Source organism: Solanum lycopersicum, chromosome 5 (genome assembly GCF_036512215.1).
Source record: "Solanum lycopersicum chromosome 5, SLM_r2.1".
NCBI classification, from domain to species: domain Eukaryota; kingdom Viridiplantae; phylum Streptophyta; class Magnoliopsida; order Solanales; family Solanaceae; genus Solanum; species Solanum lycopersicum.
In genome coordinates this window covers 68,120,798-68,375,795 of record NC_090804.1, presented here as the reverse complement: position 1 = coordinate 68,375,795, position 254,998 = coordinate 68,120,798, and the positions used below count along the sequence as shown (strand labels likewise).

The 254,998-nt window shown below is 32.9% G+C and overlaps 38 protein-coding genes and 3 non-coding genes across 58 annotated transcripts; 26 read left to right on the top strand and 15 right to left on the bottom strand.

Annotated features, from left to right (window-relative positions):
* Window positions 1-4,266: 4,266 nt before the first annotated feature.
* Window positions 4,267-5,753, top strand: LOC101265240 (zinc finger protein ZAT5-like). The gene has a single exon (XM_010323034.4). It carries the CDS (start codon window positions 4,491-4,493, stop codon window positions 5,577-5,579), a length of 1,089 nt encoding a protein of 362 aa, XP_010321336.1. The 5' UTR covers window positions 4,267-4,490; the 3' UTR covers window positions 5,580-5,753.
* A 512-nt stretch (window positions 5,754-6,265) lies between these two features.
* On the bottom strand, window positions 6,266-9,539 carry LOC101262620 (monocopper oxidase-like protein SKU5). Its single transcript, XM_026030965.1, has 9 exons — window positions 9,399-9,539; window positions 9,043-9,152; window positions 8,533-8,789; window positions 8,263-8,357; window positions 7,939-8,074; window positions 7,496-7,850; window positions 7,044-7,412; window positions 6,501-6,757; window positions 6,266-6,330 (listed from the first exon to the last, which is right to left on the bottom strand). Exons 1-9 carry the CDS (start codon window positions 9,537-9,539, stop codon window positions 6,266-6,268), a joined length of 1,785 nt encoding a protein of 594 aa, XP_025886750.1.
* Window positions 9,540-14,673: 5,134 nt separating this feature from the next.
* On the top strand, window positions 14,674-18,630 carry LOC101265545 (NAC domain containing protein 50). Its single transcript, XM_004239661.3, has 4 exons — window positions 14,674-15,179; window positions 16,052-16,329; window positions 16,423-16,605; window positions 17,909-18,630. The coding sequence occupies exons 1-4, from the start codon at window positions 14,990-14,992 to the stop codon at window positions 18,416-18,418; spliced, it is 1,161 nt and encodes a 386-aa protein (XP_004239709.1). The 5' UTR covers window positions 14,674-14,989; the 3' UTR covers window positions 18,419-18,630.
* A 673-nt stretch (window positions 18,631-19,303) lies between these two features.
* Window positions 19,304-24,350, top strand: LOC101265827 (NAC domain-containing protein 78). Its single transcript, XM_004239662.5, has 6 exons — window positions 19,304-19,738; window positions 21,604-21,881; window positions 22,030-22,218; window positions 22,862-23,344; window positions 23,426-23,534; window positions 23,665-24,350. The coding sequence occupies exons 1-6, from the start codon at window positions 19,570-19,572 to the stop codon at window positions 24,069-24,071; spliced, it is 1,635 nt and encodes a 544-aa protein (XP_004239710.1). The 5' UTR covers window positions 19,304-19,569; the 3' UTR covers window positions 24,072-24,350.
* Window positions 24,351-26,381: 2,031 nt separating this feature from the next.
* On the top strand, window positions 26,382-26,969 carry LOC104647663 (putative glycine-rich cell wall structural protein 1). Its single transcript, XM_010323288.1, has one exon. The coding sequence runs from the start codon at window positions 26,382-26,384 to the stop codon at window positions 26,967-26,969; it is 588 nt and encodes a 195-aa protein (XP_010321590.1).
* A 213-nt stretch (window positions 26,970-27,182) lies between these two features.
* LOC101266125 (protein BTR1) lies at window positions 27,183-33,608 on the bottom strand. Of its 2 annotated transcripts, none has more exons than XM_004239663.5 (9): window positions 33,300-33,608; window positions 30,461-30,699; window positions 30,277-30,383; window positions 28,904-29,097; window positions 28,463-28,557; window positions 28,161-28,256; window positions 27,794-27,855; window positions 27,540-27,623; window positions 27,183-27,418 (listed from the first exon to the last, which is right to left on the bottom strand). In XM_004239663.5, the coding sequence occupies exons 1-9, from the start codon at window positions 33,403-33,405 to the stop codon at window positions 27,415-27,417; spliced, it is 987 nt and encodes a 328-aa protein (XP_004239711.1). In that variant the 5' UTR covers window positions 33,406-33,608; the 3' UTR covers window positions 27,183-27,414. The 2 variants fall into 2 exon arrangements, with proteins under 2 accessions (XP_004239711.1, XP_010321337.1); XM_010323035.4 differs by having other exon boundaries at window positions 28,463-28,554.
* Window positions 33,609-36,172: 2,564 nt separating this feature from the next.
* On the top strand, window positions 36,173-37,209 carry LOC101267024 (histone H2B.3-like). The gene has a single exon (XM_004239666.5). The coding sequence runs from the start codon at window positions 36,622-36,624 to the stop codon at window positions 37,063-37,065; it is 444 nt and encodes a 147-aa protein (XP_004239714.1). The 5' UTR covers window positions 36,173-36,621; the 3' UTR covers window positions 37,066-37,209.
* A 908-nt stretch (window positions 37,210-38,117) lies between these two features.
* LOC101266725 (uncharacterized) lies at window positions 38,118-43,304 on the top strand. 5 transcript variants are annotated; one of them, XR_002027761.3, is made up of 8 exons: window positions 38,119-38,418; window positions 39,499-39,689; window positions 39,806-39,851; window positions 41,002-41,084; window positions 41,175-41,291; window positions 42,814-42,931; window positions 43,050-43,106; window positions 43,215-43,304. XR_002027761.3 is itself a non-coding variant. In XM_010323037.4 (7 exons), the coding sequence occupies exons 1-6, from the start codon at window positions 38,211-38,213 to the stop codon at window positions 42,883-42,885; spliced, it is 717 nt and encodes a 238-aa protein (XP_010321339.1). In that variant the 5' UTR covers window positions 38,119-38,210; the 3' UTR covers window positions 42,886-42,931; window positions 43,050-43,304. The 5 variants fall into 5 exon arrangements, 3 of the variants coding, with proteins under 3 accessions (XP_025887057.1, XP_010321339.1, XP_010321338.1); XR_002027760.3 differs by having other exon boundaries at window positions 43,036-43,106; XM_010323037.4 differs by having other exon boundaries at window positions 43,050-43,304.
* Window positions 43,305-51,695: 8,391 nt separating this feature from the next.
* On the top strand, window positions 51,696-57,508 carry LOC101266420 (glucosamine inositolphosphorylceramide transferase 1-like). The gene is made up of 4 exons (XM_004239664.5): window positions 51,696-52,292; window positions 53,208-53,330; window positions 54,600-54,767; window positions 55,577-57,508. The coding sequence occupies exons 1-4, from the start codon at window positions 52,008-52,010 to the stop codon at window positions 57,257-57,259; spliced, it is 2,259 nt and encodes a 752-aa protein (XP_004239712.1). The 5' UTR covers window positions 51,696-52,007; the 3' UTR covers window positions 57,260-57,508.
* Window positions 57,509-59,984: 2,476 nt separating this feature from the next.
* On the top strand, window positions 59,985-64,701 carry LOC101267312 (glucomannan 4-beta-mannosyltransferase 9-like). The gene is made up of 8 exons (XM_004239667.5): window positions 59,985-60,375; window positions 60,858-60,956; window positions 61,396-61,648; window positions 62,054-62,164; window positions 62,294-62,430; window positions 63,005-63,118; window positions 63,722-63,921; window positions 64,085-64,701. The coding sequence occupies exons 1-8, from the start codon at window positions 60,076-60,078 to the stop codon at window positions 64,449-64,451; spliced, it is 1,581 nt and encodes a 526-aa protein (XP_004239715.2). The 5' UTR covers window positions 59,985-60,075; the 3' UTR covers window positions 64,452-64,701.
* Window positions 64,702-65,129: 428 nt separating this feature from the next.
* Window positions 65,130-65,203, bottom strand: TRNAR-UCG (transfer RNA arginine (anticodon UCG)). Its single transcript has one exon. It is a non-coding gene; the product is annotated as a tRNA-Arg (tRNA).
* A 3,941-nt stretch (window positions 65,204-69,144) lies between these two features.
* CYP77A19 (cytochrome P450 7719) lies at window positions 69,145-71,652 on the top strand. Its single transcript, NM_001323299.1, has 2 exons — window positions 69,145-70,082; window positions 70,772-71,652. Exons 1-2 carry the CDS (start codon window positions 69,200-69,202, stop codon window positions 71,422-71,424), a joined length of 1,536 nt encoding a protein of 511 aa, NP_001310228.1. The 5' UTR covers window positions 69,145-69,199; the 3' UTR covers window positions 71,425-71,652.
* A 501-nt stretch (window positions 71,653-72,153) lies between these two features.
* On the bottom strand, window positions 72,154-77,392 carry LOC101268474 (RING-H2 finger protein ATL39-like). The gene is made up of 3 exons (XM_004239671.5): window positions 76,360-77,392; window positions 75,274-75,371; window positions 72,154-72,919 (listed from the first exon to the last, which is right to left on the bottom strand). Exons 1-3 carry the CDS (start codon window positions 76,516-76,518, stop codon window positions 72,595-72,597), a joined length of 582 nt encoding a protein of 193 aa, XP_004239719.1. The 5' UTR covers window positions 76,519-77,392; the 3' UTR covers window positions 72,154-72,594.
* A 1,322-nt stretch (window positions 77,393-78,714) lies between these two features.
* Window positions 78,715-81,929, top strand: LOC101268185 (uncharacterized). The gene is made up of 2 exons (XM_004239670.5): window positions 78,715-78,835; window positions 80,921-81,929. The coding sequence occupies exon 2, from the start codon at window positions 81,006-81,008 to the stop codon at window positions 81,810-81,812; it is 807 nt and encodes a 268-aa protein (XP_004239718.1). The 5' UTR covers window positions 78,715-78,835; window positions 80,921-81,005; the 3' UTR covers window positions 81,813-81,929.
* Window positions 81,930-83,605: 1,676 nt separating this feature from the next.
* Window positions 83,606-88,436, bottom strand: LOC101267607 (uncharacterized). 2 transcript variants are annotated; one of them, XM_010323039.4, is made up of 7 exons: window positions 88,298-88,436; window positions 88,133-88,186; window positions 87,792-87,855; window positions 86,865-86,982; window positions 86,251-86,696; window positions 85,521-85,794; window positions 83,606-84,869 (listed from the first exon to the last, which is right to left on the bottom strand). In XM_010323039.4, exons 3-7 carry the CDS (start codon window positions 87,824-87,826, stop codon window positions 83,814-83,816), a joined length of 1,929 nt encoding a protein of 642 aa, XP_010321341.1. In that variant the 5' UTR covers window positions 87,827-87,855; window positions 88,133-88,186; window positions 88,298-88,436; the 3' UTR covers window positions 83,606-83,813. The 2 variants fall into 2 exon arrangements, with proteins under 2 accessions (XP_010321341.1, XP_004239716.1); XM_004239668.5 differs by having other exon boundaries at window positions 85,521-85,719.
* A 409-nt stretch (window positions 88,437-88,845) lies between these two features.
* Window positions 88,846-93,516, top strand: LOC101268762 (tRNase Z TRZ2, chloroplastic). The gene is made up of 9 exons (XM_004239672.5): window positions 88,846-89,053; window positions 89,818-90,319; window positions 90,503-90,665; window positions 90,754-90,824; window positions 90,909-91,004; window positions 91,086-91,199; window positions 92,748-92,816; window positions 92,896-92,970; window positions 93,287-93,516. Exons 2-9 carry the CDS (start codon window positions 89,912-89,914, stop codon window positions 93,374-93,376), a joined length of 1,086 nt encoding a protein of 361 aa, XP_004239720.1. The 5' UTR covers window positions 88,846-89,053; window positions 89,818-89,911; the 3' UTR covers window positions 93,377-93,516.
* A 9,104-nt stretch (window positions 93,517-102,620) lies between these two features.
* On the bottom strand, window positions 102,621-109,901 carry LOC101262920 (uncharacterized). 9 transcript variants are annotated; one of them, XM_069297603.1, is made up of 7 exons: window positions 109,741-109,901; window positions 108,615-109,042; window positions 107,464-108,252; window positions 105,475-106,714; window positions 105,241-105,372; window positions 104,641-105,125; window positions 102,621-103,025 (listed from the first exon to the last, which is right to left on the bottom strand). In XM_069297603.1, exons 2-4 carry the CDS (start codon window positions 109,011-109,013, stop codon window positions 106,598-106,600), a joined length of 1,305 nt encoding a protein of 434 aa, XP_069153704.1. In that variant the 5' UTR covers window positions 109,014-109,042; window positions 109,741-109,901; the 3' UTR covers window positions 102,621-103,025; window positions 104,641-105,125; window positions 105,241-105,372; window positions 105,475-106,597. The 9 variants fall into 9 exon arrangements, with proteins under 9 accessions (XP_069153704.1, XP_069153703.1, XP_069153705.1 ...); XM_069297602.1 differs by having other exon boundaries at window positions 105,241-105,375; window positions 109,741-109,886; XM_069297604.1 differs by having other exon boundaries at window positions 104,641-104,808; window positions 105,328-105,372; window positions 109,741-109,886.
* On the top strand, window positions 102,657-104,240 carry LOC104647664 (beta-D-glucosyl crocetin beta-1,6-glucosyltransferase-like). The gene has a single exon (XM_010323289.2). The coding sequence runs from the start codon at window positions 102,657-102,659 to the stop codon at window positions 104,040-104,042; it is 1,386 nt and encodes a 461-aa protein (XP_010321591.2). The 3' UTR covers window positions 104,043-104,240.
* Window positions 109,902-110,953: 1,052 nt separating the features above from the next.
* Window positions 110,954-119,194, bottom strand: ABCG41 (ABC transporter G family member 41). Its single transcript, XM_004239673.5, has 21 exons — window positions 118,936-119,194; window positions 118,029-118,483; window positions 117,701-117,821; window positions 117,490-117,578; window positions 117,212-117,296; window positions 116,837-117,127; window positions 116,664-116,754; window positions 115,648-116,548; window positions 115,377-115,537; window positions 115,153-115,256; window positions 114,906-115,071; window positions 114,700-114,822; window positions 114,411-114,541; window positions 113,997-114,329; window positions 113,491-113,781; window positions 113,086-113,169; window positions 112,867-113,000; window positions 112,549-112,776; window positions 112,272-112,443; window positions 111,781-112,035; window positions 110,954-111,540 (listed from the first exon to the last, which is right to left on the bottom strand). Exons 2-21 carry the CDS (start codon window positions 118,433-118,435, stop codon window positions 111,271-111,273), a joined length of 4,437 nt encoding a protein of 1,478 aa, XP_004239721.1. The 5' UTR covers window positions 118,436-118,483; window positions 118,936-119,194; the 3' UTR covers window positions 110,954-111,270.
* A 4,965-nt stretch (window positions 119,195-124,159) lies between these two features.
* LOC101244289 (peroxidase 5-like) lies at window positions 124,160-125,762 on the bottom strand. Its single transcript, XM_004239674.5, has 2 exons — window positions 125,413-125,762; window positions 124,160-125,107 (listed from the first exon to the last, which is right to left on the bottom strand). The coding sequence occupies exons 1-2, from the start codon at window positions 125,650-125,652 to the stop codon at window positions 124,343-124,345; spliced, it is 1,005 nt and encodes a 334-aa protein (XP_004239722.1). The 5' UTR covers window positions 125,653-125,762; the 3' UTR covers window positions 124,160-124,342.
* Window positions 125,763-126,989: 1,227 nt separating this feature from the next.
* CCH (copper chaperone) lies at window positions 126,990-129,830 on the bottom strand. Its single transcript, NM_001247418.2, has 3 exons — window positions 129,722-129,830; window positions 127,993-128,068; window positions 126,990-127,279 (listed from the first exon to the last, which is right to left on the bottom strand). Exons 1-3 carry the CDS (start codon window positions 129,728-129,730, stop codon window positions 127,119-127,121), a joined length of 246 nt encoding a protein of 81 aa, NP_001234347.1. The 5' UTR covers window positions 129,731-129,830; the 3' UTR covers window positions 126,990-127,118.
* Window positions 129,831-132,537: 2,707 nt separating this feature from the next.
* LOC101244586 (uncharacterized) lies at window positions 132,538-133,641 on the top strand. The gene has a single exon (XM_004239675.5). It carries the CDS (start codon window positions 132,690-132,692, stop codon window positions 133,443-133,445), a length of 756 nt encoding a protein of 251 aa, XP_004239723.1. The 5' UTR covers window positions 132,538-132,689; the 3' UTR covers window positions 133,446-133,641.
* A 2,622-nt stretch (window positions 133,642-136,263) lies between these two features.
* Window positions 136,264-139,413, top strand: LOC101244873 (probable lysophospholipase BODYGUARD 2). The gene is made up of 4 exons (XM_004239676.5): window positions 136,264-136,650; window positions 137,091-137,302; window positions 138,130-138,391; window positions 139,025-139,413. Exons 1-4 carry the CDS (start codon window positions 136,393-136,395, stop codon window positions 139,334-139,336), a joined length of 1,044 nt encoding a protein of 347 aa, XP_004239724.1. The 5' UTR covers window positions 136,264-136,392; the 3' UTR covers window positions 139,337-139,413.
* Window positions 139,414-141,208: 1,795 nt separating this feature from the next.
* Window positions 141,209-144,161, top strand: LOC101245166 (uncharacterized). Its single transcript, XR_011220971.1, has 2 exons — window positions 141,209-141,541; window positions 143,474-144,161. It is a non-coding gene; the product is annotated as an uncharacterized protein (transcript).
* A 1,008-nt stretch (window positions 144,162-145,169) lies between these two features.
* LOC104647665 (uncharacterized) lies at window positions 145,170-145,775 on the bottom strand. The gene has a single exon (XM_010323290.1). The coding sequence runs from the start codon at window positions 145,773-145,775 to the stop codon at window positions 145,170-145,172; it is 606 nt and encodes a 201-aa protein (XP_010321592.1).
* A 2,309-nt stretch (window positions 145,776-148,084) lies between these two features.
* On the top strand, window positions 148,085-150,766 carry LOC101245652 (probable small nuclear ribonucleoprotein G). The gene is made up of 4 exons (XM_004239679.5): window positions 148,085-148,299; window positions 148,407-148,429; window positions 150,196-150,317; window positions 150,534-150,766. The coding sequence occupies exons 1-4, from the start codon at window positions 148,265-148,267 to the stop codon at window positions 150,594-150,596; spliced, it is 243 nt and encodes an 80-aa protein (XP_004239727.1). The 5' UTR covers window positions 148,085-148,264; the 3' UTR covers window positions 150,597-150,766.
* A 224-nt stretch (window positions 150,767-150,990) lies between these two features.
* Window positions 150,991-154,413, top strand: LOC101246140 (uncharacterized protein At2g27730, mitochondrial). Of its 2 annotated transcripts, none has more exons than XM_010323047.3 (3): window positions 150,991-151,626; window positions 152,967-153,044; window positions 154,124-154,413. In XM_010323047.3, exons 1-3 carry the CDS (start codon window positions 151,471-151,473, stop codon window positions 154,151-154,153), a joined length of 264 nt encoding a protein of 87 aa, XP_010321349.1. In that variant the 5' UTR covers window positions 150,991-151,470; the 3' UTR covers window positions 154,154-154,413. The 2 variants fall into 2 exon arrangements, with proteins under 2 accessions (XP_010321349.1, XP_010321348.1); XM_010323046.3 differs by having other exon boundaries at window positions 151,419-151,626; window positions 154,121-154,413.
* A 122-nt stretch (window positions 154,414-154,535) lies between these two features.
* Window positions 154,536-157,941, bottom strand: LeMYBI (transcription factor DIVARICATA). Its single transcript, NM_001309875.1, has 2 exons — window positions 157,593-157,941; window positions 154,536-155,021 (listed from the first exon to the last, which is right to left on the bottom strand). The coding sequence occupies exons 1-2, from the start codon at window positions 157,901-157,903 to the stop codon at window positions 154,766-154,768; spliced, it is 567 nt and encodes a 188-aa protein (NP_001296804.1). The 5' UTR covers window positions 157,904-157,941; the 3' UTR covers window positions 154,536-154,765.
* Window positions 157,942-158,910: 969 nt separating this feature from the next.
* RPS17 (40S ribosomal protein S17) lies at window positions 158,911-161,468 on the top strand. Its single transcript, NM_001247749.2, has 2 exons — window positions 158,911-158,960; window positions 160,829-161,468. Exon 2 carries the CDS (start codon window positions 160,855-160,857, stop codon window positions 161,287-161,289), a length of 435 nt encoding a protein of 144 aa, NP_001234678.1. The 5' UTR covers window positions 158,911-158,960; window positions 160,829-160,854; the 3' UTR covers window positions 161,290-161,468.
* Window positions 161,469-166,055: 4,587 nt separating this feature from the next.
* OFP10 (OVATE family protein OFP10) lies at window positions 166,056-167,014 on the top strand. Its single transcript, NM_001366818.1, has one exon. The coding sequence runs from the start codon at window positions 166,087-166,089 to the stop codon at window positions 166,774-166,776; it is 690 nt and encodes a 229-aa protein (NP_001353747.1). The 5' UTR covers window positions 166,056-166,086; the 3' UTR covers window positions 166,777-167,014.
* A 4,027-nt stretch (window positions 167,015-171,041) lies between these two features.
* On the bottom strand, window positions 171,042-175,020 carry LOC101246720 (eukaryotic peptide chain release factor subunit 1-3). Of its 2 annotated transcripts, XM_069297601.1 has the most exons (3): window positions 174,801-175,020; window positions 174,591-174,669; window positions 171,042-172,616 (listed from the first exon to the last, which is right to left on the bottom strand). In XM_069297601.1, the coding sequence occupies exon 3, from the start codon at window positions 172,570-172,572 to the stop codon at window positions 171,259-171,261; it is 1,314 nt and encodes a 437-aa protein (XP_069153702.1). In that variant the 5' UTR covers window positions 172,573-172,616; window positions 174,591-174,669; window positions 174,801-175,020; the 3' UTR covers window positions 171,042-171,258. The 2 variants fall into 2 exon arrangements, with proteins under 2 accessions (XP_069153702.1, XP_004239730.1); XM_004239682.5 differs by lacking the exon at window positions 174,801-175,020 and having other exon boundaries at window positions 174,591-174,687.
* Window positions 175,021-178,837: 3,817 nt separating this feature from the next.
* On the bottom strand, window positions 178,838-182,627 carry LOC101263518 (protein SMAX1-LIKE 3-like). Of its 2 annotated transcripts, none has more exons than XM_010323050.4 (3): window positions 180,555-182,627; window positions 179,663-180,234; window positions 178,838-179,201 (listed from the first exon to the last, which is right to left on the bottom strand). In XM_010323050.4, exons 1-3 carry the CDS (start codon window positions 182,006-182,008, stop codon window positions 178,882-178,884), a joined length of 2,346 nt encoding a protein of 781 aa, XP_010321352.1. In that variant the 5' UTR covers window positions 182,009-182,627; the 3' UTR covers window positions 178,838-178,881. The 2 variants fall into 2 exon arrangements, with proteins under 2 accessions (XP_010321352.1, XP_025887056.1); XM_026031271.2 differs by having other exon boundaries at window positions 179,781-180,234.
* A 1,378-nt stretch (window positions 182,628-184,005) lies between these two features.
* On the bottom strand, window positions 184,006-186,999 carry LOC101263816 (receptor-like protein EIX1). The gene has a single exon (XM_004240142.3). The coding sequence runs from the start codon at window positions 186,997-186,999 to the stop codon at window positions 184,006-184,008; it is 2,994 nt and encodes a 997-aa protein (XP_004240190.3).
* Window positions 187,000-188,133: 1,134 nt separating this feature from the next.
* LOC101247619 (uncharacterized) lies at window positions 188,134-189,775 on the top strand. The gene is made up of 3 exons (XR_011220970.1): window positions 188,134-188,432; window positions 188,981-189,027; window positions 189,474-189,775. It is a non-coding gene; the product is annotated as an uncharacterized protein (transcript).
* A 1,577-nt stretch (window positions 189,776-191,352) lies between these two features.
* On the top strand, window positions 191,353-194,396 carry LOC101247919 (uncharacterized). Its single transcript, XM_004239687.5, has 4 exons — window positions 191,353-191,629; window positions 192,172-192,428; window positions 192,744-193,189; window positions 193,940-194,396. The coding sequence occupies exons 1-4, from the start codon at window positions 191,517-191,519 to the stop codon at window positions 194,204-194,206; spliced, it is 1,083 nt and encodes a 360-aa protein (XP_004239735.1). The 5' UTR covers window positions 191,353-191,516; the 3' UTR covers window positions 194,207-194,396.
* A 677-nt stretch (window positions 194,397-195,073) lies between these two features.
* Window positions 195,074-199,347, top strand: LOC101248200 (vacuolar protein sorting-associated protein 60.2). The gene is made up of 7 exons (XM_004239688.5): window positions 195,074-195,401; window positions 196,421-196,572; window positions 197,290-197,383; window positions 198,092-198,163; window positions 198,291-198,402; window positions 198,480-198,631; window positions 199,106-199,347. Exons 1-7 carry the CDS (start codon window positions 195,333-195,335, stop codon window positions 199,157-199,159), a joined length of 705 nt encoding a protein of 234 aa, XP_004239736.1. The 5' UTR covers window positions 195,074-195,332; the 3' UTR covers window positions 199,160-199,347.
* A 300-nt stretch (window positions 199,348-199,647) lies between these two features.
* On the top strand, window positions 199,648-203,861 carry LOC101248484 (dnaJ protein homolog). The gene is made up of 7 exons (XM_004239689.4): window positions 199,648-199,858; window positions 200,717-200,896; window positions 202,161-202,326; window positions 202,419-202,563; window positions 202,674-202,950; window positions 203,075-203,273; window positions 203,442-203,861. Exons 2-7 carry the CDS (start codon window positions 200,747-200,749, stop codon window positions 203,762-203,764), a joined length of 1,260 nt encoding a protein of 419 aa, XP_004239737.1. The 5' UTR covers window positions 199,648-199,858; window positions 200,717-200,746; the 3' UTR covers window positions 203,765-203,861.
* A 1,139-nt stretch (window positions 203,862-205,000) lies between these two features.
* Window positions 205,001-206,435, top strand: LOC101264124 (CASP-like protein PIMP1). Its single transcript, XM_004240143.1, has 3 exons — window positions 205,001-205,080; window positions 205,453-205,582; window positions 206,220-206,435. The coding sequence occupies exons 1-3, from the start codon at window positions 205,001-205,003 to the stop codon at window positions 206,433-206,435; spliced, it is 426 nt and encodes a 141-aa protein (XP_004240191.1).
* Window positions 206,436-209,238: 2,803 nt separating this feature from the next.
* LOC101264427 (nuclear pore complex protein NUP1-like) lies at window positions 209,239-217,688 on the bottom strand. The gene is made up of 9 exons (XM_004240144.5): window positions 217,279-217,688; window positions 216,377-216,423; window positions 215,974-216,089; window positions 214,924-215,026; window positions 214,522-214,824; window positions 214,351-214,437; window positions 213,643-214,257; window positions 212,757-213,142; window positions 209,239-212,040 (listed from the first exon to the last, which is right to left on the bottom strand). The coding sequence occupies exons 1-9, from the start codon at window positions 217,565-217,567 to the stop codon at window positions 209,625-209,627; spliced, it is 4,362 nt and encodes a 1,453-aa protein (XP_004240192.1). The 5' UTR covers window positions 217,568-217,688; the 3' UTR covers window positions 209,239-209,624.
* A 7,926-nt stretch (window positions 217,689-225,614) lies between these two features.
* Window positions 225,615-232,261, top strand: LOC104647557 (ubiquitin C-terminal hydrolase 13-like). The gene is made up of 17 exons (XM_026031270.2): window positions 225,615-226,629; window positions 226,862-226,970; window positions 227,059-227,127; window positions 227,361-227,471; window positions 227,629-227,697; window positions 227,791-227,910; window positions 228,596-228,721; window positions 229,103-229,180; window positions 229,419-229,507; window positions 229,664-229,772; window positions 229,857-229,925; window positions 230,020-230,130; window positions 230,448-230,517; window positions 230,668-230,806; window positions 230,911-231,068; window positions 231,276-231,416; window positions 232,020-232,261. The coding sequence occupies exons 3-16, from the start codon at window positions 227,104-227,106 to the stop codon at window positions 231,413-231,415; spliced, it is 1,413 nt and encodes a 470-aa protein (XP_025887055.2). The 5' UTR covers window positions 225,615-226,629; window positions 226,862-226,970; window positions 227,059-227,103; the 3' UTR covers window position 231,416; window positions 232,020-232,261.
* Window positions 232,262-235,690: 3,429 nt separating this feature from the next.
* LOC101248777 (ubiquitin C-terminal hydrolase 12-like) lies at window positions 235,691-254,425 on the top strand. Its single transcript, XM_004239690.5, has 32 exons — window positions 235,691-235,872; window positions 236,983-237,049; window positions 237,367-237,523; window positions 237,616-237,773; window positions 241,650-241,915; window positions 241,988-242,206; window positions 242,330-242,438; window positions 242,545-242,660; window positions 243,136-243,234; window positions 243,700-243,809; window positions 246,102-246,176; window positions 246,546-246,624; window positions 246,751-246,897; window positions 246,974-247,054; window positions 247,145-247,264; window positions 247,686-247,808; window positions 248,537-248,614; window positions 248,737-248,825; window positions 249,221-249,329; window positions 249,412-249,480; window positions 249,620-249,730; window positions 249,983-250,038; window positions 250,126-250,303; window positions 250,413-250,514; window positions 250,601-250,672; window positions 250,844-250,909; window positions 251,295-251,360; window positions 252,578-252,664; window positions 252,798-252,914; window positions 253,054-253,128; window positions 253,213-253,299; window positions 253,873-254,425. The coding sequence occupies exons 1-32, from the start codon at window positions 235,843-235,845 to the stop codon at window positions 253,912-253,914; spliced, it is 3,360 nt and encodes a 1,119-aa protein (XP_004239738.1). The 5' UTR covers window positions 235,691-235,842; the 3' UTR covers window positions 253,915-254,425.
* Window positions 254,426-254,998: the final 573 nt, after the last annotated feature.

Below are 254,998 nucleotides of genomic sequence, written 5' to 3'. Positions count from 1 at the left end.
CCATATATATTCAAATGTAATAATAAATTTCATTTTGTATAACAATAAAAGGTGATAGGTTGTCCACAAAATCAAAAGGGGAAAATACATAAGTATCATCAATCTATGTCCGAAATCACAACGATACACTTATACTATACAAATTAAAGGTTCTATTATCCTTCTAAACTAATTTTATTAATAATTTTCTATCATTTTTGGCCTACGCGGCACTAACTTGAAAAAAATGTCAACACGTGTTGGGCCCAGAAGATAGTAACTTATGTATTTTCTCTTTTAGAATGCACTGCAAAGGAAACAACATTAAAAGTTCGGCCCAATGCATAAACAGACATTCAAATTTGATCAAATAAGTATTTCAACTTTGAGCGTTCGTATTTTAGATATATGATCTCAGTTGACAATTTAAATACTTTAATATGTCTTCACTATATCTCATGAATTCATAATGCTGACATGAAATATAAAATTAAAAAATGTCTAGATGATCATTTTTATAAATAGGAGTGAGCATCACATTAAAAACGAGTTGAGGTATACAGATATACATACTCAAAGTTGAGATCAGATTTGATTATTTGTTTTTATTGTTGAAATATCCTCAATAAACTTAATTTATTATAAAGTTATATATATTCTATCTCATCATGTTACTTGTGCTTTTTTGGAAGCCCCATGATCACTTTCAATATATACCACTTTTTAGTAGTTTCTCAAGTCAAAATAATGCAACAAAGATAAGTAGGATAATATGGATCCTTGTCATCAAATATAGATTACAAAACAAACACACATGTAGCCTTGTTACTACATACCTAAATTGTAAAAAAACTAACTTTTCATATATATATATATATATATATAATAAAAATCTTAGCAATAAAATTAATTTGTTAATTTATCGCTAAATAGTTAGTAATTGTTATATTTACACGTGTTACAATACTTGTGGTTTGATTGATTTTGAAGAATCATATTTCTTTCGTAATTAAAGGATATTTCAAGTAGAGACACATGCATTATTTCATATTTAAATTTCTCTTACATACATTCTATGATCCTGAATCGAACCTGTCAAATATTTCACATTTTCTTTGCTTTTCTTGTAAGAAAATTTATATTTTTCTTTCATATTTTATTTCTTTTTGAAGAAGATACATAGCATGTTAAAGTTTTTGCCATATGCATATGACTAGGAATATGTTTTATTTATGATAAGATATGAGTGGAAAACCTACGTGTATTTTTGTCCAATTAAACAAGTTATGCTTTAATTTTATCATGCATTTACCTTGAGACACAAAAATATCAAAACATATATTAAAAAGAAAACACCTAAAATTGTCTTTTAAAAAAGTGTGCAACTTGGACTTTGCTTTAATTTCTCTTTGAATCAAAGTATCAATTTTTATTCTCTAACAATACATATCTATCGTGGAATTAACAAAAAGAAAAAAAAAGAAGTAAACTTTCGATGATATGTTCTTTGAATTACGTCAATACAAAGATTCTCATCCTTCAAACGATAGAAATAAAATAGCGTATTTATCATCAGATAAATCCACTTTTTATATATACCATTTTTTTTTATTAAAAAAATGATACTATTAATTAATTCCATATGTATGATTTTCTCAAAAAATGACCAACAAACTTAGAGTATATCTATTGTGTATTATATGTATAACACTTCTTTTCTTTATCTATTATCAATATGAAATTTTGTTTGTACGTTTTATATATTTTTCCCCGCTAACCTTATTTTTTAGCTTTGGTTGCAACGTCGAATTATTACACTCCTTGTTATCTTCATACTCGTCCTTAAGAATCATCAACTCTCGTATGCTAGTTTGTTGAGTTTATATACTCAAAACGCTTTTTAATACGATATGATATTATTGTTCATGTTTTTTTATAAGAAACAACATAGAAAAATAAAATACTTACCCTATGCTACATTCGATATTTTTAAAATATAAATTCGAAATATAAAAATGGATAAAAGGAAAAAGAAAAAAGAAAATTTGATAGCTGACAAAGCCCAAAACTATCATGCATGGAAGGCCTTGATTTGGGCCAAACCATGCTTAAAGAGCCCAATATAATTTTGTTGTTTTTGTTGTAAAAGTATGGGCTTTTACTGGCAATTTGACTTGTCATTCTCTTCATTTGCTTGTAAGTTTTATCATGTTATATCATTAGTGAACACATAAAAAATAAAGGACCAACGACCGGTCGAAACTTACCTGCATTTGGTGTTTACATCATCAATCGATAGATGCACAAGTCATAATGTGTTTGTACAAGACTTTCTTTCACTATACTACTTTTTTTTTTCATTTAACGAGCCTAGGAATGAAGTTGTCTTTGACAGGGAGTATTAATTTAACGTATAGAGTAAAATTTTTCGGCGCGAATTTAAATTTATATTAGGTCGCAAAGCAAGTACTGAATACTGAGTGAGAAACAAAAATAAAATGCTCTATTTCAAGCTATTATTATCAAGGGTTGTGATCGAGTGATAAGTATTCATTCATCTTTAAACGGGGGCCGCGAGAATTCATCACCTTCGGTAGTATTTTTCTTTGCGAATCTCAACTAATCGGACCCTGAAACGGATATCGAACACTAAATTATAAATGAAAAATGATTATTTCAATCTATCACCCTCGATTGCGGTAAAAACGACAAGTCTTTCTCCATCTTTAATCATAGATCTTAGGTTCAAAAGTCCTGGAAATGAAGCAAATTTTTCGTAAGGAGCGATTTAACCCCTATAGTGGGATTTCTCGATACAAATCTAGACTAATCGAATCTCAAAACAAATACTGAACAACGAGTGAAAAATCAAATCAAAAACAAAACAAGAAAAGGAAAACAAAGATGTTTCAATGTATTGATATGATTCCAAAACAATGAATAATATAAAAAAAGATTATGTTTTGTATTAAATCTTTAGTGTTGAAGAAGTGGCTTATAACATCAACTTAAATCCTTTTGCTTGTCATAAAGCACTTCCTTACGTGCAATACACAAACTTCCCTTTGACTTATATTTCTTTATATATTCTTCTTATACAAATAATAATAATAATAATAATATTTGATCCACAAACAAATTATGCCACTTGGAAAATGCATGAACTATCATACACTTTATATTATCTATTTTTTTAAAATATTGTTTATCTTCGGAAAAATACTCATTAATTATTTATCTGTCTTTTAAGATTTTCGATCATCATCCAGCTTTGTTCGGAATTGTTTGTCATGTTACGCTTATCGAAAGTCAATTCGACTAATTTTCAAAGATAAATTAGATCACATTAATTTGATATTTTAAACAAAAAAGTTACTATTAATATATTCTAAAACTATATGAAAAGTACTATAAATATGATGAAAAAATTCATCTCAAAATGTTAGTCAAATTTTTTTTATAGTTTAACTCTAAAAATAAAAACGATAACAAACAATATTGAATGGAAGAAGTACATACTAGTCATAATTTATGATTGATTGTACAAAATATCATTTCTCTCTTTTAAACGACTCATTTAATAGAATGAATATTAATTTTGAAAAGAAAAGGCTATATATAAATTCTTCTTCTTTTTTTTTTCAAAAATGTTAAATATTACTAAAATGCTTCTTAAAAAAAATCATATTGATTCAACTTACTAGCTAGACTAGTTAAGAGTCATTAGTGGAATTATAATACTATTTAGAAACTACTAGCATAGTAATACATGTAGCCTAATATATTTAAAAAAATAATTAAATTTCTCCTATATATTTAAACTCAATATAATCTATACAAGTGTCCTCAACTCCTCCATCAAAATAAAGTATTATGGAAACAAAATAATTACTTCATGATTACCATTTTAATTAATCACATTACTAGGTGATAACATGCTTCTTAAGAGATTCATTTAGATCTTTTATCTTGTAATATAATGTTAATATGTCAAATATTATAATACTCATAATTTAACTTTTTAAAGTTTGTGTTCAGCCAAATACGATCAAATTATCTGATCGATGTGTATTGCATTACAACGCGTTTTCTCCACTTTTCTCTCATTATCTACCACTCATTTTTAATTTCTTTCTCCAAAAGTATTGGTTATACTTTCAGTTAGTATCATTCTAATTCAGTAATTATATTAATGGTGTTTAATTTTCTCTTTTTTTTCTTTTTTTTTTACTTCTAAAAACCTACATTTCACTATTTTTGGTGTATATTATAAAGTGTTTGTGTATTATATATACACACACAAATTCATAACCCTCTACTCTCCGTCCTCATCGCTTTCTCTATTTTCTTTCGTTTTCTCTTTTGTTTTTACATGCATTCGATCCCCCCGCCTTTTTAATCTTTTAATTTTTTAGGGGGGAGGAGTCATTGTTACGTTGTTATTGTTATTATTGTTGTTGTTTTTTTATCAATTTCATGTTTTTAATACGTTCGCATTGAATAAAATAGAGATGGAGGCTCCTCAAGAGGAAGTGATGGGTGGAGTCTCTAAGGGCAAACGCACTAAACGTGTTAGGCCACAATCTCTAATCACTTTCATGACCATTAATAATGCACATTCATCGTTAACCGGCGACACGAACGTCGATGGCACGGTTAACGGAGAAGAAGTCAACGACGACGACAACAACAATAATAATGATTCTAGTCCACCCTGTACCACTTCGGGCAAAAACTTCCTTGATGATGATGATGTCCCCACGGAGGAAGAAGAAGAAACCGCCAAGTGTCTCATACTCTTGTCCCAAGGTGGTCATCATCATCATCACCGTCGTCAGACCCCACCTAAAAAGTTCTTTGATCTTTTCAATGATGACATGGGGTTGTACCAAACAAAATTCAATAGCAAGAGGTATGTGGAAACAACCGACCTCGGGAATGGTGCCAAGGTCGGTACGTACGTGTACGAATGCAAGACATGTAACAGGACATTCTCATCGTTTCAAGCACTAGGTGGACACAGAGCAAGTCATAAAAAACCTAAGCCATTGACAATCGAACCGAAAAAACATCCATTCTTCTATTTTTCAGACCAAGACGAACTTTCACCACCACCAGCAACAACAACACCGACAAATTACAAATACAACAACAAATTGTCACCAACATTATCTCCTCTTTCATCCCAATTCAACAATATAAATATGGAAAGTAGTCCAAATTACAACAAATCACAATCCCCTAGAATCCACAAATGTTCATATTGTGGTGCTGAATTTACCTCAGGACAAGCATTAGGTGGTCACATGAGAAGACATAGAGGGGGTGCTAATATTAACAATACAATTTTGTGTTTAAGCCCTTTAAGTATTGATCAAGAATATGCTAATTATAATTTGAAGAAACCAAGAAATGGATTATCATTAGATCTTAATCTTCCAGCACCACAAGATTATCAAAATCAATCAAGAAATCTTCAACATCCACCAAAATATCCTCAAGAACAAGCACAAAAGCAACAACAAGAACAACAACAAGAACAACAACAAACAACACTTGTTTTATCCACCACCCCACAACTTATTGATTGTCATTATTGACACACATTCAGAGACGGATTCAGAGTTTTGAGTTTACAGGTTGCGTATACAATGATTCATTTATTTTTTTTTCCTTAACGCAAACAATCGCGATTTTACATGGATATTGTCAAAAAGTAAATGGGAGTCACCATCACTCTTTCATCTCTTATTGTTAAAAATTCTTTAACTTTATTCCTCATGAATTTCATACATTGCTAATTAAAGTTGTAAGTACTAAAGTTTAATGTAGTTATAGTTTATGATATTAGTGATACCTAGCTAGCTTTATTGATGTTCCATATTAAAGTACAAAAAGATTGGAAAAAAAGTATTAAGAATTTTAAGTTATATATACTGAGAATGTAAAGATTGTGTACTATTATCATAGTAGTTTGACTAGTGCCATTTACCCGGTGTTTCACATCCTAACTTGTGGTGCAATCATGACATAGTCACGACTCATGCAGTCGACCCTAACTTATTTAGGATCGAGACATAGTTGTAATGGTGGTTGTAACTCTTCTAACCCTATTTTGTTATCTTTATTTGTCACTCTTTTATATTAACAATAAGCAAAAGAATAAAGGCAACCAAATTCAATAATGTTTAAGCCTCAAGACCTTAATTTTAAATGTAAATGTTACTTAAGATACCATAATAGAAATTAAAATCAAGAAACTTCATGTAATCAATAGTAACTCATTTCACCATCCTTCTTGTGGAGCTGGAGCTGGACTTGGAACAGGTGAAATAGAACTCTCAAACATCCCTATAAGAACAAGAAGAAGAAATTAACTTAAATAGTCGTTCATCGAGACAAAAACATACCCAACAGATGTATAATATATGTATAATTAGCGTATAATTTATGTATATTAGCTAACGAATGTAAATATTTTTGGCTGAGGAACCTTAGTATAAGGATTTGATTTCACTAACCACATAAAAGAAGATTTTGAGGTGGTTTTCTCTCCTTAGCAGGGTTAGGGTTATCATCGAAAACTCGAATGAATAGTTGTTGTCCTAAGTACCAATTCTTCAAGTGTTGTGATCTCAAGTTCCACATTCCAGGATTGTCAAGAAAAACATAAACTGCTGTCCATCTTCCAGGGTAAATTTGAACAGTTGAACGAACAACAGGATCGAAGATGTTGTATGTTTCACGTGCTGCTGGTGTCCAATCTCCATTCCCGAATCTGAAAAAAAAAACACGTTAAAAGCTATATTAATCGTCACTCATATGTCCATTTCGTTCTGTCTAGCAAAGACGGGGTATTGTATGTAGCTTATGTGCAAACATGCCTTAGTTTTGATATAATGTATGTGAAGAATGTATAAGAAAGTGTTGTAGAAACATAGGGTGAAGCGTAGTCAGTTGAATATCCTTTATTTGAAACTTAAACGTGTATAACTCAAAATAGTACTAAACGATGAACACCCTTAGTGAAATTCCTGGTTTCGTTGCTGGAGGATAAGGCTTACCCCACAACATAGAACCCGAAACCATCCAAATGCCAAGAATCCATAACATCGAGGTCGTTTATGAAGACGATTTCTAGCCACCCTTTATGGATTCCAGAGACAACAGAGACTCCATAAGAAGCAGAATCATGTACAGAGTGAGTAGGAAATTGATCTAGTTGGTATACACCAGATCCATTCACGAACATGTCCGCGAGTTTCAATGGTGTATCGGGTGTGAAATAGGACACGTTATTGACTACATATCGCGTCCAACCATTAATTTCACTCTTCGATCCATGAAGAATAAAGGTTTGAGCCAACGTCACGTTTGACACATTAAACGTTCCTTGTGGATTAGGCCTTGCAGCTCCTGTTGTCAAGTTCCACCTAATAAAACATGTCAACAACAATAACTACGTCTCAGTTTCATACTACTTAGGGTCGACTATAACGTTACAAGTAATGCTTACGTGATAGACTTGGCTTGATTGACTGAAAACGCGATATCAAATGGCTCGGGACCATCAGGAACAGAACCACTAACTGTTGTTAAAGAATTGGCATAGTGCAGTATCCCTATTCCTTCAAGAGTTTCATTACTTCTGAACATTTTCGGAGTTGCTACAATGTAATAATCAGCTTCATTTTGATCAGCAGTAACAAGAACAGAATACGATTGGCCAACGTGCACGTCTAGAGAGTCGAGTGTTATCTGATTTGTATAAGAACCTTCTGTCTCAACCAAAACCATTTTGTGGTTTTGGATTCTGAAGTTAAAACTCATGACAGTTCCAACGTTCGATATCCTGAATCTGTAAGTCATTCCTATATATGCAAAATACGATAGAAATGATCGTATCAGGTGAAGAAGAATCAAATTCAATAAGAAAAAAAAGAACTCTTCTGTTTTCACCTTTTGTTACAGTAAAAGACTTGTGATTATTCGAACTTGAGAGTTCATCGTAAGGTCTTTTACCATTCATCAAGATTGCATCGGGGATATCAAAGAACTGATTCGATTGCTTGTCTTGTATAGAGGATCTAAGAGACTGCTTTTAGCAAGGTGCACGAGCCAAAAAAAAAAAAGGTCAAAGATATAACTAAGTAAATGTTCATATAATTCAACATGGTATCAGAGCATATAGTCACATGAGCGGTCATGTTGCTTTATCTAACAACTTTACCGTTTAGATGAGATAGTCGTATGATTCAACATACGAGCTATAGTGTTCATCACCTTGTAATCAGTACGAAACCAGTCACCAATCAGAAGATCAAACTCAGGTTCTGGTTTAGGAAATGAAACAGCTAGGACGTAAACATATGTTATTTCTAACAATTTTTAAGCGTTTAGATGAGATAGTCACACGAGGGGAAGGGAGGCGGGTGTCTATGATGTAATATAAGTAAATAACATGGACTATCTGTAACAGCTTAAGCTTTTTGATGAGATGGTCACGCAATTCAGTATAGAGATTTTAAGTGTTGATCACCTTGTAATCAGTACGGAACCAGTCGCCTATCAGGAGATCAAACTCGTCTTCTGGTTTAGGAAACGGGACAGCTATAACGTTGCGATTATTGACACGTATAGGTCCATATCCTCCAGCAACCTTGTGAAAGTTTATTGAAGGAAAGTAAGTGAATGTGCCTATTTGATCTTTAACTTGAAACACATATGTCCAATTTTTTCCAGGTTCAATTGCACAATTTGTACCAGAAACTCCATCTTGCCATGAATTTAACCTCTGTTGAATTCCATTCCTATAGAAAAAGTATCACAATATATGATCAGACCTCTCTGTAACAGTCATCATGTATAACAACGTTCCCCGAGAAAAGGCCATGTTTTCATGTTACGTTATATTAAACAACATTTCGTTATAGTAGCCAATCCAAACATATTACGTTATATTATATGTTCTCTGTAACAACATCTGGCTATATATATATATATATAGTAGTCAAAAGTTATTCAAACAAATAACGTCGTTATCGAGAAGATTATTCTACCTACCATGTTATGAGCAAGGGTTCATCTATGTTGTTGAAGACATTTACAATTACAACATCATTAGTTGTGGCATTGATCAATGGTCCAGGGAACATCCCATTGATAGTGATAACCTGTTCACATATAACATAAGTTTGTCACTCAATTTTTGTTAAATCAATCGACTAAAAAAGGAACGATAAATAAACACACGATCACTACACTCTCTGTCTCAATTTATACGACAGTGTTTGACTAATCCAGGAGAAATAAGACTTTTGAAAATTTTCATCTAAATTAAACGAGCTCTTTAGGCCGACAGACAAAAAATGAAAGTATCACACGAAAATCGAGAAAATGGAATTAAGAAAAACACTTACAGACTGATGAGATGTAAGAGGATTAATAGTTGTGTCAATGGAAACAATCCATTCATGATAAATGTCTATGCAATTTATTCCATTAAGAAGAACAAAAATAAATGATATAGAAAAAACAAAAAAACCCTTAAGAAATGCCATTATATTATAGAAAAAAATTAGTTTTTTTTCTTTTTTATGAAGATGATTTAAAAAAAAAAAGAGCCAATATTACAATGTGTTTTATAACAAATGAGAATGAAAATGATGGAGTTTACTAAGAAACTTGAGATGAAAATTATGCTAATTAGACAAAAGAATTAAGACAAATAAATTGATTATGGAATAATGGAATGCCGGCAAAAAAATAAATAAATAAATTGCGCATTTGACATATTGCAAAAAATATGAAGCAAGAAAAAGCAGATTAAGTAATTTCTCGAACGATCAATCAACTAACAGTTTTTATCTGAAAAAATTTGAATAATTTCGTGTCGTAACAAAAGAGTTACTTAAATAGTGATATTTTTATCATAAGATTCATTTAAATTTATTTTTGTAACAAAAAAGTCCTTTAATGTAATTATATCAAAAAATTATTCATTGTTATGTAATAGAAAACTCACTTAACTAAGGTAATTATATAACAAAGTGACCCAATTTTTATTTGTAAAAAGAAAATCAATCAACCATTTGAAAAAAAAATAAATATAACATGAAAAAATCTCGTTATAATGAATAATTGTTATAATAAGATTTTATTATATTAATAAACTAGTGAACTTATACGCGCTTCGCGCGATTATTAAAAATGATAAGTTATGAGTAATTTTATTAAGTATCATATAAATAAAGATGTGTTTGTAATATAATCGTTAAACCTTGATTTTTTATATCAAAAAATAATATATAAATTTAATGCATAATTAATCTTTCTAGTTTTTGCTAACATCCATTCCATAGGTTAATCATAATTTAATAATTTGCATCTTATTTTTTTGAGTCAAACTAAAATATGCAAATAATAAACATAAAGAATATAAAAAACAACAAAAAAATAAATAAATCAATGTGATGATTTCTACATAATCTAACAATATCTCTCAAAAACATAACAACAAAAAAATTAAAGTGATGATTTCTATAAAATTTTAACTATCTTTATTTATACGACTATAATATCTAATATCAATATGATTATTAATTACTTTAGAAATTAGAAAAATAAAAAGTTGTTAATGTAATGAAAATAAATATCATTAAAACTTATATCAAAGAAATAACTTTTTAGTTTCTTAACATTTTATTTAATACTCCCTTACAAAGGTAAATTAGATCACATCAAATTCGATATTTTAAACAGAAAAATTAGATATTCTAAAACTACATGAAAAGTACTATAAATTACATTTTTTTTTGCATATTAATATGATGAAAAAATACATCTTAAAATGTTAGTCAAAGTTTTTTATAGTTTGACTCTTAAAATAAAAATCATGACAAACAATCCAGACGGAGGGAGTATAATAATTAAAGAATTGAGTTGTAAATGAAGGGAAAAAAAGAAAATCAAAAAAACAAAAAATCAATTATTAATTAATAATCAGTTATACTTTTCCAAAAATAAGAAATTCAAATGCTACCGTTTTGCTTACATATAAAAGTATATTTCTTAAATATTTCTCTTCTTTATATTTCACTTATTACCTTTTATTTTTGTAGTTTATATATATATATATATATACACACACAAAAAAAAAAACTAAACTCCTGCTACTCAAAAAAAAAGATGAAGTTTAAAAATTAAAAAGAATAAGTTATAAATAAATTACAAAAAAAATAAAAATCTCTAAAAATGAGCGTGATAGAAATTTATCAGAATTTAAGAAGTGTTTTATTTTTAATAAATGAAAGAAATTTAGGAGAATGAAAGAAAAATTTTAAAAAAATTAACTAATAGTATTTTATTAATGATAAAAAATAAAATATTTTAATTTTTTTCAACATTTAACAACAAATTAAATGAAATTAATTGAGAAAAAATGGGAAGAACATATTCATGGTAATAAAAGGAGACATAAATAAAACATACATATTTATAAAAGATAATAGAAATAGAAGGTACAATGTAAAAATTATGGAAATAAGGATCAGAGTTAAATACATTTCTTTTTAGAAAATTATAAAAATAGAAGGTAGAAAAAAGAATTTCAATAAAAATAACAAATTGTAGTAATGATAAAGAAAAATGAAAATTAATAAATTGTAATAATGATGAGAAATTTGATTTTTTTTTTTCCAGATTTCATAGATTAGAGAAAATAAAAAATTAAAATATGTAACAAAATAAATGACTGCAAATTAAACTTAAATTTTAATTATATTACATGAAATATTTTCTTTTTAAAGAAAAAACACAAATGTTCTATCAAGGTTTATTAATCAATAAAAATTTAAAAATAGTACAACTATCAATTCCAAAAGTGGATCGATTCTCAATAATCAAAAAGGAAAATAAATTATAGCACTAACTAAATTTAAAAAAAGAAAAGTAAATAAACAAATGCAAAAGAATGACAAAAGCTTCAGAGATTTTCAAACTCCATATTTAGTCGTCTTCTTCGATCAGGAGCGCAGAAATCCATGGCTATCTCGACACCATCTATTCATCCGACTTTCATCTTTTACAAACAATCTCATATCCAACATGTAGCAATCTAATGGTATGGTTTATATAGTATTCAAAAAGTTAATGTTAAAAAACTTTTCAAATTCTCTAATTAAGTGTAAAGAATAAATTTTCTAAAAAAAATTTTAAGGTAAGAATTTGATAACTGAAGCTTTTATGTATGATTTAATGAGGGAGTGATTAAATACTATGCTTTAATATTTTATGAAAATATTTAATAATATTTTATATTTTAAAATGAAAAAAGAAACTTTACACAAAAAATCTGCAATAAATAAATAAAAAATCCAGCCCTTAGAGGCATGTCACATCAGCAATTCTTGATTCAGATTTATATATATATATATATATATAGATTTAATAAGGGTAAATTACTTAGGTATGCTATATTGAAAAAATATTTACTATTTATGACAATAATTTCTTTTTAATGATCTATAAATATACTTTTTTCTAAAAAGGAAAAAAGATAACAATTTTTTATCTTTAAATATTCATATCTTCAAATCGATTTCTACCCATGTTTCACGATATACTCTCAAAATATCACGAGGAAAAAGAATACAAAGATTTAAAAAATTGTACAAAATCGTGTGCGCAAATTTGTACTAGCATGTTATATGAAGAAGAGAGGCGAGAGAGACTGGGAGAGAGGCGAGAGAGACTGGGAGAGAGAAGAGAGAGGCGAGAACGAGGGGGAAATGGAAGAAAGGTGAATTGTATATGTATATTGGTTAGATAATTGTATATTATACATATGTATTTGTATATATGGCTAGAGAGATTAAGAGAAGGAGGAGAGAGGCCAACGAAACTGGAAAAGAGGCGAGCGATATATATATATATATATAAAGATACTTAAATACAAAAATAAGCTCTCTCTAGCCTGCATTGTAGTGCACCAATATCATACGCTACGTAAAATATTATATATTGAATATAAAAAATAAACAAAAAAAAAAAGTCCAAAATGGTTTAACAATTATTATTATTATTATTATTATATTATCTTACTTGACAGGCAGGGCAAACAAATTTGGACCAGTCAAATATGGTAGTGTGATTATGATTTTGTCAATTTGGACACACAAAATAAATAAATAAATTATATTTGTGGGCTTGCAAAATTTCAAAAACATGTCTGCTTGAGCAAGAAGAAAATACTTTTTTTTTTAAAAAAAAAAACTTATTACAAAAAAAATAATTAAGAAGTTATTTCAAGATTTTTGGTTTTGTGGAAAGTTGTGTTTTCTTGTAAATTTATATTGATGTGCATTTTTAGTGTAATTTAATATGTCGTATTATTTTTATCAAGATACTTCCATTGTTAATCAATTAAATTTTATTTTGATTTATCTTAAAAATAAAAAACCTTAAATAATAAGTATCTTATTCTAAAATTAAAAAAAAAATTATCAACATAAATTTAAATTAATCGAATAGATAACAAAAAGACTATTGAGGTGGGGGAGACTTAATGGAGGGGCAATAAGAGGTTGCTTTACTTGTACTTCATTACTTTGCACCTCTATTGACTCCCTTTATTTCATTTTTCGATTCATATTCACACCTCTTTAATTATATATAACGTTAAATTAAATTTGTTATATAAAATAAAATAATAAGTAATTTTTAATCGTTAATCAGATGTTATATTATGTTTGGACATGTCTTTTATTTGAAAAAATTAAAATTTTATAAATGGAAGTGAACCTAAAAAAAATTGAAGACAAAATTTTAACTTCCAAATAATTAAACTATGTATTTTGACATTTTATGTATAAAATATTTTACATTTAGACTATATTTGGATTTCAAATATGGAGTAGTACAAACTCAATAACACACATTGAGTAACTACATTGTTTATGATTCATTAAATTTATGAATATTTAGAAGCAAAGAGATCAAACTAAATTTTTTAAAACTAGTTTTAAAGATTAAATGTTCTTAGTTTAACATTACAAGCATGAAAATTAAATTTTGTTGATGTTCAAAGGATTAAAAGCTCAAAATTCCTATATATATATATATATATAGGAATTTTCAGTTTTAAAAATAATCGAACTTTTAAGAAGAAAAAAATTCCAAAGTAATGTAGGTTTGGTTTATTTGCCAAAATAAATTTTCTTATGAGTATGATTGTGATATAATGAAGTGAATTAGTTTCAATTATAGCCTATATCTATTTTTAATTTTGTCTTATATTATATACAGTAACAATAATATACGCAAAATAAGATAGAAAAAGAATAATTTCACCTTGTTAAACTTATATGAGATTATAAAAACATAATAGGTAATATATTGTTCAATTTTTTATGTTTACTTTTTATTAAAGTAAAAGAAAATACTTAACTATCTTAATAGACTTGAGATTTTCTTTAAAACAGAAAAAATATTACCCAATTTATATGACTAAGCAAAAGCTAAATTTTCTTCCATCCTATAAAAATTTAAATTAATTCAATCAATAATAAATTATCGAATAACTAAAATTAAAAGGTGAACTCTTTTTCTTCCGCATCATTCGATAAAAAAATTTGATTAGTTCGAATATTCAATCAATAAACTTCAAATATCGAGCGATTAAACAGAAGTTAAACCCTTCCCACTCTACTCACATTTCACCGTCATACTCGTGAATCTAAATTAATCGGATCAATAAAAAAACAAAATAAAAAAATAAGGCATGTTATTATAATCCACAAAATCACTTTGTCCCTCTATAAATGGCTAATCTTTCTTGGATTTTCGATTTCCGTGTCAAGCAAGCCTTCGCCATTTTCACTTTACTTCACTTGTAATCTTCACAATTCTCATATCTATGATACCCTTTATCTTTATGTTCCATGTATTTTTCTTAATTGGGTATTCTCAAAAAAGTTAAATTTACATTCTTGGCTTTTTGGGTGGTTGAGAAATGGAACAAGAAGGATCGAAAGGGGCTGTAACGGTGGCACCAACGTCTTTAGCACCGGGATTCAGGTTTCATCCTACCGATGAGGAATTAGTTAGGTACTATCTACGCCGAAAGGTCTGTGGAAAGCCATTCAGATTTCAAGCTGTTACTGAAATTGATGTGTACAAATCTGAACCTTGTGACCTTGCAGGTTCAATTCAATCTTCTATTTTGTTTGTTGATTTTCTCAATTTTTGGTTGGTTTTGATTTGGGGTGGGGTGGGGGATTGGATTTAGGAGGTTTTAGATGCTAGAAATGATTTGTTTTGGTTGTGTAAGGTTGATTTATCATAAAGATTGAATTTTTGGTGTTTACATGTCCAAAAACGCAGGAAAGATTGAATTTTTAGTATTTACTTGTAAAAAAAACAGAAAAGATTGAATTTTTGGTATTTACATGTCCAAAAACACAAGAAAGATTGAATTTTTAGTATTTACTTGTAAAAAAAAGGAAAGATTGAATTTTTGGTATTTACATGTCCAAAAACACAAGAAAGATTGAATTTTTAGTATTTACTTGTAAGAAAAAAAACAAGAGGGTTGTTTGAGTGTTCTTAAAGAGAATAGTGTAGACATATACGGAAGTGCCTCTTTCTTTAGCTCAAGTTTTTGTATGGACAAGAACAATTTACGGTTAAATTATTGGTCTTAGTATAGATATGAACAATTTAGTTGAATTGGAATGCGATGTGAAAATGGTCTTAGATGAAGAAGTGAGGATTCATATAGCCGAAAACAAAACTTGTTTGGGACTGAGGGGTGTAATTGGTGTTGTTGTTGGAATGCACACAACAAAATGTACTAGGAAGTTGTTAGTGTCTTTTTGACATTTTATTAGGTTTATTGAAATTGCAAAGCTGCTTCTCTATAAGAATAACATCTCTTGTTGTTGGGTTGTTATACTAGTCATTCCTTTGTTAGTATTTTTTTTGAGCTTATGATTAATTTTTTGTGTTATGAACCGGTGAAATTTTTAGCCTTTTTGGTTTTTTCATGAATGGCATTTTGATTGATGTGGTGCAGGATATTCATCGGTGAAGAGCAGAGATATGGAGTGGTACTTCTTCAGCCCTGTGGATAAGAAGTATTGTAATGGATCTCGGCTTAACCGAGCTACTGGTCAAGGATATTGGAAAGCTACTGGGAAAGATCGTCATATCAGCCATAAGTCTCAGGCCATTGGGATGAAGAAGACTCTCGTTTTCCATAGTGGTCGAGCTCCCGATGGCAAGAGAACTAATTGGGTAATGCATGAGTACAGGCTTGCGGACAAAGAGTTGGAGAAGGCTGGAATCGTGCAGGTGCGAACTAGCGGTTTTGTTAAGTTTGCTACTTTTTATGTTGAGTATCAAATTATAAAAGATTCCCTTTTTGTTTGTTTTGCGAGGATGTAGGATTCCTTTGTTCTATGTAGAATCTTCCAAAAAAGCGGTTTGGGACCACCAACTGGTGACAGATATGCACCATTTATCGAGGAGGAATGGGATGACGATTCAGCCGTGCTTCCTGGAGGAGAGACAGAGGATGACGCAGTGAATGGTGTTGATGCACGAGTTGAGAGCAACGATCTTGACCAGGTATCTGTTTTGTTGTAGTGATGGAGTGATGGACAAACCAGAATAGGGATGTATGAATATCAATATTGTCGGTGTAGATATCATGCTCTTAAACACAAACTTTTTGCTATTTTGTTGTTGCTCTTCTTTTCTTAATTGCGATTCTTTTGTTATTTTTCCGCTCCTCTTCTTTTCTTAATTGCAAACATTTTGCTATTTTGTCGTTCTTCTTCTTTTCTTAATTGTTAACTTTTTGCTATTTTATGACAGTCTTTTGTCTCCTTGACTTTCAACCTTCTTGTTGTTCTGTTAGTTGTAGATAAATGGTTTAGCATCTTGTTTTACCGTTGATATTAAAGTAATGAAGGAATCAAACTATCAAACCAGAATAAGGGAAGTATGACTGTCAATGTCGTTAGTTGTTAGATGTAATGCTCGAAGTTGCAAAATTTTGCTACTTCTCCATTTCTCTTCTTTGCACTTGTATTTCTCTACTTCAGTAAGTATTTATTATTGGAATACTTCGGTTAGCTAGTGTACTTAATGGTTTAGCATCTTGTTCCACCTATGTCCCTCTCGATGCCCATGTTCACTTTGAGATATCACTAGATTCCTGTTGAGAAACTGCATCATGTCATGTATGTCTTCGTCCATAACTACTTCATCGTGATAACCATCACCTACTCCAAGATACGAAGTTCAAATCTCATAACTATAGTGTGTTTCCGTGTTTTATAAAGGTGGATCTCCGGATGTCCTAGACATCAGTTTGTTGGGTGAGATTCTAGGATTTGTAGGCGGGATGATCTGAGAAAAATATTTTTCCTTGGTGATAGTGTTGTTCATGATGCAAGAAATAAATGCTAATCTAACATGAACTAGTATATGATGAACGAGAACTACTCAAGGCTTACTGATTATTATATTCTGAATTTCAATCTTGTCGGGTTCTCACCTGGAATATGGGACGTATCTATGCTTGAGCAATGTATCTGATCATTCTTTTGTGCTCGCACAATATTTTACTTTGTTTTTTGGGGGGACTTCGTGTTCCCTTGAGAGTATTTTGCTAGTTAAAAGAAATTTATGCATTTAGATACATATCTTCATCATGCCATTTTCTTTCGTTTAGTTTTGGGGGATTCTTCGTGATTCTTTATGAAGTATAACTCACATCCATTAGCATCTGACATCGCATAAACTTGAGGTTTATCTACCCCGTATGATTCTGTGCATTCCTTCTTTGATAAACCTCGGTGTGTGCTCAACTTTTCCAGTATGATATTTATTTTGCTCGCCGCTGACTGTGAACTTTTGCTAACAGGATGCTCCGCCCAAGATTGCTTGCGATAATGAGAACGTGATTGAACTTCGAAGTCTTCCATTTGCTTGCAAGAGGGAGAGATCAGAAGAACCTGAACTTCTCTCTTTAAGCCAAAACAAGAAACCGAAGCATGATGTTCCAAGCTCTAGCCGTGCAAATGGTTCTGAAGACTCAACTATTACTAGTAAAGATCCGGAGAATATGATGACGACAAAAGATTACCCTCTAGCTCTCTTAGGATTCCCGTTGTTAGAGTCCTTCGAGCCCAAGGATCCCCAACCTTCTAATCCCCTCACATTTGATTCCTCCAATCTTGAAAAATCCGTCCCTCCAGGCTACCTGAAGTTCATCAGCAATCTAGAGACGGAGATCCTAAATGTCTCCATGGAGAGGGAGACGCTAAAGATTGAAGTAATGAGAGCTCAAGCCATGATCAACGTTCTTCAATCGCGGATTGATCTCTTGACCAAAGAGAACGAAGACATGAGAAAACTTGTCCGAGGTGGTTAGACAATAACAGCATTTCGATTCGGTTTAGGTTTGTACTACCTTCAGGAAGAGCAAGATATAGTAAAAAGATGTTTGAAGACATTTCTGTAGTTCTTGTTGTAACCTGGATCATATGTACCTTTTTAGGTATCTGCAGAATTTTTTTCTATTGCATTAGTTTAAACTTTGAAGTCTTAGACTGTTATCTTAATGATATTGTTGTTTAATAACAATAGTCGGGTCATGTTGTTCGAATTTTTCGAAAATATAAAATAGCGCAAGTGCATTATCTGAAGTTGCAACGTCAGTGTTGCATTACTTTTGAAAAGTTCAAGCAACGTACTTGTCATGATTAGATCATCGTGCTCCTTGACTACTTGCTATTTGCATTAATATATGGTAATTCTGTCAATCGAAACTTCGATATATACTCTCTCCATCCCATAGTAGGGGCAAAATAGTAAAGTTAATTAATCTATTAATGACTTCTGAATCACTCTATAAAATAGAGGGACTATTAGGTAATAGTTCGATAAAAACATGAAAGAAGATTAATATATGTAATCATCACATCATACAAGGATCAAGCGTTTTCTATTATAAGTAACTGATAATGAACTCGAGACCTTTTTGATAGTTGATACGAAAAAATAGCTATCATTTTATAATGACTTCTAGTAATTTCTACCTTACTCGAAACTTCTTCAAAGATACTGATTCAATAAAAATAAAAAAAACGATTAAACTAAAGACATAATAAAATACTTTATCATTTTATCACGATCTTTCGTATGGATCCAATTTGAATAGGAGACAAACTCTACATTCTAGAAAGTTCTTTTCTTTTTCTTTTTCTTTTTTTTCGATATCGTATAGTATATGTTTGCTTAGTTACGCAGTATATTTAATATATGATATTTTAAAAGGTGAAATTTACTATAACGTGTCACAATAATATTATATATATAAAGTCCTATAAATTCATCTTTACCAACTTTTTCCAATTACAACACCTCTTCATCTTCTCTCTCTAACTCCTAAATCTTACCAAAATTCTGAATTTTTCGTTGCTGTATCAACTTTAGGCGGTTATACTGAAGAATTTCTTGTTAAATTGTTAGTTTTTTCACAAAATTTGGTTCAAAATTGTCCATTTTTGTTAACTTTGACTGATGGAATCAAAAGGGTCGGCGAAATGGATGGCGCCGGGGTTCAGATTTCATCCGACGGATGAGGAGTTGGTCAGGTACTATCTCCGGCGGAAGGTTATTGGTAAACCTTTGAGATTTGATGCTATTTCTGAGATCGATATTTATAAAGTTGAACCATGGGATCTTCCGGGTAAGACCTTTTTTTAATTCTTTCTAGAACCTTTGTTTTAACTTCTGAGTTAGACCCTTTTTGATTTTCTGTAGAATCTTTGGGTAATCGATGCAAAGTTAAGGTCTTTATGTGTTTTTTGGGGTGAATTAGGCTTTAGTTTGTTAGATCTGTGGAACTTAATGTAGTGAATTCGTTTGGTGTGTATGTTTGACTATTATGTGAGGGTTGGTTGAGTTTTGTATAGCTGGTTTTAAGTCTGAGAAGGGTTGTGGTAGGTTGACGTTTTAGTAAAAATACAGTAGTAAATTTAAGAGACTCTGAATAGGGAAAGGATGCAGCGATAACCACACTCAACATGCTTGTGTAACCCCAATTACACAAGTGAGGTCAGGGCAGAACTTACAAGGTAGAGCGGCTGTTTTTGGTAGACCCTCAGCTCAAAGGAAGTAGGGAGAAAATGAATAGGGAGCACTGGAGTGGATATGGAGGATTTATATAGGCAAACGCGACCAAGTTGGGATTGAGATATTGTTATTGATTGATAAATTTCCAGCTAATTGAACAAGATACCTATCGGAGTTTTTTGGTAGTTTTTTCTCTCTTGCTCTTAAAGTTAATAGCTTGAAGGTATATAGTTCTTCACTCAGCTTCACGTGTCAACTAATACAGAACTGCCAGTTAATACTATCAGTTCACAAATATGATAGGCATTTTTGAACGGGGTATTGCCAATTTGTTCTGGCCTGGAGTTTTTTGGTAGTTTTGCTCTCTTGCTCTTAAAGTTAATAGCTTGAAGGTATATAGTTCTTCAGTCAGCTTCACGTGTCAACTAATAAAGAACTTCCAGATAATACTATCAGTTCGCAAATATGATAGGCATTTTTGAACGGGTATTGCCAATTTGTTCTGGCCTGGAGTTTTTTGGTAGTTTTGCTCTCTTTCTCTTAAAGTTAATAGCTTGAAGGTATATAGTTCTTCACTCAGTTTCACGTGTCGACTAATACAGAACTGCCAGTTAGTTCTGCCTGTTAATACAATCAATTCATAAATATGATAGGCATTTTTGAACTGGGTATTGCCAATTTCTTCTGGCTCGTCTTATTTGCTTCTGCCGACAAAGTAGGTCTTCATTTCATTTGGTTTTCCAGATTTGACGACTTAGTCTGCTTCTTACTCCAATTTTCTTATGTTCAATTGTAAGTAGGATATTTGGCTTGTGGTTCAATTTTTTGTTCAGAGTGTTTGAGTCATGTTTATGCATATATGTTGTCAGCAGTACTTACATTTATGCATAACGTGTACAATGGGAACAACATACAAGGTGTTGCCTTGTGGTCAATGAAGTGTCTTGAGAACCAGTGGGTGGTTTCTTCCCATCTATTCAAGTCTCGGTGGACAGAGTTACCCTCTACTAGGTAGCATGAACCCCGTGGAAGCAGTCTAGGTGTGTGCAAGCTAGTTCGAACTCCGTGGTTATAAAAAATAATGTGCACAGTGTGAACAGAGATATGACCTAAGGACTAAAATTGAGCATAGGTATTTAGGTCTGTCTGTTAGAATTTATCAATCGTCTTAGTTGAGCATCTACAGTACATTCTCATCTTTTACTATCAAATTTCTGTTTATGGCATGTTATCCTTCAAGAATTTGTCCACATCCTTCTTTTGTGATTTGGCATGTTAGAGAATAGCTTTCCTATCTTTGTTTCCGCTGTCGGAGTTATAAATCACAACCTGGCAGCCCATTTGGTTTTGTTTATTAAAGCATCTGATTAAGCTTTTACTGAATTTGGTGTTTACATAGTCACGAGTCCTGTAGAGTAAGCTTGGTATAAAAGCTTTTTCTTATTGGTGAAGCTTAGCATAATTTTATCCGTGTCTTAGGTATGTCGAGGTTGAAAACAAGAGATTTGGAATGGTACTTCTTCAGTGTGCTTGATAGGAAGCATGGTAATGGAGCAAAAACCAATCGGGCGACAGAACGAGGCTACTGGAAGACAACTGGAAAGGACAGAGCTGTCCATCATAAGTCTAAGGTTGTCGGTATGAAGAAGACTCTAGTTTTTCATAGTGGTCGGGCCCCAAAAGGTGAGAGGACTAATTGGGTCATGCATGAGTACAAACTAATTGATGAGGAGTTGCAAAAAGCTGGAATTGTTCAGGTGAGCTGACTGTCCCCCCCCCCCCTCCCTCTCTCCTTTGTATTTCTTCTCTTAAGCCGGCTGATGCTGAATGTTTTTGCTATTTTATATGTTGAGATGTATTTCTTCCCGTTAACTTATTTTCTTCTCCTCTCCTTTTGGTGGAAAGGATGCACTTGTGTTATGTAGAGTCTTCCAGAAGAGTGGCGCAGGGCCAAAGAATGGTGAAAAGTATGGGGCTCCTTTTGTTGAGGAGGAATGGGAGGATGATGAGTTAGAAATTGTTCCCAAGGAGGAGGCTGCTGAAGAAGTTGAATTTGGAGATGATATCTATCTAGATGGACATGACCTTGAGGAGGTATATCCATTGATGATTTACATTTTACTTTTCTCTATTTGTGTTATGCCTTGGTCATCTAAAATCTGGTTCTTCTTGCTTGCCCCAATACACCCTCCTCTCTGTGTCCCCCCAAAACTACATATATACACACAAAGCCTAACAAAACATGTAGCATTCAAATGTAATAAAATGCAAGAAGTGTTAACGTTCCTATGTTTCTGTGTCTTGACAGCATCGTGATGCCTGGTTTTTCTTTTTTTAACCGAGAAATTCCCAAGAGACAGTGACACAAGATCCGAAATTCAGTGGATAAAGGTTTTGAAGGGACAGCTGTTAGTAGTATCCAATCTGATTTTAATAGAGTGCTAGTCATTAGTCACTTAGTGGAATCAACTTATACATTTGCTTAGGGATTTGGTTTATGGTGTCTTTGACACCAGCCTGAGTAAAAAAGGATATTTCTCATTATCTTTATCTCTGCATAGTCTGAGTTGATGAAGCTTTTGGATTCTATATCTTGAGTCATCCTGTCTCTACCTCAAAATAAACGAAAACAACACTAGCAGCCCGTTCCCTGTTTATATTTAGATAAATTTGTTGTCTATTTTGGATAATGGTGAAATGTATCTTCTCATTTTGGTGCATTTATCTTCTGCACCAGATTCTTGGGGCTGACTCACCTGTGGATGGTGCTCCACATCCGTTGAACTGCTATAGTGAGGGAAATGCTAGCAACAGTGGGGAAACAAGTAACTCCTTTGAAGAAGCACAAAACTGGCTTCAGCAACCGGATGAGCAGGAATCATTTGATCCTGCAATTCAACAGATCAATGCAGATACAAATCCTGTCAAGCATGAATTCATGAGTGAACCAAGCAATAGTATGAGCACTGAAGATGTGGATTACTTGCTTGATGAACCAGTTATAACTGCAACTGATAACCTTCAATTCAGTGATGGAGCATTCCTTGAAGCTAGTGATCTTTCAAGACCCATTGAGGTTGATACGTCAGGTTTTGACATGCTTGAGGATTACCTTGCATTCTTTGATGCAGACGATAACTTCCAAAGTATGGGTTTCAATCCACCAATGATGACCGGAGATGATGATCATGTGTCTGACTTAGCATCTGTGGAGGAGAAGGTAACATTACTTACCGACTCCACTTCTTGTATTTGTTATTTTCTGGTCTTCTTGAATCTTAGCTAATTACTTTCATGACAGAATATTGCCGAGGTAAATGACCAACCTATTGCACCAAGTGAAGAGCCTGATGATCAAAAGAAGAATGTTGCATCATCCTCGAAACTGGAACCATCTAAATTTGGATCAGGTAATGATAAGGGTTCTTTTTGGACTCTCTGCTAAAGATTTGCTCAACACCAATTTCAGTTAAACCAACAATCGTGTTTCTTAAGATAAACATCTTTTAACTTATTTAACGTATTTTTCAATGGGTGCAGATTACAAGTATCCATTTATGAAGCAGACAAGCTGTATGTTGGGCGGTATTCCTGCTCCTCCTGCATTTGCTTCGGAGTTCCCTTCAAAAAATGCAGCTCTCCGTATGAATTCTTCCTCAGAAGCATCCAGTTCAATCCACGTCACTGGATTTATTCGAATAACAAACATGACTGTGAGCAGCAATGGGATGGACGGGTTGGTGGGCAAGCATGGGAATTACAACGTTATCCTATCTTTAGGCTTATCACAGCATGGTGATAGCTCCGCTCACTTGGAATCAGAAGCTAGTTTTCTCCCTGGGAAGACAATTTCGACAGTGTCCTGGTGCTGGTTCTATTATCTGTTCCTTTGGGTCCTCCTTCTTTCCACAACCTTCAAAATCGGGACCTTCATTCGTGCTGCGTAAGGCCTCAAGAATCTAGAGAGCTCAATTTTTACTTTTGAAAGTCATGGCAGGATATCTTGATCTCTGACTGAAGTGAACATTATTATATATGATACACAACCTATACCAGGAATATTTAGTGTCTTAGACATTCAAGTGAGTTGATGCAGTTTCTGACTCCTGAACAAATTTTAAAATTCAATGATGTATCACAGTGCAGCTTGGATGCTGCAAAACTCATTTTACACAACAATTAATTACTGTGATGATTTTATGTAATGCCATTCTCTTTTTGGCTGATCTGTCTCATGTTGTTTACTTGTTATTATGTTTTATCGAAACAACCTCTCTACATTTTACGAGGTAGGGGCAAGGATGCATAACACGTTTAAATTCTGATTAAATTTTCGTATCTAAAGTTCTATTTTTATTTTACTCCGCGTAAGATGATTCGAATAGCATGGTATTTTAAAGTGAATAAAAAAAGGGAAGAGCACTCACTACAAAGACTATGGATAGTTGAATTTTATGTCAAATGTGTTATGATTAAGTTTTTCAAAGAGAAAGCAAAGTTTGAGTTTTCAAAGTGAAAGTAAAGTGTGGTTTCTATGCATATATGGCCACCAAAGCAAAGCAAAGAAAAACATGACATTTGTCATTCAAAGATAAAGAGAAGAAACTTACATTTTTTTCCCCACTATGTGCACATTTTGTTGTAAAGTGCCTATTTTAATTTGTGGTTTTCATTGGTTCTTTGGAATTGCAAAAAAAAAAAAAATTGCATGTCTATGTCCATAACCAACCAAATGGCTCAATTGGTAGATTAATAACACTCCTTTTATCGAAAAATTATACTGTAAATAATTTTGAAAAAAATATATATGTATATTAATTTATTCGTCTGTTTACTTATTTATTTTACCTTTTAAATTTTCTTATTAAAAATTCTTACTTTATTAATTTCTTTGAATGACACTTTCTTGGTATACAAACAAATTTATTTATATATATATTCCTTTCCTTTTCATATTGCACTTTGAAGCACTATTTATCATCAAAAGGGCTAATACTCTACCACATATTAAGTAAAACAACTTACTGATCTTGATAGGTTCTATAAATTAAGGGTCATGGTAATGGTAAAATGAATAGGATTTTCTTTAATTTTTATAAAAGATTTCGAATTCGAATTTCATGTATCAAAAGTATCTCGATAGAGGACATTTTGCCTTTTGCCTTTTGATGAATTATGTGATATGCATCTAAATTAATTAATTAAAGATTTAATATAAATATCAAATACCGAATAAGAAATAAAGAATTAGGTTAGTTAGTGCATTATTTTAATGGATGGTATTCATTGGTGCCTTATAAAGAGTCCCCATAAATTGCATGGGTCTATTATGCCAATATCCAATCAAAAGTTGATATATGTCGAAAACCTTTTGATTCCTCTCTTAATCAGAGATTTATATTATTACTATATACAAAACTCAAAAAATTATTAATTAATTAATTAAATTATACTATGTGATGGAATATGTACACCTAACACATATGTTAGTCACTCTAATTTGTAGTAAGTGAGAACATAAAATGACAGTGGAAATTCATCTAGTTTTAGTATTATGTATTAACTGTGTAAAAGATATTTACATAAATTAGGTCTTTGCTTATTTAGTACATATCTTGATAAGCATTAATTAGTTGATAAAAATGCTAATTAACTTACCATGATGCACATGTTAAATTTATCGATTTTGTATGAAGAAAATCGAATTTAGAAACATATTTTCATCACAAGTTATAGATTTGACAGAATCACTAGCTTTATATGTATAAACAATTTATCTCGAATTTATTTATTATTTTATCATAAAATTCAAAATATGTAAAACTTAAAATCTCAAATTTGTCTTGGATATGTGTAAGTTAAATTCTTAATATAATTTTGCATGAAGCTAGATGAAGGGCCACCACTTACAACCTCATCATGATAAGTTTTTATATACTTTATTATAAAATATTTCCACATACACTACCAACACCACTAACTCCAATCAACATGTTCATATTTAATTTCCTCTTCCATTAAAATATTACTCTTTTAAGAGGCTACTAGAAACCATGCAACTTATAAAAGTTGGATTTTGAGGGCCTATAAATAGCAACACTAACCTTGATCTATGTCATTCACACCAATAATATTAATTTTCTTGGCAAGTGACACATCCTTACAAATATTTTCATAAACACAAGTACTTGTTTAGTACTATTGTAGTTGATGTATAATATTCAAATCTTGCATTTTGGAAGTTTAGAGTTAATATAATGGTGCATTCCAAACTTATTGGAGTTGCAATATTATTGGTATTGCTCTTTGTGGATCTTGCTTTTGGTGCAAGATTTTATGGTAGAGGAGGAGGCGGCGGAGGTGGTGGTGGTGGTGGTGGAGGCTCAGCATTGGGGGTGGGGTCAGGGTATGGCTCAGGGGAAGGCTATGGGTATGGTGAAGGTAATGATGTGTTCGGGAGTAGTGGAGGCGGTGGTGGTGGAGGTGGTGGAGGTGGCGGTAACTCAGGAAGAGGTAGTGACTCTGGATATGGCTCAGGATCAGGATCAGGGTCAGGATATGGATCAGGTAGAGGAATAGGTAGGGGTGGTGGTGGAGGTGGCGGTGGTGGCGGAGGTGGTGGTGGTGGTGGAGGTGGCGGTGGTGGCGGAGGTGGTGGTGGTTCAGGAAATGGTTCGGGTTATGGAAGTGGAAGTGGTTCTGGTTATGGAAGTGGTGGTGGTGGTGGCGGCGGTGGAGGAGGAGGTGGTGGAGGTGGCGGAGGTGGTTCGGGATATGGTAGCGGCTCCGGCTATGGATCAGGATATGGAGGAGGAAATGGAGGCTATAGAGGGGATGAACCTTGAAGTATATGAGATGATTTGCTTGAGCAAATTAGGAAGTTTATGAAATAAATAACTTATTATGTGGTTTTGTGAAACTTTGCATGGAAGAATGTATGAATTTTTCATGTCTTATCTTTATATCTACATGTAAATATATTATTTTTGCATGTTTTTATACCATATTTTTTGCTCATACTGATGAAAATGACCATTTATATTCTACAAGACATGATAAAGGAACAAAAATAATGTCAATATCCAATAAAAATCACAATTCTAAGTTTAATATTTTAACTACTTAAAAATTACAACTGTATAAAATGACCATATATTAAGTCAACTGAATCAATTGCAATAGTTCTATTGCCTCAAATTTCTGCTTCAAATGATCAAAGACTCAACAAAATTCATCCACTGTTTCTCTTTTACTTTAAACTTCTCTTCTGGCCAGCATTTCACAAACTTATCAACTACAGAAGTATCGAAATAGTTCCAAAATCAATCAACATATGAATATGAAATTTCAGATGATACGTTACGAAGACTATAAATGAAAAATTAAGAAATCAAAATCCATCAGATATCACTCACCTCTCAGTAACTGTTGCTACTTTCTTAGATATCATGGACTCGGCTATGCTGATAGCTCTTTGAGATCCGGTAATGGTAACCTTCCTGTAAAAGTCCAGAAATTATTTATCTTTATAGTCCTATGTTGCTCGGACTTTTCCAAAAATGACTACTTTTGAAGGATTAAACACACATCCAGCAATATTACTGAAGAGTCTGAGCAACGTAATGATATCCTCAAGACAAATGGAACAAAGAAATCCAGGAAATCTTACCTGTCAGAAGTGCCGGACATGAAATCACCCCTATCCGATATCTTTATTCTAGCTCCACTTACCTGGAAAGACAGAAGATACTTAATTGGACTCATTTGGTTTGAGTTATATGATGAAATAATCGTGGTATAAAGTTTTGTATTCTGTATTGCGAGTTTGGTTTGTATTTTGAATCTTGAATAGCTAATCCTGTATATCGTTTTATCCTATATATCCTCTTTTCAGTATAAAGAACAAAATGTCCGATGAAAAATGATCTCTGCACTACTAATCCATGTATTGCAATCCTTGCATAACTTGTTTTTAAACCAAATGACACCTTAGAACATATACAAAGCAGGGAAAAGAATGCAACTTCTTTACTAACCTGACTTATCTCCATTACACTCCTTCCATTCCGGCCAAGCACCAAACCGATATGCTCATCAGCAACACCTATAGTGACAGAATTGTTCCTATCTTCCTGCAAAACCACCAAAGTAGGCGCAGGTCAAAAAACTGATAACAAAATCCGTCAGTTCTAAAGAAAAAGGCATTATCTTATTTAGGAACATGATAAAAGCACGCCGTTATCAGCTTCAAAGACGATACAAAGAATAAGTTGAACTCAAACAAAACGGGGTTGAAAGCCAGTCAAAAGCATAATGGGCATAAAGATGACATCCTCACAGAATTAGGCTCCATCTTGTTCTGATATCTGTTATTTGGATATCTCCCTCCAATTACTCCATTGGGTGGTCCATAGTTCATTCCAAGATATGCTGCTAAGAAATAGAAAGCAGTAGAAGTAGAACTAGGAATCAGAATATGACGTTAAAAAACAACTTTAAGATGGCAGAATCAACTTCTACGGTGATCTCCTAAATATAACACCTAATAGCTTGGAAAACATTACTAAAGATATGGTCATAAATGTTGCAGAAAGTATGAAAGACAAGAAACAAGTAATGTATCCCCTCCACTCATCCATTCAGTTACCTCAGGTCCTGTATGAATCAATACCAAAAGAATTTCACAAGCACAGTGATTAAGACAGAGAGCAGATCATATTCCCCCTGATCTATTACTTGAATGGAAGTATTACAAATTAATTAAATTTAAAAATAATACCTGCATAAGGAAATGGAGCATTCATGTTCTGTACATAATGAGCATCTTCAGCCAACTTATATAGAATCAATTCAATAGCCCGCATCTGCTCCCCTAGAGTTCCAATCACTATTACTATCCTATCATGCAGTCCTGGAAAATTCTCATCCTGAGGTAATATTTTTATGCCAGCCCGAGAGTCTTCAATAAATGACCTGTAAAAGAAAACCATCTATGTTAATCTGATGATTTTGTCAACCACTTTTGTTCTGCATTTAAAATTGTATTTGATAATTTAGTAATATGTGTTTCCTTCATATAATTTTGATTGCAGATGAAGTTCAAAATGAACTTTCACACAATAGTTGCAACTTACAACTCCATTATACGATAGTCAGTGTTGTCAAAGAGGTATTTGAGATGCACTTAAGCCCTAAAGCTAGAGCAAAATATGATGTGCATTTTGCGTCGCTAAAGTATTGCTTCCTTGCAGGACAAAAGCGCCAAGGCACGAACCTTATTACTATGTTTTTTCCTTGAATAGAGGTACACTAAACAATATATATTTCACCTTTTATACCATACTCTAATTTTTTCAATTTTTCTGTCTATATTATGGTTTATAGCTATCATTCTTGAACTACAAATAGCTTTTTATCTTTCCCTTTCCTGTCCATAAAACTCATGCTTTATTTGTATTTGCTCTTGACACTCCAATAATTTCAGCACTTCTTGTTGCTCGTCACCTTTGATATCACTGTATTCCCTCAATTTGCAGATGAACTGTATGGTTATTATCCCAACTGTTCTTGTGGACCCTTGAAGACCTAGGTTTTGAATATCTGTGGTAAATAGGAACCTCCCCGAACAATAAAACCATAAGCACAATAAAATAACAAACAACTCTAAGCATTTATTTCCACCAGCTCACATGTTACACATTGACGACATCCTGGTGTGGGATTGTGTACCAATGCATTAACCCAGAGATTTCAACCATGAAGACTTAAGTTTAAAAGTGAATTGAGTTCAAATATTCAAATGGGACAAGGAACCCAGCCTAATGGCATATACAATTTGATTTGAAGTGGTAATAAACTAGGATGCAAAAGCTCATGCAGTTGATCAAACCTCCAGTCAGAAACTTAAAAATGAAAATGGAAAAGGCAAAGTCAGCTAACTCATTCCAGCACAAGACTGTGCCATTCCATATCTGTAGAACAGCAAATTCAGATTGATCACATCACAGAAACTAGTTAACATTATCAGTACAAAACCAGGCATCTTAGAATCAGTAATACTTTGCTTGGAAGAAGAGCTAGTTATCTTAAATGAGTATTTGGTGGGTGGGGGAGCTTTTAGGACATAAAATGAGGAAAGGGAAAGATTCATACTTTATCACAGATCCTCCCTTCCCGATAATTCCACCACAAGAGCTGTTGGGCACAACTAGTCTAACTTTTGATCGCGGGCCAACATCACCACCATCTTCAACATAACTCTGAGTTGGAAAAGACAGTTTTTTCAAGGTATCTGTCAATAACAGTACACAGAATGGGATTCAAAGCGTGATATTACCTCATCCAGTAGCTTATTAAGAACAAGATCAACTGCCTTGAGTACATCATCAATCGGCCCAGATACCATTACAATCCTATCCATGGTACCAGGGAAAAATTCGTTGTTGCGTGACAACTGAATTCTTGCCCCAGAACGAGCCTGAAAGTCACTGATTGTCGAGCCACCCTTTCCAATAATTGAACCAGCCTCAGCATTCGATAAAAGGAACTTGATAGATATTTTGTTTTCATCGTGATCTGGAGATATAAAAACACAAAGGATAAACATAAGCACTGTGAAGAAGTAAGAAGGGAATGAGATAGTGTGGCGCAATCAATTAAATATTTTGGACAAATTACTGAAAACAAGATGAAAAAATTTGATCCCGGAATCATATAAGTAAATTGAAACCGTATACACAGTGCCAGAATAATGATAACAAACACCTTCATAGGCATAATCCCTAGTAAGGGAAAGAAAAGTTGAAACATATTCTCCACTTCCGTAAAGCAGCAATACAGATATATTCCCATGTCATGTACAAAACGTATAAGATAGGTGAGCGCTCATTACAGCCCATTAAACAATACTATCATCACAATGCAGGGAATGAACACTGCCAGAAAAGGATTACACAACATTTAATGGATCGGGTAAAAGTATATGCAAGAACTAATTTTGTAATAAGTAAGTCTCTGACTACGAGGAAAAGCAATGTAGCAGATAGATAATTCTTTTAATGGGTAAAGTCTCCGTCTATTAAAGACATTTCTTCTGGCTATGAATGGATGTAAGGTTGGAATGCCCATAAGGAATGACGGCAACTCACTGTTTGACATGGTTCCTGCAAACTTATGAAAGAGAGTGAATGATATTATCGAAGCTACAAGGTTGATCCACTTGTAGCTTTCATACATACTGCATCCTTTTGCAAAACAACACTATGTCCGACTTACAAAAAGAGGGGGAAGAGTAGCAAGAAATGTATCACAAAGGAGCATTGTCATATCAGAACATAGTTGTTTTTTCACATGTAGGTAGTTGATAATGGTTGAAAGATGCAGCTCTGCTACACAATTAGGTTCAACACAGGGTTTAGAGATTAAGAGCCTTTTTTATTCAGTACTTCCAAAAGCAAAAATTTCCCATCCAATCCATAAGAATAACCACATTAACAGTGGCACATTGTGAGAATGCAAAGGTGTCATATAAGAATCAAAATCCAATGACGCTTAGTGAGATGCAGTATATGACAAAGATTGCAGTTTTTTTGGCGGTTAAATGTGACAATGAAATAAAAAGAAAAATAATCCTTTTTTTTATTACAAGGGAAATCCGCAACCGCTACCCTTTGGGTGCGGCGCACAAGGTAAAAGCCATGCTCCTATGCAATAGCTCGCAAACCACACCGGAGAGGTAACCTGCACTAGGCAAGCTCGGAGCGACAAGCTCGATCCAAAAAAATGATCCTTTATCTCAAGACATGGGAGAGGTTATGCCCTTCCAAAAACTTATCATGATTAGTTTATAGAAGTTAAGTCTTCCTTCCAATAGAAACTAAAATAGTCAATTATACCAAGAAATGCTTGTCAAGTTAAATACCATAACTAGGCTAACCAAAATTGTTTTTGACTCCAGACAGCAAACAAGCATACAGCAGAAGTCAAAGAACCACCACGGCATCTGGTTGCAAGCGCAGATTTCAGACCACAAATAGCAAACATACAAGCTCGTTCAGAAGGGTCTCCCTCACAAACAGGAACTCGAGAATACAAGTCTTAGTTCCCTTTTCTAATTTAACTCCCTAAAATTCTAAATGATCTTTCTCCTCTTTTTTTTTTGCGCACCAGGGGGGTGGAGAGCTTGTTCAAATGGTCGGAAGTCCACCCTTTAAATGATATTATTCAGCGTACTTTCATTGGAAACATGGTGAAGCTGATTATCTCAAAATAAAAGAAACAAGAGGTTGAGAAATCTGATCCTCGTTGCTTCTAATTTCTTTCTCAATCAACACAAACCATCATCTTTCAAGTTCAAGTTCGTTTCTTTTTCCAAAATCGCCAAATAAACTTGCTCATTTTGTAAGTTCAGATAGTTGCAACCAAAACATAGGTGTTTACTCTATCTTAACTTACAGGTTAGATTGAATCTGCTGCCTCGCACATTTTGCTTCTAATTTCTTTCTCAATCAACATAAAAAGTCATCTTTCAAGTTCGTTTCTTTTTCCAAAATAACTAAATAAACTTGTTCATATTGTAAGTTCAGACAATCACAACCACAAATAGGTGTTTCCTCTATCTTAACTTCAACTGAATATGACATCTACCCATTTCTTCTAATTTCTTTCTCATTTAACATAATCCGTCACCTTTCAAGTTTGTTCCTTTTTGGGGAAAAAGCTATAGTATCTTGCTCACATTGTAAGCTCACACAGTTGCAACCCAAAAATAAAATTGTTTTTATTTATAGTAAAGTGACATTCTTTACGAGACGAACTAAAAGGCAAAGGTTGTCTCATTTAGAGAGTACTACTTCTGCACTCAAACCTAAAACATCATTATTCTCAACCCACTCACATTGACTTCATCGACGATTAGGCCACACCTTTTCTCTTTAAACTAAAGGGATTCATCTAGCCTACCTAGTTGTTGTTATTGTTTCTGATTCAGTTTTCGTGCATCTCAACTAATTTTCAACAAATGTCAATAAATCACTAATACTTTTGCATTCAAACCTATCCACCCAATTACATCAACTAGGTCACACATTTTAGGTCCTATCATAATACAAAATTTATCACCAAACAAACAACAAATAGTAGATCCAAAGCTAATAGAGTGTAAAAAACAGATATACCTGTGGAAGGAGGAGGAGATTGAGATTTGCGAGGCGAAGAAGAGTGTTCCTGTACACCTTCAGTCGATGAATTGTACTCAGATTGAGCTGCTCCTTCCATAGCCATAAATTAGAGAGAATTAATAGACGAGAAATGGAGTCAAAACATTAGCAAATTTGTGAAGAAGAAGAAGAAGAAGACTGTGATTTATGTAGAGAAAATATCTACTGTGTGAAACAAAAAGAGGAGATTTAAGAGAAAATGGAGAGAGAGTGGAAGAAGCATATGCTAAGGAAGTGGTAATATAAAAAAAAAAATAACAAAAATTTAATTTTTTAACTTTTTCAATCTTTTAATTTAAAATCAAACCGTAACCGATAAGTTAATTAATTACATAATTGACTAATTAGCTTGTTGATGTTGATTTATTGGTATGGACGCGGATTACTTGATTTTCTTATTATATAAAATGTGAACTCGTTAAGAATTATTACGATTGTTCTTTAACATATTTGTTATGAATGATTATGTCCATACAATTTTAATATTTAACTTTTGTATATTTGTGATTTACGATTATAGAATTACCAAATTAAGTAGAGCTAAAGAAAAAAGTTATATTGTTTGATTGAAGACTAATGTTATTCGTGAGTGAGAAATGAAAAAAGGAAACATGAAATGATTTAGTCAATACACTGTTCGATAATTACTTGTTAATTACTAATTTGATATCGAATCAACTCTTAGATTATTGATTAACTAGCGGATTGATATATTTAAACATCGATATCCAGTAAAACAAACGGATGAGTATAAATATCCCCCCAATCCATTCAATAATCAGCCCTTTGAAACTTATTTGTTTTTCTTTTTGTTGGTTTTTTTTCGTAAACATCTTTTTTTTTAAAAAAAAATATAGTATTCTTTGTTGAATATTGGGATAATGCACAAGTACCCCTCAACCTATGCCCGAAATATCAGAGACACACTTATCCTATACTAAGGTCCTATTACCGCCCTGAACTTATTTTATAAGTAATTTTCTACCCCTTTTTAGCCTACGTGACACTAATTTGAAAAAAAAAATCAACCATCGTTGGGCCCACAAAATAGTGCCACGTAGGTCGAAAAGGGGTAAAAAATTATTAATAAAATAAGTTCAGGGGGTAATAGGACCTTAGTATAGTATAAGTGTGTCTCTGAGATTTCGGAAGGTTAAGGGGTACTTGGGCATTATCCCTTAAATATTTAACAACTTATGTTTGTTAAATTTGATGGAAAAGATACTTCTAATTGTGAGTTCTCACTAAAAAAAAATAATGTTACGATTACTTTTAAATAAAATTGATGAAATTTGATAATATTTGATAAAAATCCGAATATTTTTTCTTTTGCTATAAATCTAAAAGATCACAATTTTTTATGTATATTTTAAACGAAAGGAACCATTTTTGTCATGATTTCTCATTTACTTTAAGATCCTTTTTAACTTTTTTCCTTTCATAATTCGATAATATTTTCATTCTTCAATTTTATTAAATTATGTTTGCAAGTGTTTGTTGTATTGACAATTTATTTGTGTTTAATTATTCACAAACTCACGTTGATATGTGGTGATATATAATCAAACATGTTTATACATGATTAGCATTTAACTTAACTATTATTATTAACCACACCAACACATGGTGAATAATATAAACTTTGTCTTGGCACATGGTGAACACTAGACTACACTTCAATGATTATGCCAAGTTGAAATAAGTCAATTGAAAAAAAAAAAAGTTAAATATGTTTTTAAACTATGTGAAAATGTCTAGATATATTTTGTTTGAAGTTTTGCTTATTTCTGTTTTTGTCGATCAACTTTTTATATATATATATCCTTGTAAACGTTAGTTGCTTTGCTGGAAATAACCGATTCATTTTAATTTTCTTTAAATAAAAATAGAACAATTGGCAAGTCCCCTTTTTATTACTACATGTCATTTATTTATATTTAAAAAAAATTGTATTTTTCTCATTTTAAATAATTTCATAACAAATTTTAAGTCAGATACAGATGAACCACATTAGGTACATACTTCGTACATATATCATGTACGATTCACATGTATCTTGAACATTAGATACATGATTGAGATATGAGAGTGACAAGGGAGGTGGTGGGGAGGCGACATACGCGGGCAAAATTTGTCTTATGCATCTCAGATACATGTGATTCATACTAGATACCCAATATATGTACATGTATTTAGTGTAATTTGTATGTATATAAGATACCAGATACACAAATGAGATATACGAGTGACATGCGAGATGGAAGGAAGGTCACAGAGACAATATAGATTTGTCCACGTATCGGAGATACATGTTAATCAAGCTAGATACACACTATATACGTATATGTAGTGTGATTTATATGTATTTGACATACCAAATACACTGGCGAGATGGGGTGGAGGCGAGGGACAAGTGCAAGATTTATCTATATTATTGATAAATGCAAATTCACTTGATTATAATGTATTTAAAACAAATGATATATAATTTCGATCACATATATATCAAAATATTATATCAGAACGTACTAAAATCTAGTAAGTTTTTGATAATTTATCCTAAAAACTTATCAGCATAAGACCTATCATATCATAAGCAATGAACCAAGCACATAATAAGCTCCATTACTCCCTATACTCTTTTTTTTTATTACTTATGAATATGAATAAAAATTCTTTAGTAAGTTTACAAATCAATAATATATAGATTTAGCTCGAATTAATCATGATTAGTTTAGTTAGTATTTTCTTTTTGAGAACCTTATGATAATTTACAATCATTCTAACTTCTGTTTTTGAGGTGAGCACTTTATGCGCATTGAATAAACTTTTATTAATTGGCTACAAATTACATAAAAAATGTAAATCGTAATAAAACATACCTTATACGACAGACTTAACTCAAAAAATATTTAAAAAAATTAATCCTAAACTATTTATGTGACTAATCACCCTCCAAACCGACTGATACTATCTTTTTAATGACTAATTAGTGTTGTTTCATAAGATTAATCTTTTGGATAATAGTATAAAAGGAAACAGAGGGCATATTAGGTAGAGTACAAGAAAAATGACCCGGATCACAAAACTATTACTCACCACCGTTGATTTAACCGTAGGATCAACGGCTCTCCTTCACGATCCGCGTCACTCCGTATCAACCAATCATAACTCCCGCCTAAACCACTATATAAACCAAACTCCCCGTCATATTCTCTCCACACATCATCCCAAATTCCATTCAAAGCATCTGTAAAGTTCCCCTTTCTTCTTCCTTACAATGGCACCAAAAGCTGAGAAAAAGCCCGCCGAGAAGAAGCCAGCAGCTGAAAAAACTCCCTTAGCGGAGAAATCTCCGGCAGAGAAGAAGCCAAAGGCCGGTAAGAAGCTACCAAAGGATAGCAGTGCAGCTGCCGGAGACAAAAAGAAGAAGAGATCTAAGAAGGCGGTTGAAACCTACAAGATCTACATCTTCAAGGTGCTGAAGCAGGTACATCCAGATATCGGTATTTCTAGCAAAGCTATGGGTATAATGAACAGTTTCATCAACGATATCTTCGAGAAACTTGCACAGGAATCCTCTCGTCTTGCTCGTTACAACAAAAAGCCTACCATCACTTCTCGTGAAATTCAAACTGCCGTTCGTCTTGTTCTTCCTGGTGAATTAGCTAAACATGCTGTTTCTGAAGGAACTAAGGCTGTTACCAAATTCACTAGCTCTTAAAATTTTTTAGGTTCTGTGTACTACTGTTAAAGTTTGAAATTAGTATTTTGTGGATGTAAAATTAGTTCAATTAGCTTGCTCTTAGCTTATCCTTTTGTAATGAACTGCTAATCATGAATGAAAATTTCCAGTTTTCAACATCAATTTTGCCTGATTTTCCGGTTTTCTACATCGACCTTGCGTGATTTTCCAGATTTCTACATCAATTTTGCCTGCAAATTTCCAGTTCTCTTCATTGATTTTGAGTTGTTGTTGTTGATAAAGTTGAAATTGACGGTGTAATTTAGCGTGTTTGAAAGATATTCAGCGTCGGGTTAGGTAGTGGGTGAAGTTTAAGTGCGTCACGTGGTGCTAAAAGTCCAAAATCAGCACACATTTTTTGGTACCTAAAGTTGCGTAGATATTTCCTGTTGGCGGGGTGCTTACGATTACGATGCTAAAATGCGCCGTCGATATTTCCAATGATATTACTATTTTAATAATACCCCTACTAATTTTTTCATTCAATTAATATGTTATTATTTGGAACAATATTTTTTGTACAAAGACCTAATTTAACATTATTTTCGGCATAAGTCGTAGCGATCCACTATTTACATTTTTATTCGTATTTATATCCGTAACAGAAGTAATGAAATTATATGTTTTATTAAAATACCTAACGAAATGATATGTAACCTTGTTATAACAAGATGAGAATTACTCTTTAGTATGTCCAACAATTACTCTTTGTATGTGCGTTGGACGAAATGATATGTAAACTTGAACAAGATGAGAATTATTGTTACTATGTCCAACAATTACTCTTATTATGTGCGTTGGACGAAATGATATGTAACCTTGTTGTAACAAGATGAGAATTACTTTTAGTATGTGCGTTGGAATTATTCTCATATTGATATGATGAAAATTTTATATGATTTGATTGTTTAGTTATTTTTCAAAAAAGGGAACGGAGGGTGAATTAGTAGGCTAAAGTGCGCTTTTGTATCTTTAGCTAAAATACGCTTTTTTAAATTTTATTTTGGGTGACATATTGTAATCCTCACCACACTCGTGAACTTTATCCTCAACCTCACACATTTCAACAACCATTTAAACAAAGAAAAAAAAATCGAAACCAAACCAAATCTAAAATATTTTCCATGGCGTTGAGCTCAGCTTCTTCTTCGCTAACGAATCTAAGCTACATTTCTTTCCAATACAAAAACCCTAGGTTTTCTACTACGTTATCCTCTGTTGATTCTTCCAAATGTACTACTCTCCGTATTACAGCTGATTCTGCTCCAAAAGCTCGATTTATTGGCCGCCGGAAAGAGTCATTATCCGTTAAGCAGCTTCAACGTCCGCTAAGTAAGCACTTCAACTCTAATTTCATTTAGTATAAGCCTTGTTGATTGATTATTTGAAGCAGCTACTGTTGATATTGTTTTTATTTCGCTATTTTTGTTGATTTAGCTAAGTATTTGAGCTTGCTGGCGGGGTATTATCCAAGTTGATTGATTGTTTGAAGCAGTGTTTTGGTTGATTTAGTTGAGTATTTGAGTTTGCGGACGAGATATAATCTAAGTTGCTTGATTGTTTGAAGCAGCTACTGTTGATATTGTTTTGATTTCGCTATGTTTGTTGATTTAGTTAGGTATTTGAGCTTGTTGGCGAGGTATAATCCAAGTTGATTGATTGTTTGAAGCAGTGTTTCGGTTAATTTAGTTAAGTATTTGAGTTTGCGGACGAGATGTAATCTAAGTTGATTGATTATTTGAAGCAGCTACTGTTGATATTGTTTTCATTTCGCTATTTTGTTGATTTTGTTAAGTATTTGAGCTTGTTGGCGAGGTACAATCCTAGTTGATTGATTGATTGGAGTAGTGACTGTTGATTTTGTTATTATTTGTTGAGTTTTACTATTTTTTTAAAACTATTTTTGATTGATTTAGTTGAATATTTGAGCTTGATTGCTAGTGCATAATACGAATCGATTGATTATTTGAATTTTGAAGCAGTGACAGTTGATATTGTTTTTATATCTGGGAGTTTTTTCGATTTTTGATTACTTTTTGTTGATTTAGTTGAGTGTTTAAGCTTCCTGGTGAGATATAATCCAAGTTGTTCGATTTTTGAAGCACCGACTGGTGATAGTGTGTCTATTTGTTGAGTTTTACTAGTTTTAATTATTTTTTAGGTTGACTTAGTTGAGTATTTGAGCTTGACGGAGAGGTATAAGCTAGGTTGGTTGACTGTTTGATGCAGTGACTGTAATAGTGGTTTTATTTGTTGAGTAAGCTAGTAACTGGTTTTGGAGATAAGGGGGAAAAACAAGTGTACTTAACTAACTTCACAAAGTGTTATCCATGTTGATTGATTACTTGAAGCAGTGAATGGTGGTAGTGTTATTATTTATGGAGAATTTCATTTTTTTTTTGGTTAATTTAGTGGAGTATATGAGCTTGCCGGCGAGCCAGTACTCAGTGTTGGATGCAGAGAGGATTGAACGAGTGGACGATAGTACGTTCAGGTGTTACGTGTATAGGTTCAAGTTCTTTGCATTTGAAGTATGTCCTGTTTTGTTAGTTAGAGTTGAGGAGCAGCCTGATGGATGTTGTATCAAGTTGTTGTCTTGCAAGGTAGTATATTGCTTTTTCTTATTACTTATTACTGCTGATTTTCCAGCTGTTTAATATTTCTAGTAATTTATAGTTGTATCTAATCATGTTGTTGTTTCTATTTATTTGATTCTCAGCTTGAGGGATCTCCTATTGTGGTCGCTCAAAATGATAAATTTGATGGTATGTAGTCTTTTTAAGTGCCGTTTCTATCATTTTGAATGTTTGTGCACAATTCTCTTTAAAAATGGTACGTTGAATTCAAAACTTTTATTTTTATGCACTGGTTCAGTCATGCTGCAATTGGATCTATTTGTGTAGTATTGGCCCCTAAAGGTGAAAAAATGTGTTTAAAACCAGATTACCTTTTTTGGATGCAACTTGATGCTGGACTCACTTTGATTTGGATATTTCTGTATTTCTTTCTGCGAACAAATTCTTCTTAGTGTCTGTTGTATTTTCGCATTTGGTTGTAAATTGTTTGGGAGTCAAAAGTGGGATCACATTTTGCAAAGACATAAAATGTTGGTGAAGAGATGCCCATAGCAAGATTTTCGTAGTCCTATTAACTATTCATCAATGTCTACTTAAATCCAATCAATCTCTTTTTTTTTTCCTGACATAGCATTTGTAAAACAGTAGAGATAAAATTAGAGTATGTGTTTTCTCTTTTAATATAATAATATATCCATGAAAAAGGCACTAGAGGTTCATGATCTCTTGAGAACTGCTATGTATCCTACTCTTGCTCTGCTTGTGAAAAGAGAAAAAAGTCCTATTGAGAGGATGAATGCTTCAGTGCTGTCTGTCAGTTTGATGCACCATTAACTACCTTTCTTCCTGTAATACTTAAAAAAAAAAGAGTTACATTTGTCATCTCCTCAAAAGTTGGTACTTTACAGCATATGGTGGATTACCGAATAATTGCTTCTGCATTGACTTGGGGAGTAAAACTTGATGTCCCTATTAGTTCAAGTCATGTTCGGTGAAAACACGGCTCTAGCATGTTGCATATACTTCCACTAGTTGTATTATAATCTGTGTTGATAAGCTGTTAGTAAGAGGTTTCTGTTGTGAACATTGTAAAGATAATAGATAATTGGCGTAATCATGCAACATAATTGAAGTCAGCATGTGATTGTTTTTAGTTTAATGGTTTTTGATGGTGTACCTTGAGGTAAACTGGTCTCTTCTTTGTTTGGTAAAGAACTTGGTGTGACAGACAAGCTGTCATCTGCAATAAAAATTGCTCAGTTAGTGTGTGTCAATTCTGAATTTTATTACATAATTCTTTTCAGGAGTACTTTGACACTGATTTAGTATGGGCATGCAGCTTCTATGGTGAACAAAATATCTTATGATAGCAAGCTAAGAGACTCACCTTTGCAGCAGCTCACTTCAGATGCTATTATTGAGGTACTATCTGAGTTTGTCCGTATTGCAATAAAAGTGAAAACATTACAATTTTAGTTAGTTTGCATCAGTTTTGATTGATTATTTATGCAGGTTAACATTGAGATTCCCGTTGCATTTCGAGCAATTCCAGTGCAGGCAATTGAGTCAACTGGTTCTCAGGTCCTAGATCAGATACTGAGGATCATGCTCCCTCGGTTTATGGCACAGGTTTGTTCATTTTCCGCTTAACTTGTTCTTGACAGTTTGCTTTCTGTTGAAAGATTCTTGTACTGTAATCCTTTAAACTATTGTTTCTTGTCATTTCCCTGCTCCATCTCTCTATATACTAGAGTCCCTTTCATCTCCAATAAAAGCTAACAGCTGGTTTAATCTTCTTGTTGTCCTTGTCACTTTTATAGTTGACACTAGTATCTCTTCATTTTTCACTATGTTTTATTGTTTTTTTATTTTCTTTTTCACCATCTCCCTCACATTTTCATCTTTTCTCGCCCAAAGAAAATTGTATAACTTCTACTATTATCACAAATCATTATCAAAACATTACAAAAAGTAACAGACACAAACAAAATTGATTATCTGGTTGTGCCAACTCTATATGAGGCTGTATTAGGAGGCATGTAGCTGCTACTCCCTCAAAGTACTTAGGTGAAGTATTGAATCAATATGTCTTTCTAGTTGATGGACAACAACCCTCTGATTGGACTCACCAAAAGTTGATTTTTTTAATGTGGATACTCTTCATCCTTTGTTGAACTGAGGAGTTGTTGATTTGTTTAATATATTTTCCTCCATTATTATTTTAAAGCACCTATTCAACTTATACATGTCTTCTTTCTATCTTGGTAGCAGATACACTTCTGTGTCTTTCCTAATGCAGTATATGTGAGATCGTTTTCTTTAGTCTCTTAGTTGGTCGTTGAAAAATTCCTTTTCCATCAAGAAAGTTTTGCCTAATATGAAAATTAGGAAAATAGAGAGATGAGTGTTGAAGACAAAGGAAAGAGAAAAGCAAAGGGGACTGGAAATAGTGCCAAGATTGATAAGGGATGGATAGCATAGTGGAAAGGGGCGTCTTGCTCCACCTGCAACTATGAAGATGAGGATTTGATTCACAAAGAGGATATTGTGGGAGACGCGACTGTGTGACTTCTAGGTAAAGGGGTTTGGTTGTGAGATTTACCATATGAATGACATCCTTGGTTTCTGTTTGTCTAGTGTTTAACCCAATGGATATAGTTCTAGCATAACTTTTATGGCGTTGGAGGGGGAAATGCCAATAATTAGGACCATACAGAATATTGTTCTCTATGATGAACCAAACAATATGTTGTGAGTGCACAAATTTTAACCAAAAACCGAAGATAAGCTTGTTCAACGTCTGATTTTGAAGTTAAATGTCAACCAGAAGGTAACCCTGATCAATCAAAACTGAGTGGACAAGTAATTACTAGAAAATCTTACCCAGTTTAAGCCTTCACTATGATGGAGTTCTGAGTTTCTGTGTATTGCCTCTCTTTTACATAAATTACCATGCTGTTTTGTATTTGTGAATATTGTGGGTGTGATTATACATTACATCAGCTGAACTCTACAATTACTTCCAATTTTGAGTTTTAAGCTGTAAAGTTAGACCTTTCCTGTTTTTAGAAATCGTGATTCTTAGCTTGCATACTCTTTAAGATGGTTCCCATTCTTTCGTATTGAAAATCTCGCCTTTTAATGCATCCAGCTAGTGAAGGACTATCAAGCTTGGGCTTCAGGTGATACTTCGAGGCAGCCTCTAGGAACTGGTCAGATTTGAGACAGCAAGAGTCACCATCCTATGCAAGTCTAAATTAGTTGTTTCTGTAAGTTATAATTGTAAGAGAGCAGGAAGTTCTTTAGTGGGAACAAATATTCTCCGCCAGTTTCTAGCAGAGAATTTGCTTTTCTCAACTTAATGCTCGGTTAGTGGATAAATTGCAGCTCACTCCAGGCAAGTGTTCCGGCCAAGCGCCAACGACCAATCTCGATGGATAATTTGTATGTATTGACTTTCGTTGCCAAATGACATCTTTAAGCCCTGCGGCCTGGACAAATTATTTTCTTGTTATATTTGGTGTAAAGACAGTTCGACTGCTGTTTATGTAGGAGTTGTTACAGTCAAATTATCTGGACATGTCTTCTCCTCTTTTGGTGGCGATGACATTTTCTCTATTTATAATAGTGGAGTTCAGACTAGATTACACGCACTTCGACTATTTCATCGGGTATGTTCTATCTTTGTCTGACAATCATTCCGCGTTTCTACACTGATCCTTTCTCAGATTGTGTTATGAGCATGTTTTTGTTTTATAGATAGTTTGGATTGATTATAACATGAGTTAAAAGAGAGTTAGAAGTAGGTCGAAGAAGAACTAAAGGAAACTGATTAAACATAACATGATACCAACTAAGAGCATGACCCGAGAATAAAAGGTGAAGGATGACGATTAAATTAGAAGGTTGGTAGATAGTCGAGTGTTCTCGCAGCTTAGCAACTATAGTATTTAAATAATCACGTTTTACTTTTTGTTATTTCATTTGCATTGTACCTTTATTCACTAAACACACTCTTTCTAGTATTTTCCTCTTTATACTTGGAGTAGCATATGGTGTAAGCTCATCTTTAGAGGCTACTTTATGAGATGTGACGTTTGATTAGGTAATGTTAATATTAATCTTGTACAACTAATAGTAGGTAATCCATTTTTTGTTTCTTTTTGAAATATTCAACACGTAATGGTGAAGTCATTTTACTCCTACAAATGACAATTTTATGAATTAAGGAATTAATCATGATTTCATTTATATGTTCCTAGTCAAGTCGATTTACACAAATCAAATCGATAATGTATTGAACCAGACTAATAAGCTTCCCTAATTGAAAGTTAAATTTAAATTTGATTATCATTAAACTTGAACATATATATAATATAATAAACTCTTAACTTAATAAATAAAAACTTACGGAAGTAGTATTAATATTGTCAAAACTTTTGAACAATAACTAGTCAATTCAAAAGAAAGAAAAACTAGTTAAGTAGTTATTGACCACGTTGAGTTAGACCATTATTTAAATTAATCACAAGAAAATAGGTATGATCTTCACCTATTTAAGTAATACGTGTACATGTAGACTAGTCCACTTATTGGGATTGGAAATTTTGAAATTGTTTTAATTTGATTTTTTTTCATATTTGCTTTGACTTGATGAAGATATGAATTTTACTAATTTACATCTTAATCTTTAGAATTATTCATTTTTAGGTTTAAATTTTTATCATTAATTATATTATGTTAAATTTTTTAAAACAAGTATGTGATGAATATGAATGATTTATAATCATATCAAAGGTCTTAATATCATTAAGGTGCTATACATTCAAGAGGGTTATATTTAACCACTATTTAATTATTTGCAATTACTATTACTTACAACCATCATGATCTTCGACTACAATCACCTCCGTTTTTTATTTATAAAGAATTGCCATCTTCACTATTAGTCACCATTTACAATTATCATATCATCAATCATTGATACCACAATAATCATCAATTACTATCATATATCGTTCATCATTATTCAATCATTATCACGTAATGTTACATATTACTGTCATTCACACCAATTATTAACCACAATCATTATCAATTACCATCTTTAATTCTACTACACACAACCATCACTCCTCCAATCGACATTTAAGATTACAAATTTCACTTTTTACTAATTTTATAAATATTGTTGGGTGACATATTTTTTTTCCAATTCTAACAAGCTAATAATAGATAAAAGAGAAAATGCCAAGTTTAAAATTTGTCAATTCTCATAAATTCTTCAAAAGATCAATCGCAACAAAATAATTCTCTTAAGACTGAAATATAAAACAATTAGATTGGATAAACATTTCATTGACATCTACCATATAAACTATAGTATATGATTCAGATCAAGTTTGTCTGAATTTTTGAAAACATTACAAACTTCTCCATATCTAAAATTTAAAAGTATGATAAATACATACAACAAGTTGTTGAATTATATAGCAGCTTATAACCACCAAGAATCGTAGATTTCATATTAACTCTTGAAAATGAAAACAAATCCTAGCAAAAAGCATTTCTTCCCCCCCTTGTGATGTGAGGACGCGATTCTGAACTAATTAAGATCCCAAAACAGATATCGAACTTAAAGTAAAAAATCAATGAATTCTTCCATCAAGTCCAATGAATTTTTTGTATAAAAGTTAGTAGTATATATCTTTTACCATTTACACTAGACATCTTCTTCTTTTCTTGGTAGAATTGACATCAACAAACCTGAAAAATGACTCAATTTCCTCTTGCTCATCAAAAATGTTGAATTCATCAATTAATCTCCTCTTGCATGAAGAACAAGAAAACACCATTTTTGGCTTCTTAGGTGCTGGTGGACAACTAAGAATTTTTGGGATCAAATATTGAGAAGATTTTGGAGTTTGACAATTAATATATTTATCATCTTCATCATCATTAGAAGAAGTAATTACTTTGATATTTGGTAATTTCATCTCTAATAATTCTTGATCTATAGACATCTTTTTTGTTGTGTGTGAATAATGTTTCTATATGGAAGGGATGTTTATGAAGTTACATGTGAATATGCAATATACTTATTATATATATATATATATAAGTGGAAAAAGAGAGAGGAGTGCAATGGAAGGTAATTGAGTGAGAATAAAGAAAGAAACAAAAGAGGCTTTTGATATTTCTTCATTCTTACACAAACATATATATGAAAGCATGAGTTCTACCTACCTTTTCTTGTATGTGTCTCTCAGTGGCGGCGGAGTCAAAATTTTAACTTTAGGAATTCTGAATTTTAGAATGACATGACTTCAAATAGTAATAACTAAAATCAAAATATTCACGTTTCTCGTCATGTTTGTATTAAAATAGATTATCCAAATTATATACGATGATTTTTTTAAAAAAAATTTACGTGAACGCGTGATACTTTGTATGACTAGTTGCCCCTTATTCACGTTTTAAGGCAAAAAAAGTGGTATAACTATATACCGACTTTGTGTACCTTTAAAACCGTCACATTACTCTTTTTTCACTTTTTCAGCTCACAATATTCTCTTTGCCATGTTTACTGAATTTTAGGTAATTTTTATATATTTTTTATATTGCCAAAAAAATATAAGTGAATTAAACTATTACTACTCTTTTATATTAAAAATATATTTTGGAAATTTATATGGTATACATTTTTTTTAGTACATTAAATAATGTAAAATAATATTCATGCTATATTAGTTTCCTGAGCGATTGAAAAAAAAAGAAATTTCACCTGTTTTGGATTATATCAATGAATTGAATTTTGGGTTCTTTTCATACTAGTAAAGATTAATTTGTTCATTTATTCAATTTATCTAGGGCAACTTTCGCATATAGCAAACAAAAAATTCATATTTGTATGCTATAACAAACTTTGCATAATTACGCTCCATGATAAACATAAAACTGTATAATTTGCTATACATATACAATTGTATAATTCGCTGGCCTATTTCGCTGCAATTGTATAATTTGTTTTGCATACAGTTGAATCGAATTAAAATGTATGTACATTGCATAATTATAAGTGTATAGCAAGAAGATATATGTTTTTCTCGCTTTATACAAAAACAGAAACACAATATATACACTTCTGTTGTATAAAGCTAGAGAAAATTGTATTTCACTGCAATTGTATAATTCACAATTGTATAATTCGTTGGCCTTTTTCTCTGCAATATTTGAAGTAAAATGTTTGTAAATTGTAAAATTAAGTGTATAACACGAAGATATACATTTTTGCATGTGTATATACAATTTTCTCTCGCTTTATACAAAACAGAAACAGAATTATACACTTCTGTGTATGAAGCGAGAGAGGCGAGCGAGAATGGAGAGTGGCGAGCGAGATTTTTGGGAGAGAGACGCTGGCAAATTTTAGCTAATGTTTGCTATGGAGCACAATTAAATCAAATCCTAACTATTCTATTTAATTTAGGTTATTAGTTTGCTATTATATACAATTTTCCCATTTATATATTGTTAAATCTTTATGTATTAGTCCAATTCTCCCTTATTTGATTTATCAATTTCCAAAAGGAATAAAAAAAGTTTTATTAATTATTTCCAATGAAGTGTGTCTTGCCTCTGTATCTTATGTATCATGGTTTGAATTTTTAGATTTAGTATTTTTTTTATCGTAATTTTTTATATATCTTATAAGCATTTTGAATTGTTAATTAGCCTGACTTATAACATTATTTTCAAGAGTCCGGAGCCTAAAGGGTGAAAAATGTTGACAGAAATTTTAAAACGGTATATGAATTTTTTTTAAAACTAAAACAGCTAAATCGCTGACAAAGTAACGATTTTGTCAACGGGAAAAAGCAAAATTTGATTTTTCTTTTAAATGGCAGCGACTCTCAAAAACAATTTTTTAAAATTATTTTTTAATAAATCGCTGCGCTGGCAGCAATTTAACGTGATTTTTTAAAAATTATTTATTTGCTATTTTTTTAAAAAAAATAAATGTCAAAAAAAAAATTCAATCAAAACGAGCTTTGGTCACTTTGTTGGTCTCAAAGTGTTTGAAGGAGGGATGCAATAGGTTGATGATCAATATAAATTAGTTAAATTGGAATCTTTACAATATAAAATATGTTGGATTCTGTTATCTAAATACACTTTACACTTGAAACGAATTAATATGAACAACAAAAACTCGTATAATTGACTCTAGCTTACTTTGAATTGAAACGTAATTATTGTATAGTTTACGAGGAATTTTCAATTTTATGACCTAAAACAATTTTTAGACTGTCTTTGCCCACTATGAGGGAGTTCAAAATCCACCAATTCAGAGAGTTAGAGCTGTCGAATATGAATGAAATATAGTGAAATCGAGCCACTTATAGGTTTCCTCTGAAATGAAGCATGTGAGAGAGCTAGAACGAAAAAGTTCCAAAGAGTTATAAAGGAAGCTTCGGACTCATAAGGAAATCTTATTAACTCAATTAGTTGGCTATCGAAATTTTTATTTTATTGGTGTGAATTTAATTCCATCATTTATGAACAAATAATAAGTTACATTTATTAAATATTATATATAACAAAAAAGTTTATTTTAAGTTAATGAGAAAGTGTATCTGATTGAATACTTTATATCAAATCAATTTTAAAAATATTTTAAAATTTCAAATTAAGTTATTTAAATCTTCATAATAGAAAATAGGATTTTGATAACAACATCCAAGATAATATGTTGCAAATATATGGTTAACATTTTATTAATTTTTATTACAAGTTATTTTGGTGATTAATGTCCCATGCCAAACAATCTCTTAGGATTATCAACTATTGTTATAAAGAAAATTGGACACCAAACAATACCTTAGTATTAGTACAAATATATTTGTTCTATAACATGTCATATTATGTATACATATACAAATAGCAATAAATATTTCAAACATGGAAGCAATCATATTGTAATGATTTGATTCAACGGACTATTTTTTAAATTTTGTATTTATTAACAACAAATTTCAAAGTAATGAAAAATAAATTTCAATTACAAATAAATTATGAAGAAACATATATAATTTCATAAATAGACATTGTGGGTACAAATTTATTTATGATTGATTCTATTCTCTTAAGATTTTCCGATGATTCGAGTGTCTTTAGTGACATATTTGTCCAACTAAGATGATTTGAGTTTGATTGGTAAGTAACATATTTCTCAAGCTAAAATGATTTGGATCTGTGTGTTAGTGAAAATAGTGTTTAACATGTTTATTTTATCACACAATCTATATTAAGTGATGTTTAATAATATTAAACTTTGAAAAATAATTTAAAGAATAAGTAATCACTATTATGGATGAAACATGACTTTTTAATTTTTTTTTTAATATGTTAAAAGTGATAAGCAAAAATATTTTTTTTAAACAGAAAGAAAAAAAAAGTAAAGTGGGATTAATAAGAATGCTTATAGAATGTAAAGATATATTGTCTTAATTAATAGCTTTATGGTGGTGTTGATTGGTGTAGGTGAACTTCCTATTAAATCGATACTAATTATTTTTTCTGTCTGAATTTATCTATTGTATTTTTCTTACGCACGCTTCTTATGAAAATATTAATTAACAGAGTTTTTAACTACTTTATTCTCATTAATTTTTAACTACTTTATCCTTATTAAATATTTACTCTATTAAGATATTCATTGTCTTCATGAACTATTAATGATGATAAGTGAGCAAAAAAAAAATAAAAATAAGTACTTCTTAATTTCTAAAAAAATAATAATTTGAGATAACTATTTTTAGAATAACATAATACGTAAACACCTATTTAAAAAGTAAGCACAACACTCAAACATTTTGAGAGAATACATTTAGACACTTCAAACGACAACTAAACACTCCAACTCATACTTATCATTCATGGACATTCGATACTAACCAATGGCGGAGCCACATGTAGTGAAGGGGTATCGACCGACACTCCTTCTTCGGAAAATTACATTATGTAGCTAGAATAAAAATATTTTTGACATATATATATATATATATATATATATTACATATTGACACTCCTTAACTTTTACAGAATTTTATTTCTTTAGATTTTAACACCCCTTAAATAAAATTCTAGCTCCGCCACTAATACTAACATAACCTATAGTTTTTTAAAATATCTAAATATATTATTTCTTTTAAAAATTACGACATAGCCATGTTGCTGAACAACTCATTTGATGCCTTTTGAAAGTTGTATAAATTTTATTTAAAATGGTAAAATGGTATATTGAAGTCAATATAAAAAAATCTTAGTTCTTTTTTTTTTAAAGAAAAAAACATTCCAGTTTGTCTCCAGCCATAGCTTGATACCTTTTTTTTTTGTTGGTTCCCACATCTTGGGCACCATCACTCATATTTTAAAATTTTCGTAATCATTAATTAAAAATTTTGAGTTTAAATTTAAAAATAAATAAAGTTTTAATAGAAGAAAAGGAAGGGAAAAGAAGGGGTTATTGTTGTTGACGATAATAATGTTTAGAGCTCGAACTGTATAAATGAATTTTTTTTTAACAAGAAACAATTCTTCTATAATAAATTTTAACCGTAAATTTAAACTAATCATATTAACAAGCTTTACTGTTCAAATTTTATACGATTAAATTCAAAAAAGGTGTTTGTGATTTATTTTTATTTTCTTAATTAATTTCTTACAAAGAATTATATATCTATATATGAAGTCCGATTACTCATAATTCTTTTAATGAAGATAGTGCAAATATCACTTTCATAGTATGAATCCTAATTTTTCTGCAGAGTTGGATTGGAATTATGTGGTCCAACAACTATTTTTTCACTTTAAAAGATATTTTTAAAATAAGTTTTGAATAATAAATTACGAGTTCGACAGAATAATATAATTTTGATTCAAATCTTATATTTATATTACAAAAACTCTCTCTATATAGAAACTATTTATTCCTGTACTAATTGCTATTCAAATTTAAAAATTTAAAATTTTGAATCTGTCTCTCGTATTCTATACGTGTCAACAAATTAAATTAAATAAAAATTTATTTTAAGAAAAGAATAAGAATAAAATAGTGGAAAACTTTGCAATGGTCAATTTTGAAATTAGAAGGGCCCACACCTCATTTTGAACATTACATTTGATATCATCAAATATCAATCATGGGCTTCGAATGTAATGTCTAATAATAAGGTATGGCAAATTAACTTGGAGAAAAAATGACCATAATTTGATAATATAAAATAAGATAATACTTTTGTAAACAAATAATTGTACTTTAGAAAAAAATATCTCGATTTTAACTTTTATTAGGTACAAAATTCTCTGTGTTAAGAGCACTTTACCCTCTCTTTAATGTGAAATTTTCTGACGTAAGTTTAAATTTAATCGAGCTTCAATGTACATATCAACCACCCATATAATAAGAACTTTAAAAAAAATGACGTTTAATAAAATTTATTTGAGAAATTATATAGTTGATCTTATAATTAATTTGATTTGTGATTGAAGTGCACTTAATTAAAACGTATTTAGTTTTGTGCAGGGGGTTAATGCAAGTGTCAATTAATTGTGTTCAATGATTAATTGTTTTATGTCAATAAATGCCTAAATGTTATATTGTACAACAACAATAATAATAATATACAATTTAAAATTTCACATAATATATACACAATTGTATTTCAATCTTAAAACATAAAAAAACAAAAACTATTTTTGATAATTTTGCAATTCAAAAACTTTAAATGTTATATAGTGTTTAGTAATATTTCCAAACATGAGATCAACGAAATTATAATCAAACAAAGATCCAAGTTATTAAATCTCTAACAACGTACAAAATGCTTCAAACGAATCTTTATCGTTTCATCTTTAATCACAAGTATTAAATTTGAAACTTGTATGTGAAATAAATTTTATTAAATTTAAAATAAATTATATTATACGTAATTTAAATTTAATCAAAATTCTAATATAACGAGGAATAAAGACAACTCATCATTCAAAAAAAACTACTCCCTTTCAAAAATAGAGAGAAAGAACTGTGTGAGAGAGAAACGAAATCACAACGAAAAGAGCAAATTATATCGAAAATCTTCACAAAGTCTCCATTTTTCTCTCAATTTTCTTCAAATACGGAGCAATTCAGCAAGACCCACGAAGAAAAAGGGGAAAAAATCTTGGATGTTGGTTAATTTTTTTTGTAATTCCTCTATATCACGTGCATAGCACGTGCCTAACGAGATCTCGCTGGCGGCGACCGGAGATACTTTCCGGCGACATCTTTCACCTTCTTTGTTAATGGGTTCTAGCCCAATTGTGGTTTCGGGGTCTTCAGGTACGAGGAACCGACCCAATAATAATAAGAGCAAGAATGATCCGTGTGTTAGCTCGTCTGGGTTTGTGTATTTACTTGTGGCGTTTGTAGTTTTGGGTTCAATTGCTGGGATTTATGTTCGGTTTATGATGACCCCAAATGTCCATGCGAGTATTTCTTCAATAGGATGTAAAGAGGATGATGAGGGTTCCTGGTCAATTGGTGTTTTCTATGGTGATTCTCCTTTTTCCCTCAAACCCATTGAAGATGTAAGCTTTTTTGTTTTTGTTTTCATTTTGTATGATTTGTTCTTCTGTTTGTTATTTTGCTGAATTTTGGGTAAATGGGGTTCTTTTTTTGCTTATGGTGATGTTAACTGCTTGTTCTTGTTGGGTTTCATTTTGGCTCAGATTTAGTTTTGTGTTTGAAATTTGAATGTTTTGAGGTTTTGGGTTAGATGGGTGTTTGTTAAATGGGCAATTCCTTGTGATTAGTTTGAATGTGTTGGATTTTCTGGATGGTTGCATGTAGAGATGAGTGTACTCTATAACTTTATGCTCAATGTTTTAAGCCTTCCATTTTGGCTCAAAGTTTCAGTTTTGTACTGTTTTGGTTTGAATTTTGAATCTTTTGAGGTTACGGGACTATTGGTTACTTGTTAAATGGGAAATTCCTTGTGTTTAGTTTGAATAGTGTTGGAAAATTTTCTGGATGGTTGCACTTAGAGTTTAGTTTACTTACTTTTTGCTCAAAGTCTTATGCCTTTCATTTTGGCTCAAAGTTTCAGTTTTCTACTGTTTTGGTTTGAATTGTGTATCTTTTGAGGTGATGAGATTTTCGGCTACTTGTTAAATGGGCAGTGATTGATTTGAATGTTGTTGGAAGTTTCTGGATGGTTGCATATTGAGTTGAGGGTACTAACTTTTTGCTCAAACTTTTAAGCCTCAAAGTTCAGTTTGTTACTATTTTGGTTTGAATTGCATCTTTTAAGCTTCTGGGGTTTGGGGTGTTTGTGAAATGTGCAAATAATGGTAATTATTTTTGGAAAGTTTCTTGACGTGCCCATAGAGATGAAAGTTCACTCTAACTTTTTGCTCAAAGTTTTGATCTTCTTTAAAGCTCAAGGTTCTAGACTTATTGGAATTTACTGTTATGTGACTTTTGCGTCTGGAAATGTTTGGCAGATGAATATATCAAGGGATAAGAAAGCGGCATGGCCAGTAGCCAATCCTGTAATCACCTGTGCTTCAGCCTCTGTGGCTGGGCTTTCCAGTAATTTTGTTGCTGACCCCTTTCTTTATGTTAAGGTAATCTTTAATTCATTGATATTTGACTGGTTGTAGTAAGTAATCACTAGTAAATGTTATCCCGGAGAAAATTGCTTTTGTAGATTTTATGATATGTTATTAAAATGAAGCATCTTTTAGCTTTATTTATCATGTAATCAATTTGGTGAAATGATGAATAAGTATCATTGATGAGACCTGTCTGGATGAGGATTTAACATTAATCCTCTATAATTATTAGCATCTTATAGTTAGTTGATGTGACATTATGGAAGGGATGGGTAGAATTTCTAATTACTGTAAGTGCGTTGAGGGGGAATATGTTAGTTAGGATGGGAAATGTTGATAGTTGTTTCTTACCAATATTCTGTTGGCTCTTTCTTGTTTTTCTTTCCTTGGCTATATTTTTTATTTGTCCTGCTGTGAGTATACCTAGAAGGAGAAGTATCCAAATTTTAAATTATAGCCGCATATATCCAACTCTTTCTTGTACCACTTAAAGGCAAGGTTTCCGTCTCATTAAGTCCTCATCCTTCCTGTACATTGTAATGCTCCATTGTTGACCAGTCTATAGCAGCAAGTCATGAGAATCCATATTGTGGGATGCTATTGTTTTTCTTCATTTCTTTTTTATGTAACTGTTTGGTGTTTTGAACTCGCTAACCTGACTAGTCGAGATTTGCAATGCGTAGTGTCCTTAGTACATATAAATATCAGCAAAATAGTACTTTTATTAGTAGTTATATACCCTATCCTACTCCTTGTATACAGTTATTACTATATTTTACCTACTTTTATACCTCAACCAAACACTGAAAGATGATCCAGAAATGATTCTCTTTAACTCCATACCATTGGCACCCTTCTGTTCCACTCATTTCATTCAAGCAACATAGGTAGTTCTTGTCGAGGGTTTCTCTTTTAGTCCACCAAATCCCTTGCATGTCTTGCTGATTCTTATCAAAAAACAAAAAACAAACAAACAATTTTTTAAAATAAAATTACAGGCTTGATTAGAATATTAACTGTTCGAAGCAGGATTGTTGAGTTTCAGTAATGTAATTGGGTGTCGGGCCCATAATAGTTTGCATCTGAAAGTAACATCACATATATGACATGTGTGTTTGGTATTGTTTGATATTTTATGACGTTGCGTAGAATATTCAGATTTCTCTACTTCTCTGCCTACAGGATCTTGATTTTTTTTTGTAAAACCTAAATTTTGAACTTCTTTTGCATTCCAATCTGGTGTGGGACATCCTTAATCTGAGGTTTGATGACATAATTCAGGGAGATGTCCTTTACCTGTTCTTTGAAACAAAGAATTCAATCACAATGCAAGGGGATATTGGAGTTGCGAGAAGTACTGACAAGGGAGCATCATGGGAGCAGTTAGGTATTGCTTTGGATGAAGACTGGCATCTGTCCTATCCATATGTCTTTGAATATAATGACAATGTAAGTTCATGGTTTCGTGAACATTTTGCATTCATATAACTAATTCCATCTGTAACCATGTTAGACTTTATGTGAAAAAATCATGATAACGAGGTAATAGAGGGGCCAGAGGGAAGGGAAGGATATTCAAACACGGGATATGTGAGTTACGTGTGCAGGGCTCGTGATAGTTTGTATGAATGTTTATGTTATTTGTATAGTAGGCACTTATTAATTGATTAAATCCTCTATCAGTAGAACAAAGCTCATAAATTTACTATGTGTCATCTTACTAGAATTTCGTACTTACTGATACCATGTAATGCTATAGATGATTATGCTCTTATATGACTCGATTATGTAAATATTGGAGATACTTTTGGACAGTGCCAAATACAAGAGATACACAATTTTCTACTCTCTTTGTTTCGATTTGTTTGTCTAGTTATGCTTTGGCATAGTGTTTAAGAAAGTAAAGAGGACTTTTGAATCTTGTGGTCTTTAAACAAAAGACATGTAAAATGTACCAAAATACCCTTTAATCGTAGAGTTCTAAACTAGAATTAAGGAGTTGCCAGAAAAGGAATGTGACGTTCTTTTTGAAACGGACTAAAAAAAAGAAAGTAAGACAAAGAAATTGAAACAAAGGGAGTTTTACTTAATTTTCGTTCTTCTTAAATACTTAGGTCGTTAAACATTTTAATGGCAAGAGTTTTTGCTGCTTACCAGCAAATATGAATCATTATTTTTGGTTGCTTACAGCTAACATTTAGGTCTACTTTGGTTTGACTAGTGATTAATATTTTCATCAATTGTATTATTGTCTACAGATATATATGCTGCCCGAGGGCAGAGCGAAAGGACAACTTCGTCTTTATCGAGCTGTAAATTTTCCCATGAAATGGACACTGGAAAAGATTATAATGAAAAAGCCTCTTGTTGATTCATTTATCATTCCACATGATGGAAAATACTGGCTATTTGGTTCAGATCACAGCGGTATTGGTGCACTGTATAATGCTCAGTTGGAAATATGGTACAGTAGGTCACCGCTTGGTCCTTGGAGACCACATAAGAAAAATCCGATCTATAACACAGATAAGAGCATGGGAGCCCGAAATGGAGGCAGACCATTTTCATTTGATGGTCATCTTTATCGTGTTGGCCAAGACGATGGTGAAACATACGGGCGGAGGGTGCGTCTCTTCAAAATAGAAGTTTTGACTACTGATAAGTTCGAAGAAGTTGAAGTCCCAACGAGCCTTAAAGAGTCAATTAAGGGAAGAAATGCCTGGAACGGTGCCCGCAGCCATCATCTTGATGTGCAACAATTAAGTTCCGGAGAGTGGGTTGGAGTTATGGATGGTGATCGAGTGCCTTCAGGTGATGCAAGTAGACGGTTTCATTTAGGTTGTGCGTCAGTCTTAGGTGTTGCAGCCCTGGTTATACTGTTCGGTGTGTCCCTTGGAGCTGTTAAAGGTTTATTTCCCCTTAGTTGGTGCCCGCATAATGTTGGCAAGAGGAGTGATGCTTCATTGGATTGGGAAAGGTCGAGCTTGTTCTACTCTAGAATGAGACTATTCTGCAGCCACTTGAATAGAGCAAGCTCATCACTCCGTGCCAGAATAAAACCAAACTCATGTAGTGGAAGCTTGGTTCTTACTTCAATATTTTTGGCAGCGGTGGTCTTAATGTGTACTGGAGTTAAATACCTATATGGAGGTAGTGGTGCGCATGAAGCTTACCCATTGCATGATCAGTACTCTCAGTTCACTTTATTAACAATGACCTACGATGCTCGGATCTGGAATCTGAAAATGTATGTCAATCATTACTCGAGATGTTCTTCAGTGCGTGAAATTGTTGTAGTGTGGAATAAAGGACAACCTCCAGAATTGAGTGAATTTGATTCTGCAGTGCCAGTAAGGATTAGAATCGAGGAAAGAAACTCACTAAACAATCGCTTCAAGGTAGATCCTTCCATAAAGACAAGAGCTGTTCTTGAGCTTGATGATGACATTATGATGCCTTGTGATGATGTTGAACGAGGATTCAAGGTATGGCGTGAGCATCCTGAGCGAATTGTAGGGTTTTACCCCCGCCTAGCAAATGGTAGCCCGTTGAAGTACAGGGCTGAGAAACACGCTCGTAAGCACAATGGATATAACATGATTCTGACTGGAGCAGCCTTCATGGACACTACAATGGCTTTTGAAATGTACTGGAGCAAAGAGGCAGCACCAGGTAGAGAAGTAGTAAACAATCTTTTCAACTGTGAAGATGTGTTGTTGAACTTCTTGTACGCAAACGCAAGCTCTTCAAATACAGTCGAATACGTGAAACCTGCATGGGCAATCGATACTTCAAAGTTCACTGGCGTCGCGATTAGCAAGAATACACAGATTCACTATGGCCTTCGGAGCAGTTGCCTTCAAAAATTCTCTGAAATGTATGGAAGCATAACGAATCGTAAGTCGGAATTTAACCGTCGGATGGATGGTTGGGATGTATAGAGGTAGAAGAAAATTCTAACACCAGATTTGAAGTTAGCAGTTTTCTTATTTTTTTCAATCCTTCTTGTTGGTATAACTTTTGTTTTTTGATGATTTGTAAGCTTTTCTTTACCCCACCCCTCCTGTTGTGAATTTTTGTATGGGGAGGGACTCATGTTGTAAGCTAGTTTTGTCAGTCTTAGATGCACTTTTCACTCAAAATTTCTTGTTTAAATGCACATATTTTGATAGAAGATAATCTTTTGTTGACATTTTTTTCTTTCAACTTGTTTCTTTTGAAAAAAGAAGAAGCTATCATTCGTAGAACAAGACGCTAAAGATGAATTTTCGGTTAGTTGATTGTTCGAGTAGAAGTGTAAGCAGCTCGCATAGAGGGAGTTCCCTAACTTAGTAAAACAGATGCTAAAAAAAATCTCGTAGCTTTAAAAGAAAAACTATTAAGCTAATTTTTAATCATATATTTAAAGTAATTAGTCAAGATACATGCAAATAAATTAACTCGACAGCTGATAGATTTTAATTCAAGTTCTTGATGATTCAACTAATCCTGTCATTAAAGTACAATTAATACATTAATGTTCCATAGGACAAAAAAAAATTTCTTTTTCTAATAAAGTTTAAAAAATATTATCGTACTCGTTTCTAATCCTCCAACAATGTAGATCCAACACCTCATCAACGATATATTTTAAGAGTTTGAGCAATATATCTCGTAAGTGACTTTGTATTATATTTTAAGCTACTTAACGATTAACTTATATACACAGGTTATATAAAAACATTTATTTCTTATTATCTACCTCATTCTCAAATCCTATAAATATTTTTTAAATGACGTGATAGAATATAACTGGTTCAAATCCACATCTAACTAATTGAAAAAATATACAAAAATAACTTAAATTCAAGTCATATATGCATAAGCCATAGAAAAACAATTAAATATCGTAAATATAAGATTATTATATATCATTTTTTTCACTTAAAGATTGAAACTTTTTCAGTACGCATGGAGGTACACGCACACGGAGCAGTCAAAATGGGCTTGACTAGCGAGGCCGATCCAACCCAAACTCTTGAATTAAGTGGGATTGGGCTTAATTTTTTGGCCTATTTAGAAACGAGGTTTTTTAGCGCATCCTCACTTGGCCCGCTAGCCTCGTACGCCCAATCCGCAAGCCTCCGAGGCCAGCCTGTGGGCTATGAATATTTTGAACCTTGGTCTCAAGGATGATATCACCAGTTTGTATCAATAACACAAGGGCATTTCTTTATTTGTTATGTGTGCAATGTTTACTATACTCTAATTTCTATTAGTTTTTCAAAATAGATATATATATATATATATATATATTTTTTTTTTTATTTTTTTTTGAAATTACTGGATGCACATGCAACCCCTCTTCATAATGTGGGTTTACCTCAGTATTTGTAGCCTTCATCCTCACCACCCTGCATCGTCCACACCTCCTATAATATTTATCTAAATTATGTACAAATATTTTTACAATAACATATTTTAATTTGCTTACGTATCAATACAAAAAATAATACAAACCACTTATTTTCCTTAAAAAAAACATTTCTCATAATAAAACACACCCTATAATACTTGCAATATCAAGATTTTTACACTACATTAAATTATTATACTAAATTAATTAAGCCATGTGTATATATTTTTTTTTCTTCAAATAGTTAGTTTTTGTTTGGTGGATGATATTATAATTTTGCATGTGGCTCTGTTATACCCCCATTGTCCCATTTAGTTTCAAAGAGACTGACAAAGATATATAGTCTTTGGAGTAGCACAAAAGCAAAAATCAAAGGCCTATATAGTCCCCACACAAACCTAATCAAAGCTAACATTAGTTTACGTGGTATTGTTCGAATTTCAAGAATTAAATAATTGAGTTCTCTTGTTACTGTAATTTTTTCATATGCTTTTTAGATATACTATTTCGAGACATCCAAATAATACTTGCTCGATTTATAAAATAATAAATAATTTATTGTTTTGTGTCTATTTTAACTTTGCTATTAAATATAATTCATTTATCAATGTTTATATGACTTATACTTAATAACGATAATTTGGTAATATTGCTCTTACTATTTATTGTTTCCTGATCTGTATGTCCAATAAATAGAGTAATGAAAATAATAATCTAATGAAGCAATTATCATTTAGAAAGAACTTCAATTATAAAATTGATTTATTATAAATAATAAAAGAAAACGGAAATTTTTGAAGAAAATGATTCAAATTTAGCTTGTTTCTATTTATAAAGTTGGATGAAATGGAAGTTTTGAGTGACATTATTTGACCTTTATGTTTTTTTTCTAACATAAAATAAAATTACCAACCAAAAAAAAAATGAAATTACAATAAATAACAAAATTAAATGTTCTAACCAGCCATAATATAATATTAATTAAATTAAGAACTAAGAAAAAAAAACATATCTAAAGTATTTTTATTTTTTCAAGTTTCATATTTAAACTATCAGGTGTGCTAATTTCTTATATGGACTATCACAAAATCTATATCGAAACACGTTATTTTTTCCCTTTTCTTTTTTGAACGATAGGATATTTCGGATTAACATAACCAAAAAAGAAAAAGTGGATAGTTGAGGTATATTTCGATAAAATATTTAGTGATAATAATTCAGTCTATATATAGCACCTTCTCCTAGTTCTCTCTATCTACTCCCACCTCAAATTTTCTTTTTTTTTTCACATTATATACCATTTTCTTGGCTATCTTAAATTATATATTTAAAGAAAAATATATTTAAGATATAACCAAGAAAATGGACTTGAATATTTATTTTGATCATGGAATTACTAGCCAAATTGGATTGTTTTGGCAACAAGTTAGAGCACCATTACTTGTGCCATTTCTTAAAATTATGGTTATTTTATGTTTGGCAATGTCTTTGATGCTATTTGTTGACAAAGTTTATATGGGAATTGTCATAATATTTATCAAAATTTTAAGGAAAAAACCAGAAAAGAAGTACAAATGGGAGCCAATAAAAGATGATTTGGAGCTAGCAAATTCTTCTTATCCTATGGTATTAATTCAAATACCAATGTATAATGAAAGAGAGGTAATACACATTCTCAATTTGCTAGTCGAGATTTAAATTATATGAACTTCTTCGATCAACATTTTAAAATTTTTGTATTATGAAAATTCATGACAAGTTTTACGTTGATTGTCAGCCTATCATAATCTATTTGAGACTGAGACGTAATATAGTTTTGGTTATTGTTGACCAGTATTTTAATATTTTTTTATTATCTTGACCTAAGAAGATTGTCAGCCTATCATAACCTATTTGAGACTGAAGCGTAATATAGTTGTGGTTATTATAGATCAATATTTTAATATATTTTTCATTATGTTGACCTAAGAAGATCTTGGAACTTATAGAACTTTTCGTATGATTTGTCTTACTTATCGACTCACTAATCTCAATTATCATGAACGTGTTACATATAGACGATATCATATTTTAGGTGATCTGATATTGTAAAAATTCATTTATCTATCGAAGTTAAAATCTTCTTGTAAATTGTTCATTTGTAGGTATATCAATTGTCTATTGGAGCTGCTTGTAACCTTTCATGGCCAGCTAATAGAATATTAATTCAAGTTCTTGATGATTCAACTGATCCTATTATTAAGGTCCAATTTAATACCTTAATTTTCCTTTTGTATGAAGAAAAAATAATATAAAATGTTTTATTTACTAAAGAGAAAATATCCTAAAAATATCAAATTACTTAAATTGGTAAATTTTGTAGCAACCTCATAAACTAGGTAAATGTTATGTTACTCGGACTTTCTATAAATATTATCGTGTCGTACTTGTTTCTATCCTCCAACAATGCTGGAAGATCCAACGCTCGGTAAACAGTATTTTCAAAGAGTTCGAGCTATATATATATACCTTTTAAATGACCTACTTTTACATTTCAATCTACATTAATTGTATCGATATATATATAACGTAACGATTAACTTATATTATACATTGATAGTATAAAAAATACTTATAATTTTTACCCGTTATAGCATGTTATTATTATTATCTTTTCGATGACGTGATAGAGTGTTTTTATAGGTAATGGTGGAACAAGAATGCAAGAGATGGGCAAGTAAAGGTGTGAATATCAAATATGAAATAAGAGACAATAGAAAAGGGTACAAAGCAGGGGCATTGAAGGAAGGAATGAAGCATAATTATGTCAAAATGTGTGATTTTGTAGCTATATTTGATGCTGATTTTCAACCTGAATTTGATTTCTTGTTGAGAACTGTCCCTTTTCTTGTACACAACCCCGAAATCGGACTCGTTCAAGCTCGATGGAAATTCGGTAAATGCCTTTTTCTCTGTAACACGTATTAGGGGTAGCAGGTCAGCAGGTAGTAGCGCGTTGAATGTCTAGCTACTCCTTCTATACCAGTAATCGTATTAGTGTTACTCTTATAGTTTCTTGGTTATTATCGATCTGTTGTTTCTTGTACTTTGATTATCGCAGTATTTTGTTTTGTAGTTATTGTTCTAACTTGCTTTGTTGTGATTGATTTGATTTGTTTTTCCTTGAGCCCGAGTGGCAACCTCTTTATCTCTGAGGTAAAGGTAAGGTCTGCATACACATTGTTTCTTAACGTGCTTTTTGTGCGTGACATTGAATTTCTGTTGAATTGTGTGACCGTCTTTGTAATTATGGTAGATTCTTGACCAAAAAAAAATAAATAATGGTTGTAATTAATTGCAGTAAATTCTGATGAGTGTTTGTTAACAAGAATGCAAGAAATGTCACTTGATTACCATTTCAAAGTGGAACAAGAAGTTGGATCATCAAATCATGCATTTTTTGGCTTCAATGGTAAGGCTATATGTGACAACAAAGAAAGTTCAATTACTTTAACGTGACAGTCAAAATATTTGACTTTACTGTTATAGTGGACGATATTCGGTATGTTATAAATCATCACGAATTCGTTTAATTCGAAAGGAACTGCTGGAGTGTGGAGAATTTCAGCTCTTAATGAAGCTGGAGGATGGAAAGATAGAACAACAGTGGAAGACATGGATCTCGCCGTTCGAGCCGGTCTCAAAGGCTGGAAATTCGTCTACATTGGTGACCTAAAGGTACGTTCAGAACGAGTTCTGTAAGTTCAACTAAACATATTGCTTTCTGTTCGAATAATATGTATATATATGCAAAAATAGGGGAATATAGGACCCCTAGTCCCATTTTATGACATGAACGTCTTTAATTGAATAGAAATATGTATAGTGTAAAAGTCATAAATTAATAAAATCACATTCGTTTCTAAATATACTGACTTTAGATTTTAAATTGGCGTATAAAGTAAATCACGTATAAAAAAATTAAAAATTTGCATAAATAAGTGGAACTATGTCAGAAATCATTTTCTTTAGAAGTAACTTCAACAAACACTTTGTAAAAAAAAATAAAAATGATTGAAAGTTAAATTTAAGTTAAAGAATAGGATGAAAAGGGTCCCATAATCTTACATTATGTAAGTAAAATAAAATATACGTATATTAAATTCGTTATAGATTATTACACATATTATATGAAATAATAACTATCTTTGAATCTCAAATACGTTAAGGGTCGATTATATGAATATCTACTATTTATATCGCTCGATTTAAGCGTTTTTAATTTTTGATTTTTGATTTTTTTTTTAATTAGGTGAAAAATGAATTGCCAAGTACTTTTAAGGCATATCGTTATCAACAACATAGATGGTCTTGTGGACCTGCTAATCTTTTCAAGAAAATGGTTGGGGAAATTGCTTCAAATAAGGTGAGTTATAAGCCACATACCCCTTTTTGTTTAGTAATTTAACATGAAAAAAATGAAAATATCGATGGATTTAACTTGTATACACTAGCGGTATAATAATTTTTCACTTAAATACTATACTATATTGTTAGTGAAATGAAACCTTGAAGCAACGATAGAGTTAAGTTGTTTGGGCGCACGATCATTTGCGATATTTGTGTCAGGGTCGACTGCCTACATTACACTCTTTCAGGGTGCGATTTTCTTCAAACCCTGCGTAAATATGAAATGCGTTAGTATATTTTTACCTATTGTAGCATGTAATTGACTTGCTATATTTTTCGCGCTATCACTATGCCAAAAATTATTCAATAGTTTAATTGTTACTAAATACATATTTTTAGCGGCGATTAACATAGCGACATTGAGTTCAATAGCAATATTAACTAATACCGGTAAAGATTTTAACTCTCTTTATGAATATGTATATATCAATTGGCGCTAAACACTGTGTTTGTTATAGTATACACTATTTTTTCATGTAGTGTTATATATCTTTTACGTGACGTGATAATATGATAATTGATAATATATTATTTTTTTTTTCAACTTTGATATTTGCAGAAAGTCTCAATATGGAAGAGGTTTTATTTGATCTACAGCTTCTTTTTTGTGAGAAAAATCATTGCACATATGGTTACATTTATATTTTATTGTGTTATTATCCCTACCACTGTTTTGATCCCTGAAGTTCAAGTTCCTATATGGGGTGCTGTGTATATTCCTTCAACAATTACCCTACTCAATGCTGTAGGGACTCCAAGGTAAATAAAATAAACAATTCGAGTCCATGACACGTATTGTTATTGTCTGTTGTATGGTCCAATAGACCTCACAGATTTAATTTGCCACTTGGGCTTGATGTCTTATTTATTTCCAATTTCGATTATTTTTCTTGATTCTTGTTTTGTTCGTTTTCATGTGTAGATCATTCTATTTATTGATTTTCTGGATCTTGTTTGAGAATGTAATGTCCCTTCATCGAACGAGGGCAACGTTCATCGGACTATTTGAGGTAGGGAGGGTTAATGAATGGGTCGTGACGGAGAAATTAGGAGATGGAATCAAGGCAAAAACGAGCACGAAAGGATCAAGGAGGTCTCGTTTTCGGATTGGAGAGTGGTACAACAAGGTACATTTCGTGGAGGTTTTCGTAGGGTTGTACCTTATGCTTTGTGGATGGTACGACTACTCGTTCGGAAAGAATAGATTCTACATATACTTATTCTTGCAAGGCGTAGCCTTTCTTGTAGCTGGATTCGGCTACATTGGAGTGTTTGTTCCAAATTCTTGAAAGTGTACTACAACAGTTACGACTCAGTTCCAAACAAGTCAGACGTTCAAGTAATCATTATTTTGAAATTTATGAATAGTAGCTTTAAAAATTCATTTATAATGTGAATAAGCACCTAAAATATGTATGTTGCCTATCACTATTATAATTATTTATTTAGTGTAATGGTTAAAATATTTGTATTTTTATAGTACACTAGAAAAATTGTTTGTTTTTTCTTATATGAAATGTTTACTTGCTTTCCTTTGAATGTTACAAGCAATAAGCATTATTGTAGCATAATTTAGAGGGCTCTTAGAAGACATTGTGAACATAAGAGTTTATATTCTATGCACCGATTGTATAAATCAATGGCATGTGAGGAAATTTCCTTTACGTAAATAGTGAATGTTACACCACATGAAGATAGGAGCCGAGGCGAATTCGATGAGGGATATATGTGTGTATATACCTAATTGATGCTTCGAGTTATTACTGGTGATCAATTTCAATTGAATTCACAGAACAGTTAAAGTTTGCAGATTCAGAACGAGCGTGATTATGATGTGTGTTTATATACACATAGCTCGAATTGACTCGAGTATTGAGTTTGATTGAATCCGCAAAAGCTAAAAAAGGGCTTCGAGTTGACCCCAGCACTGAGTTCAGTTAAATCCGTAAAATTAAAAATAAAATAAGCAACCACAGTGGGAGTCGAACCCACGACCTTTTGATCCGAAGTCAAACGCGCTAATCCACTGCGCTATGCGGTCATGTTGTTACAAATGTTGCAAATAAGAATAAAATAATATCTATCACCTCAAAGTTCAACAAAAATTAAAATAATATTATGTGTGTATTATATATATATATATATGTTAAAAATTGACAAAAGTCACGTCGGTGGTTAATGAGATGGGTGAATTTAAGGCTTGAGCAATTCTGCTCGTCTCACCCGATGTTGAGGTCCTCAAAATCAAAATTGTCCACGCACCAGATGTTGAGCACTGGGCGTGAGGTGGAGTGTTAAAGAATGACAAAGTCCCACATCGGTGGTAAATGAGATTGGGTGAACTCCTTACAAGGTTTGAACAATCCTCCTCTCTATGAGCTAGTTTTTGAGGTGAGAGTTAGACCTGAATCCTAATTTTACAATGCACATGTAACAGTCGAAAATCATTATTTGACCATATAAAAGCTTTTGACTACCATCACAAGAACATCCAAAGCATATTCTAAACAATTAAGTTAGTTTTTTGTTAACATATTGTCCCAACCATCCATATATATAATTTAAAAAATAAATAAATAGACATATTCCAAGATTGGAGAAAAAAAAGATTTAAATAAAGGTAGGGACAAAATAGATAGGGTTGAATTTTTTTTTGATTTTTGGTGTGTGAGTCATATTAAATCCACCACTTTGCCTTCTTATGTTCATTGAACTTGAAAGATGCTGACACAAAATTATGACACATTTTATCCTTCTTTTTGTTATATATATACGTACATATGTTATTTAAGAAAGATTTGATATTATCGATCTCAAATCTAGTAAAGAAAAAAAAAATGTTAGAGGGTATTGAAAGCAATTTTTTTGTCTTATGAAAATAGGAATAAAATTGTGAATATTTTACTAATCTCTATATTTATAGAATCACATTATATTTATTGTTATTATTGGATTAATATATTATTCAACTATATTAGTGAAAGTTTGTTCATAATATCGATTCTAAACTTAGGTAAACGAAGAATATTGTCAAGAATTCATCAGAAATAATCTTTCTATCTGATAAAGATAGAAATTAAATGGTGAACATTTTACTGATCTCTGTATTTTAGAATTTCTTTTATGATTTTTTTTTATTTTTTTTGTCGTGATTTCGAGTATCGCTTTGCTTACCTGACTAGCTGTACTCATTGGATCCCGTTGTTTCAAGAAGAGTGTACCATGGTTAGTTTTACGGAGCTCCAAAAACACGACCGATTTATAATACCTCAAGTAATCCTGCTGTGACTCGAACTGGCGACCTGAAAGACTTTATCCTCGTGCCTTTACGGTCGAGCTACCCCTCAGGGTTATCCTTAGAAGTTGACTTTTTCAATAGTTTCAAACTTTTGAGGTTTCAACAATATCAAGAAGGGAATGAGTTGTTTTTTCTCAATTATGTAACATAGTACTAGTTGAAATTCCCTCAAAAAGAATTTGAAAATATGTACTCTCCGTCTATTTTTATTTGGCATATTACGTTTTTTTAAAATTTAATTTAATTTATTTTTAAAATTAAATTAGTTACATTAATTTGATATTCTAATAAAAAATTAGATATTTAAAAACTATATGAAAAATACTATACGTTGCAATATTTTACATATTGATATGATAAAAAGATAATCCTAAAATATTAGTCAAAATTTTTATAATTTAACTATAAAAATAGAAAAATAACATAATTAATAATGGACGAAGGGAGTATAAAAGTTTAATTGATTGTATAAAAGGATTTACAAAATGGAAATTTTAGTTCCTTATAATCATTTTAGAATAATTTGTGCCTATCTTGTGTATCTCTATTTCCATATCTTTGAATAAAAAATCTCTAAAAAAATGTAATCATCTCTAGTCTATATCGTAATATGCATTTGATAAAACTATCTTCACAAATTACATAAAATAAAAATATTTATACAATTATATCTAAAACACTCGATACAGATAAATCTTACAATTATATCTAAACACTCGATACAGATAAATCCATCGATTTTCGACAGTCCACCACATGTGATGTGAGTAGAGATGTGCCTTTCTGGAATTTGAAATGCAACTAACTTCACATGCTTCATTAATTTTTCCCCACCCCACCTTTTATATTTTTTTTTTGCTTAACAGTCAACAATTGTAACCTTATATTTATTGCTCTAATAAATAATTATATATCTCCTCATCAAAATACTTTAAACTAACTAAATCAATCGTATATAGATTAAATTTTACTCTAAATAAACACTTTACATAACTTTCGAAGTTTTAGGTTTGAGAGGTTAAAGTCTCTAAGAAGATTATTTACGATTATCTTGTTCATGTATCGTAAGACTAGTAGCTCGATAGTAAGGATAAAGTTAGAGGCACAAATTAATTATGAAGGAATTATTCAAATTCTTTTAATCGAAAATTACATTATATGTAAGATTAAGTAATTTTTACCTATACATATAGTAGATATCAGATCTCGTTTTTTTAAATCGACTTAAAATTTTAACTAGAAATAAAATCTCTTTCTGTTGAATATATTCGAAACAGATGAAATTTTTTATTTTATCATTATTATAATCCTACCTACTTATTAACTATTTTGAAGAAGTACAACAAATAATTATATTATTACTTTATGTGTTCAATTATAAAAATAATAGAGTGAACACCAATTAATAGTTTACTAAAAGTTAATTTTATTTTTAATAAGAGTTTCCCAAATAAAATAGCAACATATAGGCTGAGTTGCAATTTACAAGTTACAACAATAAAATTGGTTATTATTAAATGCAAAAAATCATGATTTGGACTTTTGTTAGGCAAAGGACAGACAAATATAACAGCAACAAAATGAATTACTCATGTAAAAACATATCATTTTTAATTTGATTTTGTAATTAAAAAAAGTTAAAAATACTTTTAACTTGTGAAAATCAATTTCAAATATTCACTTTTTAACTAAAGATATGAAAGTCAATTTTAAATATTCACTTTTTAATTAAAAATCTAGAAAATTATATTCATTTCGCGACAATTTTAATGCGATTAATGATTTTTACCTTCCTATTTATGATAAAAAATTATTCCTCCGTATTATTTTACTTGATACTCTTTTAATCTTAATATATTAATCAAAGCTTCATATCGTTTAACTGTCAAAAAAAAGTTATGACATATAAAATAAAATGAAATCAATATATTAGATATGTTAATAAGTCATATATGAACCGATAAAAATAACGAAAAAAATTAAAAATTTTGTGCACAAAAAGCCAAGCATGTAACATAAATGTTTGTTAAAGTCAACAGTGTATACTTTTTACATTGTTTTGTCATGTTTTAATTAATATTTTCTGTCCAAATTTAGTGAGTATTAGGAGGTAGTTGTAAAGATATAACTTAACTCCCTAACTCCACCGTTTTTTCCATCCTATCTTTTTCATCCATTTGTAACATTTAAATAAGTCGAATAAATAATTAATTTTGTAATAGTTTTTTTATGTATATTATCATTAAAATATCAATTATTTTTAAAAATAATCTAATGGATTATGTAAATAGTTTTACATTATGAATACATCTAAAATGAACTTGCCTAGTAATATATATCCTTTTCTATTTTCGATTTCTCGTTCGGTTCAGTTCACTATCGCTCTACTTTAAGTGATGATATATTAAATATGAACGATATTCATGTCGCGTACTAACTATTTTAAAAGAATCACACGCTTCTTATTATATACAAATTTATGATTTTTCTTTATAATTCAAACTCTATACTTCTAAATAAAAATAACAAAATTTAATTATCTTATACGACCGTGCATTAATTAACACCCACAGTTTTTCTCTTCTTTTGAAAAAGTTCCTTATTAATTATTTCCCCATTTCCCCACCTATAATTTCAAGCTATCTACCTCTTTTTATACTCAAAATTTTCTCATTTTTATGTCAAAACACACACTAAAGAATATTGAGAAAAAAAATTGTACTAATTTTTTTTTTTCAAATGGATTCTTTCTCTACTTCTTCACTTTCCCCTTATTATCATCTCATTTTCACTATTTTAGCATTTGTTATTTCTACCTTAATTTACTCGTTAACCAAAAAAAACAAATCAAAAAAATTAAGGTTACCACCCGGTCCACCGGGATGGCCGGTAGTCGGTAACCTTTTACAAGTGGCACGATCTGGAAAACCGTTTTTCCAGATCATGCGAGAACTTCGTCAGAAGTACGGTCCTATTTTTACCCTAAGAATGGGTACTAGGACCATGATTATTATAAGCAACGCAGACTTAGTCCACGAAGCATTGGTCCAGAAAGGTCAGATTTTCGCGAGTAGACCTCGCGAAAACCCGACCCGGACTGTGTTTAGTTGTGACAAGTTTACGGTCAATGCGGCCGTATACGGGCCGGTTTGGAGGTCATTAAGGAAAAACATGGTACAAAACGGGCTTAGCTCAATAAAGCTAAAAGAGTTCCGGGCCGTACGAAAAAGTGCTATGGATAAAATGATAGATAAAATTCGGGCCGAGGCGGATGCAAATGAGGGCTTGGTTTGGGTGTTGAAAAACTCTCGATTTGCCGTCTTCTGCATCCTACTTGCGATGTGTTTTGGGGTTGAGATGGATGAAAAAACGATTGAAACGATCGATCAGATGATGAAAAGTGTTTTGATTGCTCTTGATCCAAGATTAGATGATTATTTACCAATTTTAAGCCCGTTTTTCTCTAAACAAAGAAAACGGGCCATGGATGTTAGAAAACAACAAATTGAAACAATTGTGCCATTTATTGAAAAACGTAAGAAGATTCTAGAAAGTCCAGAAATTGATGAAACTGCAGCTTCATTTTCATACCTTGACACACTTTTTGATCTCAAAATTGAAGGTACGTTATCGTTTCAGTTATCGTATTATTTGTTAATGCTACTTATCACATTCTTTTTATATATTTGATCTTTATTACGCTCTATTTGAGTCGACCGGCTCTTGAAAACAACTAATTTCACTATCTTCACAAGACAGAAGTAAAACTGTCTTACACATTATTTTCCTTAAATTTCACTTATTGATTAAATTGAATATGTTATTGTTATTATAATTTTTTCTTTTAATTACTCTTTTAATGATATATTCCTTTTTAATTTAATAGTTATAAAGATGTGATAGGATAATAAGTACTATATATATATATATATATATATATATATATATATATATATATATATATATATATATATATATATATATGCGGAAAAAAATATTTTCTTAAATTTCGTGGAATGAGTTGAGATATTAAAAGTTCTGTTTATTTAGAATAACTTTCTATCCACTATAAGAAGTGATAATGTGACTCGTATGTATGTGTTCGATAAAATTTAGTAGCTTTGATTTGAATTAATTTATATTTAATTTTATAATATAATTTTGATCTATATAAAAATTATAAATTTAAAATTCAGTAATTCATAATGGTTAGAATTCAAAACTTATATTATTAAGAAAAGTCATTTTTTTCAAATATCAAAATTTTGTGTTCTAATTTATATTTTTTGTTTATATTTAAAAAAAAAACAGGTAGAAATTCAGTACCGACAAATACAGAACTAGTCACATTATGTTCAGAATTTCTTAACGGAGGGACAGACACAACAGCAACAGCAATAGAATGGGCCATAGGGAGAATGATTGAAAATCCAAGTATACAATCGCGATTATACGAAGAAATAAAAAATACCGTTGGAGAAAATAAAATCGATGAAAAAGACATAGAGAAAATGCCATATTTAAACGCGGTAATAAAAGAATTATTACGTAAACATCCACCTACGTACATGTCATTGACCCATGCAGTAACGGAGCCCGCTAAATTGGGCGGGTATGATATACCCACGGATGTTAATGTTGAGATTTTCTTACCCGGGATTTCGGATGACCCGAATTTATGGTCCGAACCCGAGAAGTTTGACCCGGATAGGTTTTTTACGGGTAAAGAGGAAGCGGATATGACGGGTGTATCGGGTGTGAAAATGATACCATTTGGTATGGGTCGGAGGATTTGCCCCGGTTTGAATATGGCAACGGTTCATGTGAGTTTAATGTTGGCCCGATTAATTCAAGAATTCGAATGGTCCGACCCGGAAAATACCCGAGTGGATTTTACTGAAAAATTGGAATTTACTGTGGTGATGAAAAATACTCTAAGAGCTAAAATTAAACCAAGAATGTAATAATTAATTTAATTATTTATTTTTGTTGATTTTTTTTTTGTTTGGGGAGAAGGGGGGTGGGGGTGAATTTTGCATTTTATTTATGACCTTTTTAGATCTTATTATTGTCTAATTTTATGAATATTATTATTATTATTATTATTATTATTATTATTATTATTATATTGTTGATGTTGTTGTTATTATAGTACTAATAATAAATTGAGAGGCATTAAATTAAGCCAAAAAGTCTTTTTTTTTCTATAAATATTCCTTTTTTCCTTTTATTTGGTTTCTTGTTGTTAGTATTAATTAAGACAACAATAAAGTTTCATAATGTCATGCCCAAAGAGTTAAATGCAAGAGGGGGCCATCTATAACAAAAGAGGAAAAAAAAATACTATTAATTACGCGGTTTATCCTTTAAATAATTTTAATTAAATTCAATTTTTATCGTTAACCATTGAATTTTTACTTAGTAGGATACAATTTTTTCAAAGGATCGTGACATAACTGATGAAATATTATGATATGAAAATATAAATTAATAAAAAAGATTATCATATTAAAAGGACAAATTTAAAAACTAACCGAAAAGAAGTGTTTTCACTTTCGTCTAGCAAGCGATAATCGGTTATAAATGGGAATAATCATATGCTATTATTGTTGCCATAAATTAAATAGTCAATTTTTGTGGCTATTTACTGCAATAATGTCTATAGTCTTCATCTACGCAAATATGTATCAATATGAATAAAAGGCAAGGCATATACATATCTATATCAAGTGAAATAATGATTGTTATACAGTACAGTATTTTCGCTAAAAAAGTTTATCATCTATCTAATATATAAACGCAAACGAAGATTTTGACCTTATATATACAGTGTGAATATCCAACGAGGGGGGTTCAGGACTTTCGTCCCTCTAGCTCCGCCCCTATATACAAGAGTGCTACCACCAAAACTGAACTTATATATTTACCAAATGAGAAAAAGAAATGTTTGTGTATTGGATGGGAAAAAGTCCGTCCAAGGTTGTCTAGCGCACTAAGCTCCCGCTATTTGCAGTGTTCGGAGAAGGAGACATAGATGAGCAAAATCTGGATTACTAAGATGAGAGTATCACAACATTGTAAATACCTTTCATCTGTCAATTTCGCCATTTATACTCTTGTGGCGGCCTAAAGGCTTATGCGTTTGATGCACTTGCTGTACTGGGGTTCGTGGTCTGGTTGTCGTGTGATCTGGAAGAAAGCCTCAGCCCAGATGATGAGCATTGGTTCGAATTAACATTCAGGGTGTCCATCGTGTATTGAGATCGGACAGCTGAACTAAACAAGGGCTGCAAGAAGCACTTTTTCTCAGCAGTCTCGCGTAAGGAAATCCGACAAACAGGACATGTAGAGTGCTGCTGAAACCATATGTCGATGCATGTGGCGTGGAAGTAGTGTCCACATAATGGCAAAATACGTAATGTATCTTCCTCCCGATACTCAGCAAGGCAAATCATGCATCTACATCAATGAAGTACACAAGGAAATCAGAAGGTGATCGATTGAAAAATTCCAAAAGTACACTAGAGGAGACACTTAAAACACGACGAACAAAACAATAAAAGCAACATATGTTCATTTCAAAACAAACTCATTAACGGTATCCCTTTGAATCCTATCATACAGTTGAATCAAGAAAATACATGTTACTTCCATGATTTACACCTCAAGGAACAACATGTTTCAGTACCTGATCTCCATGAAACTACTGATCTCCTCGTCTGGCTCACTATATATTCTAAATTGACCTATACAACACCAAATCTTTGAGTGACCACAAAAAGTTTCAGCATCCTCTAACGATATGGATGATGGCCAAAGTCCACCGAAACATACTTGCATAACCTCAATTAGAGAATTCTATGGCTAAAATAAACTAGAAAGTAACACATACTGCCTCTAGTAATCTCCAGTCCCTTTCTGTTGACATATTGTTGAAAACACAAGAACATGCTTAGTGCATACTAGTCGGAAAGTCACAATTTGATGTTTTCCTATCGTTATGAGTTTTACAGTATAAAGAGCAGTATGCAACCAATAGTAGTTTTCATAGATAGGACATTGGAGGATCGATGCTATATAATAGCCTCAATCTCAGACTTACTATCTAATACACGATTTTTTAGTCCAACATTATTTTCTAACAAAATTGATTCTTCTTTGACTTATCTGAAAAAACTCCAATTACACATATGACCTGCAAAAGTCAGCTCATTCCCACGTCTTCCCCAATTTGTAAATAGTAGATTATTTCATCCTTTTCAAGTTTCTTTGAATAATTGAAACTTGTTACTGTGATTCTCATTGATCTAGAAGCAGGAGAGGTGGATGCATCAAAGAAGAAGATAAATGAAATGAAAGAAATTCAGATGGCTCAAGAAAAGGTAAATGAATGGACAGCTTCCTTCGATGAAAATGTAGGTCTTAGCGAGCTAAAATGGCACCATCCAAAGCCAAAAGGTCTATGATAAATGATCAGAGAATATCTCAATCCTTTAATTCAAAAAGTGGGAGATGCATATGCATGGCGTATCTAATAAGAGAAAAGCAAGTGAAAGCTGGCTTAAACATTTCATAAGCTGAGCGGCTTCCCACCGGTTCTTTCTGAATAAAAATATCGGTATCACCTTCAAACATGTCCATCCAAAGAGTATAACATTCTTTTTGGATTCCACAAACTTATCCGCTACATTGTCAATATTTACTTTTCAAGTTAGCAGGTAGTGTCTAATTTATCCTAATTTTCTCCTGATTCGGCTCATCCACTTGTAGGTTTGCTGCTGTTTCTAATATAAATGGAGTAACACGGCACAGGCTAAAGCAAAAGGAAGAGACTTAAGTAACTATAACCAAAAGAGTTTCTTTTCTCTTGATCTTCCCTTCACCTGGTTTTCCCTTGGCGTCATCCCAAATAGTTGACATAATCCAGTTAGATTCAGAAATCAGAATTGAATCTTGACAAGATTTCACCAAAAGAAATTCACTCGAAAACTTAAGAGCCAGAGTAAGTACCACAATTCTCCACGACCACTATTCCAGGTGGTTCAACAAAGTAAGAACTTACAAGAACAATAGATGAAAAGTTAAAATTAGGGGCAAAACTATAGCTATCACCAATTTTCATATTAGAGAATATGTTTGACATCGAAGTTGTAAAAAAATGTCGGATTTCATCTCCAAATGATCAATCCATATGTCCCCTCCAATATCAGCTATAATTAACAAGTAATATCTTATATGACTTTCATCTTCCTGAAAATGAAAAAACCAACAACACTGTAATAAACATTCGGCGTAGTTGGTGGCCTCTCCGACAAAACATATTGTGCTTGTCTGTAACTATCTGTTCAAACCATACACCAAACCAGGACAATCTACCACATGGATGTCAACAGTCTCGTCTAAACACACAAAACTATGCTGCACTGAGCAGCCAGTTCTTTCTTTATTTCTAATCTTTGTTCAATTTATACAATGATTTAGATGAAAAACACACACAAGAATTTTCAAGATCTTAAACGAAGACGATTATCTCGTAATAAAGTCAGGTAGCAGATGTTTACTATGTTCCCATATTAAGATTTAACTCATGTGGACTTAACAAATTATCAATGTTAACATAATCCAAAAACATATCCATAATCCCACTATAAGGATCAATATTTTCGATCCTTTTTCATCATAAATAAATTTTCTTTCCGAATCTACAATTCAAATAGTCTATTTCATAAAGAAGTCAAAAACAACCAATAGGAACAAGTGCCGCTTATGTAAGCTAGTTCAACATATGAGTTGAGAGAAAAGGTTCAACTCACTGAGTATTTTCTGCAAATGAAAAAAATGCATCACTGTACTTCTTCGTGGGGAACTTCGACACAGCAAGAGGCTCCAGCCCATGTAAACCACGTTCCAACTATACGAGGTAAACAGGAACTACTGTTTAAGTAAGCAGGACAAATGATTCACAAAAAAATTCATTCTGCTTCAGAGTAGAAAGACAATATTCTTGAGTTATTTCCTAAACAGACCGACCACCAATATAGAAACAGAGATCAACTACTAAAGCAGAACACAAACAGATAGGGAACTCAATATATATAGTAAGCAATTTTATTTTTGTTGATAACCATGGTTTTCGGGTCCATTTTCGCACACCTCGACTAACTCCATGGGATACCTAACAGGTCAGGTAACTCGGTCCACGAAGGCAAGAATAGATGGAAAGTAATAACCTAGTGTTTCTTGTCTCTGCTAGAATTTGAACCTGGGACTTTATGGTTCTCAACCCACTTCGTCGACCACTATGCCACAACCTTGGGTGCATGTATTACATGGTAAGCAACTAAACTAGTACAAGGCTGATATAGCTACATATGTGGTAAAGGATATGAAGTGAGGAGAATAGAACCTACAAGCACAACTTGAAGTTTGAAAGGTTTCAAATCAAAGAATATGACAAGCCATAAAAAGCATCCTAAAAGTCCACATACCTAACAAACTAAGCATCACTGACCTACAAGATTATGTACCAGCTAGACTACTAAACCAATCAAAAACTATAGTCATGATAAGATACTTGCTACCCCAACTAAAATTTTAGTTTCTCCCAACATAAAAGTAGTAAACATAGAGCAACATGGAGAACTTAAGCAAAGAACATCTCCTAGCTACAACACTCAGTGTGAGCCTAGGGGCGGAGCTAGGGGACGTAAGGGGTTTATCCTAACTCTCTTAACTGGAAAATTGTCTTACATATACAAGGTCAATTTTTTTTCCTTTCTAAGCCTTACTGCTCCAACTCTATCCAATATAGGCTCAACCTAACCAGTATGTTCGACACGAAACATATACATATGTCACAAATCACTAAAATTTGAAGAATATTGAATTCAAGAACTTACAATGCTAAGATCAGATCTAGAAGTATATGCAGAAGACCTCCTCCTTGTCAAATACTGAATTCTTGCACAAATTAACCTTGTACACACAAATACTATGAATATAATGCTCACTGTAAACCCAATCACTGTCATCACCAAATTTACAGCTGAAGATGTCATCTTTTTTTCCCAATTTTTTTCCAAGATTGCAACTTTACCTTCCAATCGACAACCCAATAATCAAATTTCCAAGAAAATTCCAAATCTTGTTCTGTTACTACCATTCAAACAGATTTTACAATACCCAACTTGCAAAATCACAAGAAAAATCAAAATCCCCACACCCCCTTTTGTCACTAGGAAGAAAAAAAAAATACCCCTTTGTAATATTTTTTTCAATTTTCCAAAAAATTGACCTTCACCACACTAAATAACTTACTTTAAAAGGCACCCAAATTGTTTATTCTACAGAATATGCAAATATTTTTGTCAAAGGTACCATCTTTACCAGATATTGACTCTGTCTCCATGTCTCTCTCCTTATGTGCCTGCATGAATATGTCTAATATGAAGAAGTTGATTACTTCAACAATTTGGAGAAGTGAAAAAAATGTATCATTTTGCCATTTTATCTTTGAGATTAGTAAAACAATCTGAGCTACGAAGAGAATACAGTGTAAGCAGTCTATGGATAAATATTGTGACTATTAGCATAGAATGATAAACGAGATAATATTTAATTATTTACTAATCTTGTTTCTTAATGTGTTATTTATATTCTTTCTATCTAAGATCATGCTCTCGAAAAGGTAGAATTATGTTATCCTTCGTCTAATCACATCTTCACGATACTTCTAACTCTTCTAAAATCATCTGTAGTCAATCTCACACACTTTTATATTAGTAGAACATTTATGCATTTCCTCTTCACATGCTCTTTTATCCACGAACCAAACAAAATTAACTAAAAATTTAATTTACATACATTAATCATACAATAAAAAATTTCACATTCTATGTTTTTCATGTTATATGCTAATCAAATAATTGCTATAAAAGTTACTTGCAATATATCACATATATTATAGAATGTATCTTCATTGATTGAAAGTGTTCCACTATGATATGTTTGGTTGAAATAGTGCCAATTGTAACTTTCATTGAGCCCCTAAATCCACAATTTTAGCAACTTATTGTTGTTTTATTTTAATTATATTAGAGGCATGCCTTCTCCATCAATTATTAGATAATTATTTATTCACATTCAATATTTATATGAAATAATTAAATTAATTATTTTTATTGCCTAACCATCAACCTAGCTTTATTTTAAAGATTCTATTTCATGACCAAGCCTGTCTTCTTCATAAATTATTCATTAATAAAGTTTTTGTTCAAGACATTTTAGTCACAATCTCACTGAGTTTCTTAATATATTAAATTAAATTTAGTGTATAAAATTAGAGAATCTATAAAAGATTTGAACTCCCTACTATCAAAATGTCAACATGATTAGGTGAACGACCATTATTATCCCATATATATATATATATATATATATATAGATATAGATATATGTAAGATTTTCCTTTATTAATAAAAAATATATTATGAAATCATCTGTTCTCGAATTTGATGGCCCAAAATTGGCTTGACTTTGCCCCAAAAAATTTTATTTTAAAAAAGATTTAAGACCTATATTAATAAGAAAATATATTATGAAATCATCTGTTCTCGAATTTGATGATTCAAAATTGACTTGACTTCGCCCCGAAAAATTTATATTTTAAAAAAGATTTAAGAAAGTGAACAAATTTTCTTACTTCACTATTCATCATCACACACCTCACCATCATAAAATATTTGATAAGGAAAAAAAAGAAACAAATCTAATTAGAGAGGAAATGATCAAAGTTGCTCACATAATCACCCTACCTATATTTAAAAAATAAATATAATGGGCAAAGTAGAAAAAATATCTAAGTATCTTTGGTAAACATTTATATACACTCAATAAATATTTATTTCAAATTATAAATAAATGACATGTGTTTTTGAATATCTTTTTTTACTTAATCATAATAGATCGATATAATTTATTATAAATACTCGATATAGATAGTACTATAAAAATTTGATATATTCAAAAAGAATAAAATTAATTGATTAATTATTAAATTATTATATCATAAGGACATGTAAAAGGCATTTGATTATGGTGTAATACGATTGATTACTTATATTTATGCAATAAAAAAAGATTAAATATAGAATTTAAAACGTATTAAAAAATTTAAATTTTATTAACTCGTCGTATATCTAAAGTTGATTCTGAAACGATTAAACTTAATAAAATTTTATATAATATGGTTATAAGTTAAATGATGGTCCTAAAATAGGCTATTTTGTGCACTTTAGCCCCTTCTAAAACCCTTGTTGGATCGATGAAGAACCAAACAAGAAAATTTGTTCTTCATCAGCTGTGCTTTTCGTCCTTGTAAGTTTTTCTTAGATTTTTCAGTTTTTTTTTTTTAAAATTATTGCTGTTATGTTCTTGATTTGATTCATGTATGTAGTTATGAGTTTGTGTTTTTTTTAAAAAAACTAATTTTTGCTTCGTTTTTTGGATTGATTGTGTTCTTATTGTATGTTCAAATCGAATTTTGAGGTAATCTTTTTGTTAGTTGAGTCGAGGATTATATTTTATCGATTTTTAGGTAGTGATAAGGTATGCGTATACTTTATCCTCCTCAGACCCCGTTGCTAGTGGCGTCCGTGGGAGGGGCAGGTGTTAGGTATCGTGTGAAATTGGTCTAGGTGTACAAGCACCAAAGTAATTAAAAAATTAAAATTATGGGTTCAAATTTGTTCTTTTTTTCAAATTTCAATGATATGTTTGTGATTGGCTAAGTTTCTCGGACTCTCCAAAAATGTTACGGCATCTGTGTCGAATCGTTGCAACATGCACTACTTTTGAATGGTTGACACACATTTGATGACATTTTTGAAGAGTCTGAGCTCTCTGTCGACCCGTTATTCATACTCTCCATCTGCTCCTGTCGTAGTTAGGATTTCTAAACACACGAAGAATACAAGGGGATACATTCTCTATACATAAAAAGAAAGTCTTTTTAAACTTATATATGCAATGTAAGTCGAACTTTAGTTTGGCTCAATTTTGCTCCAAGTTCTAGTTTTGCAATAGTTTAGAGTAAGGAACAGTCAAAGAGAAGTCAGGAAACTCTTTAGATCAACCTGATAATGTTTCTTATGTAAAATTTCGAACAATCTAATTTATGATCTGTATAGTTCCTGGCTCCTTTTAATGCGTATTACTATCTCAAACAAGCTAATGTGTCTGACCATCTCCTCTTGCCATGCCTGAACCATCTCAGCCTAGTTTTCCACCACGGAGGCCACTTCCACCTTGGCCCTGAATCTTGGATAACAATGATAGTTTTTGAAAATGTATTACAAGTTCAAAAACCAGATTTTGACATGTTCAGAAGATGTCGTTTGTAGTATTACTACTAACTGTAAAGAGGTGTGAAATTAACTTTATGATCGAATAATCCCAGAACCCAAACATGTTTTACTAATTGAACTACAGGAATACTAGATTACAGATCATTACTTGTGGTTTATGTGAGCTTCATCTTATACTAGCTAAATATATCTATTCCTGGTCATGGGCCATGGATTAGTGATTCATTTGTTTGAGTTTATTAAAGTCAATTATCTAGGAGTTATACCTAAAGTAGAGTTATGTTCCAATTGGTTTTCGATGCTAAATTTCCATTTTGAGTGTTTTCCCAACCTATTGGTTGGGTAGTTATGTCATAACACCCTAAAAAATGATAACATCATGTAGTGTGGTAACGAACTTTTAGCAGTGTCTTAACTACCCTTTCAAGATCTTGTGGAACTAAAGCAAGTTTGTTCGACTCAATGGTGGTCTCTATGTTCATAACGGCTAACGTCAGGTTCAAATCAGTTGCTCTATGGATAGACAGTATTCTCAAGTTAGATAATATCATTTTTGAAGTTAGCAGCTATGAAATTTTGTTCTACCTGTCCAACACTTGATCGGATGATATCTTTTTCCATTTTTCGTTGTATATTGTGAAAATGAACAGGGAGAGCATAAGTGTTGACTGGGACTTAGAACTGTTATTGAAGTACTACCTTTTGAGTATTTCGAAGTGTAAAGAAAATAAATACTTGTCCTTCCCCTCTTTCTTATAGATTTTTTTGAATGTTATCTACTGTAACTTATCAGTTAGTATGCTGCTCTCAACATGTAAATGCAAATTGATAGGTTGTTATACCTGTACTTTTGTTTGTGTTACATTTTTCTATCAATCACCAATCTTGTTCCATCTTCTTTCTTTGTCACTTGGTGATTGGGATTCTTAAAATTTATTTTTTTTCTCAAAGAAAACCTCTCTTCGTTGGCTGATATGTGAAACTAAGGCGTATAGACTTGTTGATTGAAGTTGCAATAGTAATGATTGCCCGGGTGATAGCTTGTAGCTCTTTTCTCTAGCATTATTTTGATAGAGGATCCATTTACAATATGCAGATGATCAGTTTTGAAGTTTAAGTGGCCAACACCATCTTAGTAGTAGTTCAGTAAGTACGATCAAATCGTTAGCCAGTTCTTATAAATGGGTGGTAACAAGCAAAGGCGATCTAAAAGCCATCACCACTCTCATCGAGGACAATCCAGTCGCACCCGTCAACCTGATGACTCTTTCAAGGTTGAAGAGTCTTTACCCGGAGAATTTTTGGAAGAAGAGGAACCAGCCGGTCCAAAAATTCAGCTGGCTATGTGGGATTTTGGTCAGTGCGACGCTAAAAGGTGCACTGGACGGAAGCTTGCAAGATTCGGTTTGTTGAGAGAGCTGCGTGTTGGTAGTGGATTTGGTGGCATTTGCTTAAGTCCTACTGGAACACAGTGTATTTCAAGAGAAGATAGTAGTTTAATTGATCGAAAGGGAATGTCTGTAGTCGATTGTTCATGGGCACGTTTAGATGATGTACCTTTCACCAAACTACGCTGTCCTGCACCTCGTCTTTTACCATGGTTAGTAGCAGCAAATCCAGTAAACTATGGTCGTCCGTGTCAGCTATCTTGTGTTGAGGCTTTAGCAGCAGGTTTAATTATATGTGGTGAGGAGGAGACTGGAAATCTGTTGCTCAGCAAGTTCAAATGGGGTCATGCGTTCTTGTCCCTCAATAAGGAACTTCTGAAGGCATACTCACTTTGTCAAACGAGTGCTGAAATAGTTTCAACACAGAATGAGTGGCTCTCTGCACAAACCTCACCTATTCCGCAAACTCTAAAAGTAGAAGACTCTGGATCTCATAGTGAAGGTGAAAATTCTTCTAATGATTCCGACGATGGACTTCCTCCTCTAGAAAAGAATATGAATCATGTTTCCTTGGCGGATAGCGATGAAGAGAGTGAATAGCATACTTGTAGTTGCAGTAAGAAAAAAATGTTTGCTGAATATAGCATAGCAGAATCCTATGTTAACTGTATTCTTCTTCTTCTTTTCCATCTAATTATAGTTGATTTTGGCAACTAATGCATAATGTTAGAATGTGGAGAGTGTTCTCCCAATATCATCCATACAGTGGTAGTGTTTTGATGTTGAGCTATACATGTGTGTTACACATAATCGTCTAAACGATGGAACAGATGAAAAGAAATCACCTACTGTTTTTGTCTCTGTTGAGATTTGAACCGGAGACTTTATAATTCTCAACTCACTTCCTTGACTACTTGGCCGCACCCTCGGGTGCAATAACTCACTAGACATTTATGCATCAAATGTTTTGAAAGCTGGATTTTGTAATCAGATACATGTAAATACTACTCTCTCTTTTTATTTGCTTGTTTGATTTTGATTTGATACGGAGTTTAGGAAAGTAAAAAGGAGTTTTGAATCTTGTGGTCTTGATACGTAAAACGTATCAAAATGTCTTTTAATCTTGTGGTCTTAAGCATATTAAGTGGCAAATTAGAATTAAGAAGCAGTCAAAAATTGCATTTTTTTTAACAGTAGAAGCATATATTTATCTAAATAACATGGTACATGCACCAAAAAAAGAACAAATAAATAAGTTTTTGAACTTCTTCTTCTACATAAAGTCCAAAGCAAAAAAATATTAATGACATGATCCTTCTTGTTCAATGATTTATTTGGAACTGGAAGTTTTTGCACCAACTTCTGTTGGTTGAACCTGTGGAGTTTTCACCTTAAATCTCTCAAGCTTTAATTGAGATTCATCAACTCCTCTATTCTTGTATTTCAATGATTCATCACTAGAACTCTTTTCAAAACCAATAATTTGACGAGTTTCATCTTCTTGATCTTTGTTATGATAAAAAATCTTCTTGAATAAGTCTCCAATTCTCAAGTGAAGATCTTTGAAGAACTCTAGGACCATATTCAATCTACGACTTGGCCCTACGCGCAGGCAACAACACTGGTTCTATGAAGTCAGAATCAAATCTTTATGTTGGATTTCCCAATTCAAGGGCGTGGAGTGAGTACTTTTAGCTACTTCTCTTGCTTCTTATAATGACGGCTATGTTTTCGTGACGAAAATGAAGGAAAGAGAGGATTTTGGATTAAAGACTAGTAAAAGTTTTGAGAAGTTGGGGATCTTTAGGAATTCAATTGGATGTTTCATATCACAATTGTTTTATATAGTGGTGTAGTTTTCTTGGTAAAGAGTAAACAGGGTTGTAGGGATATTATATACTATATATAAGCAGATCTTATCAAAGACACTTACTTTGACATTTTGACTTGGTCATTTCATGAAGCAACTCATGATGGCTGGGTATATATGAGGTGATGTATTTAGTTAGGTAACATAATGGAAATATATCTGACTGTAAATTCTAAAATGACGATTCAACCCCGTCCTTGACCTCGAGTAGTAGTAACCAACATGGAAAGTCCATGCTAAGGGGTAAGGGAGAATTTACAAATTAAACAAGCAATGATGTGGCAATAAACCTCTCATTCTTGAAAGGTGTTTTAGTTTTTATCTTTTTAGAGAAAACAAAACATTTATTCTATATATGGTGTTTTAGAATGTAGCATTCTTTCTATTACATCTCCTTGAAGGGGATTGTTCAGCATATACACCAATTTAGTGAAACCCTCTTGGTTTCAAGTTCATCTGAACTCAATACTTTTGACGCTAAAGGTATTTATGTGTAAAAAATCACTAAAATTGCAACAACAAGTAGCTTGAAATCCAATGAGTTCAATTTAAAGGTAATTTGCTGACAGTTTATTGATTCCAGAAGACTTTACAAAATACACATCTAATACAATAAGACTCAAATATCTAGATACATAGCTACACCACTCATACTGGTCTCAAGAAACCATATTGGATGAAGAAAGTAGAGTCTATCTCTTAATGAAATGTAGTGCTGTGAGCAATGCCAGCTATCTATACATGTTTGGTCTCATATGAGCATCATAATGTGAGACAGGAAATGATGGAGGTTTACCTGTCTCATTCCTTGGAAGGGATCTTAAGAATACGTCTTCGCCTGAGGACAAGTTTGGCACTACAACAGGGCTTGATTTGGTTAGTGAGGATTCATATAGCGGACTCCAACTTGCTTGGGATTGAGACACAGTAGTTGTTGTATTGGGACGGAAAGGATATGTGGGGTAGGTTGATTTACTAGAAAATGGATGACCAAAGCTCGAGGGAGGATTAAGGTAGTCGAATCCAGTGGTATATGGTAGACCTGTAATAGCATTTGATGGAGACTCCATGTAAGGGGTAGCTGAGAATTGATTATAGCCAGGTTCATGAAAATGATTCGCTGAACTGAACCTTGACGGAAAACCTTGGTAGCTGGCTGTTGTAGTTGCTTCAAGTTGAAAATCTGTTGGTAGTCTAAAAAGGCCAGGGAATCCAGGAGGAATGTCTAATCTGTCCTCAATTTTAGCAGTAGGAATAGAATGTTCTATGGACGATCGGCCTTCTACTGGCGAGACGTTGATCTGTTGGCTAATAGAAAATTTAGCTTGTTCAAGTGCTCCCAGGATAGAACCTATGTTATCTGAAGCATCCCCAGAAACCAAGGCTTGTCCTGCTTGCAAACTGCTACCTCCAGAAGACGAGATACTATTCTCCAAGGGTTGTATAGGGGAACCATTAGAAGACGGTAACTGATGGTGACAATAAGCAGGTGTTGGGCCATCATTTTCTGGACAACTCCCATTAGATTTTGGAAGTGCAAATTCTGAAGCTGGGGACTCGGAATTAATAATTCTGCTGCAGTTCTGATCCTTCCTGCAGCTTGTACTGATATGGGGATTGGATGGAACATTGTCTGTAACTCCATTCGTGGAGGGAATATCAACTTCCTGGAATTTGTTTGCATGATTTTGCAAATTAATCATTTCAGCAGAATATGGTTGCTCAAATGCCTTCATGTCATCTCTTTCTTCAGTCACGTCCGAGTAATTCCCGGGGTCACATGAATCCTGAGTAGTTTATTAAAGTCAACTAAATGAATAGTGAAGGTGCGTACTGGACTAAAGCAAAAGCAGCAAAATGCATCAAGACCACAAATAGAAGCAAAACTAACAGTACAAGTTAAGGAATATGTGATCAACCGACCAACTACACATCAATCTCAGACTATTTGAGATGAGCTATATGGATTTTTGTTTTCCATATAAAGGTTCATCACGGTTTGACCATTTTCATGCTGACCAACCAACCGCAATCCGAATCCTTCATCCAAGCTTCAGAAGGTCACATGAATAAACAAGTAAACGACGTATCTTCATCCATGACTAGACCATACATGGACACATGACCGGAACATATCAGTAGCATTCCCGTTATTACTTTAGAATAACACCACCGAAGCCGGTACTAAAAATCTTGACAAACTTAACTCTACAAACCAGAATATAGCACTAGATTATAGTTCAATTATGGAGAAAATAAGATAGTATTAAAAAATAACTATGACATGAGTAGATTAATCAGGAATTCCCTCATTATTTGCCGGTTATGTTCTTGAGTATATTAGTCTAATGACGATCTTCAACATCAGTGTCTTTGCACAGATCAAGTAGCCAACAGATGAATAATATGCACGTGCTTGATCAAAAATTCATATATACCTGTGCATAGTTATTCTCTCTATACTTTTCTTCCCATTCTCTTTGGGCTTTTTCCTCAGCTTCATATTTCCCTATAAGCAGCGCCTTATGCTGCAAAGCTCTTTCCATGCCTTCATCACTCTCATCGGCTTTCCTTTGATTTTCCGATGTCTCTGAAGTAGGTAAGTGAAGTTGATCGTTCACATCATTATTTCCAGCACTGTCCATTAAGGATTGATGCCCATTATTAGCAAAAGAAGGAAGATGCTCGGGGGGGCATTCATCAGTGACCGTTCTGGTCCACAAAAGAAATGAGGATAAAAAATGAAGGATGATAACGAGAAAGATGCTTAAAGTGACTTTACTGATCTAAATGCACAAGGAGATATGCATGTAGCTAGTGAAAATATGTATCAGGAATTGACCAAACATTATCTTAACTGAAACTTCCCCTCTCCCCCCACCTCCAAGGCAATATCCCAAAAAGAATATATTCTTCCCTCGGGAAGCAGATAGTACAATGCAATGAAGTAGGCATGAGCAGAAATAATAATAATAATAGGCCAAGATATCAAGGATTAGGGCCTAGGGGATTCAGATATTGACATTTCTGAATAAAGCCTTCCTGAAGTTCCTGCGAGATAAAGTCGAGCTAAATGTGACCCTGTCACTCAATCAAGACTTCCAAATTAAAAGATATAAGCATCATGATATGTTATACTCCAATCAGTGAGCTTATCGAAGAACTTACTTGGTGTTACTGCGCCTTATCCGTCGGCATGATTTTCCAGCCCGTTTTGGCGAAGAAGTTCCAGTTGACGCGAAACTACCAGACCTCCTCCAGGCAGAATCAGTATATCTGTTCCTCTCAAAAGATGGCAAAGAATGTTTACCACTTTTCCATGACAAACTTCTGCCAGTTGATGGAGAAGATATAATCTCGGAGCTTGAGATGTCTGCATCATTTTCTCTTTCTTTCACATTTGATGGATCTGGCTTATACTCATTTCTGTTGTCAGTGGAGTCAGCACCTTTAGAATTAGAGAAAATTGCTTCCTGATCAGAGCCTGAATCAAATTCCTCCGAAGCATCAGTTATTCCTTCATTCTCTAAGATGGATAAAACAGCTGCTGTGGCCTTCTCAGCCTTCTTTCTTTGTAGTGACACAATCTTTAGCTGATCTTCCAATTCCAAGACCTATAATATATTAATTACAAAACATTCATATTTCCCACTGCAATGACGGAAACTCTTGGAACGGGGAATGATCAATTAGATGTTGGTAAAATAAACTACGCTCTTGATGTGAAGAGGAAGGAAGAAAGATTCAACATTTTGGTGCTTATGCACTGTTAAACTACTAACCCTCTCAGCTAGTTCATCAGCTCTCTGCCTTGCTGTTTGTGAGACAGACCTTTCAGCCAATAATCGTGCTCGGAGAAATTCAATTGTCATACTCGAATTTTCCATGCCAACAGTTTTCCTGATCATGGAAAAATATAACATATTAGGATCCATTATTAAATAACAATTAACTCAATAGACAGAGAGAACAAAATATTCGACAGCATATGAAAACACCACTAAAGTTCGGATCTTTTCAAGAACTCAACGAGATTGTATACCTAGAGACATTGATACCCCCCTTCTCACCACTCCCTCTCCCTCCCAAATGGGGATTCCCTCTCTAATCTTTCTTCTTCATCAATGGAGAGTAAGCATTTCAGTACTTCATCTCATAGAGAACCTTATACTTCCTGCAAGTGATATTCTCTGTAGAACAACAGATAATGAATTCCATTTATTACTTCATACAACAACAACAACTACACTTCAGTCCCAAACACGTTGGAGTCAGCTATATGATTCCCCACTTATTCATTTAAGCTCATTACTTTGTAGGCAAACAAAAAAGATTTAGCTCTTGAATGAATCATTATACTGAGTCTATCACTACTATCCAAGATATTGTTGGAAAAATAATATTTCCAGAAGCTTTTCCGCTTTCTTTGCACTGAACCAGAAAGAAACAAGAAATATACCAACCACATCTCATATCCCAATCCCCATCTCCATCTAAATAAAAGAAAACATTTTTACTTCTTCCGCTTACTTGTGCTGCACTAGCAGGGCTAAAAACACAATCTTTACTGGGGTTTTGCTGTAAAGAGCTGTGGTAAAGCAATCAAAACTAACCCCCAAATAGAAATTATGCCAAAATCTAACACTTCATAAGTACACAGATGTATATACTCATATAGAAATGTCTACAAAGCACATATGACTCAGTACCTCTGATCTTGATCTTTTTTCCCGTTACTTGACATCTTACAAAATTCAGCTCAAAATCCAGCTCCTGAATAAAACAGCACCCAAAAAAATCATTTGAATGCCCCAAATAGTAAGAACCAAAGAACCCATCAAGATTTTTTCAGAAAAATAAATAAAAACAAGAATACTAGTAAACATAATAAGACAAGTAATTGAATAAAAATTTGAACTTTCTTCATCTTCAACAAAGAAACAATTTTTACTGGATATTTGCTCTAAAAAGATGTTATAAAGCAAACAAAACTAAACCCCAGATAGGAAATATGCCTAAATCTAACAGTCCATACATAAAGATTCAGTACCTCAAATCTTGATCTTTTTTCCCATCTTGTAAAATATAGCTCAAAGTTCAGCTCCTGCAAATAAATGAAGTGAATAAAACAGCACCCAAACACACAAATTCAAAGATTTTTTCAGAAAAAAAGTTGAATCAAGAATGCTTAGTTAAAGATTTGAACTTTATCCACCTTGAAATTGAACCTGATTTCAGTTTTTTTTTTTTGAGACCCTAAAATGGAGTAGTTGAATTCTTGCTTTACTTTAGTGTGTTGGCATGAGTTTCTGAAAAGGGTAGCTTTGGAAATGAAAAAAGCAACTTGTTTATTTCACCACAATGCAAATTTTAATAGCTCAGTTAATTAACGAATATTCGATTTGAAAAACGAATATTGGTTTCTTACCTTATTTTTTTCTTTTCTCTAAATATAAGGAAGTCCGAGTTCAATATTTTTAACTAAATTTAAATACCATTAAGACAAATATTTTTTAGATCAACATGTCTTATGATGCATTACTGAGAATGTTTCACTCTTAACAAAATATCTAGAGTTCGAGCTTGAATATGAAATTTTTTTTATTGAAATCGAAGAAAATTTTATTTGAATCATCAAATATCTTGAATATGAAGAAAATTTTATTAAAATCGAAGAAAATTTTATTGAAATCGTCATCGTCCGAGTAAAAACAAAAAAAAAACTACTCTTTATATTATATATATATATGTATATGTATATATATAAAAAAGCTCCTATTTTGAAAACCTTATCCCTCTCTCTATTTCTCTCTACCATTTTTACAAAATATCACTGGAAAAGTACATGCTCTTTCCGGCGCCGATAGTAAATTAAACCGGAAAATTTTGACGGCGGCCGGTGCTCTGGTTGTAACTGAGTTTCTCTTCATACAAAGTTAGCTTCTTTGGTTCTTTTCATTCTTCATTTCAGGTATAAGCCCTAAAATTGTTATTTCATTTGCATTTGCTTTAATGGTTAGTAATTTCTGTGTGAAATTTTCCTACTAATATTTTTGAAATAGGTTTATGTGTAAAACAGGTAATAAAAATCACAACTTTTTTACAATTTAAAGAATATTAGTATAGTATTGCAACTTAGAGTACTTTTTGTATGTTATTGGAATTAAATGTTGAGTTAATCTTATCAAATTTAGATCCTTAGATTAGTCAAATTGACACTCGAGATACGAATAGTGATGATTAGTTTGGGAAAGAAGGAGTTATATTTGTTATAAGAAGAAACGATTGAAGGTATAATGTAAATTGGATTGAAGTGATGTAGGAAAAGTGATAGTTTCTTGTAGAAGTAATTGCCACATATAAAATTGAAGGGGTCGAGTTAAGTGCATGTTAGCAAATTTCTGTGTGTATAAATTGAAATATGTGCTAACATAAGTTGCTTTGCAAATTCTTTGTATTTTCGATCATTTAATATGATTCAGAATCATAGTATTAATTTGCATAAATGGACAAAGTATCTTGTTTTGTAATGAACATGAATAGAGAAGAATTGACACAAAGGATTCATATAGCATGCCCCTACTAGTATGGGATTTGGTCATAGTTGAACTTGAATATGTATATCTTAATATCATGTGTCGTAGACTTGTTCTCATGTTTTGTGTCTTTTTTTGTTAGATTTATGTGTTTTTGGATTTAGAAACTGTAAGTTAACTGAATGAAGTTTCAATTTAGGGGTTGTAATCCAAATATTGAAGCACAAAAACCATTTCGACCCCTTCTCTCCTGCTCAGAGTACATCTATCTGTATGTGTTCTTCAATTCAAAAATGCAAATCTCACTAGCCACTACAATACCAAAAGTACCTTCATTCTCCACATTTTACCCTTCCACCTTAAACCAAACTCAATATAATGTTCAAAAACCAAGCCATGGTATCTCAAAGCAAACACACATCAGTCTTCCAGCTCCATGTGCTTTCAAAAGCTCCTCTACCGGCTTCTTGTCTGCCATTGAGAGAGCTATAGAGGAAGAAGAGTATAGAAAAGCCAGGGCTGAGGTAATCCGCAAAGGGTTAAATGTTGAAGGCTATTCAATTGAAGGACACTCGATTGGTGGGCATGAGACCTGTGTTATTGTGCCACAACTAAAGGCTGCTTTTGATATTGGGAGATGTCCTTCAAGGGCCGTTCATCAAAACTTCTTGTTTATCACTCACGCGCATCTTGACCACATTGTAAGTTTTTCTTCTGTTAATTCTATGCTTTGAGTAATCAATGTTCTCAGAAAGAAGAAATTTGTTTTAGTTACGTAATAATCCATGGGCCTATGCACAATTCTTGGTGCTAACAACACACTTCTTATGGCTTGATTTGAACTTTGTAGCCAGTGTTGACTTTTGCCTTATCTTCTGATTCAGGGTGGACTTCCTATGTATATTGCTACTCGCGGTTTGTACGGCTTGAAGCCCCCGACTGTCTTTGTGCCTCCTTCCATAAAAGAGGATGTAGAAAAGTTGCTAGATGTTCATAGATCTATGAGTCAGGTGGAACTGAATTTGGATCTGATTGCTTTAGATGTAGGTAAATATTCTTTTTTTTTACATGCTTTACTTCTCCATTAAGTTTTCTTATCTCCACATTTTAAATGTATTTGCAACTTTGAACTCAGGGGAAACATATGAGATGCGGAATGACCTGGTAGTAAGGCCAGTTAGAACTCACCATGTTATTCCTAGCCAGGTTTGTTTGCATCAATTCTACAGGGTACTTTGAAACCTTTCATTTCAAGTTATAGACTTATTATTTCATTCTTGGGTTTTCCAGGGCTATGTGATATACTCAGTTAGAAAGAAGCTGAAGAAGCAATACATTCATCTAGAGGGGAAAAAAATTGAGAAACTGAAGAAATCGGGTGTTCAGGTTCATAAGTTGTTACATAACTTGTGTGATAGAGTGGTGACTGAAATTATTTCTTGTCTAATGAAAATTATCATTTGTTAGATTACAGATAGTGTGTTGTGTCCAGAAGTAGCCTTCACGGGAGATACAGCATCGGATTTTTATCTTGATCCTCGCAGTGCTGATGCCTTGCGGGCAAAAGTTCTTATAACTGAGGTATAGCTGAATGGATAAGCATTTAAGTTAATTGGTATAACCATGTTCAAGCAGTGTCCTCTGTGGGTTTCGGCATTTTGTTAATTGACATATTCTACTCTCAAACTAATGCTTAATTGGTACTGATTGTTTTAGTTCAGATGAGTTATCTTGTAATTACTCTCCTTCTAACTCCTTGAGTGACTAAAAGTATAGGTATAGGGTTAAATATTATTTTATTTAGGCCGATCTATATTGTGTTCATCAAGGATAGGCCCAAACTGTATGTGCTGCAGTTTGCTGCTTATCTTGCTAACTTTCTTAGTTTGTATGTTGATTCCTTCTAGACTTTATTGGCTGAGTTTTAATCGTTATAGGCCTAAAAGGTAACAAGAAATAGGGAAGGACACCAAAGTGGCTTCTTATGTGTATGGTCTGAACAACAGTTGTGCGGTTTACCTTGATGTTTTTATTAGTTTTCCATGGATATAGAAAATCAAGTAGCTTCTGTTACAGTATTTCATTTTAGTTTCCTCTTGTTTCTGTGCTTTGAGGTTCAATTTGCTACTTTTGTCCTTAAACGACATAAAGAGTGGAAAAACATGATTAATTAGCGCGAATCATGCTGTGACATCTGTGTGGTTTTCCACTCTGATTGATTGCATGGCTATGATGTACAACTCTAGCATCTTACTTGGTTAACTGACAGACTGAATATGTTCATCTCTCTCGAGAATGCTGTTAGATTTCAAGTACATAAACCTTGAGGCTGCAGGCCTGCAGCAGCAGCAAAAATGAAAAATAATATCAAAAAGATAAAAGTCCATACTGTATTACGAACTTGAGTTCCTTTAGCAACATACTTAAAAGGATGAATTGTTGTGTGTTTAGCAACATACTTAAAGCAAACTTACCTGATTATTGTGTCCATGGATTAGCTTAATTGGCAAAGGTTGAGGGACTTGTGTCTTTAGGTCACAAGTTTGAGCCTTGCGTCAAGTGAACTAACTCAGGCATTTAACTGGAAAGGGGTGGGCATTCTCCGTATTTTGAAGGGTAAGTTGGCCAAAGAATTAGCTTCAGACGGATTTCTCGGTCATAAAAGGAGAGAGAGAGAGAGTCAATTACATGAAAGGTAGATATGTACTTTTTGGCATAAATACATAATCAACTTTTGGAGTCCTTTGTTTCTAATGCCATAGCTGTTTAGTTGTATAAGTCCATTAAAGGCAAACTGGTTTATCCTTGTAATGTTTATTATTGACTTAGTGAAAAATCGAATGGTCAGTAGATGAAACAATTAGAACAATTTCTTAACTCACTTCATGGAAGCATTTGCCATGACTTCTTCACTCCTGTTAATTCTTTTTTTCCTTGAGCCGAGAGTCTTATCAGAAACAGCCCCTCTACCTCCCAAGGTAGGAATAAGGTCCGCGTACACTTTACCCTCCCCAGACCCCACATATGGGATTACACTGGGTATGTTGTTGTACCTTATGGAAGCATTTTGATGCTGCAGTTAGGATCGAGCTTTAATCTCATCCCGAGGACGTATTTCTTCTTTGACAGGCAACTTTCTTGGATGACAACTGCAGTGTTGAGCATGCACGAGAGCACGGTCATACCCATCTATACGAGGTATACCTGAATCATTGAAACACTTACATAATATTTATCATGATGTTGGATACAACTCTTCCAACTTTTGGTGTTGCAGATAATGGAGCAAGCAAAATGGATACGGAACAAAACACTCGTTTTAACCCATTTTTCACCACGCTACAGTGTTGAGGTAGTCTACTCGGTCTCAACCTTAGTGTTTTCAGTTTTATTCAACTTCTTCCTTGTTTTCTCACCCACACCTATGCTTATATGCTTTCAAATTCGATTTATTTTGATAGGAAGAACCCCATCCCACACCAAACCACACTTATTCTATGGTTAGATATATTTCGAGGTGAAAACACACACGTTAATTAACCATTGTTAAGTGATGAAAGTGCATGCACATATCTTGTTATTATTGATTTGGTGTAAACATCGAACGTGTGCGAATTCCCTCCTCCTCTCGGAATTCTCCTAATAACATTTTCCCTCGTCGATTACAGGAAATCCGACAAGGTATATCAAAGTTGCAACCCCAGATATCAGCCAAAGTGGTTGCCTTAACTGAGGGCTTCAAATCAATGCATTTGTAGCTATTTTTTCTAGTTAGAGCCTCTTGGTCTGTCATTATACCTCGAGATGATTAGAATAGATTCGTAGATCAAATCGACTATTTTGTTTTAAATTCAAAATATTTTCATAGAGTTTATTCATATCAACGTTTTGTATAGAAGTTATGATCTCAGCAATAATGTCTTATGAAGAAATGTTATCGTACCCGTGTCGGATCCTTCAAAAATGTACTAGTTTTGAATGATCCAACACGAACCTGATGACATTTTTGATGAGTCCGAACAACATAGCTATAAAGAGCTTCATTACATAAATCACTTTCACACTCACAATAATTCTATTAATAGCTTCATTACAATCACTTTCACACACAATAGTACTATAAAGAGCTTCATTACACAATCACTTTTACACACAATAGTACTATAGTACAATCACTTTCACACACAACATAGTACTATAAAGTTAAAGTTGCTCGGACTCTCTAAAAATGTTGTCGTACTCTTGTCGGGTCCTTCGAAAAATGCACTAGTTTTAAAGGATTCGATACGCACCTAAGGACATTTTGAAGAGTTCGAATAACATAGCTATAAAGAGGTTCATTACACAATCACTTTCACACTCACTCATTTTACTAATAGCTTCACTACACAATCACTTCCACACAAACACATTCACATAGAGAGAGTGAGAGAGAGAGAACACAAGAGAAGTCATGGCTATATAACATGAAACAACAAATTTGAGAGTTCTAAAGTTTCCATACTTAGCTTATGGACATATCACACCTTTCTTTGAGGCTTCACCATTGATTTGTGTTCAACTCCCATTAATCTTAGTTACATCAAGAAGAAAATCCCACACAAGTACTCTTGTTCAATTCAGCTAGTGGAATTCCATTTACCATACATGTCTGAACCTCCTCCTCATTACCACACAACAAATGGTCTCCCACTCCATCTTCAATCCACCCTCTACAAAGCCTTCATGATATCAGAACCACAACTTTACCAAATCCTGAAAGATACAAAACTAGATGTGTTAATAGTTGATGCCATGGGCAGCAAGGGTTGCATTAAGTCTCAACATCCCAATAATAAGACTTTGCCTTTCAAGTTTAGCAATGTGTTGTTACTTTGGCCATTTCTATCTCAAGGACTATGAGAAACTGATAAGAGTATCCCTATGATGTTGATGTGAATGAAGAAGGTGATAGAGTCATTCTTGTGAGTAGCTGTAGAGCAATACAAGGAAAGTACATAGATTATATGTCTGAGTAGTAATTCAAGATGTTGAAGATATGGAGGAAACAGAACTCATTGAATGGCTTGGGAAGCAAAAAGAACATTCAACTCTGTATGTCTCATTTGGGAGTGAGAACAAACTTGCTTTGTTTCTCTTTTCCACAATTTTCAGAAGCAAGTTATTTTTGCTTCACATGTTAAAGCATTTGAAGGTGCTATATTTCCCACTTCACAAAAGCTTGTCACAGTTTGTTTCTCGAGAACTTTAACTAACATTTCACCGATATGAGAAAACATGCAACTGGTAGGAAGTGTTATATAAGTTGCCATTTTTTAAGTTCAAACGAGCCCAAAAGCAGAAAATATCAAATTTTATCGATTTTCATGTGTTATAGTCCATAAATTTTTGGTGGTTCGGGATTCTGAATTTTTTTTGCCAAAATTTTTCATGGACGTCCATTACAACCTTATTAATGGCGTCAGTTGGTCCTGAGGGAAAAACACGCGCATTTTTAAGTTCAAAAGAGCCCCAAGGCAGAAAATATCAGATTTTATCGATTTTCGTGTGCAATAGTTATAGATTTTTGGCAATTCGGGAAAAACACGCGCATTTTTCGCGGGATGAACTACTTCCATTTCTAAGGTCTTAAGAGACGTACATAAAAAAAAATTCCATTTTGTTTCTTGATTTCCAATTGTAAAAAAAAATCATGGGTTATAACATATGAAAATCGTAAATTCTGTCTTTCTCTGCTTTGGGACTCGTTTGAACTTGAAAATGTAAAATTATCCCCGCGGAACTAACTAATTTCGTTTCTAACGTCTTAATGGACGTTAATGAAAATTTTCTGTCATTTTATTTAGAAAAATCTGGATTAAAAAAAATCTATGGGCTATAGCACATGAAAATGGATAAAATCTGTCTTTTCCTGCTTTGGGATTCATTTGAACTGGAAAATACTTTATATTTCCTCGCGAGACGAATTGGTTTCATTTCTATGGTCCTAACGGACGTCCACGAAAAATTTCGTCCATTTTGTTTCAGAATTTCCAAATTAAAAAAAATTCATGGGCTATAGCACATGAAAATCAATAAAATCTGTCTTTGTCTATTTAAGGGCTTGTCTGAAATTTAAAATGCACAATTCTTCCCCGCGAGACGAATTGGTTCCATTTCTACCGTCTATTCAGACTTTCATGAAAATTTTGGGCATTTAGTTTCGAGATTTTCAAATTAAAAATATGAATGAGCTATAACATAGAAAATCGATAAATCTATCTTTGCTTGCTTTGTGGCTCGTTTAAACTTTAAAATGCACCATTTTTCCTCGCGGGATGAACTATTTCCATTTCTAAGGTCTTAATAGACGTCCATGAAAAATTTCGCCCATTTTGTTTCTTGATTTCCAAATAAAATAAAATCATGAGCTATAGTACATGAAAATCGTAAGATCTACCTTTCTCTACTTTGGGACTCGTTTGAACTTGAATATGCATAAATTTCCCGCGAAATGAACTAATTTCATTTCTAAGGTCTTAACAGATGTTCTTGAAAAAATTTTGTCATTTTATTTAGAAATTTCTTGATCAAAAAAAATACATTGGTTATAGCACATAAAAATCGATAAAATCTGTCTTTTCCTATTTTGGGATTCGTTTGAACTGGAAAATACTCTATATTTATTCGCGAGACGAACTGGTTTCATTTTTATTTTCTTAACGGGCGTCCATGAAAAATTTCGTCTGTTTGGTTTTCGGACTTCCGAATTTAAAAAAGTACATGGATAGGACATGAAAGTTAGTAAAATCTGTCTTTGCCTGATTTGGGCTCGTTTCAACTTTTAAATCCACCATTTTTTCGTGCGAGATGAACTAGTTCCATTTCTTAGGTCTTAACGGACGTTCATGAAAACTTTTAGCTATTTTCTTTTGGAATTTCTAGATTAAAAAATTCATGGGCTATAAGCATATAAAAATTGAAAAAAACATGTCTTTGCCTTATTTGGTACTCGTTGAACTTGAAAAAGCACTATTTTTCTTGTGGGACGAACTGATCCATTTCTAAAGTCTTAATGGACATCCATGAAAAATTTCTACCATATTGTTTTGGGATTTCCAGATCAAAAAAAAATATCCATGAGCTATAGCACACAAAATTCGGTCAAATTTGTCTTTGCCTTCTTAAGGGCTTGTTTGAACTTTAAAATGCACCATTTTCCTCCGTGCCACGAACTGGTTCCATTTCTAAGGTCTTAAGGATGGGCATGAAAAATTTCGGTCATTTTATTTTGATATTTTCGAATAAAAAATCCATGGGATATATTACACGAAAATTAGTAAATCTATCTTTGCCTGCTTCTGGAATCGTTTGAACTTTAATATGCATAATTTTTCCCCGCGGAACGAACTGGTTTCATTTCTAAGGTCTTAATAGACATTCATGAAAAATTACGGTCATTTTGTTTCGGGATTTCTGAATAAAAAAATTCATGGATTATATAGCACATGAATATTGATAAAATCTGTCTTTACCAGTTTTGTGACGTCAAAATTCCAGATCACCAAAATTTCATAGACTATTACACAAAAATTGGCAAAATGGGAAATTTACATGCTTAGGGGTTTGTTTGATCTTCAAAATAGGTTGTTTTAGTTGTCCGCTATCTGGCTCCATATCTAACGTCTTAATGGACGTTCACAAAAAATCTGGGCAAAAAGACATCAAAATTTCAAATCACCAAATAAACATGGACTATAGCACACGAAAATTGACAAAATGAGTGATTTACTTGCTTTGGGGATCGTTTGACTTTCAAAATGGTGTGTATAGGTTGTTAGGGCACCCTGGATCCATAGATAATGTCTTAACGGACGTCTACAAAAAATTTGTGGAAAAAGTGTTGGAATGACGGATCACCAAAAATTCATGAATTATAGACATGAAAATTAACAAAATATGTATACCTTCTTCAGGGCTTGTTTGACCTTGAAAATGATTGTTTTGGCCATTAGGGCCAACAAGTTTCATAGCTAATGATTTAACCGACATCAACGAATATTTAGGCAAAAAAGATTTTGAAATTCTGAATCACAACAATCCATGGACTACAACACACGAAAATCAGCAAAATGGGGGACTCACCTGCTTCAGGATTTGTTTGACCCTCAAAATGGGTCGTTCTAACCGTCAAGGATTAGTGGCTCTATAACTAAAATCCTAACTGAAGTCCACAAAAAAATTCTCGGCAAAAAAGACGTCAGAATTCGAGATCACCAAAAAAGATCTTGGACTATAGCACACAAAATCAACAAAATGAGGGGTTTACTTGCTCCGGGCTCGTTTGACCTTCAAAATAGTCTGTTTTGACCATCAGGGCCAACTAGCTCCATAGATAACTTTTTAATGGACGTCGAAAAAAAAATTAGGCAAAAAAGACATCAGAACTCTGGATCACCAAATATTCATGGACTATAGTACGAAAATCAGTAAATAGAGTATACCTGCTTCGAGGATCGTTTGACCTTGAAATAGGTCGTTGTGACCGTCAAAGCCAACTGTATCCATAGTTAAGGTATTAACGGACGTCAATGAAAATCTTAGGCAAAATAAATGTTAGACTTCCAAACCAACAAAAATTCATGGACTATAGCACACAAAAATCAGCAAAATAGGGGGTTTACCTGTTTCGGAGCTCGTTTGACCTTCAAAATGGGATGTTTTACCCATCAGTGTCAACTACCTCAATAACTAACGTCTTAACGGACGTCCAAAAAAAATTTGAGCAAAAAATAGGTCGGAATTCTAGATGACCGAAAATCTATGGACTATAGTACACGAAAATTGACAAAATGCGGTATACCAGCTTCGGAACGTGTTTGGCCTTCAAAATGCACTGTTTTGGCCATCAAGGCCAACTAGCTTGATTGCTAACTTCTTAATAGACGTCCACGAAAAATTTGGGCAAAAGCGACATCAGAAGTTTGGATCACCGAAAATCCATAGACTATATAGCACACGAAAATCGATAAAATGAGGGGTTTACCTGTTTTGGAGCTCGTTTCTCCTTCAAAATGGGTCATTTTGGCCGTCAAGTCCAACTGAATCCATAGATAACGTCTTAATGGACGTTCACAAAAAATTTAGGCTAAATAGACATAGGAATTCTCGATAACCAAAAAAAGATCTTAGACTATAACACATGAATATCAGCAAAATGAGGGATTTACCTACTCCGGGACTCATTTGACCTTCAAAATGGTCTATTTTGGCCGTTAGGGCCAATTTACTCCTTTGTTAACATCTTAACAAACGTCCAAAAAAATAAGGCAAAAAGGACATCGGAGTTTCGAATCATCAAAAATTCATGAACTATAGCACGCAACAATCGGCAAAATAGGGGGCTTACCTGCTTCCGGACTCATTTGACCTTCAAATGGGTTGTTTTGACCGTCAAGGCCAACATGATCCATAACTAATGTCTTAAGATACATCCACAAAAAATTTTGGGCAAAATAGACGTCGGAATTCTGGATCACCAAAAAAGATCTTGGACTATAGTACACGAAAATCAGCAAAATGATGGATTTACCTACTTCGAGGCTTGTTTGACCTTCGAAATGATCTATTTTGGATGTCAGAGCTAAATAGATCCATAGATAACGTCTTAACGGATGTCCTAATTTTTTTTAGGCAAAACAGACGTCAGAATTTCAAATCGACAAAAATACATGGTCTGTAGTACATGAAACTTGACAAAATGGGGTATACTTGCTTCTTGACTCGTTTGACTTTGAAAATGGACCATTTTGGCCGTCAAAAAAAACATGCTACATAGATAACCTCTTAAAGGACATCCATGAAAATTTTGGAGAAAAAAGACGCCGAAATTCCATATTACTAAAAACTCATGGATTATAGTACACGAAAATTACCAAAATGGATATACCTTCTTCAGGGCTCGTTTGACCTTCAAAATGGATTGTTTTGGATATCAAGGCCAAGTGGCTCCATAAGTAAGGTCTTAACGGACATCCACAAAAAATATGGCAAAAAAGACGTCGGAATTTTGGATCACCAAAAAAGATCATCGACTATAGCATACGAAAATAGGCAAAATGAGGGGCTTCTCTACTCCATGACTCGTTAAACCTAGAAAATAGTTCGCTTTGGCTCTCAGGTCCAACTGATCCATTGATAACGACTTAATGGATGTCTAAAAAAAAATTGGGCAAAAAAGACATTGAGATTCTGGATCACCGAAAATCCATAAACTAAAGTATACGAAAATTAGTAAAATGTGGTATACCTACTTCGGAACTCATTTGACCTTAAAGATTGGTCATTTTGGACGTCATGTTCCATTGGCACATTATTTAACGTCTTAACGGACGTCCATGAAAAATTTGGGCAGTAAGACGCAGAAATTTTGTATAAAAAAAAACATGGACTATAGCACACGAAAATTGACAAAATAGGAGGTTTACATGTTTTAGGGCTCCTTTGACCTTCAAAATCAATCTTTTGGCCGTCAGGGACAACTAGATCCATAGTTAACATCTTAACGGACGTCCACAAAATATTTAGGCAAAAAAAGACGTCGAATTTTAGAACCACTGAAAAAAAGATTGTGAACTAAAGCACAGCAAAATCAATAAAATGAGGGGTTTATCAGCTCTATGACTCGTTTGACCTTTAAAATGGTCCGTTTTGACCGTCATGGCCAAATGACTCCAAAGTTAACGTCTTAACAGACGTCCAAAAAAAATTGAGCAAAAAAGACATCGAAATTCTGGATCACCGAAAATCCATGGATTATAGTATAAGAAAAGTGGCAAAATGGGGTATACCTACTTCGGGGTTTATTTGACCTTGAAAATGAGTCGTTTTGACGTCAAAGCCAACTGGATCCATAGCTAAGGTCTTAAGGACATTCACGAAAAAATTGAGAAAAAAGACGTCGGAATTTTGGATCACCAAAAATCCATTGACTATAGTACACGAAAATTGATAAAATTTCGGATTTACCTGCTTAGAGCCTCATTTGACCTTCAAAATGAGACGTTTTGGCCGTCAGGGCCTACTGAATCCATAGCTAAAGTCTTAACGGACATCCACAAAAAATTTGGACATAAAAAGACATCAAAATTCCTAATGACCAAAAATGATCATGGACTATAGCACACGATAATTAACAAAATGAGGGGTTTACCTTCTTGGGGCTCGTTTGACCTTGAAATTGTTCACTTTGGCCGTCAGGGCCAACTGACTTCATAGCTAACGTCTTAACAGACGTCCACAAAGAATTTAGGCAAAAAAGACGTCGGAATTGTGAATCACCAAAAGTCCATGGACTATGGCACACAAAAATTGGCAAAATGGGAGGGGGGTTATACTTGCTTCGGGGCTCGTTTGACCTTCAAAATGGATCGTTTTGGCTGTCGAGGCCAACTAGTTCCATAGATAACTTCGTAGCGGACGTCCATAAAAAATTTGGGCAACAAAAATGTCGGGATTTTGGATCACCAAAAATCCATGGATTGTAGTACACAAAATCGATAAAATGGGATACACCTGCTTCGAGGCTCGTTTGACCTAGAAAATGAGACGTTTTGGCCGTTGTGTCTCGAGGGGTAAACGGGTCAATTTTTAAGTTCAAATGATCCCCAAAGCAGGAAATATCAAATTTTGCCTATTTTCATGTGCTATAGTCCATGAATTTTTGGTAATTCGGGATTGCAAAGTTTTTTGCTAAAAATTTTCATGTATGTCCGTTACAACCTTATTAATGGCATTAGCTAGTCTTGAAGGGTAAAAAGACGCATTTTCAAGTTTAATCGAGTCCCAATGCAGGAAAAACCAGATATTTTTCCAAATTTTTTGTATGCTATAATCCATGGATATTTTTCATGAACGTTCATTACAACCTTATTCATTGCGTCAGGAAAAACATTGTACATGGTATTCCCATTGAATCTTTCTCAGATATTTATCCATGACTAGACCAACATGGACAAATAACCGTAACATATAGGTAGCTCTGTCTATTAAGAGTACCCATTTATTAGCAAAAGATGGAAGTTGAATTCTTGATTTGAACTTCTTTTGCAATTCGAAGATATGAGCTCGATCGAATAGTAAAATTAACTACTATGTGCATGAATCGAGAAGCTTCTTTTAGATATAACGTAAAAAAATTTAACATATTTTTTTAGTTGAGCCTCTCGATTTGTCATTATACCTCAAGAAGTAGAAACAATTATAATTCTTACTCCACCTAAAGTTTGCGATATTCGTTGATGATTAGAATAAATTCGTAGATCAGATATTCGTTCTAAATTTAAAATACTTTTACAGGATCTATTCATATGAGCATTTTATATGAAAGTTATAGTAATGTCTCTCCCTATGACAAAACTAAAACTATTAGAATCTCCAAATTTATGTAATCAACGTATTTTTGCTTATTTATTTTTTAATAGTATATAAATTATTATAGATATATATATATGTTATCAATTTCTTTTACGTTCATTATTAAGACTAGATATATGAATGACCAAATAAACATGTAGGACGAATATTTTGAAAAAAGGGAGGAGAAATTAATTATTTAGCTGGGGGGCTACATTTTGTCTTCATCCTAACAATTAAAACGTTGCATTTAAAGTTTCATTAAATTTTCTCTTTAATTTTAAGTTAAAATTAATTTTTGAGGTGGCTATTAATGATAAAAATGAATAGTTTAAAATTATATTACTCCTTCCAAATTCAATTGGTATAACTTATATATGGGGTTTAAAAAATTAAAGAGAACTTTTAATCTTAAACATGCCACTTCTAAAAAAGAAATGACTCATTATTCTTCAAACGGATTAACAAAAATTTTGAACAAATTGAGATATTACACTAGTAAATATAGAAATAAGTCATTTATTGGAATCAATAAAAAGGGATGAAGACTCTAAACTTTAACAAGTATTAAGAACATATATTGAACTCGTGCTAGCACATGCTTCGGTATCTTATAATTCTTCTATAAAGAGCTTTGATTACGTAATGACTTTCACACACGCACCAAAAAGAGAAAAAACAATACAGAGAGAAGTCATGGCTGAAACAACAAATTTGAGTGTTCTAATGTTTCCATACTTAGCTTATGGACACTTCACACCTTTCCTTGAGCTAGCCAAGAAGCTCTCAGATAGAGGCTTTTTGATTGATTTTTGTTCAACTCCCATTAATCTTAGTTACATCAAGAAGAAAATCCCACACAAGTACTCTTGTTCAATTCAGCTAGTGGAACTCCATTTACAAGATTTGCCTGAACTTCCTCCTCATTACCACACAACAAAAGACCTCCCATTTCATCTTCAAACCACCCTCTACAAAGCCCTCATGATGGAAGAAGCACAGTTTCACCAAATCCTGAAAGATCAAAAACCTGATGTGTTAGTATTTGATATAATGCAACCATGGTCAGTAAGGGCTGCGTCTAGTCTCAACATCCCAGCAATAAAATATTGTATTGCAAGTGCAGCTACGTGTTGTTATTTTGGCAATTTAAAGCTCAAACCAGGGGTGGAATTCCCTTTCACAGCACTCTATCTAAAGGATTATGAGCAAGAGATAAAGCGTCATATTGAGCTTCAAGTGGAGGAAGGAGGTGAGAATATCATGCTGCTGAATACCTCCAGAGCAATAGATGCAAAGTATCTAGATTATCTTTCTGAAATAGGACAAGGAAACATTCTGCCTACTGGAGTAGTAATTCAAGATCTTGAAGATGAAGGGGATATCGAGGAAACACAACTCATTAAATGGATAGGGAAGAATAAGGAGCATTCAACTGTGTATGTCTCATTTGGGAGTGAGTGTGTCATGACAAAGGAAGAAATGGAAGAGGTAGCTTATGGGTTAGAGGTTAGCAATGTTCATTTCATATGGGTTGTAAGGATTCCAAGAGGAGAACAAGTTGTCAGACTTGAAGAGGTACTTCCTCAAGGATTTCTTGAAAGAATTGGAGAAAGGGGGAGGATAGTTGAAGGATGGGTTCCACAGGCAAAAATATTGAAGCATGCAAGTATTGGAGCATTTGTAACACACTGTGGGTGGAATTCCACACTTGAAAGCATAGAGTTTGGTGTTCCAATCATAGCTCTGCCGATAAACTTTTGCTCGGATCAGCCTATAAATGCTAGATTGGTTGTGGAGATTGGAATAGCCACGGAAATCGCGAGAGATGGAGATGGGAAGCTTCATAGAGGTTATATAGCTGAGACTATCAAAGAAGTGATATTTGGCAAAGAAATTGGGGAGAATTTGAGGAAGAAGGTAAATAGTCTTCGTGAGAATGTAACATTGCTAAGAGAGGAACATATGGATGGAGTTGCTAAGGTGATAAAACAGCTTCGTGAGAAGAAGAATCAGTCCAGAAGTGCCTAACATGATGCATTTAAGAGATACCAAGTGTATCAGCAGTAACAAAGGCGGATCAAAAACAAGTTCCACTAGTGCAAAAAATAAAAAATAAAATTGTGTATGAATGACCTCCCCTGTACCTCTATCTGGAAGTATTGTTTTTAGCAGTACTTCATATGTCATTTGATGGTGATATGAATAAACTCATTATGTTTCTGTTTTCCTCCATTTTCAGAAGCAACATGTTTTTGCTTCACTGATTCAGATATTAAGCCGTTAATGTCCACTTTCTCTTACAACAAACAAAAATAAAGCAGAAACTAGAGAAGATAAGGTCACTGCTCTTGGTTTCATCAGAAATGCTTGTCACGTTTTGTTTCTCTAAAGTTGAATTACATGAACTTTAACTAACACTTCACCATATTGATATGAGAAATATTGCAATTTGTAGTTTATATAATTTGTGAATATCTAAATTTTAATGACTAACCTACAAGTAATAAATTTCACGTGGGGTCTCAGTCTTGAAACTTTAAAGAGTTTTACCTTAACAAACAATCTCACACACACACACACCTGTATGAATGCACTGATCAAAAGGCCAATAAATAAACTGACATACCTGTGTGAATACACAGATCTCCATACATGCATTATCTTTCTTTTCCAATGTTTTTTTTCCTCCACTGCTGAGTCTTGGAGTGACAGTAAAGTTGTCTCCGTGGGGTAGATTGCCTACTCCATTGAGGTGCGTTCCTTCTCTAGATTTTGCGTCTATCAAAAGGACTGCCTATTTGAAGAACAAGATATCTAAATAATTAAGTACTACATTTGTGTCTAATTACTTGTCCAATTTTCCTTTTTTACTTGTCCCTTTTGACAAACAAAGAAAGGACAACATTTTTTTACCTATTATACCCTCAATTAATTAATTTTGAAAAAAGTAGAACTTCTTGAAAATCTTAAATTTTTAATTCATCCACTTCATAATGAATAGGGGCAAAATAATAAATTCACTATGTCAACAATTGTTTTCTTAATTGGTGTGTCAATTCAAAAGTGGACAAGTAATTAGGGACAGAGGGAGTACTAGCATGATATCCCTTTCTTCCAAAAAAAAAACAGATCAATTTAGTAACTATTAGATGTGTCACTCATTTTAGGAAGAGCATCTCCTTGAATCCTTCCACCAAAAAAAAAAGAAGAGAGATCATGTTAGTACTTAATCATTAGATGTTTTGCTCTTCAAAAACAGTGGTCTTTTTGTTGCATCTATTTTACTGATGTACATACATATCCTCTCTTTTACCTCCAAGCTTGAGTTCTGAAATGAAAGTAATTTGGAACTCTACACCTGCTACAGAAAGAGCTTGATGGTAATTACAAAAAGCACATATGAACTAAAAACATAAAGTGATCAAACAAATTCTTGGAGAGGATTACAAAAGCAGCAAACCTGCAACAGCATCTTCAAGAACTGATGAACCATGTGTTCTTTAGTCCTTCTGAAGACCACAAGCATGACTTTCAACCTCCCAGTGATACACATGTTATTCTCACTAAGAGTAATAAGCTCCAACAAAGGATTAGTAATAGAGCGCAAAGATCACATTAGTTTTTGTTAAAGTCCAAACCTCTTGCATGGAAGCACCCTCCCAGACCAAAAAAAAAGATCAAACAACAAACACACTTATTTTGATAATTTGAAATCTCGGGTTGTAGTTAATCAAAAAGATAGCACTCAAGACAGCGGAAATCAAGGAAACAATATCTTCATTGGGGGAAATACAAGATTTGGAAGGAATCAAGGTTAATGTTGATATATCTCAGAATGACAAAGTGCCAATTAACTTTGCAGCTGCTATATTACATTTGTCAATGTTTAGTTACAAAGATGTTGATTAAAAGCACAATGAATCACTAAGAAATGATACTGGAGACAAGAATAACAGTTTAGGGCTGTCACAAGAGGCATACACTTTCATACATTAATCTTTACCATAGAATTAGCAACCAAAAACACTGGTACAATTATTAGGAGGCAGAACCCAATAATTTGATTACACATTTTCATTTTAGTGTGCCTTTGACTTACATTCATCTGATGATCTGCAATACCTTGAGATTTTGTAAACTATATTGTTTCCACTTTCCAGCTCTCCAATTAAATGCAAATGTCTTTTCCATACTCAGTTGATAAAAAGACGACAGCATACCCAGTGTAATCCCACAAAGTGGAGTCTTGGGAGGGTAGAGCGTACACTGAACACAAACCTTACCCCTACCTCAGAGGTAGAGAGGTTGTTCCTGATAGACCCTCAGCTCAAGAAAAAACTCCTTTGATAAAAAAGGGAACAATTCTTTCTGCACGTATTCTTACACCATATTCTGGTGCAAAGTAGTACAATATGCAATTGGAGGATCTACAAACATAGATACAGAATATTATAAGACCTTATACACAAATAGTCGCATTTAATTGCTTTACTTTTCAGGAAACAACATGCCAATGTCGAAGTTATCCAGACAAAACAAATCATGAAGCTTTATAGTAATAACAACAAAAGCCATGAATTGTCTTATCTGTGGGACAGTTGTTGTAGGAGTCCTCCATATAATGCCAGGAGAGGTGCTGCAAATGCAAGCATCATCTTTTGACTTTTGGAGGCAAAGGATGTATACATCCAACTGTTGCCCTGGAAAATTCACAAGCTTATGAATATTAAGCTTTGGAAAATGAATATGCTCCCAACAAGACCACCAAATAAATTGATAATTAAAATCCACAATATGACGACATTATGAAAAATTAAGCACCATGATATATTTGAGATAACATCTGCCGAAGTAGGAAACTTAGTTTACATCATACTGATGATTATCACATCATCACCATGATATACTCACCATCTAAAATTCAATCGTCCTCACTGCATGCTTCATTTATTACACAGTAAAAAACAAACGGAATCTACTTAAGTAAGATATCTGAGACTAGATAAATACTAAGCTTAGATACTTTAAGTCTGCCTTCAGCACCTTGAAAAGCGGGGTTTTTTTTTGTCTAATCACCTACAGTTGACATCTTCATACAAGGACTAGTGTTGACAGTAACATAGTGAAAAATGTTCCTAGCAGCATTAATGATTATCATCATAAAATATCAGAGGTTCTTCATGAACAATACAACATGATTAACCACTCTATTAACTAGGTTCACAAAGAAATGCATTCGAAAAAGATAGAAATTTATTTCTTTCCAAGAATATAAGGCATGATAACATAGTTACAATTGTTCAACCGTCTACAGAAATGGAGGTAAACAACAAAGTCAAAAATATCAACAAAACACCTATTCTCATGCTTGTTACAATGTCATCCAAGGCAAAACGTGGATGAGATCCAATCAATGAAAAGAAAGGTGCAGAAATAAAAATCAACTGACATGAGTACCAGTTCCAGCAGAAATTAAAGTCTTCAGCTCTGCTAAATGTTCATCATTTGAAATATGGAGCGAGATGCGAAGATTAGTTAACAATGATTCTTGGTCCCAACTTAAGGGACCGGACGCATACAATGCCTCTAAAGTGCAGCGATAAGCATGTAACTCCAAACTATGAATACTTGCTGCTATTTTCACTGGTGAAGAAAGAGAGTGTCTTTCCTCCTTATCTGCAGAATCATGAAAAGACTCTGCATCACTGCAAAGCACAGTTCCTTGACAATAGACTTCTTCCGGAGATAAGTTAGAAAATTTCTCATTGATACTACAACTACCAACGGAACAGGCATCACTAGATTCTGTACTTCTGGTAAGGAAATAGCCAATGGAACCACTTCTTTTGGTTTTCTCCAGTGCACAATATCCATCATCTTTCAATTGATCATGCACATTTTTCTCAGCCATTATATTCTCTTTGCACTTGGCATCAACATTGACCTGTCCCTTTAAGGAAGCTGGTACCACCCTCCGTCTCTTAAAAACTCTCTCAGTAGCCTCTAAATCCTGAATGTTTCTAAATGTTTCATTTTTAGAGAAGGCAACTTGGGATACCCTATTCAGCAATAACGAAGAGCTAATATGAGACTTCCACAACTCAGTACACTCCTGAGAAGCTAAATGATCATCCCCAGCATGAAATCTATTCCTTGCGCTAAAAGACAGGACCTTGCTCACCTTTTCAGAAGGTTTCAAAGCTGATAGTTGGTCAGATCTTCTACACAGTTCAGATCCCTATAAGAAGAAACAAGCATATAGTCAACAAACACAAACTAAACACCTCAGACTAATAACGATAGACGATAATGAAGAACCAAACAACAAAGCGAATCAAGAAAAAATGAAAAGAGGATAAGTAGAACACAAAATAAAAAAATAAAAAAGGAAAAATCTTCAAAATAAATAGAGAAAAGGACAAATATGAATGAGAAATTCTATTAGACACGACACAACCAAGAAGATTGGAAAAAAAGTGGAATGCTAAACTTCTTCTATCATTCTACATCTGCAAACAAAAATCTCAGATTGCAAATGAAAAGTAAGAGAGAATAACATAAGGTTTTGGGAAATGAAGAGGGATTAGATGACAAACTGACCTTCCTTATCAAGTGCCGTTCCTCATCTTGCCAACATTGCACCACTCTCGTATTTGATCTGTGCACACAAAGCTCCTTCAGACATCCAGTCTGGTGTACCAGATAATAGTCGTTATCCAGAACCTTCACAATTGTAGCCATCTTCCAAGATGATTCGTCAAATACCTCCACAACCTCACCAATTTCCTGATTTTCCAAACTCTCCACACATGGTGTACAAGATCTGATATTCTTTCTTGACACCCTCTCAGTCCTCCCCATACTTTCAATTCCAGGATAGTAATCATACCTTACAGTGTACATATACCCATTATCAGAGAGATTCTCTGCACGACGCCGTGATGCAGATGACTGCTTCATGTTCATTACCTCAACTTTGCTTCCCCGTTTAAACCTCATGATTTGTAACTCAGCTCAAACCCGATAACCTGATAATATCAAAAGCACATTATAACACAACACAAGACTTTGTACTACAAAACCATAACAACATCAAAACTTCCCAAAACTCGGCAAAGATACATTTTCTATCAACAATGAAAAACAATTATCATCAGTAATCTCAAGATATACATGAAAAGACAAATCTTTACATCGAGACCCAAAGAATTAAGCGAATTAAAACTTAATTGATTCAATAGAGAAAAAAAAAACCATAAAATGATATATACACAAAAGTATGATTATCTATAAAGTACTCGATCGTCGTCGATACTGATTGCTAGCACAAAATTAATAAGGTCTGAGTATATGATCTCACACATACATACACACACCAAAAAAAAAAGGAATCTTTAAAAAAATATTGCAACCTTAACAAAAACCACCAATAACATAAATGCTGAAGTACCTAAACAAAATTCATAAAATCATAACAAAATGATTCTTTTGATCAGAAAAAGAAAATTAGAAAACTTGTTTAGGCACTGAGCAAAATACATAAACCAAACTTGTGAGAAAAGCAAAAAAAAAAAAAACTGAAAAAAATAAATAAAACTCAATAAATTGATTTCAACAAATGATCGAAACATCCACATAAATCTCAATAATCAAAACAAAAATTAAAACGAAATAATCAACTAATTCTGTTTACAAGAAAATCGTAAATATGGATCAAATTACATACCTTTTTCTCAAAATTGAAGCAATGCTTCAACTTAGGAAGTCGCCGATCGCAAATTGGATTGTTCCCTTGAAGGAATCGAAAGAATTTTTCGGATTTGAGTTAAATTGTATTTGTGTTCTAGGGTTTGGTTTTGGGGAAAAAGAAATATTTAAGAAAAAATTAATCAAAATATATATTACATAGAGAGGGGTATTATTGGAAAAAATATGATGATTTGGTTCATAAAAACGATCCACCAAGAAAAAAAAATGGTCCCTTTATGCCCTATTATTAACCATAAAATTTATAAAAAAATTAATTTCGAATATTCAAAAACCTTTAAACTTATGTTTAATAAGAAAACTCGAATTTGCAAATTTTAAATAGATGAAGAATGTGTATAAAAAATAATTATCTGAAATATACTGGGTAAAAATTAAATATAACTTCGTTTGAGGAGAATAACTTGAGATTTAAAGAGCTAATAAGAAATTGTAGTACTAATTGTCTCATATTGTTACGATCCAAAAGTCGAGACATGATGACACGAACTCCAAAATGGTATGTAAGCCGAAAGAACTAACACATACGAGACATCCGAAGGAAAGTTAAGCCACAAATGATAGAAAACAATGAAGAATTTCCCAAAACCTGGTAGTACAAGTGTAAAGAGCATGCATCTAATACAATTCCGGAATTTCAAAACCATCTCAAGTCTTCGAAAAAAAAGTTAATAGACTTCCAATGATAGATGGAGACAGTGGCGATTCGGAGAACACAGTCTCACCACAACTCCAGAAAAGATAAACATGTTGGATCCAATCAACTGCTACGAGGATCACCCTGACTAGGGACTACATTAAAGGGCTAATAAAAGTAGGGGGTGAGTACAATCCGTATGTACTCATTAGGTTAGACCGATTAAGCATAAACAACTAATCAGACTAGGAAATAAACTATGAAACACCTCTACCTACACAATGATATGTTGAATGAGGACGAATGCATCACAACACAAATATAACGATATGTCACATAGCCCCAGTCCTCGCTTGGGCAATAACTCACATATCAATAAGAAAAGTTGCTTTTTACATAGATATTGTTCTCGAAAAAAATAAGAAAACACAAATTAATTTTTAATTTCATGCTGTACATGTATAATGATATATTTTCTATAGACATGTATAATAATATACACAAAAAATAAGGAAGAAAAGAAGAAAGAACAATATTGTATGACAGTGTTAATTAACACACCATGTATACAACATTATGAGTTTGATTATATTTTTGTATAATGATGTATAATATTGTATACCAAAATATGAATTCTTGTAAGCAAAATGCAGCATCTGCTGATTCCAAAATCTGTTACTATGTGTCTGTTCTGCTTAATTAACATCACAAGAGTTGTTTATACATCAAAACTAAATAAATCATATAATGATCTTTGTTTGCTCGAACTATTCAAAATTGTTGTCAGGTACGTGTTACGAGTTCGATAACACTTATGTGTTACACAAAACTATATATTATCTTCAAGTAAACTTATCTCCTTTGGAAATTCAAGAACTTGATGCCATAGGCAAAAACACAGGAGAACAGAACAGCCCAAGCAACATGAGCAACAGCAACAACTCCTAAGAAGTCAAACTCGAATCCCAAATTATCTTTCAAAAATAGCTTTAATGGTATTTCGCCAATGCCTGGTACCTCAACGTTATCGTTCTTGTCACCTACAATAGATGTTACAAGACCGTATATCGTCCATGCTACTGGAGAACCCCAGTAATACCATCTCCACCATATCGGAATTTGCTGCAAAAGCAAACATTTTGATGTTATCAGATGCAAAGATGTTTTTCCATGTTATAGATTTAAGTCTCAAGTTTCTGGTAATGTTTTATGTGCCAATGACATGATTTAAGCTCAGATGGAACAACAAGGTTTCCTATAGCGGACCTTAACTTGAAACGGAGAGAGTAGGATTTAACTTACAAACACCGACAGTGTAAGAAATGAAACTTATTTTGATATTGTAGGGGTTATTGTACTTACTGGTCTAGGGATAAGGAAACCAGAGAACAAGTTCCACAAAGTGAGGAAGAATGTCATGACGATGGCAGCAATTGGGTAGCTTGGAGTGAGTGCTACAAGCATCATTCCGTACATTGTGAAGTAGACGAAGCTCATGAAAACAAAGAAATAGAACCAAAAGAATTTAGCAGCTGTCCAGTGAAAACCGATCATTGAGTACAGAATGAGGCTGTAAATAACAGTCTGGATCGCGATGTAGATAGTCTCTATGGCCACCTGCAGAGAGCAAATGAAAAGATTTAGTTCTTCGATGATGACTTGATTTTATATTTATAGACGTAAACATAATGCATAAACAAACACTCAAACTTGGCTTCAACTGGAAAGTAAGCACCCTAACTTTGAGAGTGCATACCTAGACTCGTAATGTTATGTATTGTGCCTATAGACAATATTTGTTCCAAGAGCAAGCTTATACTATATAAGTAATTTTCTGTTGGTCCTTCTCATACCTGAGCGAATGCATAAGGCAGCGCAGAATACATCCCTGCACCTCTTTCTCGATAAAAGACTGTTCTTTCTACCGCCACAACTGACTGCACAGTTGAAGTGTTTGTTCCGCCAAGGAACATAACAGCAGAATACATAGCTCCCAGTAGATTCAATAGGTCTTGCAGTTTGTACCTGTTTACATTATACCGTCAAGTTAAGCGAGCAAGGGATTCCATGAAATGACGCCTAGTTGATTGATTCGTCGATTAAAACAGAAGGAGCAAGATGATGACTTACATTTTGTTCCCTTTATCCCAGAAGATAATTCCAAATATGATCCCTATAATTGCTGTCATGAAAAACCTTATGGCGTTATATTGTGGATGCCTCCAATAGGATAAGTGTTGTTTCCAAAAGCAAGCCTTGCACTGATCAACAAAAGGTTGTGAATATTTCGTAGGAAAACGAAGGTCTTGGGACCCTGGTACTGGAACACTTAGTTGTTTGATTAGTTCTTGATTCCTCCTATGAAAGTTGAGTTGTAAATGACGGTGAGCTAGTCAGTAACACAGTACTGAAAGTAAAATGAAGTAGACTATGTTATCTTCTTATTACCTATATAGATCCGAGTTCGTGTAAATGTCTCCAAAGTCCACATTTAGTTGACCCTCAACTGCTGGAGTTGTGATATCCAACATCCAAGTAGCCGGATTATATCCCTCTTTTAATGTCGGAACTCCTGGAACAGACTGGAAAAAGCGGTTTTTAGTTACTGATTTTATCTATACAGTAATGCCATGAGAACTTGAAAGTTTTGGCTGAGATGATACACACCTGAAAATACTCAATCAATAGGCGAGAATGATGTCCGAGAGGCCCTGCATATATGACTTGTCCTCCTCTTTTCATTAACAACAGCTGCAAAGGTAGTCGTTCGCGTGAGAAGAACAGTGACACAAGAATTGCAGATTTGTGAAAGCTATACTTCCTTCATTCTATTTTATGTGAAGGTTTTTGAGCACGAAGTTGAATAAAGAAAAAAAGGCTTTTGGAACTTGTAGTCTAAATATGACATATTCGTGGCTATAAAATCATGTCACCATGAGTAAAACGGGAAGTTTAAATTAAACTGACTCCAAATGTAGAAAGTTTTCGTTCTTTTTTGGTATAGACTTAGAAGAAAAGAGTGACATATAAATTCGAACTGAGGGAGTTTAAGCCAATATTCCAATCTTTTACCTCATCAAAAGCTTCAAAGATATCTATGCTTGGCTGGTGGATTGTGCACACGACAGTTCGACCTGTATCTACTGTATTTCTCACAGTTCGCATCACAATTGCCGCTGCTCTAGCATCAAGTCCTGATGTAGGTTCATCCATGAAAATAATAGATGGATTTGCTACCAGTTCAACAGCTATGGTCAGTCTTTTTCTTTGTTCAGTTGAGAGACCATCTAGCCCCGGCAGTCCAACTAGACAATTCCGGAGAGGATTCAACTCGACCAGTTCCATTACTTCCTCGACGAAATTCTGAACAAAAACACTAGGCAAGTTAGTCCTTCGCCTTCTTTTCGATGAAAATTAACAGGGTCATTTGCCTCAATCCAAACAAAGTTGGGGTTGTCTATTCTGCATTGTGACGATTCATCATAATAGACTAGCTTTATGCTGGCTGTCAGCCTATCGTGACCCTACTTTTTGTGAACAGACTAAAAACAAAAGGGACAACAACGATGGGAGCAAACCTTCCTAGTTTCCTTTTTAACGTCCTGGGAGAGACGCAACCAAGCTGAATATATCAATGACTCATAAACAGTAACATGTGGAGAATGAATGTCATTCTGTTCACAATAACCACTTATCCGAGCAAAAGTTGATTGGTTTTTTGGATAACCAGAAATTATGATACTTCCGTCGGTGTAGCCACCAATTTTTCTTCCTGCTAAGACATCCATCAAAGTAGTCTTCCCAGCTCCACTTACACCAACTAAGGCTGTAAGGACTCCAGGTCTGAAAGCGCCACTAACATCTCGTAACAATTGGAGACGAGTCTCTTCAATTCCTTGGGCTTTCATTTCCTGACAGGCATACAACCGAATGATGAGCAATAAATTAAGCATAACAGTATCAATGCTTACAACACAAAGAATGTTTCTTACTGCTGGCATATCGACATAGTAATTGACGTGTTTAAATGCAAGTGACAACGGCTGGAAAGGAAGCACCATTCCTCTTTTTTTGGCTGCTCTTTTGTCAATACTCGAGTTATTCCTTATAGCCATATCTATACCTGCAATGATCATTCAACATATGACCAAAGCAGATTTCTATAGTATGTTCAACAGTATATCGCCATAGTTTTTGTTTAATTTACACGACTATCTCTGAAGGAAGATGCATTTAGAAATACAACAACAGGGAAAATGCATATATATATGATTGTCAAACCTTTAAATGTTGCGGTGGTAGATACTGAACTTTTCTCTGTTGATTCTTTGGGGTTAAAGTTACTTAGCTCGTTTTTCTTACTTTTGTCATCATCCATACTAACAGATTTAGAATCAGCAAGTGCTGCATTTCATTTACAAGAATGGATGAGAGAACAACAAATAAGTTTCCGAAATTTTAAATAGAAGATAGAGTCTCTAGCTTACGGTTTAAGTAAGTCAGCGCCAAGATGAAGCAGAAGTTGAAGAGAAATGAGAAGGCAAATAGGGCAATGACACATATCCAGAACATATAATCATCTGTATACATGCTCCTTGACTTAAGAAGAACCTTTCCCACCGTTTCCTCGGAGAAACTAGAATCATTGTTATGCTGACAAGAAAAAGATCGGTATGTAATGACAATGAAAAGTTGATGGTTGTTACTGTTTGTGAACATAATTGTATAGCTTACAGTACTCCATCTTTTGTCCAGAAACTCATTGATGGCTATTGCATTCTGTGCATATGACATTGGAGATGCATAGTAGCCCCATTTAATCCATGGTTCGAGGTCATCTAACAACAATAAATAAGCAATTGCATTAAGAATATTGGTCATTTATGTCCATCCACCTATAGATCCCTGATGTACAAATTAACAATCTGTAACTGAACTAGTCTTCTGTTATAACGAACCTTTTGCAACAATGAAACCACCAAGCACAAAAACTATCAGTAGACTGAAAGTGCCAATAGTGCTTGCAACTACTAGAGTCCTTCCAATTGCAGCAATAAAGCGGAAGAGAGACAACGCCATCTGGTGCAGAGCGAAAAATACCAAGAATTGACGGAAGAACCTGAAAATTTTCCGAGGTCCAGATAATAGAAGTTAGATCAGTTTGAGTTCATTATATTCATAATGATTATGAATCATATTTTGTTTCTAGGAGTGAACGGTGGTACATACCTACTTGCAGCAGGAGCAAAACCGACGGTATAATAAGTAAGGACAACCCATATCAATGATTCCATGAAGGAGAGGGGGATTCTTAAAAGCCAAATTGGGAGAGCAAAAGCCCAGGCAGGATAAAATAGAGAATCTCTTTGTTTAAAGAACACAGGAAGTCTGAAAATGATCAGTGCAAGCTCTGCTGCACCGTTAAACATCACATTGATTAGGCTGAAAAACAATGCCCCGTAAAATTTGCCTCCGTCTGCAATCTGTCCAGCTTTCATTTCTGTCCTAAAGAATACCGTAAAGGTTATTATTGACATGACAGTAATCTGGAATGTCTTGAACATGTATAAGAACGAATTCCGCTTTATTAATAGCCATTCCCTTGATAAACATGCCTTGAAGAGTTCCATGTTGGAGATACCATACTTTGCTGTGACAAGTGAAGCAGGATGGGCTTTGCTTTTGTCATAAGCAACTTCTAGTTCATCGAAAAGTTCACGTCCAACACGAAAATTGCTAAAGAGTTCCGCAAATTCAGCCACTGTAATGAATCTGTAAGGTTTGTTTTCTCTGAACCAGTATTGTTCTTGGTCCTTTAGAGAAGTAACCTCTTGAAGAAAGTCAGCAATTCCTTTCCTTTCTGGGCATTTAAATCCAATACTCTCGAAAAACTCAAGCACATTCTCACGTGGACCTTGGTAGACTATGCGTCCTTCCGAGAGCAAAATAATGTCATCGAAAAGTTCAAAAGTTTCAGGTGCAGGTTGAAGAAGAGATATTATCATAGTCACATCCATGATATGGACCATCTGTCTCATGTATTTGATAATTTGAAATGTCGTAGAACTGTCAAGGCCGGTCGAGATTTCATCCATAAAGAAAACTTTAGCAGGACCAACCAACATTTCTCCTGTATTCAGTAAAAAGTTGAGACAAATGTCATAAGGTGCATATACCAGGAGAAACTGATCAAATTTTAGTCGAATAATGATATACTCGTTTGACTCAACATGAAATTAAGAAACCTGTCGTCAGCCGCTTCTTCTGTCCACCAGATATACCTCTTCTCATCTGATCACCTACCACTATATCAGCACATATATCCAGCCCAAGAAGCTGCAAATTTCCGAAATAATAAGATACCCCTAATCCGATTCTTAAATGCACCGAACTATTATGACTAAGATCAGGATCTAACCTTAAGAACATAGTCTGTGACTAGACTTGATTCTTGGCCTGCAACTGCTGTAGCCTTCATAAATGCATCTATCTCGGGATCTGGTTTGATTCCCAATTCCTTTTCGCGTCTTGACAGTTCTGTGAGGAGATCATATCTTGTTCCAACTCCTAAACTACGTCCCGCAAAATCCAATGTCTCTCTGACTGTCATCTCTCCATGATGAAGGTCATGCTGACTGATATAAGCACAAGTCCTCTGAGGAATAAAATCTGAGAGCTCATGACCACAATAACTGATTTTCCCAGCGACCTAAGCACACGAACTAGTAGTTAGATGTACATCATAGATTAAACACTTCACTATGTAATTTCTCAATGTTGACAGATCACATACTCTCAGATCCTTATCTGGCACTCCAGCAAGTGATTTTAGCAATGTAGTTTTCCCACCTCCCGGAGGCCCGAGAAGTAGTATCATCCTATAAGATAAAACAAGCACAGTGTACTTTTCTGAGACTCCATTTGACGACAAAACACATTTCAAAATAAGCTGATTTTGGTAACTTCACCAAACAAACTATAGACGGTGATGAAAAACACTTCTTAAAATTAAGCAGATCTTGGTAACTTCGCTAAATAGACTATGAATGGAATGTCGTTTATTGAACATACCTTGATGGTTTTACAATTCCACTTACATCATGAAGTATCTTGACGACCCTTTTCTTTGAAGGGACAAGCTTGACTTTTTCAAGAGCCCCCTATAAAATTTGAACATAAAAACAAAACTTGATTACCTTGCTGCACCGAGTGCTCATTCTACTAGAAAAATTAAACAACGTTGAACCTCAGAATCAATATAATTGTTGAAAGGAAACAGTACCTCTACAAAGTTGATGGTAGCATTCCAGAGAGTAGGTAATGCTCTAGATCCATCATATATATCTCCTTCGATGGAAAGATGCTCGTATCGAACTTCAATTTTTGGAATGTCAATCCCAACCCTATATACACATAATTTGCATATTTGGAACAATATCAAAACACAAAAATAAGATATTATTGAAAACCATGAGGACACAATGTCTCAATAGACAGAGTTATCCGATTCTCGTGATGGTACGATGAGATAGAAAATACCTAATAAAATAGTCGAGATGTGCAAAAACTGACCCCGATAATGAATATCAAGAAAGATTAAAGTTTTTTACCTATCAGTCCTGTCTCGTAGCCTAAGAAGGAACCTCTCATTATCTTCTTCTACAATCCTAAGTATACTTTCCATCAACTGCTTTTTATCTTGAAATCCAAGATTCATTACATCGACTTCTTGATGAACAATCTTTCCATCATCCAATGTTTGTTTCAAAATCCCTTTCCTCAGTCTATCATATGTTGGAAGTCTCTCGATTGCAGCCCATTTTAGCTCGTCCTCATCGTCGTTTTCCTTCCCATTTATCTGGAAAACATCACCTCCTGGTGCAGTTAAAACTTCTGTAACACTTGCTGAAGCCCAGCTTCTTACACTTGTTGATCCAAAACTCATTCTCCTGCTCCTACTCAACGATCGACGATTTAGAGACTTGCTCAATTCATCTTTGCTTATAGTTGCTGACATTTTCACTTATGTAAAAAAACTCAACAAAATTTACACCTTTGGAATCACCTGTTGTCAATTCAAGATTTTAGGATTGCCACAAAAGATATAAACTTTCTGAATCAAACACCCTTTCCAGTTCAAGATTTTTCACCAAAGATCATACTTTTACGAGTTTTCTATCTGAACTATCACCGACTACGTATCAAAATGTAAACACATCAACTCTTAGTTATTCCCTTCTACCTAAACTATAATGATATTTCAAGGAGGAAAACTGAACAATTTATAGTTGAGGTCATAGTTCAGATAAGAAACTCGCAACATACTTTATACTTCATATATGAAACTCGAAAAACCAGGATATTTTAGGAATATTTTTGACCATTACTCATTGAATAAAGTTACGTATACACACACAATAAACTCAAAATAGCACTTCTTCATATACAAAAAAAGATTAAAATTCAATGAAATCAAATATCTTTTTTCATATTTCAAAAAACTCAACAAAATTTCACCTTTGTAATCCCCTGCATCCAATTCAAGATTTGTTAAACAACTCGATAACTAGAAAAGACGACAGTCTGATGCACTAAGCTTCAACTCCCGAATCACTACGGTTTATTGTACGCAGTCTTACCGTACATTTATTCTAACAACTTGATACACACAAAAGATCATGGATACTCTCTAAAACAAGAAGAAAAAAACAAAAAAAGAAGTTGGATAGTCTCATTATTATATATTGAAAAAAAATGATTTGTTTGTATACACATCACATTTTTTGATGATTTCATCTTTATATATATACCAGTATATGGACACGTGCGTTGCACGTTACTTCATAACGATGAATAAAATGATAAACAATTTAATTTTTAAAAAAATGTTTGTAATGTACAATTAACTTGAAGAATTTTTTTTACATTTAGTCCTCCCTTTATTATAATTTTGACATATAAATTATATATTTGTTTTAAAAGATAAAATAAAGTAGCAAAAACAAAAATGGAGGCACACTATCTTATGATTAACTTTCTTAAAATGTCTTTTTTGTCTCATAAAATGTTGAAATTAAATTAATATTTATACATTTCAAGAAGATAAAATGTTCGACATTAATTCATAAAAGATGAAATTCTCCTTCTCGTTAAGTAGAATGCAATTAAGTGATTAAAATTTATAAATAAAAAATTTATTAGAAGAAAATAATTAAGATTTAAAGTGCAATGATTGATATTTAAATTATGTAATTATACAAATAAAATATTAATATTAATTAAATAAATCAGATTTTTTAACTTAATGGAGAGTCAAAATGACAATATTAGTATTCTTACAATTAAAAGTTTGTTGAAATATATTTTACATTTTTTTGTTAAACAAATAATAGGAGCAATATTTGGTCAAAGGATAAAAAGATCTTCTAACTTCTTAAGCATTTTGGTGTATCATTTTTTCGACTTTGGAATTTGGATCTCATGATAATTTTAATGAAAATTGTCGAAAAACTATAGATTTTATCCACAAGCACATGTAAGAATGATTCTTTACAAATATTTAAAATTTAAAATGCAAAAATATAATTATTAATATTTGAAATTAGAATATCTTGTAAGCATTAATTGTTCTGCATGTCTTATACACTATTTTTATGATTGTATTTGTCTCATTTTCTAAAGCAAAAAATACACCCTTCAATCAAATATATTCTTAAAACAAAATTACAAATACAAAGAAAAAGTATCATATATAGGAGCAAGTTTAGCATAACGCAACCAACGAAAAATAGAAAAATGCTAAGACAATCTTTTTTCTGTTTTTTCTTGATAATGCAAATAGAAACAAAGTAATAATAATCAACATTCAACTTTTGACCATAAAAAATTATAATATTTGGAAGACAAGTTAATGGAAGTGATATTCAACTACATAAATGGAGGGGTCTTACCATAGTTCTAATCTCGACAAATAAGTAAAAATAAATAAATACATCAAGCTTCGATATTTTAGTAATTAACATTCATTCCTATAATCACATTATGCCTTGTAATCTTGTCGCAAATCCTCTTGCCTTGAAATTTTCTTCACTTGATTAAAACTTCTCTAGTCTTCCACACACAAAAAATTGTATCACATGTAAATCTTTCTATAAAAATAATATTAAAAGATTGTATTTATAGGAAAAAATATAGCTTTGGAATATGAAGATTAACTTACAAAGGTGAAAGGTCAAGTGTTACAAAAATTAAAAACAAATATTAATTAAGAAGATAAATTAATCTAGAAGATAAACCATAGACATGTATCTATTTAAAGGGTAAATATTTAAAGAAGATAAATTAAATTAGATATTTTAATTAAGAATTAATCTAAAAAAGTGCAAAAGTCATTAACATTTCTATTAAAATAATATAATTAAATATTTAAATTAAATAATTAAATATTTTTATATCATTTTAATTTATAATAAGGGTAAAATCGTAATTCAACTTTCAACTTTTTTAATTCCCTCTTATAATAATATATGATACTGAAAAGAAAAAAACAAAGGAGGAGACTTTTATCATTTATCCTTAAATAGCCATCCATTCAATCGCTTAAATCAAATTGAATGACATATCAAAATTTATATGCATTTTATAGAAAAAAAGTAAATATTAAATTCGATTTTTTTATTCTCTCTCCATTTTATACTCCTAGTAAGAAACATCTTTACTTTATTTATTAATATTTTAATATAATTTTTATTATATAAAATATAATTATACTAAATATATTATTATTATTTTTATAGTGTAAAAAAGGTATCAATGGATATGCACCTTATATGGAGTTAGGTGTATTTCCAATTGGAAAAAACTATAAGTAGTAATGATTTGTTAACAAACTTTTCACTACTATGCATAAACTTTTTTTTTTTTTGACTAAAAATTGGTTGGTTATGATTGGATAAAAGTGTATAATATAAGATTATCTTATCTACATATAAATTTAAGTTAGTTAAATAAGATAATGAACCATCCAAAAGGTACTAGGATGAAATAGATTAAAATATAGATTATAACTCAATTCGTTCAATTTTTATTAAATTTTAATTGTTTTATTTATTTTTTCATTAAATAATTTACTATTTCGTAAAAATATATTTTTTAGTCATAATTATATATTATATCGAATTAAAAAAATATTTTAAAAAATTTATATTTCGTACGTTAATTTAGACTACATATTAACTCGATTATTAGTGACTTGAAATAAATTAAACTACATGTAGGCAAATTAATAATCTATTTGAACTCGAACGAATTTAATTTTATCATCATTATATTACGTGTGAAAAAAGTCAGCCGTCAAATAAATGCTAATGTTTGACAAATCAACTTTATTGGACCCACGGGCTCATACTATTGTCTCTCAAGGTGCTTTACACACTAACTTATTGTCTTATCACACATGTAACGGAGTCAGAAATTTTAAATTTTAATTTTAATTGAAAATATTGTCCTTTTCAATAAATTGTACGTTGAATAAAATTTTCTTAATTAAAAAATTAAAGCGAATTATATCAAATATATTATTAGATGAATAAAATAAACCTATTTGAAAAATTAATGCAAATTATATCAAATATATTATTAGAAATTTCTTATTCATACATTTGGACATGAAAATGAAATCTTAGTTTAAAGTATTTTTCTTTTAAATGAAACTTACACGAGGAAAATTTATGTTAGTTGGAGTTTCAATATGAAAGTACTTAGATATCGAGCGAATTAAATTTTTTTAAATATCAGTTGGCATAATTCGATTTGTACACGAGTTTGGATCGATGTGATGGAGTTCTAAGGCTTTGCTTCGTGTAATATATGACGTGTACTTTGAATTATTCTTTCAATAGACTAACACAATAACATTTTGTTTGATCGTATTCATAATTATTATATAAGTGATTTGATAATGTAAAAATTCATTTACACTATCTTATAGTATTTCATTTAATTTCAAGAAATGATAATCATATAATAAAATGCCAAATATAATGCATGTATGGTGCCAATGACTTTTTTTCTTCTTAAAAATTATACGATTTAAAATTGAAATGATACTTTCTATCGTACCGATCACACGATATACGGTTATAATATCGATGTCAAATATTTATGAAAGAAATAAATATCTATGCTTATTTGTCAGAATTCATTAAAACTATATTGGTCTAGTCCAACTACTACAACCTTGGACATTTATTGATATATAAAATTTGTTTCACTTATTCAACTCTTGAGCTAAAATATAAAATAAAAGAAAAAAAAATCATTAAAATTCAACATCAAGGCTTGTACTTTATGCTATAGGGATTGCACTTTCAAATTTTTTAAAATGCATAATTTATAGTATATAAATAGACACTTTAATTTCGCCTCAACTGCCAACCAAATACTCCAATCTAAAAAATACACACATTTAAACATCTAAATATCTCAACTCCTTCCGACGGCGTCTCGTAGACATCTAACACTGACGTGTCATATAAATTTTGGGATGTCAAAATAATCATTTTATAACTGCCACAATAAAAATGAGTTAATTTGTCTAGATGTGCATTATTAAAGTTGAAATGCTTACTTATCGTGCCTTAAAAGTCAAGATATTTGACAAAAAAATAATAATTTGTTTTTCACACCCTTACGTTATGTCTTGTGATTATTAATTAAATAAACTAAATCAAATAAACATTATTAATTATTGACTAAATAACAACAATTTCATCATTGTGAATTTATTAATAAGAATTTAAGTGAAGATCACAACAACAAATTATTGACTAAATAAGTAACTTAAATGTTGTGATAAAATACAGTTATCTCACTCGTGATCACTAATTAATTTCTTCCAAATTAACTTTTAATATTATGATTAATATATATTACTGTATTGATATATAAATCAAGTTAATTCTTCTTTTTTGAAATTTTTTATTGATTTTCAATTACCTAACTCTTTCGCTCATAGTTTTTTTTTCGTCTACGATGCTCTATTTTTGCTATTTTGGGTCGATTTTTGTCGTATTTTAATCAGTGACGGACTCTGTTTGAACTCAGAATTTGTGGTTCATTGCTCATTATTTTCAAAAGGCGGAAGTTTCTTTATTTTTTTCGAAGTTTGTGTGTCACGAAATTGGAATTCAAGAGTATCTTCATTTTTCATGTATATATTAGTTCATAAATTATTCGAAATATGTGACCAATTATGTTTGAGCTCAAATTTTGTGGGTCTATTCGTAACGACCTATTTAATGATACTCATTGTTCTCGAAAGGCAAAAGTATTCAAGATTATCTCGTTTTTTTTCATGTATATGAATTCATGAATTTTCCAAATTATGTGTGATCGACTCTAATTGAGCCCAAATTTTGTGTATCCATTGGTGACGTCCTATTTAAGAATACTCATTGTTTTCTAACGACAAACACCACTTTTTTGGAGTTTATGTTTCACGAAACAAGAATTCGAGATTATCTCATCATGTATTAGTCCATGAATTATCTGAAATATGTGTGACGTATTTAGTTTTAGGTCAAATTTTGTGTGTCCATTGATGACAACCTATTAAATGATACACATTGTTTTCGAACATCAAACGCCGATTTTCTTGAAATTTATGTTTCACGAAACAAGAATTCATCTCGATTTCGCTTTTTATTAAATTATTAATTTCCTAAGTTTCACACGAAGAAACTTTCAATCAAGAATAACTTTTTATTAAGAAGATTCATCTGTTACAATTGAACAAAGATTGAAACATCCTCACTTTCATGAGATGTCTACAACTCATATTAATAATTAACAATGACAAGAAACTTGAAATACTACTCGAAAATCGAGCTCTACGAAACTCATAAATACCAAAAAAACAACAAATTTAGTTCACGAAATGACAGTTCTTCCTGATTTCACCCTTGTATCCTGTGAGGACGTCTAAAGTTCCCATATGCACCATTGCATCCGCGAACTTCTTACCCCATACACGTCCATATCTCGCGTTAAAGTTCACCATTTTCGCGGTTTTAGGATCACTCATCAATGTTTGATCAGTAACTAAAAGTCCCTTGTTACTCTTCAAATCCATATAGTACTTGTTATCCAATTTGTTTGGTGTTATAACATCAAAATTAGTAGGATTTGCTACTCCTGTTCCATTTGTAAGTGATTCTGGTGGACAAATAGACTTCAACATCCTCTCATATACGCGATCAATTGGTAGATTTTGTTGCTTGTTTTGAGGGTATAGACGATTCGCGAAAACAGCACAATGAGCAACACCAATAGAATGTGCACCAGAGAGTGTTACCATTTCATCAACAGACATACCTTTTCTTGCAAAGCTCTTGATTAGTTCCTTGACACCGACAAACGGAGAGGGGAGATTGGCTAAGGCCTCGTCCTTGATGGAAACATGTCCATCACGACGTCCTGCTTGGACATCATAGTTTATTTTCCCAACTTTGTAAGAACTGTCGCGAGCTGCAAAGGCTAGAATATCAGCACACGAGACAGTTCCTGGACATGCAGCCTCGAGCTGCTTTTTAGCTTCATCGATCACCTCAAAACCTCGTAAACTGTTCTTGTTTGCTATGCTTTCCTTTTCTGAATTCAGTCCATCCAATAGCACAGATGCATCACATCCCTAAAGTACATGAAAAATGTAAGTAACACGCGTAAAACTCCTCTCATCTAAAAGCTTAATGAGACGGTAACACAAGTAAAAAAAAGTGTTTACATGTATTTATAACATAAGAAAACTCAAACCAACGCGTAAAGAGGCAATGTTGAGACATAACATTAGCTAGTAATTACTAAATGTAATGCTACACTCGCTAACAGCTCAAGAGTACTTCAGATAAGATGGTCACACAATTCAACATGCAGACTAAATGTAACTCGAAGAATGAGATCATCAAGAGAACAATAGTACATTAGAACACAACGTACCCTCACGAAGCAATCATGAAAATGCAACCTGATAAGGCCAGCAGCAATGCCTGGATTACGAGCAACGGCCTTATACACAACCTTTCTCACAATGGCTTCAGCAGAGGGACAAGTATAGCGATAGTAACCTACTTCAATCAGACAGGAGGGTTGTCGTTTAGCCAACGATGAAACTGAAAGAGACAAAACCAAACAACAAACAAGTACAAAAACAGAACAATTAAAGCCCTTAGAATCCATCAGATAGCTATTAGTATGTCTTCTTTTCGCGCTTTAATCAAGTGAATGATGGATAATTTATGTAACACCATGGAACATTTTATAGCATGTAACTATGCAGTTATGGAATCTTTTGTCAATATAAAAAACAGAACATGTTTACCTGTAACAATATGTATGACTTTTGAAGTGTTCCACAACTACCACATTATGATTTTTAAGAACTCAACGGGCACTTCTCCTTCGAGTCAAACAAACAAAGAAGGGAATCGCGTTAAGTTGTTACAGAAAGTCAATCTTTCATCAACTTCTGAATTCGAAAACACATTGTTACTCTTTCACATACAAGCGGATTACACAACACATACGTTTATTTTTCAAATCATTCATATATCCTAAATGATCGAAGACTCATACTTTTTTCGAGTTTAATAGTCCATAATAAGTGTGACTAGTAACCTGGGAAATAAGGCAAGTAACCTCCTATAGGCTACGATAGGTTAACTATACGGTCAGTATGTATAAGTTAAATTAATGGATAAAAAAAATATTCAATCTTAAGTTTAGTATACTATGTAGTTTGGAATAGTTGGTAGCATCTTAAGTGTTGAAAATGGATAAATAAATCCCAAATGAAGTTTGAGTATGGTTTTTTAATTTTATTAGTTGTTACTTGGTAGCCACTAGCCACTATGTTGTTATTTTTTATAGAAAATATTTGAATGTCAACTCATTATTATAAGTTTTATAAAGTCTTGACATTTTTCTGATAATAAATAAATTTTAAAGTTATATACATAAATATTATAATTGTACTATCATTAGAATTTATTAGGTTGGCAATTATAAGTAACTTGATTAACATGTCAAGGGTAAGTAATGTGACATTTTGTAGTATTTTTCTTTATATGTATATTTTTTTATAGCTAATTTCTTTTTTGATTATTAAAAACTTACGTATAGTAATTAAAATATAATAATTTCTCTGATATGATAAAATATTTTTCTTCCGTAAAATATTAAAAATATCAAACTTCCAACATCTGATACTTGTATTTATTCGTATTAAACAACTTTGTACTCGTGACTTCTACATTCTGGAAGGGTTTCCATTGTATATAGTTTTTAGTTTGCTTCCGTTTCTGTTTTTTCTTATTGTTAGTGTTGATCCTACCCTTTACGGATTGACTTACCTACTGATTGGTGTCATCATGACTCGAGAAGCCGGGTTGTAACAAGTTGATAACAATTTTATTATTTCTAAAATTGAGTCTTTCGAATTTGAGGGCCTAAGACGTATGCCTCGTTTTTAGAGGGCATTGAGCAGACCTGCATCAATGTACTAGCCATCAACATCATAGAAAACAACACTAAAATTCTCAAACAACTTATTGCAATTCTGATTTCAAACTATTACATAGGAGAATTCTTGATAAAGTCATATATTGCTCAAGCCTTAACATACAATTCCAAGTCATTATACACCATCAAGCTGTACTAACAGCTTCTGTTTGAGCCGATTCGCCTGCTTCCCAGAAAGATGTTGGCTTTCCAGTCTTTGACACAGTCTTGAGAACAGCATCTGGTTGAACATTGCCCTTCACAGTCACCTTTTGCTCCTTCAGATCAATGTCGAAAGTTTCTACACCTGAATATGGTTATGAAGAAGACATAAGTCGATATATTAGTCAATACCAGAGCAAATCTGTTAGGTTGCAGAAACTAGAATACATAAACGATATGAGGACCTAAGATGTCAATTCACGTCATCGCCTTTTCTTAATATTTTATCTGTTACCAGAACAATAAGCAAATAAGCAACTCAGACTATCGTTAGTTATTAGTCATGGAGTTAGCAGTCGAAGGAAGGAATGTTTGGGATGTCTTGTTCAGTGACTTATTGAAGTATTCCAACCGTTTATGGTACAGTCAACTAATTGTGGTAGAGCGAGAAAGATGATGAGCACACTCGAAGAGTGTTGTTGGCCAGGTCTTACACTTCTACTCATGGAATAGACTAGCAACAACCATTTCACGGTTTACCCAAAGATGGATGAACCAACCAAAACTGTGCAGCTGTGATGGGAGAACAGAATAGATGTGTCCATAAAATCGGAACAATGATCTTCACTCTCTAATTTCATTATATATGGCGGTGTTTTGATTGGCACATGACTAGAAGAGCATGTCATTAAGAATAAAATAAGAAGCTCAAAGTCGAAAGTATATAAATACAGAAAAGTATCATTTTGTGAAACCGAGAAGTTATATGTTCTATTTGTACAAAGGATTTATGAGAAAGGCAATACTGTAAAGTTAAATGTTGTAAAGCACTAGGACTCTTTAAGTAAAATTGTTTACCTTCCATTTTCCCCAAAACCCTTTTCACAGCACCAACACAGCCTTCGCATGACATGCCAACCTTGAGAACGACAGTCTGCTAGCACAAGGGGTAAAAATATCGGTGTTAAATTGACAGTTGCGGAGATGTAGAGTTATGATAGCATAAATCATAACAAAATAGCACAATCATCACTTAGGCTGTTAGGCAGCACATCATGACGCTGTTGCCTAATACTTACATTTTAAAGGTTTCAACGGAGTCACAACACACACAAGAACTGTTCCTCCCCCCAAACCCCCAAACCAAACCCCGGATCAAAAAACAAAGAATCCATTCATTCAAATTCAATCAATTAATATATTGTTTCTCTGGAAAACTCGTATTATAAAAGCACTCTTCTGAATCAGTAAATTCAGTTCTGTTATGATACTACTGAAGATCTCCCTCATTAATGCAAATCGACACAGGGGAGCTCTCATTCTATTCTAGATCAACAATGATACTTAGCCACTCAAGGGATGACTTGGACCAACTCTCAAACCGGAAAAAATCAAGAAAAGGAGAACGTAGAAATAAATATTCACCAAAAACAGAAGGTAATGTATTAAACTAGCTCATTAATGAGGAAAATACTCAAACTAGCTGTTGAATTCTTGAATTTAGTTAATCCAACCCCATGGATCTTCTTTGCTAGTAAAACCACTCATAGTTGTAAACATACACATTCATCCATCATCAAACATTTATAGCATAACAAATATACAGAGTCCATGACTTTTCCGCTAAAACAAGAATTACCCAGATCAAAATCCCTACTAAACAGGCAAATCTAATCAAGCCCTTCAACAAATTACTTCAAATTATCATCAAAACCAAGATTCTACTGTTGAACTTAGTTTCTATACATATGGAAGAGGAAAAACGGAAGACTAAACATCGCAACGAAAGGAAAAAACACTCATAATCAATCAACCAATTTATAAGAAAGATGATCAAGTCATCATACTATCATTACATCTAAAAGGAATAATTAAACTATTCCATAAATTATTGAAACGATCACTGCACTCGTTAACAGACCTGTTGATCTAGCTCACACCAGGTACAGTAGTAAACAAACAAACTCATCCATCTTCAAACAGTTGAAGCTCAAAAATCATGTAAAGCTTCAATATTTTTTCCAATTGAAACAAAAAAATATTCCAAGCACACATCTTTTAAGCTAAAACAAGAACAACAAAGATCAAATTCCTATTAAACAAGCAAATCTTATCAAACCCTTCAACAATACCATCAAAAACAAAAACTTGAATGTCGAACTTAGCTTCTTTACATATCATAGACAACAACAAGTCAACAACATACCCAATGTAATCCAACTCGCGAGGTCCGTGGAGGGTAGGACACAAACCATACCCCTACCTTGAGAGGCGGAGAGGTTGTTTTCGATAGACCAGCACCCCCACCCCACCCCTCACCCCCCCCCCCATTCAATCAATCAATCAATGAGCTACACCTGAATCTCAAACTAATAAGGGATTTTCTACCCATTAACAACAAATTCATTCAAATCCCTTTTACATTCAGCTAAAACAAAAACAAATTAAATCAAAATCCCCACAAACAATGCAAAATCCATCAATCCCTTCATATAATCAATTCAAAATCATGTTTTGAAAAATGCCCAATTCATATAACATATCAAAGATTCAAAATTTCAAAAAAAGGAAAGTAAATTCAAAGTACCTGAGACATGATGAGGTTGAATTGAGAAGAAGCTTGTGAGGTTTTTCAAGAGAAAAAAATTGGTGATATACAAAGTTTGAGAGAAAAAAATTGACCTTTTGATTTTCTGTGATTTGAGAGGTGTGAAAGGCTGCTAATTTATATGAAGAAAAAAAATAGATTCTTTGCGTTATTTTTTCAAAAAAAAATTCCGAAAGATCAAAAACGCATCTAAAATATATGGCTTTTTGAGTTATCTATTTAAATTATCACATACTTACTTTTTCTATTTTTTAATTATTATTTGTTATTTACTAAAACATAATTAGCTATCAATTATTCGTTTTTCGAGAGACGGAGCCAATATGAGGTAGGGTTTATTCGAACAATCGAACTGCTTTTGATGAAAAATTACACTATTTATACCTAGTTTAAATAATAGTTAATGAACTTTTTTAGTCTAATTTGTCTATTTTAAATCTCTTTAAGAAAATTGTAATTATACTTTTATTTTTTTTCAAACTAAATTAAATTTAATCATGATTTATAATTGAGTTGCATTTTGATAAATAAATAAATTTTTTCAAGAAAGATAGAGACTTTTTTTTTGTATTTTTATAAAGTAAAAACATTAACTTTCTTATATTATACTCCCTCTGTTTCTATTTATGTGTCCATATTTCTTGTATCTATTTATTTGTCTATTTGACAAATTAAGAAGGACAAAAAAAGAATTTATATTATATCCTTATTAAAATTTCTTGAAAAATTTAAAGTTTTAATTTATTATTTTTAAAGTTATAATTTTAATATGTGTTTTATTTTTAAAATGAATAACTAAATAAAGTCAGTTATAAGTAATATTTTTTAGATCAAAGTTTAAAGCAGTACAATTATCCAAATATTATTGAATTTTCTATGGTAGTACATGTACTACTTCATGCAGTACAAAGTCGTGAATATATATAAAATAAAATAAAATATATATAAATAATAAATAAGAATATTCTTATTCTTTATTTTATTAGGGAGTTGAAAGAAACTTTTTTTGGACCAAAAATTTATCATTATTTCACATATTTTGGAATCTTTAACAACTTGTTACATATTTGTATGTGAATATTTTATCTTTTGATTATATAGAAAGTAAAAAAATATTTTTTATTATATTATATTATTAAATTCATTCTTATGTAACGATAAATGATTTCATTTTAGAATGGATTTCATGTTATTATTTTTTATTTTGGTTTATTATGTAATAATTCTAAATTCATATACGACACTTCTATTTTAAGTTTTATGTTTCAACTTAATGGTGTTTGATTTTATGTAATGATGAAAAATGATAGAGTAGTATAATTTATTTAAATATTATACGTATTTATCAAAACAATATAATATAATTAGAGGTGTATAATTTAGGATTTCAAAAGAATGAGAGCATTTGATGAAAAGATGAATTTAAGATATAAATTTGATTAATTTAATATTTAGACTTATCACTAATTCGTCAAACTATTAAAACTATAGGCTTAAATAATTCTTCCATATCTACGGTATTGAGATTGATTGTATGGTATATTATCGAGCACAACTAGTTTTATCATACATATTTAGTTTTAATTATAAATAAATAAAAAATAATGTAATAGGTGAAAAATCTGTAAAAGTTAAAGCAAAAAAAAAGTAAATTAATTGAAACGCCAAAAATGTTATCAATAATTATTTAGAGAGGTGTTACAGACGTTTAAGAATTAAATAAGATATAAGATTTAAATTTCAAACTTCACTAAGGAGGTACCACACATTATCATCGCATTATATGATACTTCGAGCATTAGTTCACAAATATTATATTTATTTTTGAGAAGAAAGCATGAATTTACATGAACCCAGAAAATTATGTGTTAAGATTTGAGAAGATGAGTGTACTACTACAAAAAAAGTAAATTAAAGGTATAAATTTGACTGATTTGATCTTTAGGTTTTTAACATAGAACACATTAAACTTTAAAAATATATTAATTAAAATTTCAAAAATGTTACCAAATAACCATTTAGAGAGGTGTTGCCCATATTTAGTGTTGGTGTAATATACCACAAATATCCACAAATATAATATTCATCAATAGACATAACATAATGTATAATGTGACACATAATATACCTTTTATCAATATTAAAATATCATACGAACATTTAGAATGAAAAAATATAAGATTAAAATTTCTGACCTCATCTAGAGAGATACACTCGACCATCATCACATTATATGAAATCAGGGTATGAAGTTACATTTGTTAAGAAGTATTTTGTCTTCTAAGATGGAATTCCTTAAAACAAGTACGAATATTATCGAATTTTAATGCAAATATGAAAAATAAAAAGAAAGGTACATAAAGCCTCAATACAAATAAAAATAACTTTTTTACCGACGTTAATTTATTATCATTAGATTCAATGTCCTTATAAGTTTTAGCAACATTTATAAAAAGTATTAAAATGTATCTGTCACTAATAGCCGCTAAAAATATATACATTTATTATTTAACGACAATATTATCGTTAAAAATCTAATATAGTGCCTATTAAATATGACTAAAATTCATGTATATATAACTGAAGTTCGATTATTTTTATTCATACTTCAATCATACGTGCATACAATTCAGATAATTTTTTACCATCTGAACTTTAAATATTTATAACGACATAGACTATTTTCAAAATTAAATTTATCCGACATAATTTCAAAGATCGTATATTTAAAAATGGATATAAACAAAAAATATAATAAAATAAATATACGTTAAATAACGATATCAAAACAAACTATCCCGTAAATAAAATTGAAAAGTGTGTCGAGACGACCCGAACCTTCAAGTTTCGGGTCATATTCATTTCCTTCTCCTCTTCCAATCCCCAAATTTCATTTTCAAACTCTCTCAAAACCCCTAATTTTCTGCAATTTTCAGATCTCCGATCAATGGCGAAACAATTCAACGTTCCTCCGGTGATATTCCCCTCCGATGGAAACCCCAGTGTACAGCAACGCCGTCCTCCGGCTAATCCACCGACGGCTCCTTTTCAGCCGCCGAGATCTTCAAACCCTGGAATACCTTTTATGTCATTTGACATTGGATCAGCAGCTGCATCAACTTCATTTTCCACTCCCCAGTTTGCCTCCGCCACCATCGGCGGCGGCGGTGGATCAATTGGATTTGAAGATGAGCCGCCGCTATTAGAGGAGCTTGGGATTAATACAAAGCAAATTTACCAGAAGACTCTTTCAATACTCAACCCATTTCGAATCAAACCAGATCTTCACGAAGATGGTGACCTTTCTGGACCATTTATATTTCTAATGGCGTTTGGATTGTTTCAATTGCTAGCTGGAAAGATCCATTTTGGGATAATACTGGGATGGGTTGTAATGGCTTCGATGTTTCTATATGTAGTGTTTAATATGCTCGCTGGTCGAAATGGGAACTTGAATTTGTACAGATGTGTTAGCTTGATCGGTTATTGTATGTTGCCCATCGTGATATTATCCGCGCTATCACTGTTTTTGCCTGGTGGTTTGGTGATCAAGGTGCTAACCGGAGTTTTTGTTGTATGGTCAACACGGGTTTGCACAAGGCTTCTGGTTGAGCTGGCTTCGTATGGAGATGAACATCGAGGGCTTATTGCGTACGCTTGTTTCTTAATTTACATGCTTTTCTCTTTGCTAGTGATATTTTGATGTTTGCAGAACTGAAAAAAAGTTTGCATTTTGCAGCCTGCACTGATTCGATTCTTTTGTCTTAGCTACTGAGTAGGAAACTTGATTATGCAGTGTTAATTTTACGGTATTTAATTGATCTCTTCTGGCTTGGTTGTTATCTGTTGAAAGATATAAACTTTTTGTGAATCAAGATGGTTATCATGTTGTGCAAAAAGCTTTTGGTTTTCGAAATCGTGTTTATGTGAAAAGATTATGAAGGATGCTTGTTGTGTTGTTGTTGACATGTCTTGATGTTATACTCCATTTTGCTTTTGTGATATGTACATTGTCATGAAAACCAGGGGAAGGTGTGTCTATAAGGATATAGAAAACAGGGTGATAGACGTTCTTGTCACTTCGTTTATCCTGTTTGCTGTTAGAGAATTTGATTGAAAATAGGGATGATAGATGTTCTTGTCACTTCGTTTATCCTGTTTGATGTTAGAAAATTTGATTGAAAATAGGTTGATAGATGTTCTTGTCGCTTCGTTTATCCTGTTGGCTGTTAGAGAATTTGACTGAAAATAGGGATGATAGAGTGCCTCATGTTCAGAAGGTATGGTAAAGTGGAAGTGAGTCCGCAAATATCTAAACATACGAGACTTTCATACCAAAGACTAGTTGCTTAGACTAACTAAAGCAGAGCATATGCCTTTTGGATGAGTCGATGGAGCTTTGAATCGACAATCCTCAACTTCTAAAAGATTTCTAGTGTCTTGTTGTATCAACTAGAAGTAACTTCTTAGTTTAGATATGGATCTAAGATAGGTTATGGAGATCGAATTGGTCAAATTCCAGCCAACTTCTGTCGATGAATCAGTTTCGTGTGTAGTTTATCTCAATCATGAGATGAAGACTTGGATAAAGCAAAGTTTGCTGTCAGTTTATCTCATTAGTTTGCTGTTAGTTAATATTCAAAAGAATGTATCAGTTTTTTCTGAGCATGTCAATGGGGGTTACATTGAAAATCTGTTTCTTCTTCTCATAACCTGCTGGTTTCAGTTGTGAGTTAGTGTCTTTGTGCATCGAACTGTCTTTGTTAACTGTCTTTGTTGAGCTGAATCTTAACCAGAACTCTTTAAGTTTTTTCGTTTAGTATTGCTCAATTTCGGATAGTACTAGTACTAGGACAAATATGATCGTTTTTTCCGTTTTATAAATAATTTCTCTATCTCTAAGGTCACCTAATCACATATTAACTTATTAAAATTATATATCACCTGAATTATTAAATCTTCATTCTTTTTCTTTCTTTTTTTTAGTTACTTAATTTTTGGTTGGTACACTTCTAGAAGTATGTCAATAAACTTCATTTCTCAAATTAATTTTTGAGTTAATCACGATTGAATTGAATTAAGGATTTGAAGTTTATTATTTCCCGCATCAACCTTGATCAACTAGTAGCTAATATGATGACAATAACTAAATCTACATATATATTATTTAACGATTTTCATATATATATATATTTGTAAACTAGAGTATTCGCGTTGCAAATTATTCGTAAGCATGCATGTTATTTGGGAGGCAATACGTACACAATAAAATTATCGAAGTGTGTATAAATTGATTCGAATACTACTTTCTTTTTTATATGTAAATGATGAAAAAGAAGAAAAATAATAACCGTAGGATTAATAATTATTCTATCACAATTATTGTCGTTGCCAATTATTTCTGTGTGTATAATTAGTCATCATTTCGAAAAGTAAAAAAAAAAAAAAGCTAAGAGACAAGAGCAAAATGACAATGAAATGAAACTTTAACTCTATAAATACTAAAAAGAAATGAAATATTACTTTCTGGATTCATATTATATAAATTTTGATTAATGTTTTAAAAATTATATTTTTTTTTATCATATTGAAATAATGAGTAAAATTTTCACTTATAATACTTTTTCTAAATATTTGAATTTTTTGTTGAACAACGTGCAATCAGTCCTCCAGATAAGAACTCTTTTCAAAGAAGATTTAAATCTTTTTTTAAAAAATAATGAATTAATTATTTAATTTTAATGAACGGTACGTCTATGAAAGAAAGCAATAAATATTTAATTATAACGTTTAATACCATTAATGACATGTCACAATTTTATATTATCGAGGAAATAATTTTAGATTAAAAAAATTGAATGTCGTGTATTAGGGTAAAGAAATAGTAGCCATAGTACTTTGTCGTATTCATGTAATTTTTATAATTTATTGTGTTTTTTTTATTATCACACTATTTTAATGTTCGTTACTATTTCTTTGATTTCTTGTAGATTTGCACTACTTTTAAGATTATGTCTTTTTATCTTTTGTTTGGATTTGATACACTAAAGCTAAGATCGTTTGAAAATAATTTTTCTATCTCCACAAGGTCACGATAAAATCTGCGTATACTGATCAAACCATCAAGGACGTGGTGAGATTAATAGAATTGACTTCTCTAGTTTTAATTGATAGTTTCAAATTCAAGTACTGAAAATTGAAAAAAAAAAAAGATCCTAATTATATAAGGAACATTCTTCTTTTAAATAAAACTTAAGCGTGCATAGTGACGGAGCCATGATTTTCAATAAGGGGGTTCAAAATTCGTAGAAATAGACACACGAAATAGCTGAAGGAACTTCAACATCTACTATATATACATAAAATACTATTTTAAACCATATATACATAATAGTATAATTTTCCATCAAAAAAAATTCGAATAAACCCTCTCGTACCAAAATGGCTCTATCCCTACACGAGATATGAATCTAAATTAGTCAGATTAATAAACATCGATCGATGCATAGTGGTGGGGGCATATACTGACTCTTTTTACGTACTCCCACTACCAAAACTTTGCTATTATTATATATTACACACACACATTTGAGTTACTAGCAATTTATGTTAATTTGTTTCAAAAACTTTGCTATTATTAATAATTATTCATGTTTGCGATGAAGAGAGTTGTACTCTTGGCTTTACCGGTTGTACTTTTATCGATAATTTATCGAGCTATTATTCCCCCTCCTCCAAGAAGTTGTAGTACTGCTGGTGTTCCATCACAAACACCAAAAATCAAGCTAAGAGATGGAAGAAATTTGGTGTATAAAGAATATGGTGTACCAAAAAATATTGCAAAGTATAATGTTATATATGTTCATAGCTTTGGTGGTAGCAAATTTGAAGCTTCACTTATAATTCCGGTATGTATATATTTGAATTATTTCGAGTGTGTTTGATATGATAGAAGTCATTTACGATTTAAAAAAAAAAGTGAAAAAGAAACTATCGAATTACATTAATCATTCCTATCATATTTATTAATTTTCCTTATTATTTGAAATATTATCTCATTGATTAATAATTTCATACTAAATTTCAAGTCAGATATACATACATGCGTGTTTTTTGTTACCAGATACACTTAAATAGAGCAAGAGACGAGTGAGATTTGTCTATATAACTAGTGCGATTCACATGTATGGGGGATATAAACCAGATACGAGAGCTATATAAGAGTCTTCCAGACACAATTTCTTTTTCTCATACCAAAAATACCCTCAATTTCTTTTTTTCATACCAAAAATACCCTCAATTTTCTACATTCCAAATTAGACTAATGTTTTTTATTTTTTGGTCATAGCAAGCAATTGAAGAACTAGGGGTATATTTTGTATCATTTGATAGACCAGGTTATGGTAAAAGTGATCCTCATCCAAAGAGAAGTTTTAAAAGTTTAGCTCTTGATATTGAAGAAGTGGCTGATCAATTGGAACTTGGAAATAAATTTTATGTTATTGGATTTGCAATGGGTGCACACTTTGTTTGGGGTTGCCTAAAGTACATACCTCATAGGTAACAACAATTTTTACTATTACTAATATGTCATTTTCTTGCTATATTTGTTGATTTTTTGTGTTTTTTCGAGGTTCGATATCTGTTGTGGGGTTTGATTAGTATAGATCTTGTGTCGGAAAGTTTATCTATGAGAGATAAAGTGTGTGAATCTTATATTGTATCGATTAACCATTTTTCATGTCGAATTTTGAAAAGTAAAGGCTGTTTAAAAATTCATTAGGAAATAGCCACTTTTAAGGTGGAAACATGATATGATAATTTCATGAATTTCGAACTTAAGTAGGTGAAAAAAATCAGGTATATATTATGAATTTCGAACTTTGAAAAGTGAAACTTCCATATAATCGTCCCTTGAAATTCATTTAGAATACTGTGACGAGAGTTTCGCCTTTTTTAAATTCAAAAAATTTCATGATAATATCTTGAATTTCAAAAATTGGCTATTATTTAATAATTTTTGAATTTATAGTTATTTTTCAATTACAAGTAAAGAAAATGGCTATTTTTTTTTTTTGAATTTTGGTCACTTTGCGAAATTACAAGTAAGTCTCTTTGGTAAACTCTCATAAATATGATAGCATAAAGCAACATGTTATAACATATTAAATTATAAAATAACATGTTATAATTAAATTTCAGTGATAGCGTAAAATAAATTTTTATACTATGATCGCGTATAATAGCATACAACTTAAATCATATTTGTTATTATTTTGTAATTTCACAAGATTATCACGACTTTATTTATTCTAAATAATTTTATTTAAGTTCTATACACATATCGTCGTAACAAATGTTTACATTTTTTTTTTTTGTATACATAGATTAGCAGGAGCTGCATTATTAGCACCAGCAATTAATTATTGGTGGCCAGGATTTCCATCAAATTTAACAAAAGAAGCTTATGATAAACAATTAATTAGAGATCAATGGGTTTATAAAGTTGCATATTATGCCCCATGGCTTATGTATTGGTGGAATACACAAAAATATTTTCCTGGATTTAGTGTTATTACTGGGGAATTTAAATTATCTCAAAAGGATCTCAAAATTGCATATTCACTTGATGAGATGCAACTTCAACAGGTACATAATTCTTTCCTTTTAATTTATTTATTTTCTCCGTCTTTTATTGTTCAGGCTCTTTATAAATATCATCGGGCACATGTAACGTCCTTTTGAGCGTTATTGTCTTTTTAAGAATCTGACGCAGGAGTTTCAAGAGCATTATAGCTTTTCGTTGAGTTAATAATTTCTCAAATGATCAATCACGTTGCTTTTTTTGTCAGTATATATATAAAATCATCCAATTGCTTAACTAACCCTACCCTCCCAGAAATTATTTTAATCAAAAAATCATCTGTCTGTCAGAACTGGAAAGATGATGTGGCATGACTGGTCTCGTATCACAGTAGACTACCGATTTTCTTGAATGGTTATCCAACTTGCGATATTTACAAAAAAAAATAAAAAAATTGTGCCTCGATACAATATTTACTCGATAAAATTTAACTACTAGAAAGTAAAAATTTTCTACGGACATTTAAATTCGTAACTAATATTTACTCAATTAATTAGGGTTTGGGGTGCATTCCTTCTCATCACACATTATATAAACTATAATATTTCGTACATCAAACTGTTTATTTTTTAATTATTTTTATTATTGTAAATATAAGAATTTTGTAAATTATTTGACACTCTTTTAATTATGTGTAGGCATATGTTACACAACAAGGAGAATTTGAGTCACTTCATAGAGACCTAATCATTGGTTTTGGTAAACCAGAATTTGATCCAATGGATATGAAAAATCCTTTTAATAATAATAATAATGATGCAAATATACATTTATGGCATGGAGTTGAAGATGGAATTGTGTCTGTTAAATTACAAAATTATATTGCAAAAAAAATTCCATGGATAAATTATCATGAATTACAAGATGCTGGACACTTGTTTCCTTGTGGTGATGATAGTATAAAATATGATATATGGAAGGCACTATTAAATCATGAGGAAAAAAAATAATTTGTTGTAATTAGAGGATCTTTGGATTGTTTTTATGATTTTAATAATAATAATAATGTGAAAATGTATTTTCTTAATATTCTACTTTTTTTAGTATTTTATTTTGTGTTTGATATTTATTTTAAGATTTGATTAATTCAATTTGGTTCTCGAGATGTTCCACGTTAACTTTTGAACTCCTACGATGATACTCATCCTTAAACTCTCTTCAATTCAGTGAAAATTTGAATAATCAAGTAATTAAAGCTGCTATGTTTATTGGATTGTTATTGGTTTCAACTTCTAGACATGTTCGATATACTAGTTGGAAATTCGAAACTCGTAGGGTCATTTCAACACAAACTCCATTGATGAGTTGTGTAATCATGTGATGATTGAGATTTTTTTATTTTTTATTAGAGTTTCGAACTCGAACTTTAGGAATGCAAAAGGGTCTATTTATATATTGTTATAAATAAAATAATTTTTTTTTTATGAATGATATTACAAAAAGAAAAAAGAAAGAAAGATTGTTGCTCTTAAAAAAATAGACAAAAATCATTTTGGGACCAATAAAGATTCCAATTTTACATGCAAAAAAGACAAAATCATGTATATTAAAATAAGATAATAGATCTTTTTATGGATCGAATATCAAGAAAAATAAAGCATATAACATCAAAGAATATCAGGTACAAAATCAGTCAAATATTTAATTAGGTTTGTTTGAGTGGGTGGGGTTAATTTAAGTGTCAAGTAGCATCATTTCAATTTTTTAAAAAAAATTAAATAGATATATATTAGTCATTTATATAACGATAGGTGTATATATGAGTTATTTTATTAAATGAGCAGTATGTCAAATTCAAATCACAAAGTTCAAGGATAAATTAAATCATATTCCATTTATTTATGATATAGAAAAGAATCAAAATTGCTTCTAAACTATGTGAAACAGACCAATGCCCCTACTGTTAGAATCTCTCTCTCTATATAAAACATTTATAAATTTAAAATTCAAATTTCATATCGAAATTCGACTAATTAATTCGTGTTGCCATGAAATTAATATATTTGCTATGGGAAATCTTATTCTAAAAGAAAATGAAAAAAATTTATCTGACCTAGAGCATCTGTTTGTTCCCATTGGAGCATTTATTTGTTTTCTTACATTAGTATTATATGATACTTTCTTTTATTATTACGCTTTTCGTCTCATTTTATACGACATTTTCGCATTTAAATAAATCTATTTTTGATTATAAGCTTTTCATAGATTATTTTAACATTTTGAATTATCAATTATTGTGACTTATAGTATTCTTTACATAGTTTCTAAATATATACATTTCATTTAATTTTTTTTTGAAGATTTCATACGCAAATATCCTGTCAAAGTTAAACTATTTGACTCTCGAGAAACGAAAAATATCACATAAAATGGAATAGAAGAAATATTACATTTTATTTATTTTGGTTGATGTTTGTACTGTTAGCATTTTTCTTTTATTTCTTTAATATATTTATTACAGTGGTTTACTCTGGTATTTTCTTCATCATTATTTGAAAAAATGATTTTTTTTTAACCGTGGGTCTATTATTCCACAAAAGTAGGATGAAGTCTATATGCATCTTATCCATTTCGAACTCTATTTGTGAAATTATATTGTCGTAGGTTAGCTTTAGTTTTAACTGGTTATTATTTGCAATTTTTTCTTTTCTAACAATAGATGATGCATATGGTTCATTACTCAAATATTTTTTTTAAAAGGAGATAATATAATGTTATCGATTATGAGTGTAAATTTATTTTTACGCATCATTAAAATAACTGAGAAGAAAATTTATACACTCTTTATCATAGCCATTATTCCACGGTTTGAAAAAAGGGTCAAGTTCAAGATCACTCGTTTTCAAGCGCTATTATTGTAAATCACCCCTTAAATTGGCTATTATGTGCAAACTCTTCCTCAAAAAGGCCCAAAAAGATCAAAGTCACGTGCGATGTAACCCGTAGGCCCACATAGATCACGTGACCATGACAGCTCCTTTGGTTCTTGACTTTCTTCCACTTGTTTGCCACTGCCACAGTTTTAGTTTTTAACAAAAAAAACCTCTTTTTCTGTATTGGAATTTATTCAGAGATCCATAAAAGAGAAGTTTTGTTTGAGGAATAGCTGAAAAGTTCAATCTTTGATTCAAAGTTCAGATTTTTAAATCATTTTTGTAAGTTTTCTTTAATCTTTCTCTGTTTTTTTTTGCTGATTGTTTTGGTGATTAATTTGTGGATTTGTATGATTTAGTTGATCTATGGTTGTGGGGTTGTTTGTTTTTGTTGATTTTTTTAATGGGTGTTTGATTCTTGGATCAAAGTTACTTTTTTGTGTGCTTTTAATTTTTTTTGGTTATGGCTCTTTTGTTAGTGTTTTTTCTGTTGTTTGACTGGTAGAGACAGATCTGGGATTTAAATGAATGTGTTAACAAATAATGGTAGTCTAGAGACCTCGACGAGGTAGGGTAACGTCTGTGCACAGTCTATTCGTCCCGGGAGACCCCACTTGTGGATTACACTGATTATGTTGTTGTTTTGTAAAGAATAATGTTACATTGCCCGCGGCGCTTATGAGTATGAGTTGTCCTTCATCAGTGGTTGTGAATGACTGATTTTTTCAATCTTTTCGACCTTGGTTTCGCAAGAGCAAGTTGGAAAGATTTAGAAATAGAACCATTTGATTTCATTTGTTTACGATAGCCATGTGATGATCATCTTACGGTGATCTTTTTGTAGTTGTAGGCGAAAACGTAGGATTTGGAGTCGAACAGGGAATTGGAGGTAGTAGTAGTGTTTGGACATGAAGTCACTGTTAAAGTTTGTTTTTTTTAGTGAAACTTCAAGTATAAAGTTGAAGTAATGAGAGTTAATTTAGTAAAGGAGCACTTACATGAAATAATCTCCAAATGTTTGAATACCATCAATAGCGAAAGGGGTTAGAGTCCTACATTTGTTGTGAGGATAAAGGTTCTGGTCTCTTTTTACAGTCTTGCTTTATATGGTCTTGAATAATTAAGATTGAGTTAGGTTCGACGTCTATTTTTGTTAACATGCTATGAGACTCATCCTTGGTATAATACCAATGGTATTGGATCGCCCATTGTTGGACCCCATGTTAAACTATCCATGCTCAAGATGTCCAACTTTGGACGTACGAGGCTTGTTATGGTCTAATATCGGTTGTGACAGTATGGACTGTAGTATCTTTAAATGGTCTTGGATAATCCTCGCATCTTGACCTAATTTTTGGAGTTGAGTCAGGTTCAAAATCTTTTTTCTTGACTGTGTGCGTATGGAGTTCATTGAGGTCCAAGGTTTATTTTTCTTAATAGCATGTGTATGTACGAAGGAATGAGTGTGTCCGCACGCTGTCCCTTAGTAGACCAGCCTATGCAGTGACGGCAAAAGCTTGATAGATTATAACCTCCTTGCTGTGCTGACAATTTCGTGTATTCTATGCAAGTCTGATTCTGCGAAATTTACGAAGCAGGCAGTAGGGTATCCCATTCACATTACAAATTAGTGTGCTTTATCTCAAGTAAAGTATGAAACTAAATATACTCTTTACTGTTATCATTCTCAAAACTAGTACCTTTTTTCCTCCTTGATTCCTTTGAAAATGTAGGTACAAATCGTTTGGTTCTGTTGGGTTCTGACCACTTAGTAATATGCTATTATCATCTCCATCGGCTCAGTATTTAAGAAACCAAACTCAAACGTCATCTTGCAACCCAAACTTGTGAAAACTAAGCTTTTGGGGCTTTACTGCTGGCATTCTGTGCATGACGTATCCCGGGGATATTTCGTTACTAATGACATTCAAGACTTGCTGGTTCATGACTACTAATACATACGTAATCTATAGAATTTGGGGAACGGAATGACATAAAAAGAATGTTATGCACCCTCTTCTATTCTTATACTGTCTCTGCGTGATTTTGAAAACTATCGATTAGATGTGACCTAGTAAAGGAGTTTGATAACCATCTTCTAGACTTTTTATTCATCTGCATCCACACAACAGATGCTTGTTTGTATTTAGTCGAAAGATTGGTTACATTAGAGTTTATGATGTTGACAGATTAATTTACCTCAATCCTACGTAGGTGCAGGTATGTCGACGGTAAGCATTCCTTCGGGTTCATTGCTACCATCAATTAGATCCTCTGCCTTTACCAAGTCCCAAGTCTCTTTAGGTTCTGTTAAGAGTATTTCTAAAGCGTTTGGCTTGAAGTTGTCGTCCTCCTTCAAAGTCTCTGCAATGGCAACATACAAGGTGAAGCTGGTTGACCGTGATGGTAAAGAGAGTGAAATTGAAGTCGCCGATGATGAATACATCCTCGATAAAGCAGAAGAAGCTGGAGTGGAGCTGCCTTACTCATGCAGGGCTGGGTCTTGCTGTACCTGTGCTGGCCAGTTGGTTTCCGGAACAGTTGACCAATCCGAAGGTGCATTCCTCGACGATGAACAAATGGAGAAGGGTTATTTGCTGACTTGTATTTCATACCCGAAATCCGACTGTGTTATTCACACACACAAGGAAGAAGACGTCGTTTAATAATGTTCGAGTTCATTCCTCTTCGAGGGACCTTGAAGATCGAGGGCGATACAAATCTTGTGCCGTGGACGCGGATTACAAAAATAAATTAACATGGTGATGTTTTGTGTCTGGTTTATGGCATAACTCTTGTTGCAATTTGTTCAAGTATTTGGCAAACACCATATTGCTCTCTAAACTATTGTCCATTTGAAAAACTATTGAAGTTTGGCTCATCTATGTCGTTGCTGTTATAATTTTGGCTCAAAATTTACCTTAGTCATTGATGCCGGTGGGCAAAGCTAGACGATAAGTCAATCGCAAAATTGACTTATCGACTTATTGATATTGCATTATCTGATTAATGGTTGGTGAATGGATTATACTTTATAGTTAACGGTTTATTAGTGCGGGGGTGTATAACTCAATTTCCTTATTGGGTGAATTGTTAACCGGTTCAAAATTATCGTAGTTACATTTAGATCGGAGATCAATATATATTGGTGAGTGAAAATGAAAAAGGAAGCATGCAATTGAACCAATTCACCATCCATTAATTAGTAATTGGATATTCAACCAAGCAATAGCTTATTGATCGGCTAGTGGATTAGTATATTATAAAACCAATATATATATACAATAGGTCAAATCGTTAAAGCATAATTATCTTGATCCATCCAATCAACAACCCTAGTGGATTAGTATATTATAAAATCAATATATATATATACAATAAATCAAATCGTTAAGCGTAATTATCTTGATCCATCCAATCAACAACCCTACTATTAATATCTGAATTCTGAAGTATTGGTGAATAAGAACTTTTTTATTTGAAACAGACTCTCTACCTCTGAGGTAGCGGGTTAGTGTAAATACACTCTACCTTCTTCAGATTTCATTTTGACACTCTTTTACGGAAAAAAAAAAAATTTACGTGTATTCTCTCCTCTTCAAACTTCACTTATGAGATTACATAAAAATGTCATTGTTATTCTAACTTTTATCAAACTAAAATGGAGTTGTTTTAATTTGTATTACTTAATTAACAACCAAAACCAAGTCACATCCAACATGGCTTATAATATAATCTTTCACCTACTAAGAAACTAAGCATCTTTCATAAGAAAACAACTAAATACATTTATAAAATTTCAACTAAATATTTTTCAAACATAAATAATTATATCATCTCTATCATAATTTTTTTAAAAAAAGTACAATTTTAAAAAATTCAACATACCAAAAACTAGTATAAAAATTTATTACTCTGACCATCGACGAGTCGTCGATCGCTTCAGTTCTGCTGAGCCGAACCCGGACCCAGACCTATCCGGTTCAGCAGTCTGTACACCGGCCCCACCTTTTTCTCCGGACCGGATTTTCAAAGCCGCCCTAACTTTTTTCCAAAACCCGGTTCTTATAGTCCTACTCTCTTTCTTTGACTTGGACCGGCGAACCCGTCCGGTACAAGACACTTTTGGTGAACCCGGTTCAGACACCAACACTGTTTTTCTTCCCGGTTCAGACCGGCTTCTACTGAACCGGGATTTCAATTTCGATTTCACCGCCTTGTTGATTCGCCCGGGATTTCCATCCCCCGAGGTAGATTTTCGAGTCTTGGGAATGGAGAAAAGCGATGGATTTTGATTATTATGTAATAATATTTTGGAATTTTTGTTATTTGCTTTGCCAGAAAATGCAAATTTCATTGATGATTTTCTTTGCATGGCTGCATTTTGATCAAACCAATCTCTTTCTGAATCTTTAGAAAGCCAAAATGACTCAGGTGGATCATGATAACAAAAATTCTCATATTCATGTTGTTGATTTTGAATGTTTGTTTGATCATCATGAGGTTGTAGAGACATAGCACTTTAATTTTGAGTGCTATTTCGCGTACAACCTCTTTTTCTAGAAACACTCTAATCGAGGAAAAAGTCTGACGTTTACAATCTCTTTTTACACTTCTGCTGACACTATGCCCCAGAAGGAGTAGTACTGCTGGTGCTGGTGCTGATGCTGATGCTGATGATCTTATGTACGATCTCTTTTACTTGACATGTATGGAACACTAAAATTTCACGTATAACCTTCTTTCTATCAAAGGTTCCCAAAAGACTGGGATCAAATATGAAAAATACTGAACAGGAAAGGAAAACAATAACGTTAAGATTTGGTGACTTTTCGAGGTGTGTACTCCTTTTACATGAAAAATATTGTTGGGATTTCAAGAACTTGAAATATAGAAGAAAGAAAGCTTTTTTCTTTTTATGAGAAAAAAAAAATTTTAGTCTTTGCAAATAAATTTTTGAATGTGTTGTATGAGAGGAAAAGATGTATAAAAAGTAAGATTATATATATAAAATGAAGAAGGAGGTAGGAGAAGACTTTTTTTCAAAGTAGGTAGGTGAAGGAAAAGAATAAGAAGGTCTTTTAATTCCCATATGGTATTTAATTAGCAAGAAATGATATATCATGATTTTGGAGGTTTGCAAGGCCAAATGAGGTTTTGGATGAAGCAAAAATTTTGGTCAAAAAATATATCTCAACTATTATTTTTTTTGGTTAGTTGTTACGTTTCAATTATCAGTTGTTCTCTTTCTTAGTTAAATCATCACGCGAAGATGGAAGGTAATAGTTCATATAATAATAAAAACAACTGATAGTTGAATTGATCGATTTTAAAGTGTGTATTCATACTTTTGACTTTTAATTTTGTGAAAATATAATAATTTAGATGTGTTTTTTTACTATTATTTCGAATATAAATGTTTAATTGAGTACTTTTTTTTTCCATATTGTATGATCTCTTTCGACTACACGAAATTTAGTTGATTTTTTTAAAAAACTTTTAAATCATAATCATAATTATTCAATCATTTTTGTTTAGACTCTGTATGTTAAAAAAAAAATCATTAATGAATCATGTATTAACTTTGAAATTATGTATAGACTTATGAACTTTAGATTTCAAATCAGTCTCGCAGAGATTTATGTTGTCTGAATCTTTCAAAAATGTATTGTACATATTAAATTCTTTAAAAATAATATATTTTTGAAAAATCTAATATATATATGACAATAATTTTAAAAAATCAACAATATTTTTGAAAAATCGAAATCGTATTTAGTTTCGAAAATGACATGTTTGACTGTTTGTTGCCATCCAATCATGCATGTATTATGGAGGTCTTTGCAAAAAGGTGGCTGCATGTTTAATAAGACTCACTATTCTATTTGTTTAACAACCTTTTTTTTTGGTCCATTAATATTTATTTAAGGATTAATTAAATTATAAAGTGGTCAAATGAAAATGAAAAAATATTTTTATTTTTGATTTTGGTGCTAGCTGTATATTAATTTAGGGATAGTGTGGAAAAAGTGGTTACATTTTTAAAAAAAAAAATATTTAACCATAACCATAGTGTATTAGGTATTTAGGAAGAGGAATATATCTACTTTCATTTGATTAACGATAAATATTTTTGTGTTATTAAAAAATAAACGAAGAGGAATATATCTACTTTCATTTGATTAACGATAAATATTTTTGTGTTATTAAAAAATAAACGATAATGTTTATGATTTTTAATTTAGATATCAAATAATTATATTCATCAAGATTTAGATAAATAAAAAAAAATTATGTGATTTTTATCTCGACGATGACAAATTTTGAACATGTGATTATATATATCATTATCCTACTACGTAAATATTATGTATCTTCTTGTAGATATATAAATTATAGACAACTCAAATGAACTAAAGTTTGTGCTATGTATGAAGTTCTGAGTTTATTGTACACCATCTTACTATGCGTTTGTATAAGATTGAGGTCTTTTTGAGTCCATATTGAAGTTCCTTCTGAATTCGAATCGTGCATTGTAGGAGGTGACGTTTTCAACAAGATTTGTCCATGTCAGTGCTTGAATTCAAAATCTGAAGCAATCTCAGCGTTGGTTAAGATTGAGGTTGTTGCCACAACCGATCCACATGACAAGAACTTTACCAATCACGATAAGACTCTTTATGTTCTAAAATTTGAAATCCCAAATTCTCCAATAATTAGTAGCACTTTATTTATATTTAATGTCTAGAGTAGTATTTAAGTTTATTTTTTCTCTATAATGAACAAATATAAATTAATTATGTTTAATATACAAGGATCAAGTAAAATGAAACGACGAAAGTTATAAAAATTTATAATTTGGTCCCTTTAGTTATAAGACTAGTTAACAAAAGACCTTTAAACCTTTTTAGGGGTTTATTTACAGCACAAGCAGCCGCTGAGCATCGGAAAAATTTTCATCTCCTCCATTGTTTCTCTCTCAAAAGACAAGAAGAGGAAGAAAAGATGAGCAGATCAGGTCAGCCTCCAGATCTCAAAAAGTAAGTTTTTACAAATTTGTTTTAAAAATTTTCTAATAATTTTTTGTTCAGAAATTAGTTTCTTACTTTTGATTTTGTGTTTTTTTTTTCTTTGTTTGTTTGGTTAGGTATATGGACAAGCAGCTTCAAAGTAAGTTAAAAAGCCCCTTTTGTCTTGATTTTGATTTTGTTTTTGTGTTATTGCTAGTGGGTATTGCTTAAAAATGCAATCTTTATAATAAAGTTGTGAACTTTGTGTGAATGTTTAGTTGATTCTTGTTTGCAACTTGATTAGAGTTTAAGGGATTTAACTTTTACTTGTTTTGTTACGCGGGATAAGGCCTAAATTAAGTTCGGGATAAAATTTATATTGTGTTTGGTTGATTGACTTATTTGATTTGCATGTGTTAAGCATATTACGTTGCATTATATTCGGTTTACTTACAATTTAATTCAAGACATTGTTTATATACCGAAGAAATGTAGTTCTGAGTTCTATTTTAAGGAACCAAAGAAGACAGGTGGTAACCGTGCTTTCACAAGAGTGTTTTGATTCTCATCGTCATGATATGTTGTTGTAGTTAGTGGATGGTTGATAAACACGTAGCAGGCAATGGATACTGTACTTGCCTGCAGTTGGTAGGTTGAATACCTATACCGTCAACCAAATGCAGTATAAGCTTTATCACAAGCTTAATCAATGGATATCCCACCTTATCTCATCCAACTTGGGATTATTTTATCCCGTTTCCCAAGTGGGATAAATTAGTGTAGGGATTATAATCTCAGGATCATTTAGTCTTCGTATCAAACGTCCCCGTTTTAGGGATATTGGGTACAGTTAAAGGTCTAGGTCATAGAAGAGCAATTATGGCTTGTGTATACTCTTGCATTATAATTACTGCTAGTGGTACGGACTACTGTGTGTTCATTTAAATAATCTAAATTTCATGAATGTAATTATGTCTTTTGAACTTTGTGTGACTGCTCACGTTTAGGATTTAAGTTTTTAGGCATATAAGACCACTTACGGTTTAAGTACACTCTTGTGTTTATGCATTTTTTATTTTCAAAGTTTCTGCAGAGTTTTGCACTTCATCACCAGGGTACCCTAATTTGTCTTAAAAGATTATAAGAGTATAGGAATGAAACAGCTCCAAACTAAACATAATGGATATTGTGGATTCAAATAGCTAACCTAAACTCGTTTGGATTTAGGTGTAGCTGTTATTTGTTTTGTCCATAGCTATCGAGACTGTGAAACCTTTCTCCTCCTTTTAACATCACGCTTCTGCGGTTGTATGATAAGTGCTGATTCTGCATTTCAAAAACATTGGATATATTGACATCAGATTCGCTTAAATTTCTCAAAGAATGTGCCTAGTTTTGCATAGTGTGGAATTATGATCTACTCTGCCGCTAACAGATAACAATTCTTATTATTGTATTTTTTTGTTGCGCTCTCGACATGTCAAAAGTAATGCTTTACTCTTTGCATTTTTAATAAACTTGCATTTTGAAGTGGTTTACTGCCCACCATTATTTTGACTCCTCGTTCAGGGCTCACCATATAGACTTTGATGAAAGTAATTGGAAACAAAAGTTAAGCTATCTTAACAACAAAATACCCGATGTAATCCCACAAGCTGGGGAGGGTAGAATGTGCACATGCCTTACCTCTATTTTGAGAGGTGGAGAGGCTATTTCTGATAGACCCTCGGTTCAAAGTAGCTGGAATACTAATTTTGTTATCTTAACTTGTAGGAATTTTATATAATCGGTATACGAAGTTTCAGCATGTGTACAGTTTTAAGGATCAATGTTCATTGTTCTGAATCATATAGCCTGCTCTATTATAGTCAGTTTCCGTCATGGGGTTGATTTTCAGAATTAAGTAACGTGGTATACCTTTTGCAGTCAAGTTGAATGCCAACCGCCAAGTTGTAGGGACTCTTCGTGGGTTCGATCAGTTCATGAATTTGGTTATCGACAATACTGTTGAGGTCAATGGAAACGATAAGAATGAGATTGGCATGGTGGTAAGTCTTTCATACTCTTTTTTACTCCCTTCCTCCCCCCGTTTATAAATTTTACTTCGTTTACACCTTATGATACATAATCAATTCTATTCATTGATGAAAATTCTGTTTCCTCATATTACATAGCGCTTAGTTAGCTCAAAAACTCATTCGTCGTAGAAATGCCATAACTATAGCGGTAACTAACTTGTCACTTGGTGGTGATTGATGTTGCAGGTAATTCGGGGTAATAGCGTGGTGACAATTGAAGCTCTGGAACCGGTTGCCAGACCACAGTAATACGAACGAAGCTCTGATTGTTCAAGGATCTTTATCTATGTTCAAGATATTTACTACTCTTATCGAACCTAAGTGAAATTATGTATTGTACCTGAATTAAACTAGCTTATCTTTGATTTCTCTGTTGATTCTGAAAATGAAAAGATCATCGATATCTCTGTTCATCTTGAGCTCATGTTCACAATTTCATCTGGTGAGTTTTGTATACAATGACAATGTCGGGACATGAGTGATTGTTCATGAGCTAACCTATTGAACGTCTTCTTATGGTACCTTGCTTCGACCTGAACTATGCAACAATGAGATTTTCCTTGGATTCTATTCATGTGTGCTTGACAAACCCTATTAAACGAGCACTTTGAGTGACTTCTAGTCGTTCCAAGAGTCTCCGTTAGTTGAATTGCGTTTGCATTATGTATATACCACTACCAAAACATCAACGCGATTACAATATATGAGTCTGAGAAGAGAATATATACATATACTTTATTCATATCTTTTTAAAGTCTCGATGTAAATTAACTAAAATGTCTCAATCGCGAAACAAGATCACTAGCTAAATAAATATTTTGAAATTAGAACTTATAAATGCAAACGCAAAAATTTCGTTGATTTTTAATAATGTGGAGTGATATAATCCAAATGTATCAAAAATGGCTAAAACTTAAATAGTTTTGAAATACTAGCTAAAACGTGATTAATAGTTCAAAGTCTGGCTATTTGTCTAATTTTTAGTATATTACCATCTTATCCATAACCCGAAAACCCGGTCAAAAACTGGACCCCACTTCACTATTCCCTATAAATACCAAAATGCCAATCACGTTTAAGGCAATTTCATTACTGTAAAATTTCCACTCAGCCAAAAAAAAAAATGGCGATGAGATCTGTCGTTTCATTCAGTGGACTCCGTCGTTTAACGAAAGGAGCTAATGTAGCTCTCCGATCATCGGTTACCGGCCTCCGACACTTCAGTGACGGAAAAATCCTCGGCGAAGAAGAACGTGCTCAAGAGAACATTTACATTCAGGTTTTCATGATTTTTTTGATTTTCTTTTTTATTTTTGTTTTATATTTCTGGAATTTATGTTCTAATTATTGTTGTTTAATAATATTTGAATGGATTGTGATTGAATATAGTGAAATTGATCTGAGTTTTGTCGGATCTAAAATTTCATAGATTGTATCATTTTCAGCTCTTATAGTTCTACGTACTGCATATATATGTGTATGTAATATGTGTAAAATTGACATACACACATATGTGTATTGTGTATAAGATAATTTCGATGAATAATAGGCGGATGTAATGATTCTCTGATTGAATTCCCTAATTTCAGCTCTTATTGTTCTAAGTACCGCATATATGTGTATGTAATTTGTGTGTAATGGACACATAAACTAAATATATGTGTGTTGTATTATGACGAATAATAGGCGGATGTTATGATTCTCTGATTGAATTCCTATTTTCAGCTCATGCGTGTGCATATGTACGTGTAGAAAAAATTATGTAAATGATAGATTGTACCAATTTCAAACACATCAGCTCCAAGTTTTACATGTATGTATAGAAACACATATGTATATTTTTTTGTTATTCTAATGGATTGTGATCGAATAGAGTGAAATGGACATTTTGATGATTTATACATTTGATCCAAAAATAGTCTGATGTGCGCGTGCATATGTATGTGTATAATCATGAGTGTGTAAATTTTTTAAAGTAAATAACATATTGTATCAAGTCGAAACCAATTAGCTCTAAGTTCTGCTTGTGTATATTACGTTCAGACAAAAACACATGTATATTACGTGTGTATACTGTATACAATAGTTACTGTAGGTTATAGATTTTACCAGTTCCAAACACATTAATTCTAAGTTTTGAATTGCATTGGCTTGGAGTAGTTGGAACTGGGGCAAATTCAATTGACATGTTCTCCTTTTGATATATGCTGTAAGTTTTGTGCTAGTGCATTCATGTGTTTATTGTTATTTAATATTTGAAATGAGTACTAAAATATAGTGAAAATGGAGACTGATTTGATTTATACATTTGATCTGAAAATAGGTAGATCTAAATGGATTTCTATAGATAATATATTGTACCAATTCCAAATCGTAGAGCTCTAAGTTCTGCATATATGTAATAAGTATATTATGTGCACACACAGTCGCTTACTGTAATTTATCTGTAAAATAATTACCACGAATAACAGATTGTATTGATTCGAAACCTTAATTTTGAATTACATTGACTCCAAATAGTTGGGATTGGAGTGAATTGGATTGATGTGTTCTCTTTTTGATACATGATATAAGGTTGTGCTATCATTCATGCGTTTTGGTTTTCAATTTTGTGAGTAGAAAATGGAAAGGGAGAGGTTGGAGAAGGCAAAGCAGAAGGCAGAGCGAGAGAAAGCTGAGAAAGAGAAGGCCGATAAGGTTTGGATCCTTTTTTTTTTCTTGTTCTATATGATTAGTCATACATAAACTGGCGATTTGTATTCTATTATGTTGCTTTTGGTACTATTTGACAGTGGAAAAAGGCAAATTATTCTTAAAAGAAAAATGCATATCCTAGTTCTCATAGGACGAGAACTCTCTTAGGATGTTGGAAATCAATTTCCCTCCTTTAGTGATAAAGCAACAAGAAGATCACCAGCTCCATTTGATATACATCTGTTTGGATGTCTAATCTTTAGCTTTATTAGATATTGAACTGGGAAATTGGTTATTTTGATAAGGCATCCGATTTCTACTCCGTTAGACTTTCTTCCAACAGCTTGTAAACAATATATTACCCTTTTCTATCAACGATACCACCATAGTCCACATCCGCCTTCCATTACCTTTATAAATCATTAAGCTAAATATCCAATCAAAACAAGAGCAGCTAAAAATGATTCCTGTCTTCTCGGTTAAACATTCACGAAGCTTTTGAGGAAGACAATTGCATGTAATAGCAAAAAAGAGAGCCATTTTACATTTTCACATTGCTCTACTACTCTTTCTTAAATTCTCATTGCGAAATCTTTCAACTAGGTGTAGTATGGATGGGAATTGTGTATACTTGGTCTAACCACCTATCTCAAAGTTTAAACCATTTTAATAAACCTTAGGTATGACAAATGGACATCGGTTATGTTCTCTGAAATCCATATTCGCAAGTATTTTAGACCTAATATTCTTATTGTAGTCAGTAAACACCTATGCGTCTTCTTCTGCATTAGAATTTGCCAAGTTAAGCTTTGAATCTTTTACGAAGTTCTAGCATCCAATTCTATTCATACTTTTTGAATGCCAACAGGTTTTAAAGTTGATAGCATTACTTTATTTTTACTGTTCTCAGCACATTGCCCTCCCATATGATACTTCCATATTAACCAGTCTAATTTTTAGTTGGTACGTGTGGATTGATGATCTTCCTGCCTAGATCTTCTTTTGAATTCTTAAATATATACGTTTTTTTGAGATTATACTGTACACGTTTTCTCAACCCGTCGTTTCTTTTCTTTAAGCAGAAGGCTGGAGAAGGGGCTAACAAGAGCTGAACTGACATCTCAAACTCTTCCTTTCAAGTTACCTTTGACAAATAAATGGATAATAACTTTGTGTTGTTGCTCTTCATCCTTGAATTTTTGAGCCTGTAAAACACATTTGGTTCGAGAATCAAACATCATCTTGTTTGAACCAGTTTGATTCTGTTGGCACTGCATTTTTTTGTAGTTTTTATCGCATGGTGAAACATAATGTAAACTCGTTGCTTGTGATCAAGTCATTCGTGTCAAAGCAATGAAAATGTTTGAAATAATTTCAATGTGCAGAAACAGGTCTCGCCTAGCATGAATGAACAGATTAGTTGGGCTGGTGAGTTTCGGATATCGAAAAACTAGCACAAAACCAAAAAGACAAAACTACCAGAAACACACAAACTACTAAACAAATACATTATGGCTAGAAACGTTTAACAATATTATGTTCTTCAACCATTTTGCCAACAATTTCATCTTGAGAAAAAAGACCAAAGATCGATCTTTAAGCTCCTGGATTCACTAACTAAAATCAACTGTCAACTAGAAAGTACAATAAACTTTACAAGTTCGAGCATTTGATTGCAGGTGGTTCGTCTATGTACAGGTATGATTGTTCTTTTTTGTTTCCAGCTACATCGCGAAGTTGAAATTTTGACTGCCACTTTGGTTTTGAAAGCTGCTTTGAGGAGGCACTGGGTTGGTATCCACTGCAGTTGTAATATCATGGATGCTTGACCTTTTCCGTTCTTTCTTCATTGCCTGTTGTCTAATGAAGTATTTTTGAGCATGACTAGCCACTTGTGTTGGTGTCCTTGATACCACTACGTTTCTTGAAATGCTTCTCCAGTCACCCTTCCCGTATTTGTCCAGCCCGATAAGGAATAACCTATGAAAGAATATTAGGATTTTGAGTCTCATAACAGCCACAGATCAGCAACAATCGGTTATAAACACCAACAATAACCATGCCTCAAATAAGAGCTATAAAACAGCAATGTCAGTCACACAATTAAGTATAACAACTCTAGTTATCTAATTATGTTTATACAAGGCAGCTATGAGGACTCTAAAAAATGTTTGCACACCCATGTCAGATCCTCCAAAAATGCGTCTTCATTTTTGAAGAGTCCGAGCAATGAAGTTTATAAGTACTCTAGTGATACGAGCCCCCGACCCTCTAATGGCAGGGACAAGATTAACAACTACTCTTCAATCCCGAGCAAGTTAAAATGGTTAATTTATTCTCGCGAACCATGAAAACTGAACATGTCTATTAAAATGGTTAATTTATTCTCGCGAAGATCAAGAGGCCATCTGTCTCAATCTACAAAAAATAGTCCCCACCACCCTCATGGCCAAAAACTTCCATGCTGCTGCGCGAATGATAGCTTCGAGTGTGGGTATAAAGAAGGGACAAAACAACCGTATATAGGATGGATTACACAACTGAGAAGGAAAATTCAAGTTGCATCAGCTAACAAGTTCAGAAATCAAAAGAAAATATAATTCTCGAATAGGACTACTCTTAAGCAGATAGTTTTCTAAGCTTTTTGGCTAAAGATAAAAAGTAGAGGATTGTTACACTTAGACACTCTAAAAATGTTGCCGCACACGTGTCGGATCCTTCAAAACAGCACTACCTTTGACGGACACAAAAAGCATTCATCTAACTTTTTTGAACCGTCCAAGCAACACAGCATTTTTCCTTCTTTTTCTCTTTTGATGGGTAAAGAAGAGTCCTTTTTCCACTAAAGAAAGCAGAAACAAATGCTTAAATTGAAATCAAAGGAGACTCATTTCCAAGCCAAAAACTCCACCATTAACAAAAAGAGTCTTGCTGTCCCACTGATCAAAGCAGTAAGAAATCAGAAGAGACTCAATTTCTTAGCCATAATAAACAAAGAAATAAGTAAGAGAAGAATTAGCCAAAATACTGTTACTCTATATTCACTGACATTCTCAGAAATAATAACTGATAAATAAAAAAAGGTGATAAACAAAACCGATAACCCAAAATCACCTTAAAAGATAGATATAATCCGCTAAGATTGTTTAATTGCATTCCCATATTATCCAATTTAACTTATAAACTTAAAAATCTTGAACCCGACTCTGGATGAAGAGGATTACTCATAGGCAGTTCATTGGAAAAGAAAAAGGTACCTTTTTCCTGTTTTTTTTCATTTAATGAGTTAAAAAAGAGTCTTTTTTCCTCACTGATCGAAGCAGAAAGGAAAATGCTGAAATTGAAACAAAAATAGACTCATCTCCGAGCCAACAAACTCACCATTAAGATTAGGTGATTTCTTCCTATCTGTTCTAGCTAGCTTTGGTGGATAGAATTACCTAATACTTGTTGCTAGTGATGTGACGTTACAAGCAAGCTAGCCTAGACACCATGGTTAGCAAAAAAGGTAGTACCTTTTTTCTGATATTTTTCTTTTAAAGAGTAAAAATGAGTCCTTTTTTCCTCACTGACCAAAGCAGAAAGGAAATTGCTGAAATTGAAACAAAAATAGAAACATTTTCGAGCCAGAAAACTTCACCATTAAAACTAGGTCATTTCTTCCCATCTACTCTAACCACGACCAAAAGAGTTACCGGATACTTGTTGTTGGCGTGACTGTCAGGTATCCCATGGAATTAGCCCAGGTATAGACAAACAAGCCTCGACACCACAGTTATATAAAAAAATTATCTTTTTTTTCCTGACTTTTTTCTTTTCATGACTAGAAAAGAGTCCTTTTTACTCACTGATCAAAGCAAAAAGGAAATACAGTTATTGACACAAAAATAGACTTATTTCCAAGCCAGCAAACTCCACCATTAACACTAATGAGTCAGCTTGCATGAACATCGTATCTCGCTAGCAACAAGTATCATGTAACTTTGTTCATCGAGTATAGAAGGGGAATATAGAAGGGGAAAAGATCATAGACAAACAAGCCTCGACACCACAGTTATAAAAAAAATACCCTTTTTTTCCTGACTTTTTTCTTTTCATCACTAGAAAAGAGTCCTTTTTACTCACTGATCAAAGCAAAAAGGAAATACTGTTATTGACACAAAGTTAGACTTATTTCCAAGCTAGCAAACTCCACCATTAACACTACATGATCTTTTCCCCTTCTATACTCTGATGAACAAAGTTACATGATACTTGTTGCTAGCGAGATACGACGTACATGCAAGCTGACTCAGACACCACAAACAACAACAACAACAACAACATGATACCTAGTGAAATCCCACTAAGTGAGGAAGCTGGCTCGAACACCACGATTAATTAAAAAAAAGTTATTCTATATTCAGCCACATTTTCAGAAATGATAAAAACACACATCTGAATAGGTGATAAACAAAACCCATATTACCAAATTCAACATAGACACTAATTTTCACCTGATAAATAAATAATTAAACCAAAAATAAAAAAAAATTAATAGCAAAATGGTACCTGTGTTCATCTTCAGTCCATGGTGTACCCTTTTTCCTCTCAATTTCATTACTCTTCTTGTTTGACCCCGATGTAATCTGACAATCGCCTTCCAATTCAACCGGATCATCCGTATAGCTCGGTAGATCAATCCGACCCGAATCAATTTCATATACATCGTGAACAAGGTCATCGTAATGAGCCATGATATCGTCGGCTGTTTTCCCGGGGACATGATCGGCGATCAATTGCCACCGGTCGGCGCTGTTCTCAGGGTACAAAACCAGGCCGTGTTCGAAGAGCTTGTCGTCGTCCCTCGTCCATGTCGACATTGAATCGCCGATTGGGATTTTTTTTTTGTGTAAATGACAGAATGGCTAAAAGAGGAGGACTAAAAGAGAAAATGTGTTTTTTTTTTTCAATAATTTTTTTTCCCTTAATTAAATGTAAGTGCTCGTTTGGTATGAGAGATATGAGATAATTAATATCGAATTAATTGTTAGATGAATTCATTCCTTATTTGGTTAGACAAAGTTGTGAAATAACTTAATCCGTGTGTTCGGTAGTCTTAGTCCCCTTGTAGTTCTTGCGATGTGTTATTTATTGTATCACATTGTTTTTGTTATTGTTTATTTCTTATAGATTTTAAATTTCTTTCCTTATTAATCGCTACGTTTCCGTCACCGTTTTCTTCTTTTACTTAAGTTTGATGCACTTGAGTCTAGAATCTTTCGAAAACAGTCTCTCTACTTCCACAGGGTAGTGATTAGGTACCTGACCATCCATCTATAATTGGAATCAGAAGAAACTGGTCCGTCCAACGACTCTGACCTTGTCCCAAGAAGATCTCATTTCGCCCTCTGCGAGACAAAGATCTCGAACATCGTAGAAAAAAGTCTTAACTAACCAGTCAAGTGAAAGGAGCCCGCCTACCCTCTCCCCTTTTCCCCCCATTGCTGGGACTAGTGATAGTGTCTGTGTATACTCTACCTTTCCTGCACCCTCACTTATTAAAATTTTACTAAATACGTTATCGTTAATATATTCGAATCTTAATCGATAAAATTATTTAATATTTGTGTCTATGCAAGGTAAAAGATACTCCACGAGATCGTGACATTAGTCAAGGTACGAACAAACTATACCAACCACCTTCAACTAACAAAAAAGATATGGGCCAAGTAAATTGGATCCAAGCCCATTAGTATTTCATTACCCTTAATAAGCCCAAAGTAAACTACAAAAAAAAAACCCAAGCCCAATAAAAGTCCAGATATCCACAAACACAAAAACCCTAATATAGTCTTCACCATTGCTGAAAAAAAATCACAGAGAGTATCAGTTGCCGCACACAGACGGTGATTCTTCGACTTTCTGCTGCAAATCTCTGTAAGTTTTATAGCTTTTTAGATTTATTTGATCAAAATGCTTAAGGATTTGAAGCAAATTTTGTTTACTTTGCTAAAAGCTAACATAGTCCATGTATGAACCAATTTTTCTTCAATACAATGTGTTTTTTGTGTTTATGTGTTACTGTTTGCGAGCTATGGATTTTGAGCGGTACAGGTAATGTGTACTTGTAGGTTGACGCTAGTGTGAAAAAGATGCGTTTTTTTTCTTAACTTGTTGAGTTGTGATATGTGTTGGTGCTGATAGCTGATAATAGTGGATTAGTTGAGGTGCGTGCAAGTTTGCGCTAACATTATTATCAAAAAGTAGTATTGATAACAAGAGATATAGTGTAAGATGAATATCTGAATACTTAAATGAATGACCTGTATAGTATAGTGTGGAACAAATAAGAATGTTTGTGTAACATTATATTGCTCTATATTAGTAGATAAATTTCTGTTCTTTATGTGATCATAATGCTTTAGGATTGAGCAGAATTATCAAATTGCTAAGAGGTGTTAAAAACCTGTATGGTTTAGGGTACTGATATGTTTTCAATACAATGTCTGTGTATATGTGTTCCTGTTTGTTGCTGGCTATGGATTTATTTGAAATTTGGGAAACTAGAATGAGGAATGGAGAGTGTAGTGGCAGGTTGACTGTAGCTTTTAAAAAATATTAGTTGAATGTGGCACAAACGTGCGGTCAATGAAGTTTGATTGAACCATGGTGTACCAGGGTTCAAATCACAACAATGATAAAAACATTTTAGTTTAGGTTATCGTTTATCATTTGTTGAGTGGATATTGGTGGCGCCTGGTGGATTAGCTGAGTTGCGTGCAAGCTTGCTCAAGGAGATTGTAGTGGTAGATTTAAAAGATAGTATAAGATGGTGCTCAGGTGTGTGACTCTGCGGTCAATGTAGTTGGAATGAAATGTGGTATCCCACAGTCAAGATCATAACATTAATAAAGTTCGTGAAGATGGGATGAACAATGGTATACAAGGATCCATATCACCACTATGGTAAAAAGTACTTAGGTGATTTTTTTCATTTCTTGAGTTGGTAACTGTGTTGGTGGGAGATTGACACCCTTTGGATTAGTTGAGTTGTGTGCCGACTTGCTTGGGCAGCATCATAATAAATAAGCTATCTTGCAGCATTTTTATATCTGGAATGGAAATATTAAGTCCTTCGTGTATGGGCTATTTTATGTAGTAGTATACAAAATTGGCTGTTCAGGACATTCAGAAATTCCATTGCGCAATTTCGTAAAGTTGAAGTTCTAACAGTCATTGCAATTGGTCATATAATCAGTTCATCTGGTTTTCTGTAGAACAGAGGATAATGGTTGCTCTAGGATTGTACTTACATCCACTAATTGGGATTGCTAAATGAAGCTTAGTGTATTAACCATCACAAGATTCACAACAGATTACAGTTATAGCAGGTTGATCTGAGGACTTGAAAGGCTAATGCAATATTAGTTGCCTAAGCCGATATGCCTTTTCCGAGTCTAACCCCATGCAAATTGGTTTAGTTATGTAATTACTTTCTGCATAATACTATCTGGGAACAAAAGAGAAAATAAAAATGCGTTCTTTCAGCTTCATGCACTGGTTCTTGTTATAAAGGCTTTTCTTGACCTTAAAATCTATTTGCATACCTGAGAGCACAGGTTATACCATGTACCTTAGGAAAGTTAGCTTCTCATTTTTTGCAAGGACTAAGGAATATGCTTCACAGGTGTTTATTTTATACGTTAAGAGTAGATAAATCGCTATATTTGATAAAAATATTCAGATTCGCGTGAGAATGAACTATGTATTTTTTGATAGGTAACTAACAAACATTAATGTAACAGGTCTCGTCTAAGGAAATTCTGCAAGGATGGGTCGTGTGCGCACCAAGACCGTGAAGAAGTCATCTCGACAGGTAATTGAGAGGTACTACTCCAAAATGACATTGGATTTCCACACCAACAAGAAGATTTTGGAGGAAGTTGCTATAATTCCTTCCAAGCGTCTCCGCAACAAGATTGCTGGATTCTCCACTCACCTCATGAAGCGTATCCAGAAGGGACCAGTCCGTGGTATCTCCCTGAAACTGCAAGAGGAGGAACGTGAGAGACGCATGGACTTTGTTCCTGATGAATCTGCCATCAAGACTGATCTCATTGAAGTTGACAAGGAGACCCTTGACATGCTTTCAGCCCTCGGCATGTCTGACCTTCCAGGCGTTGTCAAGCAGGCCGCTGAGCCACAAGCAGTGGCAGCTCTCCCATCATATGGCCGCGGTGGAGGTGGTTTTGGACGGAAATACTAATAAGAGAACAGTTACAATGATCTCTTATGATCTATTGAAGAAACTTTTTGGTAGATTATATGTTTAGTTTTCCCTAATTTTTCTTTTAAAGAGTCTTTGAAACTCATTCCAGTGTTTTTGAAACATAAATGATGAACAACCCCTTTTGGTGTTAAAATGCATTTGATACATTCCCTCAATTACATTCATTTTGCTGCTGGCAAATCTTCCATGTGTTGATGGGAATATTGTGGAGTAGTAAATACTTCTTTATCAGTTAAGGTATCGGATATGGAGATGCCTTTTCAGCGTGAAATTAAATTTAGTCGGGCTATAACGTGGCTTTACCGGGGTAGGAAACAAGAAAAAACGACTACTTGATAGAGTTTTTGGACAGAAAAACCACCTATACATTGACCAGCAAACAGTACTTAATAATTAATTAGTTTCCTTAATTAATGATTAGTACTGTCCTTGAGCATGCTAACTGAGTCAGACTTATCATTATTAGTTCTTATTTAAATATTAACACACCAGCCCCAACCATACATTAGGGAGTCCTTATATGTTTTCTAATAGCGGTACTTGAATTAGTTTATATGTATCTCAATTATTTTATCGAGTATTTACTACTCTTTCTGTTCATTTTTATTTATCATATTGCTCTTTTCGAAAGTCAATTCGATTAATATGAAGACGTTTGACCAAAGTTTTTGATAAAGAAATAAAAACTTGTGAAAATAATGGCCAAAAACACTACCTTTTCAAATTATTTAACAAAATACGAAATATTACTCTGATTAAAACACTTTATTTCTCAAAATAAATTAATTCTCAAAGTTTCGCTAAATAAATTATAAATGTTAAATTCCCATATTTTTCGCTCACTTCATTTACTCTATAGAATATATTAATTGACTTCTATTATATTACTAACAAGTATGCATGAATGGAACTTGCTAACCCTTAATTGTTTAATTAATTATCAACATTAATCATACTCACTTTGTTATATTAAGGGACATAATCTCTTAATTAATTGGATATTTTGAGATTAATTAAATTTAAAATGATCTTCCCAATCATAGAGTTAAGGTGGCATGTGCCCCCTAATTGTCCATACATGCATTTGTAATAAATCATTAAGAGTGGTAGAAAGGGAACCAAAACAGTTCATATACATACATTATTTTTGCCCCTACAAAAAAAAAATTAAAAAAAATCAATATAATAAGTCCAAAAATTCTAATTAAGTTGGTTAACACAAATATTTTAATCACACGAGTGAAGGATCACCAGAAGTTTCTTGTTAATTTAATACCATTTTTTAAATATATAATTGACTTTTAAAAAAATATAAATATTGAACCATTGTTGGAACTTTGCACTTGACAAACTAAAGTCCTTTTTATTTAGGTATAACATATAAATATGATCGTTAATTTTTAGTTCATCAGATAATTATGGTTGTTAACTTTTTATTTAAGTATAATATATAAATATGATCCTTAATTTTTAGTCTATCTGATAATTATGATTGTAAAATTTTTATTTAGGTATAACATATAAATATAATCCTTAATATTTAATTCATTTGATAATTATGATTATTAATTTTTTTTAGTGTACTAGTATACATTCTAACTATTCAAAACTTAAACAGATAAATACTTCAACCCACCTAGCAAAATTGGTTTCAACTCACATAATAAAAATAATTATTTTGTGATTTATGTGCGTTACTTTCAAAATAAATCATATATATATATGTGTGTGTTTGAGAATTTAAATATAATCGAACTAATATAAATATCAAACATCAATTAAACTCAGGCAGTTGATAAGATTGCATCAAAGAGACTGATATCTTACCATAATTTTGGTGAATATTAACAACTCTCTTTCAACTAATAATGACATATTGTGTTTTCTTTTAACTTGTGGACAAACTTATGTATCTTTTTTTTTTAAAAAAAAAAAAAATCATTATTTGTAAGTATTGCATGTGACAACATTTTCTATTTGAGATGACTCTATAATTTGATGTTTATAAATTTTAATTATTCAGAGTGAAATAGTTTTAGTGACTAAGTAGATTTCTTAATATATATATAAGTTCAGGATTTTGAGGCATAACGATTAATATAATGATTGAGTTTATAATATATATTTTCTTAAACAAATACATAGTTTTAAAATAAAATATTGAATTCTATCGAATCTGTAACTTTTGTAATAAAAGTGTACGTTTCTAATTTAATAATCTTTGATCGATAATTTATTATATTAAAAACTATGCTAAATAAAAGCTCGAATATTACTTAAAATATCTTTATATTTTTTATTTGCGTATCAATTTGTGGCCGTTGGAATGTCTCTAATAGAGTTGGGGAAACCTTATAGTATATGCCAATAATAATTAATATATAGTTTATATTTTGTGCATAATTCATTTTTTAATATAGTATTAGATTAAATTGACTTATACAAAAGTTAGTAAATTACGTAGCAATCCTAATACGATAATTTATAAATTAGAACAATAATTTGTTATAACTGATAATGATAATCTAACCATTACTTCTTCTTTTCTTTTTTTTCAAAAAAAAAAAAAAAGCTATGAATTTGTTGCTAAATTAATACATTGTCCATCACTAAACATGATTATTTTCGATAAATTCAAGATAAATTGGTGCTAATATGTGTTATACTCCCTCTGTCCATTTTATTCGTCATGTTGAGAGGGTTTTTCGAAAGTTAATTTGACTAACTTTCAAAGTTAAACTGGATTATATTAATTCGATATTCAAACAAATAATTAGGTATTCAAAAACTATACGAAAAGTAATATAAATTACAATTTCTTGCATATCAATATAATGAAATATACATTGTAAAATATTGATCAAAATTCTTATCGTCCGACTCTAAAAAAGAAAACCATGACAATCAAAAGTAGACGGAGGAAGTATAAAATTAACGATGATTCTTTTTTTAAAGTTTGAGTAGACATTATTTAGTGTGAGATAATTTATATTGCGAGTCTCGATCTCCGATAGACTTGTATTCCAGTTAAAACTTTTCAATCTATAATAATAAAAAAGTAAAATTAATTTATACAGTCGATCAATCCCAAACTTATTTAGGACTGAAACGTTATTCTTATTGATGAAATTTATTCATTAATTCTATTTTTTAATAGTAAAAGTTATTATTTTTATATATAACTTAAATATATAATCAATGAACTCATTGCAAGAAGAGGAAAATATAGTGATATAAAAGCAAAATAATAATAGTACCACTTTACAATAAAATTTTGAAATTTAGTCCCTTTCTGAATTCTGACCTTTTTTATTATATTGCCAAGGACAGTCATGTGTAATATATCTTATAGTAATGTTTTTATTTTATTTTTTTTATTATTTTTGTAGGAGAGTTGTTAATATTCCTATAAATAACTCACATGATGTCTGCCTATTTTTTTCTTTTTAGGTAGTCAACTTAATTATTACCACATGACATATAAGTTTCATAATTATGACAATTAACTCACATATAACTTTTAATTATTTTTTATATATATAATTTTAAGTTAAAATAGACCTCAATCAAAAAAAGAAAAGATATAAAAGTAATTTGTTGTATAAACTATTATACATTCGCGTAGAATCTAAAAAATGATATATTTTTTTATCGTAGTTTCTACCATGACGGGATGACATAAGTATTAATAGTTGATTTCATATTTAAGTTCGTAATCTATAAATCAAAACGAAGATAACTTTTATCATTATTCTATAATTTTCCTTAGGCAAGAAGATAGGAAACTCCCTTTGGTATATTATTGTATATGATGTATAAGGACACATCTTATCACAAATCTTCCAATGAAATCTTATACCCAACATTATTATATTATAATATTTTTCATGAGTTGTAAATGAAATGAGAGATTAAGACATTAAACAATAATGGAGGCTGCAATTTGTTGGCTAAACACACTTGATTAAAAAAAAAAAGATTTTAAGTACATCATTGTTTAATTTCAGTTGACAAATAATAACTAATACTATGTCCTATTCTTTTTTTTTAAATTTAAGTCTGATGCATTTTTGGATGATCTGATATAAATGCGATAATAATTTTGAAAAGTATAGATCATGTAGGTGTTTGATATTCGTTATGAAATACGAACTGATTTAAATTCACCCCGCCTAAGTCTTTTTTTGTTTAGGGAAGAAAAGTATGATTATATTTTTACATGATATATTTAAATTTGCGCAACATAAAATTTCTTGTTAAGAATAGAAAAATACTTACTTTAAAGGTTTAAACTCATCATGATCTCTTGTTGAGAGCGGAGAATAACTTTATATAATAACAAAAATAACAAGTTAACAATATATTTTGTGTAATCTTATATAATAAGGTGTAAAAATAATTTCATATACTTTATCCTATATTTAATATAAAAATATTATTTTTGATAATTTCTCTGACTTAAAAAAAAATAACTATAATTTTTATAAATATTTATTTTTTCCATAGACTTGAAATTCGAACTTGAAACCTGAAGCTGACTACTATATTCATTTGCATTTAATACTATTAAATTCTTCAAGCCAACAATTAAATACACACATGAAATGTCCTACTACTCCCATTTCCTTTCCACCTTCCTCTCTCTCTCCCCTTTCATTATATACTCAAAACTCACAAGTTTTCATATTAAAAATAAAACTCCATTGAAACTCTATACTCAACAAGAACTTAGAAAAAAAAAAACAAAATCCCAAGTTCAAAACATTTACAAATATGGCCAAAAAATTGAAGATTTCTTCTATTTTCAAGAAAAAAGAATTAGGGCTAGCCACTTGGCAATGGCCATCTTGTACACATTCTAAGACTCTATCTTTTAGAGGTGATGACAACATTTTCAAAACTATAAATTCAGTGTTCTTTGACCCCTTTGATGGAATTGAAACTCCACAGTCTTATTCCACAAATTCATCATTAGATACTAATAGCATTTCAATAGAATCCCATGAAGAAATCATAAAAGGGGCTAGATCAGAAAGGCTATTTTTTGAACAAGTGGCTACAAGTTCAATTTTTCAAGAACCACAAGAGGAAAATCAAGAAAATGATTTGCCATTTAAAGAGAGTGTAATTTTGGCTATGGAATCAAAAGATCCTTATTTGGATTTTAAGAAATCAATGAAGGAAATGGTTGAGAGTCAAGGGATTAAAGATTGGGATAATTTACAAGAATTATTAGCATGTTATTTGAAATTAAATGGTGAAGTAAATCATGGTTTTGTTTTAGGTGCTTTCGTCGATCTACTTGTGGAACTTGTTATCCCTACTACTCCGAGTACAAATTCGGATAATTCAATTACTTCTTATTCTTCCGTTGCTTCTTCTTCTTTTTCTTGCCCCTCGTCTCCTCTGTCTTCGTTAGGACATAAAGAGACTGAGGAGCAAGAAAATGCAAAAGTCTCGTAAGACATAGTGTATCTTCTTTTATTCATAGTGAAAAGAAAATTTTTCTTCTAGTTCCGTTGAATGTTCTTACAATTCAAAGAAGGCTTGTCAGAATTTACTGAGTGAGTTGGTTCAATACGATTTCTCAATCAGAATTCAACTTTTTTCAAAAGGAAGAAAAAGGACTACTCCAACTCCATCTTAACGAGTGACACCATGCATCTAAGTACACCTTCCTTATTCATCGAAATTTATTGACTCGAGAGTCGAATAATTCAGATTCAACCTATCAAATGATTTTTCACTCCAAAAATTTAAATTTGAGGCATGTGGTTAAAAACTGAGGGGTCAAAACTATCATGTCACACCTATCAATGATTATGTAATCACATTTTGTGTGTACAATATATTATTACATATTAATTTTTATCTGTCTTACACCATGACCCAAGCAAGTTTTATCACTATGTACATATATATATATATATAAAGATGATCAATAAAATGAAAATGTTATTTTGTTTAAATATAATTTTTTTTTTACCTTTTTATCATTTTAGTGATATATTTATTTGTTTACCTTTTCAAAATTGATATTATTAATTTAAAAAAAATTGTGTACTCCATTGCATCCTACCCACCATCTAAATAAGTAAAATGAAACAAAAATATTCAAGAGGCACACTTTAAAAAGTCATAAATTGGAACAAATTAGGTAACATTAAGTGCTTTTTATCCCCTTTTTTATTCCATCAAAAAGAAAAAATACGAGCTTTCAGAATCCAATGAAATCTTTGTAAAGTCGATCATTACGAGTGTTATGATTCATTCGATTGGCAGGTCCAATCGATTCATAGCTATTATATGATATTGTTGCTGAAAATGTAAAGTTTTTATGTCACTTTTTTGTTTTGAACAAGACAATTGCAATCACCCTTTTGTTCAATAGAAACAAAAAAAAATGTGTCTACCACTCCTAAAAAAATCATAAATATATATTTGTGCGATAAAATCGTGTATAATAAATTCTTATAATTTTTTGTTTTTCTTAAAATATCAGCGTTACACAAAAAAATTTATTATCTGAATCTCCTTTATCAAAAAAAACTTACGCTATATATAAGATTAAATTTTTTTTATATATATATATAATAAGTATTGAATTCCTTTAATCACATATAATTCTACTTAAACTTATTTTAATAGTCATCAAGATGCACATAAACTTATTTTAGCTCTATTATTACATGAAAAAAACGTAGAAGAATAAGATATTCAAATGCTTTCAAAACAGTAATAAGATGAGGAAAATGCACAGATATCCCTTCAACCTATGCTCGAAATCTCAGAGACATACTTATACTATACTAAGGTCCTATTATCCTCCTGAACTTATTTTATAAGTAATTCTCTATCCCTTTTCGACCTACGTGGCACTAGCTTTAAAAAAAAAAGTCAACCAGCGTTGGATCGATAGTGCCACGTAGATCGAAAAGGGGTAGAAAATTATTAATAAAATAAGTTCAGGGGGATAATAGGATCTTAGTATAGTATAAGTGTGTCTCTAAAATTTCGGACATAAATAGAGGGGGTACTCGTACATTATCCCAATACGATATGATCACATGATCATGTGGTAGCAGTTAAGAAGTTCATGACATGATCATGTGGTGTGAATTAGAGTACAATTGTTTGTACAAATTCAGTTTAAATTAGTTTTATTTAAATGTTGCTCAAAACAATATATATATTTTGTATATTTATATATATATAAAAAACAGCCTGGAATGACAAAAATATAGGACCATCTTGCACTCTTTACAATATTACCATCAATCATCTAACATAATGTCTGCCTAAAGTACTCTCCCCACCATTATTTTGGACTATTTTTTATAGCGATCGTGTTCGAGTCAGTTTATAGACACTTTCAATTATTAATGAGTACTTATTATTATCTTTACTTGGCTCATTTTACATGCATCATATAACTCTACCTATATTGTGCATTCAATTATTTCTCTTAGGAGATTTGAAATATAAAGAAGCAAATTTATAACGAACACAAATGGATTGAGTTTCTACTATATATATACGTAACACATAATGATAACGTCGATATTTTCAGGATTCAAAAAATAAAGAGAGAAGCACACCAGGAGGCCTAGGAGGCTCGACGTTTATAATAAATACATATTCAGTGAAGGAGATTCTGATAAACCTCCGACCTCGATAACAAATGTTACTGACTTTGTATACGCAGTATAATTTTCCAACCTTACCATCACCTAGTTTATCAGTCCTATCAAGATATATAAATAAATAAAAAGAAATCACCTAATGTTTTTTTCATATCCACTGAAATTTAAACCTTGATCTATCTCATATAATGCCTATGCATTTTTTGACAAATGGGCCACCCCCATAACTCACAAGTGACATTATTTGGGAAGTATATGATATAATGCATGCATGTTTTATTTGAGAATTGAGATCCAAATGAGCTGAAATTTGTTATGAAATATAATACGGTGTCTTTTGTGAATGATGAGATAATATTATATTTTATATCAAGGATGAAACATGAGGCTTTTCCATATTTACGAAGGCACCGACCATCTTAAATAATCATCTGATATTCGATATTCACTTACCTTAACTAGTTCGAGATTGTATCATGCTTGGGATACTCTCATTATTAGGCATTTGTTCTAATGTCAACAGTCAAATCCGAAGCCTCTGACTAAAATGAAAAAATCTCATCCGTTACGATAAAACTCTTGATGGGTAAATAAAATCTTACTACTTTACTAGTTTCCATTTGTCTTCAGCCCATTATTTGAGAGTTAGTTCATGAGACTTTGCCTAAATAGTTGCTTGTATAACTTGCGAGTCACTGAACTCTAGTAGTTTTGACTTGAAACCTATAAAAGCGAGTGAAAATAATATATTTCGCTTTGTGTCCTGGAATTAGAACTCATAAAGTTGAAATCCTAAATCCGATTTTGTTAATGCTAGCACCAGACAAAAATGAGTTCTAATTTTGTCCTTTTGACATAATGAAATAATTGTACTCATCTTCACATGCTTGGAAGCTGAATAAGAGGCAGAATGAGCCCATGAAACTGACACAAAATGGCCAGGGGTTAAGTCCAACTTTCCTGTTGAAGCCAAAAGAAAACACATACAATAATAGAATTCCAATATTGAATCCACAAGTTTGTTAGAGAAAATGTTTGTACTCAAATTGTATTGTGAGTGAGTCATAATATTATGCACTCAGTACATCACAGAGGCAGAGACAGGATTAGAAACGAAAAAAGAAAATGTCGCGACTGAAAGTCAAATCTCTGACTCAATAATATGCTTGATGGGATGGTAAGTACCCTTCCATCGTTAACCAGAGGTCTCATGTTCAAAATAACAATCACTAAAAGTTCTACTTTTCATTATTGCAATGAGAGAAGAATAATTTGGTCCCTATTATCATTGAAACCTGATGGGGACACTAATACTTTCTCCCTTTCTAACCACAACTAGCTTCTAACAAGAAGATATGGGGTATTAAGAAATTGACAACCAAACATGAGAAGTGCAGGATGTCCGACAAAAGACGTTAGAGAGTAAGTCAGGAAGTAGCAAGTACCTAGTGGAATAGTTGAGGTGCACATGAGCTGAACAGGACACGGGACACTACCATTATTAGAAAGAGAGATAGAAGAGCAACAGTGACCTAAACAGTCCTGCGATCACTTCTCAACCTGCAACTACACAAGGACGTAGCAGGTACCTAGTGAATAGTCGAGGTGCACGCGAACTGACCTAGACACGGGACATCACCATTATTTTCATCTATGTTTTGATCTTCTGATTACTAAAACGAAAATTCAATGCAATAAAGAAGTTGACATTGTTTCAACAGGACTACCTAATGAGACTCACTTAATTTTCACATAAATCATCAATGTAGAGGGTTAAGTATACTAAAGCTTCACTTCTTATTCTAGTTACTCATGCCTAAATCTAAACATCCTATAAACAGAAGACCGTTTACATCTATATCGTAACTTAATCATATCCTAAACTCTAATCTTCTTTGTGATTAGATCCATTACTCAGAAAAGATCAAGGCCAGTCAGAGGAGCATCTCTCTGGTTGATAACTCCTTTCTTATTGACTGTAGAAACTCAAATATCAATTAAAAACAAGAAATTTCAGTCCCATTCAGAATAAATCAAAATTCTCCCTGCTATGAACTCAAAAGTTTAATATGGTAGACGTGCTGATAAAATAATCAAGAAGCCCCCTTCAATTGACATGTGTTCAAAAGAAATCTTTTCAAGATTTAAAGTTAAAAACAAGCAAAGTTTACAACAGCAAAAATACTTGTTGATTTATATATAGCATGACAGCAGGTACCTCATTGCCATGCTGACCCGAAAACTTCCACCAACTGTAGATCTCTCATCCACTGTCTGATCTTAGTAGACAGAAATCATTGACTTAATCAGAATCCACAAAGTATTCTCCTTCATCAGATGGCTCATCAAAGGAACGCATGTCAAGCTGGTAGCGAAGGATTCCTCCAATGCCACCAAATCCTCTGCAGAACTGTGACCCCTCTTGAGACCTGTTAGTGACAAACTCAAGTGAACAACCAAAAGTTTTGTATTCATTGGCAAACCACTCCAACAGGGGCATTTTATCCTGAACCTCCAATTCAGCTGATGTGGCAGAATCCTTAAAGTTACTATTATCAGCCTCTTGCTCCTTGTTTAGGTGCTTAATGACGATCTCATTAGTCACACTGTTTTTCAATACGTAACGGTTTATATCAAGATTTTCCCACACAATTAGAGTTTCAACAGCTCCCATCTCCAAACCTTTTATTGTGTCATCCACACCGAATACATACTTGCCAGTATCTTGACTGATTTCCTCAAAGAATTTCCCTATCAAGCGCTTTTCTTGTATAAACTTCACATTTGCCAGTATCTCTGCAGACAGCTCGATTGCCTGATTGAAGCCATTTTCTCCACCATAGGACACATCAACCACATTAAGTATCTTTGCTTGTAGACGTGGATCAAACATATCAGATTGGCTTAGCTCCGTCTTGAAATCAGCTGATCCAGCAAGTATTAGTCCAGATACATTTGGCTGGCTAGTGGCTGGGTTAATGAAGAATTGAGTAGCAAGCTCTGCTGTCTTTCTCACATAATTATGACGTTTCTCCATTCGAAGACGAGCAAACCGAAGAGCTGATTGACCTCCTCTTCCATGCTTCTTTGGGAGATCAACAGTGAACTTATGAAGAACTTCTCGGGTGTTGCCACTCAAGGTCCCAAAAAGGGTCCCATTACCATCCATGACAATGAAACCAAACTTCTCATCAGATTCCAACAATTCACCAAGAGGTTCAGTATGAAATTTGTTGTCACATAAGTATAGAGACGCATTTATGGGTTTAAAAGGCGTAAGATCAAAGGTGACCTTCTTTTCCTTTCCATCATCCGTCACTATAGTTCCAGTGTAAAGCAGCAAACCATTAGGAGGAACTTTGTTATAAAGTTTAAGCCTCTGCTGAGCAGACGTTATTGCACCAAGCACAGACTGACGGTTTACTCTGCTCTTAATATTTGATGCAGTACCATATTCTTCTGCCAGCATCTTGGTAATACGAGATATCTGATCACCAGGGGGTATGATAAGAGAGATCATGCTGGTGCCATTTCCTCTGGCAGATTGTAGGGCTTTGATTAATTTTTTCATTTTCCATATTTCAATATTCTTATCATTTTCTTGGCCATCTGCCATTATTGCCAATTGATCCCAAGCACCTGCTTCAGCTACGAATCAATCTAAAGTAGAGGCATATTGAAGACAAATTAGAGTCCACATAGATCAAATACATAAGAAACAAAGAAACATGAGATAAGAAAAATAAACTGCAGGTGCATTCCAAAGTAAGTATTTTGGAGAAGTATGATCCGGATGTATCAATGATCGCATATTCCATCACACATAAAGGATCAGAAGTACTTAAAACTGAGAGAGATTTTAGCATATCCTTATAATAACTATCTAACAGGTTCAATTGAACAAACAATCTGTCTTATTGGTTTATGTACTTGACAACATGCATGAAGACTTCTAGGGAAGCATAAGGAGAATTATGCTGTCTTCAGCTTGCACTTGCACAATTGAGAACATCATAAGTCTTCTTTTTGCATAGAGTGTCTCCTAGTTGTAACTAAGAACTAACTCAATCAACTACACCAATCCTAAACTGGTCAAGTCCAACTATACAAAGCCTCTTACGCAATACCACTTTATTCAAGCCTATTTCCTTCCAATGCTGAATAACTTGTCTTTAACCAGAAATAATATACCAGCTGTAACTAAATGCCGAGAAAATTAACTTAGGTTGGATATGAAGAATATCAAACCCACATACTCAGCTAAAAGTGATGGCTGGTTTAAAATCTTGTAAGGACAGAGCACTTTTATAAATCTCTAATCAGAGACACCAATAAAACAACTCCCATACCTCAAAGTTGTGTCGCTTGGACTCTTCAAAAATGTCAATGGGTGTGTTTTGGATTCTTCAAAAGCAGTGTATTTTTTGGAGAAGAACCCGCACACTTAGCCTCTAAGCAATATATAACACAACCTTTATGTTAGTATGGGTCTAACCACACATTATTACTAGCCCTACTGATGCGTACATACATCAGCTGAAACCTTCTACCACAAAGCAGTTAGCCTTTATGTTCCATTACAAATCTTAGGCCATTTTCATTATTTACCCATTGATGCCTTATACATCACACCCTTTGGGGTGCAGCTCTTCCCCAAAACCCACGTTAGCGCGATACTTTGTGTACTTTGGCTTCCCTTTTGATTCTTTACTAGAAAGATAAAACATGATCCCAAATTCCGAATTTCACATTTTGCAGTAGTGCTAACACCACTGATGAAGGAACCAATAATCTATCAGATTACCATATGAAACAAAATCAAGAATTCAAGCAAATCCCAGCTATAGATTCCATTTAGAAGTATACTAACCAATAATACCTTCAATCCAACAAAACCCAAATCAAAACTTTCAAGCCAAACCATAAAAGGACATCAAGAATCTCAAAAGATCACAGCTGAAGATTCCAATTCTAAGGAATTACAACCATGAATAACTTCAATCCAGCAAAACCCATATAAAAAAACAAGCTAAATCATATACGGAAATCAAAATTCTCAAGAAACCACAGCTAAAGATTCCAACTTTGAGAAATTCCAACTAATAATACCTTCAATCCAGCAAAACCAATACCAAAAACTACAAGCTAAACCATAAAAATAAATCAAAAATCACAGTTGAAGATTACACTTTTGAGGAATTCCAACTAATAATACCTTCAATCCAACAAAACCCATATCAAAAACTACAAGCTAAACCATAAAAGTAAATAAAAAATTACAGTTAAAAGATTACAACTTTGAGGAATTCCAACTAATAATACCTTCAATCAGCAAATCCCATATCAAAAACAGCAAGCTAAACCATACAGAAACTCAAAAATCCCAAAAAGTCACAGCTAAAAATTTCAATTTAGAGAAATTCAAACCAATAGTACCTTCAATCCAACAAAATCCATATCAAAAACAGCAAGCTAAACCATAAAAGGAAATCAAAAAAAAAAATCACAGCTAAAGATTCCAACTTTGAGGGATTTCTACCATAAATAACTTCAATCCAACAAAACCCATATCAGAATTACAAGAAAAATCAATAAAAAAGATGCTAATTTTGAGAGAGAGAAGGGGTAGAGTACCTGTCCGAAGCAGTGTTTGGAGTAATCTTGAGCACAAGCTGGTTCATGAAACTGTAAAATCCCAATATTAATTGTTTTCCTATGAAAAAATATACTATATTATATTTATTATTCATTAAAAAAAAAAAGGCAAATAAATATTTGGTAAGTAAATAAATTTTATCTTCACCAAATTAGAAGTATGTATAAATCTATTAAATAAATACTTACCCAATGTGAAAAAATATAATAGGACAAATATGGTCCAAAGTTGGAAAATCATTTGTTTTATTTATGATTATCATAAAACACAGTAATATATTTGAAAGAAGACATTAAAATAATACAATTTTATTTTTTAAATGTAAAATTGTAAGACTATAATTTATAAACCACATTTTAGAACAACAATTGCAAAACAAGGTCTCTTTTATAAGATATGATTAAATTACTCCATATGTATTGTATGGATTGACAAATTTATTTAAAATATCATCCTCAAATTTCAATTATATAATTGAAATTTTAGGATAATAACTATTATTTTCTTTAAAACGAAAATTGTATTAATAGCAAATTAATTATCCACATTAAATGTCATAATCACGGTTTGATTTAATTGTAACCCGTAATAAATTGTTGTCATTTGTCTCTTTCTGCCAAGGTTTTCTTGCTCGCCACTCTCGACAGTCTTTCCCTCGCCCCTTTCGCTTTTATACAAATACAAATGTATAAAATGTGTTTGTGTTTGCATAAAGCGAGAGAAAATTATATATACAAATACATATACATATATTATCGTCCTATACACTTATGGCTATACAAATATAAATCATTTTCTGTCTAGTTTTCTTTTGTCTTTCTCTCTTTCTCGCTTTGTACAAACACAGATTATATAATAATTCTTTTGTATATGTATACCGAAACAGATTATCCAATTACTTCTTTTGTATACGTATAGCGAAATACACATATTAATAACCATAACAAACATAAAATTTATTATGAAGCACAATTATGTAAACTATATGTATAACATACAAATATATTTTTTATGCTAGTTATATGTGAAAGTTGCTCAAAATTTCACTTATGGGCTGAAAACTCATTTAAGTAAGAAGCCCATTATTTAACTTTGGCCCATCATGATATGGGCCTTAACAAATTAAAACCCAAAATACATTCCAATATAGGATTATTTCGAATAGTTATTTAATTTTTAATTTTATTTTAAAATAGTTGAGTAAAAATAATTTTTGACGGGAATTTCGAGACTCAAAGTGTACCACTCGAAAACTAGCAAAAAGCCTCGTTGTTTAGGGGTGATCTCATAGTTTCTACGGGATAGAGATGATGGGGTCAGTCCATGAATTTTTCTTCCTTTTCTTTTGATGCATTTCGCTCAAATGATTGAAGGTAGATATAGTTTATTAAGTTGTTCACGAGGGTCAACTTGATCATTATTCCCAAAGATCTCATATGAGGAAACCTTAGAGAATTGTCAACTTCAACTATCGTCTATATTCGATCGATACTACATCTGATCAATTGTTCATCATACCTTCTGTACGTTCTCGACAGCTCATCTTTGTATTCCCACAATTTATGGAGGATCACAAGGATTTAGTACAAAAATTATGACATGTCATCAATAAGTTTTGATGAATAATAAACTTGTCAAAATCTTGGCAAATCACCAGAATTTAAAAAAAAGTTTGAGTTGTAACTTTTAAAAGTACAATTGCTCATATATTAAGCAAATCGTAACGAATTTTTTAAGAGTGAGCTTATAACATGTCTTGATAAATCTGTCACAATCCAAACTCATAACGCGTATTATTCACTTTAACGTAACTGATCTCACAAATTTATCTCTCGAACTATATATCATCATCCAATTTAAAAGTCTGTATCAGATAACCTTTAAAATTTTACTTTTCATTCTTATTTGCAATTCACTCAAGATATCACAAACATTCCTTTCTTCTAAAACTTATCACCCTAAAAAAAAAAATGTCATATGCCATAAATTAAAGTTGAAAAGGAACTCAACTAAAAAAAAAGAAAAAAAGAAAAAAACATTCTTTTTTAACTTTAATGTTTTTGGCACATATTTTTTGACTAATTAAGTCACCAACCCAACATACATAAAAAGGGGGATGTGTGCTTCTCTTTCTCTAATTCTATCATGAATTTACTTTTAACACACATATATATAATAAAAAAATATAATCACCAAAGATTTATCAGTATAATAACATATTAATTAATTATTTTATCAAAAAAGATGATATATTTGTAATTATTTTATATATGATATGATTGTGTAAACCTTATTACACCATATTATATAAAATTTAAGTCGTATACACTGGTCATATAAATATATTTGTATTATTAAATTATTTATGAGCCAGATAATTTTTAATTACTATATTCTTTTTCGAGTGGACATTAAATTTAAAATAAAAAGATAAAAATTTTAAAACTTTTAATCTAAAATAAATCTTATGTATATAAAACAAATAGAAAAATTAATAATAAATTGAAAGAAATGGTAACTATCATATTATTATTATTTTTTAATCTTATATCAATGTATATAAATTAGATTCTTTTGGTCTCTCTTTTTAAAAATCAAATACTCATAATTTGGACATGAGAATGAGAATATTGAAAGAGACATATAGATCAAAAGCTTATATAAAAAGCACAAAAAGAAGAGTGGCATCAGATCCAAGAGAGTGTTTCACTTACTTTTATGCAAATTAAAAAAAAATCACTCACTAATTATTACTCTTTTTCGTTTTAAATTATCTATTGAATTTTCTCTTTTATACGTTCTTTAATATTCACTTAAAATCTCTTTACTAATGAAAGTTATGTTACGAGACTTGAAAAGACATTATTGAAAAATTAAAATATTTTCACTAAGAAAATGTCCAGTAATTATTCTGATTGTTTTTTTTTATAGAATCGGTGACAAAAAAATTAATAGTATTTTCATACGAAAAGATAAGAAGCTTCCCCCTATTCAATAAAAAAATATTTCTCATCATGCATTTTTTTTTCCAATAAGCTTATTCGATAGAAAATGAATGAAAAAAATTAAATTTTATAACATGTAGTTTCTATTAATTCACGATGGGATAAAAGTTTAAGATATCGAAATTTAATAAATCACTTGAATCGTGATACAATATTTTTGATGCCATAAAATTAGACTAGCAAACTATTACACTTATTTTAAAGGATCAAACAAGAACTTTCAAAATGATAAATAATTTAATATAAGTATTTTTTTAAAACTATAAGTAATAGATAATAGATAATTTGAAAGTAATGGAGTATATAAAGAAAACTATAAGTAATAGATAATAGATAATTTGAAAAAATGCACAAGTACTCCTTCCTTATACTGTACTAAGGTCCTATTACTCTCCTGAACTTATTTTATAAGTAATTTTTTACTCCTTTTCGGCCTACGTGGCACTACCTTAAAAAAATTAATCAGCATTGGCCCAACAAGATAGTATCACGTAGATCGAAAAGAGATAAAAAATTATTAATAAAATAAATTTAAGGAAATAATAAAATTTAAGTATAATATAAATATATCTCTGAGATTTCGAATATTATTAAAAAGTTACTTATATATTATCCCGTATATAAAAGCAAGGGAAAAGAACAAAAAGCAAAATAAAGATTCTAAATTAATATCATTGATTAATTCCTTTTTGCCTCATAGTTTATAAAGGAGCACTGGCATCAGATCCAAGAAAGTGTTTCACTTACTTTAATACAAAAATCACATATAGTAATTATTATAAATTGAAAGCAAAAAGCTTTATTCTGACAGTGATACATTGATAATAAATGGTTCTAATAACATTTATTAATATTATAAAAAAAATATTGTTCAAACATTTTTACAAGAGAATTTTATAAAAAAAACATTGGAAAAAACAATAAATATTTTTTGGTTTTGATTGTGTGATAAATAATTATTATTGGAGTTTCTTTTACTTATCTTATTCCATTTATCGCTACTGATTATTGATATTATAAAAGTTATTTTTTTATATTTTTTATGTAATGTTGCTTTCTCGTATAATTATTTAACTAATATTTATTATTTTTTTTAAAAAAACAAATTTTTTTTTGATTTTAATTTTCTTCAATAACAATGTAAAACAAATATCTTTTTAAAATAATAACTTTTAACTGAATGACTTACGAAAATCAAAACAAAAACATGCAAAATACCATAAAGAAAGTAAAAAAAATTCTCATTTCCTTCTTAGATTAATAATTAAATATTAAACATGATTTGTTTATCCACTGCCTCAAAAATCCCAAAATCATATACAAAATTCAAATCCAATGAACCATTATTTTCTTCGGAAAAACATTTTCTTGAAAATGAACTAAAGTATTCTTCACAGCTAAAAATGATTATAGAATCTTTAATTAACACTAAATCACCATTAGGAAGTGTTAATTTTCCACTTTCAATAGCTTTTTGAATACCCTTTTGTGAAAAAGAATCAACTTGATCCATATCTTCCATGAAGAACACTCTCCTTGGATTTTCTTGAATTGCATTTGTAAATCTCTCGAGATAACTCCGACCTGTTGATACATAATATAATTAAGTAATTAAATATCTGCCACCACTCAGGTCCACACGTCAAGGCCGGTGTGTGTTGAAAATAACTCGTTTGGTCAAACTTCTTGAAAGTAAAAAAATGCTTATTTTAGAACGCTGAGGTGTTTGACCAAACTTTTAGGGTTTAGCGGCTTTCAAACACAGATTGTTTTTCTAGCATCGATAGGCTTTCAGATTGATTAACCAAACACAAACAGCTACTATACTCCAGAAGTTACTTCTCACAAAAACCGTTCTTCAAAATAAGTAAAATTTTAGAAGTTTGACCAAACAGGCGGTAAGTAATGAAAGTGCATTGAGGGTAGGGGTGTGGATGGGGATAGGAGAAGTCGAAACAAAGTATAATCAAGTAAATAAAAGTTTTTTTTGGTAACGATTTCATTGTTTTTAGATGAGACGGTGAGACAGTTCAACAGTACTGTACCTTGCTCGTCGCGAGATCTTTTGTTATTGACTTCTTGATCAGTTGAATCTATTCTTGTTGATGATAAAAATGTACTTAATCCAATGGAAATGTAACAATCTTGAGAGCCAAAGATTACCTTAGCTAACTCCTTTGATATTTTCTCTTTGCCATGAGTATCAACACCTAAGAACAAAAGCCAAGTTTCTTCCTTTTTGTGTCTACATTCAAGAATAGTGCTTACTATATCATGAATGATATCTTTTTGCCATGGAACTTTTTCCTCCAATGCCTTGCAAACAATCTTCACGTTGCTCGAACTGTTCAAAAATGTTGACGAGAATGTGCATTTCTGAAGGATCTGACACGAGTGCAACAACAGTTCTGGAGAGTCAGAGCAGTTGTCAATATGTCCACTTGTTTCACTTGATGAAGCTGAATTAGGAATCGAATTGGGATTCGATAGAAGTTCAGGCTTTGTATTCAAGAATTGATGTTCTTTCTTCGATATCGAAGTAGAGGAACAAGGAGATGATGAAGATGGACTTAAAAAGCCTTTCTCTATAAAGTTATGATCATGTTTGTGTACAGAACTGCAAAGAAATTAGTGCAAATATCAATTATATAGTATGAAGAAAGTAACTTGAATATTAAGTTATAATGGAAACTTGTGTACTTCCCGTCTATGTTGTTCTGACTCTCCAAAAATGATACCGGACTTGTGCTACATCCTCAAAAGAACCACTACTTTTCGAGGATCCAACACACATCTGTCGTCATTTTTGAAGAGTCTGAGTAGCATAGCCCGAGGGTATGGCCTAGCTGATGAAGTGGCAAAAACGCACAAGCTAGAAAGAACACCAGAATTATAGAACAATAAATAAGTAGAATTCGTTATGGAAATATATTATACCTCTCAAGGTTAAGGCTGAGATCCAAGCTGACAACTGGAAGTGTAAGAGGATGAAGATCCCAAAGAGTCTGTAGAGAAGGATATCCAGTTTTACATTTCGTGTAAGTCGAAAAACTAGCAATTCCCATAAGCCATAGCCTTCTGTTTTCACTCATTTCGCCACATAACAATCGAGTAAGCTCCAATATCATGTAGTTGTTTTTCTGCTCATTCTGTACTTTAGTCCAAAACTCAGATATCCATTCAAGATCACCTAAGTATAAAACAACTCCTCTGTGTATATACCTTTTTAGCAAAATTCTTAGCTCTCTAATCTTGGACTCGAACTCTTCTTTCGAGACATTTCTCAGTGTAGAAAGTGGAACACTTATGAACTGAACATGTTTCATGTGTGATGATACTTCTCCTTTATCGAACTTATCGACAACTCCTCTAACAACCCCTTCAGCATTGGCTAAACACTCTGCCACAATAACTGTGTTTCTCCTTTTCTTGTTCATCATTGTGTCTATAACACTCATCACATCATCATTCTTGATTTGATCATCACTTGACTTACCTAGTGACAGTTTAAGGTTATCGCCTGGTGGTATAACCATCGATTTTGAACTATCTTTCCAAGAAACCTCCGAAGAAACAACGTGTTCTACATTGGTTTTTAGTTGTATGTTAGAAAAACCGGTTTCCCTCATGACTCGGCTAACACTTGAATCATCACCTGATTTGCATAGAAGGTTATTTCCTGATGCTATGACAATCGGTTTTGTGCTATTATCGGAGGAGATAGCGTGTTCTACATTGGTTTTCAGTTGGATGCTAGAAAAACCAGCTTCACTCATAACTCTGCTAACACTAGGATCATCAAGAATTGAAATAACAAGCTGGTCAATTTCTACTTTGAGGTGCTGTTGTTGTTGCTGATTCTCTACTGAACCACGACGTTGATAGGCTTGTGCCCTCTTAAATGCAGCATTTAAGGCATTAGAAAGTAAAGGAGGGTGAACATGAGGCTCGAGAATCGGACTAGATGCAGAGGTAGGAAGCCTATTGAGTGCTACATTGAAGCAAAGTTCAAGAGCTTTGTACTGAATTGGATGAGAATTTGTTTGAAAACAAGCTTTTCTTAAAAGCGTAGACGAAGAGGAAACTAACAATGCACTTGCTACATGAAGAGGAGTTACATGTGAATGTCCTCTTCTTTTAGCTAAGTTCAATGCTTGTTTCACTATACTTGAAGATTCAACAGTTAGTGCCTGTTGAAAACTAACATTAGTCCTCATTTTCACTCTTTTTTTCCGAAAGATCAAAGATCGATAAAGTATAAGAGATGTAGTGATTTTTTGTTGTGTGTTTTGTGGTAAGTGATAGAAGTGAAGGGAATTAATAGGAGTTTTTTTTAAGGCTTTGTGCTTTTCTTGTGGTTGTTGGTTTTGTATGAGAAAGTGTGAAAGCATGTGAAACAAAGCTGAATTGTCTCTCCTATCTTTTTGGCTTTTATAAGTGATAAAAGGAAACTAGACTGCCTATCTTTTATGGAAAAGTAATTATAAGATATGATTATAGGGATCCGACCGCGTTCACTTTTACTTTTTCTAGCCAGTATACGTATGTTATACACCGTTATACACATGCGTGGCTATTTATACCATACATCCGTCAGCTATTTTTAGTTTAAGCTGTTAATGAACATATATCTAGATAGAAGTTAATATTGCTCACTGAAACCTTCATGAATATTTTGTGGTTTTATATAACTTTGATATACTGACAATGTAAGCAAACAAGTCACTGCGCTCATATTGGACTCATTGAGGCAGTAGTTACACCAATTGTGTTGGTCGTTACTTATTTGACAATCGTCTACAAGAGCAGCCCCCTTTCCCCCTTCGTTGAAAAATTATATTGTGCAAATAAGGCAAGTTACGCGGTGCAACAATATTAATATTATGAAAATATTGGATAGCTCCATAAGAACTTTGGTGAAAAAGTGAAAGGGGGATATAGGAAAAGAGAAAAGAAAAAGCTTAAAGGAGAGAAGAAGACTGTCTGTCTGTTGAAGGAATTGGAAAATGCATTTTTTTTCTAGTTCAAGCTTCCTAGTATATTGCAAGTACAATCAATTATCGAGCCACGGTTTTTACGAAGGGGTTTTAAAATATGAAGAAGTATAACACTCGAAGAAGCCAAACAGGGTTCAACATTATACTATATTTACATAAAAAGAAAAATAGTTTAACCATGTATGTAAACAGTATAATTTTCCGCCAAAGGAGATTGATTGATTATGTGAACCCCCTCGTCCCTATCTGGCTCCGCCTCAGTACAATCTGTTCTCTCTAGCTCCTTCAAGACTCAAGAATAAAGAACAAAGAGTTCTTTGGATGATTAGTTAAATATTCTCCAAAAGTTTATGTCTTTATATTTCTTGATGCACTTTTTTTTTTTACTTCCATATAGTTTTTGTACTTTTGATCTTTCCTTTACTCTCTTTTTTCATGTGCAACCGCGTAAGATCATGATTTAAGAGATGCTGATACAATAAAAATGCAGAAGAGTACAACTGTTATTCACTCATGAATCGTCTGCAATTGCTCGTATACAAGTTTATGTATGATTTTCGCGCTATGTATGAGACTCATACGTCATACTTCATGATTTTCAGATATGTTTATGATGATTAGTGGACATGCACGTCTCGTTGGTTCGTTCGATGAAAGTTAAAGGCACTAAGTATAAAAACTGAGTGTGTATAGAAGCACTAATAAAGTCATAGTTACACAGTGGTAAAAGAAATAGAAATTAGTACAGTAATACATAGTTTTCAGACATTAATATGTTAATTTTTCAAACCTATAAGAGATTTGGTAGAGGAATATGTTATTTGTCAAAGTCATCTATGTTCTCTTCAAACAATTTGAAAATTATTGGTACTAAACATAGAAAATTACGCGAAAAATGTTGTTTTTATTCGTGAAAATGTCCTGTTTGTTCTAGTTATACTTTTTGGTTTATGTAACAGGCATTTCTGGTTTGAAGTGGTTTGATTCATCTTTTCTGGTTTCCGCCAGTATCTGATACTCACATCAGGGTCGACTAAATCTATATTTGCAAGGATGAAGGAGGATTTTCCGCTCCACTATGACCTTTGTTGGTAGATGTGGCATGATTTTTACATGCTAGTTATGCGGACGTTGATTATTTATGCAGTGATTAATAATGATATGGACCTGATACAATATCATTATTTCCGAGTCACAATGCACCATGACGATGTGATGATGATGTGAGACAGTGAGAGATAAGGCATGGGGTATGAGTCCCGACACTTTGCTTGTTAGACGTTATGGTTACGAGTGTGCATTGTCATATGCATAGTGGAATTGAACTCAAAAGACTGCTGTCATTGCTATTTCTATTCTATTACAGAAATTTAGTATGTATTATACACATATCATAGTTTACTGTTCACTATTTTCAACACAATTCTGTCTACTGCCCTCCAGTACCTGCTCCTCCAATTCTCATTTATCAAATGTAACAGCAGAAATACACCAGCAATTCCAGTTACAAATCCCGAGAATATAACTAAAACAAACAGGACATGTTCTTGATCGTATCCGTCATCTGTAGTGTCACTGATGATAGAGGGACCATTGTTACTGCAGTTCATCCCATCAGGAGCACCACATAAGTATTTGTTTCCGATATATGCTGATCTGTCTTGATACAAAGCGTCAAAATGTGGATTTTTTGGAATCCGTCCACTCAAATTGTTATAAGACAAGTTGAGATATGCAAGAAAATCCAAGGGTGCCAATGTCGCTGGAATTTCACCTGTTAATTGGTTATAGCTGAGATCCAACGACTCGAGAGAAATCATTTCATCAATAGTCATTGGGATAACCCCGGTAAGATGATTATGTGAGAGATTCAGGAATGGTATTCCACTTAAAAGTCCAATTTTGTCAGGAATTTTACCAGTAAGAGCATTGTTTGAGACGTCGAATCCACTGTTGTAGGAATACACTGACACAAGAAAATGTGTCTGTCCTTTGGTGACAATTTCTAGCTGAGCACCAGTGAACTTGAGGGAGTAAACGTAACCTAAGATGGTTGTTTGGTTTTGTGTTTTCATCATCATTTTCAAGCCATCAAGATTCTGGGGAATGGTACCGGACAGATTGTTCCTGGACAAACCAATATATTGTAGATTTTCCAACTTCATTACCTCTTCCGGTATAGACTCATTGAAAGAGTTTGATGCAAGCATGAGTATACGGAGGCTGTGTATCTCACCGATGAACTTTGGTATCCTTCCTTCAAATCTATTACCTGCCAAGTTCAGAATCTCCAAATCTTGAAACTTTTCAATCACTGTTGGAAAAGAACCTTCAAACTCATTTCCATTCAGGTCAAGGTAACGAAGGCTTGTAACACGTTCAAGTTCTTTCGGAACACTTCCACTGAGCTTGTTTTTTCCAAGACTAAGGTAAATGAGAGATTTGCAGTTCCCAAAACTACGTCGAATGTTGCCTGACAAGCTGTTATTAGAGAGATCAAGAACCTGGAGAACGTTAGTCGTTTGGCAAAATGATTCAGGTATTGGACCATGAATTCTGTTTCCTGATAATGATATGGACCTGATACCATGAACTTCTCCCATCTGTGTTGGAATTGAGCCTGCGAAATTGTTAAATGACAAATCGATGACATTAACATTCTCGAGCTGAGTAGGGATAGGACCTTGAAGTTTGTTTCTGGCTAAATTTACTAGTGTTGTAAAACGAGAAGATTTCATCTGAATAATTGGAGGTATAACTCCCTTGAAATTATTCATTGACAAATCTAGTACAGAGAGGGATGGGAGATTGAACAACCAGTATGGTATGGCTCCTGATAGACTGTTATTAGCCAAAATCAAAATCTCGAGGCTCGTCAGATTTGAAAAGAACTCCGGGATTTCTCCTCTCATGTTGCAAGATGTAAATTCCAAAACTGTGGGCTGGAAAGTTTGTACAAAGGATTGAATTTGATCATCGAGTTCCACGGACAATCCACTAACTCCGAAACTGATAAAGTCCAATCTAGACTTCTGGAGCATTGACAGTGGCATATTACCATTAAGGTTATTCATCTGAACATAAAGAAGTGAAAGCTTAGGAAGCTGAAGTATGCACGAGGGAAGACGTCCTGTTAGATCGTTCCATTGTAAATTCAGGTACTCCAGGGAGGGGATTTGACAAATGGAATTTGGAATATAACCTTGTAATCTATTCTGGAACAAAGATAAGTATTGAAGGCTTACTAAACTGGACATGGAAACAGGAAGTTGACCTGTGATATCATTGTTATTGAGCATCAAGATACTTAATTTCTGAAGTTTTGTAATGGAAGAAGGTATCGACCCTTGGATCGAGCATCCATCAGCTCGGAAATAGGATAATAATGTTGAGTTGCTTAAAGAAGGAGGAATCGGTCCAACTACCCGAGTGAAGCTTATGTCAAGAAGTGTCAACTTTGGCCATGGGGCTGAAAACATTGAAACAAGATCTATGGTCATAGCAGGATTGCTAGAAATAGAAAGTCTTTCGAGTTGAGGAAGGTAAGGGATATGACCATCTAAATTGTTGCCACGAAAATTAACAACTGAGAGGGTTGTGAGATTCGATATCATATCAGGTATCGTGGATGTTAGAACGTTAGAACGCATATCTAGAGTAGAAAGACTAGTAAGGTTAAGCAATTGTTCTATTGGAACTCTTCCTGAAATGTTGCAGCTAGACAATTGAAGTGACATGAGATTTGAAAGACCTGATATTGGTTTAGCCCAATGAAATGATTCCGAGGCCTTCGATAGATCAACACCAGTCAATACAAGATATCTAAGACGACGAAGTCCTTCTAACCACCTTAGATTTGGACTAGACAAATAACCATAGCTCATAAAAGATAACAATGAGTCAAAATCCAACTTTGGTGGTAACGTCAATCTAATAGTAATAGAAGAAAAATCGAGTACTGAATCAGCACACGAAAGATCAAGATACCTAAGAGATGTAAGGTTTGAGAATTGTGTAGTGATGGAATCTTGAAACATAGCATTTGACAGATTGAGATATGTCAACTTTGTTAAGTTTGATATCTCAACAGGTAACTTTGAATACATGAAGTTGTTGAAACTCAAGTCGAGATATTGCAGATCATCAAGAGTAAATAACAAAGGAGATATAGTCCCTTTGAGGGAAAAATCAGATATGTTGTTAGAACTTGAAACAACTTCCTTATTGCTATTGATTGTAACTTCCTCTGGATTAACATTCCGAAGATTAATAACAACAACACGACCTTCACTCGAGCATTTGATCCCTTTCCAAATGCAACAGTCTTCACCTTTCCATGATGATAATCGATTAGATGGATCAGTCAACATGGACTTGAAGCTCATTAGAGCTACTCTTTCTCCTTCAAGGCAGCTATAAACGATCGAAAAATGAAAAAATAGAGTAGCAAATATAATGAAAACTTTCATTAGCTTCATGACTTCAAATATGATGAACACTATCCTAGATTGTCAAGTATTAACATACTTATATATGAAGAAAAAGAGGCATTGTTTTGTGTAGGCTTCAACTACTTAACTGAAAATGATTGCATTATAAAGTCAACAACTTTAAATTATAATAATCTTATTGAGTTCTCCAAAAACTTTGTTTAATGAAAAAAAGAAGAAGAAGAGTGTTTATAAGGTTCTTCATACCTATTTTATAACTTTGACAAATTCCTCTATCACATCTTTGAATTTGAGTATATATATATCATTTTATTATATATGATCTTGGTGTTGAAAACTATGTTTTCTTTTAGTAAAAGTAGTTTTTGTGAATCATCATATAGTGACTTGTTTGTCGAAGTCAAGATGATTAGATATCATTTAAACGTACGAAGGTGAATCTGTTAAAGAATGACAAAAGTCGTTTTACATCAGTGGTTCATCCTCTCTTTGAGCTAGCTTTTGGGGTGTGAGTTAGACCTAAGACCTAATTTCAATATGGTATCAGAGTAAGCTCGTCTCACCCGATGTGGGCCTCAAAATAAAAAATTATCCACGCACCAGATGCTAAGCACTGAACGTGAAGTGGGGTGTTAAAGAATAACAAAAGTCTCACATGGTGGTTAATGAGATGGATAGACTTCTTGTGATTACTCGTTTACTAGGATGTGTATGTTGAATTACATAGTATACGATTTTGTAAAATAAAAAATTACACATGAAAGGAAAAAAAATACAAGCTTTTGTGAATAATTAATGTAGAATATCGTGTATGGTGATTTATTTGTCTTATTAAATCTCGAGAGACAGAGTTACCAAACGTCAACTCAGTGAAATAATTGAGATCTGCACAAGCTGATCAAAATATTAAACCACCATCATCAAAGAAAAAATCAACAAAGAATCAAGAAAATATTCCTACTATATACATAGCTATATATAATATTAATTTCTAAACAAAACTTATGGTTGGTATTTTCCCATGAAGGTCCACACATTATATAGATATTTCAAAAACACTTGTTCCCCACATACAAAAAAAAAATAAGATAAGATTTTAGCTTCTATTATCTATATAGCAACCTTTTAAAATGTTCTTTTTTATTTATTTTACGTAAATAATTAATTAACTTTTTTTTTCTTCTCCATGGCCCTAAATACTGGAAATTGTACATATTCTTTTTCAAGATTTCATGTGCAAGCAATAAATACCAAAGAAATTAAAGTGAAAACAAAAAAAGAGACATGGCAAGGAAGAAGAGAGTTTCTATTTTCAACAATTATTGCAATTGTTCAAGTAAATGATTCTCAAACTGAGCTTCTTAAGAGTATGTTTTCTTGGTTTCACATTCTTCCTTTCTAACTTCCGATTTAATTTATTTATCTGATTTTGATTTGACACAGAGTTTAAGAAAATAAAAAAGACGTCTGAATATTCTAGTGTACCAAAATTTCATTTAATCTTGTGATTATTAAATATGTCATGAAGAAAGTAAAAATAACGAATGACTAATAGAGATGGATTAGAAAGTAAAGTAAAAGATGTTAGGATCGAATCCACACACACTTGATGAATGAAGAACACAAGAACTTTCTCGAGAGAGAATAGTTCGTGGTAACACTTTGTGGGTAAACTTCGACGACGATGGGGTATATATTAACTGATTCAGAGTATGAACAGTTACCGAGAATAAATGGAGAATGAACAGTACATCCTAAAATTAATGTATGACAGTACATCAAAATATTAATCAGGCGCCACAACCTAACAAAACAAACAACTGAAGTATTTTCATTACTATTTTTTGAATCACTTTTAATTTTTTATCACAAAAATTGCAAATAATTAATGTTTGTATTCTTCTTGCTGTTATAGGATATCTCAAGAAGTCAGAAGAGAACAAGACCAAGAATGATAAGGAGGTAAATATCCCGAGTTTAACCTTTATGCACTGACAGCATAAACGATATTTTATACTATTAGGTCATCGAAAAGATAACTAAGTGTTCATAAGAAAAATGGGAATTAACGACGTGGAAATAATTTGCTACAACAAGTTATAATATATTAATACTGTACGAAATTTTACTTATACACACTGATAATGTTGAGTACTTTACATCGATATAGTTTTCAAGTTATTATTATTTTTTCGATTACCAAGAATCCATGAGGTACACAGTCTGAAACTCGATGAATAGTCGACACATCTTTCTAGTTTTCTCCACTTAAATATCAATCATATTGTCTATTATATACGATTCCTAACTCACACATCACGTATTGCGTGACAAAATTTATAAATTCTAGTTTTTTGTGGAATATTATTTATTGATTTTACCTTCTTTCTTTTTCTTCATTTATTTAGAGATTGGATAGTTACTACAAACGTAACTACAGAGACTATTTTGGATACTTAGAAGGCACTTTGAAGGATAAGAAAGAGGAACTCACTGAATCAGAGCAAGGCATTCTTGATTGGCTTGAAAAAAATAAATGAATTTTGTCAAACTTGTTCTGAAGGCATATAAATCGATAACATATCGTGACTCGTGAGATCTGAAAAGGCTAGAATGTACGCAAATGTGTTTATTTGCCTTCGCAATGAATTGTGTAAACTACTTTGGTCAATGTGGACAAAAAGAAAAGTACTTAAAAATATTGGGAAAATGTCTATTTATTTGCCTAGCATTTCCACTATGTTGGTGATATAGACTATGTTGCTCGGACTCGTTTATAGATACACTCAGACATTTCTATAATAGTTATATACTCTCAACTAACATTTCACTATAGTGATCAACAAGTTCTTTTAGAACCGATTTTCCATGTTATGTAATGTTATATGTTCTCTATAATGACATTTCGCTATAGACCAAAAACTATCCAGACAAACGATATTGTTATCTAATACGATTGCATGGAATTAAATACTCATTTAGTATAGGGAAAAGGGTCTGATATACCCCTCAACTTTGCCATTTAGAGCTGATATACCCCTTGTTATGAAAGTGGCTCATATATACCCCTACTTGTAAACAAATGACTCACATATACCCTTTTCCTCTAACGGAAATGGAAAAAATAATAATTTTAATCTAAATTTTTATTATTTTTTTCTAAAAAATATAATCCCATATGAATAAATTTAATCCTCGTCAAACATATTTTTTTGACCTTTTTTTGTTTCAATGACTAATTTTATAATTATTATTTTGATAATCAAATTTATTTATGTTTCACTAATATTCTTGTAAAACTTATTGTAGATGACCAATTTTTTTCTTCAAATACGAAATTAAATTACAATACACACAATTAAAATAGTTTAATTTTTCTCTCTTTAAACTAAGAAATGAAAGAAAAAACATAAGAATAAGAAACTCAAATAATTATAATAAAAAAAGTCAAAAAATAATTTATATATGAAAAAAATTAAAATATACCTTGAAATTTGATAGAAGAATCATATATATCCCTAAATAATTTTTAAAAAAAAATTACAAGTAATAAATATCAATTTAAAACTAATTTTTTAACTTCCGTTAAATGAAGGGTATATATGAGCCATTTTGTAACGGGAGGGGGGTATATGTGAGCCGTTTGTATAACGGTAAGGGCATATATGAGCCACTTTTATAACGGGGGTATATTAGCTCCAAATGACAAAGTTGAGGGGTATATCAGACCCTTTTCCCTTTAGTATATTTCGTAAAAAAAATAGCTCGAAATTTCGACACCTTACCACGCATTAAACACGAGTATGCCGATGGATCAAATGAACTTAATCGACATCAAAGAGAAACCGAGATAATTAAGTTAATTTTGATAGTTTTATTCCTAGTTATACACAATAGAGTAATCAAAAAACGTATAAGTTTAACTGATTAGTTATGCACACTCAAAATTAGAAAGCATATATACCAGATAAGACCATGTTAAAGAGTACGTTTACGTATTATGTCATCGTTTGAAAACAAGACTTACTCTTATTAACATATATAAATATATAAAAACTTATGTGTGATATTTTCAATCATTTTGTCCTAAAAATAAGCAAAACCTACCATGCACAAAACAAAAAATGAACAAAAATAAAAACCAGAGCTCCCATTGTCTACTCTTCACCATTCACATTTTGATTTGCTATTATAATTATTATTGTAACTCTATTAATCAATCTTCTTCTCAATCCTTCAGTTCCCCTTTAGGAATCGGCGATAGCTTATCGCCGATAACCATTTTTTTTCTTTTTAATACAAACAAGTTTTCATGAGAACAAATCCATAAAAAAAATAATCAAGATTGTTATCATTTCGATTTTTTTTTGTATGTACCTATGTAGAGATCATTTGGGTGATAGGGGAATTGTGTTGTTTAGTTTTCTTATGCTGCATTGTGGAATTGAGCCATGGCAGATTCCGTGGGAGAGAAGAAAAGAGTAGTGGTGATTGGAGGTGGAGTTGCTGGATCTCTTATTGCAAGGAGTCTTCAAGATGAAGCTAATGTTACCCTCATTGATATGTGAGTTTTTTTTGTTTTTGTGATAATCGTTGTGTCTGAGTCAGCTTGTGCACACCTCGACTAATGTCATTACATGGGGGGTGGGGAAGGGATCGTGGAAATTGAACCTACACCTATTGTTTGAGATTGATGCGTAGTTGATACCATTGATTGAGAGAATGGATTGTTAGTTGTTTTCTAATACATGAATGGATAATCGTCATCTCATGACCGAGCTTTTGGAATTTGCGTTAAGCCTAATATCCATTTTTGAACTTTGTATCAGAGTCAGACTCATTCATATTTTTGACTGACCCTACTAAGGTTGATATATTATGTTGTTCACGCTCTAGATATCCAGTCGTGGAGTTGTTGTTTTCTAATACATGTTGTTGTCTCCTTATATGGTCTGTCATTAGCAATCGCCTCATGAGCTAGGTCCAAGGTCCATTTTTTTAACGGATAGCTTATTATGTAACAAATTATGCGATGGAAGCACTTATTGGCTGTTTTCGTTTGGATGTTACATGGATTTTTAAGCTGAATACGAAAAATATGAACAGGAAGGAGTATTTTGAGATTCCTTGGGCTGCCTTAAGGTCAATGTGTGATCCTTCATTTGCAAAACGAGCCGTCTTTAGTCACTCTGAATACCTTCCCCGTGGAAATGTCATTACATCTGCTGCTGCTAACATCACGGATACAGAGGTAATAACTGCAAAAGGCGACAAAGTTGCGTATGACTTTGCTGTTATTGCTACTGGTCACTCGGAAACTGGTGCTTACACGAAAGATGAGAAGTTTTCTCAATACCAAACAGGTAACATCATGGATCAATCGATATACTTGTAGTTGAATTAGCATTATGATCGATCTTTCATTCTTCAAAACCTTTGCTAGCGATGGAACTAAATACGTCTGAATAAAGCAAAATGAATATAGGTAATATCGTAGGTCAACCTCAAGTAGTTTGCGGTTGAGTTGTAGTAGTTGTATACCTTCCCGAGGGACGACAGATATGAATAGAGACAAAAAAAAACAGTAGATGATTTCTTTGCATTTGTTCTAGCTGTGGTGGACAGAGTTACCGTACTCGTCAATAGCTTCATTTCTACTCATTTTTATTGGTTTACAGATCATGAAAAGATTAAATCTGCCTGCTCCATATTAATAATCGGGGGAGGACAAACAGGCGTGGAACTGGCTGCTGAAATTGCTGTGGATTATCCCGATAAGAAGGTGACGATTGTACATAGGGGATCAATGTTGTTAGAATTTATCGGAGAAAGTGCCAGCAATAAGGTAGTGCATTGGTTAAAATCAAGGAAGGTCGAAATCATTTTGGGGCAATCTGTCGATGTAAATACTGCAAAAGACGGTGTTTACAAAACATCTGGTGGACAAACTATAGATGCTGAATGTCATTTCATTTGCATTGGAAAGCCGATAGGTTCAGGGTGGCTAAAAGAAACCGTCTTGAAAGGTAGTTTGGATATTCATGGAAGGTTGATGGTTGATTCTAATTTAAAGGTCAAGGGTCGAAGCAATGTCTTTGGTATCGGAGATATTACTGATATCCCTGTAAGTACACTTCAAACTCTTTCTCTAGTACGTTTTGGTTCTGAAAACTCATATTTGAACGATTAGATCTTGCTAACGCGGTTTAATGTCTGTCGTAGTATTAGTCTTATTCTTGTAGTTTCTCCTTTTAGATATCTAGTAATCGGTGATCGCACTACTTTGTTGTTGTTACTGTTCCTTTTCTGAAGACTCTGCACTGCTTTCTTTGTTAGTTATTATGTTTTCTTCAGTGTTGTTTTTTTCTTTTTATAACTACGTTGATCTGCTGCATTTAAGTCGAGGACCTTTGGACACAACCTCTCTACCTCCACGAGGTTGGGGTATGTTGTTGTTTTATTATGATAAGGAAACTGAAATTTCATGTCCCTTACTACCTCGGAAATCTCACTCGTTAAAAAGCTGACTAAACTCTAGAAACCTCACTCGTTAAGACCCTGATGCTATTCTGCATTATGCAGAAGACGTATATTGCTCGTACCTCCAAAAATGCTACCACACCTGTGTCAGATCCTCAAAAAAATGCATAGACTTTAAACAAACGTATACACTCACGATATGGATCAGAAAAACCAATGGTCCAAGATCCTTGATGTATGCATATCCAGTGTTATATCCCACGAGGGTGGTGTATACGTAGCCTTACCCCTATCTTGTGAAGGTCCTGATGGTCAACACTGCATTTGTTCTTATATATCATGTTTGTACGTTTCATCACAAGACGTTCTTACTTAGTGTCGTTGAAAAATGCAGGAACTTAAACTAGGATATTTGGCTCAAAGACACGCGGGGATAGCTGCCAAGAACATAAGATTGTTAATGAAGAACGCTAACGACAACAACTTGAATGTATATAAACCTGCTTTACCATTGTCGTTAATCGCTCTAGGCAAAAGAGAAGCTGTAGCACAGTTTTACTGTTTATCGTGTATTGGACGCCTTCCAGGGATGATAAAATCGGGAGATTTATTCGTTGGGAGGACTCGAAAACAACTTGGTTTGCTATCTGAACTTCAATAAACTTGTGAGATTTAAACATGTATTCTTTAGCTAGTTCCACTGTGAACATAGTTGTTCATAATGTTTCATATTCAGTTAGATGTGTTTCTTGTACATAATTCTTCTGCTTCTTGTGTAGAATATGTGTTACTTGAGGAAATGTAATTTGTATCGAATTACTCCGTTTCAATTACGTAGCTTTAGAACGTCACTTTTATCTACTTATTTATATTCAGTAAAAGTATTTTTAAGAATTTGGATCATTTCTCGGATTCTTGTGTTATCGTTATGTTGTGGTCATACTAATCTTAAGTAATTTTTTCCTCTCATAAAAATATAATTTTGGGTGCGAGTTTAATATTTTTCACGCATCATGTGAATTTTAATACTAAAAATCTCAAAGTCGTTCTTAATTGTCCTTCTCTAAGAAAGAATTTTGAGTACAAATTTAAATAATCAAACCTCAAAGCAAATATCCGGTGAAAAGTAAAGAAATAAAATAGATATAATGTGTTTTTTTTTTTTAAAAAAAATGAAGTATCATTCTATTTGAAACTATGAAAAAGTTATATTTTCAACTTAAACTATTATTATCTATCCTCTGTTTCAAGTTATATGACACATTTCATTTTTCGAGAGTCAAACAATTTAAGTTTGATCGAGAATTTGCTCATTGTATCTCTAAATTTATTAGAATGAAATTTATATATTTATAAACTACACAAAAAGTACTATAAATCTATATAATTGATAATTTAAAATAATTAAAATATATATGAAATTATTACGGCTAAAGATAGATTTGTTTAATCTCAAACTTCAAAATGTATCACGTAAATTGAAATAGAAGAAATATTTATCAAAACGTACCTCGAAATTAATGAGTTAGCTGCCTCGTGGACATTACCACATGTCTTGTGATTATGACGAAACACTTGGTCTAATCAATTTCATTGCGTGATTTAATAAATAATCGATGATAGTTCAAATTAAAAAAGCAAAAAAGATGTAAAAGTTAAATTGTATTTTTAACCTTTTTTTTCAAGACAACGCAACGGATCATTTTTTGTTAGAAAAGTACGAAATTGAACTCCGATTGAATCAGAAACCCTAGAATTTTGTGACCGGCGAAGAAGAAGATTGAGAGATGAAGAGAGTTTTCGGCATTAAGAAGGAAACACAACCTGCTCCGTCTGTTCAAGATGCTTCCGATAGGGTAATTATTATTTTTTTCCGACAAACTAGATCTGTAGTTTAGAATACTGCTAAATTATGCAAACAAATTTCAATTCTCTTCGTTTTTTTGGGTTTTTGTTTGTTTGTTTAGTTACAATGTGTTGTGTAGCTGCTTTGAACTAGAATTTTTGGAATGTTTTCTGCTAATTTATGCACAAATACTGCCATTTCTGTTGGAATTTTTGGTACTGTTTGAACTGGGTTTTTTCCCCAATGTTTTCTGCTAAGCATGCATAGAATGCAATTTTTCTTAGTTTTTTTTGTTTATTATGGCTGTTTCGATGAGGTAAAATTTCATGTTTTCTGCGGTTTTCTAACAATTGAGCTCCCTCTATCGTTAAGGAATGGTGGGTTACTAGTAAATCTGAATTCTGATTGTATCAGGAGTCTGAAGTCTAATGAGCTCAATTGATAGTATTAGTTAGGTGGAGGGTGAGTATGTGTGTCATGCAGAAGTTAATCTAGGATTTTAGTTCTGTTGTTATTATTCTTTTGAAATTAACGGTTCAGAATTGAATTTATGTAAAATATTAGTGACTTTTTCAGACGTATCTATTACTTTGTCTACCTCTGCTGTCATGGGAAGTCCTCGTGTTGCGCTCAATATGTAAACTCGAGCATTAGTAGTAGTAGATTATTCTGTCTACCTCTGCTGTCATGGGAAGTCCTCGTGTTGCGTTTAATATGTAAACTCGAGCTTGAGATGCATAATATATTTTACGGAATTAATAGATACTAGATAAGAAGTTGGATTTTACGGAAAATGTTGAAAAAAATAGTACTCAAGGACAGATTGCTAGACTTCAAAAATAGTTTTAGTGGAAAGCAAATTGAGGCAAAACTTTTGTAGTATAATGAAGAGATGGCTGCTTGTATGGTTTCCAGTTGATTAAACTGGAATATCTTTTTTATTATTTTAGCTCTCTGAAGTTTGGTGATTACTGTTGGTTGTTTGCATGAGTAATCTCTGATCCTTTTGATTGCTTCTTAATTGTCCAGATCAATAAAAGAGGTGAGTCAGTGGAAGAGAAAATCAAGAAGCTTGATGCTGAACTTGCAAGGTACAAGGAACAGCTAAAGAAGACTCGACCAGGTCCAGCTCAGGAGGCAGTAAAAGCTCGAGCTATGAGAGTGTTGAAGCAAAAGAGAATGTGAGTTAAATTATATGCCATTACATTGAGTTTAATGAGGCTTAAAGTGGCTTGTCAAATTATGAAGTTCAATTACTTGTGATGAGTGTCTACTAACATGTGAAAGTCAATTAGTTTAAGTTCTGAGATGAAATAATCGAACTCAATTTAACAGTTCTCTCTCGCTCGCTCATACATAACCTACACACACATGAATAACATGAAAAGAAACGTATTTGGGGATCCTTTGTCGTTACCATGTTATGAGAAACAGAAACAGTGGATTAGTTGTTGTTGTCATATCTGAAGCAAAAGTAGGCAGTGCCGGGCTATTAAATCTATATACAATATACTGTAATGCACTTTTTTCTCCTTTTTTGATGATGGAGGTGTTGAGCCGAACTTGAGCGCACCTTGACTATTCCACCGAGTACCTGCTACCTCCCTCCAACATAGGTACCGGACAACTTTGCCCCAAGACTTAGGGGATAGAAAGAAATCACCCAGAGCTTGTAGTCTTTGCGCCAACTTCATTGACCAGTAATTTTTGCCCTTGGTGCTGCACTCTTATACTTAGATGGGCTATGATTTCCACTTTCTTGTTTGAGGTAGAAATTACATTCTGAAACACTATTTAGTATATTTCTCTTTCTTCTTTTGCTTGTTTTATAGTCTTAGGTCATGTATTTTACATATTGTTCTGACAAATGCATAAGTTATCCGATGAATAATCAACAGGTATGAAGGTCAGCGAGACATGCTCTACAATCAGACATACAACTTAGACCAAGTCTCGTTTGCTGCTGAGGGGATCAAAGATGCTCAGCAAACAGTATGTTAAATGTTAAATGGAATCCATTCTTTTGCACGAGTTACCTTTTTCACAATAACAAAATGTTTATCTTATTTGTAGAATCGTTGATGAACTGCTTCAATATGTAATTCTTATCTGCAAGTGCAGAACTTGACCACGGTCGGTTTTGACATTCCACTGATCCACGAGTCTAAAAACTTTTTGTGCTTGAAGTTCATCTGTGACTCTCTTGTTATATATCATGCAGCATCATTTTTTTAATAATAGTGCATGCTCCTTGAAATAAGTTGCCTTTCCTCTAAAGTTTGACTGAATTCTGTTTTCGGGAGGAGAAAAATTAGATCTTATACTATTTACTGGCCATCATCCAGCACAGTTTTTGATATTGAGCTTAGGAGTTTCTGCGCTTATCAGACATTTTTGGTTATATCAAATTCATGGTGAAGTGTGTCTTTTTCTTGGTAGCGCTCCATTGGGCACAGCTCAAGGCTTGTCAAGCGAAGCTTATTCTGTAACCTGATGGGAACCTGCTGCCTACCTCCCTAGAGGTAGGAGGACAACCAAATTGTCATGAGGAAGGGATTTCTATTTGTGTCCCCTAGAGTTTCTTATTCTCCAATTGCTTCCATCTTAGTTCAAATGTTTGTGTTGAAGGCACATTTGAGCAATGGGTTTGATTTGCTTTGAGTGGAATTTTCCATTATTAACTTGACTATGTTTCTTCAGATGGCAGCAATGAAGTCAGCGAACAAAGAATTAAAAGGAATGATGAAAACTGTGAGCATTCAAGACGTAGATGTATGTATTCTCCATTACCATTTAAGTTTTTCTTAAGCTTCCCTGAGTTTAATCTCTTCCTTTTCTATTTACAACTATGGCTATGAAGTTTATCCATGTTGTGATGTGATACTCTTATGTTATGTAGAACCTACAAGATGAAATGACAGACCTGATGGATGTAAGCAATGAAATTCAAGAGACTCTTGGTAGAAGCTACGGTGTGCCTGATGACGTTGATGAAGAAGAGCTCATGGGCGGTAAGATTAGTTCTTGTACATTTGAATATTATAGTGAAAACATGTTTGATGTATATTTAACCTTACTTCTTTATCAGAGCTTGATGCTCTGGAAGCGGACATGGAGTTTGAAGAAGGTGTTCCTTCATACCTACAACCTGACAAGGAACCAGATCTGGATTCAGAGCTTAACATGCCATCAGCACCAATGGGACACGCGTCAATGCCAGCTGGTAGAGCTAATCCTCAGGTATTCGTCAATTAGACCTGAAAACTAATCGACCTCTTTTCTGTTAAGCATGTAATTTTTATACATATGCAATGGATGGTTAATTATTATATGTATTTTACATATCTACATCACATATCTTTTATTTTGATGACTGAGAATCTGTCCGGGGTCTCGCCCTTAGGACCAACCTCATCCTTTGAGATTCGGGGGGGATAATGAGCTGCCCTTCTCCACTTAAATACCAAGTGTGTAGTCTGCATGGTGCAGGGCTCAAACCTGCAACATAAGTCACAAGTCCCCTCAACCTTGGCCACTCGATCTTTATATCATATATCTTAAGCATTAGATGCTGCTGCATCTTTTGGGATAGAAACAAGTTAATATCTCAGTCCCAAATCTTTCTCGCGGTGGTTTCTAATTCTGTAATGTTCGTATTTCTTCGTTGAACATATAACTAACTTTGACACCTTTTATCGACTTTGTGATGCACAGGCTGAAGATGAACTAGGCTTACCTGCTGTCCCTCGGGCATCACTTCGCGGTTAAGAGTGTTTTGGGGTTGAAACATTATGTGCAGAGAGTTTTGGTTTCTTAAACCTTGATGCTGCTTATTACTACTTCCAGAGAAGTAAGGTTGATTTGTAACAATAATGAATCGATTTTTTATTAATGATTTTGTATGCTCATTATAGAATCTTATTATATCAATGAAGATATAAATCATGTTCACCTTTCTTTTGTATGAATCTTTCAATTAAAGTGTTAGTTATATAAAATATAAAAGTTTGTCTTTTTTTCATGCTAAATTATTTTTCTTATTCTCAATATAAAAAAGGTTATGATAGAGTGATAGAGAAATTTATTATTCAAAATTTTGGGAGTGAAACTTTTCGCTATTAGATGATTCGTAAATTTATTTGAGATGAATTATACCTTTATTAACCAAATAATTTTATCTCAAATTTAATTTCGAAATATCTGATTTTCAAAGTAACCTACGAATTTATAAAAACTCAATAACTGACTCGAAAGTCGAAATTAAAAAAAGGAGTGTGCAAAGACCAAAGATGTCTTTATGGCGGAGACTGGTATATATTCCCCAATTCCCACCAACAAATCCTGACCGTTCAATTCTCAACCTCACAATAAAACCACAGATCTCATACTCAAAGCAAACCCTCTCTCCCTTTTCCTCCATACTCGAACAAGCCAACAAACTCTTCTTCTCGCCGCGCTTTATCATCGGTACGTATCAATCGATCTTCATTCAACTGATGATTTTGGAAATTTTATGATTTTCTCATGTGTTTATGGTTTTCTGATTGTTAGTTTTTTTATTTAGCTGATTTTGTTGTTTTTTAGTTCAATTTTTGAGTAAATTAAGCGATCGAAGATTTAGAGTGCTTGATATGTTGTAGTTTTTCTGATTTTTTTGATTTTTAGTTTTTTTTTTTGAGTAAATTAGGCGATTGAAGATTTTTTTCGAGAGACGTGAAGAAGATTGCATGATATGGTTTAATTTTCCGAATTTTGTAGCTGATTTTGTTGTTTTTTAGTTTAATTTTTGACTAATTGAGCTAAACGAAGATGTTTTCGAGAGACGTGAAGAAGAGTGCGTGATATGGTTTAATTTCCGAATTTTTAGCTGATTTGTTGTTTATTAGTTTAATTTTGACTTATTGAGCGAAACGAAGATGCTTTTGGAGGCGATTATGAAGTTTGCTTGATATAGTTTAGTTTCCTGTTTGTTAATTTTGTAGCTGATTCTGTGTGTTTTTTTTAGTTCAGTTTTTTGACTAATTAAGCTTGATATGGTTTAATATTCTGGTTGTTAGTTTTGTAGCTTACTTACTGTTGCCTTTTGGTTTGAATTTTTGACTAATTTAGTGATCAAAGATGTTTGGAAGGACACTGAAGAAGAGTGCTTGATATGTTTTTAATTTTCTGATTGCAACTTGTAGTTGATTTATTGTTTTTTAGTTCAATTAGTTACGAATTAAGCAATCAATAATATGTTTGGGAGGGCACCAAAGGGGGAAGTGTTTGATATGTTGTAATTTTCCTATTGTTCAATTTGTAACTGATTTTGGTGTTTTTCTTTAGTTCAATTTTGACTAAATTAAGCGATCGAAGATGTTTGGGAGGGCACCGAAAAAGAGCGACAACACGAAGTACTATGAAATCTTAGGTGTTCCTAAAACTGCTGCACAAGAAGATCTCAAGAAAGCTTACCGTAAAGCTGCTATTAAGAATCATCCTGATAAGGGAGGTGATCCTGAAAAGGTACAGCTGTTTTTACTAAATTTCTCGAACACAAATTTGCAGAAAAAATTGAAATGTGTATACATCTGTGTATCTGTGTGTGTGTGTTCACTTAGGAGTGTAGATCGTGATTAAGTACTGGGTTTGCCTCAGCTGATCTAGCATATAAGCAGTGGGTGTACATTCCAAGACTCCCAAACTCAAGGTTACTGAGAAATTTAGAATGTGTGTGAAGAAGTGCAACCGTCTTTGTAAATAATGTTTTTGCTTCAGTTTCTCATTTTGCAATCATTTCTGTTTGTATGTGATTTTATACAAATGGTAGGTGATCCTGAAAGGGTATAGCTACTTGGTTACTGTTTTCACCAGAGTTGATCCAGCATATACGCAGTGGGTGTTCGTGCACTTCATCTGTTGAACGCAAATTTACAGAAAAATTTTAAATATGTATACACATGTGTTGTTGTATGCGTGTGTTTTAAGAAGTGCAGTCATCATGTTTAAATACTGGATTTACCTCAGCTTATCAAGTATATGGGTGTGGATGCCCTAAATCTCTCAAACGCGAACTTATAGAGAAAAAGTGAAATATGTAAATGACTGTGCTATGTAGTGCAGCTGTCATGTATACTGACTGGATTTGCCTTGGCATCAATTTTTCATAGATTATCTCATTATATTTTGTTTTTGTATCTTTTATATGAATGGTGTTTTGGAATTCTTTTGGTTTAATTTAGATCCGTCGTAGCTTTATGTGTAGGTTTTCTTTGAGCTTAGAAAAGTGATTTTTCTGCTGGTATAATTGAAAGGAGAATTTATTTCTATCCATTTCCCTAAATAAGCTGACCAACTAGTTTGATATGTTAGCTGGACTGAACCTTAATATCCATTGGGCATGATTGCTTGATAGTTGCTGTAATTAAGCTGATCTCTTGGAGTAAAAAGGTAGATTTAGATCTAAATTTGCTGCTTTGCAGAAATAGGAATCTTTGAATGTGTTGGTGTGAAGCTTCTTTGTTGTGTAATTGAACCCTAACCGCCTCAGCTCAACTGGAATGCTGATTTTAGAACACTTCAATTGTATTGGGATTGAACGGATACTATGTATGTTCGTAATAGACACCATGTTTCAAGTCAGAGAGTTTAACTGCCCTGAGTATGCACTCTTAGTGTAACATTATTTACTATGGTCTCTGTGTTAATAATCTTTCTTAGTTGAAGGATAATGATGTCAATTACTTTGGAGTCTATCAATGGATTAGCTGCAATGTTTTGTTTATTTCAGTTTAAAGAGCTTGCACAAGCTTATGAGGTTCTGAGTGATCCCGAGAAGCGTGAGATATATGATCAGTATGGAGAAGATGCTCTCAAGGAAGGAATGGGCGGTGGAGGTGGTGGACACGACCCATTTGATATTTTCTCATCTTTCTTTGGTGGCAGCCCATTTGGTGGTATGTTTCTATGGCTGTTTGTTTGATGTTGAATTTGTTGATTCCTTTTCATGTTACTTTCAGTCTCTGATATTCCTTTATTTGATGTCCAGGAGGTGGTGGAAGCAGCAGAGGAAGAAGACAAAGAAGAGGAGAGGATGTTGTCCACCCTCTCAAAGTTTCTCTGGAGGATCTGTACAATGGAACATCAAAGAAGCTTTCACTATCTCGCAATGTATTGTGCCCGAAGTGCAAGGGGTGAGTTTAGGATGCTATTAGTTACGTTTCGACTTTCGACATCATTTATCATCTTTTTATGTTTTCCTTACGAAGTTCTGCCGGGGTTTACACTATACTTGTATTACCAGGAAAGGATCTAAATCAGGTGCTTCAATGAAGTGTTCTGGCTGTCAAGGGTCTGGAATGAAAGTCACTATTAGACAACTTGGCCCATCCATGATCCAGCAGATGCAGCACCCTTGCAACGAGTGTAAGGGTACTGGTGAGATGATCAATGATAAAGATAGGTGTGGGCAGTGTAAAGGTGAGAAGGTTGTGCAGGAGAAGAAGGTGTTGGAAGTTGTTGTCGAGAAGGGTATGCAGAATGGACAGAAGATCACATTCCCGGGCGAGGCTGATGAAGCAGTAAGACATTCAATTTAGCTTTTGAAGTAGATTATTTCATAATGACCAGTTTGTATGTTAATATCAACCAAAAACGGGGACCATTGGATTTTCACATTGTTTATGTTTTTACTTTTTGTGGCAGCCTGATACCGTCACTGGGGACATAGTTTTTGTCTTGCAACAGAAGGAACATCCCAAGTTTAAGCGGAAGGGAGATGATCTCTTTGTAGAGCACACCTTGAGCTTAACCGAGGCCCTGTGTGGTTTCCAGTTCATCTTGACTCACCTAGATACCAGGCAGCTGATCATCAAGTCCCAACCCGGAGAAGTTGTCAAACCTGGTAAGCCCAAAGTATACTTTAGTTGCTTTTATGCCTAGAACTTCTTGATATATCGTTGTTTCCCTTATACAGCTAATGTAAGTCAAATTGTTTTCTTCGTGCACGCACTATTGTGAATCTCTGTTGCTCATAGATATGAATCGTGAACTTTGTTTTTGTCCTCGACAGATCAATTTAAGGCCATAAATGATGAAGGAATGCCGATGTACCAAAGGCCATTTATGAGAGGAAAACTATACATTCACTTCACCGTAGAATTCCCCGACACATTATCCCTCGAGCAATGCAAGAACCTTGAAGCAGTATTGCCACCAAAACCCAAAACCCAAATGACTGATATGGAATTGGACGAGTGCGAGGAGACCACGTTACATGATGTTAACATCGAAGAGGAGATGCGTAGGAAGCAGCAACAGGCCCAAGAGGCATACGACGAAGACGATGAAGACATGCATGGTGGTGCACAGAGAGTTCAATGTGCACAACAGTAATTTGGTAACACGGAATTAACGTCACGATTCAACTCTTGTTTTCACGTATTTGTAATGACATTACTAGCTTATAAATTTCGAGTTTTGAATTTGCTAATCTATACTGTTAACGTTACAAACATATTATTGAAATATTTTGTCGAAGAATTGATATAAAGAGGAAATAAATTGGTGTGCTTTGTCTTGTGAGAAGATGTAATATAACATGAAATTAGAACTATCAAAGCACAACTAATTCAATCATTTAACATGCAAAAAAATAATTAAATCAACGGTAGAAGCTTTCAATGACAACAACATATCTAACATAGTTTTATAAGTGGATCGATATTTTGAAATTTTTTTGATAAAAGAGATCATTTTCAATAAACCTGTAACTCGAAAAGATATGTTTAACAAGGGAAACAATGCTGCCTGCTTCTTTTTTTTTATTTGTTTAATTATAAAGAGGACTTGTATATTTGATATGGATTAATATATAAATTTTGTAAACAACTATGCAAGCAATCACAAAACTCCAAGGAATTTGGTTGTAACTTATACAACCAAGAACTCATGGGCGAAACAAACAACCACGAAAATTAATACTCGCTCCGTCCCATATTAGTTGTCTACTTTTTTCTTTTATATTTAACGAACAATTTCACTAATTTCATAAGCTTTTTTCAGAATTTTACAAACACTATTAAATGTAAAGGTAAAATGGAAAAATATTTAACCAATTATATTCTGATTTTGTAAATTAACAAGTAATTTAGAACAACTATTTATAATTTTTTTAAAAAAGTGGACAATTTAGAGTGCACGTAAAATCAACATATACTTTACCTTTCTCAGATATCGATCTTTTTCACGATTTCACTGAATTTATTATTGTTGAATAACTAATATGAGATTGGAGAAGGAGTAGTAAGCAATATAAAAGGGGGGCTTAATGACTTTGTGAAGATACAAGTTTATTAGTAGCAACACAACTAGCAAGTAAAACCACAAGATATAAACCAAATGGACCAAAACCAAACACCATCAACAACAATAGATCAAAATCAAACACTATCAACAACAACAACAATAGAACAAAATCAATCAACAACAACAACAATGAACCAAAACCATACATCATCAACTAGTACTAATAATACATTTTCTTCACTTATGATTGGCTTTAAACCACTAGTGGGATCTCTAGTAATGAGACTCATAACATTTAGTTTCTTGTTGGTGTCATTGATTGTCATGGCTACTAATAGTTTTGATACATTTGACATTTATGGTTTTCCAGTCAAGGTTGATTCTACTGACATTCATGTTTACCGGTAAAACTACTTTTTCCTTAGATACGAACAAAAATATTTTTTTAATTTTCTCTTGTTCAGTAAGTAAACAAAAATTTTTCAAAAAAAACGAGGAAAATGACTTTCCTAAAGGAAGTACGGAAAACAGGTTCCTGACATTTTCGACTTGTTTGTGTCCTCACCACCCTCCAGCACACCTCATCTTCACCCAGGCCCCTAGTTTGTATTAGGGTGAATTACTCCAATAAATAAATGCGTATAAATTTTTTTGATTTTTCATCCTGCATTGGAGTCTGACTAAATTCAGATTCGCGCAATATAGGACTTTGATTAAATTAATGAGTATATTTTTTTTTTTACTTATTCTAATTATTTTTATTTTTTTGGATGTAGGTATATGATATCTGTAGATGTGATTGGAATGGCCTACACTTTGCTATTATTTGTGTTAACATTTTTCCAAGTGAAATCTGGGAATCCCATTGATGGTGGCCTTGCTTATTTTGAATTCTATGGTGATAAGGTATGCAAATCAAATTGTGATCACATAAAAAAAAAAACAAGGATTTGAAATACTTATCAATAATATATATCGATTTTAAATTTTGGGTATGAATAAAAAGCATTTATGTAGTGTGAGTTTGAATTAACGTAAGTCTCAATAGAGCTACCCAATACTTCGTTCAAAACTGATAGAACACTCTTAAAGTATTTTAAATTTTCGAGTTTTAAACTTAAACTATCAGAGTTTTCTACTTAAACTATTACAAATTATCTATCAAAACGCATCTCAACTATCCGTCGTTTCTTTTCCTTCTTGAAATATCATCATCGTTCAGGTAAGAAAAGGAAACAATTGATGATTAAGTTGTATTTTGATCAATCGTCGGTGAAAAATCAAGTGGAAAACTCGCACACCTCATAATTTAAGTATAAAAAATTAAAACCGAGATACTTTAGGTGCGTTTTTGACCGTTCACTCTTATATTTCAAAAAAAACACATTTCTCAACTAATAGTTAGTTGATGTGTGTTTTAACACATAGACAGTGATAGTTCAGTTTAGATAGAAACAAAAACTAACTGATTACTTGTAGAGTTATAGTTATAACATGAAACTCGCAAAAAGTGATAATTCATATTTATATTTTTTTTTTTCAGATAATTTTATTCTTATTGGCTACTGGTGCTGCTGCTGGATTAGGATTAACAGTGGAATATAACAGACTTAAGGACAATGATGAGACTACCCAAAATATACAAAATTTTATCAACATAGCAAATGCTTCTGCTAGTGTGCTTCTTCTTGGATCTATTTCCTCTACTATTTCCTCTATCATTTCTTCTCTCAATCTTCCAAAGAGATCTTCTTCGTAAGTCGTACGGTTGTTCAGACTCTTCAAAAATATTATATCACTTGTTGAATTTACCAAAATTATGTAACTTTTGGAGGAGAGAACATGTCTTAACGATATTTCTGAAGAGTTCGAACAATACAAGATTATGAAGCATAATATTTATTTTTTTTCACTTTGAATTTTGTTTATTGTTTTCTTGTTGGAAAGGAATTGATGATAATTAAGACATGAATAAATTGCATGAAGAATTTAATGTTATCATTGTAATTTTGTCTTATTTTTGGGAATTTTGTATTTTTAATTCTTGAAATATAATAATAAATTTTGATTTTAGTTCTTCTGATATAATATATTTATCTTTCGATTGATTAAAGTGTGCGTTTGTTATCCTTTTATTACAAATTTAACGAAATATATTGTTGTCACATATTAGAAGGTAAACATAAGTGATTCCCTATTTAGAAGTACCAATAACACATATTTTGATTAATCCAAATTAAATATGCTTAGTGAAATATTACAAGCATCAAAATCAAAACTTACTAATAATTAGAGGATAAAAAATAAAATTAACCCCCCCCCCTTCTTTTTTTTTTTTATGTTATCCTATGTTCCATCACTCTCAGGGACGGACCCACGTAGAGAGGCTCGAGTGCTTGAGCACCCATTGACCCCGACGAAAACGTTATACGCACATATATAAGATACTAGATAATTGATATAAAAAACTCGTTAGCACCCACTGTTCAAAAAGGCCTCATTGTTGCATTGGTTCTAAAGTTTACTTAAAAGCTTTCTGACGTTCACCTGTGAGGGATTCGAACCCTAGCAACAACGTACATTTATTTTTTGGTTGAAGAAAGCAAACTGGAATTTCTGTTTTCATAGTTATTTGATTGTTCATTATATATATATTTTTACGTTTGATTTTTTTTTTTTTTGCTTTATACTCTTTTAAAGAGTTTTCAACTTTTTTTATTTTTTGTATTTCATTTATTAACTAAACTAAAAATATTATAAGTAAGCTTATAGAAAGTTTTTTTTTTTTTTTTTTTTTGCTTGAGCACCCATAATCATCAAATCCTGGATCCGCCACTGATCCCTCTCACCCACCCCAAAACAAAAGAAAATCCCTTTCCACCACACCAATAAAAGTTCAAAAGAACAAAAAAAGAACCTTTTTTGCCTAAACAACACTCTTTTTATGTTGCTTAATCCTTCATGACATAAAAGGTTCTCTTATATTCATATACTATATAGTATCTATAAAACATTCAATAGCTACACATATATCCCTTTCCTCAAGACTCCAAAAAGCCCAAATTTTCATTACGATTTTCTCTTCAAAAACACTCGTATCTGGATCATGAACAACACAATAGGAGATGGCATTGAAGATACTCAAGATCATTACATAGGTGAAAAAAACTTTGAAAATTATGGATATGGCATTGGATTTTCCCTATTAATCCTTGTTATACTTATACTCATCACCTATTCTTCTTACTTATATATTGGAAAAAGATCAAGTACCAATAATTCCTCTTCACATGATATTGTCAACAACAATATAACCAACACAAGTATAGTTGAAAATCAATTGGTTTTCATTCAACAAGGTCTTGATGAAACAACATTGAGAAATTATCCAAAATTACTTTATTCACAAGCCAAGAGTCACAACAACAAAAGGGATTTTTTAATTTCTTCTGGTTGTTCAATTTGTTTGGTTGATTATAAAGACAATGATAAACTTAGACTTTTGCCTGATTGTCACCATATTTTTCATGTCAAATGTATTGACCCTTGGCTTAGACTTCACCCTACTTGTCCAAATTGTAGAAGTTCTCCTTTTCCATCTCCTTTGGCTGAGGTGGTTCCTTTGGCAACAACAAGGCCAAGTTGACGAGTCCGCGGAAAATATTTACTCGCACCTGATGTTCTGTTGAGTTGTTCAGACTTTTCAAAAGTATTGCTGCGTTTGTGTCAGATTCTCCAAAATCTATGTATCTTTGGACGATCTGATACGAGTCCTACGACATCTCTAGAGGGTTGCTCAATCAACATATATGTTTTGGTATAATGTAAATATCGGATGTGAATAAGTATTTTTCGAAGTCCATCACATTCCTTTTTTTTCTTTTCTTTTAACAAGCCCATTCCCATATTTGGTGTTTTTTTCTAGTCTAGTTTTTGTCTTGGTTTTTTTTTTTCTCTTTTTGACCATTTTCTTTTATTATTCTTTCATGTAAATGATTCACATATATTATTGCAAGTTGTACATGTTGGATTAGTTAATTGGTATATATTGATGAAGTCCTACAAAAGGGAGTTTTCCACCAATCTTAATGATTCATGTTCTTCAGTTTTAATGATTTATTTATTGATCATAGAACCACATATATATAATTTTATTTCAAGCAAGCACAATATTGTGGGAAAATATTCTCTCGAATACTTCCATTAATCGAGTTTAAGAAGATAAGATATACACAAATCTTAAGAAACGATTGTTTCGTATACGCATTCCGTTAGATATTGTTTCAAATAACTTGTAATCAGAGGTTGAGTATATGTGCCTAGTGCTAACTGCTAAGCAATTCTTAATCGATTAGTTATTGCATGCATTTACATTCAAAGAATATATGTTCATTTCTTAAATTTTGGTTCAAGGATAACACATTTTCTGTTTCAAAATAAGTTGTGCTTTCCTCGAAAAATAATCTGGCAAATATAGTATTAATTGGAGTAATATATTTGTCCAAGCAAAGTCTCCCACGATTATTCTATCAGGTACCTGCAATATTGATTTACGATTATGCTTTTCATCTCGAAAATAAGATCTCGATAGAAAGAGATATCCATACAGAAACAAACATTTCCTTATTATGTTACAAGTACAGAAAACGGATTTATAGAAAGAAAAAACAAAGGCTAACCCTCTAAACAGCCCCTTACTGATACAATTACAACCACTTTACCAAAGAAATGTTGCCCAAAATTGTGACATTTTATGCCAAGAAAGATGATAGGATTACAAGATCTTCTTCACTTACTGGAGATACAGATCTACAATGGCGCGAAATTTAAAAAAGAAAAAAAGAGAATTGCGCAAACCCATAAACCATGGCTGCTGATGGATCACTGAAAAATTAATCATCTTGCCAACAATATCTACCATGAAGATCCAATGTTGTTGCCAACTGCTTCACTTCCTTCTGTTCTTATTTCTATTAATTTTGACAATCTTTCGACCTGATTTGTCAGGACCATTGCTACCCAATGAGAAACTCCCTCCAGCACCTAAACTGCTTGATGCTGCAAATGGACATGGATTCTGAGCAGCAGCAGCTGCCTGATTCTGCTGGCCACCAAACTGGAATGGATTAGGTGTTGAACCAAACATGAAACCGCCAGGTGTGGGCGAGACAGAAGGTTGACCAAAAGCAACTGCAGGGGAAGATGCATGCATAGTGTCCTCGGCCATGCTGTCTTCCATGTTCATCTGGTTATTATTCCCAGGGGATGCAGTAAAAGGAGAAGTAGAGTTCCCAAATATGGACTGTGTAGACGGATTTGTCAAAGATGTTGAACCAAATGGAAAGGCTGGTCCAGTAGGGGTACTGGGTGCTGATCCAAAGACAGCAGCAGTGGTGGCTGGAGGAGTAAAAGAAGATGAAGATGCTCCAAATGCAAATGCAGTAGGGGTAGCAGAACTAAATGGGGAACTAAAGCCAGGAGACTTAGGGGCCTGCCAATTGGAACCTAAAATTCCAGCAGCACTGGAAGTTTGTGAGGAGGTAGAGCTGGCACCAAAAGCAAATGGACTAGGACTGACTGTGCTGGAGGCATTGACAGCATTTGTTGACAGAACTGAGGAGCTAGCACCAAAACTGAATACGCCGGGGGCAGCACTAGTGGAGGTACTGACAGTATTTGTTGACGGAACTGAGGAGCTAGCACCAAAACTGAATACGCCGGGGGCAGCACTAGTGGAGGTACTGACAGTATTTGTTGACAGAACGGAAGAACTAGCACCAAAATTAAATATGCCAGTGGTAGCACTGGTAGAGGTGCTGACAGTATTTGTTGGGGAAGCCAAAGAGTTACCACCAAAACTAAATACACCAGGAGTAGCATTTGTGGAGGTGCTGACAGTATTGGTTGAAGAAGCTGAAGAACCACCACCAAAACTAAATACACCAGGAGTAGCATTGGTGGAGGTGCTGACAGTATTGGTTGAAGAAGCTGAAGAACCACCACCAAGACTAAATACACCAGGAGTAGCATTGGTGGAGGTGCTGACAGTATTGGTGGAAGAAGCTGAAGAACCACCACCAAAACTAAATACACCAGGAGTAGCATTGGTGGAGGTGCTGATAGTATTGGTTGAAGGAGCTGAAGAACCACCACCAAAACTAAATACAGGAGTAGCATTTGTGGAGGTGCCAACAGCATTGGTTGAAGAAGCTGAAGAACCACCACCAAAACTAAATATTCCAGGAGCAGCACTATTAGACATGCCGACACTCTTCAATGAGGAAGCTGAAGAACTACCACCAAAATTAAATGTGCTAGGACTAGGGCGGGTAGAGGTGTCGACGGCATTTGCCAAGGAAGATGAAGAATCATTACCAAAACTAAATATAGCAGAAGTAGCATTGCTAGAAGTAGCAAGTGCAGTGGTGGCTGCATGAACAGCCGGACTAGCACCAAAAGTGAACGACAGCTGAGATGTCCCACTGCTAGGTCCGACTGAACTGCTCAACGTAGATGAGGTTGAAGAACTTGCCCCAAAACCAAAATTTCCAACAGCAGCAGCGCTGGAGCCAACGGGGTTGCTATCTGAAGCAGCAGCAGAAACGATGCCAGTATTACTTGAAGCAGAACCGACAGAGGAGAAAGATGTCATTCTGGAATTGCCCACTACTGGTGATGTAGTAGATGACCCAAAATGAGCAGGAACACTCTGTGAGACTCTGGTATTGTCTGATCCAGTGAGTGAAGTTTGAGCACTAACAAGTGACTGAGCTCCAGTGCTGAAAACGGAACTCTGAGATTGGTCACTAGCTGTAGTAACTGTAGACATTCCTGATGAACTAAAACCAAAAATACTATTTCCAGGACTTGTAGATGCAAATGATGAGCCCGCAAAAGGTGAACTGCTACTCAAATTGTCAGAATTAGCTGCTTTGGTTTGCAAGTCTGCGTTGTCTGCAGTGGAAGCTGTTAAAAGCTTTGACACCATTGATGGAACTTCAGAGGGCCCAGATTTGATAAGAGGTTCAGTTGATACTGAAGATGCTGCAGCAAAACCAAACAGACCACCACCAACAGCAGCTGAAATGCTTGTGGAATGGGCAACCTCACTTGAACTGTAAGACTGAACATCCTTTGGGGAATTACTTGAATCCAAGAGAGAAAAGGCTGAGATAGCAGGACTAGGTGCGAACTGTCCATTACTGAAGGTAGAAGTGCTTGATGGAGCAGCAAATAAAGGTGAAGGTGATAAACCAGATGATAAAGGTTCTGATTTCTCATTGCTTTTCCCATCCTTCTGTGAGTTATCTGACTCAAAGAGTTCCAATGAAGCACCAGCCAGGCCAAAAGCAGGGTTTGATAAGCTGCAGATAAAGAGGAAAAAATTGATAACTGCCTTCAAGTAGTACCAGAAAAGGGTGCATAAAACTCAAAGAAATTCACACTAATTTCCTTCACTACAAAAGGCTGAATAGCATTTTAAAGTTCTTCATTATTTGTTCTCAGCTTAAAGTCTTCTTTGCCACTCCTCAGCAAACAAAATTCAACTACTAGACTTCTTTTAACAAGTGATTGACCTTGCAATCTTATGGTCATACTTGACAGTAATTACCAGTAATATTTAGTTTCTCCTAGGTTTTCATCAATCACATCAAAAGAATCTCTAGCGTGGAGCGGAGTGTTAGTAAGAAGAGCTTAAGATTTTTACACAGCAAGATACGTGGAACCCCAAGTGCCTACAATTTTGAAGGTTAAAAATATCACAAGATTTCGTCTAACAGTAACTACTTTTGTGTTACTTTCTCGTAGATTTGCATCAATCACATCAAAAATAATTTCTAGAGTGTGGTGGAGTGTAAGTCACAAGAGCTTAAGATGTTCACATTGTGCAAAATATATGGAACCCCAAGTGCCTACATTTTGACGGTTAGAAGAACAAAACAAAAAATATCATGACATTTCTAGACTTGCTAGCTTTGTATCTGCTATCATTGTAGAGACAAATGCATTGTAGAATATAGTAACAAAAGTAATAACAATTAAAAACATATCCTTGGAATTTGATAAAGTAGGAACTAACCTGCTCGAGCTTTCTGGTTTTAACCCTGAGAGAGGAAATGATGATGAAAATAGAAGAGCTGGAACCTTGTCACCACTCGACTCCTTTGATTTGTTTAACCCAAATGATGGTGCAACAACCTCGGGTGACTGGGAATCAGAACTGGACAGGAAACTGGGGCTGCTGATGCTGATAAGAGCAGCATCAGGAGCCTTCATATCATTTCTTTTGTTCAAAATCCCCAAGGTAGCATTTGTTTCAGAAAGAGCAGCAGGTTTTTTGTTCAGGGCTTCATCGGTAGACAGAGACTTCTTTTCAGCACCAGATATACCCATCTTATCTCTTCCTTCAGCCAATTGAGAGGCAGGATTGTCAAAGTTTATATCCTCATCCATCTCGAATGAGTCCTGTAAAGACGAGAATAACAGTAAAACAAAATGACTATGAACTAAATTGGTTATTGTCAGTAAATCCCCAGGCTCACAAAAGAATCTTGACAAGATACCGATGAACAAAACTAAAAAAGCAAATAGTCAAAAATTTAGATGGGTAATGGTCATGAAGCACTAGTACTCCCTTCAATGCATTTTATGCGACTGTATTTGATTGCAAAGAAGGTAAGATGTTAATTAGACTCACATAACATGTCAGTTACAATGAAAGAAAACACTAATAAGATATTGGTCTACAAAGAAATTGCCATTGCACCACCACAAATGAAATAGAAGGAATCGGTCTAAAGATAAATCACCATTGCAACACCACAAATAGTCTGAAAAGTGCAATACAAAGAGCAAGATGTTCGCAATTATCCAGAAGATAGCCCAAATTAACACAGTAAGACTCCAATTCAAAGCAAGTAAAGACAGTCAAAGACCACAAATAAGTTGAAAAAATGGGAATGAACCTCAAGTGCACTCATCCTAAAAGCATGCTTCTTCTGAGGTTGAACTGAAGACTTCTTATCCAGTGAATCAGCAGTTTCCACACCTGGTTGAGCATCTTCAAATGAATTTTTTTCATTTTTCTTTGGTACAACAGTTGGCCTGTTAATAGATTTATTTTGCCGATGTTGTTCAATTACGCCTTGCTTCTGCAAACTAGAATCATGATCATTGGTTGGAATAACCTCAGACCAATTTTCCAACTTATGGCTGTCTTGAGCACTCTGTAGCAGCTTGGGAGAATCCAAAGACTCCAAGCTTTTAAGAGCTTGCCCGCGAAGCATGTTTGGTGACAATTTCTTGGGTGTCTTATCACTCCCTGCAGTTAGTCTTGATTCTGATGACTTCTCCTTTGGAGTCAGATTTTCAAGATGCTCCAATATCTTTGCAGCTGTCTCACTGGGATCGGAAGAGATGTGAGCATACCTTGTAGGAACATCAGCAGCAGCAGAAGCAACTCCTCCAAGATTAGGACGTGAAATTCCATGTGATAGGAGATTTGGTTTCTGTCGAGTCCTACGAATGGGGCCAACAGAGCCGATATCATCTTCCAGAGCAGAACTTCTCCGTTTGAGGGGCTAAAAGAGGAAAAAACTGAAATTCACTCACAGATGGCAATACAAGTAAAGAATACAAATCAGCTCAATACCACAGTGATTTGTAATCAATACCTGTTTAGAGCCAAAATATCCATCATGCTCCAAGACTGACTCAGATAAAGAAGGCCCGCTATAAGCATTATGTGTGGAGCTACTTGCCTGATAGAGGAACAAAGTTAAATAAAAATTCTAACAAATTAAAAAATTTCCAACACTTTTAAGTACACAGAAAAGCATATGCACCATTTGACCATCAGTTAGACGAAGTCTGGAGTATGGTGTGCGAGCCATGTGATATATTGCAGATCTTCCACGAGACCTTGGAGGGGTAAATCCATTTGCTCGGACCCCAACAAGACCAGCAGTCTTTGTAGTCACTGGTGCAATAGGCAAATTTTGGGAATATGCAACACTTTTTAGCACCGGTGTATCTACTCTCACAACTTGACTTTGCGAACTAAGAATTGTCGGTGACACCTTTGATGGCCTAGTGTCCATGTAAGCTTTTGCAAGTTCAGCAGCAGATGCAACATTCCCTTTAGGGACCTGGAACCATGAACCACATTTATGTCAGTGACTGATCCAACATTTACATACTTGTAACAAAGCTAATATGTCGAGGACCCCAACAAGCATTCATCTTACTCTTGAACTTGTGACAGGAGTAGCAACAGCACCCTTATCATTCCCAGCAGGGGTATCTACAGCTTTGGAACGCAAAAGTTCTGTCAAGCGGTCAATTTCATCTCTGCACCCACCACATCTCATATTAGTGAACACCATAAGCCACTTTGAAACCAAAAATCGATGTACTAATTAATTCTTCTTCTTCTTCTTTTAGGTAAGTCCTGCCTGAAAGTCAATTCAACGGAACCAGATTGCTAACTTCATAGGTTCCTATAAGAATGTCAGTCTCCCATAAATTGACTAAAACTCTAAAAGTACCTAATAAGGATGATCAAGAGTTAGCTCTATAAAGTAGTGGCTAGGACAAAAAAGGATGCTAGAAAACCAGCATGTATCTTTAACTAACCCTTCATCCAGAAACAGATGACCTGAAATGAGGCCAACATCAAGAATATAATGTTCAGACAGATAACGATTTTAGAGTTCGAAAGAAATTGTTTAATCTAAATGAGAAAAAAAAAAAGCAATTTACTACTTGATGGACGGAATCACACGATACATGTGCTGGTGGTGGTGGGAGGTAGCAGGTACAGTGAAATTAAATTAGGGACGCGCAAACTGGCCCAGGCACAGCGGTTATTAACAAAAGAGCAATTTACTAGGAATAAAAACGTATAACAAGTAAAAGAAGAAATTTTTTATGATCAAGAAATGGGTTGTTTACAGCTTCGAAATTCAACTGAACAATTCTCCAGCTAATCTACCCTTCTTCACTTAAAACCAAAACCAAGAAGGATTTGAATCTGTAACAAATGCCCGCCACACATATCTCGTGTTAATACCTTTACGATTGACCCAAAGTCTGAGGAAACAGCAAGATCAAATTTATGGCTTCCAGTTTTCTATTGTTCATCGATATGAAAATGCACACCAGAATATAATGACAGTATTAACCACTGATAGAGCATGTACCAGTGGCAGTGAATTTACATTTGATAAACACGTAGAGCCACCGAAACCTGAAATAAGAGATAAGTCAAACAACTGCTACGTTATCACAAAGCTTACCTGCTGAATGTCTTTTGTTTCAACAGTTGCTCAAACTCTGAGAATGCACCATCCTCAGAACTGCATGCAACTTTGCAAACTTCATGTCCAGTGGCTACTACTGGTCCAGCATGATCCTTCATCAAGAGGAGGAATTGTTTCAGAAGGAAAGGAACAATGGGGCAACTCTTATCAGGTTCAACTATACTAAATATTTATAACAAGTAATTGTTCTTAATAAATAAAATGATTGAACTTTCGTGGACATTGGACCATCAAAATAAATATATGCCTAAGGAAAGGAAAAAAGTTGCTGTTTCTAGGAAGATGGACAATTCATGTGATCCAAACACGTGAAAAATAAAATACATAAGCACCAGATTTCAGAGGCTCTGAGCACAAGAATTATGCATGATGAACTTACATTAAGACAAGACTCCTGCTGCACATCCTTTGATTCTTGTCTTGCTTCTGCTTATATGAAAAAGGAACCCAGGTCTTAACTAAAGTCTGACGTAAAATTTAATTGAAATGAAGAAACAAATGAAGTTCATAGCAAGATGTTCAACTAATAAATGTCATGAAATGACTTCGAGCAAAATTACGTGGGGTTAGTATATAAATCCGCTATCTTCACTTTGCTCAACTGGCCCAACACAAACCTAGAAAAGCACATCTTTTTTTCTTTTATTAAGGAAAAGAGGTAGCACACATCTCGTTAGTCTTTACTAAACACAGTAGAAAATTAATTTTTTTAAAAACCCAAATGTCACGCAACAGAATAACAAACAAATACATAGCAAACACAAACTCACATACAATAGATCATACAGAAAAGTGGTGCAGCATAGGAATAACTTTTTAAAAATATTTTTTCAAAATTCATCAAAGGGGGAAAAAAGCAAGCTTTCCAACTAGATATACCAACTGAACACGTGAAACTACGTGTTTTGACACTCTTTGAGACAAAATGAAAATCATTAAAGCATTCTGCTTTCTGGACAAACAACTACTACTACTACTTACCGCCTCATTTCTAAGCATTGATAAACCAACCAAATTTGATGCAATATCATTCTGTTATTCAACAAGACAAACTTAACAACCAGTACCATAAAATCTCAATACCAAACTCTCTGTAATTCATTACACAAATCTATTTAATACAGATCACACTCTACCAAGCTCCCCTAAACATAAGAGGAAAAAAATTACAACTTTTTGACTAAACAAATGTAATCCTGCTACAGAACAAACATCAAATCAGAGCAAATTCCAAACAATCCAAATAAGCATAGTCCAATACAGAAATGTGTAAATCAGAACCTGGAGGAGGTGGCAATGGCATCGGAGGTAGTGGTAATGGTGTCGGAGCAGGGGTAAGACGTTTTTGGAAGATCGAAGAAAAGAACCGTCGAGCACCGGAAGTGATGAGCTTCGTGGCAGGATCGACAACGAGCTTTGTGAGCCAACTAGGGTTCCGGAGGTCATTCGGTGGTCGATCGTAAGGAGTAGTTTGGTTCTTACGGAAAGGTCGTCTCCGGAACTTTCCTCCAGCTCCTCCGCCTTCGTAGGCCGAGGAACTCGCCGGTCTGCCGTCTCCCGCCGCCGCCATTTATTCAAAACCACCGAGAGTAAAAGACGAGGGAAAAAGGGGAAAATGAGGGGGAAATTAGGGTTTTATTTTTATGGATGGACACGGAAATCGAGAAAAATATTTGCAAATTGACATTGGCGGGCGTGGCGGTAAATAAATTTGCTGGCTGGCCCTTTATTTTTTTTTAAATAATATTCTATTCGATATTTTAAAGTTTGATTTAATTAATCGATCCTAAAAAAATAATATAAATTTTTAATGTTTGATTCGATATAGCTGTTAAAAGATTTAATTTGGTAATTACATAATCAAATATATTTTTTTTGACAAACGTATCTATAATTTGTTTATTATTAAACATGTTTGTCTTTAAAGAAATTAGGTATAAAAGTTAGATATTTATTTTGAAGTCCTAACATTATGAATATGATTGTTGTGTAGGTGAATCAACACGTTTAAATAATTTATTAGTGTTACTCGTATATATATGGAAAATAGTATTATGGATGAGTGTTTAAGTCGTTATTGAAGTTTTTTGTCGAACTTTTAATAAGACATTTAACTTAGTGAGCGTTCTATTATACCACAAGAGTATTGAATATTGTTGTATAAGGTTCATTCACCTGATAAGACGTGCGTGAGGCTCACGCTAATTTCAATTCGATTCGATTTATTTCAAAAAGCGATGCTAATGTGTGATGCGCACAAGCTATACCTATATTTCCATTAAACCTAAAAAATGTTCCTAAATTAATCTCTCTTCCCTGTCAAATTTGACATTTTCACACACATTTTATTTATTTATCAATATAAAATCCTTTCCTTCAATTTATTTATTCATGTTCTTTCTGCTAATCAGATCTTCTTCTCGCTTTCAGTGTATAATTATCTTTTCTTGTGAATTTTTCTTTTTTTTTGTTTCTCTTTCTTGGGTTTTTTATTTTTGTCTTTTTCTTCTCTTTTTTTTAGGTTGAATTTGTTTTAGTATTTTATCACTTGTGTGTGAAATATTTTTTTGGGGTTTGAGTTTTTTAATCAAAATTAGGGTTTCGAAATACAGGGAATTTAAGAATTGATTGCTCAATTGGGACCTTAAGGAAGTTGTTAATGGAGATGATTATAAAGAAGAGCTTGAAAATGGTAATGTTGTGTTTGAAACGGTAATGTTTTGGGGAAGAATATAATTAAAGTACATAAAGAATTACTAACAAATAAAACGAGTGAAATGTGACACTTTTTAATTGGTTTTTATCAGAAAAATAAATTTTCACGCGCCTGTTGTGTTCATAAAACAGTGAATAAAATGGGTCAAAATAACCCTTTTATAATGATATTCAATACTTTTGTAGGATAACAGGACGCCCGTATAGTTAAGGTGTCTCTTTGAAAATTCGAGAAAACTTTAAGTGTTACTTTATGTCTTTGCTTTTGAACATTCAATTTGATATTTCAATAGCCAATTCCGATAATGATAGTGTAACATCTTTTGAATTTGAAAGGATTATGGTTGATCGATGTGTGTATTAAGACAATCAATGGGAGCAAGTTTATATTTTGTCATGTATATTGGTGATTTCTTTACTTTTTACTATTGATTAGATATATTGTGTGAAATAAAGACTTTTTTCTCTACACATTTTGTAATGGAATATATGCATTAGACATCTTATATGATATGGATAAAAATATTTTAATAAAATATGAATCATCTCTAAAAAGTTTTATTTGAAAAAATAGTAGAAATATTTAACATAAACAATTATTCAACAAGAATTGTTCCTATTCATAAGGAAGACAAATTTGATTTCACGTAATAACCAAAGAGTAATGTATATAGCGAAAAGAATATAGTCAAATCCTTACTCTACTGTTAATTCTTAACCAATGCCCGATATACTAAGGTCATATTACCTTCTTGAACTTATTTTATAAATATTTTTTTATCCATCAGTCTACGTGACATTATCTTGAAAAAAAAATGTCAATAAACTGGGCCCACAAGATAGTATCACGTAAACCGAAAAAGGATAAAAAATTACTTATAAAATAAGTTCAGTAGGTAATAGGAACTTAGTATAGTATAAGTATAGCTCTGAGATTTCGAGCAAGTGTTGGGGGATACTTATATATTTTCTAGTTAAAAGTTCAATACGCTTGCACAATAATAAATAGTATTAATTTTGTGATCGAATCGTTTGACAAGTATCAAAATAATCTAAAAATCGATCACTAAAAAACGGCAAATAAACTCTCGAGATACTTGAAAACTCTCAAGATTACATATTTGCATTTAGAACATTAAATCACTTAAAAGTCATCACATTCAGATTTTGTTTGGATATGATAATACTAGAAAGATCATATTTGATTACTTGTTCTTATTAGCTGAAGGATCAATATTGTGGAAGAGTGTTAACCAACTTGTTATTCTATATCTACTATTAAAGCAAGATTTGTTCCATGTTTTGGACCCACAATTCATGCATTATTATTGCGAAACTTGAATTTAAGATTTGGAATAGTCAAAATCATTACTAAGCCGGTGAAAATTTATTGTGATAACATCGCAATAATATTTTTCTCCAAGAACGATAAATATTGTATAAAACATATGAAAGTGAAGTACTTCATTATAAAGAAAGAAATTCACAAATAAAGAAGGAGAATTAAGAATATTATAATTAATTTCAAGATTATAGATTTATTAACGAATGACTTATAACAAAAAAATAACTAAAAAACATGTTCAAATAATGAGACTTGATTGTATTTCTAGTTAATGTATTTATGATATTTTGACACTTAAGCTCAAATTCTGCTTATATATTAATAATTTATACAACATTATATATAACTATCATATTTCACATTAATGATGTATCATATTATGATATATATGATGGATATTATAGAAAAAATTTATTTTATTTACATCATAAATATTATTGATGTTATGTGGTTAGGTCAAATTGGGAGCATGCAAGACCTACTTTAGAACTATAGCCAATTAAATATTTAATGAATGTATAAAATTAAGTCTTAATTAACCTTTATAAATTGATTGGGAAAAGACATAAATTTTCTTTCGAATATGTTTTAAAAAGTCAGTCACACGTTTAAATTATTATGACGATCCACTACACACTTTTACTATCTAAAAGTGAATTTAATATCACCCTACGACGTGTGATACCACTCTCACAATATGTGGTGTATTACACTCGCTGCCACATCAGCGATACATCAGCGCTATGTCAGAAATTATAATTTTTAATGTATTATTTGTTTTTTCTTTATTAATTAACTTATCTTTTGCTAGCTATATTTTACACTAATTAGTTAGTAAAATTCTCTAATAATTATATCTTCTTCATAGCAAAGTTAAGAAGAAGCTTTCTACAATGGCCGTCAAGAAAACATTCTAAAATTTGAAGTTGATTCATATAGTAAAATAATTTCTTCGTTCAAAAACGAAACACAAGAAGACTACTTTAGTTTCTTCCATTGATTGATCATGAAAATCGAACTTTCAATTGCAACTTTTAAAGATCTGATACATTAATTTTTTCCTTTTCTATGCTTTTCATCGAGGTTTCTTAAAAGATAGAAATAATGGGAAAATTGTCTTCTCCTTACAATTAATCGCTCATCTTGTTTACAAAAAAAGATCTCACCATAGCTCAAGGACTAAGAAACACCATAAATTTTACCCGCTGATGACCTGAACAAATACTGATTAAAATCCATAAATCGTAAGTCACCTAGTATTATTTTGATCTTTTGTTGGGATGTTTATGGATAATAAAGTTGAGTTGTTAAAGTAACTTATTACTATATTACTTCTTATTTTCGATTTATTTAAGCTTATTTGGGTTTGAAGAAAATGAGAAAACTGTGATATGAAGAAGAAGATATGTGTGGTGTGGGGTATAAAGATAATTCTTTTTTTTTTTTGCTTTAATAACAATTTGACGCGCATGATTTACTTTTATTTTTATTTTATTTTGTCACGTCAGTTTTAGGGGTAAATAAATTCACCTTTAAATAGTTTAGGTGTGTAATACGTTATCATGATAGTTTAAGTGTGTAACTGACTTTTCGATACAAATTTATGAGCGATTTCATGTCTTCCCTAAATTGATTCTCTCATCCACCCCATTAGAATTATCACATTTTTTTTTTTATCACTTTTCAATATTGACTACTCTAAAATGTGAAATTAGGGGAATAAATCTTTTCATCGCTGATGGATATGATAACTACAAGTTAAAGCAAAGAGAAAGAAATCAATTTCAAGTGGTATTGCATCTTTTCTTTGCAACAATTTAGCTTTAGATATATTACGTCTAATATCATTTCTGTAAAATTAACATGTTCAAGATCTTGATATACATTAAAATTAAGCCTATAGTTAATTTTGTCCACTATTTAAAACATAAAAGCTCAAAAATATATAAATAAAATATTTGGACAAATACAATACATGAGTATTTATAGCTTCTAGTTTAATTTTTACTTATCTATCACATGAAAGATCAAGTTCAAACATTTTATGACACACGTATATACACACTATTCGGAGTTTGTCTTGTATTTACAGAGTAAAGAATAATTTTTAGAATCTTTTTTTATCGATGGTGAACAGTCATGATGATTTTAATCTTGTCTTTTTTCAGTCAAATTTTGATTTCAGTTTTTTTTTGTTTGATTGTTGAGCCTAATCAACTCGACTCTTTTTTTTTTTTTTTGTCTCTGTCTCACTCTGTAATATTGATAAAAAAAAATGTGAAAAAAGCTATTGATGAGTTGTCTTTATTCATATTAATGTAATTTAGAAAGTTAAAATAAATGTATTATTCCTTTTAATACAGTCTACCTAACCCCGAGGTGTGTTGTATCCTTATTTTAGTATAAAAAATCTAATTACATCAAACATTTCATATATTTTTGAAGAAACGCTCCCGCCTCCCGCTCAACAAAATTTTCCCTGCCGGTTTTGCTCTCCTCCGTTCTCCGGTGACTTCACTCCGATGGATGTAACGATCTTCTTCTTCTTCATCATCATCATCATCTCCGATTTCATTTGCATTCTCGATGTATCTTCAACTTTGTTCTTACATTTCTACTCTGTTTTGCGTGTTTTTTTGGTAGTTTCAGCTACGGTAGCTTTGCCCCCTGATTTGTTTTTGCCTTTTTCCGGAGTTGAACATTGAAAAACACGTTTGATCGTAAAATTCTGATAATTCAAATTGAATTCTATTGAATTTTCGATTTTCTAAAATGGAAAAACAGTAAATCATTTCCTTTTTATCTAATCGATTGAAGAATAACTATATTCTTTCTTCGTTTCTATCGATCAGTGGGAAGATATACTCCAGAATTTAAAAAATAACAAAAACGTATTTTTTTTACTCACAAAAGTTCAAAAACAACTTCAATTTTTCGCTTTGAAAACAAAAAATAGTATTTTACTAAACGTCGAAAATGTTATATAGTCTTATGTGTTTGATGTGTGAAGTTTTGCTAACTGTGTATATTCACTCTGTTTTGTGTAATTTTTGTTTTGTTTAAAATAGTTGTGTTTGGTGTAGTTTTGAAAAAAAATATTGATTTTATTTATTTATTTATTTTATAGCTGATGAATTTAGTCTCATGTGAATTTGTTGTGAAATTGATATGAAATTTGATTAAAATGTGATATTGAATGAATTTATTTGTTGTGTTTCTGTCATTCTGTGTGAATGTCACGATCGAACGGGTAATGACTAGTTAAAACACTAGGAATGTTCTGATCCTCTATTTGATCGGACCTCTCTAAGAAAGATAAACACAAACTCTCATAGAGCGGAGCTCAGCTCCAACAATTTCCTCGTAAGTTAGATGAGGTACTTCTTTTGGTTTGAATAGGGGGGTTGCTCTTTTGGAAGGTCGTGATTGGCACTTAACGAGCACTTACCCTACCTAGCAAACAAGATAACTCAACAAGACTTGTGAAAATTATATAAAATAATCGCCATCTTATACAAACATAATCTAAGTATAGCGGAAGTTTAAGTAACGAACTACACATGGAGCATCTAAGAATGTCCATCGACAACATTGTATTTCCAAATGTCGAGATTATGTCAAGAGTTTAGACCATTGGAAGTTTGATTAGTTCTAGTAGTCCATATTTTGGCAACAATTCATTGTTTGAACTCTTAAATATTCAATCAAATACATGCTTGTTTTATACGCGTGTAAACGACAAGGTAAAGATTATATGCAATGTGGTTGACAAGCAGAGACGAATCTATGATTTCTAGCTAAATAACTCAACATTTAACCAAATGTACCGCTAAGGCATTCTATAGCATGGGAGCCAATATGTAATATTATATCAACTTTAGAGATATATACATAAAATATCTAGTTTTACTGAAAGACTACAATACTTGTCCCGTGTTTTCACCTATAAATTCGTCCATGTAAAACCGAGCATCTCATTCTATCAGTTCATGAGTCATAATAATCTTTTATCCTACTCAAATTTCAGATAAGACTGAACAAAGAGCAAGAAGAGAAGGAGGAAAGGAGAAAGGCGAAATTAGAGGCTCGTCTCTACACGATCATCAAGGTTTCATTCAACTTTTAGTATCTATCCTTAACTTCTTGTGTCTTTATATTTACGAAAAATTTGAACTGAAATTAGTCATTTCATTTTCAGGTAGCTCGTGATGAAGACCTCGGTGAACAAATTGGGAAGGATATTTATTTTGATCTCGTGAATCATGACAAAGTGCGTACATTTCGTGTTAAGAAAGATACACCATTCACTCAATTCAAGGTACATTCATCATTCTATTGCATTTCTAAACAGAATGATTTCATTTAGCCCTTATTTACTAAAGTGGAGTCATATGAAATTTACTGCTTAGATTCGACAACTTGAAATATGGAATGTAATCGTTTTGTACTTGTCTTTTATATTGCGTTAAAAGATAAAACTTTAAATTCTGAGGCCAATGCAGGGTAAGGGTTCACAATATTATTTGTCGATCGCTGTAAGTCTTAAGTATAGTATGTGTTTGATGATATATTTGTTTTCAGGAGGAAGTTGCTAAGGCATTTGGTATACCGGTGCAATTTCAACGTTACTGGCTATGGTATAAACGCAACAACCACACGTATCGGCCTTATCATGCATTAACAGTGCAAGAGGAAGTTCACTCTGTAAGTCTGATAATCCTATTTTTCTGCTGTGTGACTGCAGCTCTACTTGTAATATGCTTTGTATATAAATTATATTTCATGTTTGTGATCCACCTAAAATTTGTTCTCCTCACCTTATCCTACATGAAATTTTTTTTTCTCGTGTTTGATGTGCTTAATGTCACACCCCGAACCTAGCCTGGGGGACTGGCATCCTGTGCCTTTACCTGATCGAGTGAACCCTTTCATTCGAACACAATGACATAACAACCTTCTTTGAAATGGAACGGGAGACGTTGGCCTCATTAGACCAAACTTTCCCACGAATGGTAAAACATTTAAGTGAGTTTACTAAGAACTTTCCTTTTTCATAAAACGATATAAACAATATTTTTCACATACATAACTGAAATTCCGTCATAAGCTGAAAAATGTGGAGTAGTTTTCGAAACATATGCATGACTTGAGTACATTAGTCTACAAAGCCTCTAAACATGACATCGATATAGAAATGCTGAGACAAGGCCCCTATTTACCCAAAAGATCTAACTATATCAAGAGACATGAACTATTGGCCCAAATACAAAGTGGGGTTCACCAATATGAGCTGGATAAGGAGAAAGATGTCTGATGAGGAAGCATGTCGCTCTGAACACTTGAACCTGCATCGTAATATGCAATGCTCCTGACAAAAGGGGCGTAAGTATATATCAAATAGTACAATAGCAACAACAACATACCCACTGTAATCCCACAACACACATGGAATACTCTTGTATGTAAATGACATGATCGACCCATAAGCTCATGAAAACATATTTAGCATCTAGTTTAACTTAAACACTTCATCGTTCTAGAATACTAACTTTTCTTCTCTCGTGGACATAGTAGTATGCGTAGTAATATTTGTCATGAGTAGGTCATCGTGCGTACCAAAGACTTGAAATATTTTCCATAAGTAGGTAAGCACAATCAATTTGTACGTTTGTATGAATGTAGAAAGTAATAGAGTTGTTGAAGTATCGATCATTTCATAAGCTTAAATTGTTAAAGAGAACAACTTTTATTTCATCAATTGTATCTTCAACACACCCTTCACATGCGAGCTTGATTCCTTTTGACGAGCCAACCACGTGAAAATCCTTTTTGATAAAGGTTGACAATGAAATTTTAACCTAAAACCTTTGCATGCTTAGATACTGCTGGAAGTACGTGACCATCTTAGCTAAAAACTTAAGTTGTTAGAGATAGCATATATACTTTTGGTTAGTTAATTATATCTTCAATGATATTTTTGTTGACTCAACTCGATACTTGTTCTGGTGGGAGATAGCAGATACTCCGTGGAATAGCCGAGGTTTGTGCAACTTGACCAGGACACCACTATTACCAAAAAAAGCTATGCGAAAACTCTAATCGACTAAGGAATGTAATAGTTATTGCAAATTGCAATCATATAATTGTTTCTTGAAATTTTTTTATCCTGAGCTTGCACATCGACCAATTTTACCATGCTAAGAAAAATAAATGTCTTCAGTTGTTTGGTTTCTACAATCCGTGCTTGATTAACTCGGTATTAAGTTCTTCGATGGTGTGTTCTCAGGTTGGTCAATTGAGAGAAAGTTCAAATGAAATGAACAATGCTGAGCTAAAACTGTTTCTGGAAGTAGAATTATGTCTGGTAATGCATTTCTCGTCTTTCTTTTCAGTGATTAACTTGTTGCATGTCTTCTCTGTGAGTCTTTACTCTACATGTTTTACTTTACGACTTATTTTTTTAAATCTTGTGTATTCTTGTAGGATTTGCGACGTTTATCTTCACCAGGGAAAACTGAGGAAGAAATCCTTCTATTTTTCAAACTTTATGACCCTCTCGAAGAGAAGATAAGGTATTACATCTTGCTTCTCAATAGTAAAGTAGTGATTTTCATGCTTGAATTTGGAATCTCGTTATCTATTTTGAGAAAACACGACTACACGGAGAGGTGTTTTGTACTTTTAATGAATCTCGAGTTCTAAAACAGACATCATAGAGAACTTATTGTGACATTGTATAACCTCATCCATGATGTGGATGCGATTTTCTCGTGTTTATCTGTTTAATTTCCTTGTTGTTGTCAGGTATGCTGGACGACTTCTCGTAAAAGAAAGTGGCAAGCTACTTGAGATATTACCAAAGCTAAAAGAATTGGTTGGCTTTTCACCTGATGAAGAAATTGATCTCTTTGAGGTTAATCAGTTCTCTTCTTCTCTAGCAATTTTTTTTTCATTTAACTCTTAATATATGAAATATGATTTTCAAGTTTTATTATTCGCAGGAAATACAATTTCATCCTAGTGTGTGGTGTGAAAAACTTAACATTATGCTGAGTATTCGCGACTACCAGGTGACACTTTGGTGTTTTTAGCAACGATAGTCATATCACTACAACAAAAATACCTTTTAGCGGCTATAAATATTAATATCTACTGTAACTGTCATTGGATCCAATGTCACTAAATACTTTAGGGACATATAGAAAGAGTGCTAATTGCTGCTAAAAGTACATATTTAGTGTTATTGCCGTTAAAGATAATTTTTTATGTAGTGAATTTTTTACGTAATACTCTGGCTTTGCAGCTGGAAGATGGGGATATAATTTGCTTTCAGAAATCCCTTCAAAATCAATGCAGAGAACAGTATCGCTTTCCTGAGGTTCCTTTGTTTTTGAAGTACGTGTACAGCTGGCAGGTATGTGCGGCACAGTCTAATCGGAGAAAAAAAGATTTATATGCAATGTGGATGAGAAGGACATAGTTTAGCATCTTCGGATGAGTATCTACTCAATATACTGCTGATTTAGTTTCTCATTCTACACGTCTGATAGTAATCTTTTATCGACCTCCAGTTTATAGCGAGGATAGAGCATGTTGAAACAGAACAAAATGCAGATGCTTGTCTCTACACAATGATCAAGGTTTCTTTCAACTTTTTGTCGCTATCCTTTAATTACTTGTGTTTTTATACTTTTTGAATACATTGAACTAAAATTAGTCATTTCATTTTTCAGGTAGCTCGTGATGAAAACCTTGGTGAACAAATCGGGAAGGAAATTTATTTTGATCTCGTGAATCATGATAAAGTACCTACTTTTTGTATGCAGAAACAGATGCCATTTACTAAATTCAAGGTACATCTATCATTCTGTTGCACTCTTTTCTAACATGACGAACAATTATATGTACTGTGTGAGAATGAATTCGGTTTTCCCTTGTTTATTAAAGAGGCGTCATGTGAAATTTGCTGCTTCTAAAACTTAAAGTATGGAATGTAAACTTTCTGTATTTGTGCGTTATATTGAGTTAAAAGATAAAAACTTCGAAGACTGAGTGCTAAAGCAAGTAAAAAATGAGGAGTATATAGACGATCATAAAAATTGAGAACACGGAGTTCTAGTAGTAAGTGCAGTGAGAGTTTACAAAATTAGTAACGCTTTATATGTAATTGGTCACTCACGGTAAGTCTTAAGTATGACATGTATCTTGTTAGAATAGGAATAGAACATGATCTACATATTGTATCCTATGTGAAAATTGATTATAATGTAGTGTCTATAAATAGGCCTCAGTGTACTAATGTCGATACACAATTCAATAATTATTTCTCACATAGTATCAGAGTCAAGTCTATCTCAATCATCATTTATCGATGTTAGTTCCTCATCTTATATTGCCCACGCTCCAGATGTCTAGTCCTGAGCGTGCGAGGGGTGTTAGGGACGGGATGTCTTTTTATACAGTTTTAGACAATCCTCCGATCATGAGCTAGGTCAAAGTACATTTCTTTATCATGTTTGATGGTACATCTGTTTCCAGGAGGAAGTTGCCAAGGCATTTGGTATACCGGTGCAATTTCAACGTTACTGGCTATGGAAAAAACGCGTGAACAACACATATCGTCCTGAACGTGCATTGACATCTCAAGAGGAAACTCAATATTCCGTAAGTTGTCTGATAGTCCTATCTTTCTGCAGTTTTACTGGTGATTTTCTTTGTATATTTCATGTTTGGTTTTCCACAAAAAAATTGTTCTCCTTAGCTTATGCCATCACAAATAAAAAAGAATGATATTCGTGTTGGAACAGTCGAGGTTTGTGTGAACTAACATTATTTTCGCCCAAAAATAGTCAAAAAGGAATGTAATAATTATTACAATCCTAACTCTGTTGAATTGGTAGGAACGTGAAGCGTGACATTTGTGGCTGATAATGTCATCATTTTTGTCTGACTATCGTTCTTCTGTACTACACGTTATCTGTTAAAGGATTGGAGTACTTCATTAACTCGGTATTAAGTTCTTCGATGTTGTGTCTGTGTTCTCAGGTTGGCCAACTAAGGGAAAATTCAATTACGGTGAATAATTCTGAGCTAAAACTGTTTCTGGAAGTAATACTATGCCCGGTAATGTGATCACTTGCTTTATTTCTTGCTAAGTTGCTCGGACTCTCCAAAAATATTGCCACATCCGTGTCAGATCCTCTAAAAATGAACTACTATTGAAGGATCCGACACTCACCTGTGACATTTTTGAAGCTTCTGAGCAACATAGCTTTCTTGTCTTCCTTTTCGGTGATTAACTTATTGCATGTCTTCTCTGTGTGGCTTTACTTTTACATTTTTATATTGTGTATTCTTGCAGGATTTGCGACGTTTACCTCCACCAGGGAAGAAGAACAAAGAAATCCTTGTATTTTTCAAACTATATAACCCTGTCGAAGAGAGCATAAGGTATTACATTCAATAGCATGAATATTTTTTCGTGCTTGAATTTGGGATCTCTTCATCTATTTTTAGAAAGCACGACTGCATCGAGAGGTGTTTTGTACTTTCAATGGACGCGGTTTTCTAGTCTTTTTTCCGTTTAATTTCTTTGTTGTTTGTCAGGTACGTTGGACGACTTTTTGTAAAAGAAAGAAGCAAGCTACTTGAGATATTATCAAAGCTAAAAGAATTGGCTAGCTTTTCGCCTGATGAAGAAATTGATCTCTTCGAGGTTCGTTTTCTTCTTCTCTTGCTACCAATTTTTTAAACTCTTAACATTTGGTATGTGGTTTTCAGATTTTGTTATTGATCACAGGAAATAAACTTTAATCCCAGTGCGATGTGTTTACAACTTAACACTATGCTGAGTCTTCGTGACTACAATGTACGCGCAATTAGTTTCCTTCTCGACAGTTTTTTCTCTTCACTTCTTCTGGATTTATTAGCAATGAAATGCAAATACTCCTCTGCCTTTGCAGCTGGGCAATGGGGATATCATTTGCTTTCAGAAATCCCTTCGAAATCAACACAGTGAACAATATCGTTTTCCTGACGTTCCTTCATTTTTGAAATACGTGCACAATCGCCAGGTATATTGTACAGTCTCATTTGTATAAGGATCGACATGGTGTGATCATGTCATTACACTTCTGTATTCTTCTTCTCATTTCGTTTTTACTTACTAATCCTTTTGTACTGTCTTTTTATGGCAGCTCTACGTTGTACCCTACTTTTCTTTTGTTGGAAACAATACAGTCTATCCAAACATTATATTCTCCAAAACAATACATTACGATACAGTACAGTAGAATACTAAAATATGTAACAACCATCGAAATAGACATGTTATTGACAATTGTCTAGTTTTGTTGGAACGAATTTTCTTACTTTGCTTCGTCTTTTGCAGCTAATAGGGCATGAAAATCTTATTCCTATATCTCATTTGCCTACTAACGGACCTCAGCTACTCGTCGAAGGTATCTCACCTACTTCTAAACACAACCTCACACACTTTGTGTATTTGATATTCATATTTACATTGATTGAGTTATTATTCGTGTTATTTTGCACTTTGTTTCTCTGTTATATATAAATTTCGCATGTTTTGTTTTTGGCATTTGCTACAGCGGAAACAACAAGTATGATGGATGTACTGGCAGTGGAAGGTCCAGTATCAGCCCGATTTACATGGACTGTCCACAATTTCTCAAAGTTGAACTGGAAGAAATCGTACTCTGATGCTTTTAACGTAGGAACATATCAATGGTAATCAACACACATCCTATTTTTAGTAGATTACGTTACAAATTTAATTGCGGATATGATGATGGTAACGATGATGATTTACTATACGGTGCATTGTCTTGCAGGAGGGTACTGATGGCCCCAAAAGGGAACAATGGAGACCATTTATCACTTTATTTAACAGTGGTAAATACTGCAGCATTGCCTTCTGGTTGGATTAGATATGCTCAATTTAGCTTAGCTGTTCTCAATCAAATCGATGACAAATTCACAGTGAGAAAAGGTTAGAGATCTCATTTCTTGTAGTATAAAAGATATGATCTATGTGTTTTTGTCGAGCCTGATCCTCTTACTTTCACTGGAGAAAATCTTAGTAGCTCAGTTAGTTGACTATCTGAACTTTCACCTTATTGCTGAGGGGGTTCAAGTTACGTTATTGATTTAGGTGAAGTGCTTACTGTTTTTCGTTTTGTTATGATCGTTATGACAGATACTCAGCTCCAGTTTAATGCAAGAACGCGCGCATGGGGTTTCGCATCATTCATGCCTCTTACTGAACTATATGATCCTAGAAGAGGTTATCTTGTTGATGATAAAGTCATACTTGAAGCTTATATTACCCTGCCTTGAAGTAAGTCATTGTTTATCTATTCATCACACCATTTCTCAGGTTGTTTCGGTTTGGGGATGAGATTAATAACCACCACACTATCTAATACACTTAACCAAACGCAAGATAAAATAATCATGCATTTTATCTCGAGATTATCATCCTTTTACCTCTCGTAACAGACGAACCCTAGTTGATGTGTTTGGTTGAAGAAAGTGTTGACTAACTGTTCTTTTATTAAATTAATCAACTAAATATTCTAAGTTTTTCCCATAAGTTTATATTTTTGAATGCTTCCTTGTAAAGGAAAAGAGGAACAACAAATATTGAATGAAGAGAAGTTTAAGAGTCTTGTTTTGGGAAAAATATTTTAATATATACTATAGGATAAAATATTAGGTAGTGTTTATAAGCTTGAAAAAAGTTATAAAGTCGGGAGTGATCAACTTATATAATTTTTTGACTTCTAGCACTTTAAATCTTTTCGCAAATGTGTAATATGCTGAAAGATACTTATATATTAATTTGATCAGCTTATGAGCTTAGTCAAACATCTTCATAGATAAGCTCTTATGTAATACATATCGATCGCAACACTTATTCATTTCTTTTATTTGAATGCAGGTTGTTCAAGATAGGACTTTATAACCAGAAGGAGATAAATTATGAATTACTTTTGCTAGACAATTATCGAATAATCTTATTACTTCAGTTTATGACTATGTTTTACATGGATCTAGGTCATTGTTAACTTTGTGTTTCGTTACTTTGCATCGTATTATCTAGAAGGATGATATATATATAAGGATAAAAAATTGTTTTCAGAAAAAGATTATAATATATTCCGGAGAAAACGATTTCTTTCATCATCTATATTTTGTCATTGTTGTTGCTCCTAGTAACATATATATCTTGTGATCACCTGATACTAATGCGTTATGTGAATCTCGAAAGTGTTTAGATGATTATTATGTAAGTTAAAAGTGTTCAATTGACACAATGAAAATAAGTTGGTGTATCTTGGAGCGTGTATGTTTAAAAATGAAATGTTTATTTGACATTTGAGATAAAGTTAAGAGGTCTACGTCTATTTACGTATATATGCAATCATTCTGTTAAAGAAAAAAAGTTAAAAGATCAATTTATTAGAATTATATTTGTTGCTTTTCCACTTACGGTTGTCCAATAACATCGAACATTCACCTAATTTGTAAACAAAATATTAAGTTTGTATTAATTTTGACAAATAAAATTATACATTTTCTCTTGAAATTTATGAACTACGTGTAAATTCGAACTTATTTAAAATACCTTAAACCAGTAAGATAGACAACAATATATAGCATTTTTTTACTTTGATGACTAAATTAAAATAGACGATATTAGATATAACTGTGATGAACATTATTCAGATAGTCATAAAATTATTCAATTTTCGAAACTCACACTGAACTTATCTAAATTAACATCAAATAGACAACTATGAGAGTTCTATATTTTTTTTTAACCAAAAAGTTGTAAATAAAAGTAGAATTAGAAGTTTTCTAAATAAGGATTATTTCCTAATTAATGCTATAGGAATACTTAAACAATAAGACATGACATTTTTTAAATAGACAAACTAAAATTCAAAGTCAAAGTACAAAATTAAGACAATTATCTTTTTTTTTCCATCAATAATAAATACTCAATGCCATGAAATAACCTCCTTAAACATGAAATTATCCTAAAGAAAAAATAGAACAATAACAATAAATGGAGTTTACTTCATATCATCATTTTATTATGTATTAATAAAAATTTAAAAAATTATTTACGCAATCAAATTTATTAATCATGTTATTGTTGTTGTTATTATTATTATTATTATATATTTACAGTAAATAAATTAAAATAAGAATTAACTTGTTATAATATGTTAAATTGCATCAATATTAAAAAAAAATACTTTATAATTTTTATGTACATATATTACATATTTGATCACTCGTCCAAAAATACTTACAACAATAATATGTACATTTAATTTTTTCAAATTCATGTCTTATAACTTAAATTAAACTTTTTTATTTTTATCGTGAATTCATATATAAAATCTTTAAGATTTGAAAATATAATTTACATATTCAAAAATAGCGTAAAATTGTACTATAAATTATAATAGTTTACAATTTTAATTTAAAAACATAAAAAAGTATACTAAGAAAACTCATTTGAATGTTCAAATTCAAACACTACTATATAAATTATGACAAAAATTCTTATACTCCCTCCATTTCAATTGATTAGTCTTTAAAAAAAAACATTTCTTTTATAAATATTTTAATTCTAATTTTTTAGTTGACATATTTAATACTACATGATTAAGAGTCTGTTTGGCAATAATGTTAAATTAACTTATTTTTAGAGGTACTCTTCTAAAATGAATTTTGGAGAAAAACTATTTGTATTTGACTAAAAAATATTTTTTATAAGCAAATTTTGTCTGACTAATCTTTTTAATATTCAATTTACAAAAAAGAAAAATTGTTAATTATTTTTTAAAAATATCTACTATTAATTAATTTTTCATTTTTCTTAAATTAAAATGAACATATTTAAATTTTCAATCAATATTAATTCTATTTTATTACTTGGCATATTTAATAACACATGATTAAAAGTCGATTTGACATTATTTTTAAATCAACTTATTTTTAAAAGTACTTTTTAAAAATGAATTTTGAAAAAAAAAACAATTTGTATTTGACTAAGAAGTACTTTTCATAAACAAATTATGTCTTGACTAATCTTTTTTAATAATTTTGATATTCAACTTACAAAAAAGGAAAACTATATTATAGGAATACTTAAACAATAAGACATAACATTTTTGAAATAGACAAACTAAAATTCAAAATCCAAGTACAAAATTAAGACAATTATCTTTTTTTCCCATCAATAATAAATACTCAATGCCATGAAATAACCTCCTTAAACATGAAATTATCATAAAGAAAAAGTAGAACAACAACAATAAATGGAGTTTACTTCATATAATTATTTTATTATGTATTAATAAAAATTTAAAAAATTATTTACGCAATCAAATTTATTTATCATGTTGTTGTTGTTGTTGTTGTTGTTATTATTATTATTATTATTATTATTATATATTTACAGTAAATAAATCAAAATAAGATTTAACTTGTTATAATATGTTAAATTACATCAATATAGAAAAAATACTTTATGTATGTACATATATTACATATTTGATCACTCGTCCAAAAATATTTACAACAATAATATGTAAATTTATTTTTTTCAAATTCATGTCTTATAACTTGAATTAAACTTTTTATTTTTATCGTAAATTCATATATAAAATCTTTAAGATTTAAAAACATAATTTACAGATTAAAAAATAGCATAAAATTGTACTAAAAATTACAATAATTTACAATTTTAATTTAAAAACATAAAAAAGTATACTAAGAAAACTCATTTGAATGTCCAAATTCAAACACTACTATATAAATTATGACAAAAATTCTTATACCCCCTCCATTTCAATTGATTAGTCTTTAAAAAAACAATATTTTTTACAAATATTTTAATTCTAATTTTTTACTTGACATATTTAATACCACATGATTAAGAGTCTGTTTGGCAATAATGTTAAATTAACTTATTTTTAGAGGTACTCTTTTAAAATGAATTTTGGAGAAAAACTATTTGTATTTGACTAAAAAATATTTTTCATAAGCAAATTATGTCTGACTAATTTTTTTTAATATTCAACTTACAAAAAAGGAAAATTGTTAATTATTTTTTCTTAAATTAAAATGAACATATTTAAATTTTCAGTCAATATAATTCTCTTTTTTTATTTGGCATATTTAATACCACATGATTAAGAGTCTGTTTGACATTATTTTTAAATCAACTTATTTTTAAAAGTACTTTTAAAAAATGAATGTTGAAAAAAAATAATAATTTGTATTTTACTAAGAAGTGCTTTTCATAAACAAATTATGTCTTGACTAATCTTTTTTAATAATTTTGATATTCAACTTACAAAAAAGGAAAATTATTAATATATATTTTTTAAAGTATCTAACATTAATTATTTTTTTATTTTTGTTAAATTAAAATAAACATATTTAAATTTTCAATGAATGTTATGCCCTTTTTGGAATCACTATTACAATAAAATAAAATGAACTTTAACAATAAAATAATTAATAAATAATAATAATAATAATAAAATATTAGTGTTGTCATAATTGCCAAATTACCCTCAATATAAACCTCTCTTGCTTTCTTCACTACCTCTTCTTCATTTTTTCAGTCCTTGCACTCATTTACTCAACACAAAGTCTTTCGATCCATCGCCTTCTCCAAATCCTCTGAATTCTCAATTCTCCGATTCGCCGGACGATCGTACGGTTAATTTTTTCCGGCAATGACTCTGCTCACGCCTCCTCCGGTAGATGTAAGTAATCTTCATTTCTAATCTGTAAACTTTTTTAGCTCTGTGAAGATTTTGTAGTTTATTTTTTTGAAACTGTTAATTGTTTTGATTAAATTGGTGATGAATGTTGATTGACCTAAAATTTGCTTAAAAGTTCAATCGTGACTGAATTTTATAAGCTAGGTTACTGTGTGAATTCAGTTCGTTTTTGTTTGTGGTTGCGTTTTTTTTTTGTGTGGATATCGTTGATGTTTTTAAGACGACGCTCTGAGAGATGTAATCTCCATTTCCGTTTTTCTTTTTGCGGTTTGCGTTTACAGTTTTAGTTTGTTTTGTGTATTTTGATCATTTTGGAGGACTTCCCTAATTTGTTCAGGGGTTGTTTTATTGAAGTAGCTTTTAAAATTTTGAATGCTTTTGATTTTTAGGTGCTGAATGTGGTCTGCTGTGAGTACGGCGTGAAATTGACCTAAATTTGTTTAGAAAGCTATGGTGACTGAATTTTTTAGCTTGGATTCTGTGTGAATTCATTTTGTTTTAACTGATTTTCCTTTGTATTTGCTTAAAGTAGATTTGCTTGGTGTAGTTTTTAAAATGTTGAACGTTTTTGATTTATAGGTCTGAATGTAATCAGCTGTGATTGCCATGTGAAATTGACCTTAAATTTCCTTAAAAAGCGATAGTGACTGAATCTATCAGTTAGATTGCTTTGTAAATTCATTTTTCTTGTATAGTTTTTACTTTGTTTTGCATATTATTCGTTAAAAGTAGCTTTGCTTGGTGTAGTTTTGAATGCTTTTGATTTATAGGTGCTGAAGGTGGTCCGGTGTGATTGTGGTGTGAAATTGACCTAAAATTTTTTTAAAATGGTAACCAAATTTATCAGTTACATTGATGTGTTACTTCACTTTGTTTAGCGTATCAGTTTTGTTTGATGAATTTTTGCTGAACTTATGATGCTTTGTTGGAGTTCGAATTAGTTTGATCTTTTGGATGGATATGTGCTGAATTTAATATTTGGATGATATCGTGGTGTAAAAATTTCATAAATTTCTCTATTTAGATGTGAATGATCAAAATTGTCGAGTTTGTTAGATCTAATTGCTTACTTTATTGTTTTGTTTTTGGCAGCCAGAAGACCACGAAATGCTTGTTCCTAGTTCTGACTTTCCTACCGAGGGACCCCTGCCTGTGGAAGGTATCTCACGTACTTCCTCGCACACACATACACACACATAAACAAATAATTTACGTGTAATCATTTTTGTTTATCATTTGATGTCACTTTTCTTATGCTACTGGTGAAATATATATGAATATCTGCACATTCTTGCATTGATTAAATTTTAGTATGTCTAATTTGTTCTAATTCCATACTAGTGCCAGTATGAAACAGAGCACAATTTGTAGAATGTATCACTGGCCCCAACAAGATTTGGGATTGAGGTGTTGTCGACTGAATAAGTGATTCTGTATTTTTTTCCTCAGTCCTTTTTTTTTTTTTGCATGCTTTAGTTTTGGCAGGTGCACCAGCAGACACAACAAATACGGTTGATGCACAAGCGGTGGATGATCCGGCATCAGCCCGGTTCACATGGACTGTCGAAAAATTTTCGAGGTTGAATGTGAAGAAGTTGTACTCTGATCCTTTTAACGTAGGAGGATTTAAATGGTAATTATATTCAACAACCCATTTTTTAGTGGATTGGCTTACAAATTTAATGCGGATATGATAATGAAGTTCTATACGGTGTTGTCTTGCAGGAGGATTCTGATATTCCCAAAAGGGAACAATGCAGACCATTTGTCAATGTATTTAGATGTGGCGGATGCTGCAACATTGCCTTATGGTTGGAGTAGATTTGCTCAGTTTAGCTTAGCTGTTATCAACCGAATGAATAACAAGTTAACAGTAAAGAAAGGTCAGATATCTTATTTGTTGTATAAAAGATATGAACTTTGTGTATAAGTATGTGATTGCACGAATGTCTTATTGCTTTATTCTTCTGATGACATGCTTCAATACAGTGATGCTAACTCCAAGAGATTCTTTTATTTGTTTTGCTGAATGATTCAATGTCTTATTGCTTTATCTTTATCTTTTTCATGCTAATTCTCCATGAGATTCTTTTATTTGTCTAAATATGTGATTGCATGAATGTCTTACTGCTTTATCTTTACTTTATTTACATGTAACATTTCTAGGCCTTTTTTGTACAGCCAAATCTGAAAAGATCTGTTCATTTAATTAGTAAAGAAAGAAAAGTTCCAAATTTTAGGAAAAAAAAATAGTAAAGAAAGTAGAGATTTGAGAATGAATGGCTTAATTACTCTCTCAAGCATGTTGGGATTTAATTAGTGTTCACAAGTAGCCTAAATGGGAAGGAGAAGTAATCCAAGAAAGGAGATGGAAGTAATTTTGTCTTTGTAATCTGTATATATTAAGGAGTACAAAGCTCCTTCGCAAAATGGTTTGTTTTCTTATCTTTAATAATTGATTTCACACTAGACAAAATAGTCGTTTATTGTTGTCCTAATATTTAGAACTTTGAAATCGACTAAAGTTTTGGTTATTAAATCTTCCTTGTTTGAACTAGGTAGGAAGTTTTAAAATTTAGGATTTAAAAATCAATTAAGATGTTACCTTGTTCTATATATTACATAATTATATGTATATATATATATTTATGTTTTCTTTCATGTTACTTTTAATGGATTTATCTACAATGGAAACAATAATAAATTAATGTGCCCTTTTGACGTAATTAAAATAGTTAGTAGATCTTGCAATTTTTATGCCGTAATAAGTACAAGGGCATACAAAAAATTGTTTTAATAAAAAGTATTTAAGGAAGCATTAATGATAACTCATTCATAGCAAAGCGGTGGAAGTGAATTTAGAACTTTAAGAGCAAATAAGGAGTTCTATTGAACAATGGAAGGACTTTGAATTGGAAAAATGCTCAAATTCCTTGTCCACTATTATTGTCAACAAATCAACTTAATTGAAGTCATAATATTAGAAAATGATTAAGTGATAATTTTTCTAATGTGAATTCCATATCAAAAGAGTAAAAAGTTGATCAATTTTTTGTATAAGGGATTAAGAATAGGAACATAATGTACTTATGTGATGGGATTTATCTTGGGTGATGCCTAGATCTATGAAGGAAATTTTGTTTTGTTGGAAAATCGGAAGAAGCAGGAGAAAATGCAAAGCGTAGGGTGTTGTTCCTTTAGCTTTGATGTGGATCATTTGTATAGAGAGAAATAAGAGAGCTTTTGAAGGAGTAGATTTGACTTTTATGCAGTTGAGGAGTCGACACCTTATGTATTTCTGGTGCCACCCATGTAGTGCTGGCCTGTTTTGGCGATAGAAAGAATGTAAGGAATTTTGTGGTAGAATAAGATACAATTGTGCAAAAAATTTATATGAACAATTAATTATTTGTTAAGTTTAGGTGCCTATGTGATTACTAAGGTGTACAAGTTTTAGCTCTCGTTGTAAACTGAGTAAAATGTGGGTAAAGAATTTTCAATTGTTAGTAAATTGAGACACAAATTTTGTAAATAACATGAGATATACATGAGATGTACATACCCAAGTGCTTATTTAAAGTTGGACGACTTCTTTACGATTCAATCAAATGTTACTCCCGTTATGATACTTTTGTACAATGAAGCAAATATTAGAACAATTGAAAGAAAAATGACTAGAGTCAGTGGCGAATCCAGGATTTTAAGGTAGTGGGTGCTTCCTTAGCTACCAATCATAAAATATAAGTAAACAAAATCTTATGACTTCTCATAATAAAGACAATCGTATTTAAACACAATAGCAAAAAATAAAAAAACTATAATAAATATTATTTTGGATAATGGATTTTTTGTATCTCATACAAAATCTTTTTAGGAAATATTGTATTGTGATGAAGCATTGGTTTGAAGCAATATGTATCGCAATTTGATTATCCATATCAATTGCATTAGCGCATCTCCTCCCAACATTAATCCTTCAAAAAGTTTCTTTATCCATATAAACACATATATAAACAGTGCTATTGCTTGATATTTTACCTTTGCACTTGATCGAACTGCTACATCTTGTTTTTTGCTTTTCCAAGATACTAGATTTCCTCCAATTAGAAATCAGTACCCTGAAGTGGATGGTCTATATGATGGACTTGCTCAATTTTGCATATCTAGTATTATTTGCATGTCCCGTGTCTTCATACTATATTGGTCGTGTCTAGGACTTTATGTGAAGGTTTGACATCTATAAATACGGATCATTGCATTCCAATGATTGCCATAAGGAGATTGGAGAAACTAACTAATAACAACCATAGGAAACGAGATGGCTGATCGTGTAAACATAAGATGAATGCCCTTGGTGGCTTATATTTGGTAACAACTGAGGTTCGTCAAAGGCCCTGCTTAGGAAGTACCCGAGTACGTCCGCGAGAATCCCCATCCATGAAGAAGATAACATTCAGGTCCATAGGATTATCAATAGGTTCACAATTCAACATGTCCAAGTGTCCAAAGCATTTTTCGTTGATGAAATGACAGGACTAACGCTGGACTGTGCCCACCCTAATATCTAGAAAGTGTCGTTTACCTTGTTTTTAGTTTGGAAATGACTGTCAAGATACTCAACTTAAGTTGAGTAATGTCTTTTGCACTGTTGTGGTGTAATTTTGATACATATATATATATAGTCGCTACTAGTTTAAATAAAAATGAGTGCTCAACGGAAATAGGGATGTTGAAATGACGAGTCACTCGGCAAACGTTGTGTGCATGTACCATGTGTAGAATCATAATAAGCATCAACGATTAGCTTGTGGAGTGTTTGGCCATGGTTGTTTGGAATAGACTTGAGGAGGAGGATGGCCTCTTTGTAAGAGACAATTCTTGCATTTCAATGGTTTACATGGGCTTATTCTGACATAAGCCGCAAGATAATCACTAACTATCTTCTTTTCTCTATTCATTGCCACCTTGTATAGAGTAGAGGGCTTAGCCATGCACCCCTAGTACAGGAGGTTAATGAAAGTGAGGGTCTACTGTTAGTAGCCTTCCCCTTGAATTTCTGATAGGAGCTGCTTTTATGCCTCGAACCCGAGTCCTAGGTCGCGGAAACCAAAGGAACAACTATACCATGAACCAAGGTTCACCTCCCACCTGTATAGAGTGCCTGTGCAAACTGGGTTAGCGGTGCAGATCATTTGATTTTTCATTCATTGGGGAACAGCATCAAATATCTGATCCTTCAAAGATTTATCTTTGGGATCTTGATGTCCGCGATAGTTTTCTAGATGGTCCTATGGAATGCATCTTTTGTAGGGACTGCCTGAAAGATCTGACTGGAATATGATCTTGACCTTCTTTAAAGTGTGAATTTGGAAATGCTGCAGAACTTTGTCCATCTCTTAACTTAACCCTCAAAGCTCTCCTGAGAAGGGATATCATGCAGCTTGTCGAAGAAAATTAATTAGATGTTGTTTGTAGTCACATTCTTGCATTGGAGAGAGAGAATATAATCACGATTGGGGATTTCTCTGAAGGAAACTTGATTCTGTTATTATCTTCTCTTTATAGATCCTGAATTCTTTCTTAGTAAGCTAGTGAGAGTGTGAGACCTTTCTAACTTATGTGTCTTGAGATCTTTATTTTTTATGATGCTGCTTCCATTGCCCTCTATCTTTGAGGGGTCTTAATATATGTCAGAGTATTGTGATTTGATTTTTTTGAAGTGATGGTTTACTTGTTAAATGTTATGATCCTTATGGCAGATACTCAGCACCAGTTTAATGCAAGGGAGAGTGACTGGGGTTTCACATCATTCATGCCTCTTAGTGAACTATATGATCCTGGGAAAGGTTATCTTATGGATGATACCGTCATAATTGAAGCTGATGTTGCTGTCCGTAAAGTCGCTGATTACTGGTCCCATGACTCTAAAAAAGAGACTGGTTATGTTGGCCTTAAGAATCAGGGAGCCACTTGTTATATGAACTCTCTCCTCCAGACACTATACCATATTCCTTATTTTAGAAAGGTTAGCCTTGTAAATGAATGATTTCTTTGATAATATCTTCATACATATGTTTAATTCCTTCTTGTTTCTCAGGCTGTGTATCACATGCCAACAACTGAGAATGACAATCCATCTGGCAGCATCCCTTTAGCTTTGCAGAGTTTGTTTTATAAGCTCCAGTATAACGACACTAGTGTAGCAACAAAAGAATTAACAAAGTCCTTTGGGTGGGACACCTATGAGTCTTTCATGCAGCATGATGTACAAGAACTTAACAGGGTTCTTTGTGAAAAGCTCGAAGATAAGATGAAGGTAATTTGTATAATGGAATTGGACACTTAGAACTTGCAGACACCTTTTATACTATACTTCTTGATAGGTGAGGTTATTGCTTCCGATTATTGTTTTCTGTTAACTTTGGTTTCTTTGACTCAGGGAACTGTTGTAGAGGGCACAATACAACAATTACTTGAGGGGCATCATATGAATTACATTGAATGTATCCGTGTGGACTACAAATCAACAAGAAAAGAATCTTTTTATGGTAGATATAGCACCTATTGAGCCAGCATAACTTTTTATGATGGTTTTGTATTGAATTTGGAACACCATTTTATCATTTTGTTTATGAAAAATGCATCTTTGATCAGATCTTCAGCTTGATGTGAAAGGGTGTCGTGATGTATATGCTTCATTTGACAAGTATGTTGAAGTGGAACGCCTCGAGGGCGACAACAAATACCAAGCAGAACAACATGGTTTACAGGTTAAATGTCTTTAATATTTCTATGAGCGTCCCTTATTTTCTTCCAGTGCACTTATAGAATTCCATGTTTTATAGGAGATTGGGTGGAGTTTGTAGAATAGATTCTTTACCTTTTGGTATACTTCTTGTATATGGACAGCTTTTTGGCTATGTTTATGAACTAAGATACGTTTGCCTTATCAAACAAAAAAGTTTTTGTGAGGTGTGAGCTAGTGGTTTACACATTTACATATTTATTGGAAGTTTGAGATTCATTTGAGCCAGAGAATGATAGGGAATAAGAGGTGCATGGTTTTACAAAGCTAAAAGAAATTGTAAGAAGAGAAGGATGTCAATGTGCTGTGTGGAAGTTTGGTAAACACACCTAATAGATGATATTTGTGTTATTTCCTTATCCTCCTTTTCTTGTAGTATCGTGCTTGGGTTGTAAAGTTATGATATCTGATATATTCGTAGCTAACTCCTAGTTTTACAGGATGCTCGGAAAGGTGTCCTTTTCATTGACTTCCCTCCTGTTCTTCAACTTCAGTTAAAACGCTTTGAATACGATTTTGTGCGGGATGCTATGATCAAGGTAAGTAATTAATTCTCACTTGCTTGTAAAGCTCTAGCCAACTAGGGAGGGAACATTATTCTTTTCTTTGATAGGGATAAATAGCCATCTCAGAGAAGTTTTTATATTTAATTAAGGAGAGTCCTGGTGTCCTATATACAATATGGGAAGTAGATTATGATAAAAACAATGCTATTTGGTTTAGTCTTATTTGTTTTCCTACATTAGATGGAAGTTTCATGCTTATTGGATCCCAGGTTTTCATGGATAAAGCAGCGTGTCACTTTTTTCTCCATATGTCTTTCATCTGGAGTAATACTCTATTTTTCATTTTTTCTTATTTTATTGTGGTAAGGAAGTTACTCATCTTGAGATAAATTTCGAGCAGATGGTTCTTGGTGATAATGCTACTACTAGTGTGCTCGACTTATAACTATATGTTTGCCACATAATGCTTATCACTTTTTTTTTTAATTGGCAATATAGATAAATGATCGATATGAGTTCCCATTGCAACTCGATCTTGATAGAGAGAATGGAAAATATTTATCTCCAGATGCTGATCGAAGTGTCCGCAATCTCTATTCTCTGCACAGGTCTCAATTTTTTCTGTTTTCTTAATGATCTGTCCTTGCTAGTTATTGCTCATTTTTCTTAAATTTTTTTGGTCAATCATTAAGTTGAATAACATGTCAGTTCTGCAAAGATCTAATGTTTCACATTCTTAATGTTTAACTTTTCTTGTATTGTTAGTTAACTAGCTATATTTGCCACAAATTTAGATGGCTTGGGATCACCTGCTATCGTATATCATTGGAGTCAACCAAATATACAGTTGATATCTTATTTTATCTGGACCAGTTTAATCACTTTGTTACGTGGTTGTTCTCTTTCTGCTTACGCTGTTATGCAATAATTCTGCACCATGTTCTTTTCTGATCAACCTCACTATGTCAAACTTGGTTTACTTTAGGCTTGATTCTTCTACATGCTCTTCTTCTGGTTTTTGAAACATCAATAGTTTTTAAAATGGCATATTTTTAACAAGTTTGCTGATATAAAAGTGGCTGTTTGCTGGTGAATGGAATCTGGTAATCTCCCTTAATCAGGTTACATTTGCTTTTGCCTTTTTTATTTGTCTTGGTAGTTGAAAACTTTAACAACACCATTGTACGAAGCAATAGAGCTTACACTTCCTAATATGTCAATAATTTCATAATATCATCATTAAGTCCATAGAATGTACGGTTGAGAGAATGCCTTAACTCAAATCATCCACAACAATTCGTACATATTGCTCATATTGTGGTACCAACCTTGAACAACTCCCAACTAATCTGGGGTTGGACATTGGTCGCAGTTGATTGATTCATTTGGTATATCTCCTAGAATTAGTTCCTGTAAACATGGAAATTGGGAAATGTAGGTCGTATATTGTGAACATTAGTTTGATTCTCCCTTTCCACTGAGTTTCAAGTGATTATGTGCAAAGTGCCACTTCTGCCTTTTTTGCATCTTCATTCTCCATATTAAATTGATCTTAGTGACTGCTTTTTCTTCTTCTATAGTATTCTAGCATTGAGATCATGCATAAGTTACAATGTGATACATATGCCTTAGTCAAACATGACATACTCTTGCTGACAAGACAGTGAAATATAATCTCAACTAAATTCTGGATATAGGTTTTTTATCCTACCTTTTTAGTTCCCTTTATTTTATTAGAATATACTTGTCCCACATTGGTTTTAGGTTTCGTAAGGGGTTCGTAATTGTCGTCGGCTATTCACCCATTACCTCCTGGTTTTGGATTGGATTGTATATATTTTTACATGGTAACAGGGAAAACTTTCGTGAACCCGTTTGCACAACCATTTTCTCTCTACTTATTCCATTGCATTGGGCTTCTCTTTCGCATCTCAACCCACTGAGCTTCTCTAGGCTCTTCTCTCTAATCAGTCCCCAAATATTTAGTTCTGTTAGGCAGACACTTCTTAGCTCATTGAGTCTTTTTTATGCCCATTCTCTTCTTGAGCTTACTTGGTCTAGTCCAGGCCCACACTTTAGCCTGTTGAGCTATTTTAATCTTCCAAACTTAAGGAAAAAAATAAAAGTGACCACATATAAACTTGAAAACAGGTTTCACGTGTGGGAAGTGTTAGAATATGCTTGTCCCGTATTGCTTTTTGAAGGTTTCCAAAGGGTTTTATTGTGGGTTGGGCTACTCCCCCAGTTTCCTTAAGGTTCTGCTTGGATGCTCATATTCACTGCAAATTTAATTTCATCCTCACTTGTAACAATGTTGGTATAATTTTCACTCTGTTCAACTGTTTTCAGCATTTCTTAGTACATTTTTTTTGCTTATTTATAGTCAATCAGAAATTTCTTATTGCATTTATATTATGTTCCCCCGAGTCCAGCTGAGGTTATTTGATCTTATGTGGTCCCAATAGGAGGGTACTGAAAGTTCTTCATCTCATCCATGTATGAACCAGTAATTTGAAATATTGGTTCAGCCCTGTTTTGGATACCTGCATGAGATTTGTTTCAGTTTTTATGTATATTCGTAGGGGATTTATTTCATTTCTTTCTATAAAATTTCAAGATACTATTCTAGTGGAAAATGATGGCTTTTCTTGTAGGCAGCTTCTGTTGTAATCATCGATATCATTAACATCTGTTTCTCCCCGTTTTACCTTCTTGTTTGGCATCTACTATTGTGCTTGACTGCAGGTTTTACTTATTCTTGTGTGATGTCTAACAAACTTGGGCCGTCGACCATGATAGCTCTTCATTCTCAATTTTCAGTTACTTCAGGCAATTATGTTGCATGATGATTATTACTTATGAATTCTGTACTAATCCTTTTTTTTTCTATTTTTTTTCAGTGTTTTAGTTCACAGCGGTGGGGTGCACGGGGGACACTATTACGCATATATCAGGCCTACACTGTCTGATCAGTGGTATGCAGTTTGTTGCGCTATCATACATTTTTCTCCAGCATTTATAATTGGGTGTTTCTATCGCATGCACCCTTTTCTAGTGTTCTCTAGATTTGTAGCTCAGCCCAAGGAAGTTTTGACATGTTCTGGAGCTTCAAATTTGTTATACTCATTTTCTATTTACTTCATAAGGATTCTTCAGAATATGTTGAAACTCGCTAAAATTTGAATGTACCTGTATCAGATATGCCCTTATTCAGTAGTCCACCTGTCTGTGCTTGCTTTTGATTGCCAAGCAGTTTTGGCTTTGGTTCTTCTTAATGGCTGCTTCACATTGACAAGAGATTCTACTGTCCCTGATTACTGGTTTGATTCATTATGCATTTTTAGGTATAAATTTGATGATGAGCGTGTGACAAAAGAAGATACAAAGAGAGCACTGGATGAACAATACGGTGGTGAGGAAGAGGTATGTTTCCTATTCTTGCACCCTTTTTACTTATACTTGTGCCTTCTATATTAGAAAATCGTTATACGTATGAAGAAAATTTCTTTTATGTATTGCACATGCTAAGTGGTTATTTCTTCTTAACAGTTACCCCACACAAATCCTGGGTTCAATAATTCACCATTTAAATTTACAAAATATTCAAATGCGTATATGCTTGTCTATATACGTGAAAGTGACAAGGAAAAGATCATATGCGATGTGGATGAGAAGGACATAGCCGAGCATCTCAGGGTGGGTTTCAACTGAATACTATTGATTTGGTTTCTGTTTTGTTCAGCCATAGTAATCTATCAACCTCTACTTTCAGATAAGACTAAAGAAGGAGCAAGAAGAAAAAGAACAAAAGAGAAAGGAGAAAGCAGAGGCTCACCTCTATACAATCATTAAGGTTTCTTTCAACTACTAGTCTATATCCTTTACTACTTGCATCATTAAATTTACAAAATGTTTTAACTGAAAATGGCCATTTCATTTACAGGTAGCTCGTGATGAAGACCTTGGTGAACAAATTGGAAAGGAGATCTATTTTGATCTTGTGGATCATGATAAAGTGCATAGTTTTCGTATTCAGAAGCAGATGCCATTTGCTCAATTCAAGGTATCATTCTTCTGCATTTCCTTTTCTTGTAGATTTGGATAACTTATAACCATACTGCTCTTATCAAACATGACGAGCAATTGTATGTGCTGCATGGAATGCGACTTTGACCATGTTAATAAGAGGATTCATGTGAAACTTTTTGTTTCTCGAATATAAATTGTGAACTTCTGTACTTGTGTATTATTTTGAGAGAGATAAAACTTCAAATTCTAGTGCTTATATAGCTAAAATTGAGGAGAACAAGCAATTAAAATATTCAGGAAAATGTGGAGTTCTCATGGTGGTTATCTAAGAGGGTTCATGAAAATTGTTTATGCTTTCAGCAGACAAGATAATAAAGATATTTCTTATGATAATCATTGGTCAATCACCGTATTTCTTAAGTTTGACATGTGTCTGATGGTATGTCTGTTCTCAGGAGGAAGTTGCTAAGGAATTTGGCATACCAGTTCAATTTCAACGTTACTGGCTATGGGCAAAGCGCCAGAACCATACGTATCGGCCTAATCGGCCATTGACAGCTCAAGAGGAACTTCAATCTGTAAGTTCTGTCTGCCAATCCTACCTCTCTGCTGTGTGCTCTGCATCTGAATTATGACTGTAATTGGTGTTGTCCTTTGCTACATCTCCTATTGTTTGTTCTTGGAAAAGAAGAACGATCTTAGCATGATATATTTTTCATTGGTGTAAGCTGTAGGTCATTACCAGACAATTCCTTATATAATCTGCAGCTATATGGCAGTTCGATTCTGTAAATTCTTTGTTTTATCTGTCTTCTTATGAAAAATGTTTTAGGTAAAGGTTAATGAATTTGTATGCTAAGTAGCTTAGCTCTGGTGCCTGAAAACCCTGTTTATGAATTTGGCATCCACCAATATCCTCACATGTACAAAATAGATGCCTTCAGGTGTTAGTGAATAAGATTAGTTTTTCTGTTCATGTTGATTCATCCATGGTTGGTTCACAAGTCGATTGGTCTCTCTCTCTCTCTCGCACCCTCTGTCTCTCTTTCTCTTGCTCACTCTCTCGCCCTATCTCTCTCATTGTCTACCTCGCCCTCTCCCTCTCCCTCCCCCTCCCTCAATCTCGATCTAGATTCTAGACATGTCTTTTGATTGGACCAAGTGTCGGGACCATCGTGTCCCCTTGAGAGTGATATTCTTGAAGTGTGTATTCTTCATTGTTTTTTTCTGGCATTCCTGCGATCTGTTGAAGAATGGGAAGGCTTGGTTAACTTGGTTTTGAAGATCTTACATATTGTGTTTTTAGGTGGGCCAACTGAGGGAGGTTTCAAATAAAGCGAATCATGCTGAGCTAAAATTGTTCTTGGAAGTAGAATTTGGCCTGGTAATGTATCAGTTGCTTACTTGTCTTCTCTTTTGATGATTTGCATGTTGCATGTTTTTCCTGTGAGGCATTATTCTTCATGTTTTACTTTTGCCTTCTATTTTTTTTGTCTGTTGTTGCAGGATTTGCAACCTCTTCCTCCACTAGAGAAGACCAAGGATGATATCCTTCTCTTTTTCAAACTCTATGACCCTTCGAAAGAGGAGATAAGGTATTACATCTTGCTAACCAACACTAAAGTAGTGATTTTCATGTCTGAATTTGGGATCTGCTCATTTATTTTTGAGAACACGACTATATGGAAAGGTGCTTTTTACTTTTACTCAATCTGGAGGTTTAGAACATTTAAAGATTTGAATGTGACACCAAAGTTAGCATGAGTATACAATGAATAGGGAAAAATAAGAAGAAAGCATTTACTAATTTTTTGCGATTTCCTTTGGACTTGATAAAGACATCTTGTTGAAAGGGTTAATCTGAAATTTTAGTGCATTTGAACCTTTGAAGTGCTGTTAGGAACTGTTTGGGGCTGTGTGTGTATACGAGAATCCATGCTGTGGATGAGGTATTTTTGGTCAGTCTCTTTAATTTCCTTTTTGTTGTCAGGTATGTTGGACGGATTTTTGTAAAAGGAAGTGGCAAGCCGCTGGAGATACTTGCAAAGCTAAATGAGTTGGCTGGCTTTTTGCCTGATGAAGAAATTGAACTTTTTGAGGTTAATTGTTGTTCTTCTTTTGCTGCCAGTTTTTTAAACTCAAAAGGTAGGATGTGTGATTTTTCAGGTTTGTTATTCGCAGGAAATAAAATTTGAACCAAATGTGATGTGTGAACACATTAACATGAATCTGAGTTTTCGTGGCTGTCAGGTATGTGGAATCAATTGCCATATCCAGTTTGGGGTTTTTATGCATTTGCTTGTGTAGGCGATCCTTTCAATAGTTGTTTTTTTAATTCCGCTGGATCTATTAGCAATGAAAAGTTTTATGCACTACTCTGGCTTTGCAGCTAGAAGATGGGGACATTATTTGTTTTCAGAAATCCCTTCGGAAGCAAGGGAATGAACAATATCGCTTTCCAGAGGTTCCTTCATTTTTGGAGTACGTGCACAATCGCCAGGTTTGTGCTCCATGCTCTTATTGTGATATTGGACCTTGGAGTATAAAAGATTTGTTACAGTACTGCAATAGACATTGATGATAGCTCTAACCTTGCCAGTACGCCTGCCGTACTTTATTTTGCTCGCTTTGACCCAATTTTGGATCCTAGTTCGACTGGGATGGAGTTCAAAAAGGATATTCATTGATTTTGATGTATATGTTTAAAAGCCTTATCATTTTACTGTTATGAGCTCTATTCTATGGTTTCCAGATTGTTCGTTTTCGCTCATTGGAGAAACCCAAGGAGGACGAGTTCAGTCTTGAGTTGTATGTATCTGTTTTTGTATAATTATTAGTTCTAGGTTGGTCTTGTGTCAACTCTTTTTTTCATTGGTTGATGACACATAATTCTAGGTCAAAGCAAAACAACTATGATGAAGTTGTTGAATGCTTAGCTCGCCATCTTCGCTTGGATGATCCATCAAGAGTAAGGCTTACACCACATAACTGCTACTCACAACAGCCAAAACCTCAGCCAATAAGGTATCGTGGAGTTGATCGTCTCACAGAAATGCTTAGTCACTATAATCAGGTATTTTGTCCTTTTTTGAATCTTCCTAGATATGCAGATATCCGCTTACTGCAAATAATTGTTTTTTACTAACTATTGTTTGTTGATGTCATTCCTCATCTTTGGATAGACTTCAGATGTTTTGTATTATGAAGTCCTGGATATTCCTTTACCAGAACTTCAGGGCTTAAAAACTCTCAAAGTTACTTTTCATCATTCTGCCAAGGATGAAGTGAGTGCTGAAACTCTTTCTTTTATGCTTTTATGACACAATTTTACCTCACCTTTCTGTAATATAATCTTGCTGACTATTTTCAGGTGACTATCCATACTATCAGATTGCCAAAACAAAGTACCATAGCAGATGTTCTTAATGATCTGAAAACGAAGGTACTTTGGAGTTGTCTTGTGCTTTAGGAGTGGATGCCTTTGAACTTTCTTCCCCTCTCTACATATAAGTATCAAGACTATAAAACACATTGTGGGATAGAGATGGGAAATTTGACCTTGTCTTTGCTGTAGCAAGAGGATTCACTCATCTTATCTCTTGTTATGGTGCAGGTTGAATTGTCACGGCCGGATGCTGAACTAAGATTGCTTGAAGTTTTTTACCACAAGATATATAAGGTACTATAATGTTGCATAACTTCCTTTTATACTGTGGTTTTGGGTCACTGAGATGCTTCTCCCTTCTTCAGTACTCAGATCAGCTCAGTGGTTGTAAATCTAATTTCTTTTACTTGTTTTTTTAGAGGACACTGTTACATGGCGCTGAACACAGTAAAGGATAACCAAAAAAAAATTTAGATTAAAGAATAGAAGAATATAATACATGTGTCTTTGTGTATGTATGTTTATTGAACAATAATGTAGCTACACGTGTTTGTGTAAACAGTGGGTATATGTTATGTCGAAGGATGTACAAGAATTCATGAAAGGACAGGATATAACTGTGTTTTATAGGTTGCTCCTAGGTAGCATTTGTAACCTTGTATCCATCTTTTTGCTGCAGATTTTCCCCCTTAATGAAAGGATTGAAAACATAAATGATCAATACTGGACGCTACGTGCAGAGGAGGTACATTTTAATAACTGATGTTTGCTTCATTAGTTTATTCACAAGAGCAGTTTGGGGTTTACTTTTGGGCCAACGGATGTACTTGAATTTCACTGTTTTTTTTTTTCGTTCCGATCTTCAATCTTTGTGATTGTTTCAGTCGTTCCCTGCTTGACCATCTAGCATATTGCACTGAGACATGACATATACAATCAATGTTATTTTTATAAGATGAAAAGTTTGTCCATGAAGTACTAAGAAGTACAGAAAACATCTGAAGAACCAACAAACCACGTACTATCCTCTCCCTCCCAACAAATCCAAAAAATCCGTACACTTATTCAGATTCACTAAGGGATTACTTCTACACCAGTAATGCAGAGTATGAAGACATTATTAATTCTAGATATGTGATCTCTATGCCCTTCAAAGCAAACATTGTTTCCTCTCCAGCCATAAAGTACATAAGATTCACAATAGAATGGCTCTCCATATCTGCTTCATGCCGCCTTCCAGGTACCCTTTGAGCTTATCAATCTTCCAATAAACCTTTTATAACACTGAGGCATCACTCAAGAAATTCCACAGATGTTTAAAAGTACTCCCAGCATTGCATAGAAACTCTGCAATGGAGGAAAAGGTGATTCTTTTTTTTTTTTTGGTGAGAAACTGGAGGATTGGATGATTCACCGAGTCCTAGTCTTCTTCACACAGATAACATCTATTACCAGTGGTGGATGTAGAGAACAAGTACTGGGTTCATCTGAATCCAGTGTTTTTGACACGTCCTATAGATATATAATTGGTTCAGTTGTAAGAATTTAAAGGTTGACCCATCAAATTAAAATCGTGGATCCTCCTCTGTTACATAAAGTGAAATCTCTTTTCTGCAAGTTGTCTTGACCAAGCCCCCCGAGCTGCTGTCCACCCAAAGCATTCTACCTTAAGAGGAGATTTTGTCTTCCAAATCATCTTCCGAGGCCATTTAGCATCCCATTTGACCTGACTACTTTATCAACATACTGTTAACAATTTTTAACTGAAACTTTTTTACCATCACCAACTTCTCAGATAGTGAATCCATCTTACTTTGATCAATTGAAGTAAATTGACTGAAATTCTCTATCTCCCAATCATTCAAGTTTCCTTTTTCGATCTGCCACCCCGTGTTTTGAGTATATAGTTGTAACATATATTTTGTAGATGTTTGCATACTACTGACACTGGTTGCACTACAGATTCCTGAAGAGGAGAAAAACCTGGGTGCTCATAGTCGCTTAATTCATGTTTATCATTTTATAAAGGAGGCGACTCAAAATCAAACAGTAAGTACATGTGTAAAGATCTTGTTGCAATAACTGTTCATTATAGGAAAGGTTCTTCCTTGAATTGTTTGCTTTTGGTTCCTCTTTCTCTTTTATTTTTTTTTTTAAAAAAACCTTTCTCTTATGTTTACAGCAAGTTTTGAACTTTGGTGAGCCCTTTTTCCTAGTTATTCATGAGGGTGAGACATTGACTGAGGTTAAAGCTCGCATTCAGAAAAAATTGCAGGTTCCAGATGAAGAGTTTTCGAAGGTATTCAATCATTCTGCCTTTGGACTTCTCATATTATTAATGGAATTGTCATCTTGAAAATTTCCGAGTCATTTTCTTGGTAAAGTATATGTAATTTTGTTCTTGAAAGTCTTTGACACGTGGTTCTTTTACTCTGCAGTGGAAATTTGCATTTTTGTCCATGGGTCGTCCCGAGTACCTGGAGGAATCGGATATCATTTTCAACCGTTTTCAGGTATTTGGTTCTTCCTTTTCATCTTTGTCTATGCATAGTCCTCATCATGTGTTTGGATATCCTAATATTCCTATTGGTTTCCAGAAAAGAGATGTGTATGGTGCTTGGGAGCAGTACCTTGGATTAGAGCACACTGACTGTCCTCCAAAACGATCATATTCTGCCCACCAGGTATGCAATAATGCTTTATATGAGAAACCTTCTGAGAATTTTAGGTAAGAATTTCAACATTGTGGAAAGAAAATTGGGCTTTGCCCCGCAGCACTAACTATACTAGAGAAGCTATTTATCCAAGTTCCGTAACTTCTCAAGGGTGAAGAAACAACTTTTGAAGGTTTCTTTTGTTTCGTGGTGTGGGGTTTGAGCAAGTTAATTATCTTGAGTGAAAGAACATCTTTTGATGCTTATGAGCATATGGCTACCATCTGGATCATACTTGTATGCTCGAATGTTTGATCTTTGATAAGCTTAAATCTTATAATAATTACATGTATCCTCAATGGATCTGGTAGTCAATTTATGCAATGGTCTAAACATAAAAACGAATTTCTCAGTTGAGAATTGTCTTCCTTTTGATAAGCTTGCAGTACATAGGTGTCCCTCTTTTGCCATGCGTGATGTCCATTCAAGAGTGAAATTCGCTAGAATTGGAAAGCCGTGTTGTTTATTATGTGTTTTCTTTTTCACGTGTGAACTTTCCTGTTTCCTCAATACATGTCTTACTGATTCATATTGGTGCTGCAGAACCGTCACAATTTTGAGAAGCCTGTTCGGATCTACAACTAGATAATCTCTGGAACTACTTCGAAGGTAAGGTTGCTGTTTTGCCAAGAAGGTGCACTAGGTTCAGCAGAAGATAACGGTTTGGCAGGTAAATGTGGGGATGTCAGCTTGGTTGTTGTATACATTTAGTCCTCCCGAGACGGTTAAACATTTGTGCTGAGATTTCACAAAGCAATCACCCGTTTTTCGGCTGAGGGTGTTTGCTGGTAAAATTGGCTTCTGTCAGTTGTAATGTAGGCAAATCCATGCGATTTTGGATGAGTACATGTGTAGAGGGTACATATAATTGGCTTTGACTCTCCTATACTTAGAACATCGGTTTCGACTTTATCCTATATTTAGACAAAAATATCAAAGCCATACATTTCTTTAAGAATTTTCTGATTTTCTTAAGGTATAGGCCGAATAGGAAAATCTGTAAAATGTTAGATCATATTTAGTTTCTTGGTTTCCCGTAATTGTGCAACAATGGTTGTTTATGATGCTTTTAGTTCCCATTTTTCGCTTGATCTAAGGTTACGTGTACCAATTATTTCATGCATTACATAAGTTACTAGCTACGTTGTTCGAACTTTTCAAAAATGTCCCAAAGCTGTATATCTTTCGGAGAGTCCTAGATAACAAGTATAGTCTTGTAAAACCAAAATTATAATAGCCAACTTGAGTGAATATTTGGATACATTTACCAGTTTATGTTAATTAGTTTCTATTGTGAAAGTTGTACAACCAAATGGTCGGGTGGTAAAGTATTCATTCTCAATTAGACTTGGGTACTTTTTTTAGGTCTAGTGTTGGAGGTACCGCTAAAATTAAGACTTCTCTGTGGGAATTTGGATTAGTTAAGCTCTGAAAATGAATAATGGGTGGAACACTAAAAAAGGTGGAATGGCATGAGAGATTTTTGTACTTGTCGTACTCTACTTTGTTTCAACGATACAATTGAACTCGATTAAAATTAGTCTTTTAGACGCATCTTTGTTCACTCGCCTTGACATGGAGGATATATTGTATCCAATAACTAAATTAATTAATCAAATTTGCTATTGGTAGAGTTTTAAGTATCTTGTTAATTCACCGTAGAGTACGA

Excerpts from the sequence above, each read along its gene's own strand:
- LOC101265827 (XM_004239662.5), top strand. The coding sequence starts at position 19,570 with ATGGAATCAAAAGGGTCGGCGAAATGGATGGCGCCGGGGTTCAGATTT. Across the intron at positions 19,739-21,603 it reads TGAACCATGGGATCTTCCGG|GTATGTCGAGGTTGAAAACA; the intron begins GTAAGACCTTTT and ends TCCGTGTCTTAG. Across the intron at positions 23,535-23,664 it reads ACCATCTAAATTTGGATCAG|ATTACAAGTATCCATTTATG; the intron begins GTAATGATAAGG and ends CAATGGGTGCAG.
- LOC101265240 (XM_010323034.4), top strand. The coding sequence starts at position 4,491 with ATGGAGGCTCCTCAAGAGGAAGTGATGGGTGGAGTCTCTAAGGGCAAA.
- LeMYBI (NM_001309875.1), bottom strand. The coding sequence starts at position 157,903 with ATGTCGACATGGACGAGGGACGACGACAAGCTCTTCGAACACGGCCTG. Across the intron at positions 155,022-157,592 it reads TGGACTGAAGATGAACACAG|GTTATTCCTTATCGGGCTGG; the intron begins GTACCATTTTGC and ends ATTCTTTCATAG.
- LOC101246140 (XM_010323046.3), top strand. The coding sequence starts at position 151,471 with ATGGCGATGAGATCTGTCGTTTCATTCAGTGGACTCCGTCGTTTAACG. Across the intron at positions 151,627-152,966 it reads AAGAGAACATTTACATTCAG|AAAATGGAAAGGGAGAGGTT; the intron begins GTTTTCATGATT and ends TTTTGTGAGTAG. Across the intron at positions 153,045-154,120 it reads AGAAAGAGAAGGCCGATAAG|CAGAAGGCTGGAGAAGGGGC; the intron begins GTTTGGATCCTT and ends CTTTTCTTTAAG.
- LOC101262620 (XM_026030965.1), bottom strand. The coding sequence starts at position 9,539 with ATGGCATTTCTTAAGGGTTTTTTTGTTTTTTCTATATCATTTATTTTT. Across the intron at positions 8,358-8,532 it reads CCTGATAGGCGACTGGTTCC|AAATAACATATGTTTACGTC; the intron begins GTACTGATTACA and ends AAAAATTGTTAG. Across the intron at positions 7,413-7,495 it reads AATCAAGCCAAGTCTATCAC|GTGGAACTTGACAACAGGAG; the intron begins GTAAGCATTACT and ends ATGTTTTATTAG.
- LOC101248777 (XM_004239690.5), top strand. The coding sequence starts at position 235,843 with ATGACTCTGCTCACGCCTCCTCCGGTAGAT. Across the intron at positions 243,810-246,101 it reads AATCTCTATTCTCTGCACAG|TGTTTTAGTTCACAGCGGTG; the intron begins GTCTCAATTTTT and ends ATTTTTTTTCAG. Across the intron at positions 252,915-253,053 it reads CAGATGAAGAGTTTTCGAAG|TGGAAATTTGCATTTTTGTC; the intron begins GTATTCAATCAT and ends TTTACTCTGCAG.
- LOC101248484 (XM_004239689.4), top strand. The coding sequence starts at position 200,747 with ATGTTTGGGAGGGCACCGAAAAAGAGCGACAACACGAAGTACTATGAA. Across the intron at positions 202,327-202,418 it reads TGGTGGCAGCCCATTTGGTG|GAGGTGGTGGAAGCAGCAGA; the intron begins GTATGTTTCTAT and ends TTTGATGTCCAG. Across the intron at positions 202,564-202,673 it reads TTGTGCCCGAAGTGCAAGGG|GAAAGGATCTAAATCAGGTG; the intron begins GTGAGTTTAGGA and ends TTGTATTACCAG.
- LOC101267312 (XM_004239667.5), top strand. The coding sequence starts at position 60,076 with ATGGACTTGAATATTTATTTTGATCATGGAATTACTAGCCAAATTGGA. Across the intron at positions 62,431-63,004 it reads TCTACATTGGTGACCTAAAG|GTGAAAAATGAATTGCCAAG; the intron begins GTACGTTCAGAA and ends TTTTTTAATTAG. Across the intron at positions 63,922-64,084 it reads AATGCTGTAGGGACTCCAAG|ATCATTCTATTTATTGATTT; the intron begins GTAAATAAAATA and ends TTTCATGTGTAG.
- LOC104647664 (XM_010323289.2), top strand. The coding sequence starts at position 102,657 with ATGACTTTCACACACGCACCAAAAAGAGAAAAAACAATACAGAGAGAA.
- CCH (NM_001247418.2), bottom strand. Across the intron at positions 127,280-127,992 it reads GGTTTTGGGGAAAATGGAAG|GTGTAGAAACTTTCGACATT; the intron begins GTAAACAATTTT and ends AACCATATTCAG.
- LOC101244586 (XM_004239675.5), top strand. The coding sequence starts at position 132,690 with ATGGCGAAACAATTCAACGTTCCTCCGGTGATATTCCCCTCCGATGGA.
- CYP77A19 (NM_001323299.1), top strand. The coding sequence starts at position 69,200 with ATGGATTCTTTCTCTACTTCTTCACTTTCCCCTTATTATCATCTCATT. Across the intron at positions 70,083-70,771 it reads TTTTGATCTCAAAATTGAAG|GTAGAAATTCAGTACCGACA; the intron begins GTACGTTATCGT and ends AAAAAAAAACAG.
- LOC101244289 (XM_004239674.5), bottom strand. The coding sequence starts at position 125,652 with ATGGATTCTAAGGGCTTTAATTGTTCTGTTTTTGTACTTGTTTGTTGT. Across the intron at positions 125,108-125,412 it reads TTCATGATTGCTTCGTGAGG|GGATGTGATGCATCTGTGCT; the intron begins GTACGTTGTGTT and ends CATGTACTTTAG.
- LOC101263518 (XM_010323050.4), bottom strand. The coding sequence starts at position 182,008 with ATGCTTTCACACTTTCTCATACAAAACCAACAACCACAAGAAAAGCAC. Across the intron at positions 180,235-180,554 it reads CTCAGCCTTAACCTTGAGAG|TTCTGTACACAAACATGATC; the intron begins GTATAATATATT and ends ATTTCTTTGCAG. Across the intron at positions 179,202-179,662 it reads AAGATCTCGCGACGAGCAAG|GTCGGAGTTATCTCGAGAGA; the intron begins GTACAGTACTGT and ends ATGTATCAACAG.
- LOC101264124 (XM_004240143.1), top strand. The coding sequence starts at position 205,001 with ATGGCTACTAATAGTTTTGATACATTTGACATTTATGGTTTTCCAGTC. Across the intron at positions 205,081-205,452 it reads ACTGACATTCATGTTTACCG|GTATATGATATCTGTAGATG; the intron begins GTAAAACTACTT and ends TTTTGGATGTAG. Across the intron at positions 205,583-206,219 it reads TTGAATTCTATGGTGATAAG|ATAATTTTATTCTTATTGGC; the intron begins GTATGCAAATCA and ends TTTTTTTTTCAG.
- LOC101244873 (XM_004239676.5), top strand. The coding sequence starts at position 136,393 with ATGTTTGCGATGAAGAGAGTTGTACTCTTGGCTTTACCGGTTGTACTT. Across the intron at positions 136,651-137,090 it reads AAGCTTCACTTATAATTCCG|CAAGCAATTGAAGAACTAGG; the intron begins GTATGTATATAT and ends TTTTGGTCATAG. Across the intron at positions 137,303-138,129 it reads CTAAAGTACATACCTCATAG|ATTAGCAGGAGCTGCATTAT; the intron begins GTAACAACAATT and ends TTGTATACATAG.
- LOC101248200 (XM_004239688.5), top strand. The coding sequence starts at position 195,333 with ATGAAGAGAGTTTTCGGCATTAAGAAGGAAACACAACCTGCTCCGTCT. Across the intron at positions 195,402-196,420 it reads TTCAAGATGCTTCCGATAGG|ATCAATAAAAGAGGTGAGTC; the intron begins GTAATTATTATT and ends TTAATTGTCCAG. Across the intron at positions 196,573-197,289 it reads GTGTTGAAGCAAAAGAGAAT|GTATGAAGGTCAGCGAGACA; the intron begins GTGAGTTAAATT and ends AATAATCAACAG.
- LOC101267024 (XM_004239666.5), top strand. The coding sequence starts at position 36,622 with ATGGCACCAAAAGCTGAGAAAAAGCCCGCCGAGAAGAAGCCAGCAGCT.
- ABCG41 (XM_004239673.5), bottom strand. The coding sequence starts at position 118,435 with ATGTCAGCAACTATAAGCAAAGATGAATTGAGCAAGTCTCTAAATCGT. Across the intron at positions 117,822-118,028 it reads CTACGAGACAGGACTGATAG|GGTTGGGATTGACATTCCAA; the intron begins GTAAAAAACTTT and ends ATGTGTATATAG. Across the intron at positions 115,538-115,647 it reads TTTGCTCCTGCTGCAAGTAG|GTTCTTCCGTCAATTCTTGG; the intron begins GTATGTACCACC and ends GAAAATTTTCAG.
- LOC101265545 (XM_004239661.3), top strand. The coding sequence starts at position 14,990 with ATGGAACAAGAAGGATCGAAAGGGGCTGTAACGGTGGCACCAACGTCT. Across the intron at positions 16,330-16,422 it reads AGAAGGCTGGAATCGTGCAG|GATTCCTTTGTTCTATGTAG; the intron begins GTGCGAACTAGC and ends GCGAGGATGTAG. Across the intron at positions 16,606-17,908 it reads AGAGCAACGATCTTGACCAG|GATGCTCCGCCCAAGATTGC; the intron begins GTATCTGTTTTG and ends TTTTGCTAACAG.
- LOC104647557 (XM_026031270.2), top strand. The coding sequence starts at position 227,104 with ATGCTGAGTATTCGCGACTACCAG. Across the intron at positions 229,773-229,856 it reads AAGAAATTGATCTCTTCGAG|GAAATAAACTTTAATCCCAG; the intron begins GTTCGTTTTCTT and ends TATTGATCACAG. Across the intron at positions 230,131-230,447 it reads AATACGTGCACAATCGCCAG|CTAATAGGGCATGAAAATCT; the intron begins GTATATTGTACA and ends CGTCTTTTGCAG.
- LOC104647663 (XM_010323288.1), top strand. The coding sequence starts at position 26,382 with ATGGTGCATTCCAAACTTATTGGAGTTGCAATATTATTGGTATTGCTC.
- LOC101266420 (XM_004239664.5), top strand. The coding sequence starts at position 52,008 with ATGGGTTCTAGCCCAATTGTGGTTTCGGGGTCTTCAGGTACGAGGAAC. Across the intron at positions 52,293-53,207 it reads CCCTCAAACCCATTGAAGAT|ATGAATATATCAAGGGATAA; the intron begins GTAAGCTTTTTT and ends AATGTTTGGCAG. Across the intron at positions 54,768-55,576 it reads TCTTTGAATATAATGACAAT|ATATATATGCTGCCCGAGGG; the intron begins GTAAGTTCATGG and ends TATTGTCTACAG.
- LOC104647665 (XM_010323290.1), bottom strand. The coding sequence starts at position 145,775 with ATGTCTCTACAACCTCATGATGATCAAACAAACATTCAAAATCAACAA.
- LOC101262920 (XM_010323040.4), bottom strand. The coding sequence starts at position 109,013 with ATGAGGTTTAAACGGGGAAGCAAAGTTGAGGTAATGAACATGAAGCAG. Across the intron at positions 108,253-108,614 it reads AACGGCACTTGATAAGGAAG|GGATCTGAACTGTGTAGAAG; the intron begins GTCAGTTTGTCA and ends TTCTTCTTATAG. Across the intron at positions 106,715-107,471 it reads TTTAATTTCTGCTGGAACTG|GGCAACAGTTGGATGTATAC; the intron begins GTACTCATGTCA and ends TGAATTTTCCAG.
- RPS17 (NM_001247749.2), top strand. The coding sequence starts at position 160,855 with ATGGGTCGTGTGCGCACCAAGACCGTGAAGAAGTCATCTCGACAGGTA.
- LOC101247919 (XM_004239687.5), top strand. The coding sequence starts at position 191,517 with ATGGCAGATTCCGTGGGAGAGAAGAAAAGAGTAGTGGTGATTGGAGGT. Across the intron at positions 191,630-192,171 it reads AATGTTACCCTCATTGATAT|GAAGGAGTATTTTGAGATTC; the intron begins GTGAGTTTTTTT and ends AAATATGAACAG. Across the intron at positions 192,429-192,743 it reads GTTTTCTCAATACCAAACAG|ATCATGAAAAGATTAAATCT; the intron begins GTAACATCATGG and ends ATTGGTTTACAG.
- LOC101245652 (XM_004239679.5), top strand. The coding sequence starts at position 148,265 with ATGAGCAGATCAGGTCAGCCTCCAGATCTCAAAAA. Across the intron at positions 148,300-148,406 it reads CAGCCTCCAGATCTCAAAAA|GTATATGGACAAGCAGCTTC; the intron begins GTAAGTTTTTAC and ends TTGTTTGGTTAG. Across the intron at positions 150,318-150,533 it reads AGAATGAGATTGGCATGGTG|GTAATTCGGGGTAATAGCGT; the intron begins GTAAGTCTTTCA and ends TTGATGTTGCAG.
- LOC101266125 (XM_004239663.5), bottom strand. The coding sequence starts at position 33,405 with ATGGCTATGGAAGGAGCAGCTCAATCTGAGTACAATTCATCGACTGAA. Across the intron at positions 30,700-33,299 it reads ATCTCCTCCTCCTTCCACAG|ATCACGATGAAAACAAAATA; the intron begins GTATATCTGTTT and ends TTATATCTCCAG. Across the intron at positions 28,257-28,462 it reads ACAAGATGGAGCCTAATTCT|GAAGATAGGAACAATTCTGT; the intron begins GTGAGGATGTCA and ends GTGGTTTTGCAG.
- LOC101246720 (XM_069297601.1), bottom strand. The coding sequence starts at position 172,572 with ATGGCAGATGGCCAAGAAAATGATAAGAATATTGAAATATGGAAAATG.
- OFP10 (NM_001366818.1), top strand. The coding sequence starts at position 166,087 with ATGGCCAAAAAATTGAAGATTTCTTCTATTTTCAAGAAAAAAGAATTA.
- LOC101266725 (XM_026031272.2), top strand. The coding sequence starts at position 38,211 with ATGGCGTTGAGCTCAGCTTCTTCTTCGCTAACGAATCTAAGCTACATT. Across the intron at positions 38,419-39,498 it reads GCAGCTTCAACGTCCGCTAA|TGGAGTATATGAGCTTGCCG; the intron begins GTAAGCACTTCA and ends TGGTTAATTTAG. Across the intron at positions 39,852-41,001 it reads TCAAAATGATAAATTTGATG|CTTCTATGGTGAACAAAATA; the intron begins GTATGTAGTCTT and ends ATGGGCATGCAG.
- LOC101268185 (XM_004239670.5), top strand. The coding sequence starts at position 81,006 with ATGGGTGGTAACAAGCAAAGGCGATCTAAAAGCCATCACCACTCTCAT.
- LOC101263816 (XM_004240142.3), bottom strand. The coding sequence starts at position 186,999 with ATGAGCTTCAAGTCCATGTTGACTGATCCATCTAATCGATTATCATCA.
- LOC101264427 (XM_004240144.5), bottom strand. The coding sequence starts at position 217,567 with ATGGCGGCGGCGGGAGACGGCAGACCGGCGAGTTCCTCGGCCTACGAA. Across the intron at positions 215,027-215,973 it reads AAACAAAAGACATTCAGCAG|AGATGAAATTGACCGCTTGA; the intron begins GTAAGCTTTGTG and ends TGGTGGGTGCAG. Across the intron at positions 212,041-212,756 it reads AAACCAGAAAGCTCGAGCAG|CTTATCAAACCCTGCTTTTG; the intron begins GTTAGTTCCTAC and ends CTTTATCTGCAG.
- LOC101267607 (XM_010323039.4), bottom strand. The coding sequence starts at position 87,826 with ATGTCAAGTAACGGGAAAAAAGATCAAGATCAGAG. Across the intron at positions 86,983-87,791 it reads AAAAAAGATCAAGATCAGAG|GAAAACTGTTGGCATGGAAA; the intron begins GTACTGAGTCAT and ends TTCCATGATCAG. Across the intron at positions 84,870-85,520 it reads GAGAGAATAACTATGCACAG|GATTCATGTGACCCCGGGAA; the intron begins GTATATATGAAT and ends TAAACTACTCAG.
- LOC101268762 (XM_004239672.5), top strand. The coding sequence starts at position 89,912 with ATGCAAATCTCACTAGCCACTACAATACCAAAAGTACCTTCATTCTCC. Across the intron at positions 91,005-91,085 it reads TGAAGAAATCGGGTGTTCAG|ATTACAGATAGTGTGTTGTG; the intron begins GTTCATAAGTTG and ends ATCATTTGTTAG. Across the intron at positions 92,817-92,895 it reads GTCATACCCATCTATACGAG|ATAATGGAGCAAGCAAAATG; the intron begins GTATACCTGAAT and ends TTGGTGTTGCAG.
- LOC101268474 (XM_004239671.5), bottom strand. The coding sequence starts at position 76,518 with ATGACATCTTCAGCTGTAAATTTGGTGATGACAGTGATTGGGTTTACA. Across the intron at positions 75,372-76,359 it reads CTAGATCTGATCTTAGCATT|TTGGAACGTGGTTTACATGG; the intron begins GTAAGTTCTTGA and ends TACCTCGTATAG. Across the intron at positions 72,920-75,273 it reads TCATTTGCAGAAAATACTCA|ATGCATGATTTGCCTTGCTG; the intron begins GTGAGTTGAACC and ends TCATTGATGTAG.